This window comes from Equus przewalskii, chromosome 11 (genome assembly GCF_037783145.1).
Source record: "Equus przewalskii isolate Varuska chromosome 11, EquPr2, whole genome shotgun sequence".
NCBI lineage: Eukaryota > Metazoa > Chordata > Mammalia > Perissodactyla > Equidae > Equus > Equus przewalskii.
Window position 1 is genome coordinate 15397988 of NC_091841.1, and position 275988 is coordinate 15673975.

Consider the following 275988-nt stretch of genomic DNA (forward strand, 5'->3'; position numbering starts at 1 on the left):
TCCTTCCTTAAGTCTACATGAAGACAAAACACCATGACAAGAGAAAAAAAATCATCTACTTATAAATTTGTATATTTGATAACAAATGAATTCAATATGGGGTCTGTATATTTGATATTGTATATATTAAACATTTTAGTGTGTCACCATCTGACTTTAAAATTTTTCATTATAATATTTTGGTGTTTTTAATCAATCTACTCTTCATGGTGATCATAATTTTTAAATCTTGTTTTCAGATATACATTAAGTGATAGTTACAAATCCTATTATAATATTGGCACTTCCACCAGGTAAAGTTTACAGTACTTCTTCAAAGTAGTTGTTTCCTGTCCAATTGTGGAATTAGATTAACATGATAATGATGAAAATAACACAGCTAATGTGATGAGTAGTTGTTTTAGGACCCATAAACCTGTCTAGCCTAGTACCACAAGGCCTAGGGCAGCATAATATTGAAAAAGAGACGAGTTAGGTCTAAATCAGTGAGTGCTGTCCATGAAGGTAATTTTTCAAAAGAGAAGTTCCTGGAGCCATTTCAGGAAAATCTCTTCCCAGAATACAAATCTAAAGATAGAATAGTTTGAAACCCTGGACAGACAGCAACACAGATTTTAAAACTGAAAGGGTAAACCAGAAGGAAAGCAGAAGAAATTATGTTTGGATCATATCACAGTTGGTCGGAAACTAGTTGAGGTATGGTTTGATGTTTGATAGGTTCAGGGACTAATTTCACAAAAATGAGCTCCTGCCAAAGTGTTTTTTTAATAGGCAGCTTCATGCATTTCAGTAGGTAGAGGAACACGGTCTCAAGGTAACAACACTCTCACTGGTAGAGCTCACATTGCCGTAGTCCAATCCAAAGACTCTTTCATCCAAGAAGGACTTCTACGTGGTTTGTTTACCAAGAATGGAAAAGTTTGGGGAGGTGGGCTATGGTCAATTGCCAGCCTATAGACACATAATTTCTCATAACTCTTCCAATTTTGTTTCTTCTAACTGAATTAGAAGCAAATATAACAATATTTATGGTAATAAAAATATTAATGTGGACAGATTCACAGAAGTTGGAAACACTTTCTAAATTACCTGAGTAAACTACTTGCAGAAATAGGAAAAGCTGTTTAAGGTCATGGAATGAGATGATGACACAGTGAGAAATAAAACCTATGCTTCCCGATCCTGAAGCTGATGTTCTTACTCTCCATCACATTTCCATAATCAGAATATGCTAGCTAAAGATTGTTACATCATGGAGTCCATTGATTTCTTCAGTAAAACATACGATACTTATAAGATGGGAGGCTAGATCTTTCTGTCAAAAGGGGAAGCTATGACATGCATCTATGCATGTGTCATAGGCATATCTATGACGTGCATGCACACTGTATTTTGATAACAAACTTCGTTTTTGAAAAGAGCCAAAATTAATTCACAACAATGCCTTATAAGTTAGGTCAGTTGTTTAGCTGAGAAATACTTTCTTTGGGTCAACTATGGAGTAAAGGTTCCTGCTTTTTTATATTCCTTATAAATGATCTTCTAAAGCAGTTTCAAAGATTCCAGATTCAAGGAACTAAGTATAAAGTCAACTTTTAAATAGTAAATTATTTTTCAGATATATTTTACCACATGATTTTGAAAAATGCCTGCATTTAATTGCCACTAATGATCTTTAGTCTAATAAATTGTGTCTTCCTACAGCATATAATCAAAAAATATGTTTACCTGCCAAGCCACAATCAAATACTAGCCCCAAGGAATTCTGTCTAATGAAAAGGTTATAGTAAGTAGAGTAAAAATATTTGAGTTCAAGGGTGACTTACGTCTTCTATGATCTAGTTATTTAACCTTTCTGATTCTTTATTTTTTCTATAAAATAAGAACGTTGGATCTCAATTTTATAAAGTTGTGGTAACCATGTGAGGACACTTTAAAAAGCTCACATTGGTTTAAATACAATTAATTTTTATAATCTCTGACAACTTTTACTCAACAGAATAAGAAACCTAAAATAATGTTAAACATTAGGTATATCAAGTGTGTGTCAAGAGGGTATTGGCAAGTATCTTTTTCCTAATTATATTCCACTCTGTCATAGGTACCAGTAAGTAGTACGGCTTTCTGAATACCAACTGTTTATATACGCAGGCACTTTATACAACTCTGTAATTAGAAAAGAAAGTGTTTCAATTTGCTGCAAAGCAAGAGAGGTTCTGATAGAAATGCTGCTTTTTTTCTGATAACCTTTGAAATGGTTGAAAGAACATCAAATTTGGATTTAGAACAATGTGGAACTGAATACTGGCTGAGTCTCTGACATTAGGCTGGTTATTTAACCATCTTGAACTTCATTTTCTCTGATCTCTAAAATAGGAATAATCATAATTACACCTACCATGTAAACGTGCTGTCTCAGGTGAGAGGTATGGGATGGGCTTTAAAGTAATAAAACATAAAAATGCAAAACTCGTGTAGGAAATAAAATCACCTTAGGTCATTTATTATCTGAAATTGTCTTCCTGTTTAAAAACCTTCTAATGGTATATTCAACTCTGCATTCCTTACTGTGTAGCTAACAGGGTTTAACATGGGATAACAAGAGTATAGAAAACTTCTATGGCCTTATCCATGGGAAGATTAGCTACTGGTCACAGGTATATAAAAATACAGGGTATGAAGAACAAAACAACAGCTGTGTTGTGGGAGCCACAGGTAGATAGGGCCTTTCTCTTCCAGGGAGAGCTGTGAGTCCTCCAGGAGCACAGGATGACCACATAGGGTACCAATAGCATTACAAAAGTTATCATAGGAATTACTCCACCATTGGCAGCAACCAAGAAACCACCAAGGAATGTGTTAGTGCAGGCAAGTTGTATCAGGGGGAAAATGTCACACATGAAGTGATCCATAACATTGGAGCCACAGAATGCGAGCCAGAAAGTAACTAGAATCTGTACAACATAGTGGAAAAAAACCAGTGCCCAACACACCCCCACCAGGAGGCAGCACATGCAGTGGCTCATGATGGTCACATAGTGCAGAGGTCAACAGATGGCGACATAGTCATCATAGGCCATGAACACAAGAAGGACAATCTCTGAAGCTCCTAATAAATGTTCAATAAAGATGTGTGTCATGCAGCTACGGAAGGAGACAACTTTTGAATCTGAGAACAAATCAGCTAGCAATTTAGGGATTATGGAATAGGAATAGCATGCATCTATCAAAGACAAGAAGGCCAGGAAGAAATACATTGGGAAGTCCAAAGTCTGGCTGCAGATTATAGTACCCACAATGAGCAGGTTGCCCATGACAGGGACAATGTAGGTGATAAATAATTCCAAAAATAGGATTCTCTGATTCTAAGGATTCTGTGTAAGTCCCATTAGAATGAATTCAGTCACATTCATCCTATCTTCTTTCATTTCAATAGCAATAATGAATTCAGAATTGGAGAATTAACGTGTAAAGACAATATTTTCAATAGCAAGGTGATGAGAACTTCACATTTTAGGTTTTCAGGTAAACCCAAAGCATTTCAATAATTTAAGCTACTTTCTTTCATCATATGCCAGAGGGGAAGAAACATGCTACTTTTTTTATTTTATAAAAGTGTGAACTTTTGAAGCTAACTCAGCTTCTTACAAGGATGCTGAAACCCTTCTTCAACACTTTCTGACAAGTGGTCACTGGGCCTTTGCTAGAGGACATCCAGGCACAGGGAGCTCACCATACAATAAACTAGATTGCTTCTCTGCCAGTAAAAAATGTTAAAAACTCTTCCTTAAATATTAAGAAAAAAAACTGTACAACTATTGGTTCTGGATTTGCACATTGTTGATACACAGATTAAGTCTAATTCACCCCTACTTCCATTTCAAAGCCCTTTAAATAAGTCACAGAGAAGTAGGGCTGTGGCTATCTTGTTCATCTGTTTATCCCCAGCAGTTGGGTTAGTATCTGATTCATTTATTTATTCAACAAACATTAAGTGAATAAATAAGTTGGAAGACTCTACTTATTTCCTCTGTGTTTTCTTTTCTCCAGCTAACTCCAAAAGAAGTGTTTTCTCTCTTTCACAGAAAAAAATTGATAAACTGTTGGAATGTGAACTACACAAACACATTTTACCCCTTCAGTTCTACTCTCACTCTCTCTGCCTTGGGCAGCTGCCATCCCTAGCTGGCTTCCCTTACCTCTGGCAAACAGGTAGTACTAGCTGAATGCTAGGGGGCAGGTGAGAAGAAAAGAATGTCAGAGTATTTATTGTCCAGGTCCCTTCCTGTGTTCTGTCAAAGACTTTGTGCCTTTAACTGAGGCTGCACTCTTCTAGGTGGACCCTCTGGGTCCCTGTGATCATTCTCTCCCCTGCTCTCTAAGGCCTAGTTGTGGGAATGGCTTTCTCTGTCATTAGCCTTGGAGTGCTTTATCATCCCTTATTAGTTTCTCTTAACCCTATCCAGACCTCGATAATCATAATTACACTCTTTTTAATCTCTCATTTTAAGTACGCTGTTTCAGGACTCCTACGGGTGCAGAAAGTTTATTTTTTTCCTTCGTAAATAAATAAAAATAAATGAAAAGATAGTTTTCCCTTTAAATAAATTTATTTTATTTAAAAAGCATCTTTACGGGGCCGGCCCGGTAGCACAGCCGTTAAGTTCGCATGTTCCGCTTCTCGGTGGCCCAGGGTTCGCCCGTTCGGATCCCGGGTGCGGACACGGCACCGCTTGGCACGCCATGCTGTGGTAGGCGTCCCATTTATAAGGTAGAGGAAGATGGGCACAGATGTTAGCTCAGGGCCTGGCTTCCTCAGCAAAAAGAGGAGGACTGGCAGTAGTTAGCTCAGGGCTAATCTTCCTAAAAAAAATTAAATAAATAAATAAACAAATAAATGAATAAATAAATAAAAAGCATCTTTATTTCTTTTGATGTATAGCTGTTAAATAAATTTAACTTTTTTCGGGAAAAAATATTGTATAAGACTTTGAAATGTAACATAAAGTTATTGAGTGTCTTAAACGGAAATCTACAGCACTCTCTTTGGGGTTTTGTGATTCTATAGGGTTTGTGCCTTTCAACACCTTTAAGCAATCTTACAACTCTTTAAGTTTTAGAAAACTGATAATGCAAATAATTCTCATCTATAGAAATGCAAGTATTGTCTGATGAAAGTTCAGTTGATTTCTCTGAATTATAGATAAAGCCAGTTTTTGCATTTCTTTGAAAATTTATTACATATCCTTGATTGAGCATTGTAAGTGTGGAGCACTGAATTCTCCTTTAGACTGATTATAATATCTTACTAGTTCCCTAATTAATGGGCTAAAAAATCTTCGTCGTGTATTCATTTTATATTTGTATGAGAGCCATGAATTCACTTTTTTAAAAGTTCTTTTGCCTTTACATATTAGAATAGAGACCATTATATTTTAGAGAGAGAAACTAAAGACTCGTAAAAATCCAGATATTCTCACACTGTATTATTTCATCATGAGTTTTCTGTTTTATTTTGCTTAGGATTTCTTTCTATTTAATTAATTTATAAAACTTCTCCTTTAAAACTTGCTTTGAATTCACATGAAATTAAGATATGTTGTTTAAAAAACATTTTTATTAACCTCCCAATTCCACTCCCAGCCAGAATTAGCAAATATGAATATCCTTATCGATCAAAAGAAAACCAAGCTGTTGAAGAAATCATGTCAATTTATCCATGGTGTGTGTGAGTGTGTGTGTGTGTGTGTGTGTGTGTAGGAGAAGGATTATGTAATGAAATATAGTTTTGCTCTATTTAATCCTTCATTTATAAGTTCATTTCCAAATATTTACTAATTATCTGCTATGTGCCCAGCCCTCTAAGAAGTGGTGATATAGCTGTAAAAAAACTCACAAAGCTCTACTTTCATGGAACTTACATTCTACTAGGGAGAGACAGAAAATGGCACGTGAAAAAAGGAATTATATACCTATGAGAACAATAAAGCAGGGAAAAGGATACATGGAGTCTGGGAAGAAGGATTTTCTATAAGGTAGTCAGAGAAGGCTTCTTTGAGAAGGAAATGCATAAGCCAAACTTTAAGAAAGCAAGGAAGGAGCTACAAAGATATCTAAGGAAACAAAGTTCCAGATAGAGGGATCAGTAAGTGAAAAGTCCCTGAAGAGGGAGCATGGTTGGTATAATAGATCAAAGGAGGCCAGTGCAACTGGCCTGGAATGATTAAGGATTAGTGGATGGTAGATCTTGAGAGGCCCTTGTAGATAATTGGAAGAAGTATGACTTTATTCTAAGTGACAAGTAAAGCCATTGGAAGATTTTTCACAGAAGAATGGCAGATCCTGACATAATTGTCAAAGGGATTATTCTGGCTACCAAACAGAGAATAGGTTATAGAGGAGCAAGAGTAGAAACAGCAGACTAATTAGGAGGTTATTGCAACCAACCACCTGAAAAGGGATGGTGGCTTGGACCAGGATGGCAGATGTATAATGAAGGTGAATCCAATAGAATTTGCTGATGGACTTGATGTGGATGTAAAGAAAGAAAAGAGTAAAAATTATTCCAAAGTTTTAGATGACATCACTTGAAGACAATGCTGTCATTTACTGAAACAATTTCATGTCTAGACGTCACAACTGACACAGTCAAAATTTGTTTGAGTGTTTATCAAGTGCTAGAAACAGTTAACCTTCATAACAACATTGAGACACTGTTATCCTTATTTAATAAGTGAAATAACTAAGACTTAGAGAGGGTTAAGAAGCCATGCAATGTAAATCAGTAGGCTGTGATCCTCGATGTGCATTGAAATAGAAAGCAAATATAATTCTATAAAATGTATTTAGCTTATGAAACTCTTGACTGTTTACTGAAGATAATTGGGTTAAATGGTGTCTGGGAGTGAGATAGCTACTAGCTCAGTAATTGGTACAAAGTAGACTACAACATAAGTAGGTAGCAATATCAGTTATTTCAATTCTTATTGAATAGTTTTAGAAGAGTACAAATTGACTGTACAAATTGATGACATTTGACTATAACTATTAATGTTACCATATTCTTCCTATGAAGCTGTATCTATGTCATCCAAAGCAGTGACTTACCAGAAGAATGAGAACGTGTTTGTCTATCACTTATCTTTTAACCACCCAGCATGAATTTTCACTTCTTTACCAAAGTGACTGTAAGCTATTTATCACACACACACATATCTCCCCACACACACACCAGAATTAATTTTGGCATTAGACAGAGACAGTGTTTGTCACACATGATTACAGTCTTAACATGAATGTCAAATCTAATATTTTGACATACAGAAATAGATTTACTTACAAGTGTTGTCATTCACTGATACTCTCTCTTTCAAACTCATTTTTTCTACCTTTTTGCTCAGCACCGACCTTGTGCCACAAAAGAGATCTTTATTTGTCCACTGCTAGCCATCCCCTTCTCGTGCCTCTAGATTTGGTTTTCCTAAAGTTATCCTTCAACCTGTAATAGTCTACACTTAAGGAGTAAATGATATTTCTTCCCTTAGAATTCCAGAAGGTATCACTTTAGTACCTTCTAAAGAAAGATTGGTGTGCATAATCTGAGTAGGCTCTAGGAGAGGCTTAGCTGCCAAGAGGGCAGGAAATGTGAAGACACTTATCAGTGATGCATGTAGTAATATAGAAACTAGGATGGCTATATAGCTAGGACTCTAACTAGCCTCCTTTTTTCAGCCCCCAGGGTGAAAAATAAAGATATATTAACAGGCAGTATCACCACAGATCAGATAAGGCAAGAAAGAAATTTTTGTCTGTGTGAGCCAAACAGAGAGAATCTAGTTTAAAAACTTCAGAGTTGTCTCTCTCACAAACATAGTTGCTTTGGTCTCTGGCTTGCACTTGCAGTGATATCATCTAAATATTCTGGAGAACTAATGGAGAAGTTATCAAGAGATGATTGCAGTATTATCACAACCAGATATCCACGTGTTCCTTTTATGAAAACCACTCCCTTATTTCTCAGAATCCATTATTCATTCACTCATCCATTGATTCATTTCCTTACTGTCCAAACTTTCATTGATTCACATGCTCATTCAATAACCATTTATTAAGCCCCTAATATGTGTAAGGGGTTGCAATGGTTTCTACAAGAAGAGATGCAGAGACATCGACCTGCTCTCAAAGAGCTCCTGGTCTATGATAAGTACAGTGAACATTCTAACGAAAAAAAAGAAAACATTGAAAGTGTCAGAAATGATTTCACTCATATGTGGAATATAAACAAACTTGCAGACAAAGAGAACAATTTAGTGGTCACCGGGGGAAGGGGGCAGAGGGTGGGCACATGGGGTGAAGGGGCACACTTATATGGTGTCTGACAAATATTAATGTACAACTGGAATATCTCAATGTTGTAAACTATTATGACAATAAAAAAAAAGTGTCAGAGACATTCACTTGAGGGCTCTAGAGAGGCCATATAACCAAATGCAGATGCCTAGGATGCTGTAGTACTGTATCACGTCCTTGTGACTAGCTTGCTGAGTTAGGCACTTCAACATTTTGCACTGAAGATTAAGTGAACACTTAAAGTAGGGAATAGAATTCCAAATGCCTGATCTTGAAAGAACCACCTGAGTTTCCCATCACCTCAGAAAGCAAAGGACTGCTATTTCTTGTGCAAAAGGATTAAGAATTTGGAAGTGATAAGACTCCAAGGATTTCCTATATTTTATCAAGAAAGATCATCTAAATTTTTGGAGAGAGAGAAGTCCTTAGGTTTAATTGCTTTCAAATGTGATACCAGAAGCCGCACCTTCCACCAATAACCATGGTGTTTTCATTAACCTCGCTCATACAATAACATGTCGAACAAACAACAGCACCTCTCCCAGAAATGCTCAGCTCCATTAGGAACCAAATTACCTGAGTCCAGGAAGAAAAGGTCTGCTAACAGTCTATTGGCACCACAGCTATAAGTCACTTTAGTGCATTTAAATAAGGCTTCCATTTTTGCCTTCAGGCTTTTTTTTTTTTTTTTTTGAGGAAGATTGGGCCTGAGCTAACATCTGTTGCCAATTTTCCTCTTTTTTTTTCTGCCCAAAGCCCCCCAGTACCTAGTTGCATATCCTAGTTGTAGGTTCTTCTAGTTCCTCTCTATGGGGCACCACCTCAGCAAGGCTTGATGAGCAGTGCCAGGTCTGAACCCAGGACCTGAACGGGCAAACCCTGGGCCACCAGAGTGGAGTGCGTGAACCTAACTACTCAGCCACCTGGCTGGCCCCTGCTTTCAGGAATTAAAGGACATTTCTTGAAAATCTTTCACCTTGATAGAAATATACTGATTTACTATATTTTTAAATGTTATACATTTTTTGGAAAAATATAGGCACAATTATGTAAAAGCATGAGTGAGAAAATACAGAAAGTAAGGCAAAACAGTATTATTTTATAGGTTTATTGTAATGCTGAAATTAATATATTGCTCTTTTTTTACTTCTCTGTACTTTATATTTTTCTTTGATGATTATATCTTTTTCTAATTTTAGAAAAGATACATTTAAAAAAATTTTAATACCGTTGTGAATGTTACAGTAGCTTTTTCTCATCTCTATTTCCATTTCTGTGGTGTCAGAAATATTAAAATTCTGAGATAATTGAGGACTAAGGAAAGTAAGGCTACTGTCATCTTAAAAGGTGTGAATGGGGCCAGCCCGGTAGTGCAGTTGTTAAGTTCACACGTTCTACTTTGGTGGCCCCAGGGTTCTCAGTTCAGATCCCAGGTGCAGATCTGGGTGCCACTTGTCAAGCCATGCTGTGGCAGGCTTCCCACATATAAAGTAGAGGAAGATGGGCATGGATGTTAGCACAGGGCCAATCTTCCTCAGCAAAAAAGAGGAGGATTGGCAGATGTTAGCTCAGGGCTAATCTTCCTCAAAAGTATATACATATATATTTATAAAAAGATATGAATTACTTTGTAAATTATAGAGTTCTGCATGAGGCTTAGCCATTATTATTATAAGTAATGATTAAAAACTAATATTGACTGTTTCATATATGCTGGCATTGTGCAAATAAGTTTACATAAATTAAATCGTTTAATATTTTTTAAAAAGGGTTATATGTGGTTGCTGTTTCCTCCTATTTTCCTAGATATGAAAATTGAGATAAGGAAAGGTTAAGCCTTGGACCCCAGGACATACAGTTAGTGAGGAGCAGACCTGAAGATGTAACTCAAGTCTGTCTGGCCTCAAGTCTTGATCTTTTTTTTTGTTTTAAAGATTGGCACGTGAACTAACAACTGTTGCCAATCTTCCTTTTTTTTTCCTTCTTATTCTCCCCAAACCCCCCCCAGTACATAGTTGTATATTCTACTTGTGAGTGCCTCTGGTTGTGTCATGTGGGATGCCTCAAGGCCTGATGAGCAGTGCCATGTCCACACTCAGGATCCAAACTGACAAAGCCTTGGGCTGCCATTGAAGAGGAGAGCACGAACTTAACCACTTGGCAATGAGGCTGGCCCCTAGTCTTGATCTTGACCTTAGCCTCACATTACCTCCCATGTAAAAACTTACTGAAGTAGTTAGCATGATCCTTCTTTAAAATCCATCTTTCAACAAAGGCTTTAAAAAGACTGTTTTTCATCCTAACTCATGGAGGCATAAAAAATGGATTCAAAAAACACTTGGGAATTTGAAATATGTCCACTTCTTCCTCTGAGAATCTTGTATCTCCCCTCTCAAGAGAATTTAGATTATTATTACTTATTTATTTACTTTGTTGTCAGTTAATAACATATTACTATGCCTATTCATTTCTAAACTGCCATAAATTTACTGTTAAAAGGAAGTATCATATATTGAGCACATGTTATTTGCAATCCTCTTTCAATTTAATCTCAATAACCCTGTGAGATGAATACTTTTTTCCCAATTCATAGTTAGAAAAGCTAAGGCTTGGAATGGTTTATTTCGCTTGTCCAGGATGGTGTAACTAGCAAGTGGTAGAACTAAAAACCAGTTTCTGCTCTTTCATTCCACAGCGTTCTCTGCCTAATTTAAGAACCCTCCAAAATCAGAAGTTTCTGGAAAGTGTTGAACCATGTTTCACTTTAAGCAGAATAATCATCTTGGATTTCAAATTATATTCTAATGATAATATTCTGAGAATTCAAGTAAATGGAGGTGATAATTTGATCTATAAATAAATAAACAAGTTAAAAAATCTTAGGCATCAAGAATTGAATGGATTAATGGAGAGTATCTAATTCATTCCATTTACTTCATATTAAGAAACTGAAACCCAGGAAAGAAAAGAATCATTCCCAAAGTTGCACATTCAGATGGTGACAGATTAAGGCTAAGAATTTAGGTTTCCTAAATCCTAGCCTGTTTATCTTTTGCCTAGCCGGAATAACTGGAATTCTCACTTGTTACACAGTAATTCAAATAAAAGATATTGCTTTGTTTGCCTAATTGGTCTATATAATTACTTCAATGAACCTCATTGTTCTCCAAGTGAGACCTGCCTTGGTAAATGATGATGCTGAGAGATCATAACCAAATACAGCCTTTGACTCTCTACTCTAGGATTTTCTCATATAATGGTAAATCACAAAACATAAAGATTAATAATACAGAATTTTTTTAAGCTTCCATTTTCCGCACAGATTTAGCCCATCTCCATTTTAGTGCCAAACCAAACAAATAAATTAAATGGAAACATGATAAGACTCATTCTCTGCATCTGTCAAATCTTTTTGGTAGCCCAAGGATGTGGTGGCACATTTTGCTTACTATTTTGGAAAGGAAGATTAGTTCCAAATACTTCTACACAGTCCTTCATGTCGTGATAACTGTACTCCAGTGATCAAGGGCCCACCATGGAAACTTATGCCTCTTGTGGAATACATTTAGTCTAATATATAGGCAGAACTCGCCCACTGTGATCACTTGGGGCCAACATTATTTCACCGTCAATCAGCTTTCTGACTAGTGGACCATAGTGGCATTCTAATACTCAGACATAAACAATAGCTTAGAACCTATTTCCAGTAATCTCCAGAAGGATTTGAGTACTTCTCTTTACTCAGAGCAGTTACCCTGGTAAATGGTCTCAGATTCCTCAGAGAAAGGTTAAGATCAAGATTTACACCACATATTTGTGGTGATATCACAGAGTTCTTATTCTATGATACCTGACGACTCCCTCATTCAACAAGCTCTTGATTTGGAAATTATTCACATCTAGTGATTGGATGAAAAGCCACGCTTTTCCTGAATTGAAACCTCATGATTCAATTCAGCGCTCTGCTCACCAAGACCAGATTTAATTTTTATCATCATCATCATCATAATCATCAATCATAATCATAATGATCATCATCATCACATTAGTCGGCTTGGGTTGCCATGACAAAATACTGGGTAGCTAAAATAATAGACATTTATTCTCTCACAGTTATTGAAGCTAGAAGTTTAAGATCAAGGTGACAGCAAGGTTGGTGTCTGGTGAGGCCTCTCTTCCTAGCTTATAGATGGCCACCTTTTCACTCTGTCCTCACATGGCGTTTTCTCTGTGCACACAAGAGAGAGAACACTGGTGTCCCTTCCTCTTCTAAGGACAACAGTTCTAGTGAATTAGGGCCCCACCCTTATGATATCAAAGAGTACCAGCTATTCCAGTCCCCATTGTTCAAGGCTTTCAAGCCTAGTACCAGATATATATGAGTGAAGAATCTTTTCAGATGACTTCAGCCTCAGAAAAATGTTTACTACAACTCCACGAGATGATGAGTCAGAATTACCCAGGTGAACTGATCAAATTTCTGACCCACTAAAAACATCTGAAATAATAAAATGAATGTTGGTGTTTTAAGTCACTAAATTTTGGAGTGATTTTTTATACTGAAGTAGTCTCTGAAACACTGCAATAATTTAGACACTGTAGTATTGGATCATGGATAGATACACTAATTGATCAAAGTAGAAAGCTAAGAAATAGAATCATAGAAATACAGATTTTTATATATGAAAGTAGTGGTATGACAGGGTACTGGGAAACAGAATGATTATTCAATAAATGTGCTAAGAAAATTATTTATCCCTATAATAAGAAATGAAAACGTATTTCTACCTCACACCATACCTGAAAATTTATATCCTACATGAGTTGAAAATATAAAAGTGAAAAGAAAAACTTTAAAAATTTTAAAGGGAATTATCTTTATAAACTCAAGGCATAGAAAGACTTTGAGAAGTACATGCAGAGATCTTTCATCCCGAGTCCAGCTCCTCATTTCTGCATCATAGCTTAGGTGGTGAATCCGTGTTCACTCCAGTATCCAGATGTCAGCTCCTCCAATTCTGATAATTTTGAAGTATTTAATTCACTGTGTTGTATTTCTTTCTGATTAATGTATCTAGAGTACTTTTTATTTCCTTCACTGAAAAGTAAATAGAACTTCATGGCTGACATTTACTCAACATGCATTAAATAAGTGAGGCATTAATATTGCTAGGCACACCAATGAATCCAATTATAAAATGAGAAAATGGTGAAGGCGTATTTTATGCCTTAGAAACTATGTTGTGTGTTGACTTCTAACAAGGAGCTTGTAATGCCAGAGCCTTAAAAATATGATATTTGTAATACAGTATTTGATCACCAGAACTACTATAGAGCAGTTATAAACAGAGAAATCATCTTTGACTTCTCACTTAGGTCAAGAACATATAGTTACAAAAAATCAGAGAGGCTTTCATTATGTAAAACAAAATAATATGTTCCCAAAATGTTAAACATATATTGCATGCAAAAAACAAAAAAAATGTGTATCCAGAGTTTAATTAAATGTAGGCAGATTCCGGGGCTTTACTGTGATATAATTGACTTAAATATGTATTTTAGCTATTGGAAGAGATCAGTTGATCTGCATGAACGAAACTTAAGTTCTTCCCAGGTCTTTTCTGAGCCTGGTCCTTCCCCTGGGCAAACATCGGGACTTTGTAATTTCCCAAGTATATGCGGTTGCTTTTGAATGTCCTATTCTTTGATATCTGGCTCCTAAAAGGAAAAAAGAAAAACGGAGAGAAAAAGGTATCACTCCCCTTTAAACATCCTGGAACTCACTTCAACCAGAGAAAGAGGCACTTGTAACAATGGGATGAGGGGCAGCAACAAGGGCCACCACCTCTTTGCCTGAACTAATAATAATAATAACAATACTGATAATACTAATAATTTGGCTGATCAGAAATAGTAATCAGGGATCAGAGCACAGATTCTGATACTTGGAGGGTGGGGTCATTTTAGCCCACTCTGGCTCCCAAAAGCTGTGTGCAGGCTGCTCCAGGAACACAGGCACAGCCGCCTGCCACGGGGCAGGGGAGGGTGGGGATGAGGAGCTGCTACTCTGCCAAGAGCTGAAATTGACCGAAATTAACTGCAATCTACCATCCAAGCTTTTTCCTGGAAGCCGTAAGCCTTCAATAGACTCCAGAGTTCCAGAATATGTTATATCAGACAGATTCTGCCAGTGAAATTATCGTCCAGGTGGGGAGGCGGATTTCTGGTGCATCCTACTCCACCGTTTTCCCAGCATCCTCTGACCTGGGTTGCTTTTTGGAATGAAGAAAAGGTTCTGGAACTAGACAGTAGTAACGCACTAAACACCTTTTATAAACACATTAGGAACCACTGAATTTTTTGCTTTAAGATGTTGAATTCTTTTATGCATATCTCTGTCTCCTCTTATTTTTGGACAATCATATGTATATGTTGATATGCTTGGGGTTGTCCCACAGGTCTCTGAGATCTCAAAAAAGGTTTATTTTGATGATTTTTACCAGTATTTTCATTGTCTTTATGAAGGAATGAATTTTCATAGACCCTTAGTCTACCATTCTGGGAGTGACTCCCTTGACTTTTCAGATTTGGAAAACAGTGTATAACGTATTAGATATGTGCCTTTGTTTATAGAGTTACCTAAAAGGTTGAAAATTTTGAGTTAGTTCAGAGCAGCAGAAGACTCTGCAGAAGGTACTGGTTGTACTAAAAGTTGCCCTGACACATGGGCCTTATGACCATGCAGATGAATCATACTGGAAAATTTACATGCAATAAAGTGATATAATATGGGTATCTGGTAAGCCTCAAAAGGAGACACAGTACAGACATTTAGGATTTTTAATGACTCAGTATACTCTTCTTTTGTCAAAAATTCTCCTTTGACAAAGTAATTCAAGGCTTGCTAACAGGCTTTGATATAGACAAAATCCAACCATGGGATTCCAAGAGACAATGAGAACAAAATGTCCATTGTTAAGGAGATGTTATTTTAGCCAACAAATTGTAAAAACACATAAATAAAACTGCTTGCTACTTTAAAATAGAAATTATATGTACATAATTATATATAACATATATAATATATAATATATATATATATATTATAATATATATAATAATTATATATATATATATATATATATATATATATATATATATATATATCTGGGCCCAAACAGGTGTAGAAGGCACAAGTAATTTACTTGAGCATGGACCCAAATTCCAGTATTAGTTGGTCTGGCACATAAGTATCTTAAAAGCTGACTATCCTAACAACAAGTAAAAAGTTGAACAAAGTGAAAAATCAACTAGTCTTCTAAGATCATTATTCTATGAGTTTAGCATTGCTCTGATACCTTAGCCAGACAACAATATTATAAGAATAAAACTACAGACCAGTGACTCTCATGAACATAGATGCAAAAATCCTCAAGAAAACTAGTAAATCAAAACCAACAATGTATAAAAACACTTATACATCTTGACCAAGTGGGATTCATCCCAGGTATGCAAGGCTGGCCAACTTTGAAATAAACTGATGTACTCCGTCTCATCAACAGGCTAAGGAAGAAAAATCACATGATTAATACTACCTGACTTGAAAATTTACTATAAAGCTACAGAAAAAAAGACAGTGTAGTCGGGACAAAAAAAAAATATATACTAATAGATCCATGGAATGGAACAGAGAGCCCAGAAATAGACCAATATAAATATAGTCATCTGATCTTCGACAAAGGAACAAATGGTATGGAACAACCAGACACACACATGCATAAAATAAATCTAGACACAGACCTTATATTTTTCAGAAAAATTAACTCAAAATGGATCATGAATCTAAATGTAAAATCCAAAACTATAAAACCCTTAGAAGAAAACATAAGAGAAAATCTAGATGATCTTGAGAATGGTGATGACTTAGTTACAATACCAAGGGTGGGATACATGAAAGAAAATATTGATAAACTGGACTTTATTAAAATTAAAAACTTGTGCTTTATGAAAGTCAATGCAAGAGATTGAAAAGAAAAGCTACTACTGCAAGAAATATTTGCAAGATATAATAAAGGACTGTTATCCAAAATATACAAAGAACTCTTAAAACTCAATAAAGAGAAAACAAATAACCTTATCAAAAAATGAGAAAAAGCCTTAGCAGACAACCTACCAAAGAAGGTATATAGACGGTAAGTTGAAAAGATGCTCAAGATCATTCATCATTAGGGAATTTCAAATTAAATTAACAATGAGATACCACTACACAGCTATTAGAATGGCTAAAATACAAAACACTGGCAACATCAAATGCTGGCAAGAATATAGAGCAACAAGAACTCTTCATTCGTTGCTGGTAGGAATTCAAAATGCTAAAGCCACTTTGGAAGACATTTTGGCAGTCTCCTACAAAACGAAACATACTCTTACCAAATGATCCTGAAATCATGTTCTTTCGTATTTATTCAAAGAAGATGAAAACTTTCATTCACAAAGAAGTCTTACATGGATGTTTATAGTAGCTTTACTCATAATTTCCAAACCCCACCGTTATTGTCAAAACAACCAAGCTGTCCTTCAGTAGAAGAATGGATAAATAAACTGTGGTATATCCAGACAAGAGAATATTATTCAACACTAAAGAGAAATGACAAGACATGGAGGAAACTTACATGTATATTACTTAGTGAAAGAAGTCAATCCAAAAAGACTACATTCTGTATGATGCCAACTATATGACATTTTGGAAAAGGCAAAGCAGTAGAGACAGTAGAAGGATCAGTGTTTATTATGGGTTAATCAGGAGGGAGGAATGAACAGGTAGAGTACAGAAGGTTTTTAGGGAAGTTAAACTAGCCTGTATAATAGTACAATGGTGGATTCATGTCACTGTGCATTTTTTCAAACCTATATAAAGTACAATATCAAGGGTGAATCCTAAGGCAAACTATGTACTTTGGACAATAAATATGTTTCAGTGTAGATCCATCAAATCTAACAAATAAACCACTGTGCTGTAGGATGTCAATAATGGAGGAGGTCGTGCTTATTTTAGGACAGGGGATATATGGGAAATCTATATATTCTACTCAATTTTGCTGTGAAATTAAAACTGCTTTAAAAATAGTTTTTTTAAAAGATTAACACTTCATAATCTATTTTTAGCATTCCTAATTAACTGCTCCTTTTGCTTCATCATTTCTCTCTCATTCACACCTAGAGGATCATAAAAGTTCACCTAAGAGAGTTAGATTTTTTTTAAAGGGAAAAAAATCACTTATATGTGTGGGTTTACACAGTGCACTGACTTCAGGAAAAATATTATTATTGTATACAGTCCTACAAGGGTGGTCATGAAAGGGAGCAGTGAAAGGAAATAGTCCCAGTAGGCGTTTTTTCAGGAGGCATATCTGGTAACAAACTTTGCACAGAGATAATCTGAGGCATAGACCTACCCCATTAATGGTTTGGCTAGCTGGTCAAGAACTTAGAAAGAAAAAGATTAAAAGCAAGATGACAAAAGGGAATGGGAGATAATAAGGCAGTGCATGGACCTCTTAGAATTAGCATGATCAGTAAAAATATTTGTTCCACATAAATGCCCACCAGACATCAAGGAGAAGACTCTTGATGAGCAAGGTGACAGGATGACCCATCTGTGAATAACAGTCAAGTTCTTTCCAAGCTCTCACAGCTTGCTAAATGGGTCAATGTAAAAATTGGATCTAATGGCAGACTAATATCATGCATGGGCTTAATAATATATATTTGTCCTCACCAACCTCTGCAGCATAATGCTCAACATATCATCAATGAATAAAGGCCATTGCAGAGAACTCGATAAAGCACCAATCAGGTATCTGACGTCAGGTTTATTGTATCAGACCCAGTTTATCATGAAAGAGGCACTGATTTGTCTTCACAAGAATAGATACATTCTGGGGCCGGCCTGGTGGCGCAGCGGTTAAGTTCACAAGTTCCGCTTCGGCGGCCCAGGGTTCGCCAGTTTGGATGCCGGGTGCAGACATGGCACCACTTGGCAAGCCATGCTGTGGTAGGCGTCCCACATATAAAGTGAAGGAAGATGGGCACGGATGTTAGCTCAGGGCCAGTCTTCCTCAGCAAAAAGAGGAGGATTGGCAGGAGATGATAGCTCAGGGCTAATCTTCCTCAAAAAAAAAAAAAAAAGAATAGATACATTCTGTTTATAGCACCCCTGTACATGGATTCACAAAACTCTTTTTATTCATTGCCATTACATCCCATCCAACATTGCCTCTAACCAAAAGCCCATATCACAGCAAAGCAATGGGCTCATAGTCATGAATGTCACCCACAGAAATTTGTTCTAAGTATCAGCCAAATACTTTCTCATTGCTTTGAGGGACAGTAAACTTTCAAAGGTTCCTTGTTTTTCACTTTAGAAAAGAAATAACTCTTTCTTTTAAAGTCCCATTTGAATAAAAACTGCGAAAAATAAAGTTATAAGATGAAATTAGTTTCTTTTTTAAATTTTTCCTTGTGATAGGACAAACATCTGTGCCTTTTATTCCTCCTCTAGAATTTCTCTATTAGTTGTAACCTCAAAGGGCAACAAATGCTCTTATATAAATAAAGAAAAGCATCCCTAAAGAATCCATTGAATTCACTGCCATCCATTGTCAGAATTTACTTCCTGTTTGTTGCTTCAGAACTAGTAACAAATGTGTTCAGTGTGGGTGACACACTTTTATTCTACCTAAGGTTAACATTGTAAACCAGAGTTTTTCCATGGCATTTTTCATCTCTGAATTTCTCAGGGTGTATATTAAAGGATTCAACATGGGAGTGATAACTGTACAAACCACAGTTATGGATTTATCAATGGGAAAGTTGGAAACAGGTCTAACATACATGAAAATACAGGGAACAAAAAAGAGGACAACCACTGTGATGTGGGAACTGCAGGTAGACAGGGCTTTGCGCCTCCTTTCCTGACTGTGAGCTTTAAGGGAATTCAGAATGACTCCACAGGAGATTAGTAGAAAGATAAAGATGACCATACAAATTGCTCCACCATTGGCAACCACAGTGAGGCCTACCACGTAAGTGTCAGTGCAGGCAAGTTCCAATAATGGATACATGTCACACATGAAGTGATCAATGACATTGGGTCCACAAAATGGGAGGTTGTACACAAAGAGAAGTTGAATCATAGAGTGGACAAAACCTCCAACCCAGGCCACCACTACCAGCAGGATGCAAACCTGTTGATTCATGATGGTCAAGTAGTGCAGTGGCTTACAGATGGCCACATAGCGATCATAGGCCATTGCCACCAGAATGAAGACCTCAGTACCTCCAAATAAGTGTTCTAGAAATAACTGTCCCATGCAAGCAGGGAAGGAAATTGTCTTTTTATCACAAAGTAAGTCCATAATCAATTTGGGTGAAATAACAGTAGAATAAACCGCATCCATGAGTGATAGATAGACAAGGAAGTAGTACATTGGGGAAGCCAGAGAGGGGCTGGCAAAAACAGTCACCACAATGAGCAGGTTGCCCACCATTGTCACAATGTAGATGAGTAAAAACATGACAAACAATGCTTTTTGCCCCTCAGGATCCCGAGTGAGGCCCAGGAGGACAAATTCTGTTACATTGTTACTATGTCCCATTTACTCTTCTATAAGGCCTGTTTCAAGGATGAGAGCTCAGAACAGGACCTGAAATGAAATTGTGAACATGACTATGAATACATCTATTATGTTACAGACACATCTTCATCATTATGTCTTCCGCAGTGGTTTACATACAATAAACATTTAGTAAATATCTATTGAGGTCTTCTACCAAAGAGCCCATTACATCTTCCTTTGACAATTCTACTTCTCCTCAGATGATTTTGCTGGGATTACAAGTAAACGATTCTATCTCAAAGTCTTAGTGGATAGTCTCCTCTGTGGAGAACGTAATCAAAGGCCAATAGTCAAGTCCTACATTTAGTAAAGACTTATTTGAATTGTGTCAGTTTTTGGCACAGAAGTCTGCAATGATGAACAAGGAAAGGGTTCCTATTCTCCAGAAACTTACTCACTGGTGGTGGTGATAAACTCTAAATAAATTGGCATGGAGTCAGACCTTTCGGTTGGTAGTATTTGTAGTAAGTACCTTGTCAATATGATCCATGTAGCACCAAAGACAATGTCTCTTCTGGAATAACTCACTTAATACTATGATATTCCACTATTAGATGTTCTGTCCTTTATGTCTCAAAGGACTTCATGAATCTCTCATTAAATTTAAAGAAACTAGACTTTGAACTGTATCAAATAACTGCAAAATTATTTAATTATTATTCCCTGTAGCCACTACTTGGTCTGACTGACTCTCTGTCAGTTTAAGGAGCTGTAATTCTCTCCATTTAATCTTCGCCTTCCCACAAATCTTAATGCACACAACACTACCTAAATTTTCAGCAAATATTTTTGAACAGAACTGAAATGGCTCATGACTATCACCAACTATTACATTAACATCTAGCTTTTTTTTCAAAACTCTTGGGATGAGAAAGGTAGTGAGGTTGGAGAAAACAGGCACTGGAAAGAGAGGTAGAGGACAATGGGACATAATTTTACTTGCAATGCTTCTTATGTACTGAGAGAGCTCAAAAACAGAAATTCAGTGCTCAGATTTGAAACAGCAGCATACTCATGGGAAAAGTCCAAGTTCAGTGTAAAAAGCCACCGGGTTTGAGTCATTTTCAAAATGTAATTACAAGCCTGCTCAGTTGGCTCTTTGGAAAACAAAGGGTTTAAACTAGATGGTCTCAAAATCCTTTCCTGTCCAACTGCCTATGATACTATTAGCGCAGCTCCACCTTATTCTATCCTGCTGACAATTGTTTTCTTTCTTCATATTTTTACAACTAAATGAAACTTTTCAAGCTTATCACTATTGCTTGAAAAAAGCTAGCCAATGGTAATGGGATCTGATAATCACAGAGACCAAATAGTGACTACAAGTTTCTCATTCAGTGTGTACCTATTTAAAAGACAGAAGATCCTTGGAGAGAGAACACAGCACAGTGATGAGTAATGTGGACTCTGGAGCTGCACTGTGTTGGAATCTCAGCTTTGCCACCTACTATCTAGGTGACACTGGGCAACTTAATAAACCTCTCTGTGCTTCAGTTTCATCATTTTTGAAATGGGGATATCAATCGTGCCTACCTCTTGGGGTGGTTGTTTTATTACACATAAAGTCCCTAAAACCTGGTAAGTGCCTGGCACCTGATAAAGGCTCAATAAATGACAGCTATTATTAATGTTCTTCAGTGCTTCACTATGAACACTGCATCAGAACAAGCCATCTGGATCTTTGTCATATTGATAAGAATTATAGACATAGTCCAGGATAAAAAGAATATTATAGCTAGAATTCATGAATCCCAATTTGGGTATAAGATAAGAAGGTATATTTTAGGAATTATCTATTTTATTATATGTGAATAGTAATATTTACCTACGATGGAATGTATTTTAGCTGGAAGCAAGCATAATACTAGAAAAAAAGTAAAAAATGAAAGAAAAGAATGTTCAAATCAGGAAGAAGAAATTATATTTAGGAAATGAATATTCACCCAATAAGAATATTAATGTGATAATGAAGTGAGGTCATATTCTTTAAAAACACCTTCAAAAACATTTCCTTTAGTGAACAAGACTTGGAAGCCCAATTCCCTGAGGCTTCCAGGGGTTACCCAGGAGGCTCCTTGGGAAGCCATAGCAAATAAACACGGAGCACTTCCTAGTAAAAATAGAAAAGAAAATTCAAAAGGAAAAGAAGCATTGATTTCTCAGAGACCCTACATCTGATGGTTAGGATAGAATTAAACCAGAGAGAAGAACTGTATAACTACAGACACAAACCCGAATTTGCAGATTATTCACTGCTCAAAAAACTTTACACAATTACTAAACCTCAAATATAGACAAGTTAATTACATTCACACGGATTTGGCAGGTGGGGAGGATATATGCAGGAAAGTCTGAGCTTTCGTTAAAAATCCGCTGTGGGGAACATTCCACACACACATTCACGTCACTGCCCTCCTCTTTAGAAGCCCACTGTGGTGAACATTCCACACACTCACTCACATCACTGCTCTCACTTGATTCAGAAGTTCTGTCGTTGTGGAAGTGGCAGGTTGACAAAGGCTCACTTGTTGAAGAACATAAGAGTAGAAGGTCATCTATATCCAATTAACTTTTTTCACTCCTTACTTTCTGCGGAATCGAGTGCTCTTACTCTCATTAATCATCAATATTGGATTTCACCAGGATGAATCTTCTATTACCAGTTGAATTATTTACCTGTGAAAATTAGGTATATAAACTATTCTCCGTAGTTTAAGTCATCAAAGATTTGATACTATAAAAACCAAAAGATAGTATTACTAGGTTTTCAAGTTAAACCAGTAAGTTAGCACTTCTTTATTTTGTAAATATCATTTAACATAGTTTCTTAAGAATAAGGTTTTTTAAAAAGACATTAAAATACTATAGGTAGAAAAATACTACAGTCCTTTACAATTTTACAATTTTATGCCTTTAAGTGACAGCAAGCAAGACACTTCCCTGAGTATGTGTTTCTTTATGAATGTGTACAAACGTGGTTGCTGTGATAGTTCTAAAAGATTCACACATAAAAGCCCTCATCAAGCTCCCAGAGCAAAATAGTCTTTTGTTGCTTTATATTCTAACGCGTTTGGTATGACATATGATTTTAAATTCTCTAAACATCTAAAAGTAATTATAAATATTAACATATCACATAAAATATAATAGCCCGTGAACCAAGATTATTAACTCATGAGTGTACTTGTAATGCATTACACGTTTCTCTTTGTTATTTGGCGAAACGGACAACAAACATCTGTCAGGCTGTAATACTAAAAGCAAGTACATTTTGCATATTCTGGTTTATTTCTTTGTGTTCCTAGCTTACTTTACTCAGTTCAGACTTCGTCCAATGAAAATATATGATATTTAAGAATTAGCTATCTTTAAACATATGACTTTTCAATGAGTATCCCCTGTTGATTGCTTCAAGAACTCACCTCTTGGTTTTTTCCCTGATCTCTAAAATCAGTGCTTCCTTCACTGAGGGTAACATATACCCTCGTATACCTATGTGTGAACACAGAACACACAGTCACGTATGACTGATCAGTGGATCTAGAAATAACTTCAGGTGGCCGCACTTTCCATCCTTCCACTCAGGTTCCCCATTACCTCAATCTTTAGATAAACGTGGAAGTATTGGGTGTGGATGCCTAGAATATAAAGACAGTTTTAAATACAACATAAATATTTACTGTGCAAAGATAATTGAACATTCTCACCTGCTGGGAAAATTTCTTCAAAGAGAAACAAAGCTGCTCTGTTCTCAGACTATGTAAAAAGTGATCTAATTAGTGGAGATTAACTTGGCCAAGCCCCTTCCTTGCCAAAACAAACTGCCCCCAAATTTTTAAACACTGACATTGGTTATTTGAATGTTTCTCCTCAGTCAATTACAGTGAGGCAACGAAAAAGTACTTTACTTTGAGGATTTAGGATGACATTCATGTCTCTAACCATTAATATATCCAGGTGCCTAACAAGACAAATACTGGGATTTAACTTCCTAGAATAACCAATGAGAGCATTCCTCCTGGTAATAGCAGAACTCTTTAGACTTTCAATCATTCAAATAGCTCATCCCTAAGGCTGCTTCCTCCCTAATTAAAAGCATGTCTCTACATCTATCCAACTTCCTCCAAGAAAATTGAGAAATTTAATAAATTTCTACAAGCAATGAAGGATATCTATGAACAGGAAAATATAACATGAAAACATCTAGAGGACCAGACATGAGTTGAAGATAGACTCCATCCTGGAAATCTCTTGGGCCACTCCATAAGGAAAATAATTCTTCCATTTATTTGCATGGACTCAGCCTATGGTTTTTACATCATGCTGTTTTAAATGAAAGATGATGTAAGGTCACTATAGATTAGTTTATTAGAATATGTGGAACAAATTCAAGTAAAGTAACCTCTTCTGGACAGTGTTCTCCCCTAGAATAATCCATAGAGAAAAAAAGATTTGGCTCTTGCCAACAAAGAGTAGTAAACAGCCAAATATGTGAAAAGCCAATAATGTGAAAAGAAAAAAATGTTAAACAAAGTAAATAACAAATTAAGAGCTTCATGTTAGGAAATATTTAGGCAAGGCAAGTATTTCAGCCAAAATGAAAGGAAAATCAGTTTCAAGTTTCCTTGTGATTCACATCCTCAACAAAAGAGCTCCTTACTGCAGCTGTTATAACCTTTGCTCAAGGGGCCCTGAGGCTCAGAGGGAGAAAGCACTAAGACTGAGAAGTAATTGAAGTTGATATTTGAATTCTTTTTTTTTAATTTCTGAAAATAAATTTATTTTAGGAGAAGGTGGTGGCACTTCTGTTCTGAAATTATTACACATGGAAAAACTAATCTTCAAACGTAATTTTTTGCCTTTTCATGAATAATCCATCAAAGACCTGAATTCTTCCCTAAGACCTGTACTCATTTTTCCTCAGATTATTAAGGCTTGTATTTGCATATCAAATAAAGTTAGTTTACCCAAGAATGAGTTTTCCATAATTAAAACAAACTCAGATTCATGTAGTATATTTTAAAATATTTTTCCCATTTTTCTTTTTCCTTCCTAATTGTTTTTTATTGAGATTCATAATAGTTTACATCATTGTGAAATTTCAGTTGTACATTATTTTTGTCTTTCACCACACAAGTGCTCCCTTTCAGCCCTTGGGCCTACCGCCCCACCCCCCTTTCCCTGGTAACTACTGAACTGTTTTCTTTGTCCATGTATTTGCTTATATTCCACATATGACTGAAATCATCTGGTGTTTGTCTTTCTCAGTCTGGCTTATTTTGCTTAGCATAATATCCTCCAGGTCCGTCCACGTTGTTGCAAATGGGATGAATTTGTCTTTTTCTATGGCTGAGTACAGTTCCATTGTATATATATATCACATCTTTATCCAATCATCAGTCGATGGGCACTTACATTGTTTCTATGTCTTGGCTATTGTGAATAGTGACGCAATGAACATAGGGGTGTATATGTTACTTTGGATTGTTGATTTCACGTTGTTTGTGTAGATACCCAGTAGCAGGATAGCTGGGTCATATGGTATTTCTATTTTTAGTTTTTTGAAAAATCTCCATACTGTTTTCCATACTGGTTGCACAAGTTTGCATTCCCACTAGCAGCGTGGTGCTCCACATCCTCTCCAACATTTGCTGATTGTTTTTCTTGGTAATTATAACCATTCTGACTGGTGTAAGGTGATATCTCATTGTAGTTTTGACTTGCATTTCCCCACTAATTAGTCATGATGAACATCTTTTCATGTGCTTGTTGGCCATCTCTATATCTTCCTTGGAAAAATGTCTATTCATATCCTCTGCCCATTTTTTGATCCGGTTGTTTGCTTTTTGTTGTTGTTGAGTTGTGTGAGTTCTTTATCTACTTTGGAGATCAACCTCTTGTCTGATAAATGATTTGCAAATATTTTCTCCCAGTTGGTGGGTTGTCTTTTCATTTTCTTCATGGTTTCCTTTGCTTTGCAGAAGCTTTTTAGTCTCATATAGTCCCATTTGTTAACTTTTTCTTATGTTTCCCTTACCTGAGTAGACATGGTAGATATTTCAATTCTTGAAAAGACAAGTGATCACAGACCTGTAGTTCTCTATTGGAGTGGAGGTTGTTGAGAACTGTCTGAATCTATGTCAGGTGGAATCATAATGATATTCATTCCCTTAATTTTAGTTCAATATCAACTGGTAACTGTTTCTACAGGAAAGGAATTAGTTTTCAACAAGAGCCTGCCTGTACATCAAACCTTACTATGGGTTCCACTGAGGATGTTCATCTCCACACATATTTAGTTTAATATTGAATTTTCTAGGTCATAAGGGTCTTAGGTAAAGAGTCATTAAATACCTGTATGAACCATCTGAAGATCTTTATTATGTACTAAGCCACATCAAAAGTTGGAAGTTTTCAGCTTACCTAATAAATGGAAGAAAACCAGTAAGCCCAAATGTTACGTGTATTATTTGTAAGACTTAAAGAATAGATCTAAGCACTTTTCCTCTCTTACCAGTGAATGGCAAAGGATATAGTAGTTATTATTAATTTAAGAGAACTATCTGATATGATCAGGGTTCCTGTGAACTGAATTATGACTCAGAGCTGGAGAACTAATATATGCATAGGTATAGTTCTCTATGTCCCCCTTCCAGCTGAATGCAAAGAACTACTAAAGCTTTCTGTGTAACTGAATGAAGTGAAAGGATTTTCTAGAAAGATGATGTCTACTGCAGCCCAGAGGCTGAATTTATGTGCCCCAATAAGAATAATACACTTAAAATATTAACTGGTATAGACATTGCCTAAAAATACGTAATAATACCCAGTAAATTCTCTACAAGCCACATCCATTCCAAACTAGAAAATTAAATAGAGAGATAATATTTGTCATCTGGAAAAGTAAGAATGGGTTGTTCTGCATCAAATCTTCCAATAAGAACAATTGGAAGAGCTAGAAAAATATAAAATGTATGTGTTTAAAAGTATCAGAGATCTAACAAGGAATCGAGGATTTGTAGGTCCAAAATTTTGAAGAGAAGAGAAACTAGAGAGCTAAAACCCTGCATTTCACTGCTTCTTTTTCTGAAGATATGGCCCAATTCTAAAAGCCACAAATGAAAGGCTGAAAAGCTAAGCGGAACTTCCACAGATGCTTTACCCTGGGCAACAACAAATGAAATTGTGGGTCTATCAAGAAGAGGCTTTTGTAAACAAACAGGCTCTCATTTGAGACCACAAAGGGCTTTACTCTTGGAATCATGGTAAATATTTCTACTACTATAGAGTAGTTCTCAGAGAACCTCGAGCCAACCTTAATCATCTAATTTCTTGATTAGATTAGATTATCTGGGATTTATTTCTCCCCAAGCCTAGCTGGTAGCTAGAAACAAAACAAAATCCTCTTAAAGAAGAAAACATCATAAAATCCTTGAATTATCTCCACAGCTTTTGAAATATAAAATCTGGCACAAAAACAAAAACAACAAAGCATAGGAGAATACAAGGCCTAAGTGAAAAGCAATGGTAATAGAAACAGGTATAGATGATCCAGACTATGAAAAAACAAGCATTTTAAAATAAACCTAGTGTGTTCAAATAATTAAAGAACAAGATGGATAATAAATTGAATAAAAGAAATTTGAAAACTAAAATATATAGTAACTGAAATTAAGAACTCAATCATTGGTTTTAACAGCAAAGTAGACAAATATGAATAGAGAATTCATAAATGGGAAGTAAGATTAGAAGAGAATATGCAAACAAAAGCAGAGAGAGATAAAAGTTTGGACAATGCAGAAAATAGCACAAAATACATTTAAAAGGCACAGTGTGTAGCTCCAACATACTTTTAATTTAACTATAATTCCAGAAAGATAAAAGAAAGAGACTAGGCAAAATATTTGAAGAGATATGGCTGAAATTTTTCCAAAATTACTGAAAGACATTAAGCTGTATATTCATAGGGAGTTACAAATTTCATGAAGAATAAAATTTTAAGAGGATAAATTTTCAAAAAGGATAAATAGAAATGGTACAGCATAAACCCAAAAGACAGAGAAAACCTAAGGACATATTGCATTCAAGGAAGTAACAACAATGCTGACAACCAATTTCTTAAAAGGACTGAAAGCAAGAAGAGGAATGACATCTTCAGAGTGCCAAATGAAAACAGAGCTCAATGGCATGAACCTTACAAGATGAACATCTTAAATATGAGGATAAAACGTGAAAATAAAATAGTGGAATAAACTGCATAAAATCTAACTGAAAAAAAGTGCACTGTTTCTATACTAATATCAGAAAAAAGTAGACTTCAAGGCAGGACACATTTCCACATACAGAAGTTTTACAACTGCAAAACGTCAATAGAGAAGAAATATATAACAATTTTAAGCTGATATGCAACTAAAAGCATAGTTTCATAACTTTTTTTAAAAAAACCATAGATTGAACTAAAAGGAATAAGAGATAAATCAGCAATAATAGAGAGATTAACACGTCTCAGTAATTGCAAGAACATACACACCAAAAATTCATAAAGATATAAAAAATTTAGACAACATCATTAACAAATGTAATCTATTGACATAAGAAAGCAATGCATCCAACAACTGCAAAATACATACTCTTTCCAAGTGCACATGGAACATTTTTCAAAATTGGTTATATGCTGGGCCATAAAGCAATTCTCAAAAAATTTCAAAATTATATTCATAAGTTGTGTCTCTGACCATGAGGAAAATAAGCTAGAAAATAAAAGTCTAAAACTAGAAAACTCCTGTGTTTTTGAAAATTAAACAGTGCATTTCTAAGTAACTCATGGGTAAAGTAAATCACGAGAGAAATTAGAAAATATTTTGAGCTCAACAGTAACGAATTAAAACATATCAAAACTTGTGAGAGTCAACTAAAATCTTATTTGTGTGTATTAGAAAATGATAAATCTTGAAAAACCAATGCACTAAATGTATTTTCAAGAAGTTGTTAACATAACAGAAAAGTGAGGCCAAAATAAGCAGAGGGATGGAAAGAATAAAAATAAGAGTAAGTGTATGAATAAATCTGCATATTTTGCACCAACCACTAAATTAGGCAGTTGCTGCACTGCATTCTCACTTGAAGATGATCCTAAAGGGTTGTAGTGAAGGGAAATCCTCCCAGTAAGCAGTAGTTTGAGCAGTACATATGGTTTTGCACTTCACATAGAAGGAGAAATGGCCTGAGTTATGGACCTACGTTGACTTGTGGACCATCACTACGGATTTGAACAACTATTGAGGGAAAGGAAAACAAATGGAAGAATGGACAACAAAGCAGTTTGGAGGAGTGGTATGTGGATAGATCCCCTAGAATAGACACCGAATGCCACAAGGTTTGTTTCTTGTATAAGTACCATCAGAGATAATTCACTGCAGAGAAGGGTATCAAAAGTTCGGTTGACAAGAGGACCTGTCTTGTGCATATCACTCAGCATTTTCCCCAGCTACTTTTGTGGTCACTATCGCAGAGACGAATGCTCTACATAGGCTCAGTGAACAACATGATCTATCTTTCACCAATCCTGAGCTGGCTTTAGTACTGCTGAATGTCCAAAATTCCATCAGTAAAGTCCATCACTGACTTCTTAACAGGGCACAATAATCTAGGGGAACCAGCCAACAACCTGTGGCAGATTACTTCATTGAAACGCCTCAACCTAGAGGAGCCAGCATCTTGGCATCATATGTTCTAGGTAAATATTTGTCCCTTCTACTTGCAGTGCTTCAGTCTGCCTTATTATTCATGGATCAGAACCATTTATCCGTTGACATGGTATTCCACTCATTGTCGTCGCTAACCAAAAGACACATTTTACAGTAAATAAAGTAAAGCAAATTGCTCACCACCATAGAATTCACTGGTGTAACCATATTGTCCATCACCTAGAAGCAACTGGTTGAATAGCACGTTGGAATGGCCTACTGAAAGCTGAGTTATGGTACCACCTGGAAGACCCTACTCTGAAAGTTTATAACAGTCTCCTATGTGTTTAGCATACAGTATGTGCTCAGTAACTTTTAGTCATCTTATATTTTATCCCGTGCATATTCATGACAGAATATCCCCATGCTAATACTTTCCCTCGTATAACCTTATATTTTGCCCTCCTCTGTTTCAATATCCAAGAGATCCATTTCCACCTATTTTACTCCAGCTATTACCAGTACATATTACCCAGATTCTGCAATATTTTTAGTTAAATAAACTATTTCCTTCTAAAACACAACTGTATTTCCTCTTTTGGCTCTACTGACACCTGAATCTAATTATTGATCTGGAGACAGTGAGGGACTGCTCTGGGAAAGGGCATGAGACCTTTGATAAAGAGGCCTTCTGCAACTTATATGAACCTTGAAGAAGCTAACCTTGAAGAGAATGACTACTAACAGCACTCACAGCAGCAGGAGCAACAAAGTCTTCTTCCCCAAACGGAGAGCAGAGTAGTAGATCACCATATATACCACAGTCCACCTCTTATGCTGCTTGAGTCCATTTTATCATATACATTATGGGGACAGCTCCACTAGGATCCTCTTTCTGGGGGAAAATTAGAAGAGAACGGTTAGATGGATAAGCTATGTACATTACTACTGCAGCTGATGTTAGAGTTGCAACTTCCGCTCATCATCTTCTTCCTTCATTATCAATTCAGTTCTTATTTCACCTTTCACTAACACCATGACTGGTCTCAGTGACTTACCTAGAGATGTAGCCCAGAACTTCACCCCAAAAATGTCTTATCACCTCTTTATTATGTCTTTTTCAGGCCAAGGTTCCTGTATTTTCTCTTTTACTGTCACAATTGGATGACAGAAGCAAGAGGTAGCCAAGTGGATCGCCTGAGAGGCAAAAATAATTTTCCTTGCCACCACTGTGTTATAGTATCTCCATTTCCACCTGATAATCAGGGTCAGTTACCTCTACCAGAGTCATAGAAAGAACCTCTTTCTGACTTCCTACATATAGCAATCCTTCTAGCACTATTGGAGCCAGATTTAAGATAAATCCAAGACTGTGACAAATGGGACATGGTGAATTAAGAAAAGAATTCCTTTACAACATAATTGATCCATTTGATCAACTAATTATGAAGGTTTCCATAACTTCGAAGTTTGCAGTTAAGTTAGCCAATCAACAAGTATCTTTATATTTCAAAACAATTTGAGTTGAGTTTTTTGTCATTTACAAGCAAAACTATCCTAACTGAAATACCCTCATTTTAAATATGTATGTGAAATTGGGTTATTTTATAAGTCCTTTTATTCATTTATATATATATATATTTTTTTGAAACTATCACATGATTTTACTTGTTGCAACATTATAATCTGTATTGTCATCTAGAATACCTCATTACTCTTTCAAATTTAACTGCGATTTGCATATCTTTATGTTTCCACATGAACTTTTAGAATCAAAAGAATGTCAGGCATAGTTTTCTTTTATGTGGAAAGCAATGCCATATATGTTTACCATTTTGTCCCAAGGATATATATACTTACCATACTGCCATAGTTTTTAATGAAATTTAGATGTGACTATACTCAAAGTAGGTGAATTTATTACACTAACAACATAACAGTTTTTTTCAGAGGAAGAAGCTTGAGAGAATATAAAAGCTATGATACATATGGTTAGTGAAGTATGACCCATCAATCTAGCCAAAATACAGAGCCTGAAGCAATCAGACAAGTTTCTAGGAATAACACGGTCCTTGATCATTAGAGACATTCTACCAACCCTGCCAAACGCACCTCTATCCCTTTCAAATCCTAGTAACAAGGAAGAAATGACCCTGGCTCTAGATTTTAATGGGAAGTTACACATGCAATGTCCCTGGAACCCCATAATATCAGTGCTCAGATGTTATCAGAAGTGTCTACCATATAGATATTTGCAGCCAGGAGACTTTGACAGAGGCCTAATACTGCTACCCTTAATGAACACTGGGATTTGGGATTCAATAATTCCTTGATTCAGTGTCCAGAAGCAGCTTATTTGAAAGACAACCACTGAAAGTCTTTGGATGTTTGTAGACACAACTTAAATGCATCACCAGTGTCCTTTATGCCATGGGTGATGTCAGAAGGTCATTCCATAAAAATGGAGTAGAATAACAAAGTTCTTTAATGAAATGGAAATAGTATATACAGAAATTTGCTATGAGAGGTGGTTCAGGGGAAGTACATCATATTCACAAGCATAACTTTCAGAACAAAACAGAACCTCTGGCAGAGTTGGCCACTCACTTTTTTTGCTAAATGATATGAATTTAATTATTCGCTTCCTGCTAAAGAAACACAAGATACTTGATTCCCCAATGGAAGTTCCCCAAACTGAAGGGTAGGATTCACATGGAAATCTGCTAAAATTCCCCTTGAAATGTAAAAGGTAAAATGCAGGTCAACTAAGACAAAGTTAAGTCCACCCAGTGGCCAGATATATGAGCAGCCTATCTATCAGTGCAAGGAGCATTTGGTCCTCACCTTCAGAGCAATGTCCGGATATTTATAAATCCATGGGTTGTAGGTAATAGCTTCATCATTTTGTCAGACAAATAAGCCCTCGATGAACAGATAATCATGATATCCGTGACAAAGAATGCTGTTGCGGAAGGTCTTACAGTATTCAGAAGGAAGATTAAAGTGGGTAATGTTGATCCCCCCCAAGAATCCAGGTATTGACTCAAAAAAGAATAGAGTGCCTTTGACCTAACCTCCAGGAGTAGCCACTTGAATATATGAGATAAATGATGTGACCTGGTGACCTCAAATAAATTTATCTTGAAATAGACTTTTAATTCCACTTTGGACTTCATTTAGCCTATGATCCAAATCATAAATGAAAACACTATCAAGCTGTTGGAACAATACATAACGTGCCAATTTTCTCCCCCAAATTTCATCTTATTGAACCAAGGCAAACAAATTTCCCCATGTCTAGTGGGCATAAATGGACTAAGAAGTATATCACATGAACATATTATACCCCTCACAACTCAAACAATAATGGCTAAATCAAAATCTGAAATTGGGTTCAGAAGGGTAATAAATGGTTAAAAGGGAAAATCATGACAGAAAGCAAAGAAGCACACAAATGGGTGATAACTCTTAGGAAAGACACTATTATTCCTTTCCCATGAGATTATCTTGACTCTAGAAAATAAAACTCAGCTACTTCTCACGTGTGACATTAAGTCAGTTGATGTTAGGAAAACGTACTCAATCCCTTTTTACTTGAGTGAGAGAACTTGATTGAAGTTTATTTAGTGCTTTTCCTGAGAAGTATATTATTTGTAGGAAAGATATAATGCAATGCCTCTATTGACCCACCTGAACTGTTAAATGGTAGAAATTGTAAAGGGTAAAGAAAGAAAAGGGTAGTCCAGTTGGTAGAGGAATAGCTAAAAGTCCTATAGTATAGTCCTTAATCCTGAGATGTAGACATTAATTGTGAGGCATGCACCTTCTTGTGTTTCAATGGAAAGTCTGATGCCCTTAATAAGTGACTCTGAACCAGCAGAACTTGAACTCCAAACTCTTTCCCCATACCTCTGCACTGGGATGTTGCTCAGCTTCATTTCAGAAAAGTGAAATTTCTGCTCACTCTTTCAGACTTTCAGCTATTTTTTGGCTGAGCTTAATGTAGTCTCAACCAGCATATAAGCAGCTTAGTAATCAGCTAGGTATTTGAGACGTGGAAATAAGGATTTACAGAAAAGAATGGAGAAAGTGGAAATGACATATATGGATAAAACAGAGAATATATTTTTCTACTTTTTCTTAAATGATTTTTAAAAAGTAATCATTTAAAGGAAGATTAATAATATATTCAGGGGTTTATAACATTTGCTGTAGTAAGATGTATGACAACAATTTCAAAAAGCAGTGGGATGTAATTAGAATTATAGTTTGAAGAGATTTTTAATTTATGTTGAGAAATTGAATTCTGCCAACGATCATGTGAGCAAGCTAAGCGGATCCTTCCTCAGCTGAGCCGTCATATGAGACTGTGGCTCCAGCTAACACCTTGATTATAGCCTTGTGAGAGACCCTGAAGTGGAAGGACCAGATAAATCATGCCCAGTTTCCTGATGTACAGGAACTGTGAGATTAGAAGTGTGTCTTGTTTCAAGTCACTGTCTTGAGATATTTTTCATGCATAAATAGAAATTTAATACAGATATCTAGAAAATCTTCCAAGTATTTGGAAATAGCAATAAATATTTAAAGAACCTATGAATCAAGGAAGAAATCATAATAGAAATAAGTGGATTTTATAAATAAGCAATAAAAACATATTGGAATTTGTGAGATGCAACCAAAACAGTACTTAGAAGGAAACTTATAGCTTTAAATAGTGATATTAAAGATAAAGTCTTAAAAGCAGCTATCTAAGCTTTTATCTTAAGAAGCTAGGACAAGAGAAGTAAATTAAAGCCAAAGTAAAAGGACATAATAATGATAGGATGAAAAATCAATAAATTAGAAAACATAAAACAGAGAAAAACAAAACAGCCAAAATTTGGTACTCTTATAGAAAAACTGTTAAACTTCTAGCAAGAGTGATCAAGAGAAAAGAGAGAAAAATCCAAATTACCAATATCAGACATGAAAAAGGAGATAGACATCATACAGATCCATCAGACGTTAAAAGAATAGTTAAGGTTTTTGTTAAAAACATTATTCCAATAAATTTTATAACAGATAAAATGGGTAAAATATAGAAAAAACACATACTTCTGAAAATGACTCAAAAAGAAATTGGAAAGGTAAATACTCCTATATCTCATGAAGAAATGAACTGTCCTTTTTTTTGTAGATAACGATTGTGTCATAGAAAATCCTAAAGGATCTACAGAGATTACTAGAAATAAGTGAATTTAGCAAGTTTGTAGGATTCAAGGTCCAAATAAAATATTCAATTGTATTTCTATATATTAGCAGCAGTAACAATTGGAAAAAATGTTAAGTATCCTTTACAATAGCATCTGAAAACAACAACAAAAATATTTGATAATTTTTTGATGAATAATATCCCTACACTAAAAACTACTTTTTGAAAATACCCAAGTAAATAGATATATTGTGTTCTTATTTCGAAAATTCAACATTGTTAAGATGGTATTCACTACAAAAGGATCTATATATTCACCTCAATCTGAATGAAATTTCCAGCATGCCATTTCAGAGATGTAGGTAATTATATTTTCCAAGAATGAATACAATATCTTCCATCCAACATGCTGTTCTGCAATGTGACTTTGCCAGTCCCCCCAACAGATGTTGTCATCTATTTCTCCACTACCTCAAAACCTGGCAGGCCATATGACTGCTTTGATCAATAGAAGATTGTGAAAGTGATAGTGTGTTAGTTTTGGACATACCCCTTAATTGGCCTGACACCTTGAATTGAATAAAATAATGACTGTCCTGCTTGTGGTCCTGCATCTAAATGGATAGGGAGAAGCACTCCGTGGATCTCTTCCAGACATCACTTCCAAGATAATATGAATGTGAATTAAGATGTCCTGGATCCTACAGACCACCTAGTTGTTAGTAGAAAACAAGATATTAAAACATGCCATTTTCCTTAAAATAAACGTCTAGAATCATGATATTCCAAATATATTTTTATGGGAAGTTTTGAAACTTTACAAAATGATCCTAAAATTTATCAGGAAAAATAAAAATTTAGGAATTGTAAGAAACTTTTGAAAAAGATGAAAAATTAGGGGAGACCACCCCTACTAAATACAAGTACACATTAAAAATCTTTTACCACTGAAATAGTATGTTAGTGGTAGGGGAATACGTCAAAGAAGAAGAAGGAAAATGAGTATTAGGAGAAGGAGGAGAAATGGCTCCAAGGTTAAACCCTTTAAATGTATAAAATGACATATTATATAGAAAAATTTCAAATTATTATTGATGTTAACAATAATGTTGGCAGATTGTTTTACCTGTTTCAGGAAAATATGCTTAGATATTTCTTAATCATAAACAAAATTAAATTCCAGACGGGTTAAAAAAGTTTTTTGAAAAGTTATTACAAACAACAATTTAAAGGTTTTATTTTTTCTTTTTCTCCCCAAAGTCCCCTGGTAGATAGTTGTGTATTTTTAGTTGTGAGTTCTTCTAGTTGTGGCATGTGGGACGCCACCGCAGCACGGCACTGATAAGCGGTGAAACCCTGGGCCGCCAAAGTGGAGTGTGGGAACTTAACCACTCAGCCATGAGGCCAGACTTGGAAAATTCCATTTTCTTCAGTGATTTTATAAATATTAAAGTGCTAACAGTGATAGAAGAAGTCAAAAAATAAAAGAATATTAAAATATAAAATCTTTATATAAAATATCCATAATTATAGCATAAATAACATAAGGTTAATATTTTTAGCAAATATCAAAGAACAGCAAATTTTTTAGCAAATATATATATTTAATGTAGAAAGAGTTCATCAAAATTCATCAGTAAAATTTCTCATTCCCATAGAACAAGAATTCAAGGATACAAGTAAAGACAAAGTTTATGGAGTGTGTTCTATATCCAAGACATTATGCAAGAAAGAGAGACAACTAAGTAACTTTCCCTGACTTCAGGAAGCTTATAGACCAGTGAACATAGGCAATTAATAAAGATTTTAATCTCATCAATTGAAACAACAATACAAATTTGAAAATTAACTAAACGTCTGTCGTAGTTCATTTGGGTTGCTATTTCAGAATACCATAGACTGGGTGGCTTAAACAACAAACATTTATTTTTCACAGTTCTGGAGGCTCGGAAGTCCAAGATCAAGGTGCTGGCTGATCCCATGTCTAGTGAGGACCCACTTTCTAGTTCACAGACAGCCATCTTTTTGCCATGTCCATGATAATATTTTCTTTAAAGCCTCATTCAGAGAGAGAGAGAAGATTTTATGATTGAGGTCTCTGTCAAGTAAACCAATATATTCTGGCTTCTATATTACCTAATAATCTACATTCCATTAATAAGAGAAGAAAGAATAGCATATATTGTCAGCATCTTTTTTAATAATATCACCTGAAATATCTGGTGTAGAGTTCTGTATTGCATATTTGAAGCTCATGGATTATAGGTTATGCTAACTTTACATATGAAAGGTAGGGCCTGGGTCACCATAGAAGGCTGTGGAACGCTATAAGCAAAAAAAGGAGATGGGGATATTGAAAAATAGCAGAGGTGTGATCAGATATTATAAACTATCTGGGAAGATTAATGGATTATCTTTACGAAAATTTAAAATTTAACACCAAACAAAGTCGTTCCACTTGAGGATACACTATGATTTCCCGATCAGAACAATACACAAGATTTATTTTTCTGCATCTCTATCTTGTTCGTTCAAATGTTTTTATATACTTAGCCTCCTTATGATTAATATTAGAACTCCCAAGCATCATTCCTCTTCAACCTTACTGTACTAAGAACTATGAACAAAATTACATATTTAAAGTATCTCATAGATACAAACATAAGATATATTTTAAATATTAATATGAGCTGTCTGTGTGGAGAGGAGTGAGACAAGGTTTTTGTTATATATTTTATTTTATATTTATGAAATTTGTAATAAGCACTATTAATTCTGAAAAAGGTTACATTATTTAAAAGAGAAACAAGAGAAAATCTTCTATTGACTAATTAATTTACATCATGAACTGTAGCATAACTCATAACATAAAACATAAAGCTATAGTCTCAGCAGAGACATTTTACAAACTAAAACTGAAATACATTTTCCTAATAAATTATGAAAATCTTAAAAAATGTATCTTGATCATGGGCTATATTTAGGTAATACATGTTTATCATCATGCCCAAGTTATTAAATATGAGGAGAAATTTACTACAGTTAAATAATCACACATGACTTTCCTGGAAGGAGCAATTCTTCATTGAAAAGATGTAGTACATTTCTCTGCTGGCTCATTTTCTTTTTCTTGTCCAGATCTTTTTCATGGCATTTTTCATCTCTGCATTTCTCAGAGTGTAGATTAAGGGGTTCAACATAGGGGTGATGATAGCATAAAACACAGTCAAGCATTTATCAATGGGTGAGGTAGAAGGAGGTCTCACATACACAAAAATACAGGGAACAAAGAAGAGGACCACCACAGTGATGTGGGAGCCACAGGTGGATAAGGCTTTGCACCTCCCTTCCTGAGTAAGATTCTTCAGGGAGTGCAGAATGACCCCATAGGATATGAGTATGAGCATAAAAGTGACCACACAGATTGCCCCATCATTGGCAACCACAGTGAGACCAACAATGTAGGTGTCAGTGCAGGCAAGTTTTAATAAGGGGTACATGTCACAGATGAAGTGGTCGATGACCTTGGGGCCACAGAAGGGCAGGTTATAAACCAAGAGAAGTTTAACTATAGCATGCAAAAAAGCTCCAGCCCAGGCCAACAGAAGCAGCAGAACACGCATCCGTTGATTCATGATTGTCAAATAATGCAAGGGTTTGCAGATGGCCACATAGCGGTCATAGGCCATGACCACCAGGAGTAAAATCTCAGCACCACCAGATAAGTGCCATATAAAAAGCTGGCTCATGCAAGCTTGGAAGGAAATAGTTTTCTTCTCATAGAGTAAGTCTATAATCATATTTGGGATGACTGTAGTAGAATAAACAGTATCCATAAATGATAAGTAGCCAAGAAAGAAGTACATAGGGGCATCTAGGGTTGGGCTGACTACAAATAATATTTTCTGACCCTGGGGGCTCTGAGTGAGCCCCAAGAGGACAAACTCAGTCACATTGCTCCTTTGTTCCATAGGTTCTTCTCTACATCTTATTTCAGAGTTCAGAACAAACCTACCTGTAAATGGGATTATTACTAGTGGCTTCCTAAAATCTTAAGGTGATTTGTTTATTCACTCAACAAATAGGCATTATGACTTATCATGTTCCAGTACATTCAGAGATTATAAGATTACAAGGCTGCTTAAAAAATAGTCCCTAACCTCAGTAATCTTGCAGACTAATGGAGAGACAAGTAATTAGAGACTTACGTGGGGAAAAGATACATTATTATATAAATGGGTTGCCACAACTAGCTTTCCATCTGGAAGTTAATAAAATTGTACATATGGCTAATATCTTACAGAAAAATAAAATAAAAATAAATTAAAGGTTTAATTAAAAACTAAAGCAAGATTTAACTTACATTTATCATCCAGTTAATAAAGGAGCTGTCTTTCTACATTCTAAGCTTAGAAGAATCTTCTTAACTAATAATTGAAATCCCAAATAGACATATTTGAAGATTTCAAAAAATTTTAAGGATTTAAGAAAAGATACCATAATATCAATAGACAAAAGTAGTTTGCGGAAAAAATTTACATTTTAGAGGGCATATATAGAGTTAACATCAACACAGACAGAGTTCTAAGCAATTAACAAACAAAAGAAAAACAAACCAACTGCAAGGTGGGCAAATCATATAAACAAGACATTGAATGAAGAGTACATACAAATGGTCAACAAATATATGATAAATGCTGAAGCTCACCTGTGAACAGAAAAACAGGAATTGAAGTAACATGCTACATCATCCTCTAATTTTGACAGATTAACAAACGACATTTAGAGAACATATCAGTTGAAACTATCATGAGATTTAGAAATATCTGCCCATTATAACATCCCTAAATAGTCACACTTGAAATTATTTTTGAAAAATACTGATGTAAGAGGAGGTAAATTTATTTTAAAACTTTTTCATATGAAAATATGCAAAAGAGTATTACAATTGAATCAACCTCCATATATTTTAGCGATCACAAAGGATCCTTAATATTGCTGATTATCAGAACTACAAAGGAGAACTTTTAAGTCTGTGAATTCCCATACCACTAAAGCACTCTTGTAAATGTAAAGCCTAGTTCAAAATCTTATGCATAAATATACTTTCTGGGTTACCTGCATAATGAGACAGTCATTACACCTAGGTTCCATGTTGTGCTGCCTTCCCCCTTGTCCTTCACGCACTGCTGCCATTTCTGTGAACACAGAGAGCAAAATAACACATGCACCGTCACTGGACTTTGACCTGTTTCCATGTAACCAACTCTGTCCATGCCTGCAGGTAGTCTGATTCCTTTCAGTCTTTCAGAAAAATGTTACCTAACAAATTGCTGGGATTTTCAAAATGAGTATGAGTGTCTGTAACCTAAAGAAGTCTGAATCTTGATTGTGAACAAAGAGATCAAAACTTCATTGTCAGCAGAATTTGTCCTAATAATAGACAAATAGTAAATCAATATTTTCACGTTAAAAAATAACTTTGTGGGAGAGAAAATTTGGAATTGTTGAGATAAATGTTTTTTAGTTTGCATTTTACACCAATAAAAGTGAAATAGCCTTAACAACATTTTGATTCTCAATCAGGTATACTGGCCTGTCTTCAAACAGCATCACTGAATTTGGCTTGCCTGAAGGATGGAGAGTAATTTTATATACATACTTTACTATGTTCTGCATCCATCATTTCAATTCCTGAAAAAGCCAGTCCTGTGAATATTGAAACAGGCAAACATTTCTGAGGTAAGGGCAAAGGTCTGTACGCACTTTGTCTACGTTTGAACCACAGTGCGTATTATTGAGTCCTTCAGCTGGTGCATCTCCAGGGAAGATTCCTCTCTAATTAAATTCACTGGGACTTTAATCATGATTTTGAAGGTAGACTCTGCATCTCCAGAGATGCCATCAGCATAATCACCACGTAGAAGAGGACTTTCAGAACGATGTCTTCTGATGGGGGGCAAATCATAAAAAGAACAACTTGAGGTCAAACCACCAAAAGGGAAAAGTACAGTCTGGGCAGAAGTGGAATACCTAAAAACTCTCTTGTTTAATCATAACCTTCAAAACTGGCAAACTTATTTCAGCTTAAACTGTATCTTCGCAGATGACATCTGAACTGACTTCCAGATGGTGATGAACATGGATTTCAGAACAAGTCATTTAAAACTTATTTCAAATGAAGATAAAGTTTTTCACATAGTTTCAGACAGGCAAGTTGGTAGAATCTGTGTTAGTGTGGGAGTGAGGAAACAGAACACAGTTGTGGGACTATTCCATTTATCTCAAAGCACCCAAGAACTTTCACCAAAATAGACAATACCCTAGGCCATAAAAAAGTTGTGATGCATTCCAACAGAGTTAAATAATACAGAATATATATCTTAGAATAATGTAATTCAATTAGAAATTGATAAGAAAAATATAACATTTCCCAATTATTTATGAATTAAGCAACACAGTATAAATTAAATAAGATCATTTTTAAAAATAAATGTTCAGCAGAAAGTTAATGATATACCATATGCATATAGAGCAGATATGAAAGATATGGGTGAAATATATATGAAAGATTATATATATATTTACTAGATGCAGCTAAAGGAGTGCTTAGAGAGAAATTTATAGCCTTAAGTGCAAGTATTAGAAAACAATAAATGTAAGAAATGAACTGTTTCTATCTCAAGAAGCTGGAAAAGGAAAAATAAAATAAACCCAGAGAACACTGTAGAATGGAAATAGGAAATAGAAGACAGAAATCAATGAAATGGAAATTAATTGAAAAATAGATGAAATATATAAGCCTAGGAATTGATTCTTTGAAAAATTAATAAAATGGATAAGTGCGTAGCAAAATGGATTAAGGAAAGATAAGAGAAAAAACAAATTATCAGAATCAAGAATAAAGAGAGTGTCATCACTGAAGATTCTACAGATCTCAAAAAGATAACAAAAGGATATTATAAATGAATTTGTGACAATATACTTGTCAACTACGAGAAAATGGACCACTGCTTTGAAAAATACAACTTTCTAAACATATACAGTAAAATATTTAAAAGCTGGAACAATTTTATGCTTGTTACCTAAATTAATTCTTTAAAATTCTTCCCCTCCCCAAACAGAATTCCATTCCCATATAGTTTCACTAATGAACTCTATATAACAGTTAATCAAGAAATAGTACCAACCTTACTTAGACATTTTCAGGGACAAGAGAAATTAAAATACTTCTTAACTCATTTTATATGCTCAGCATAACCCTGATACCAGAATGAAACAAGGGCATCGCAAGAAAATAATCAGATCAATATCTCACATTAATATACACTCAAAATTCTGAATACAATATGTAGTTTGATTGTTTTGGATGTCTTCTTTCTGTATTTTTTTTTTTTTTAATGCTTGCTGTTATGGTTTATTAGGCAGGTCTGGAGTAGTGCTCCGTCTAGGGCTAATTATGTCCCACTACTGAAGCAAGATCTCCCTAAGTAGTCAAGTACTGAATTCAAAGCCCTGGCACTCTTCTCTCTAATCCATCTAAATAAATCTGCCCCCAGCCTCAAGTAGTTTCCTCAAATGCATGCACTGAGCTGTACACTGATGAATAACTGAGGGAGAGCCTCTGCAGTTCTCCAGTATACTCTCTCTGTCACTCTCTCTCTCCAGCTCTATTCTCTTTCGTATTCTACCCTCAGAATTCTAGCTGCCTTGGTCTGCCTCGGTGCCTTGATCTCTTCACACTCTCAGCTGCATCTTCTCAACTCAAGGAGTCTACCACGGTCTTCTCAGGTATCCCTCTCTGCACCATGACATGGAAACTTTTTAAAGGCAATAAACTGGGACAATTCTAGGGCTCAGCTTCTTCACTTCCCATTTCTCAGTTATTACTATCAATTGTTTCTGACATCTAGCATCCTGAAAACTATTATTTCATATATTTTTTCTGTTTTGTTTGCTTGTTTTAAGCAGGAGGGTAAATCTGGTTCCTATTTCCCCATCTTGGACTTAATTAACCTTCCAAGTACAATGATTATTGAATGGTTAAAAATGTATCTATATTTCGTGAAAATAGGTCAAACAAAAAATATGATCGTATATTCTACAGACAAAAAAACTGCAAAGAAATCTTAAACTGCAATGAGTAGCAGTTATATTTTAGTAGTAGCAGCATTGTTACTTTAAAATAGGTATTCTGTAGGATAAAATAAATAGGTAAAATTGAAATAGATTAATGAACTAAGATTTGTCATATTGGATATCAAATAAATTAATAAAAACTGTGAATTAAAAATATCAATAAGAAGAGTCATTTTATATTCTCTCCAATAATATTTATTTCTAGTCTTACTCACTGAAAATGCCTAGAACTAATAAAATGGAGGAGCAATATGAAAACCGATACTCAGGTTATAATCTCTAAAAATGATTCATCAGCATAAGGAAACAGGGCTCTTCAGAAAAATGGTTCATTCCAGTCACAGTGCAGAAATGTGAAAGATGAGGCTTGGATATCTAGTAGTATAAGAAAACAAAGAAGCTCTCAGACACTAACGTAGCCATACCAAAAAGACAGAGGACGCATTTGAAAGGCTTCTCACTAAACTAAGGTGAATCAACTGTCCAGTAAAAAGAGTAAGAAGTGCAATGAATTAAACTATAGCCAATAGATGAGATACTAAACTCATTGGTCACAACTGGAATTACTAGGGCACCAAATTATTACTGTGAAGTTTGTTAAATAAAGTGAAATAATTAAGAATGCATCTTGGGGCTGGCCACATGGCCGAGTGGTCAAGTTCACACTGTGGCCCAGGATTTCACCAATTCAGATCCTGGGCACTGGGTGCAGACCCAGCACTGCTCATCAAGCCATGCTGAGGCTGCATCCCACAAAGCAGAGCCAGAAGGACCTACAACTAGAACATATAACTATGTACTGGCTGGAGGCTTTGGGGAGAAGAAGGGAAAAAAAGAAGAAGATTGGCAACAGACGTCAGCTCAGGTGAAAATCTTTAAAAAAAAAAGATTCAGCTTGTCTTTCTTGCATGAACTTTCTTTCAGGGAAGGGTGTGAAAAGTGAGGGAAACTCCTTTTTTAAATAAGAAATCCAGTTAATAGAAGAAATATTAGAATTACAATATCACCATTTTAAAACCCCTAATGACATAATAGATATAAGCAATATAACCAGTGGATACTGAAACTATTGGGTTAAGGTTAATGGAAAACTTTAAAATGAAGAAAAAAGACTGATGCAACCAGAACCTGCACTTCAAACCTAGCATCAACATATACCTTCTACTATGATGTAATAGGAAGTACTCACCCCAGCAATGAAGAATTCTTTTTAAAAAAGTTGAGCTTGAATCCCTTCGAGCCTTTAGTTCTAGCTACCATTAGCTCATAGTAAGTACCAAAAAGTAAGGAATGACTTAAACAATACTTGAATTTGAACTCAAACAATTTTAAACTTTTGAATATTCTATAAGAAAAGTGACCCGGTCTCTCTAACAAATCAATAGCTTTAAAATGACCATTAAATGGACCATTTGGGGATTGAAAAACAGATAGCTTAAATCACTAAAATAGATTAAAATGAGAGAGTGGATATGAGAAAATAAAAGTCACCTGAGAGAATACCAAACAAATACAATGACTGGATCTTGGTCGCACAATGTTAAAACAACCAAGAGTAAAGACACCACTTTGAGACAATGAAATCAACAATTTTATTAAATAAAAATGGTCTAGGGGTCGGCCGGCAGCGCAGTGTTTAAGTTCGCACACTCTGCATCAGTGGTCTGGGGTTTGCCGGTTCCGATCCTGGGTGCGGACATGGCACCGCCTGGCAAGCCATGCTGTGGTAGGCGTCCAACACATCATGTAGAGGAAGACGGGCATGGATGTTAGCTCAGGACCAGTCTTCCTCAGCAAAAAGAGGAGGATTGGCAGCAGTTGCCTCAGGGCTAATCTTCCTCAAAAAAAAAAAAAAAGAAGGAGAAGAAGAAAAAATGGTCTAAACACAATAAGTAAAAGGCAAAGATTGTCAGATTGGATAGAAAACGAGACCCAATATGCTTACTGTCTACAAAAAATCAGTTGAAATGGAAAGAGATAGATATGCCAAAGTAAAGGAATACACAACCATATACTATGTAAACACTGATCAAAAGTGAGGTGGAGTAAATAAATATGCTGATATTTATTTAAATATTAAATACTTTTATTAAATATTAATTATTTTATTAAATTATTTAAATTAAATTATTTTATTAAATACAAATTATTAAATATTAAATACTTTTAAAGTAAAAGTAAATATGCTGATAAAGCTGACTTCAGAAAAATAAATATTACCAGGAATAAACAGAACTATAACATAATGAAAAAGGAGTTAATTCACCAAGAACACATACCAATATTAAATGCGTGTTCCTCTAACAAGAGAAATTCAAAATTCATGCAGCAGAAAATAATAGAAATAAAATCAAAGTAAACCCACAATTTTAATTGATGAATTCAACTCATTTCTCCCATTAGTCAATATAAATGTAGACAGATAATCAGTAAGGAGATAGATAACACTGAATAGCACTATTAACCAACCTGACCTTAATGACAAAAACAACAGAATATACATTTTCTCCAAGTGCATATACAATATTCGCCATTCACCAAAATAAACCATATTGGGACTAAGAAATGATGAATTCTTAAGAATTTTGATCATACATACCATATTCCTTAGCAAAAAAGAAAATAAATTCAAAATAATAATGAAAAAATCCATAAAATCTCCCAAATATTTGGAAATTAAGTGACCAGTAGAACATACATTCTTTTCAAGTGAACATGGAATATTCACCAAGATAAACTATGTTCTGGGCCATAAAAAATACAATAACAAATGCAAAACGATTCAAATCATACATAATATACTCTTAGATATTAACGAAATTAAACTAGAAATCAATAACAGTAAATATTTAGGAAAAATCATCAAATATTTGGAAATTAAACACAAACTTATAAATAACCCAGGACCAAAGAAGAAATCAAAACTGAAATTCAAAAATATTTTAGATTAATTATTTTTTTAAAAAAGCCTTTAAAAATTCATGGGTTACAGCTAAAACAGTCTTTATATGTAAAGGACCATTACACAGTCCTTAGATGTAAATTAGTATTAAATGTATAATTAGAAAAGAAGAAACATCTCACATCAATTATCTAAGTACCTACCTAAAAAATAAAAGAAAAAAGAACAAATTAAATCCAAGCAAGGAACAGGAAAGAAATAATAGAGCACAAATCAATGAAATTGAAAACAGAAAAAGGACAGAGAAAAACAAATGATACGAAGAAACAATTTGTTAAAAAAATCAATAAAATTGATAAACTTCTAGCCAGACTAATCTAGAAATAAAAAGAGAAAACACACAAGTTACAAATATCAGAATGAAAAAGAGAAAACACACAAGTTATAAACATCGGAATGAAAAAGAGAACATAATAGAAACCTACAGATATTAAAAGGATAATAAGGAAATACAACAGACAGCTCTATGCTCATAAATGTGACAACTTAAAGAGAAGATTCTTTGTAGCAGACAAGCTGCAAAAGCCCACTCAAAAAGAAAGAGATAACATGAATATCCCTTTTGCTATGAAATTACTTGAATTTATAGAAAAAAATCCTTTCAACAAAGTAAAATGCAAAGGTAGATAACTTCATTCAGGAATTCTACTAATACTTAAGGAAGAAATAATATCAATTCTATAGAAATTCTTCCAAAATACAGAGGAGTATGAAAAACTTCCCAAATCAGTTTACGAGGACAGAGTTACCTTGACACCAAAACTAGATAAACAGCTTAAAAGTGCAGATTCTTTCATGAATATAGGTGCAAAAATATTCTACAAAATTCTAGCAAATCAAAATTATACATGATGATCAAGTGAGATTTATCCTGGGAATGCAAGGCTGATTCAATATGTGAAAATCAATGTATGTAATTCAACATATCAACAGACTAAGAAATTAAAATCATATGATCATCTCAATAGATGCAAAAAATACTGAGACAAAATTCAACTTCTAGTTAAGATAAAAACACTTGGCAGATTAAGCATAGAAGATAACCCCCTAATATGATACCAGGCATCTCCGAAACCCTATAACTAACATCATAGTTAATGACAACCCAAATGCTTTCAGCCTAAGATCATGACCAAGGAAAAGATGGCCTCCCTCACCACTCATGTTCAACACCAGATGTAGGTCTCAACTGAAGCAATAAGGCAAGAAAAAGAAATAAAATGTATTTTATTGGAAAGAATGGAATAAAAATGTCCTTATTCACAGACAAAATAGTCACATACCTAGAAAATCTCAAAGAATACAAAAACAGCTGCTAGAACTAATAAGGGAGTTTAGTAATGTCATAGGATACATCGTCAAAAATTAATCATATATCTATACACTAACAAAGAACAACTTGAAATTTTAATTTTTAAATGTACCATTTAAATTAATAACAAAAATTGTGAATCCTTTATAAATATGTGCTATAGTGTGATGCAACTACAAAATACTGATTAAAAATGAAACGAAAATGAAATACATGGAGACATATACTGTAGTCATGAATTGGGAGACATTATTATTAAAAATTCATATCTCCTATATAAGCTATAGATTCAATGCAATTCTAAACAAAATCCCACTATAATTTTTTTTGTCAAAATTCACAAGCTGATTCAAAAATGTATATGGGAAGGCAAAATAACTAGAATAGCCAAAATAATTTTGAAAAGAACAAAGTTGAAGGACTCACACTACTGCTTTCTAAACTTAATATATAGTATTGTAAAAAAGTTACACATGTAGATCAATGAAATAGAATAGATAGTCTAGAAATAGACCCACACATTTGATGACTTATGACAAGTACTAGAGGTAATTCATTGTAGAAATTGTCATCTTTTCACTAAATGGTGCTGCAATAATTGGATATCTATTTGCAAAAAAGTGAACTTTGATCAATATCTCAAGCCATAAACAAAAGTTAACCCAAAATGGCTCATAGAGCTAAATGTTAAACCTAAAGATATAAAACTTCTAAAAAGGAACATCAGAGAAAATCTTTATGACCCTGAGTTAGGCAAAAATGTCTTACACATAACAAAAAAAGCATGATCAATACAAGAAAAAAAAGGGTAAATTGGATTCTATTAAGACTGAGAAATTCTGCTCTTCAGAGGGTATTTTAAAGAAAATGGAAAGACAAGCCACAGACTGGGAGAAAATATTTGCAAATCACATATCTGATAAAGGACTCGTTTTCAGAATATATAAAGTACACTCAACTTTCAGTAATAATAAACAACTCAGTATAAAATAGTCAAAAGAATTGAACAGAAATTTCACCAAGGAAGATATATAAATAGCAAAAAACAGCTCATGAAAATGATCAACCTCATTAGCCATTCAGGAAATGCAAATTAAAATTACAACAAGATATCACTACTGGCTTAATAGAATGGCTAAAATAAAAATCTTGACAATACCAAGTTCTGAAAAAGGTGGAGAAAACCTAAAAATATCATTTATTGCTAGTAGGAAAACCATATGCTATACTTCGGAAAACAGTTTGAAAGTGTTTTATAATATCAAACATACACTTGCCATAAAACCCAGCTCTTCCACTCCCAGGTATTTATCCAAGTGTAATGAGAACTTATGTTCCCACAAAGATCTATTCATGAATATTTATAATAGTTTTGTTTATAAATTGAAATATCTGGAAAAAAAATCAAAATATGTCTTAACCGAAAAATGATACTTCTATAAAAGAGAATACTACTCAGCAATAAAAATGAACTATTGATGAACACAATGATATGCATAAATCTCACATGCTTATACTAAGAGAAAGAAGCCAGATTTAATATACTACATACTGGACGTGATCTTATATATAGAAAACCCTAAAGACTCCATCAAAAACTGTTATAACTAATAAACAAACTAATGAATTCAACAAATAAACAAATTAGTATATTATTTATACTAATAGTGAACTATCCAAAAACAAAATTAAAAAATAATCTCATTTGCAATAGTACAAAAACAATAAATTATTTAGGAATAAATTTAACCAAGGAGGTGAAAGATTTGTACACTGAAAATTATATAACACTGATGAAAGAATCAAAGATTCAAATAAATTAAAGATATCCTGTGTTCACATATTGAAAGAATATATGTTGTTAAAATGTTCATACTATCCAAACCAATCTACAGATTCAATGCAATCCCTATCAAAATCCCAGTGTCATTTTTCACAGAAATGGTAGAAAAAAAAGTCATAAAATTTACGGACAATAAATCCAAAATAGCCAAAACAATCTTGAGAAAGAAGAACAAAGCTGGAGACACCATACCTTCTAATTTAAAAATATAATACAAAACTATAGTAACCAAAACAGTATGGTACCAGCATAAAAAGAGATACATAGTCCAATGGAACAGAATAGAAAGCTCGGAAATAAACTCATGCATATACAGTCAACTGATCATTGAAAAGGGGACAAAGAACGCACTAGGAGGAAAGGAAAATCTCTTCATTCTATTGGGAAAACTGGATATCCATATGCAAAAGAGTAAAATTGAACACTTGCTATGGTTTGAATGTTTGTGTCCCCCAACATTCATATGTTGAAATCCTAATGTCCAATGATGGAATTAGGAGGAGAAGCCTTTGGGAAATGATTAGATCATGAGGGCAGAGTCTTCATAATTGAAATTAATGCCCTTGAAACAGAGAAATGTTGGCAAGGATATAGAAATGTTGGAACTGTTGTACACTGTTGGTGGTAACATAAATTGGTGTGACCACTACGGAAAACAGTACCTAAAATAATTAGAACTACCACGTGATCCAGCAATCCCATTTCTGGCTATATATCCAAAGGAAATGATATCAGTATCTCAAAGAGATATCTGCACTCCCACATTCACTGAAACATTGTTCACAATATCCAAGATATGAAAACAACCTAAGTGTTCATTAGATTTATATGTGCCCCATTTCTTTGCCCAAGAAATGGGGCACCTATAAACAATGAAATATTATGAAGCCATAAAAATGAAAGAAATTCTGCCTTTGGGGACATGGATTAACCTAGAGGACCTTAAGGGAAATAAGTTAGATACAAAAAGAAAAATATGTATGATCTCACTTATATGTGGAATCTAAAAAAGTCATACTCATAGAAGCAGGGAATAAAATGTTGATTACTAGGGACTCGGTGTGGGGGAGTGGGAGATATTTCTCAAAGGGTACAAAGTTCCAGTTATAAGATAAATAATTCCTGGGAGTCTAATATACGGCTTGGGGACTATAGTTAATAACACCATATTGTATCCTTGAAATTTGCTAGGAGAGTAGATTTTAAGTGGTCTTATCAAAAGAAATGGTAATAAGATGAGATAATGGATGTGTTAATTAGCTTGATTGTGGTAATCATTTCACTGTGTGTATATATATATATATATATATATTTATATCTCAAATCATCACATTTGTATATCTTAAATATATACAATTTTAACTTGTCAATTATATCTCAATAAATCTGGGAGACAAAAAGACTACATATTGTATGATTCAATTTATATGACACTTTGGAAAAGACAAAACTATAAGGAGAGGAATGGATCAGTTTTTGCCAGGATTTGGAGAGGAGGGGAGAAGATGACTACTAAGGTACATGAGGAAGTATTCTTAGTGATGAAACATTCTGTATAGTGATTGTGATGGTGGTTACACAAACTGTCCGTATTTGTCAAAACTTGCAGAAGTTAGACTACAAGAGGATAAATGATGCAATGTGAAGATTATATCTTACTGAAAAATTTAAAAAAACAGATTTCCTACATTGAAATAGATATTCAGAAAATATAACAGAAGGTAAGGTCCTAATTATAACAGCACAATAAGAAACAATCTCAAAAATACTAAATTTGCAAAGAACCATAGTAGATCCATATGAACATAAAAGGAAACTTGCTAAGTGAAAAGATTCACTCAGTTTGTGGATAAGAATTCTCAATTCTTTAAAGATATAAACTCTTTCTAAATCAAATCTTATTGAAAATACTAACTAAACTTAGTTTTCACTAGACTAACATATTGAAATTCAATTTTAAAACATTAGTATGCAAGAATAGACACAGTTCTGATAAGGAATAGTAATGAAAGAATGCTAAGCTTCTCAGATGTCAAAGTGTACTATAAATCAAATTCAGTTGCATCCTGTGTTAAATAGCACAGGATTAAAGAGAGCAATGGAAGACAATAGAGCCCTGAATTCGAACCAAACATGTGCCCTATTTTAGAATACAAAGTTGGGAAATCAAAGCAGTGGGGAAAATTAATTATGCATCTAGGAAAATAGCCATCTAGAAAAACAATTAAAATTTAATCTTAATTAACTCCTTACATCAAAATAAAGTGAAGATAGATCAAAAATTTAAACATAAAATATGAAACTACAAAAATGAAAACAATTAAATATTGAAAAAATTGAAGAATATTTTGATAATACTGAAATAAAGTCTTTCTAAAAGACAGAAAGCCCAAAGAATATACTGAAAGATTTGATTATGTAAATATAAATCTATTTCTACATGGCCAAAAATATTCTTCACAGTATAAAAACATGGAAAATAAATCATGAGCTGGAAAAATAATAATTACACACACAATGGTAAAAAGGTTAATTTTCTTAGTATATAATTCAATCATAAAAATCAGTATGGAAAAGATCAGCAATCAAGTAAAACAGGTAAAATTCATTAATAGGCAATTCACAAAAAAGAAATACAAATCATTTCAAACGTGAATAGATGCTCAAATTCACCTGTATCTATTAACTATAAATTAAGGCATATAATTGAAACATAATTTCTTTAATCAGACTGTCAAATACCATAAATGTTTATCAAGCACTGATTGTTGAGAATGTGGTCAAACAGCATTTTACAGACTGAGGGCAGTAGCATAATTTAGTACAAGCTCATGGATGGCATTTTGGCAATAACTGTGAACATCAACAATTTAAATACACATACCAATTGACTCAGCAATTCCATTTCTATGAACTCGTACTTACACAATTTCATAAAGACTTCACTGCAGAATAATTTGTCATAGAAAAAGATTGGGCGAAACATGAAGAGGACTGGATAAATTAATTTTAGTGTATCTTGATAAAGGAGCATTAAGCAATATGAGGAAACTGAGAATGATTTCAATCTATATAGACTGATGTGGAAAGATCTTCAGGAGGCTGAGTAGTAAAATGCAAAATTTATACGCAGATATAAACACAAATACATATATGAAATGTGCTTATATTTGCAAAGATTATTAATTGCAGAATCTTACAGACTGTAGTGATTGCATCTGGAAGAACTGGGAGACTTTGGTGAAGGATGAGTAGGAGGTTTATTCTACACTATTACCACTTACTAAGGATTCTATTTTTAATATTTATTATCATCTATTATACGTGCAAACTTTTATTTAAAAAGGTAAAATATTACACTAAAGAGCTCATATGTAACACAAATGAAACTGAATAAAGAAAATACTCTATAAATCATTGAATATCCTAACTAGTACAATGAAAATAATGAAGATAAAAGACAAGAATATGACTAAAAATAGGGCTAAGAATGAAAAATAAAGTAATAAAAATATACAGAAATTAATTAAAAATTAGTGTAACACTATAAAAATTTCATTGATTAATTCATTACATATTACTTCTTGGCTCCCTACTGTCCATGCATTTCACCTTTCTAGGTAAAATAATAAATAAGATATTGTAGAACTTACACCCAGTAGAGAAATTGCTATTAATAGCACAAACACAGTTTATCCTTGACTTATAATTATCATAAATCCTTTGAAGAAAAAGAAAGTTTGCATCAGATTTATGAAGACTTTTACACTCAAAAGAGATGGGTTTAATGCCAAATTACTTTCTTCATGATGGATGATGAACTTACTTACTAGTTGACATAATTATTTTTTTCCAGAGCTTCTTCATAGCATTGGTCATTTCTGAATTTCTCAGAGTGTAGATTAATGGGTTCAGCATGGGGGTTATTACTGTATAAAACACACTCAATGATTTGTCAAAGGGGAAGGTCTCTGCAGGTCTTGCATACATGAAAATACAGGGAACAAAGAAGAAGACAACCACAGTGATGGGGGAACCACAGGTCTGGAGGGCTTTCCGCCTCCCTTCCTGACTAAGATTCTTTAGAGAGTACAAGATGACACCATAAGAGAAGAGTAAGAGCAGAAACACAACAGTGCAGATCAGTCCTCCATTAGCCACCACTAAGAGGCCAATGACATAGGTATCAGTACAGACGAGTTTCAATAAAGGATACATATCACACATAAAGTGATCAATGATATTGGGGCCACAGAATGGGAGCCCATAAATACTGCTAAGCTGAATTACTGAGTGTAGAAAGCCTCCAACCCAACACACTGCCAGCAGCACAATACACACACACTGCCTCATGATAACCAAATAATGCAAGGGCTTACAGATGGCCACATAGCGGTCATAGGCCATCACCAACAGAAGAAAGATCTCTGATCCACCTAAAAAGTGCTCTGTAAAGAGCTGGGCCATACAAGACTGGAAGGATATGGTATTTTCTCCAAAGAACAAGTCTGAAATCAATCTGGGGGAAATGGAAGAGGAATACAGGACATCCATAAATGAGAGACTTGCAAGGAAAATGTACATCGGGGAGTCCAGGTTCTTACTGACTGTCACAGTCACAATAATGAGCATGTTGCCCACCATGGTCAAAATGTAAAAGAGTAAAAACAAAACAAAAAGAACTTTCTGCTCCTTTGGATTCTCTGTGAGGCCCAAGAGGATAAAGTAAGTCACATTGTTCCAAGTTTCCATTTAGTCTTTACAGGTGCCAACTTCAGATATTAGAAGCAGTTTACCTATAAAACAAGAGGGAAAACTTTTAAATGCATTATAAGTTTAATCTTTTATTTATCCATTCAATTAAAAGAAAGTGTACAGAATATCTATTTGTGTCAGATGTGTCACATTTTGGTTACTAAGTTGAATAAAACATAGTCCCCTACCCTTGGTGATATGATGCATAATGAGAGATCAGTACAATCCAGGTCAATATAATAAGTGCCTTTATAAAAATATTCACACAATGCTAAGTGTCACAATGCAGGGATATATCAATCAAACTGGAATCAGAAAAGGCTTCCCAGAGGAAGCAATGCTTTAGCTGAGTTTTTTCAGGAAAAGTGAAAGAACAAAAGAAGATGATAAGGGAATCCTATGAAAAGGTGCAGAAATGCGTAATACCTGATTCTCAAGGTAATTTGCATATTCAAAGTGAGTATATCAAATTGTGAATGGAAAGTCATTGACCTGGAGTGTCTCAGACCTCTTGAGACCTCTTTCTTAAGGTCTGTAGATGGATAGATCACTTTTCTGTGACCAATAAATGCAGAAGCACTTCTATTTTGCATCTCTATTCCTTCTCTCTGCTAATTTTCAAACATACATGCTACATCTCAAGTTTTGGACATCTCCAATTGTCTGTCAATTTGGTATTTATAAAGCTAAATTTTTAATTTTCCATGATACATATAGGTGTTCCTCATCTCATTAAATGGTACTACCTTCATGTTATTGTTCAGACAATAAATCTCACAGCATCCTTCACTCTTTTAGTGCTCTCAAATTACTTATTCAGACCTTAACAAATCCTGTTGACTCTACTTTCCAGTGTATCACAAATTTGATCATTTCCCAACCCCCATTTCCTCCCTGGCCCACAGCAATAACCTCCTACCAAGACTCTCCAAATTAACTCTGACCCCAATAATTTATTCTCCTGAAGCAGCTCAAATATTCCCTTTTAAATCTCACTCTGATTATATCACTCCACTGCTCAAAACTCTTGCAGTGGATTCCAATCACATACGCACAATTTAATGTATCACATTTACTATTTACAGTAACAAGAACTATAATCCCCATTTCCCAGTTGAAGATATTGAGGCTCAGAACATCTAATTAATTTCCCAAAGGTCACACATTTTTAAGTGATAAAACTAGGCTTGGAATCTGTTTATTTCAAAGTGATTTAATTTCTTACAGAATGAAGAAATTAACACAATTGTGAAACCCAGTTGCCACTATTTACTGTTAGTCTTACCTTGTGGAGGCTTGTTCACAGTCTGAAGGAAGACTTTTTAACTCACTCACAGGAACCTGGAATTTTTCATTAATCCCGTATGACAACAGAGGACAAAAAGTTGCATTATTACTTGAGGATATATTTGGTTTCATTCAGCTGTCTGTTCATTTTCTCTGTGGAGTCAACTGTTTATTTAGAAGATAATTTTTATTTGCACTGTAGATTATTTAATAGGAATTTCATGGTACACATAGAAAAATACATTTATCACGTTAGGACAATTTACCAAAAAGGCAAGCAAATCCTATGTTTGCACAAGAAGATAGCAACTAACCATTTCCCAGGGAAATTTTTCCTGAGTAACTTCTATCCTGTGAACTTCAAAATAGGAAAACACCATTCAATTGCTTAGCCCTTCTCATTCTATCATGTTGGTCTGGCCAGACTGTCTGTCCTGAGATTTTGAGAGACATTCTTGTGCTTTCTTTTATGTCATGCTTTAAATATAACAATGCACCTCCTGAAAAATTTATACAAGTTCTTAAGAGGATATCTTCTGCTTCCCAACAGGGGCAAAGATCGTTGGTCATTTTATTCCTTCTAACCACATTTATCATTGAGTCCTGGAATTGGAATATATCCAAGACTAATTCTACCTTAATTAAATTCACTGGGATTTGCCACAACATTTAAAAGTACATCTATATGTAAACATACGACCAGGACAAATCACATAATTAGAATCAGAAAGATGCAACATGGAGAAAAAAAATAGCCTGAGAACAATTATGATACTATGGCCGGTCAAGAATAAATTATCAGCTGAGTCATTTTGCTCTAGTGAAGATTAATTTATCAAGTGTCCCCATTTGTCCTAGCAAGTGTTTCCTTCCTTTTGTTTAATACTCAATTTATTCTGTCTCGAAGCGTGACTAGAAACATTAAAAATTTTATCACCAATTTAGATAAAATAACTATCCAATTTTTTATTTAAAAAAAATTAGAGCGCGAATTTTATATCAGGAACTCTGCTATGAAAGAGGGCACAGCAACTAATAAAACATGGGAAAAAAATCATATAAAAGACCACGCCTGCATCAACCTTATACTCTTATAGAGAGACAGATGATAAATAAGAGGACTTTTTAATAAAGTAATTATAGTCTTAATCAGTGCTAATGGCAACAAACAAGGTACTGAGACAGAAACTAAGAAGGAGACTTCTATTACAGATAATGGCATCAGAGAAGTTCTTTCCTAAATGTTATGTTTAAACTGAGACCCAAAGGAGAGGAAGTTGCTTCCACTGGAAGCACTGTTACATGTAGTTTCAGTGTTGAAAAGAGTGTAGCCGGGGCGGCCCAGTGGCGCAGTGGTTAAGTTCGCGTGTTCCGCTTCTCCGCAGCCCGGGGTTCGCCAGTTCGGATCGCGGGTGCAGACATGGCACCGCTTGGCAAAAGCCATGATGTGGTTGGCGTCCCACGTATAAAGTAGAGGAAGATGGGCATGGATGTTAGCTCAGGGCCAGTCTTCCTCAGCAAAAGGAGGATTGGCAGTAGTTAGCTCAGCGCTAATCTTCCTCAAAAAAAAAAAAAAGGAGCCTAGCAAGTTCAAGACACTGAAAGGTCAGTATACATGGAGGTAATAGGGAAGGCAGAGGAGAAAACAAACTGGAATTGAAGACATGAAGAGGAACCATACTCTTCAGGGCAGTACAGAGCTTAGTAAGGAATCTGGATTTTATTTTTTCAAGTCTTTTAAAGTGGGAGTAAATAACTTAGATATTTTTTTAATTAGGGAAATTTTCCATCTGAAATATTTCAAAATTAAAATCGAAGAGCTTTTTTAAAATTGCTACTAAATCACATGCTTTACTATACAGGGAAGGTTAAGAAATATCAGTTATTTGTGTTTCTGCTTGAGCACTAAGCACAATGCTTACAGAGTAGGTGTTCAATAAAATTTAAGTGAATATATCAACAGCTCTCTATAGTATCAATAATGTTTCTACTCACTAACTTACTTGTGGTCCTTTATGACTCCCTTATTTCTTATGTGTATTGCAAACAGAAACAGGGACAACTATCTAACAGATAAAATAAAATACTTTACACAAGCCTCCATCAGCAACTGTACTGAAAACCAAAGGTGTGTGGCTGCCCAAAAACTTTGAATGCACCCAGACATTTTGTTAGTGTCCCAGAGGATGTAGTGTCCACAATCCCAACATAAAATCCAAAGGACTACATTTTCCAGATCTCCTTGACAATTGAGTGCAGACATGTGACTTTAGTTCTACCAACCAGGACCATCTGTGCAAGTCTTTAAAGTAGAAATTAGTTATCTGAGGCTGGCTTCTGGTATGAAGTCAACAGAGTCAGAGTGGTTCTAGGTCAGAGCAGTGATGGCACCTTTGCAGTTAGCCAGTGCCAGCATGGTTACGGTGTCAGCAGACACAGCATGTCCTTTAGCTTGACAGTCCTGTCAGGGGTGCTTATGCAAATTGTTTCTTGTCACTCAGACTAGAATCTGTGACTCTAGGTCTTCCAAAAGTTCTTTATGCTATAATTTCATGTAGTAAGTACCTTCTAATTAATCTCTCTAGATATGATTCTATCTCTTCAAGGGAGAACTCTGACATACACCAGACTAATCTGAAATTCTCCATTTCAATTTACCAGCAAGGTAGAAGATCATCAACTTCAGAAGCATTGCAGTTAAGAAGGCTTCTTTTTACAAATGCATTTATTCTCAAGAGTATTACATGGATATGATAGTAATTTATTGAGTAAATATTTATTAAGCATTTATTCTGTGTCAATCTCTGTTCTAGATACTTAGATATGTAGTAGTGAACAAAACAAATAATGCTTCTATTTTTATGGAGTTTATATATTAGTTGGAAGAGAGAAACAAAAAACAGATGAATCAGATTGTGAAAAATGCTGAGAAGAAAATTAACAGGGTTGTTTGATAGACAGTAACTGAAGGAGAAAGAGGATGGCTTTACATGGATGATTAAGAAAGACCTCTCTTAGAAGGTGGCAGTTGGAGTGAACACTGAGTAATGACAAAGAGCCACTCGTGCAGACCTCTGAAAGGCAAGCATTTTAGGAATAAAGAACTAGTGCTGAGACCCTAGGGCAAAAATGAAGCCATTGGGACTGAAACATAGGCAACATGGTAAACTGTAGTACCGGATAAATCTACAGAGATTTGTATTTGAGTGGTGAGCAACCGTGCCTAGCCCTGGATGCTATGAAAAGCCTATTATATTTTAGTGTAAATTTGGCCAGGTAATTTTCATTCTACCAATCAGCATACTTCAGCATCTTAAGGTAATATTTGCTTGAATACGTATGATATAGATAGATGAGATAGGTAGATAGATAGAGAGATAGATGCAGATAGATGATAGATAGATAGATATAGGTATATAAGGTTTCATTTAGCTTCATCCTGACTTTAATTAGAGCTGAATTAATTATAGGTTAGGGTTGTTTGGTGATCTCAGAAAAGAGTAATTAATCATACTCATCAAGGTCATATCTTTGCTTTTAAAAACACTTTTATAATGTTTTCTATGTGTCAGGCACTGTTATAAGCACTTAACAAATATTAACTCATCTATCTGGCCCAATGGCTCTATGAGATAATTACTATCATTACTGTTTTTACAGTTGTAGAATATGTGGAGTAGAATTTTAAAACTTTTCCCAGGTTGCATTCAAACCCAGGTAATCTGACTGTAGTGCTTTCTCTTAACCACTATCTCATACTATCTTCTCTAGACAAGTATCTCCCTTTATTTTGTCAGTTCATATTCTGGTTGCCTGCTCTGTTGGCCTCAGATTCATAACAAAATAATACCTTGACTCCTCAAAAAGGACTTGTCAGGAGAAAATTAGAAGCACAAACGACTCAGCCCCAAGAAAGTGGAGGCAATGTAGATTAGAAATGTAGATTAGAAAACCAGGAGACAGAGGTTCAGTAATGGCCAAGGAGGTTGGAAACCATTCCAGTACCCAAGAGCTTCTAAAATGGCAGTCAGCTTTCAGAATATTCTTCACAACAGGAAAAAATGCAGAGTATCATTTCTTCTAAAGCTCATAGAAAGCTTAGATTAACGAATATTTCTATTATACTCTCAGACTCCAGTAATAAAGAATGTTCATAATGACTAACATCTATTAAGCATTCAGTGGTACTAAGAGCTTTCCAAGAATTCTTTATTTGATCCTGATAATGTCTCTATCATTATTCTTTAATTGAATCCTCAAGATGTTGTGTTTTGCCGAAATTCAAACTCTAAGTGGAAAAATTAAGTTTTATCTTAGGACTGTCTAATTCAAACAATATGCTCTAATATTTCTAATCATATTATATCATGATTAGAACAATCATAGTCATATATCATTCTAATATACTAAATCTTATCACCCATGTCTCCAAAATTTGCTTACAAAAATGATACACAAAATCTCTTCCACACAGTAGAATCATGAAGAAAAAAAGGCTCTCACTCTGAATAAGTAGCTAAGATAACAATAACAATGACTTTTAGTCCAAATAATGTGGAAGAGTAAATGTTAGACCTTCCATTTGGGGGCAGAAAGAGAAAGAATGAATCAGCCCACATATGGCAGAAGTAGAAATTACAAAAAAAGAATATGGAGAGGGGCCAGTCCCATGGCTGAGTGATTAAAGTTCCATGCGCTCTGCTTCAGCCACTCGGGTTCACAGCTTTGGATCCCAGGTGAAGACCTACTCCACTCATCAGCCATGCTGTGGAGGCATGCCACGTACTAAGTAGAGGAAGATCGACACTGATGTTAACTCAAGGCTAATCTTCCTCAAGGAAAGAAAAGAGGAGGATTGGCAACAGACAGTATCTCAGGGCAAATCTTCCTCACAAAAAAAAAAGAATAAGGAGAATAGAGACCTAAAACATTCCTATATATTCAGATTTTCTTTTTTAAAGATTGGCACCTGAGCTAACATCTGTGGCCAATCTTTTTCTTTTCCTCTTATTTTCTTTCTACCCAGTGCCGCCCAATACATAGTTGTATATTCTAGTTGTAGGTCCTTCTAGTAGAAGCAGCTCAAGTGTCCACTGACAGATAAATGTATAGGCAAAATGAGGTATATGCATACAATGGAATGCTATTTAGCTTAGAAAAGGAAGGAAATTTTGACATATGCTAAAAAATAGATTAATATACAATATATCATCCTAAGTGAAATAAGACAGTCACAAAAGGACAAAGATTATATAATTTCATCTACATGAGGTACTAACGTTGTTAAATTCAGTGACAGGAAGTAGAATGTTGGTTGCCTGGGGCTCAGAGAGGGGGAATTATTGTTTAATGGGTGTGGTTTCAGTTTTAGGAAGATGAAAAAGTTTTGGAGATATATGGTGGGGATGTTTGCATAACAATGTGAATTAACTTAAGGCCAGTGAACTGAACACTTAAAAATGGTTAAAATTGGGAGGGCTGGCCTCATGGCACAGCAATTAAGTTTGCACATTCTGCTTTGGTGGCCCAGGGTTCGCCAGTTCGGATCCCGGGTGTAGACATGCAACACTTGGCAAGCCATGCTGTGGTAAGTGTCCCACATATAAAGGAGAGGAAGATGGGCACAGATGTCAGCTCAGGGCCAATCTTCCTCAGCAAAATAAGAGGATTGGCAGCAGATGTTAGCTCAGGGCTAATCTTCCTCAAAAAAAAAACATATATTAAAAAAATGGTTAAAATTGCAAATTTTGTTATATGTACTGGAACATAATTTAAAAAATAAATTTAAGAACTAAGGTGACTGCATTAATAGGCTCATTATGTGAAGATAAACTACAGCAAAATAGCTCAAAGTGTATGCAAAGATCATTGACTTCAGATGCACCTGAGTAATTTATTTAAAAGGTAGGTATGTCAATCCAACAACAAATTTACTAAATTTAACACTGTCATGATAATCTGAATTTTATAAAAACTCTAATTTTGATGCTACCTTAAAATTTTACAACCGTTTGGGAAATACATAAATCTAAATAGAATATTTTTATGATGATATATAATTTTCCTCTTGGGCTTTTCCTTGATGTGCTTATAGGATGACATCAACACACTTTTAACTAATAGTGTTCATTTGGCCCTGAACCATAGAAATTATCTTCTTTTCTCTTCTCCATTTAAAGGATAAGTTCATTTTATATTGTTATGATTATTTCTCAAAGTCACTTTTTCACTCCAGAACTTTCTCATAGCATTTTTCACCTCTAAATTTCTGAGTGTGTATGTTTAAGAAGTTTAACAAGGGAGTTGTCATAGTATAAAACACAGCCACTGCTTTATCAATGGAGAAGGTGGTGATTGGGTGCAAACATATAAATATGCAGGGCACAAAGACTAAGATGACAACAGTCATGTGATAGACAGGTGGAGAGAGCATTGCATCTCCCCTGCATGTTATACATCCTTAGAAAGTACAAGATGACCACATAGAAGACCATCAAGAGGAAAAATTTAACCGAGAGATGAACTCACTCTTGACAGCAACAAAGACATGAAGGGTATGAGTGCCCATGAAGACGAATTTCAACAGAAGGTTCAAGTTACACATGAAAGGTCCATGACATTGGAGCCAGAGACAGGCAGCCAGACTGTGAGGAGGATCTGAATGGTTGCAAGGACAAAGCTTCTGGCTCAAACCACTTGAAAGAGGAAGCCACATCCTTGTCACTCTTGATGATTTCATTGTACAGGGGTTTACAGATGGCCACATAGTGGTCACTGGCATCCATCATGGGCAGAACAATCTCAGCAGCACCAAAAGATGCTCAGCAAAGACTTGAGTCATGCACTTCCTGGAAGAGATGATTTTCTTTACAGCCTAAGTGTCAGCTGACATTTTAGGGTCATGAGTGAAGAAGAGCAGTTATCTCTAAGGGAAAAGTAACACAGGCAGGAAATGGAAGCACTACCCAAGGGTAGAGAAGATGACCTGATGAATGAAAGACATATTCTCTTCAATATTCTAAAGATATAAACTTTTCCTAAAGTAATCTTCTTAAATTGAATCTTCTCGAAAATAATAACTGAACTTTTTCTAACTAAACTATTTTAAACATTTCAATTTAATTGTAAACTTACTTTAATTTTCAACTTACATTATTTTCTTATTTAAATTTATTATTTTATTTTAAACTTAATTTTGCAACATACACATGCAAGACTAGACAAGCTTCTGAAAAAAAAATAGTAATGAGGGACTGCTAGTCGTATCATATACCAAAATGTATTATATATCAAAGCAACTACATTGTGTGTCAATTGGTACCTGAATAAAGAGACCAACAAAATAGAATAGAGTCCTCAGTTGGATCCAAATATATATAGGAGTTTAGAAAACAGTAGTCAGGACTTCAAATCAATGACAAAGAGATAATTATGCAACTATGAAAAACAACTAAAATTTAGAAAAACAACTAAAGTGCAATCCCTATTTAACTCCTATATCAAATAAACTTCAGATGGATTAGAAGTTTTAAAATAAGATAAGGACCACAAAAATGCTTAAAAATTAAATGCCAAATATAGCTGAAGAATATTTTGGTAAGAGTGAAGTGGAGAAAGTCTTTCAGCAAGAAACAAAAAACTAAAAGTAAATAAATATCACATGTAAAGAAAAATAATTTGCATGCCAAAAGCATTCTACATAGTATAATAAAGTCAAAACCATAACAGAAGCCAGAAAAATAATAACTGCATGAACAATAGTAAAAGGTGTCATTTCCCGTACACAGTTAACTCACAGAAATCAGTATGCAAAACATCTATTGAATAAAATACATATAAGATATTAATAGACAACTCACAGGAAAAGAAATACAAATCACAGTAAATGCAAAAAGATGCTCAAATTCAATTATATCAAAAGGATTTTAAATAAAGTATAAAAAATGAAATAAAATAACTTCAAGATGTATGCATAAATATTTATCAGGTGCTGTTTGTTGAGATTGTAGACAAAAGTATCCTCATAGATGGTGGGCAGGAGTGTGGCAGTTTGTATGTCCTCAAGGATGCTAGTTTGGCAGTAACTATGAATACCAACATTTCATATACATACAGTATCTGACCACTGATTCAAATACGTACGACAGTTTCACTTCTAGGAACTCATACTTGCACATATTCAAAAGCATATTTATTGTAAAATTATTTGTCATAGAAAAAGAGGAATAGCATGAAGAGGTATGCATATATGAATTTTAATATATGTTTATAAGGCAGTATAATACAGTTTGAGAAAAACTGTTAGAACTATATGGACTGGTATGGAAATCTTTTCAAGATGTTGCATAGCAAATGCAAGTATTAACATACACAGAAAAAACACAAATATATTTGAATGCATTTGCATTTGGAAAGATTATTACCTGAAGAATATTAAGAAAAAGATAAGTGACTGCCTCTGGGGAAGAGGACTGGAGACTAAACAGAGATAAATAAGAAATTTATCTTCACTTTATCCCGTTTTGTACAGTTTGCATTTTTACTACTTATTATATATTACACTTCAATTTTTCTTTAAAATCTAGACGTATTACATTAAAAATTTCATATATAACGCAACTAAAATTTCACAAAGAAGACAGGGTATATAGCATTAAGTATTTTAAATACTGTAATTATAAGAATGAACTTAAATGACGAGAATCTGAATAGAAATAATAGTCTCGGAAAAAAGCAAAAAAGAGAAATGTATAAATTGATTAAAAATTAAGGTAACTAAATAAAAATTTCCTCACTAATTCATTATATATTATTGACTCGTTGCTTTATAGGCATTACTGCTCTAGGTGAAGTGATAAACAGGACATTATAAGACCCTACATTCTAGCAGGGTGTAGGGGAAGAAGACAAATCCTCTACCCTCTGGGTCCTTCTGCCTGGGCTATAAATTAAATTGACATGACACAGAATAACAGGAGAAAATCAGGGTGGCCCAGCAGCGCAGCAGTTAAGTTCACACGTTCCGCTTCTTGGTGGCCCGGGGTTCACCGGTTTGGATCCGGGTGTGGACATGGCATCGCTTGGCAAAAGCCATGCTGTGGTAGGCATCCCACGTATAAAGTAGAGCAAGATGGGCATCGATGTTAGCTCAGGGCCAGTCTTCCTCAGCAAAAAAAGGATTGGCAGTAGTTAGCTCAGGGCTAATCTTCCTCCAAAAAAAAAAAAAAATAGGAGAAAATCAAACAAAGCTTTGTAATGTGTGTAGTTGGGAGACACTCAGGAAAACTGAGTATCTCCCTAGAATGACCAAAGTTGTCACCTTAAATAGCATCTTTAGATAAGGACAAAAGAGAATGTTGGTGGTAGTGGTTTGGGACTTCAAAGGGGAGGAAGGCAATTCACATGGAAATGGAAAAGCAAATATTTGGTAAACAGAACTTTGATAAGAATGTGTTTAGCAAGGACTCTTTCAGTCTATCAATACCCAGAGTTATCTATGGTGATGGCCTATCCTGGGGACAGGCCTTTTATCTTAAATTCTTTTAGGCAGGTAGGGGAGGGCAAACTTTCTTTCAGAGTCTTTTGTTCTTAAAAATAATCCAGCCAAAGAGACATATTTTGAGGTGACCAGTTCTGATCCCCAACAAGGGAGAGAAGCAGTAATTAATAGCACAATCACATAGTTCTTTGCTTAATTATAATTATCATAAATTCTTTGAAGAAAGTCAGTATCAGATTTAAGAAGACTTCTGCATTGCAAGGAAATGGACCCTAATGTGAAATGACTCTCTTCATGGTAGGTAATAAACTTGTTTACTACAAGATATGAAATTTCTTCTCCAGAGTTTCTTCATAGCATTCGTCATCTCCGAATTTCTCAGAGTGTAGATTAATGGGTTCAGCATGGGAGTTATGACTGTATAAAACAAGCTCAATGATTTGTCAATGGGGAAAGTCTCTGCAGGTCTTGCATTTATGAAAATACAAGGAACAAAGAAGAAAACAACCACAGTGATGTGGGAACCACAGGTCTAGAGAGCTTTCAGCCTCCCTTCCTGACTAAGGTTTTTTAGAGAGTGCAAGATGACACCATAAGAGATGAGTAAGAGCAAAAGTGCAGATCAGCCCTCCATTGGCCACCACTAAAAGGCCAATGACATAGGTGTCCGTACAGATGAGCTTCAATAAGGGGTACATGTCACAGAAAAAATGATCAATGATGTTCGGTCCACAGAATGGGAGCCCATAAATAGTGTAAAGCTGAATTACTAGTGCAGAAAACCTCCAACCCAACACACTACTAGCAGCCAAATACACACCCACCTCCTCATGATGACCAAATAATGCAAGGGCTTACAGATGGCCACATCTGGTCATAGGCCATCACCAACAGAAGAAACACCCCTGATCCAGCAGAAAAATGCTCTGTAAAGAGCTGCATCATACAATATTGGAAGGACATGGTGTTTGTCCCAAAGAACAAGTCTGAAATCAACCAGGGGGTAATGGAAGAGGAATAAATGACATCCAAAATTGACAGGTTACCAAGAAAAAAGTACATTGGGGTGTCCAGGCTCTTACTGAAAGTTACAGTCACAAGAATGAGCATGTTGCCCACCATGGTCAAAATATAGAAGAACAAGAAAATAATGGAGAGGACTTTCTGTTCCTTTGGATTCTGTGTGAGGCCCAAGAGGACAAAGTAAGTCACATTGTTGCTTGGTTCCATCTAATCTCTATTAGATGCTGACTTCAGATATTAGAAGCACTTTACCTACAAAGCAAGTGGGAAACCTTTTAAATGTACTATAAATTTAATATTTTATTTATTCATTCAATTAACAGTATCTATTTGTGGCAAATGAGTCATGGACACAGTGATTACCAAATTGAATAAGACATTGTTGCCTGTCCTCAATGATTTGATATGTATTGAATGACAAGTCAATTCTAGGCTACTGTCATAAGAACCATTATAAGAATATTCACACAATGCTAAGGGACACAGTGTAGGAATGTATCAACCAAATTGGAATAAGAGATGGCTTCGCAAAGGAAGCAATGTTCTAGCTCGGTTTTAAATGAAAAGTGAAAGAACAAGAGAAGATGGAAATGGAATTCCATGAAAGGTGCACCATTCATAAAGTCAAAAAAGTGTAATACTTGAGACCCATTTAGGGTAATTTACATAGTCAAAGTGAGTAGATCAAATATGAATGGAAGGTCACTGTGCTAGGTTGTCTCTTGTCTCATTGAAACCATTTTTTTAGGGTCTTTAGATGAATATTTCAGTTTTCTGTGACCAGTAAACCCTGAGGCACTTCAGTTTTGTGTCTCCAGCAGCTATCTCTCCATTAATTTTCAAATGTGTGTATACAAAATCTCCACTGCTAGACGTCACTAATTGGATGTCAGTTTAGTATTTATAAAACTAAATTTTTAATTTTCTACAATAAGCATACATGTTCCTTATCTCATTAAATGGTATCACTTTCCATGCAATTTTTCAGACAATTAATGTGACAGTGTCCTTCACTCCCTTATTGCTTCCGTTTTACTTGTTGATACATTTAACAAGTTCTATTGACTCTACTTTCTAATATATCACAAATTTGATCATTTCCCAACCCCCATTTTCTTCCTGGCCCACTGCAATAACCTCCTGCACAGTATCTCCATTTTCATTCTGTCCTCCAACAGTTTCTTCTCCAGAAGCAGCTCAAATGATCCTTTTAAAATCTTATTGTGATTATATCAACTAATGCTCAAAACTCTTACAAGGGGTTCTAATCACACACTCACAATTTAATATATCATACTTAATACTTACTGTAACAAGAATTGTAATCCCCATTTCATAGCTGAAAAAATTGAGGTACAGAACATGTAATTAATTTTCCCAAGATCACACATTTCTAAGTAATAAAACTAGAATTGAACTTTAAGTTTGATTTATTTCAAAGTGATTTAATTTCTTACATAATGAAGAAAGTCACACAATTGTGAAGCCTGGTTCCCACTGTTTACTGTTAGTCTTACCTTATGATGGCTTGTTGACAATCTGAAGGAAGACTTTTTAACTTATTCATAGGGACCTGGAATTCTTCTTTCATCCACTATGACAAGAGAGGACAAAAAGCTGCATTATGACTTGAGGATAGATTTTGTTTCATTCGACTGTCTGTCTATTTTCTCCACCGAGTCGTCTGATTATACAGAAGATTATTTTCATTTGCACTGTAGATTATTTGATAGGATTTGTATGATGCACACAGATAAACAAAATTTTATCACGTTAGGATAATTTAATCAAAAGATAAGCAAATCCTAATTTTACATAAGAACAGCTACTAGCCATTTCCCAGGGAAAGTTTCCTGGGGTAACTTCTTTCCTACTAACTTCAAAATAGAAAAACACCATTCAATTGTTTAGTGCTTCTCATTCTATCGTGTTGGTACAGCCAGACCATTTGACTTGAGTTTTTAGAGATATTCTTGTGATTTTTTTATGACATACTTTAAGCCTAACAAAGGAACACCTGAAAAGTTCAGAGCAGTTCTGAAGAGGATAGCATCTTCTTCTCAACTGGGGCAAAGATCATTGGACACTTTACCCTTTCTGATCACATTTATCATTGAGTCCTGGAATTGGCATATATCCAAGACTAATGCTTGCTTAATTAAATTCACTGGGATTTGCCATAAAATTTAAAAGAACATTTAGGTGTAAATATATACTAGCACAAATCACATAATTAGTGTCAGAAAGATGTAACATAGAGAAACCAAAAAGCTTCAGAACCATGATAAGACTATTGCAAGTCAAGAATAAAATATCAAGCCAGTCATTTTGTTCCAGTGAAGATTAATTTATCAAGTATTTCCTCTCTTGTCATAGCAAATTTCTCTTTCCTTTTATTTAATAGTCAATTTATTCTGTCTTGAAGTGTGATAACATATGTTAAAAAATGTCACCAATTTAGGTGTAATAACTAATTATTTATCCAATTATGGATTACTTTTAAAAATTAAGGCCACCTATTTTATGCCAGTGTCAACTTAAAAAGCAAATTCACCTGTGACAAATAGAAATGGCAAGCAAGAGGGTATATCAGAGTATATGAGAAAGCCATTTGGTGTAAACCTAATTCATCCTGACATTTTTTTTCCAAAAGAGCCTGACCATGGCCATTGAGCATGCATTGTATATCTGCTTTAAACATTTACTTTATGGCAAGAACAAATGCCCTTAAGATAAAGGTGCAACTTCCCCCCATATTGGCATTTCCTTAAGGATAAGCATCTCTTCCTAGGCTAGGAACTGGTTGCTGTGCTCACCTTTGACCACCCAGCTCACCTGTGACCAGCCAGCTTGAGAAAACAGACTTGCCACCCTGCTGTGTTCACCAAGAGAGCAGACCTATCTGCTGTGTCCATCAATTGCTGTGCCAACAGAGCAATCTTGTGACTATTGTATGAAGGACATTTTAATCATATGTGAAACATCCTCTCTGGGGGTGTATAACCACTCTGTATACCCCACTTCTTTGGTGGCCTTTCTTCCTTCGGGAAGAAAGGCCCCAGGCCATGGTCCTCACATTTTAGCTCAGAATAAACTCACTCAAGTTTTCATTTATAGATTGGTTATGGATTATTTTTGTCGACACCTGCTATTTCACCCTCAAGATGAGTTTATTTGGCAACAGCCAAAGGAATTGCAATTTGGCATGTGCGTGCTATGGTGGACTGTAGGCAAATCTAGACAACAAAGGAGATGAGTTACGAGGAAAAGGGGAGGAACTGTTCTAAAAGAAAGTACCTGGGGGAAAGCAACAGTTCAGGGAAGAAATGGCTTCTCCTTGGCTGAGGCGCGGCATTTCCCATTGGCTTGGCTGTTTCCAGGTGGGGAGAGAAATCTTCCTTCAGCATTAATGTAGTTTTACTTCTTGTTGAAGATGCAAGCACAGGTTTCTTCCTCTTAGAGTGTAGGATAGGGTGTGAGAGCTCCCCCTCCAGGCTTCTGGACTCAAATTAAATTAAGGTTTCTTTTGTCAACTTCCATACCAGGAACTGTGCTATGAGGGGGACCCCAGCAATAAATAAAACTGAAATAAAATCTTTAAAATGTCCTTCCTGCATGGGTCTTACATTCTTTTGAGTCACACAATATATAAGGGATAGTTTAATAAAGTTATTATTGTTTTATTCAGAGCTTCTAAGACAGCAAACAGGGTGCTGTGACAGAAAATAAGAGGGAGAAGTCTACTATGGCTAAGTTCATCAGAGAAGGACTTTCTTAAGAAGTAATGTTTACCCTGAGATCCAAAGGATAGGAAATTGTTACCATTAGAAGCACTGCTACATGTAATAATATTAAGTAAAAATTATCTCATTAAGTAAAATTATCTCACTTCACAGATGACATGATCTATATGTAGAAAACTAAAAATTTCACAGGAATTTTTATTGCAGTACCATGTTGAAAAGTAAGGGTGAGACTGGGCATACTTGTCTTGTTCCCGATTTTAGTGGGAAAGTTTTAAAACTTAATCCATATATGATGGTAGTTGTGGATTTGACCTATACAACATTTATTATGTTGAGGTATGTTACTTCTACATCCAATTTCTTGGGAGCTTTTTATCATAAAATGATGCTGAATTTCTATACTATATAGGAAAGACTCAAAGAGGAAATTAAGAAAACAATTCCATTTCAAAACATCACCAAAAAGAATAAAATACTTAAGAACAAACTTAACCAAGGAGAGAAAAGGCTTGTATACTGAAAACTGCAAAATGTTGCTGAAAGATATTATAGAAGACACAAATAAATGGAAAGACATTCATGGACTGGAAGATTTAATGTTAGTAAGATGTCAAACTACCTAAAGTCACCTACAGGTTCAATGTAATCCCTATTAAATCCCTAAGGGTGTTTTGCAGACATAGAAAAATCCATCCTAAAATTCACATGGAATGTCAAGGTACTCCAAATAGCCAAAATAATCTTGAAAAAGAAGAACAAAGTTGGATGTCTCATACTTCCTGATTCCAAAACTTACTAGAAAGATATGGTAATCAAACAGTGTGGTGTTGGCATAAAGACAGACATACAGACTAGTGCAATAAAGTACAGAGCCTCGAAAGAAACCTTTGCATATGTTTTCAAACGATTTTTGACAAGGGTACAAAGAGCATTCAATGGCAAAATGACAACCTTTCAACAAATGGTGTTGAGAGAACTGGATATCTAAAAGCCAAAGAATAAAATTGAACACTGAACCTTATACAAAAATTAACTCATAATAGTTCAAAGACCTAAAATACTAGCTAAAACTATAAAACCCTTAGAAGAAAATTTAGACTCAGCAACGATTTCTTGGGTATGAGACAAAAAGTACAGGCAAGAAGAGAAAAAATAGATAAATTGTGCCTTAAAATTAAGAACTTTTGTGCATCAAATGCTCTGTCACAGAGTGAAAAGGCAACACACAGAATGGGAGAAAGATTAGCAAACAATCTATCTGATAAGGTGTTAATGTGCAAAATATATAAAGAACCTCCACATCTCAACAACGAGAAAAGAAATAAAAGAAATAACTGACCAAAGTTGAGAAAAGGATTTTAATAGACCTTTCTCCAAATAAAACATATAAATGTCCAGTAAGCATACGGAAAGATATAAACATCACTAATAATTATGGAAATGCAAATCAAAACCATAATAAAATACAGCTTCCCACCCCTTAGGATAACTACTATGAAAAAAACAGAACATAGCACACATAAGAAAGAGAATGGAGAAATTGGGACAATAGTGCATGGCTGGTGGGAATGTACAATGATGTAGCTGCTAGAGAAATGCTGTGGTTTTACCTCAAAAAATTAAGCAAAGAATTATCATATGATTAGCAGCCCCGCTTTTGGATATATATCCAAAATAACGGAAAACAGAAACTCAAACGCCCTGCTATTTCTACACCCATTTTCATGGCAGTATTAATTATAATAGCCAGAAAGTAGAAACAAAGGAAGTGTCTACTGACAGATCAATATATAAATAAAATGAGACGTGCATACAATGGAATATTTTCAGCCTTGGAAAGGAAGGAAATCTTGACACATGTTAAAACAAAGATTAACCTGCAATACATTATTCTAAGGTAAATAAGGCATTCGCAAAAGGACAAAGACATATGATTTCAATTACATAAGTTACATAAAGCAGTCAAATTCATAGACAGAAAGTATGAATGTTGGTTTCCTGGGGCTCAGGGAGGGGGAATGAGGAATGTTTATTTTATTTATTTATTTATTTTTATTTTTTATTTTATTTATTTTTTTTTTGAGGAAGATTCGCCGTGAGCTAATATCTGCTGCCAATCCTCCTCTTTTTGCTGAGGAAGACTGGCCCTGAGCTAACATCCGTGCCCATCTTCCTCTACTTCATATGTGGGACGCCTACAACAGCGTGGCTTGCCAAGCAGTGCCATGTCCGCAGCTGGAATCCGACCAGCGAACCCCGTGCTGCCAAAGCAGAACGTGCAAACTTAACCACTGCTCCACTGTGCCAGCCCCAAGGAATTATTGTTTAATGGATGTGGACACTCAGTTTTAGAGGAAGAAAAATTTCTGGAGATTGATGGTGGTGATGTTTGTGATGTATGTGAATTAATTTAATGATCACATGAACTGGACACTTAAAATGGTTAAAATTGTAAATTTGTTATGTATATTTTACCACAATTTAAAAATAAATTTAAAAATTACAGTGATTTCATCAATAGGCTCTTGATGTGAACATAATAGTTCAAAGTACATGTCAAGATCATTGACTTCAGATATACCTGCGTAATTTTTTTAAAAGGTAGACATAATCCAACAACAAAATTACTAAATTAAAATCTCCATTGCTGTGTCCTGAGAATATGCATTTTATGAGAACCCTAAATGATCCTGAGAAAACACAGCCTTGGCTTATCAATGGAGAAGGTGGTGATTGGGTGAAAAAATAAAAACATGCAGTGCACAAAGACTAAGGTGACCTCAGGGATCTGAGAGACACAGGTCAACAGGGCTTTGCATCTGTCCTCAAAGCTATAGGTCCACACATGAATGGTCTATGACGTTGGAGCAAGAGACAGGCAGCCAGACTGAAGAGGATCTGAATGGTTGCAAGGACAAAGCCTCTGCTTCATGCCACTAGAGATAGAAAGCGACTTCCTGTCACTCAAAGTGCAGGGGTTCATAGTACACAGGAAATCACATGATATCATACTACAGGGATTTCCAGATGGTCACATAATAGTCAATCGCAACCACCATTGGTAGAATGATCTCAACACTACCAAAAGACGCTTAGCGAACACTTTGATCATCCACTTCCTGAAAAAGATGGTTTTCCTTAAAGCAAAAGTGTCAGCTATTGGGGCCAGTCCCGTGGCATAGCAGTTAAATTCACACATTCCTCTTTGACAGCCTGGGGTTCGCCAGTTCAGATCCGGGGTGTGGACCTGCACACCACTTGTCAAGCCATGCTGTGGCAGATGTCCCACATATAAAGTAGAGGAAGATGGGCACAGATGTTAGCTCAGGGCCAGTCTTCCTCAGCGAAAAGAGAAGGATTGGCAGCAGATGTTAACTCAGGGTTAATCTTCCTCAAAAACAAAAAAAGTGTCAGCTATCATTTTATGGGTCATGGATGAAGAACAGCAGCTACCTATAAGGGATAAGTAGCACAGGCAGGAAATGGGAGCACTACCCAAGGGTATAAAAGATGCCTTGTTAAATAAAAAGATCTATTCTCTTCATAACTAGCAGTTCTCAATACTCCCAAGACACAAACTCTTCCTAAATTAATCTTCTTAAATTGAATCATATAGAAAACAATAACTTAACTTTGTTTTGTCATCAAACTACCTTAAACTTATTTTAACAATTGTAAGCTTAATTTAATTTTAAACATATTTCTTATTTAAATTCAAAGACTATTTTATTTTAAACTTAATTTTGAAACATAATGAGGGACTGCTAGTTGCATCATAAATCAAAATGTGTTATATATTGAAGCAATTATGTGTCAATTGGTACCTAAATGAAGAGATCAATGAAATAGAGGCCGCAATCAGATCCTAACACATATGTGACTTTAGACAGTAGTCAGAACTTGAAATCAGTGACAAAAAGATAATTATGCAACTATAAAGAAACTAAAATTTAGAAAAAAAACCCTAAAATTCAATCCCTATTAAACTCCTCTATCAATATAAATTCTAGGCGGATGAAAAGTGACAGAAAATAAGAGGGAGAATTCTACTATGGATAAGGTAATCAGAGAACGTCTTTCTTAAAAGATGACGTTGAAGCTGAGATCCAAAGGAGAGGAAGTTGCTTCCATTGGAAGCGCTGTTGGGCCGGCCCGGTGGCGCAGCGGTTAAGTGCGCACGTTCCGCTTCTCGGTGGCTCGGGGTTCACCGGTTCGGATCTCAGGCGCGCACATGGCACCACTTGGTAAAAGCCATGCTGTGGTAGGCGTCCCCCATATAAATCAGAGGAAGATGGGCATGGATGTTAGCTCAGGGCCAGTCTTCCTCGGCAAAAAGAGGAGGAGCGGCAGTAGTTAGCTCAGGGCTAATCTTCCACAAAAAAAAAAAAAAAAAAAAAATTGGAAGCTCTGTTACATGTAGATTCTCGATGTGGAGAAGAGTTTAGCAAGTTCAAGGCACTGAAAGGTCGGTTACATGGAGGTAATAGGGAAAGGAGAGAAGAAAAGAAGCTGAAATTGAAGAGATGAATAGGAACTGTAGTGCTCAAGGCAGTACAGAGCTTAGTAAGGAATTTTGATTTTATTTAAAGTGACAGTAAATAGCTTGGACAATTTTTTCTTAATTGAGGAAAGCTTCCATCTAAAACATTTCAAAATTAAGATAGGACATAGCTTTTAAAAAAAATTGCTTTTCTTAAAATTGCTACCAAATCACGTTAAAAAATATCCCAGTTATTTGTGTTTCTTTTTGAGCACTAAGCACAATCCATGCAGACAGAGTAGGTGTTCAGTAAAATTTACATGAATATACCAATAGCTCTCTACAGTATCACCAATTTTTCTGCTCACAAACTTACTTATAGTCCTTTATGACTCCCTTCTTTCTTATGTGTAGGGAAAACAGAAACAAGGACAACTATCTAGCAGATAAAATAAAATGCTTTACAGAAGACTCCATCCCCAACTGTATGAAATGGTGAGTGACTGCCCAAAAACTTTGAATGCACTCAGACATTTTGTTAGTGTCCCAGAGGATGTAATATCCAAAATAAAATCCAGAGGCCTACATTTTCCAGATCTCCTTGACAATCGAGTACAGACATGTGACTTTGGTTCTGCCAACCAAAATCATCTGTGCAAGTCTTTAAATTGGAAATTAGTTATCTGAGGCTGGGTTCTGGTACAGCGTCAATAGAGTCAGAGTGGTCCCTAGGTCAGGGCACTGATGGCATCTTTGCAGTTAGCCAGTCATGGTGTCAGCAGAGGCAGCATGTCCTTTAGCATGCCAGCCCTGTCGGGTGTGCTTATGCAAATTGTTCCTTGCCACTCAGATTAGAATCTGTGACTCTAGACCATCCAAAGATTCTTTATGCTATAATTTCATATAGTAAATCCTTTCTAATTAATCTCTCTAGATATGATTCTGTCTCTTCAGATAAGATCCCTGACATATACCAAACTAATATAAAATTCTCCATTTCAATTTATTCACCAAGGTGGAATATCATCAATATCAGAAGCATTCCAGTTAACAAGGCTTTCTTTTACCAATTCATTTATTCTAAAGAGTGGTACATGGAGCTGATGGCAATTTATTGAGTAAATATTTATTAAGCATTTAATCTGTACCAGTCTCTGTCCTCAGTGCTTGGAGATGCAGTAATGAGAAAAACAAGTAATACCTCTACTTTTATGGAGTTTATGTACGAGTTGAAAGATAGAAACAATAAACAGATAAATCAGATGGTGAAAATCCTGTAGAGAAAATTAACAGAGTTGTTTGATAAACGGTAACTCAAGGAGAAAGAGGATGACTTTGCATGGATGGTTAAGAAAGTCCTCTCTTAGAAAATGGCAGTTGGACTGAAAACTGAGTGATAACAATGAGCCAGTCATGTGGACCTCTGGAAGGAAAGCATTTTAGAAATAAAGAAGAGATAGTACAAAGGCCCTGGGGCAAGAACGAAGCCATTGGGACTGAAACATAGGCACCATGGGAGACTGTGGTACTGGATAAGTTTATGGAGATGTGTGTTTGAGTGGCAGCAATTGTGCATAGTCTTATAGACTACGGAAAGCCCAGTTATATTTTCATGCAAATTTGGTTAAACAGATAGCCTTCTGTCTACAACTGTGCTTAACTCAGCATCTTGAAGTAATATTTGCTTAAATATCTATGATTTATGTGTATTATATATATATATAACATTTTATTTAGCTTCATCCTGATTTAATTTGAGCTGAATTTATTAAACAAGATTAAGGTTGTTTCATGATCTTTGAGACAGAAGAGACAAAAGTAGATAATGATAATCCTACAGGTCAGATAAAATTCCCTTTCCCAGATACAGAAATTCATCTCTAGTGGTTTTACTCATGACCGTCAGCTCATTGTCTTTCATCCCTGGACATGGTTAGATAAATGCTGTAAATTCTTCCTCTTGGGTCTTCTTTGAACACCCAGTCTAGCATGGCCCCCTGCCTCTGAGTCACACTCTGTTAAATCACTCCTTTATTATTTTAGAAATTTTACTCTCTTTATCTTTTTCATATATGTTTACTTATTTTTTTGCTTATCTCTCACCACTAGAAACTGTTTCTTTATTCAGGAATGATCATTATTATGATATTTGCCAAAGTGTTTAAGAGTGGAAGTTCTGAAACTAAACTACATGGGTTCAAATCCTACCTTAGGTATTTGCCAGCTCTTTGACCTTGGGTAAGTTATTTAAGTTTTCCAAACTTCAGTACATTATTCTGGAAAAAGGATTAATTGTAGCTTTTTCATAAGCCTCTTATGAAGATTATATAAAGCAATGCTTTCATAGCTTATGCCACATTGTAGTACATAAATAATAATCTTTAACACAATTGTATTTGTCACATGTTTTTTATTTGACATTAAAAAGTTCATTCAATTATGAGGTTTTCCTTAAGCTAATTTTAATTTGGGTGACACTGACATTTTTGAAGTAAGTTATTCAGAGTTAATCTCATCCACCTTACATTAATTTTATTAGGTTTACATTCAGATTTATGAAAGTTTCTCATGGGCTTAATATATTATCTACACATAATTGAATCATAAAAATAATCACACAGTTCAAAAAAGTTAGACAAACCAGACATTGCTGTAGAAGGGAGGGAGGCAACAAACACAGTTTTAATTAACACAGACATTAATAAAGCAGCTACTGAGTGCCAGACATTGTCCTGGATGCTTTGCGTACATTATCTCGTCTAATACTTAAAATAACTCTATGAAGTAAGTACTACCTTTTCATTATATTTAATAACTGAGATTAAAATAAGATTCCGAGATTGAGGCACACATGCAGTGATACATTAACTAGTGAGGTGGAATATGATCTTAACTCAGTTGACTCCAAACTACCAACTTCTTCTACATCCTCTGACTCCACTTCTTACAGAACTTCCAAGGCTGAATAATGGCCCTAAGAGCTCATACACAACTGCTTGAACTTCAAGGAAGTAATCATATTGGTGATAATTTGTATTAGGATACTCATACAAGAAGATACCTTTCCAGCTAAAAAGAAAAAGACAGGGCAAGTTCCACACCCATCCAGAAGTTGGCTCAGTACAAGTCAATATATTTTGCCTTAAAAACGCTTTTATAATGTTTCAATGTGTCAGACACTGTTATTAGCACATAACAAATATTTACTCATTTAAGTGGCCCAACAAATTTAGGAGATAGGTACTATCATGTCTGTTTTTACAGATGAAGAAAAAATGGCACAGAGAGTTTTAAAAATTTCCCAGGTCACATTCAAACAGAGGAAATTTGACTCCAGAGCCTTCTCTTAACCAGTGCACCCTACTATCTTCCCTAAACAAATATCTTCCTTCATTTCAACAGTTCATATTCTGGTTGCCTGCTCCATTGACCTCAGATTCATAATAAAATGACCTTTAGACCACTCACAAAGGACTTGTCATAAGAAAATCAGGCCCACAAATGGCTCAGCCCCAAGAACATGGAGGCACAGGGCAAATGTAGATTAGAAAACCAAGAGACAGAGGTTCAGTAATGGCCAAAGAGGTTGGAAACCATTCCAGTCCCCGAGAGCTTCTAAAACGACAGTCAGCTTTCAGAATATTCTTCACAACAGGAAAATGTAGTGTACTATTCCTTCTAAAGCTCACAAAAGATTACATTAATTAATATTTCTATTGTACTTTCAGATACTCCAGTAAGAATGAATGTTCACAATAACTAACATCTATTAAGCATTCAATGGCCCTAAGAGTTTTACAAGGATTATTTATTTGATCTTGATAATGTCTTTATCATTACTCTTGAATTGAATCCTCAAGACGTTGTGTTTTGTGAAATTCACACTATGGGTGGAAAAGTTAAGTTTTATCTCAGGACTGTCTCACTCAAATAGTATGCTGTAAAATTTCTAATCATATCATATCATATCATGATTAAAATAATCATAATAATATATCATTCTAATATACTAAATCCTGTCATGCATGTCTCTGAAATGTGCTTACAAAATGATTGAGAAAATCTTCTTCACACGCCCAAACCATGAAAAAAAGGCTCTCAGTGTGAATGACTAGTTAAGATAAAAATAGCAGTGAGTTTTTGCCCAAATAATGTAACAAGAATAAATGGTAGATCTTCTGTTCGAGGGCAAAAGGAGTAAGAATCAGCCCAGATGTGGCAGAAGATTAAAAAGTATAAAAAGAGAATATGGAAAATGCAGACCTAAAACATTCTTATATACGAAGATTTTTTTTTGTAATTGCAAAGACAATGAGTTTGCTTTGCATGATTTATCAAAATGTAAGCACTTTATTATCCCCCAAACTTTAGCTGTGAAGGATACTTCCCAGGAAATGCCTTAATAAGGTGCTGCCAGACGAAGATAGCAGATGAGGACATCACAGGCCTTAGATTCCCCACAGGAATATGGGGAGAAACACTAAACTGACTAAAATAACTTTAAAGGAGCTTGAGAAACTAGCCAAAGATATATAGAAACCAAACAAATTTCCAACCAATAAAAAGCCACATTCAAAATGGTAGGATATTATGGCATGATTATGGCAAAGATTATTACTTGAAGAATCTTACAAACTGAGTACAGTGACTGCATCTAAAGTAGAACTGGGAGTCTCTGATGAGGGATGGGTAAGAAATCGATTCTATACTATTACCATTCTATATGGATTCTATTATTTATATTTAATATATTAATTCACTATTAATGAACTAATTAATAATAAATAAAATTAATAAATAAAATAAATATTCAATTTAATTAATTAAAAATTAAATATTATTGAAAATTAAATTTAATCAATAAAATTGATTCATTGTCTACTACATTGTCAATTTTTATTTAAAAAAGGACAATATGACTAAAAATTTCATGTGTGATGCAAATGAAATTGAAAAACTGGGCTGGTCTATATAACATTAAATATTTTAACTAGAACAACAAATAAAAAGAAGACAAAGGACAAGAATCTGACTTAAAATAAAACTGAGAATGAGAAAAATAAAAATAAATACAGAAATTAATTACTAATTAGCATTACTCTAGATATTTCATTGACTAATTCATGACATATTATTTGTTGACTTCTCACTTTGCATGCATTTCAGATTTCTAGCTACAGGGATAAGCAAGGCATTATAGAGCTTACATTCTATCAAGGACACCCTTACTAATAGCACAAACATATAGTTCATTTTTAATTCTAATTAAAGCACATTCCTGTATACATATATTAATTATATACATATTATTTACATAATTATAGTTCATTCTTTAATTATAATTACCATAAACCCTGTGGAGAAAAAAAAAGTTTGCATCAGATTTAAGAAAATTCCTGCATACCAAGGAGACTGTTCTCAATGTTAAATAACTCCTCATGGTAAATGGTAAACTTATTTATTATCAGGTATAACTTCTTCTCCAGAGCTTCTTCATAGTACTTGTCATCTCTGAATTTCTCAGAGTGTAGATTAGTGGATTGAGCATGGGAGTTATGATTGTATAAAACACACTCAGTAACTTGTCAAAGGGGAAGGTCTCTGCAGGTCTTGCATACATGAAAATACAGGGAACAAAGAAGAAGACAACCACAGTGATGTGGGAACCACAGGTCTGGAGGGCTTTCCGCCTCCCTTCCTGACTAAGGTTCTTTAGAGAGTGCAAGATGACACCATAAGAGATGAGCAAGAGCAGAAACACAACAGTGCAGATCAGTCCTCCATTGGCCACCACTAAGAGGCCAATGACATATGTGTCAGTACAGATGAGCTTCAATAAGGGGTACATGTCACAGATAAAGTGATCAATGACATTAGGGCCACAGAATGGGAGCCCATAAATAGTACTAAGTTGAATTGCCGAGTGCAGAAGACCTCCACCCCAGGACACTACCAGTAGCACAACACACACCCATTGCCTCATGATAACCAAATAATGCAAGGGCTTACAGATGGCCACATAGCGGTCATAGGCCATCACCAACAGAAGAAAGATCTCTGACCCACCAAAAAAGTGCTCTGTAAAGAGTTGAGTCATACAAGATTGGAAAGATATAGTATTTGTCCCAAAGAACAAGTCTGAAATCAACCTTGGGGTAATGACAGAGGAAAAAGTGGCATCCATAAATGATAAGCTAGCAAGAAAAAAGTACATCGGTGAGTTCAGTGTCTTACTGGCAATTACAGTCACGACAATGAGCATGTTACCCACCATGGTCAAAATGTAGAAAAGCAAGAACATAACAAAAAGGACTTTCTGCTCCTTTGGATTCTGTGTGAGGCCCAAGAGGACAAAGTAAGTCACATTGTTCTTCGGTTCCATCTAGTCTTTACAGATGCTGACTTCATATGCTAGAAGCAGTTTATCTATAAAACAAGGGGAAAGCTTTTAAATGCATTATAAGTTTAATCTTATATTAATTCATTCAATTTTTAAAAACTCTATATTGAGTATGTATTTGTGTCAAACATGTCGTAGACATTGTGACCACCAAGTTGAATAAGACATAGTTCCCTACCCTCAGTGATAGGATGCATAATAAGAGATCAGTCAATTCCAGACCAATGTAATATGTGCTATTATAAAAATATTCGTGCAAAGCTAATAGTCACCGTGTAGGAAGATATCAATCAAACCACAATCAGGGAAAGTTTCTCAGAGGAAGCAATGCTTTAGCTGTTTAAAGGAAAAAGAAAAGAACAAGAGAATATGGGAAGGAAATTCCATGAAAAGATGCACCATTCATAAAATCACAAAAGGGTAGTACTAGAGAACCATTAAGGCAATTTACATATCCAAAGTGAATAGATCAAATTATGAAGGGAAAGTCACTGCCCTCAATTGTCTCAGTTTTCTCTGAAACCTCTTTCTTAGAGTCTTTGGATGGATAATCCAACCTTTCCTGGCCAATAAATGCTGAAGCACTTCAATATTGTGTCTCCAGCCCATACCTCCCCCTAATTTTCAAAGGTGTATTATCAACATCTCCAATTTTGGACATCTCCAATTGGATATCAATTTAGTTTTTATGAAACCAAATTTTTAATTTTCTACAAAAAACATCAATGCTCCTCATCTCATTAAATGCTACCACCTTCCATGTAATAATATAGGCAATAAATCTCAGTGTCCTTTCCTCCTTTACACTTTCATATTAATTTAGTGATACATTTAACAAGTCTTGTTTAGTCTACTTTCTAATATATGACAAATTTTATCATTTCCCAGCACTTATTTTCTTCCTGGCTCAATGAAATAGCCTCCTGCCCAGGCTTTCCACGTTGATTCTGCCCTCCAACAAATTCTCCCAAAGCAGCTGAAATGAACCTTGTAAAATCTTATTGTGATTGTATCACTCCACAGCTCAAAACTCATACAGTGGATTCCAAACACACTTTCACAATTTAATGTATCACCTGTAATATTTATAGTAACAAGAATTGTAATGCCTACTTCAAAGTTGAAGAAAGTGAGACTCAGAACTTCTAATTAATTTTCCCAAGGTCACAGATTTTTAAGTGAGAAAACTTGGTTTAGAATCTGTTCAATTTCTTTCAAAGTGATTTAATTTCTTAGAAAATGAAGACATTCACACAATCATGATTCCTGGTTCCCACTATCTGCTGTTAGTCTTACCTTGTGGTGGCTTGTTCACAATCTGAAGGAAGACTTTTTACGTCATTCACAGGGGCCCTAGAATTCTTCTTTCATCCACTCTGACGGTGGAGGACAAAAAGCTGCATTATAACTTGAAGATATACTTTCCTTCATATGGCTATCTGTCCATTTTCTTCATGGAGTCTTCTGATTATTTAGAAGATTCTTTTTATTTGCACTGTAGATTCTTTAATAGTAATTACATGGTGCACACAGAAAAACAAAAATTTTCATGTTAGGATAATTTATCAAAAAGGCAATAAATTCTATTTTGCATAAGAAGTTAAAAACTAGCCCCTTCCCCAGGGAAATTTTTCTGGAGTAACTTCTTTCCTACTAACTTCAAAAGAGAAAAATACCATTCAATTGTTTAGCCCTTCTTATTCTATGGTGTTGGTATGGCCAACTATTTGACTTGAGACTTTAACAGATATTTTTGTGCTTTTTTTAATGTCATGCATTAAGCCCAACAAAGGACCTCCTGAAGATTTTATATCAGTTCTTAAAAGGATAGCATCTTCTTTCTGACAGGGGCAAAGACCACTGGATATTCTATCCCTTTGAACACATTTATCATTGAGTCCTGGAATTGGAATACATCCAGACTAATTCTTGCTTAATTAAATTCACTGGGATTTTCCACAGAATTTAAAATAACATCTATATGGAAAGATACTAGTAGGCCAAATCACATAATGAAGATTAAAACGATGTAGTATAGAAAAAAATAGCTTTAGAACCATTATAAGACTATTGCAAATCAAGAATAAAATATCAGCCAAGTCATTTTGTTCCAGTGAATATTAAGTTATCAAGTATTTCCCCACTTGCCTTGACAAGTTCTTAATTCCTTTTATTTAATGTTCAATTTATTCTGCTTTCAAGTTTGGTAACCTATGTTAAAAAGTTTTGTCACCAATATAGATGTAATAAGTGATTATTCATCAATTATTAATTATTTTTTTCAAAATTAAGACCACCTATTTTATGCCAGTGTCAACTTAAAAAGCAAATTTGCCTTTTTTACCCTTAAAATGAGTTTCTTTGGGAATAGAGAAAAGAATTGCAATTCAGGATGTGCATGCTATGGCAGGTCACAGGCAAATCCAGAAAACAAAGGAGGGGAGTTGCTTTTATAGATAAAAAGGGGGAGTAGGGAAGGGCTGTTCTAAATGCAAGTCCATTGGGGCAAAGTAACAGTTAGGGAGGCAATGACTTTTCATTGGCTGAGCTATAGCACTTTTTATTGGCTGGGCTGTTGCCAGTGGGGAATGAAAACTTTCCTTCAATAGTAAAGTAGTTTTACTTCCTGTTGAAGATGCAAGCTTAATCTCTTCCTGTTTGATGTAATTGATGATGTATTATAGACCATGAAAGCTCCCTCTACAGGCCTTCCTGACTCCAATTTAGATAAGGTTTCTCTGGTTAACTTCCACACCAGGAACTGTGCTATGAGTGAGGACACAGCAATTAATAAAAAAGGGAAAAAAATCACGTAAAAGTTCCTTCCTTCTCAGACCTTATATTCTTGTAATAGAGTCAGTCAATAAATAAGGGTGCAGTTTAATAAAGTAAAGATAATTTTATTCAGTGCTTATAAGACAGCAAACATGGTACTGTGACAGAAGATAAGAGGGAGAATTCTACTACAGGTAAGATTATCAGAGGTCTTTTTTTAAAGGTGATGTTTAAGCCAAGACCCAAGTGATAGGAAGTTGCTACCATTGGAAGCACTGCTACATGTAGTAATACCAACTTAAATTAATTAATTAAGTAAAATATTTCACCTAAGAGATGACATGATCTATATGTAGAAAACTAACACTTTCACAGGAATTTTTATTGCAGGACTATGTTGAAAAGGAGTGATGAGAGTGGTAACTCTTGTCTTGTTCCTGATTTTAGTGGGAAAGCTTTCAAACTTTCACTGTTGACTATAATGTTAATTGTGGATTTGTCCTATATAGCCTTTATTATGTTGAGGTACATTTCTTCTATATCCAATTTGTTGAGAGCTTTTTATCATAAAAAAGTTTTGAATTTCCACACTATCCATGAAAACCCAAAAGGAAAATTAAGGAGACAATTTCATTTACAACAGCATCAAAAAGATAAAATACTTAAGAAAAAACTCAACCAAGGGAGCAAAAATATGGCACACTGAAAACTACAAAATGTTGCTGAAAGATATTACAGAAGAGAAAAAATAAATGGAAAGACATTCATGGACTGGAAGATTTAATATTATTAACAGGTCAATATTACCTAAAGTGATCAATAGACTCAATGCAATTCCTATTAAATCCCGAAAGTGTGTTTTTCAGAAATAGACAAATCCATCCAAAAATTCATTTGGAATCTCAAGGGACACCCAATAGCCAAAACAATCTTGAAAAAGAAGAACAGAATTAGAAATCTCATACTTCCTGATTCTAAAACTACTATGAAGATATGTTAATTAAAACAGTGTGGTATTGGCATAAAGACAGGCATACAGACTAATGGAATAAAATACAGATCCTGGAAAGAAACATTTGTGTGTGTTTTCAAATGACTTTTGATGTGGGAGCCAAGAGCATTCAATGGGGAAAGACAACCTGTTCAAAAAAATGTGCTGTGAAAACTGGATATTTAAAAACAAAGGAATGAAACTGAACCCTTAACTTACGTGAAATGCAATAATTAACTCAAAATGGATCAAGGACCTAAAATATTAGCTAAAACTAGAAAAATTTTAGAAGAAAACATAAAAGAAAAGGATCATAATGTTGGATTTGGCAATAATTTCTTTGACACAAAATGCACAAGCCAGGAAAGAAGAAATAAATGAATTGTACTTCTTCACAATTAGGAAATTTTATGCATCAAATGGCACTATAACAGAATGAAAAGGCAACACACAGATTTGGAAAAATGATTTGCAAACAATAAATGATAAGGTATTAAAATGTAGAATATATGAAGAACTTTTGTGTCTCAACAACAAAAACAACATTGAAAATGAACAAAGGATTTGGATAGACATTCCTCAAAAGAAGATATATAAATGACCAGGAAAAACATGAAAAGATGAACAATGTTAATTTTTATTAGAGTAATGCAGATCAAAATTGTGATCATATACCATTTCACACCCATTAGGATAGCTATTATTTAAAAAAAAAAAAAGAAAATGACACATGCAGCAGATAATCTAGAGAAATTGAAATAATTGTGCACTGCTGATCGGAATGTAAAATGATGTATCTTCTATGGAAAATGTCATGGTACTTCCTCAAAACTTAAACAAAGAATTATCAAGTGATTCAGCAGTTCTACTTTTCGGTGTATTTCCAAAATAATGGAAAGCAGGGACTCAAACACCCTGCTCTTTCTATACTCATTTTCATGGCAGTATTATTTACAATAGCCAGAAAGTAGAAGCAACCCAAGTGTCTACTGGTAGATAAATTTATAAACAAAATGAGGCATATGCCTATAATGGAATATTATTCAGCCTTGAAAAGGAAAGAAATCCTAATACATACTAAAACATAGATTAACATACAATGCCTTACCTTAAGTGAAGTAGGGCAGTCACAAAAGGACGAAGATTGTATTATTGCACTTACATCAGGTTCTTAGTCAAATTCATAGACAGAAAGCAGAATGTGGGTTGTCTGGAGCTCAGGAGAGGGGAAAGGTGATTACTGTTACACAGTTGTGGAGTTTCAGTTTGGGAAAATGAAAAAGTTCCAGAGAAAAATGGTGATGACATTGGCATAACAATGTGAATTAATTTAATATCACTGAACAGTACACTTAAAAATGGTTAAAATTGTAAATATTGTTAAATATATTGTAGCAATTTAAAAACTAAATTTGAAAACTAAAGTGACTTCATTAATAGCTCATAATGTGAACTTAAATTATGGCACAATAGCTCCAAGTGTATGCAAAGATCATTTGGTGCAAATACACCTGATTACTTTGTTTAAAAGCTAGATAAATCAGTCCAACAACAAAACTACTAAATTAAAATCTGTGTTGCTGTGTCCTGAGACTCTGCATTTTACAAGACTGTTAACTAATTTCGATAGTATATTAAAGTTTGACAACCAGTTGGGCAAAACATAAATCTAAATCGATAATTTTCTAATGATAAATAAATTTCTGCCTGGACTGTTCCTCAGAGTGCCTATAGGTCAACATGAACATACTTTTGACAAATAGTGTTCAGTTTGCCCTCAACCACAGAAATTATATTCTTTTTTCTTCTCTATTTAAAGGATAAAGTCATTTTATATTGTTATGATTATTTCTCAAAGTCATTTTTTTACTCTAGAAATTACTTATACCTTTTTACCTCTAAATTTCTGAGTGTGTAGATTTAAGTTTGACAAGGAAGTTATCATACTATAAAACACAGCCATTGCTTTATCAATGAAGAAGGCAGTGATTGGGTGCAAATATATTGATACTCAGGTCACAAAATCTAGGATGACCACAATGATGTGAGAAACACCCGTGGAGAGGACAATGCATCTCCCTTCCAAGCTACGTGTCCTCGGGGAGCTCAAGATGACCACACAGGAGATCATCAAGAGGAAAAAAATTAATAGGCAGATGAAATTAATGATGGACGCAACAAAGAGACCAAGGGTATGTGTGTCCATGCAGAGACTTCAACAAAAGATTTAAATCACACATGAATGGTCTATGACATTGGAGCCACAGATGAGCAGTCAGACTGTGAAGAGGATCTGAATGGTTGCAAGGGGATTCAGCATGGGGGTTTTGACTGTACTCATGCCACTCAAAAACAGAAGACACATCCCTGTAACTCATGATGATTTCCTAGTACAGGGGTTTGCAGATGGACACATAGTTGTCATTGGCAACCACCAGGAGAAGAATGATCTCAGCAGCACCAAAAGATGCTGAGCAAAGTCTTGAGTCATGCGCTTCCTGAAAGAGATGGTTTTCCTTACAGCAAACGTGTCAGTTAACATTTTAGAGCTCATGGATAAAGAACAGTAGGTATCTCTAAGGGATAAGTAACACAGGCAAGAGACGGAAGCACTACCCAAGAGTATAAAAGATAACTTGTTAAATGAAAAGATCTGTACTGTTCTTGGATAACAGTTGTCAATGCTCTAAAGATGTAACTCTTTCTAAATTAATCTTCTTAAATGGAATCTTATTGAAAATAATAACTGCATTTTGTTTTGTGACTGAACTATCTTAAACTTATTTTAACTTAATTGTAAACTTATTTTAATTTTAAACATATTTATTTTATTTAAATTTAACCATATTATTTTATTTTAAACAATTTTGAAACATACATAGGCAAGAATAGGCATAATTCTGGAAAGAATAGTAATGAGGGACTGCTAGTCCTATCACATATCAAAATGTTATATATGAATTCATTGTCTCGTTGTTTCATTGTTTCAATTAGTACATGAATAAGGAGATCAACAAAATGAGTAGAGTCCTGAATTGGATCCAAATACATATGGGGTTTTAAAATAGAATAGGCAAGATTTCAAATCAATGGCAAAGTTAATTGTGGAACTAGAAAAAAATGACTAAAATTTAGAAAACAAAATTCAATCCTTACTTAACTCCTATATTAAAATAAATTCCATATGAATCAAAAGGTTTTATATAAGATAGCACAAAAATTCTTTAAAAATTAAATTCTAAAAGTAGATGAGGAGTATTTTGGTAAGAGTGAAGTGGGGAAAATCCTTTTAAGCAAGATATGAAAACCAAAAATTAAATAAATACAAAATGTAAAGAAAAAATGTTTACATATAGAAGTTTTCGATATAGTATAAAAAAGTTAAAAACATAACATAACTAGAAAAATAGTAATTACATATATGATAGTAAGGGGATCATTACGAATAAAAATCAGTATAGATGAGCCAGCCCTCATAGCCAGGTTCACTTCCCATTTGTGGAACCATACCACCTGTCTGTCAGTTGCCACACTGTGGCAGTGGTTCACAAAGAGGAACTAGAAAGACTTAAAACTAGCATATACAACCATGTACTGAGGCTTTGGGGAGGAAGAAAAAAAACGGGGAAGATTGGCAAGAGATGTTAGTTTAGGGTTAATGTTTCCCTGAAAAAAAAATAGCAATACGGAAAAGATCAACAATGGAATGAAACAGATAAAAGACATTAATAGATCATTTAGAGAAAAGGAAACACAAATCATATGAAACATGTGAAAGATGCTCAAACTCAATTATATCAACAAGATTTTGATGAAAGTATAAAAAAATAAAATAACTTTAATCAGATTGTCATATGCCATAAATATTTATCAGGAACTGGCTGTTAAGAATGTGGACAGAAATATTGTCACAGATGGTGGGCAGGAATGCAGCTGTCAGTACAACCTCAAGGATGGCAGTTTGGCAATAACTATGAATAGCAACATTTTATATAAATGTGCTATCTAATTATTGATTCAAATATGTATATAACAGTTTCACTTCTAGGAACTCATACTTGCACATATTCAAAAACGTATATTTATTGCAAAATCATTTATCATAGAAAAAGATAAGGACCAACATGAAGAGGAATGAATACATTAATTTTAGTACATATTTATAAGGCAGGATGATACAGTATGAGGAAAACTAAGAGTTAGATCTATATGGACTGCTATGGAAATATCTTCAAGATGGTGCATAGTAAAAGCATACATTTACATACACAGGAAATATATAAATATGTTTAAATACATTTGCATTTGCGAAGATTATTACATGATGAAACTTAAGAAACGGTTTAAGTGACTGCCTCTGGGGAAGAGGACTGTAGACTATAGAGATAAATAAGAAGTTTTTTCTATACTTTATCCCATTTTGTATGGTTTTTACTTTTACCATTTGTTATCTATTACACTGCAATTTTTCTTTAAAAAGTAGGTGTTACAATAAAAATTTGATGTGTAGTGTCACTATATTTCTTAGAGAAGAAAATCTGTACAGCATAAAATATTTTAAATACTGTAAAAAACTAACTTAAATGACAAGAATCTAAATAAAAATACTACTAAGTCTCAGAAAAAAGTAAAAAAAGATTAATGCATAAACTGATTAAAATTACTATAACTACATAAAATGTTCCTCACTGACTCATTACATATTAGTGACTCCTTGCTATACAGGCATTACATCTTTCTAGGTGAAGTGATTTACAAGACAGTATAGACCTTACGTTCTAGCAGGGAGAAAAATTTTTATTATTAAAATCACTTAGTTCACGTTTTAATGATAATTATGATAAATTATTTGAAGAAAGAAAAGTCAGCATCAGGTTTAAGAAGACTTCTGCCATCCAAGGAAATGGACGCTAATGTCAAAAGACTCTCTTCATTGTGGATTGATGTGCTTATTTACTAAAAGATATGACATTTCTTCTCCTGAGCTTTTTCATAGCATTTGTCATCTCTGAATTTCTCAGAATACAAATTAACGGGTTCAGCATGGGAGTTTTGACTGTATAAAACACACTCAATGATTTTTCAATGGGGAAGGTCTTAGCAGGTCTCACATACATGAAAATACAAATAAGAAAGAAGAAGACAACCACAGTGATGTGGGAACCACAGGTCTGGAGGGCTTTCTGACTACCTTCCTGGGTAGGGTTCTTTAGAGAGTGAAAGATGACACCATAAGAGATGAGTAAGAGCAAAAGCACAACAGTGCAGATCAGTCCTCCATTGGCCACCACTAAGATGCCATGACATAGGTGTCAGTAGAGATCAGTTTCCATAAGGGTACATGTCACAGATAAAGTGATCAATGACATTGGAGCTACAGAATGGGAGCCCATAAGTAGTTACTGAGTGCAGAAAACCCCCATCACAGGACACTATGGGTAACACAACACACACCCATTGCCTCCTGATAACCAAGTAATGCAAAGGCTTACAGACGGACACATAATGGTCATAGGCCATCACGAACAGAAGATCCCTGATCCACCAGAAAAGTGCTTTGTAAAGAGCTAAGTCATAGAAGATTGGAAGGATATGGCATTTTCCCCAAAGAACAAGTTTGAAATAAGTTTGGGAGAAAGGGCTGAGGAATAAATGACATCCATAAACGATAAGCTAGTAAGCAAAAAGTACATTGGTTCCCAGTGTCTTACTGGGAATTACAGTCACAACAATGAGCATGTTGTCCACCATGGTCAATGTATAGAAGAGGAAGAACATAACAAAAAAGACTTTCTGCTCCTTTCGATTCTGTGTGAGGCCCAAGAACACAAAGTAAATCATACTGTTCCTTGCTTCCATCTAGTCTTTATAGATGCTGACTTCAGATATTAGAAGCAGTTTACCTATAAAACAAGGAAAAGTATCTTAAACATATTATAAGCTTAATCTTTATTTATTTATTCATTCAATCAAAAATGCCTATGGGGCATCTGTGTCAAAATAGAGAGTGGGATTATCAAGTGGATTAAGATATGATTCCCTACTCAGTGATTTAATATATAATCATAGGATCGGACAATAAAAGATCAATGTAATAAGCATCATATATTCTTGTGCTGTGGAATATTTAAATCAAACTAAGAACTGAGAATTTATCTCAAAGGAAGCAATACTTCAGCTGAGCATTAAAGGTGACATGAAAGAACAAGAGAGGATCAGAAAGGAATTCCATAAAAAGATGCACCATGGATGAAGTCACAAAACTGTGACTCACTTTAGAGAATTTACATATTCAGAGTCCATAGAACAAATTATGAATGGAAGGCTATAAACCAAAGGTCACTGCATTAGTTGGTAGGGCTGCCACTTTAGAACAATGATCACCTTTCCTCCAGTTTCCAATAGCATGTTCCTTATTTTCATTTGAGACCCCAACCAGAAGCACCTTCACATTTATATTTCTTGCAGCATTTGTTTATGATGATACACGTATCTTCTATGATGATAGAGGCCTTCTATCTGCCTACAGTGCTTCTCATTCCTTTCTGAGCTCTCATCAGAATCATCATTCGATATCCATATTTCTACCAACAATCTCTTCAAGGTAGTCTAGGCTTTTTCTAACAGTCAGCCCTAAACTCTTCCAGCATCTACGTCACCCAATCCCAAAGCCATGTCCACATTTTATGACATTTATTACAGCACTCACCCCACCTCTCAGTATCAAAAGCTGTATTAGTTTGCTAGAGTTGCCATAAGTATTTAGCACAAACTGGGTGGCTTAAAGAACAGAAATTTGTCATATCACAGTTCTGAAATTAAAAATCTAGATGCTCACCGTGTTGATTCTTTCTGAAGACTGTGAGGGAAGGAGCTGCTGCCTGTAGGTGACTGTATTTATGCTCACATTGTGTTCTCACTCTAAGCATGTCAGCATCTTTTAATAAGAACACAAGTCACTTTGGATTAGTGTTCCCCTAATGATCTTATTTTAATGTGATTACTTCTGTAAACAACCTACCCCCAAATAAGATCACATTCTGACATACTGAAGGTTATAACTTCAACATATGAATTTTGGGAGGATAAAATGGAACCATAATTGTGTCACCTGATGTAGCATATGACCCATAACAGTCACTATCCCAGATATTCTACCAACTCACTGAAGCCTCCTTCTTAGTGTCTTTACTTGCATCTTCCTCTTTTTCCTGAACTACAAATGCTAAAGCACTCTAAAGTTGTGTGCCTTCTGCCCCCTCTCTCCCCTAATTTCAACTACCTAATTGACATCTCTATTTGATGTCAATTCCGTGTTTTTTAAAACTAAATATTCAATTTTCCACAAATATTCAATCTTCCCTCTTAGGTATTCCCTATATAGTTAAATGGCACCACTTTACATGTTATTGTTCAGACCAAATATCTGACAGTGTCCTTCACTCTTTTATTCCTCTTACATTACTTAATGATACTTTTTGTTGACTCCCCATTTTAAGTATACTGCAAAATTGATCATTACCATTACACTCATTACCTCTCTGGTCTACTGCAGTAGCCTCCTGCAAGGTTTCTTTGCTTTAATTTTGGCCTCGAATAATCTGTTTTCCTGAAGCAGCCCAAATGATCTTATCACTACCCTGATCAAATCCCTACGGTGGATTCCTATCACATACTCAATAAAATCCAATCTCTCTACCTCGGTCTCCAAGACCCCAGATGACTTGGAAGGAGACTGCTTCCCCAAATTTGCATCTTACGATTCTCTATGTTCATTCTGCTCAAGACTTTACACTCTTCCTCAAATATCCAAAATGCATGTCCATCTCCTTAGTCCCATCTACTTTTCGTAGATGCTAATTTCAGATATCAGAAACAGTTTACCTCTAAAATAATGGGAAATATCATATAAAGGTGCACTGTAAATTTAATCTTTACATATTTATTCAACTGACAAATGTTTATAGAATACTTGCACCCTGTCCTGCCTTTCAGATAAGGTAGACTCCAAGCATCACAGTGTCCACTTACTCATTGAGAATCAAGGTCTAAGTCAGGGGTCATATCATCAGAAGACAGAAATGGTGGTGGTGACTGGGGAATCACCATTTCACCATCAGTCTCCTACTTTTCCAGTAAGTATACCTCTTGAAATTATAAGATGCTTCTGACCTCATTTTAAATTTAAATCTACTCATGACAAGTATAAAAATCCTGAGCAGTAACTTTCTAAATTTGTTCTACTTTTTTCCCAATGATACTGAGCTTCTCTTCAGGAAGTCTCCATTTGGCTAGTTGACTATTACATTTGATTATAAATTTCTCTCTCTTGCTAAAGAAACTTAATTTACATGCCCTGAAAACCAAAGAGTCTTATTGTGCTGGGTTTTTAAAATAAACCATATGATTGAAATTCATGCAAAAACAGTTATATTTTACTCAAAGTGTGTATATCATGCATGTTTCAGAATATATATGCATATGCATACATATATATCATTCTAATTATTTTATCATATTTAACCTTTACAGTAACATGTATTGTTATCCCAATTTTATAGGTGAAAAACTGTCAGAATATAGAGTTAATTTTTCCAAAGTTAAATATTTTTAAATGACCAAATTTGAATTGGAATCTACATTGACCAAGCTCAAAGTCCCTATTTAGCCAGGAAGCTTTTTAATTTTTCAATTCTTATAAACTCCAGTGATATAATTTCCTACACAATAAAGAAATTCACAAAACTGCAAAGCCAGGTTTCCACCATGAACTATTAAAGTCCCACATTTTGAAACTTGTTCACAATTCGAAGGAGGACTCAACTTCACTCACATGGAGCTGGAAATTGCTTTCCATTCACTCTTATTACAGAGGTCAAAGGCTGCATTATTCCTTGAAAATATATTTGATATCCTATGGGTTTGTCCATCCATTTTCCTCATGGAGTCTTCTAAATACTTCAGAAAATTCTAACTTGCATTCTAGTTCTATTTCAAAGGAATTCCATGGTGAAAATAGAAAAATAAAAATGTTCTATGTTAGGATAATTTAACTAATATGCAAATAAATTGCATGTCTACACAAAAAAGATAGCAACTAGCCATTTTTACCAAGAAAAAAATTTTAAGTAACTTCTTTTCTAGTGACATCAGTAAAGAATAACTACCACTCAGATGTTCAGTCCATCTCACTCTAGTCGGTTCATATGGCTAAAGAATTGGACTCGAGATTTGGAGAGGGCATTCGTGCGCCTTTTCATCTCATGCTGTAAGCCTAATAAAGCATCACCTGAGGCAACTGTAGCAGTTCTTCAGAGGGTAACATTTTCTGCCAAATAGGGGAAAATATCACTGAAGATTGTATACCTTCTAACTACGTTAACCATAGAGTCCTGCATTTGGAAGGTGTGAAGACTGACTGTTGCTTAAGTAAACCCACTGGGATTTTCTAGAAAATTTTAAAAGAGCAACTGTATTAAAAAAACAAAACAAAACAAAAACAAGGGCCAGACCATGGCCCAGTGGTTAAGTTTGTGGGCTCCACTTCAGCAGGCTGGGGTTTGCCAATTTGGATCCTGGGTATGGACGGAGTACCACTCATCAAGCCATGCTGAGGAGGTGTCCCACATACAGGAAATAGAAGAACCTACAACTAGGATATACGCTATGTACTGGGGGGCTTTGGGAGAAAAATTAAAATCAGAGGGAGATTGGCAATAGATGATTGGCAATAGATGTTAGCTCAAGGCCAATCTTCAAAAAAGAGCTTCCAAAAAAATTTTTTGAAAATAAACAGTGAAGGCACTGCATTAGTTCTCAAATATGAAAAAAAAGACCTGTTAGACCAATCACATAATTAGGGTAAGGAAGATGTAACAAGGAGAAAAAATAGCCTCAGAATCATTATGGAACTATTGCTAGTCAAGAATAAAATATTGGTTCAGTCATTTTGTTCCAATGAAGATAAATTTGTCCCTTGTTTCCCCACCTTGTTGTAGGAAGATTTTCTTTCCTTTTATCTAATACTCAATTTTTTCTGCCTATAAACGTGGGATTGTGTATATCAAAATTTACTCTCCAATTTAGGTGTAACAACTTTAGAGTAATTATAACCTGTGATCATTGTTAATAAGACACCAAACAGGGTACTTGGTAATAAAAAAGGAGAAGATACCATGTTGGATAATGCAATCAGAGAAGACTCTTTAAAAGGTGATACTTAAGCTGAATTCCAAATGATGAGAAGTCATTACTATGGGAAGCACTGTTGTATGCATTAAGATCCAACATTGAAAAGAACTTGGCAAGGTCAAGAAAATGAAATATCATTGTTTTTAAAGGGGAATAGGAAATGGACAGGATAGTACAAACTGAGGTTGAAGAAATGGACGGGAACCAAATCCTGCTGGGAAGTACAGATTTGGTAAGGAATTTGGTTTGCATTTACAGTCAGTTTCTCTCTGTGTCTTTACATGGTGCAATGGCAGAATCTCTTTTAAAATGAGTTAGAGGGACTTCCAGTTTCTGGCCCAGCATATCAGGAGCTTTGAAGTCACAGCTTCATCCTGAGAATTAGAAAGCTGAATGAAGTGAAAAATCAACAAATCTTACATCTGTCAGGGGTGTGAGGTCACAAGACAAACCACTGGCCCCCAAAATGGAGAGTGACATTCAGGTAGCTACAGAGAATCGCAAATTACCCAAAAGCAGAAACCACAGCAGCAATCAATGCTGGGGTAGGAAATCGGAGCTGTAATTGATGAACCGCTGGAGGCTCAAAACAGACAAGGCAGAAAGATACAAACTCCAAGTCAACTAAGTCATCAGGGGCCCTGACGTTTTGTAAGTTTTACCTCCAGATAATCTACCAGGTTCTCACAGTGAATATTGGGGAAAATACCATCCACCAGGAAGAGAAGGGAACCATTTAAAAATACACCAGAGCATTCTGTTGTTAACAAAGCCTGCCATCAGGAGAAACTATTTTACCAGAGCCTACCAAGCTGGAGTCTTTTCAGAAGGCTCTGGGGGAACGGAAATGCACAACTCCAGCCCCCACCAGCCATCCTATCCCACCTAAGATGGGGAGGACTGAGAAGCACAGGTGAAGTTCACACTCCAGAATTCTATGAGACATTTAAGGTATTGTCCACAATCTTTTCTAGAAAATAGCAACACAGTGAATACTCCTTAACTCATTCTATGTGGTCAGCATTACCCTAATACTAAAATCAGGCAACACATCACAAGAAAAGAAAACTATGGAGCAATATCTCTAAGGAACATAGGTGCAAAAAACCTCTACAAAGTATTAGCAATAGAATCCAACAATGTATAAAAAGAATTACACATCTCAACCAACCATAATGAAATATCATGTCACATCCACTAGGAATGCTATGTGAACAAAACAACAGATAACAAGTGTTGCCAAGGATGTAGAAAAATTGGAAGCCTTGAACACTGTTGATGAGAATGTAAATTGGTGCAGTCACTATGGAAAACAGTATGTAGGTCCCTAAAAAAATAGAAATGGCCATATGATCCAGTAATCCCACTTCTGGGTATATATCCAGAGGAATTGAAATCAAGATTTTGAAGATATATCTGCATTCCCATGTTCATTGTGGCATTATTCACAATAGCCAAGAAATGGAAGCAACCTAAAAGTCAATCAACAAATGAATGGATAAAGAAAATGACATATATACATCCTATGAAATACTATTTATTCAGCCTTTAAAAGAAGGAAATCCTGACATTTGCAACAACATTGATAATCCTTGAGAGAAGTATGCTAAGTGAAATAAGCCAGACACAAAAAAATACTACATGATACCACTTATATGATGAATCTGAAATAGTCAAACTCATAGAAGCAGAGAGTGGAATGTTGATTCCCAGCAGCTGGCCAGGAAGATGGGGAAATTAGGAGGTTTTATTCAAAGGGTGCAAAGTTTTGGTTATCCAAGACTGATCAGCCCTAGAAACCTACTTTATAGTACATTGTCTACAGTTAGCAATATTGTTTTGTACACCTTGAAATTTTCTAAGGAAGTGGGTCTTACGTTAAGCATTCATATCACAAAAAATAATAACAATAAAGATGGCAGGAGGAAACTTTTGGAGGTGTTGGATAGGTTTATGGCATAGATTGTGGTGATGTTTTCATGGATGTGTACTTATCTCCAAATTCATCAAGTTGTAGACATTAAATATGTACAGCCTTTTGTTTGTCAATCATACCCCAATAAAGTGGTTTAAAAACACCTAAAAACTCAGTTTAAAAAAATGGGCAAAACCTAAGCAGATGCCTCACAATGAAGTTATAAAGATAGCAAGTGAACACATTAAAACATGTTCAATGTCATATATAGTTATGAAAATGCAAATTAAAACAACAGGGAGATACTACTGCATGCTTATTAGAATGACCAAAATTCAAAACACTGACAACATTAACTGCTGGTGAGGATGTGAGCAATAAGGACCCTCATTCGCTTCTGGTGGGAATGGAAAATGGTATGGCCACTTTGAAAGACAGTTTGGAAATTTCTTACAAAACCAGATACACTCCTATCATACAACCCAGCAATCACACTTATTGGGATTTACCCAAATGAACTGAAAAGTTATGTCCAAGCAAAACATTCACATTGATGTTTATAGCAGTTTTATGTATAATTGCTAAAACAAACAATCAACGTCTTCTTTAATAAGAGAATGGATAAACACCAGACAATGAAATACTACTCAGCACTAAAAATAAATGAGCTGTCAAGCTATGAAAGATATGGAGGACACTTAAATGCATATTACTAAGTAAAAGAAGTGAAACTGAGAGGCCAGATGCTGCATAATTCCAAAAATATGACATTTTGGGAGACAGTGAAAACATCAGGAGTTGGGAGGATGAGAGGGATGAATAGGCAGAGTACACAGGATTTCTAGGGCGGTGACATTATTCTGTATGCTACTACAACAGTGGATTCATGTTATTATTCATGCATCCAAGCTCTTAGAAGATACAACATCAAGAGTGAACCCTAGTGTAAACTATGGACTTTGGGCAATAATGATGTGTCGATGTAAGTTCACCAACTGTAACAAATGTATCATCATGGTGTGTGATGTCAAGAGTAGGAAACGAGATATATGGGAACTCTGTAGACTTTCTGCTCAGTTTTGCTGTGAACTTAGAACTACTTTAAAAATTAAAGTTTTCAATGACAAGTGAACAGGAAAAGGAAGTACACAACTGCATATGCATAAGCTAGATGACCCAGAAGCCTGTCTTTGGAGCCCAGGGTCAGGCAGAAAGAAATATGAGGCAAGATGGAATGAGCTGGCTTGAAACTTTAAAGACAAACTCTGATCTGACCTATTTGACCATAGCTGTGCATTTCAAACAGGATTCCAAATATGTTGGAGAAAGGTGACCAGGGTTAGGCTTCTTACAATTGTCTAACATTGAAGAAGTTATTTTAAACACCGCTAAGCATCAAGGTTTGTTTGTTTGATTTTCAGTAAAAAGAAATGAATAATACCCACTCTAGAAGCTATAATGATTGAAAAACATAATGCATGGAAAATGCTTAACAAAATGCCTGAAACACAGTAGGGTACCGTCATTTTTTTTTAAGGTGAGACTCAGTAAAGTAAGACAACAATTTGTTTTTAACTAAGGAAAGCTTCTATCTAATGAACATCTCACAATTAAGGTAGAAGAGCTACTTGAGAAGTGCTACCAAATCATAGGCTAGACTACACTAGTTCCAGCAGGTTAAAGACTGTTCTAAGTCCTTTCTATTTCTACTTCAGGACTAACCACAATTACTACACAGCAGGTATTCAGTAAAAATAAGTGAGTATATGAATAACTCTCTATGGTGTCAATAAATTTCCTGCTCTCCAGCTTCCTCAGTCCTTTAGTTCTGCTAGTCTTCATACGTGTAAGGTAGAAACAGGGACACGCTTAATTTTTCTAGGAATAAACAATTATCTATGGGATAAATGAAATCCGTTTTATAAGATCATATCCCCAATGGTAGTGAACACCTGGAGTGTATGGCTGCCCCCTAAATCTCTTAAAAATGTCCTGCACCTGTTGTTAGTTTCCAAAGTATGAACCCACTTTGCCAACATAAAATCCAAAGAACTACATTTCCCTGTGCTCCTGCCGCTTGGGTGCAGATATGTGACTTGAGTTCTGCCAACCAGGAGCATCTGAGCAAACTTCAAATGGAAATAAGTTATCTGAGGCTAAGTAGTTCTGAGAGCCAGAAGGGTTCTGAGGTCAGGGAAGTGGTGTCACCTTTGCAATTTAGCCAGCAGCAGCATGATCTTGGTGTCAGCAGGACAATACTTCCTTTAGAATCCCTGTATTGTCCAGGTGTGCTTCTGAAATGTATTAATTGTAGCTGAACCTAGAATCTGTGACCCAAGTCCTGCCAAAGAGTCTTTAAGCTATTTTATTGCATATCCTAAGTCTCTTCTACTTAAACTAGATAGACATTATTCTCCGTCTTCAGACAAGTAACTTCACATATGCCAAACAGACGTAAAATTCCCCATTTCAATTTATCACCAAGAAAGGAATGTCATCAATCTCAGAAGCATTCTAGTTAACAAATGTCCTTTTTTACAAAAGCAAATATTTTTAAGAAGGTTAGAAAGAGACAATAGTCATTCATTCCATAATTATTGATTAAGTGTTTATTTGAGGCCAAGCTTTCTTCTAAACTGGACATGTGATATTGAACAAAACATACACCCTATACCACTTCTGAAAAAATATCTCCCTGTATTTTAAGTCTTTACATATTCTGCTTGCTATGTTGGTCTCACTTTCATAATAAAATTTTACCCTCACACAAGTCTTGTCAAGGAAATCAGACCCACAATTGGAACATCACTAAGTCCTTAGAGGTACGGGGTCAATGTAGATCAGAGAACAAGAGAGAGAAATTCAGAAATGCCAAGGAGATTGGAGACCATTCCAGGCACAGAAATTCCCACAAGGCCAGTCAGCTCTCATGTTCTCAGCAGGCACAGTGAAATCATGCATAATACTTTCTAAAGTTCAAAAAAAAAATTAGCTTAATATTCTAGGCCATGTAAGTAGTTCTACTACAATTTTAAAATTTCCAGTAATAAAAAGTGTTCATATTAAGTAACATTTCCAAGCATTTGATTGTCTAAGAGCTTATATAGATTGCATATTTGACCTTGAAAATATCTCCATCATTCCCCAATAACTGTAGCTTAAAGAGGTAATGTTTTGCCAAAGTTCACACTATAAAAGGCAAAGTTAAGATTTGAACTCAGGACTGTCTAACTCAAATGCTGTGCTCTCAAGCATTATAATGTATTAAATCTTTTCACTTGTTCCTCAAAAATGTACATAAAACATATGATACATAAAAATCTTCATAAAACAAAGCTCTCAATATGAATGACTAGTTTACAATACAATTACAATAACCATGAGTGTTAGTGCAAATAATATAGCAAAAATAGATGGTAGATCTTTCCTTTTGGAGGAAGAAAGATAAAAACAGAATCAGATAAAATGTGCCAGAAGATTACAAAGTACAGAAAGAGAAATTGGAGAATACCCAAAATTCCTTTTTTCCAAGAATGCTTTATTTTTCTCTTGCAATTGCCTAGGTAACAAGGTTGCATTGTAAGAACTAAGATGTTTCGAGAATTTCATTATCCTCCCAGCTTCTGCTGTGAAGAATTCTTCCCAGAAAATGCCTTAATAAAATAACTCTATTGATAGGCTCAGGATGTGAATGTAATCTATAGGACTCTTGGTCAAACTGCCTGCAAAGATCACCTACTTCAAAAACATCAAGATAATTGTTTAAAAAGCTAAATCTATCAATCAGCAGCTTCGCTAAATCAGAATCTCTAGAGCTTTGTCCTGGGAATCCATGTTTTCACAAGAAATCAAAGAGATTCTGACAGCAACGCAAAGTTTGACAAACAATTGGGTAACACAAAAATGTTAACGGGATATTTTATATTGATGATTTCCTGTCAAGGCCTGTCCTCAGAGTGCCTATCCACAAAAATCAACATAATTTTGACAAATTTGGTCCAGAATGATAGAAATTAGCTTTTTTTAACTCTTCATCATTTAAGGGATAAAGTTATTTTATGTTGTCATGTATATTTTTCTGTTAAAGTCACCTTGTGACTCTGAAGATTCTTCACAGAATTTTCCACTTCTGCACTCCTGAGGTGTAGATTAAAGGATTTAACATGGGAGTTATCATAGTACAAAACACAGCCACAACTTGATGGAAAGTGTGGTCACTGGAGGAAGATACACAAACCTGCAGGACACAAAGTGTAAAATAACCACAGTGGTGTGAGAGACACTGGTGGAGAGGGCTTTGCACCTACCATCCAAACTGTGACAATTCAAAGGGTATATGATGACCATATTGGAGACCAGTAGGAGGAGAAAGTTTAATGAGCAGATGAACCCTCTCTGGGCAGCAATGAAGAGACCAAAGGTATGAGTTTCCAAGAAGATGAATTTCAGCAGTGTTCCTGTCACTCATGATCAATGACATTGGGACCGCAAAAAGGCAGTCAGACTCTGAAAAGAATCCGAATTATTGAATGAATAGAACCTCCATCCTAGGCCACTCCCGTGAGATGGCCACAACTATACAATCTGCTCATGATGGTCTGTGTTACAGAATGTCCCTAAGCTGTCATAGGCCATCCCCATCAGCAGAATGACCTCAGCAGCATCAAAAGATGCTCAGCAAATACTTAAGTCATACACTTCCTGAAAGTGGCAGTTTTTCTGACAGCAAAAGTGTTAGCTAGCATTTTATGGGTCAGGGAAGAAGAAGAGTAGCCACCTATAAAGAATAAGTAACAGAAAGAAAAAATAAAGTACTACTAGGGAGCATAAAAAAGACGTAACTAAATGTAAACATTTACCCTCCTCATGGATAAGAACCCTCAAAATTCTAAAGATATACAATCTTGCTAAATTAATCTTCCTAAATCAAAACACATTGAAAATAGCAACTTTGTTGTGACCTTCCTAGCTTATCATAAGTTTAATTCCATAACATAAGTATGCAGGAATGGACATAATTCTGAAAAAGGAGATTAATGAGGGAGTCCTAGGCTTATTGCATATCACAACGTATTATAGAAGAAATGCAATTATTTCTTGTATTAAATGGCACATGCCAGCAGAGATCAATGGAAAATAATAGACTCCTGAATTGCATCCAAATATATATAGGACTTTAGAAACAATGAAATTGGGATTTCAACTCAGTGGTGAAAATATAATTATGCAACTACAAAATAATTCACTGACAAAACAATAGAACTTAATCCTATTTAACTGATGATATCAAAATAAACATCAAATAGATCAAAAATTTCATATAAAATATAAAACCACAAAAATGCTAAGAAAATATTAACTTCTAAAAAATGTGGGGAAATATTATGGTTAGATTGAAGTGTTGAAAAATTTTTAAGGAAGATACAAAAATCAAAAACCATTTATAAATCTGACTAGGTGAATATTAAAAAATTCTACCGAGTCAAGAAAAAAAAATTCTACATAGCATAAGAAGGTCAAAATCAAATCACGTACAAGAAAAATAAGTACATGAAAGAGATTATTTCCTTAATATATAATTCCTCATAAAAATCAGTATGGAAAAGACCAACAATTGAAGAAAATAGTTTAAAAATCATTTATAAAGGGCCAAGCCAGTTAACGGAATAGTGAAGATCACGTGCTCTGCTTCAGCGGCCTGGGTTCTCTGGTTTGGATCCCAGGCACGGACATGGCACTGCTCATCAGGCCATGCTGTGACAGGCATCCCACATATAAAGTAGAAGAAGATGGGCATGGATGTTAATCAGGGCCAGTCTTCCTCAGCCAAAACAGAAGGATTGGCTGTAGATGTTAGCTCAGAGCTAATCTTCCTCAAACAAAAAAAATTTATAGACAATTCAAAGATAAAGAAATACATTAACTTTAAACATGTGAAAATATGCTTAAATCAATTATATTGAAAGAACTTCAATTAAAGTATACAAACTAATTATAATTTCTTTTCTGAATGAGATTGTTGTATAGCATAAATGTTTCCCAGGTGCTAGTTGTTGAGAATGTGGACGAGCAGATAATTTCAAAAACTGTGGGCAGGAGTGTACTTGGTACAACTTCATGGATGTCACTTTGGCAACAACTATGAATATCAACTTTTTAAATACATATACTCTAGACTGAAAAATTCTACTCCTAGTGACTAACATTTCTAGGAACATATATTCAAAACATATATTTATTGCAGAATTATATGTGATAGAAAAGGATTAAAAACAATATGAAGAATACTGGATACATTAATTCTAGAATTATTATTAGAGAAAATTATATAGTATGAGAACAACTAAGAATGAGTTAGATCTAAATGAACTGGTATGGAAAGAGAGTCAAGATGATGAGTAGTAAAGTTGTAAATGTTTACACATAGACATACGAAAAAATATCAAGCATGTATGTAAACACGTTTGTATTTGCAAAGATTAATACTTGAAGAATCTTAAGACAGGCTTTCATGACTACTCTGGGGAGGAACACTGGGAAACACTAATGGGGATGGAATAGAAATTTGTTTTTCACATATTATTTCATGTGGTTTATATTTTTATGTTATTATTGAACTTTCAATTTATTTATTTTAAAAAGCAGAAGTGTTACATGCTAAATATTTCATATATAATGAAATTAAACAAAGAGAACATTCTACATATCATTAAATGTTTCAGTTAGGAAAAAAGAACAGGAAAGGGTAATAAATAATCCAGCTAAAAAGTAAAACTAATTTCAGAAAAAAATTAAATAAATGCATAAATTAATTAAATATTAGTTTAACTATAAAAATTTCATTCACTGTATATTTCTTATTGACTTCTTGCTATATATGCATTACAGGTTTCTAGGTGAAGTGATAAATAAGACATTATAGAGTGGCATTAAGCAAAGAAACTGTCATTAATAATCTAATCATACAGAATTATTTATTATAATTATGATAAATGCTGTTAAAGGAAAGGATAGGTGGATAAGTTTTAAGAAGACTCTTGGGTTCCAAGGAGATGAGCCCTAAAGTCAAAGGACTCTCTTCATGGTGAATGTCAAACTTATTTACTATGAGCTAGGAAATTTCTTCTCCAGAGCTCCTTCATAGCATTATTCATCTCAGAATTTCTCAGAGTGTAGATTAATGGATTCAGCATGGGGGTTATTACTGTATAAAACACACTCAATGACTTGTCAATGGGGAAGGTCTCTGCAGGTCTTGCATACATGAAAATACAGGGAACAAAGAAGAAGACAACCACAGTGATGTGGGAACCACAGGTCTGGAGGGCTTTCCGCCTCCCTTCCTGACTAAGATTCTTTAGAGAGCGCAAGATGACACCATAAGAGACGAGTAAGAGCAGAAACACAATAGTGCAAATCAGTCCTCCATTAGCCACCACTAAGAGGCCAACGACACGGGTGTCAGTACAGACAAGTTTCAGTAAGGGGTACATGTCACAGATAAAGTGATCAATGACATTGGGGCCACAAAATGGGAGCCCATAAATAGTGCTAAGTTGAATTACTGAGTGAAGAAAACCTCCAACCCAGGACACTACCAGTAATACAACACACACCCATTGCCTCATGATAACCAAATAATGCAAGGGCTTACAGATGGCCACATAGCGGTCATAGGCCATCACCAACAGAAGAAAGACCTCTGATCCACCAAAAAAGTGCTCTGTAAACAGCTGGGCCATACAAAATCTGAAGGATAGGGTATTTTCCCCAAAGAACAAGTCTGAAATCAATTTGGGGGAAATGACTGAAGAATAAATGGCATCCATAAATGATAGACTGGCAAGAAAGAAGTACATGGGTGAGCCCAGGGTCCTACTAAAAGTTACAGTCACAACAATGAGCATGTTGCCCACCATGGTCAAAATGTAGAAGAGCAAAAACATAACAGAAAGGACTTTCTGCTCCTTTGGATTCTGTGTGAGGCCCAAGAGGACAAAGTAAGTCACATTGTTCTTTGGTTCCATCTATTCTTTTTTAAGTGCTGATTTCAGATATTAGTTTACCTGTAAAACAAGAAAAAAATCTTTAAAAGTATTTTAAATTTAATCTTTTGTTTAATCTCCAATCAAAAAAATATCTGTGGAGGATGTGTTTGTGTCAAACAACCTGCCGTAAATATTGGTATTACCATATTGAATAGGATTGGTTCCCTACTCTCAGTGATTTCATGTATAACCAGGGGATCAGACAATTAAAGATCAAATTAGTAAATATCATTGTAAATATATTTGTGTTGTACTAAGGAACATCTAAATCAAGCTAGGATCTAGGAGTGCTTCCCAGAGGAAGCAGTACTTCAGCAGAGCTTTAAGGGAGAAGTGAGAGAACAAGAGAGAAGGGGAAGGGAATTCGTTAAGCGATGAACTATGTATAAAGTCACAAAAGTGTTAGAGTGAGAACTCAAGATAATTTACATATTCAAAGTCAGTAGTGCGAATTATGAATGGAAGGCTATAGACCAAAGGTCACTGTATTAGTTGCTAGAGCTACCACTCTATAACAATAATTGCCCTTCCTGCAGTTTCCAAAGAGATATTCATTTCCGCTTGAGACTTCAGCTTTAATATTCAATTTCTAGCAACATTCTGTTCATGATGATATATGTATTCTTTCAGAGGACAAATATTTTTTCTATAGCATTCCTATTTCCTTCCTGAGCCCTCACTAGAATCAACTTTCAATGCCCATATTTCTACCAACATTCTCACAAGGCATAGGCTTTTTCTACAACATCTACCCATTAATCAATCCCAAAGCCAGTTCCACATTTTTTGGAATATATTACAGCAGCACCTCCACTTCTCAGTACAAAATCTGTATTAGTTTGCTAGAGCTACCATAACAAAGAAGCATAAACTGGATGGCTTAAACAATAGAAACTTATCATCTCACAGTTCTGGATGCTAGGAATTCAAATTCAAGGTGTTGACAGTGTTGATTCCTTCTAAAAATTGGAAGGGAAGGACCTGTTCCTTGGCTTGTAGATGACCATATTTATGTTCATATGGTATTCTCCCTGTAAGCATCCAGATTTCCTCTTTTGATAAAATTACTAGTCATGTTGGATTCATGCCCACCCTAACGATCTTATTTGTACTTTATTACCTCTGTAAAGACCCTATGCCCAAGCAAGGTCACATTCTGAGGTACTGGCGGTTAGGATGTCAACATATGAATTTTGGGAGGATGCAATGGAATCATAATTGTGTCATCTGACATAGAATATGACCCATAATAATCACTGTCCCAGATTTTCTACCAAATCCCTGAAATCTTCTTAGTGTCTTTACTCAGATCTTCCTGCCTTTCTTGAATTATAAATGCTAAAGCTTTCCAAAATTGTATGACTTCTGCCTCTATCTCTCCCCTAATTTTCAAAGCTGTATATGAAACTAACTGATATCTCCAATTAGATGTCAATTTAGCATTTGTAAAGCTAAATTTTTAATATACTATAATAAATCTATTCCTTCCTAGGTGTTTCCTTTTTAATTAAATGGTACCACCTTCCATGTTATTGTTCAGAATTTAAATCTGATAGTATTCTGCACTCCCTTATTCACTCAATTTATTTATAAAAAAATTTAATAAGTCCTGCTGACTCTTTCTTTAAAATATATTGCAAAATTGATAATTACCACAATACCCATTGCCTTCCTGGTTCGCTGTAGTAGCCTCTTGCAAGTTCTCTCTGCTTTTGTTCTGGCCTTCAATGATCTATTCTCATGAAGCAGCCCAAATATTCTTCTTTATGTCTTATTTAAATCATATCACTTCCCTTTTCAAAACCCCTACAGTGCATTTCTCTCACATACTCAATAAAATCCAATCTCCTGGGATACTTGACCTACAATTCCTTGGATTACTTGGAACCAGGCTACCTCCCCAAAGTCACATCTTATAATTCTCCGTAATCATTCTGCTCAAGACTTCATAGTCTTCCCCAACTATCCAAAGTGCTTTTCTGCCTCTTTAGCTCCATCAATTCTTTTGTAGATGCTAATTTCAGAGATCAGAAGCAGTTTACCTCTAAAATAATGGGAAATATTCTGGAGAGGTGTATTGTAAGTTTAATCTTTACTTATTCATTCATTTGACAAGTGTTTACAGAATACTTACATTGTGTCATTCCTTTCAGATAAGGTAGACTCCCAGCATCACAGAACATCCACCGATTCATCGATGCTCAGGGTCTAAGTCAGGGATTATGTTATCAGAAGATAGAAATGGTGGTGGTGACTGAGGAAGCACCTTTTCACCATCAGTCTCTTACTTTTCCACGTAAGTATGCCTCTTGAAGTTATAAGATGGCTGCTGACTTCATTTAAAGAATTTTTTAATCTATTCATGAGAAATAGCATATAAATCTTGACCAGTAACTTTCTAATTTTTTCCACCAATTTTCCATGATATTGAACTTCCCTTGAGGGATTCTCTATTTAGCTAATTGACTACTACATCTGCTTATAAATGTCTCTCCCTACTCAAGAGATTGAGTTTTTTTGCCATGAAAGCCAAAAAGTCTTATTGTACTGGATTTTTACATAAATCCCATCATTAATATATGTGCATAGATAGTTTTGTGTTACTCTAATGTCTACAGAACTGATGTTTTATAAAATATATATATCATACCTTATTGCAAAGGATATTTCAAAAACGGTAAATTTTATTTTTCTAAATCTAGCTTTACTACCTTCAAAAAAGTAACAGTCATCACTCTGAGTCATAATTTGCATGTTTGTAAAATTAAATTATGATAGGTACTTAGTGAGTTTTTGTGAATATTTAATAAGCTAAAAAAAATGAAGGCATATGTAACACAGTTCTTGGATCAACATGGATAATCAATCTTCATTTTTTAAATAAAATATCAGAAGCTACAAAGTAAGCATATCAGCATCAATCATAAGTGTATATCACTCTGCAATGCAAAAATAAAAAGATGAGAAAACAAATATTTTTATTCCATTGTTTCCATTGATATAGACAAAAACATTTTAATGAAAGGAAATATTAATATGGCAAGAACACCTATTTAATTTGCTATGCAAAACTATGTATTAGATGCTATGTCCATTCATACATACATGTTATATCTATACATACATATATAAGTATATAAACTCACATATACATATACACATAAACATATACATATATAAAGTTACATTAAATGTATAATTTTTCATGTTTACAATAACAAGAATCATTATCCCCATTTTTTGGTGGAAAACATTGAGGCTTAGAATAGAATTAATTTTTCCAAAGTTACTTATTTTTAAGTGACAGAACTGGAGTTGGAATCTAAGTTTGATTTACTTCAAAGTCCCTGTATATACCAGCAGAAGGTTTTTAAACTTTTCAATTCTTATAAATTCAACCATTATAATTTCCTGTGTAATAAAGAAATTCACACAACTACACAGCCTGGCTTGCAATCTGAACTATTAAAGTCTTACCTTTCAGAAACTGGTTCACAATTTGAAGGAGAAATTTTACCTTTACTCATAAAGAGCTGGAAATCGACCTTCCATCTACTTTCCCCACAGAGGGCAAAAAAGTGCATTATTTCTTGAAGATATTTTATTTCACATGCCTTAGTCTATCCATTTTCTCCATGGATTCTTCTAAAGATTTCAGAAAATTACTACTTGCCATGTAGCTATATTTCAAAGAAAGCATGATACAAGTAAAATAAAATTTTCCCATTAGGATAATTTATCAAAAACGCAAGTAAATCGTATGTCTGCAGAAGAAGACAGCAACTAGCTATTTACCGGGAAAATTTTTTGAGTACTTTCTTTTCCAGTAGCATCAATAAAGAATAACTATCATTCAGAGGTTTAGTCCATCTCACTTTATCGTGTGGATATGGCCAAATAGTTGTACTTGACATTCGAGAGAACTTTCTTGTACTTTAAGCCTAATAAAGCATCTCCTGAAATTACTATATCAGTACTTAAGAGCAGAGCATCTTCTAACCAAGACAGGCAAAGATCAGGAAGGCTTTATACTCTCTAATGATATTAATTATGGAGTCTGCAATTGGAATGTGTCCAGGATCGATTGTTGCCTAATTTAATTCACTGAGATTTTCCACAAAATTTTAAGAGAACACCTATATTAAAAAAGAGAGAAAAACCCATTAGACCAATCACATAATGATGGTAAGTAGAATGTAACAAGGAGAAAAAAATAGCCTCAAAACTGTTATGGAAATATTGCCAGCCAAGGCTAAAATATCAGCCCTGCCATTTTAGCCTAAAGAAGATTAATTTGTCACTCATTTCCCCACCTTGCCATAGCAAGGTTTTCTTTCCTTTTATCTAATATTTAACTTTTTTCTGCCTATAAGGGTGGTGAGGTTGTATATGTTAAAATTTTTATCTCTGATCTAGTCGTAATAATTAATTATTTATCCAATTGATTTTTTTAAAATTTGATCATCTATTTTATGCCAGGTTCTGTGCTATGAGCTGTGTCTAAAGTAGTTAATAAAATAGGAAAAAAATCAGGATAAGAATTCTGCCTGCATTTATCATACTCTTGGAATAAAGTCAGACAATAAACAGGGAACCAACTTAATAAAGTAATTATAAACTGTGATCGCTGCTAATAAGACAACAAACAGGATACCATGACAGAAAATCAGAAGGAGATACTACTGTGCATAGGTAACTAGGGAAGACCCTTTTAAAAGGTGATTTTTAAGCTGAAATCCAAAGGATGACAAGTTGTTACCATGGGAAGCACTGTTACATGTGAAAAACTCCAACACTGAAAAGAGCTTGGCAAGTTCATGACACTGAAAAGTCACTGTGCCTGAAGGGGCACAGGAAACGGAAAGGACAGAACTGAAGTTTAAGAGATGCACAGGAACCACACTCTGCTGGGCAGTACAGCTCTTGGTAAGAAATTTGGATTTCATCTTAAATTCTTTCATGAGGAGAGTAAGGGGGCTTCTAGTTCCAGTTTGGCATGTAAGGAACTTAGAAATCATTACTCCCTCCTAACAACAAGTAGTAGAAATCATTATACCCTCCTAACAATAAGTAGGAAGCTGAATTAATTACCTTGATCTGTCAGAGAAATGGGGTTACAGAGAAAACCTCTGTTCCTAAATTGGAGAGACAGACCATTACAGAGAATCACAACTTCCCAGAGCAGAAACCTATGAACAGAAACCCCCATGGGAACCAGTGCCCGGGTAGGAAAACCTGAACTGTAATTGATGGATTGCCAGAGGCTTGGTGTGAACAAGGCCAAAAGAGAAAAACTCTGGGGGGACCCAGTCATATGAGGGCTTCCACATGTTTGTGAGTTTTAACTCTGGGATCTCAACCAACTCGACACAGAGAATATAGGAGAAAAATACCCTCATGCTTCTGGCAGCGAGAGTGAAAAGAAATCACTTTTAAATACTTCAGAGCCCTCTGTTCTTAACAAGGCCTGCATTCAGGAGAAACTATTTTACCACAGCCTAACCTGCTGGAATTTTATCAGAGCCTAACCTACCTGGAAGAAATGAAACACCCAACTCTGGTTTCCTCTAGTCATCTTGTCACACCTAAGCGGGGACTAGAGAGGACCTGAGAAGCACTGCTGAGCTACACAGTCCAAGGACACAGGCTCTCCAAAGACTGAGACTTTGTCAGAGAACTATGGAACACTCCCCTTGTGTAACACCTTCCTACTACATTATTAAAGGTGTATTTAGCACAGTTTTTTTCATCCAGTACATCATCTCCACATTTCAACAACAAATTACAGTGCATACTAAAGGCAGAAAGCATGGTTTGAAGAGACTGAAGAACCATCCAAGCTAGAGTCAGATATTGGAAGAAATGTTATTAGAGCAGGAAACTTTTTAAACTATGATTAATATGCTAAGAGGAAAAAGTAGACAAGTAAGAACAGGTGAATAACATAAGAAGAGATAGAAATTCTAAGAATCGAAAAGAAATGCTAGAGATCAAAAACACTGTGACATAAATCAAGAATGCCTATGATTGGCTCATTAGTAGACTGGACATGGCTGAGGAAAGAGTCTCTGAGCCTGAGGATATGACCATAGATATTTCCAAAACTGCAAATCAAAGAGAAAAAAGGTCTAAAGAAAAAATCAGAATAAAATATCCAAAACCTGTGGGACAACTATAAAAGATATAACATACATGTAATGTGAATACCAGAAAAAGAGAAAGAGTGAAAGGAACAGAAGCCATATTCAAAGCAATAATGACTGAGAATTTCCCCCAAACTAATGTCAGACACAAAACCATGGATCCTAGAAGCTCACAGAACAACTCCTAAGATAAATGACAAAACAAAAAAGCAAAAAGCTATACCAGAGTGTATCATATTCAAACTTCAAAAAATCAAAAATTTTAAAATCTTCAAAGAAGCCAGAGGAAAAAATATCTTACCTATAGAGGAGAGAAGTGTAAACTCCTGAGATTAAGCTCTTTGATTGTAATGTAAGTGCTTGTAATTAAGATTTGATTGCCAAGGCATTCATTTCAAAAGACATTCATCTTGAATAAACATATTGTCAGTTATATGACACAGCTACTAGCAAAACAACCAGATAAGAAATTAGGCCACCTCTACCTATGAAGTTCCCTCTTTCAGAAAGCCCTGGGTAATCTAGATAACTGCCCACTTGAACACCCCACTTCTTCCTTCCCGTGCCCTAATTCCCACAATTATGCTTTAAATTGGCAAATAAAGAGTGAACCCACAATAGCCTAGATACCCATCCTCAGACCCTAATAAAGGCAGAGCCCCAGGACTGCACTCTTTTTCTCTACCTCTGACCCTGCTCTATGGCCCCTGAGTGTGCAAAGATCCCTCCAGGACCAGTGAGTAATACATCTTGTTTCTCAAAGTTCCCTGATGGTTTTTGCTGATTTGTGTCCTACAGTCATCATAAAAACCACAAAGGCCAGTCTGGCCACAACATTGGTCTCAGGGGGGCAAATGTCCATGGGTACTTGCTACAAGTAATATGGGCCTGGTGAATCATCACTTTCAATCACTATCAATAGGCTGAGACCACCACAACAAGGAGCAAAGAAAAGAATTGCATCCAACTTCTCAGAAAGCATGCACTCAAGAAATTAATGGAGTGAAATAAAGAGTTGAGAGAGATATAAAAAGCAACCGAAGATTCTGTACCCTGTGAAATTATCCTTTAAAAGTGAAGGAGAAAAGCAGTCAGACTCATAGGATCAGAGAGTAGAATGGTGGTTGCCACAGAAATGGGGAGATGTTGGTCAAAGGGTACAAACACGAATAAGGTAAGTTCTGAGGATCTAATGTACAACATGGTGACTATAGTTAATTATACTGTATTGTATACAAGGAATTTGCAAAGAGAGTACATCGTAAGTGTCCTCACCACATGCACAAAAAATGGTAACTGTGAGGTGATGGTTAAGCTAATTAACTTGGTTGTGATAATAATTGGATAACACATATGTATAGTAAATCATCACACTATACATAGAAAGGAAAAAGACAGATTTTCTTAGAGAATGAAAAATTAACTGAATTTGTCACAAGTAGATCTTCCTGCAAGAAATGTTAAACAAGTTCTTCTGAGAGAAAGAAAATCATACAGGTCAGAAACTCAGATCTACGTAAACAAAGAACACTGGAGAATGAATGAGCGAAGTTAAATAAAAACTTTTACCTTCTTATTCTTAACTGATCTAACAGAAAGCAGTTTGTTCAAAATAATAATAGCAACAACGTATTCAACTATGTATGTTTATGTATAAGTGAAATGAATGTCAGTAATAATACAAGGGCCTGGAGATAGGAATTATGAGTATTTTGTTATAACAATATACATGCACTACCCATGACATGGAGTAGTGTTATTTGAAACTGGACTTAGTTTTAAATGTATATTGCAAACCCTAGGACAATCACTAACAAAAAATAAAAAAAAGTAACTGATATGTGAACAATGGAGAAAATAAAGAATCACATAAAATGCTCACTTAAAGCTACAAAAGACAGAACAAGAGTGGAATACAAAAATAAGAACAAAAAACAAGGGCAACAAATATGATAGATATTAACCCAACTATATAATTAATCACTTTGAATAACAATGGTCTGAATGAAACAGTTAAAATATAGATATTGTCAGAGTAGATCAAAAATATGATCCCTCTATATTTTGTCTACAAGAAATTCACATTATATATAAAGACACATACACACTGAAAGCAAATGGATGGATGAAGATACACCACAATAACACTAATCAAAACACAGTGGAAAGCTATATTAATTTCAGACAAAGTAGACTTCAAAGCAAGGAAAGTTATCATCAGGGATAAGAAGGACATTACATAAGGACAGATTGGTCAATTCTCAAAGAAGAAATGGAAATCCAAACTGTATATGAACCTAAAAACAGAGCATCACAATATATTAGGGGAAAAATTTATAAAACTGCAGGGAGAAATAATGAATTCACCATTATAGTTGAAGACTTCAAATTCCATTATCAGAAAGGGACAGATTCAGCAGACATAAAATCAATAAGGACATAGCTAAACTCAATAACATCATCAATCAATCACTGAACATGATTGCAACTATAGACTACTTCATCCAGCAACAGCAGAATACACATTTTTCTCAAGCTCACATAGAACATTCTCCAAGACAGACAACATTCTGGACCGTAAAACACACCTTAATAAATTTAAAAGAATAGAAATCATACAATGCCTACTCTCAGACTACAATGGAATTAAACTGGAAATCAATTATAGAAGGATATCTGGAAAACCTCATCAACTTGAGGAATAAACAACACAATTCTAAATAACACATGGATCAAAGTGGCTTTAAAAAAAATGAGAGTCAGTAAAGTAAGACAAGCATATTTTTTTTATTGAGGAAACTTCCTTCTAATAAACATCTCAAAATTAAGATAGAAGAGTTACTTGAGAAAAGCTGTCAAGTGCCAAGTGGTAGACTATGATAGTGCCAGAGGTCAAGGACTCTTCTGGTCGTTTGTGTTTCTTTTTCAGCACTAACCACAATTACAAGCATCACAGGTATTCAGGAAAAGTAAATGAATATATGAATAATTTTCCACAGTATCAAGAGTTTTCCTGTGCTCAGCTTTTTTGTGGTTCTTTGTTTCTGTTTTTCTTCCTACGTATAGGACAGAGACTGCAACACCCTTAAATTTTGTGGAAATAAGAAGCTATCTATGGATAAATGAAACCGATTTTATGAGATCCCATCCCCAATAATAGTGAATAGCAAGAGTGTGTAGCTGCCCATAAATCTCTTAAAGGCATCCTGCACATGTTAGTTTCCTAAGTATATACCCAGTTTACCATTATGAAATCCAAAGAACTACATTTCCCTATGCCCCTGACACTTGGGTGCAGACATATGACTTGGGTTCTGCCAACCAGGAGCACCTGTGCAGGTCTTTGAGTAGGTATTAGTTATCTGAGGTTAAGTGGTCCTGAGAATCAGAGTGGTTCTGAGGTCAGGAATGTGGTGGCACCTTTGTAGTTTAGTCAGAGGCAGCATGATCTTGGTCATAGCAGCAGCTCCTTAGCACGCAAGTCCATCAGGTGTGCTTCTGCAAGTTATTCCTGATTGATCAGCCTAGAATTGGTGATCCCCACTCTTCTTAAGCTGTTTAATTGCACATCGTGTATCCCTTCTACTTAAACTAGCTACAGGAATTCTGTGTCATCAGTTAAGAACCCTGGCTGATATACTAAGCTGACCTACAATTCTCCATTTCAATTTATCACCAAGAATGGAAAGTCATCGATTTCAGAAGCTTCCAGTTAACAAAAGTCCCTTTTTAAAATTCATTTACTACTGTTACCACAATAAAAAATAAATAAATAAAAACACACCTACTCTTAAGAGGGTTAAGTGGAGATGATGACCTTTTATTCCATGAATATTGATTAAGTATTACTCTGTGCCAAGTCTATCCTAGGTGCTGGACATGCAGTAGTGAACAAGACAGCCAATGTGTCTAATTTTCATGTAGTTTACATTCTAGTTGGAAGAGAGAGAGATTAAACAAATACATCAGATGATCAGATGGTGAAGATGCCATAGAGAAACTTTAATAGAGTGATGTGATAGAGGGTAACTCAGGGAGATGGAGAACGGCTTTATATGTGTGGTTAAAGACCTGCAAGGATTCTTCTCAAGATGGCGCTGTGAGCAGACGTTAAACTCGCCTCCTCCCACAAACACAACCAGGTTACAACAATTTTGGGAAGAATCACCCTGGACTGAAAACTGAAAACTGGATAAAAAGAAACCCCACAACAAGGGACAGTCCTGACAAAAACAGAAGAGGCAGTAACTCCAGCCGGAGAGGAAAAAACCCACCTTTGGGAGCAGCAGAGCTTCTCAGCTGGCCAGGCGGGAGCCAACCTAAGGTTCGCAGCCCTCCCTGGAGGAGTGAGGTCCGGAACGGGGGCAATACTGCTATAACCATCCTTCGGACTCAGCCCAACTGGGATGTGGGTCTTACTACCTGGTTTTGCTAGCTATTAACTGCAGCGAGGACACCCCAGAAAAGCTATCCGCCTAAAGCCGAAAAGATCCGGGTCTTAAAGGGCCCACGCACAAACTCATTCATTGCAGCAACCTAAAATCACCAGAGAGAAGGCTGACTGTCCTTTGGTGAAACAAGACTCACCTGGTGGGCTCTGGGGGCATCTTGGTGAGAGGAGGATCCTCTCCTGAGACTGAGACATTGGTTGGGGCCATTGTTCTGAGCTGGTCCAGGGGTGCTGATATGGACACTGGTAGGGGCCATTGAGGTGCGTCCCTTGGGCTGTTAGCCCAGGGGTCTGCCACACCCACTAGAGCACAGGTTTAATCCAGTTCAGCCAGGGCAGGCAACCAGCCCTAGGGACTGGCCCCACCTAACTGTAAGCTCTCAGGCTACTTTTCAGCCTGCATTGACTGAGTGCCTTGAGCCTCTACAGGCAGGCAAGGGTTTCTGCCTCTGTGGGGCAGGGCTTGTGTGAGGACCAGGTGAACTCTGGGGGTCATTGGGGCAGAGGTGGGGGCCTCTGCAGTGTGGCGGAGGGGCGCACTCCAGGGGGTTTAAAAGTGTGCATGGACCAGGACTGTGTTGACAGTGTATGTGGTCCAGAGCTGGGTGAGGCTTATCAGTGGCAGAAGACTTGTGCTTCACAAATAGCCATAAAAAGGATCAGCCCCACCTTTCAAAGCCTGAAACAACTGAGTGCCTCCATGCCAAAGGCTAGCGCCACTCAGCTGTACTCCTAAGAGAACTGACATCAGCCTTGTTGTCCTCAGGCCTATCACAACTGTATGCCCCTGAGCCTAGCTACCAGCTACACTGGGTACCAACCCAATTAAGAGGACACTTGCAATAAGAGTGTGCTAATAGACTTTGTAGCCAACAGTGCTGAGGCCCTTCCAAACCAGATTTACAAGCAGCTGGCCAGGGAAGGAAAGATCAGACTCCCTGGGGACTGGCAGTGGGAGCAACCCTGCCACAGCAGAAGAACACAAATAGCCCACAAAGGGGTCACTCCTGGTTCTTATGGTCTGGTCACGAGAGGGAAGCACACTGTTGGGCCTCATAAGGCATCTCATACATAAGGCCACTTCTCCAAGATCAGGAGACATAGCTGACTCACCTAGGACAAAGAAAATAGCACAGAGAAAGAGGCATAATGAGGAGGCAAAGGAATACTTTCCAAGCAAGGGAACACTACAAAACACCAGAAAAAGAACTAAGTGAAACAGAAACTAGCGACCTCCTTGACAAGGAATTCAAACAAAATATAATGAGGATGCTCACAGATATGCAGAGAAGAATGGATGAACACAGTGAGCACATCAGCAAAGAATTGGAAGATATAAAAAAGAAACAATCAGAAATGAAGAATACAATACTTGAAATGAGAAATTCACTAGAGGGACTCAATAGCAGAGTAGAGGAAGCAGAAGAACGGATCAGTGAGCTAGACGAAAGATTAGAGGAAATCACCCAAGCAGAACAGAAAAGAGAAAAAAGAATTAGACAGAATGAGAACAGTGTAAGGGAACTCTGGGACAATATCAATCATGCTAACATTCGGATTTTAGGGGTCCCAGAAGGAGAAGAGAGAGACAAAGGGGCAGAAAATTTATTTGTCAAAATAATAGAGGAAAATTTTCCTCACCTGAGGAAGGAAACAGACATCCAAGTTCAGGAAGCACAGAGAGCTCCAAACAAGAGAAGCCCAAAGAGGCCCACACCAAGACATATTATAATCAAAATGCCTAAAATTAAAGACAAAGAGAGAATCCTAAAAGCAGCAAGAGAAAGGCCACAAGTGACATATAAAGGGAAGCCCATCAGGCTGTCTGCAGACTTCTCAGCCAAGACCCTACAGGCAAGAAGAGAACGGCACGACATATTTGAAGTGCTAAAAGGAAAAAAACCTACAACCAAGAATACTCTATCCATCAAGGCTATCATTCAGAATAGAAGGAGAGATAAAGACTTCCCAGACAAGCAAAAATTAAAGGAGTGTATCACTAAGAAACCAATTCTACAAGAAATGCTGAAGGGGCTTATTTAAGTGGGAAAGTAATGACCACAAATAGAGATGAAAGAAAACAAATTATCAAAAAACCCCAAACAACAACAACAAAAAACAGGCAATAAAATCACTTGTAAGGTAAAAGTATAGTAAAGGCAGCAGATCAACTACCTGTGAAGGTAATATGAAGGTTAAAAGACAAATGTACTAAAATTACCTATTTCAATGATAAGAGGGTAATGGATATACACACGCTAAACAAAAGACTATATATGATGTGAAAAACTTATAATGTGGGAGGAGGGGAGTGAAAAAGTAGAGCTTTTAGAAAGAGGTCAAGCTAAAGAGTCTATCTACTCAATATAGACTGTTATATGCATAGTATATTATATAGGATCCTTCTGGTAACCACAAACCAGAAACCTATAACAAGCAGGAACAAAAGTAAGACAAAAGAAATCACACATATTACTAAAGATAGCCATCAAACCACAAGTGAAGAGAGCAAGAGAAAAAGAAAGGAACTGAGAAGAACTACTAAAACACCCCCAAAAAAGAAAAAGTGACAAAATGGCAATAAATACATATTTATCAATGGCTACTTTAAATGTTAATAGATTAAATGCTCCAATCAAATGCCACAGGGTGGCCCACTGGATTAAAAAAACAAGATCCGTGTACATGCTGCATATAAGAGACACACTTCAGACCTACAGACACTCACAAACTGAAAGTGAAAGGATGGAAAAAGATATTCCACATAAATGGCAAAGAAAAGAAAGCGGTGGTAGCAGTACTTATATCAGACAAAATAGACGTTAAATCAAAAACTGTAACAAGAGTCAAAGACGGGCACTACATAATGATAAAGGGAACAATCCAACAAGAAAATATAACACTTGTAAATATCTACGCACCCAACATAGGAGCAACGAAATATATAAAGCAATTATTAACAGACATAAGAGGAGAAATAGACAGTAACACAATAATAGTAGGGAACTTTCACACTCCACTTACACCAATGGATAGATCATCCAAACAGAAGATCAATAAGGAAACACTCGCCTTAAAGGACACATTAGACCAGATGGACTTAGTAGATATATACAGAACATTCCATACAAAAACCACAGAATACACATTCTTTTCAAATGCCCATGGAACATTCTCCAGGATTGATCACATATTAGGCCACAAAACAAGTCTCAATAAATTTAAGAAGATCGAGATAATACCATGCATCTTTTCTGACCACAAAGTTATGAAACTGGAAATCAACTACAGAAAGAAAACTGGAAAAGCCACAAAAATGTGGAGATTGAACAAAATGCTACTGAACAATGATTGGGTCAATGAAGAAATCAAAGAAGAAATAAAAAAATTCCTGGAGACAAATGAAAATGAAAACACGACATGCCAAAATCTGTGGGATACAGCAAAAGCAGTTCTACGAGAGAAGTTTATAGCAATTCAGGCCTACCTCAACAAAGAAGAAAAATCCCGAATAGACAATCTAAAAGTGCACCTAAAGGTACTGGAAAAAGAACAACAAACAAAGCCCAAAATCAGCAGAAGGAAGGAAATAATAAAAATCAGAGCAGAAATAAACAAAATAGAGACTAAAAAAAATTGAAAAAATTAATGAAACCAAGAGCTGGTTCTTCAAAAAGATAAACAAAATTGACAAACCTTTAGCTAGACTCACCAAGAAAAAAAGAGTGAAGGCTCAAATAAATAAAATCAGAAACGAAAGAGGAGAGATTACAATGGACACCTCAGAAATACAAAAGATAATAAGAGAATACTATGAAAAGCTATACGCCAACAAATTGGATAATCTAGAAGAAATGGATGAATTCTTAGAAACATACAACCTTCCAAAACTGAACCAAGAAGATGTGGAAAATTTGAATAGACTGATCACCAGTAAGGAGATGGAAACAGCAATTAAAAACCTCCCAAAAAATAAAAGTCCAGGACCAGATGGCTTCCCTGGTGAATTCTACCAAACATTCAAAGAAGACTTAATACATATCCTTGTCAAACTATTCCAAAAAATTGAAGAGGAGGGGAGGCTTCCTAACTCCTTCTACAAAGCAAACATTACCCTGATACCAAAACCAGACAAGGACAACACAAAAAAAGAAAATTACAGGCCAACATCACTGATGAACATCGATGCAAAAATCCTTGACAAAATGCTAGCAAATAGAATACAACAATACGTTAAAAAGATCATACATCACCATCAAGTGGGTTTCATTCTGGGGATGCAGGGATGGTTCAACATCCGCAAACTTATCAACGTGATACACCACATTAACAAAATGAAGAATAAAAATCACATGATCATCTCAATAGATGCAGAGAAAGCATTTGACAAGATACAGCATCCATTTATGATAAAAACTCTAAATAAATTGGGTATAGAAGGAAAATACCTCAACATAATAAAGGCCATATATGACAAACCCACAGCAAATATCATTCTCAATGGAGAAAAACTGAAAGCTATCCCTCTAAGAACAGGAACCAGACAAGGATGCCCACTGTCACCACTCTTATTTAACATAGTATTGGAAGTCCCAGCCAGAGCAATCAGGCAAGAAAAAGAAATAAAAGGGATCCACATTGGAAAAGAAGAAGTGAAACTGTCACTCTTTGCAGATGACATGATTTTATATCTAGAAAACCCTAAAGAGTCCACTAAAAAACTTTTAGAAATAATAAAGGAATACAGTCAAGTTGCAGGATACAAAATCAATGTACAAAAATTGGTTGCGTTTCTATACACTAACAACGAAGTAGCAGAAAGAGAAATTAAGAATACAATCCCATTTACAATTGCAACAAAAATAATAAAATACCTAGGAATAAACTTAATGAAAGAGTTGAAAGATCTGTACACCGAAAACTATAAAACATTGTTGAAAGAAATCGAAGAAGACACAAAGCAATGGAAAGATATTCCGTACTCTTGGATTGGAAGAATTAACATCGTTAAAATGTCCATACTTCCTAAAGCAATCTATAGATTCAACGCAATCCCTATCAAAGTTCCAACAACATTTTTTACAGAAATAGAACAAAGAATCCTAAAATTTATATGGAACAGCAAAAGACCCCCAATAGCCAAAAGATTCCTGAGATAAAAGAACAAAGCTGGAGGTATCACACTCCCCAATTTCAAATTATACTACAAAGCCATAGTAACCAAAACAGCATGGTACTGGCACAAAAACAGACACACAGATCAATGGAACAAAATTGAGAGTCCAGAAGTAAACCCACACCTTTATGGACAGCTAATATTCGACAAGAGAGCCAAGAGCATATGATGGAGAAAGGAGAGTCTCTTCAATAAATGGTGTTGGGAAAACTGGACAGCCACATGCAAAAGAATGAAAGTAGACCATTCCCTTACACCACGCACAAAAATCAACTCAAAATGGATTAAAGACTTGAATGTAAGACCCGAAACCATGAGACTTCTGGAAGAAAACATAGGCAGTACGCTCTATGAGACTGGTCTGAGCAGCATGTTTTCAAGTCCCATGTCTGACCAGGCAAGGGAAACAAAAGATAAAATGAACAAATGGGACTACATCCAACTAAAAATTTTCTGCACAGCAAAGGAAACCAACAACAAAACAAAAAGACAACCTAACAATTGGGAGAAGATATTTGCAAACCACATATCAGATAAGGGGTTAATATCCAAAATATGCAAAGAACTCATACAGCTCAACAACAAAAAACCCCAACAATCCAATTAGAAAATGGGCAAAAGATCTGAACAGAGATTTCTCCAAAGAAGAAATACAGATGGACAACAGGCATATGAAAAGATGCTCAACATCATTAGCTATCAGGGAAATGCAAATCAAAACTACAATGAGGTATCACCTCACTCCAGTCAGAATGGCTATAGTTAACAAGACAGGAAACAACAAGTGTTGGAGAGGGAGTGGAGAGAAGGGAACCCTTATTCACTGCTGGTGGCAGTGCAAACTGGTGCAACCACTATAGAAAGCAGTTTGGAGTATCCTCAGAAAATTAAGGATAGATCTACCATATGATCCAGCTATTCCACTGCTGGATATTTATCCAAAGAACTTGAAAACACAAAGGCATAAAGATACTTGCATCCCTGTGTTCATTGTGGCATTATACACAATAGCCAAGACTTGGAAGCAACCTAGGTGCCCATCAAGGGACGAATGGATAAAGAAGATGTGGTATATATATACGATGGACTACTACTCAGCCATAAGAAATGGCGAAATCCGGCCGTTTGTGACAACATGGACGGACCTTGAAAACATTATGCTAAGTGAAAGAAGACAGACACAAAAGGCAAAACATTGTATAATTCTATGTATATGAAATATCTAAAATGAGCAAATCCTCAGACACAGAAAGCAGATTAGTGGTTACCAGAGTCTAGGGAAAGGAAGAAATGGAAAGTCACTGCTTAATTTGTATAGAGAGATGAAAATGTTAAACAGTTATATAGCTGCAATGATGGCACAACATTGTGAATGTACTAAAAGACAATGAACTGTACACTTTTAAATTGTTAAATGGTAAGTTTTATCTCAATTAAAAAAGAAATCACAAGAAAACTAAAAAATATTTTGAATAAATTAAATTAAAAGCACAACATATCAGGGTTAATTTGGACCATAAAATGTATATATTAGAAAAGAAATAATATTTAAAATCAATTATCAAGGATTTTGACCTACAGATATAGAAAAATCAGACAAAATAAAGAAGAAAGAATGTAGAAGAAAGGAAATAATAAGGATAAGAACAAAAAAATCAATGATGTAGAAAACAAAAAAATAGTAGAAAAAAATCAGTGAGTAAAAAGCTGGCTCTTTAAAAAGCTTAAATAAAATTGATAAAGACTTAGCTAGAATAATGAGGAGGCATATAGAGGGAGGGAGTGATGGAGAAAAAGGATGAAAGAGATAGAAGACACAAATCACTCATATCAAGAATGAAAGATAATACAACATTACAGATTCTATGGACATTAACTTGATAGTAGGAAATATTATGATAAATTAAAGCTAATAAATTTGACAACTTAAAAACCAATTATTTGTAAAAGTATTACAAAATCTAACTGACGAAGAAATAGAAAACCTGAATAGACTCGTATCAGCCAAAGACATTGAATTTATAATTAAAGTCCTTCTCAAAAATAATCACAGGCCCAATGGCTTCACTTTTGAATCCCACAATAATATTTAAAAAATAAATAATATCTATGCAAACTCTTTCAGAACACAAAGGAGAAAACCCTATGCGTTTTATTATATGAAACCTGCATTGTCTAAATACCAAATGACATTAAAAGAGAGAAATTGACAAATATACCTATGAGTGTATACAAAAGACATTTAACAAAATATCAGTAAATCAAATCCATCAATGATTTTTAAAAATAATAATGCATCATAATCATGTGGAGTTTGCCAATGAATAAGAGGTTGATTTAACATTCAAATATCATTCAATGTAAGTCACTAAAGTAACAGAATGAAGGAGAATAATCACATGATTATTTGAAGAGATGCATAAAAATTGATAAATTTCAGCCCAGATTTATTTTTTTTAAATGTTAGCAAATGGAGACTAGAAAACAACTTACTCAACCTAATAAAGAGCATCTATATAAAATCCATAATTTCCATCATATTAATGATGAATACACTCCCTCTAAGAATAGGAACAAGAAAAGGATATCCACTCACCATTACTATTATATATTTTACTCTGGTTCTAATCATTGCAATAAGAAAAGAAAAAGAAAAGACACAGATTGGAAAGGAAGAAGCAAAATTGTAAAAATGTATTTTTGTGCAGATGGAATAATTATGTATGGAGAAATGTTAAATACACTTAAAAAACTAATTGGCCTTAGTGAATTCAGCAAGGATGCAGGTCACAACGTCAATATAAAAAATCTATTGTATTTCTACAATAGCAACAATTAGAAATTGAAGTTAGAAACAAAATACTATATCCAATGCCATTTTTTAAAGTGAAATATTAGGGTTACACTTTAAAAATATATTCAACATCTGTGCATGAAAACTAGAAAACACCACTGATAAAATTAAATGCATAAATAGGGAGAAATACGATGTCAGATGGAATAGAAAACCCAACATGCTTACCCTACCAATTCTAAATTTTCAATACAATTCCAATCAAAATCCCGACAAGATTGCTGGAGAAATTGGTAAATTTACTTTGAAATTTATACAGAAATGTAGAAATTTGAAAGAGCCTAGAATAGCAAATCACTCTGACAAAAAGAACACAGTTGGTGAACTTTACCTAATTTCAAGGCTTACTCTTAAGCTCCTGTAATCAATATTGAGTGGCATAAGGAAAAACATATAACTATGTTCAGAAACAATGGAACGTCCAGAAATAAACTCAATAATGCTCATTCTTTTACAACGTCAAGGTAATTCAATGGTTAAAGAATAGACTTTTAAACAAATTATGCTGTGTCAATTGGATATCTATAGGGAAAAAAATAAACAGTAACAACTACCTCACACCATACACAAAAACTAAGTTTAAACGAGTCAGAGACCTACATATTAAAGCTTAATCTAAAATAATAATAATAATGATAATAAAATCTATTAAAAATATTAAGGTAGACCAATATTTATTTGATATGATGTGATAAGTATGTAATGCAAGAATTAATGAAAAATTGGACTTTACTGTAATCTTAAATGTTCTACTCATCAGATTTCATCATTTTTAAGACTGAAAAGACGATCCATGGAGCAGGATAAAATTTAAATAAATATATTAAATATATAAATTTTTTAAAATCCTATTTTTTTTTTAAATTTTATTTTTTCCTTTTTCTCCCCAAAGCCCCCCGGTACATAGTTGTGTATTCTTCGTTGTGGGTTCCTCTAGTTGTGGCATGTGGGACGCTGCCTCAGCGTGGTCTGACGAGCAGTGCCATGTCCGCGCCCAGGATTCGAACCGTCGAAACACTGGGCCGCCTGCAGCGGAGCGCGCGAACTTAACCACTCGGCCACGGGGCCAGCCCCTTAAAACCCTATTTTTAAAAAGTATAAAGGACATGAACAGAAATACCACAAAAGAAGATATACAAATAGTCAATAAGAACATCAGAAACACAATGCCCAACATCATTAGCATTAGGGAAGAAAAATTAAAACCACAACAACTTACCACGACATACCTCTTGGAATGACTCAAGGAAAAACAACTAGTAGTAATTACAAGTGACAAAGATGTGGAACTGGAACTTTCTTACTGTCTTTTATATATCTTCCCACATTTTTAATGCTGTCTAATATTCCATACTGACCAGCCCATAAGTGCCAGAAATAATTGTAATCTGGAGCCTTCTAAGGTTTTTGGCTATTCCATAGCTCTACAAGAAAAGCGAAAACACCTTTCCATAAAAATTCATACAACAAAAGAAATTGGAATGCCCAGAGCCATCTTGAGCAAGAAGAATAGAATTGGAGACATCAAAATTCCTGATTTTTTTTTTTTAAAGATTTTATTTTTTCCTTTTTCTCCCCAAAACCCCCCGGTACATAGTTGTGTATTCTTCGTTGTGGGTCCTTCTAGTTGTGGTATGTGGGACGCTGCCTCAGCGTGGTCTGATGAGCAGTGCCATGTCCGCGCCCAGGATTCGAACCAACGAAACACTGGGCCGCCTGCAGCGGAGCGCGCGAACTTAACCACTCGGCCACGGGGCCAGCCCCCACAATTCCTGATTTTTAAGTATATTACAAAGCTACTATAATAAAAACAGTGAGCACTGACAAAAATACAGACTTATAGACCAATGGAATAGAATACAGACTCCAGAAATTAACTCATGCATGTAAAGTCAACTAAACTTCAACAAGGCTATCGAGAACATACAATGGGGAAAGGATAGTCTCTTCAAGAAATGGTTTGGGAACTCTGGATATCCACATTCATAAGAACAAAATTGGACCCTTATCTTGCACCATATACAAAAATCAACTCAAAATGGATTAAAGAATTAAGCATAAGACCTGAAACCATAAAACTTGAAGAAAGCATAGGGAAAAATCTTCTTGACGTTGGTCTGGGCAATGATTTTTTAGATATGACACCAAAAGCAAAGACAAACAAGTGGGATTGCATCAAACTAAAAAATTTCTGCTCAGCAAAGGAAACAATCAAGAGTGAAAAGGAAACCAATGAATGTGAGAAAATATGTGCAAACCATATATGTGATAAGGAGTTAATATCTAAAATATACAATGAACATATAAATTCAATAGCAAAACCACAAACAACCTGATTAAAAAATGGGCAAAGGAGGGCCAGGGCCTGCGGCTAGTTCCATGCACTCCACTCTGATGGCCCAGGTCCGGGCCCGTGGACCTGCTCCATTCATCAGCCATGCCGTGGCAGTATCCCATGTGTAAAGTGGAGGAAAACTGGCATAGATGTTAGCTCAGGGCTAATCTTCCTCAAGAAAAAAAAAGAGGAGGATGGGCAACAGATGTTAGCTCAGGGCAAATCTTCCTCAGCCAAAAGAAAAAGAAAAATGGGCAAAAGACCTGAATAGGCATTTCTCAAAAGAAGACATACTAATGGCCAACAGGAATATTAGAAAGTGTTTAGCATCACTAATCATTAGGGGAATGCAAATCAAAACCACAATAAGGTATCAACTCATATTTGTAAGAACAATAATTGTCAAAAAGACAAAAGGTAATGAGTGTTGAGGATGCAGAGAAAAGGGAACCCTTGTGCAAGCTTGGTGGAATGTAAATTGGCACAGCCGTTATGGAAAACAGTATGGAGGTTCCTCAAAAAATTAAAAATAACAGAACTATTTTTGATCCATCAATCTCACTTCTGGGCATATATCCAAAGGAATTGAAATCAGTATCTCAAAGAGATATCTGCACTCGTGTTTATTGCAGCATTATTCCTGATAGCCAAGGTATGGAAACAACCTATGTCTGTTGATGGGTGTGGTATATATGTACAATGGAATATCACACAATCATTAAAAAGAAGGAAATTTGTCATTTGTGACAAATGAACCTGGAGGAACATCATGCTAAGTGGAATAAGCCAGACAAAGAAAAATACTGCATGTCCCTACTTATTTGTGGAATCTAAAATATTCAGACTTACAGAAGCAGAGAGTAGAATGCTGATTGCCAAAGGCAGGGGGTGGAGAAACAGGGAGATGTTGATCAGGGGACCAAAGTTTCAGTTACGCAAGATGAATAATTTCTGGAAATCTATTGTACAGCAATGCAATCATAGTTAATAATATTGTATCGCATACTTAAAATTTGCTAAGAGGATAAATCTTAAGTGTTCTTGCCACACGCACAAAAAAAATAGTAATGATGTGTGTAATGAATATGTTAAATATTTTGATTTTGGCAATTACTTCACAATATATACTTATATCAAAATATCAAGTTCTACACCTTAAATATATACAATTTTATTTGTCCATGACATTTTAATAAATCTGGGGAAAGACAAAAAGAAAAATAACTTTTAGAGTCAAAAAATTTTAAGATGGCCACCATTAATTTTAGACTCTCACTGATCTAATTCTCAAACGATCAGCAGTGGTTTTCCAATAAAAGTTTAACATTGATAAGAAGATAGAAACTTCTGTGACCTGAGTCAACAGGGAAACTACATCGCAGCTCCACATGCTGGAATTAGGCCACCTTGCTATCATATCTTGTTATTCACTGGACATTCAGCTTTGTTAACAACCCAGGTTCCGATAGACAAAGGGGGCTCCTACATTCTTAGGTTCCAAGTGTAGGAATATAATTCCTCACTCAAGAATGAGTGTTTCTCAAATAGGTCTCTCCAGAATACCTGTTTCTAAGACAGAGCCTTTCCAGCAAAGGAGATAATTAATTCCTGGGAGAGAAAAATAGCAGATAAAAGACAAAGTCCCTTAATCCTCATGGAAACTTTCTTATTATAAATATCTCCACGGGGCAAGGTGAAAACGTTTTTTGTTGTTCACCTCTCCAGAGCAAGAATCTTTATGGGCAGAGTAAACATTTAGAATGTGTTTCCTCTACACTGTCGGCCTCTTCCTCTGCGGGACCAGGGCCGTATACAGAAGATCATTTCTCCATAGTGTTGCAAGTGAATCCGCTCTAAATTCAAAACCATAAAACAGGTTTTCTTTGAAAAACTTTTGAGGCTTTAGGCTAGATGGAAAGATCTAGATTCATAAGGACACTTTCTTTTTTAAGGGGGTTTATTGAGGTAAATTGATATAACAAAAATATTGCACAAGTTCAATGTATACAATTTCTTAACAGCTATTCATTTGATAGTTAATTATCTGAAGAGGCTCTTCCCAAGCACGACACATCTTTCATGCTGCAAGTTACTTATTACAAGTGGCAGTCAGTTTGAATATGGAATTGTTTCTGGACACCCACAAACATCATTAAGATCATCTAAGACTGCTAAGGTAAGTCTTTCAATAGTGCTGATGCTTATTAAAGATTACTTTCTATATATAGTACTCATTATTTTTCAATTCTTTAAAAGATAATTCTTAATTATCATTAACCTAATCTGACAGTTGAAAATGTTGAGGCTCATAGAAATTAAGCAAATTGTAGGACCCAGCTCTCTGACACAAGATACCATGCTCTTGCCATGAGACATCTCCTTTAATAGCAAGACTAATCATGAGAATAAAAGCAAAATTTGACTACACTATGCATACACAAAAGACATAAATGTGAATTTGAAATATCATAAATCATCAACTGTTTAGTCCAAGTGCAAACATGGAGAGTACTTACTGGGATCAATTGCTATGGATAATATGAGTCTCTGTGGATTCTTTGAGGGTAAAATTAGAAACAATTCTTCCTGAGCTCATTGCATAGGTAAATGTTTCTCTGTAGTATTGATCAAACTGTCAGTTCTTCCGATCTCTTAGGTGCATACAGTCATAAAATGAAAGTTCTATGTGTGTCCCAGATATTGTGGTGGATGTGTCATACATGTTCCCTCAAATAATTCTCATAACAACCTGTGAGGTGGCTATTATTATTCTCACTTTATAGAAGAGAGAACTAGGAATGTAAGGTGCCAAAGTAATATACCCCAGATAAAAGATATTACAAGTAGAAGAACTAGGATTCTGATCTGGTCTGTTTGATTCTTAAACCAATACACTTAACCATTGGGAAAATTTTTTCTGATATTGTGTGGGAGCCCATTTTTTGGAGGGGGATGGAAGAAGGAATATTTGGGGCTTATGGAGAGGCAAGGATAAAAGGACTATTCACAGAAAGCAGCATCACATTTTTCTTAACATTTAGGAGTTCCAATATGTCAGTGGGTGTATGTTGCATGTGTGTGCGCTGACGAAATTGTTCTATAAAATCTTGCCTCTCAAGTAGTATTAAAGTAATTATAATTATTATGGCCATATCAAAAAAGATTACTAGTTGAATATTTTTTATTACAGTGTAACGATATAGGGCGTACAGGTTAAGAATTTGGAGGGAAAAAATTAACAAGTATAATCTGACCCAATCTTGCTTCTGTGGTTTATTAGCTGCTTGATCTTGGGCAGGAAATCACAGGGATTCCTGTGTCTGCCTTCCACCCCCTTACTGAACCTCAGCCCATTTCATCTGAGACACACAAAGATCTTTACTAGAATAATATCTAAGATTCCCCTTCTTCAAATTCCTCTTCATCCTTCCACTCATATTATCAATAACCTTCAGTGGTTTCCCATTTCCTAGAGATTAAAGGAAAAGTTCTGTAGCTTTGCATTTATGGTCTTGACATCTATCTTTTACTTCCCTTTTAGGCTTGCCTGCCACTGTGTGTGCAGTCTACTACTTCAAGTTAAATTCTTAGTCATCTGGGATGATTAAGTGTCCACAGGTGGTCTCCTGCCTGTGTGTTTACAAAGTTCCTAATGTCTCTAACCTTAACAAAGACTTCCCCTTGGAGGCAATTTGAGTAATCTTCAAGAACTCAGAGTCTTTATTTCTGGTGCACACACAAATAAATACCAAAAAAAATACCTCAAAAGAATTCAAAACTCAACAGAATCCAAGAATTTATTAAATATTAGTATAGGAAGTTTCATAAATTCAAAGTTAACGTTAATAAAAATTGTTTTCTTTTCAGTTACTATAATTAACCACCGCATGAAACACATGGAAAACAGGAACAATGTGACAGAGTTTGTTCTACTGGGGCTCACAGAGAATCCAAAGATGCAGAAAATCATATTTGCTCTGACTTTTGTCATCTACATCATCACTGTGGTAGGAAATGTTCTCATCGTGGTCACCATCACCTCCAGCCCATCATTGGGGTCTCCCATGTACTTTTTCCTGGCTTATCTCTCCTTTATTGATGCCTGCTATCCTTCTGGCAGTACCCCCAAACAGATCATAGATTCACTCCATGAAAAGAAGACCATCCTATTTAATGAATGCATGACCCAAATATTCTGGGAACATTTTTTTGGAGGTTCTGAGAGCATCCTGCTCACTGTGATGGCCTATGACCGCTATGTAGCCATCTGCAAGCCCTTGCACTACACAATTATAATGAATTGGCAGGTGTGTGTCCTGCTAGTGGGAGTGGTGTGGGTGGGAGGCTTTCTTCATGCAACCATACAAATCCTCTTCATCTTCCGATTACCCTTCTGTGGCCCTAATGTCATAGATCACTTTATGTGTGATCTGAATCCTTTGCTCAATCTTGCCTGCACTGATACCCACACTCTAGGGCTCTTTGTTGCTGCCAACAGTGGGTTCATCTGCCTGTTAAACTTCCTCCTCTTGATGGTCTCCTATGTGGTCATCCTGCACTCCCTAAGGACCTACAGCTTGGAGGCAAGGCGCAAAGCCCTCTCCACCTGTGCCTCCCACATCACAGTAGTCATCTTATTCTTTATGCCTTGTATATTTGTGTACATGAGACCTGCAGCTACTTTATCAATTGATAAAGCAGTTGCTGTATCCTACAATATCATAACTCCCATGTTAAATCCCTTAATTTATACCTTGAGAAACGCCCAGATGAAAAATGCTATTGGGAAGTTGTGTCATAGGAAAGCTATTTCATGTGAGAAATAAATGTGCCTGGAGACCAACATTGATTCAACTGAGGCAAGAGCCAAAAGGACACTGGAGATGATTTCAGTAAGGTACACTTAGGGAATAAAGAATAAAATTAGCAGCTATGAATCTTAGATTCTGCACTGAGTGGAGAAGAAATGGTGCAGTAAAAGAGAAAAAAATATATAACCTGGGAGCACTCTTCCTATATTTAAAAATCTCTACCAAATTAGAGTATGGATTTTCTACCTTCAACCATATATGTGGATTCACAGGCTATCCTTATAACAAATTAAAGAAGTAAGAATATATTGTTATTGAACAGTAATTTCTGTAAAACTCCAGAGTTAAGTATTGCCATCACCACCAATTTACAGGTGAGGAAACGGAGAGAAAGGGGAAGGTATTAAAACAGACATATTGGAAAGCCAGTAACCAGAATTGACTGCTTTCCCAGATCATGTCCTTATCTTCTGTTAACTATCAGACAATATGACAGATCAGATAATTATACTGTTACCATTTATTAAGCCAGGGATTGTGCTGGACACAAAGTATATATTAATTTAATTTAATAAGTTTTCATTAATATCTGTGCCACTTTTTATATATCACAATTGATTGTATTATGTTGCCTGTAACATTTTGGCATGTAACTACTTTAGGGCTATAAAAGCTTTGACCATTTAACCTCTGAGGGTTAGGTAATGAAGACTATACCACGTTTCTAAATTTCCTTGTAGCATCAGAACCATTTTGTGTTACTCTTATCACCCATCTTATGCTGATAACCCATCAGAAAGAGCAGTGATTCAAATAAAAGATTATTTTGAGGTCCGACAGGAATTTTTACTTATTAAATATTCAGCCATCCTCTATCACGTACTTGCCTGCTATATAACAATACCTTCTACAAGGTAGAACAGTGTCCGGCGCACAATAAATATTGATTGAATAAGTGAAAGTATAAAGGAACGTGAATCAATTCAATAAATGAAGAGTAAGAAAGTAGCACTGAAACCCAGGGAATTCTTTCATACTTTTATCCTATTTGTCTACAAGGAGAATTCTGCCTAGAACCCTTGGGGGAGCTACAGTTTGTTCTTACTCTGGCTTAAACTGAGGATGAGAAAGAAATTGAAACTACAATTCTCAGCATATGAGCAAATAGTTTACCTTGATATTCTCCCTGCTCTGAGGAGAACTTATTTTCTTGTTAATATGAGCTGTTTATGGTATATTTTTCTGTTTATCAGTTTACTTTTTGGGTAACATTTCATTATTGAAAGCTGTTTTAAAAAATATCTTGCTCCATATATACACAAAGCAACTTCAGGATAAATATATTTCTTTCACTCCTCTATACTTCATTCATTATCATCAAATATTTTTGAGGCCAAGGGATGTATCAGGCACATCGATAGCTGCCAAGGCTTCAGGGGTGAATAAAAAAAGACTTCACAGAGTTTAGTATCCACTGAAAACTCCCAAGAAGGAGCAGAAAATTACAACAGTGTTATAAATGATAAAACAGTGGAAGTACAGGGTACTATGAAACCACACTAAAGTAACAGACAGCTAAGATATGCAGGCTCAGGAAAAGATTCCTAGATGAAAAGTCATCAAAAATCAGACCCAATGGATGAAAAGAAGTTGGTTGGCAGAGAATAGGCATGAGGCTGAAAGAGCATTCTAGCAAACAGAATATATAAAAGACTCCGGGAGGTGAAAAAGAGTATGCAGAAAACCTAATTAGTTCAATATGGCTGTGGTTATTAATTCATCCTTTCACTCAACAATTATGTATTGAACCCCCCACTGTGTGCTGGACATCATGCTGGACACTGAGCTTGTACAAGGGTAAAGGGCAAGATATGAAGTTGGAGAGACAAGAATGGGGAGGATCAAACTGGTACCAGGGAGAAAATATTGAAAGCTTTTTTAAGCTAGTGAATGATGTAGTTAGATTTGAGTTTTAGAATGATAACTAGTTACAGTATGGGAAATGGTTTGCAGGAGACAAGACTGACAGGAGGAGAGCAGTTTGGAGGTTACTGTAATGATTTCGGTGTGAAAGGATGGAGGCCTGTCCTCTGGTGGTTCCAGTGATGATGCAAGTTTGGTGGACACCACTGTGTCCAGCTCTAATCCTCATCACCAGGAGTGAACTCAGGCCCCCTGCTGCTGTGTGCTTGGGCTGCTAATACCTCATGGTGCCACCATCCCAGGACCTACAAGTGGCCAATGAATGACTGGAGTGGGAGTAAAAATGCCTGGCTCCATTGCCTCAAGGTGGAACCAGTTCACTGGTACAGTGTATACTCCAGAGCTCCTGTGGCTCCAGGCTGAAACTGGAATCCATTTGTGACCACATCTTTTCTTTCCCCTGCCATGGTCAGCTTCCTTGAACCCCTCCTGCTTATAAATCACTTTCATAAAAATCCCCATCTCAAAGTCTGAATCCAGGGAACCCAAACTAACAGAGCAATAGAGAAGGGTTTAGAAATATTTAGGAGTTATAAACAAAAGAACTTGATAGCAGATGTTAGAGATAGAAGAGTCATGGGTAACACCCAGTTTCTGGCTTAGATTACTGGATGGATGGAACAGAGAGAAGATAAATGTGTTTTCAATGTACTGAATGAGATTCAAGTAGCTACATACAATCAAATATATGTTTCTGATCCTCAGAAAGATGTAGGTCATAGAAATGTAGAAGCCTTGAGCACATAGATGGAAATTAAAGCCATAAAATTATTATGTAATTTTGTGTAATTTTGTCAACCATGGGTAGTCATCAGTAGTCTCTCAAAAGATCCATAGCCATTTTGATATTTTTAGGAAGAAAACCAAAAAAGAATGATGCCAAAATAGAACTCTAAACATAGCAATTTCTATATTATTAGGAATTCAGTAGGATACTAAATCTATAAAATAAAAACAGGCCATAAAGGAAATAAAAATCAGCCTGGCATCAGACATTTTGCCCACAAAACTAGAAACTGGGAGTTAATGGTAAAAAGTCTTTAATGTTCTAAAGGGCAAATAACTGTAACCTTTAATTCTATACCATGCAATATAGAATTCAAATATGAGAATAAAATAAATACATTTTCAGACATGCAGAGATGCAGAAATTTTATTGGTCAAGCATTATGAATAAGAAGTATACCTTAATAAAATACTAGCCATCTGAATTCAACACATCCAAAAGATTATACACCAAAACCAATTGGGATTAATCCCTGGCATACAAGATTGGTTAAAATATGTAAATCAATGTGATACACTAGTTTAACAGAATGAAAGATAAAAACCACATGATCATCTTAATAGATAGAGAAAAAAGCATTTGACGAAGTTCAACACCCTCTCATGATAAAAACTCCCAGCAAAATAAATTTAGAAGGAAATTCCAGGGCCAGCCCAATAGCCATGTGGTTAAAGTTCCACACGCTCCACTTCCATGGCCCGGGGTTCACGAGTTCAGATCCCAGGTTTAGATCCTGGGTGCGAACAAACTCTACTCATCAGCCACACTGTGGAGGCATCCCACATACAAAGTAAAGGAAGATTGGCATAGATGTTAGCTCAGGGCTAATCTTCCTCAAGCAAAAGAAGAGGAGGATTGGCAATGGATGTTAGCTCAGGGTGAATCTCCCTCACACAAAGAAAAAAAGAAGAAGAAGGCAATTTCCTCAACATAATAAAGACCGTTTATGAAATGCCCACAAAGCCCACAGCTAACATGATAATAAACTGGGAAAAACAGACAGCTTTTGCTCTAAGATCTGATACAAGGCAAGGAAACCCACTCTCATCACTTCTATTCAACATAGTACTAGAAGTACTAGCAAGAACAGACAAGAAAAAGACATAAAAGGCATCCAAATCGGAAAGAAAGAAGTAAAATTACCCGCTTGCAGAGAACATGACCGTAGATGTAGAGAACCCTAAAAACGCTACCAAAAAAGTTAGAACTAATAAGCAAATTCACTAAAGATACAGGATACAAAATCAACAAACAAAAATTAATTGCATTTCTTTACACCAACAATAAACTATACAAAAAATGAATCAAGAAAATAATCCCGTTTACATTAGCATCAAAAATAATAAAATACGGGGCCGGCCCAGAGGCACAGCAGTTAAGTTTGCAAGCTCCACTTCGGCGGCCCAGGGTTCACCAGTTTGGATCCCTGGTGTGGACCTACAAACTGCTTATCAAGCCATGCTGTGGCAGGCGTCCCACATATAAAGTAGAGGAAGATGGGCACGGATGTTAGCTCAGGGCTAATCTTCCTAAAAATAATAATAGTAATAAAAATACTTAGGAACAAATTTAACCAAGGAAGTGAAAGATCTCTACAATGGAAACTATAGGACATTGATGAAAGAAATTGAAATAAAAACAATTAAATGGAAAGATACCCTGTGTTCATGGATTGGAAGAATTAATATTGTTAAAATGTCCAAACTACCAAAAACCATCTATAGATTCAATGAAATCCCTATCAAAATTCCAGTGACATTGTTCACAGAAATAGAAGAAACAATCCTAAAATATGAGTAAAATAACCAAAGACCCGAATAACCAAACCAGTCCTGAGAAAGGAGAGCAAAGCTGAAGGCATCACACTGGCACTTCCTGATTTGAAGCTATGTTTCAAAGCTATAGTAATCAAAAGAGTATGGTACCGGCATAAAAACAGACACCTAGATCAATGAAACAGAATTGAGAGCCCAGAAATAAACCCTTGCATATTCAGTCAATTAATATTTGACAAGGATACCAAAACTACTTAATGGGGAAAGGATAATCTTTTCAATAAATGGTATCAGGAAAAGAGGATATTCACCTGCAAAAGAATGAAACTGGACCCTTATCGTACACTACCTACAAAAACTGATTCAAAATAGATTAAGTACTTAAATGTAAGACTTGAAACTATAAAACCACTAGAAGAAAATATTTAAAAAAGCTTATTGACAATGTTCTTAGGAATAACTTTTTGAATTTACTTGTCTTTTCATCTTGCTCTGATGATGTAGCTTCCAACAGTGTGTGTTTTCTTTTTTTGTGGGGGAGGGTGGATGGGGAGCAGGAGAGATATCCGGTGGTGCTGACACTGATAACTTCATGGACAGTTTCCCATTGAGTTTCAGTGGCACCTCTGTGGTCAGATTCCAGTGAATCTGCAGACACCCAAGAGATCAGGTTCCCAACACAGCTGATCTGAACCACAGTAGATTTTTCGTGCCAGCCTTGGTCCACCTGTACCCTAGAGGTTTCTTTCCTGCTTGCCAATCCAAGCCACAGTTCCTTGTATGTCAGCTCAGCCCAGCAACACCACAGTGGGCTGCTCCCAGCTTCCCAGGCCCTTTCTTGCCTGGCAGCCTCTGTCCTGCTACCAGGGACTAGTTCTGGCCCATGACAACTCAGTGAACTTCTCTACTGTTCAAAGGGCAATAAGTAGACCTTCTCCAAAAGATTGGAATCCCAGCCTTGGGGAGGACTTCCACCTTCTAAATGGGATCCCTCCTTGGATGTTCATTTCTCAGTCTCAGGACATTCTTTAGAGTACTCATTACAATTTTCTAGTTAATGCCCTAATATAATTAATAATTGTATTCAAACTTTCCCTGTTCAAATTACTATGTGGTCTGCCCCCTGATTGGACCTTGACTGATACAATACAGAAAATACCTAGTGCAATTCAGCCTTATAGGCATTTGATAAACAGTATCTCTTTTTACTATAGAAGCTAAGATTTAATGAACAAAATTTTACAAAACAAAGAATTTATATTATTTTGAGGCCACAATCCCAAGTAAAGGAATATCATTAAACATGTTATTTTCAATTATCAATCATAACCAACATCTCAATGTTACATAATAAGATTATTTTCATACCAATCCAATATTCTAGGCTCACATTTTTTAGCTTCTAAAGGTGTTTCAGATTTCCAGGTAATAGATAAATATTTATTGGTTAATAAATAGCAAGTTGTGATGATAAGAGTGTAGGATGGGAGACAGTAAATTCTGGATTCCAGTCCAAGCTTTAGCTCTGCACTGAAGTGGCTACCTGCAAGTATTATCCAACCTCTTGTTAGAGCTGATGTCTTCATCTATAGATCAAGAGGCTTGGACTAAATTACCTCTATTACTTCCATCTGCAATGCTCAATGATCCTGTTTAATCATTATCTGAAGTCATTTTTTTCCAGCAGAGCTTCTGCATGGCATTTTTAGCCTCTGCATTTCTGAGGGCTTAGATTAAAAGATTTAACATAGGGGCCACCATGCTATAAAAGACAGTCACAGCTTTATCAATGGGCAGAGTGATCACTGGGCGCAGATACACAAATATGCAGGGTACAAAACATAAGACTACTACTGTGATGAGAGAGATACAGGTAGAGAGGGCTTTGCGCCTCCCCCCAAGCTATATTTCTTTAGGGAGCACAAGATAACCACATAGGAGGCCACCAAGAGAAGGAAGTTAACAGGCAGATGAGCCTACTGTTGGCAGCAGCAAAGAGACCAAGGGTATGAGTGTCCATGCTTCAACTTCAACACAGGGTACAAGTTACACATGAAATGATCGAAGACATTGGAGCCGCAGAAAGGCAGCCAGAATATAAAGAGGATCTGAATGGCTGCATGGAGAAATCCTCCAGCCCAGGCCACTCCCAGCATGAGAATGCACAGCCTGTGGCTCATGATGGTTGTATAGTGCAGAGGTTTGTAGATGGCCACATAGCAGTCATAGCCATCACCATCAGCAGGATGATCTCAGTAGCACCAAAAATGTGTTCTGCATAGACTTGAGCCACACACCCATTAAAGGAGATAGTTTTCTTCTCATGAAAGGAGTGCACAATCAGCTTAGGAGCTAAAGAAGAAGAAGAAATTGCATCTATCAAGGAAAGGTGGGTCAGGAAGAAGTACATGGGGGAGTTCAGAGCGTGACTGGTGGTAAAGGTAACTGCAATGAGCAGGTTGCCTGAGAGCGTTAATATGTATAGAATTAAAAATATCGCAAACACTAGTTTCTGCATTTGGGGGTTCTGTGTAAGACCTATTAAAATGAATTCAGTCACATTCCTTTTACGCTCCATCTACGTGGTATGGGTGATAAAAACTCGAGGAAGAAATGCTTTACCTTAAAAAAGAAAAAGAGAGAAAGCAAAGAGGAACTATGAAAGAATGAAATAGTCCAAAACTCTGCCTTTTCACAGTACTCTGACATTATCACATATGATTCCTTCTCTTCCCAAAACTCCCTAAGAATAGATAACTCAAAACTTCTCTTAGTGGACTGTCTTATCTTTCATTATCCTGGCCTCAAAGATATTCTTATAAGACATAGGAAACCCAGATGAAATGAATTCCATTTCCCTGGGTCAGAGTAGTCTTTACAAAACTTAATTTGGACATCAATATAATGGAATAACGTAGTCCTTAGAAGTAATAATTTGGAACACTAACAAGACAGAAAAAATATATGAAATGGCCTGAATAAAAAACCTCACAAAATTGTCTGTATATCCCGATTATGATTATTTAAATATACTATAGGTAAAAAGCTAGTGAATGATAGTTAAAGAATTATTATTTGAAGAGTATAAGTTTATATGTATCTTTTAAGAATAAAATTCAAATTCAAAAATTTCTTATAAAATTTTATATGGGTTTTATTTCATCTCCATTAAAACATTTGTATAGAAAAGATGAGGAAAAATTAATATATTTAGGACATTTACTCCTGGATGTAAGATTATGGGTGATCTTTTATTTCCATATACTTTTTAGTATCTTCTAAATTTCTACAGATTGTATTACTAATTTCATGATCATAATATAAATATAATTTCCATATATTTTCTTGGAAGCCTGGAGATGGAACCATGAACTTTTAAATCGAGTGGAATATATATGAAGACAAACAGAGAATTATACAATGCCGCATCATGGGACCCCAGGAAATATTATCTGAATATAAATGAAGTAACTGGTTTAATATATTCATGAAATTGTTACTAGTTCACCAAATGGACATAGAGTGAGGGCCTGGTTAGGCACTGACTGTTTTGAGGGGATCTGGACAGAGAGTAAGGCTGCCCTGACTGCTCCCATGGATCACTTACAATCATGCTAAATATCGTCTTTAGCCTGTCAACCAAAGATTATTGATCTCTGATTTTAACTTATATCACTGATATTGTTAGTCAATAAACAAGTCTGGATAATCAACTGGATCAGTTTAATGTAAAATCTATTTCCATTTCCTTGATGAGGAATACAGATATCACTCAATTAAACCTTAAAACTGTATTATAAACTGAGTTTTGCCATTATTAACTTTCACTTTTTTCTGGACCTCAGATTCTTTTATTCTCTTTATCTTAACATATTCTTAAAGCATAAAGGCAATGAAAGGTGAGATGAGTTGTCCCTGTTACATGTAGGCAAGGCACATAATGAGGTACATGGAAAGAAAATATCTTCCAGATGATCCTACAAGTGCTTCATTGAGAAGCCAGCTTTAGAGTTCCAAGCCCCAAGACAGTGGTCTCCCCCAGAATTGAGAGGCAGGAACTCAAGCAGACAATATTCTTCTCAGTGGAGAAAGATTTTGTAACTTGTTTAAATTCCATATATTCAAACACTTTTAAATACAAAATTTACTATAATTCTTATTTTCCCCATTCTTAACAGTAAACAGAGATTTCTGTCTCTACTATGTAGTTCCTATATAATTAATTGTTATTGAGTGTTTGGCATGTACTAGGTGTGATACTAAATACTTTACATGCATTATTTCATTTAATCCTCACAAAAATCGCTATAAGATTGGTACACTATTAACTACGTTTTAAAGAAAAGGAAACTGTGTTTAGGAGAAGGTAAATGACTTGCCCAAAGTCGTAATGATAAAAAATAGAGGAGCCTATCTTTAAATCTGGGATGTCTGTCTCTAGCTCTTTAGCACATAGTACTTCTCCAGTATAGATCCAGTTTACTTCTGGGAGTCAGCAGTGCCAGATTTTGGATGAGTGGCCACAACCTGTGACCGTATGTAATCTATGGCAGTTCTTTTGCCAAGCTTTGAAATGTAGAGTCAGAAGTTAATGAGTTCGAGGGTCCATTGGACAAGACGCTATAATTGTTGTACACTAAAAATCCTCCACTGCCTTGCATTTTATCATCATGTATGCTCTTAAAGATGAAGACACTGAGGCCCAGACTCAAGGGAATACAGCTAATTGATTAGTAGTAGACCACAACAAGAATCCAACTCTTCCAATGTCCAACAGAGTGATTTTTCTTTTTCAGCACCACATCTTGTCTTCCTTAAGATGCCTTAGGATAAGTGAATACAAGGAAAAATCACCCTACAGTGACAAAGAGAATTAACTTTCACCTCTCATCTTTAGCAATAGCTGCCTTGATGCTCTTAAAAAATGGGCTGTCTGAGGTTAAGGATGCAGAGATTCAGTCATATTGCTGGGACCACATTCGTTGTAGCAGAAATAAGGAATTGCCTGGCTAGAACAAAATCCAAGAAAGTTTGGGGGCCAGCCCAGTGGTGCAGCGGTTAAGTTCACACTTCCGCTTCGGCGGCCCGGGTTCGCTGGTTTGGATTCCAGGTGTGGATCTATGAACCACTTGTTAAGCCACGCTGTGGCAGGCATCCCACATATAAAGTAGAGGAAGATGGGCACGAATGTTAGCTCAGGGCCAGCCTCCCTCAGCAAAAAGAGGAGGATTGGTGGCAGATGTCAGCTCAGGGCTAATTTTCCTCAAAAACAAATGCTTTTTAAATTTTTAAAAAATCCAAGAAGGTTTGAATAGTCAGAATAAACAGTGTCCCTGATCTTGGAGTTTAGTATATATTCCCAACCACAGCAAAGAGTACATTCTTTCTTTGCGTATCCTATATTTTAATGCATTCTTCTTTAGGATGTCAGTTTTAGATCTGTATATTTCCACCAAAAAAACAGAATCCAGATGCTGTCCCTCTCATCTCTCCATGCTGACCTACCTTTACCACAATGAAAGTCACACATCCTGTCTCAGCTCCACCTCAAATTTGCCTTCTTTATTCTCATTGCCTCTCATATCTCCTCTTATCAGTACAAGGTAAGGTATTTTCCCCCTAGTTCATCCCCGGAAGTTATCAAAGTCAGAGCACTGTTTCAAGGAAATGAGTGACCATTCAGAAGCCAATCTCTGACCATCCAAACTATCATACAATATGTCCTATCTCTGAAAGAAACCCTCAGTGACTCATCCAGCTACAATGGCTGCACTACTGCACTCTCTGCACACTCAGAGCCTAGAAATTGACTCAGGAATCCATAAAATGTAAATCTATGTCTGATAAATTATAGATCTATCCATACACAGTGAGAACAAATATTTCTGCAAAGCATCTAAAAAGTGATCTCCCATCAATATCAGAAAGTAATGCTTCAATGATTTTAATTATAAACCCCTTGGGGGAAGAGGGAAATGTAAGAAAGTGGATTAAAAATCAACAATTTGAGTTAACTTAGTGTGGTTTCCTCTGTAGCTAAGGAGAATGCCCAATGTATTCAGGAATAAGAAATAACCATTATATGTAGCTGTTCAAACATCATGTCATGTAATGTACATTTCTCAAGTCTCCACTGACTGGACAGTGTTACCGGAAGCAGAAAATCTCAAGATGGCACAAATTTATTCAAATGGATTTGGCATGCATTTCAAGGCTCAAATGCCTTGGAAATTTAAATCAAAAGAAAAGAAAATGTTGTGATGAATTTTAAACCCAAAGTTCTTAGGTATTAAGAAGAATCTTCTGATCTTCAGCACCTAGCTCTCTGTTTATACAGTAATAAACACAAATAGTTCTATCACTTAATAACCCCTCTTATTCTGCTCTTAAAGTAAGAAAACAGCTTCTTCTTGAATCATAGTATTTAGAGAATACACTGAGAATGTTAAAGGACCTGTCTTTATATCCAAGCTTTTTGCCCTCCCAGGAATTATCTCTGTTTTTTAAAGATTTCACTTTAGAAACAGATATTTGGGAAAATTCATCTATGAACAACAAACACGTCTTCACCTGAATGGTTCTTTTCCCATCACTTTAAACTTATATATTAACAGCCCACATTCCTGGTCTGGCAAATTATGGGACAATGCACTCCTCTTATAAGCCCTTGGGTACCATGAGCTTGGATATGAAGGACTCTAAATGCTGTGTAAGTAACAACATGGGTTTCATGTCTCTGAGTAAATTTCCTTAATGGCTGAGGTCACCAGAGTTTGAGATACTGAGTCAATCTTCAACTGTACTATAAACACATCAGGACATACTCAGTTAGTAAGAATATTGGGACTTGATATATTTTCAGGCAGAGTGATGTCTAGATATCTAGAGTTTGAGGCCAAATGGAGGCTAAAATCCCAGTGCCAAAATCTAAAAAGATAGATTTTTATGCCTTTCCTATTGCCTTTTTTGGAAGTCTAGGAATTTCACCAGCCATTCAATGAAAGAAGTCAGGAAAACAGATTCCTTCAAATTTTCTTCACACATAATACCTTCAGGACAGTGGAGATTGGAACAGTCAAATATATTCTACCATCTTCAAACACATACTGTAGAGGGTACTCTGCAGCCTAGAGGAGAGGGCGTTATTTAAACCACTTATCATAAGAGTTGAAGCAGCTGCTGGGTTTAAATATATGGCTTGGCAGTGGATGGTGAACTGGGAAAAATAGTAACAATAGCAGTTATCATTACTGAGCACTATGTCCTTTCTTCTATTAATGTGGCATGTTATATTGATTGATTCTCTTATATTGAACCATCTGTGCATTCCTGGGATAAATCTCACTTGCTTTTGCTGTATAATCCTTTCTATAAACTACCGAATTCAGTTTACTAGTATTTTGTTGGAGATTTTGGTGTCTATATTCATAAGAGATGTTGGCTATAGTTTTTTTCTTGTGATATCTTTGTCTAGTTTTGATATCAGAATAATACTGGTCTTCTAGAATGAGTTTGGAAGTGTTCCCTCCTCTTCTATTTTTGGGAAGAGTTTGTGAAGGATTGGTGTTAATTCTTCCTTAAATGTTTGATAAAATCCACCGGCAAAGCCATCTTGGCCTGGGGTTTCTTTTGTGGAAAGTTTTTTTATTATTATTATTATTACTATTTCAATCTCTTGTTATATTTCACTTGATTTAGTTTCAGTAGTTTATATCTTACTAATAATTTGTCCATTTCATCAAAGTTATATAAATTGTTGGCATACAACTGTTCATAGTATCCATTCATAATATTTTTTATTTATCTGTAATGTTGGTAGCAATATCCCCTCTTTTATTCCTGATTTTAGTAAATTGAGTCTTCTATCCCTTTTTTTAGTCAATCTAGCTAAAGGTTTGTCATTTTGGTGATCTTTTTAAAGAATCCACTTTTTGTTTCTATTCATCTTAAATAATGTTCTTAGATTCCTAGAACCAGTAAGTCTTCCAGTCTTTGCCAATGGGCTTTATGTGCATATTGGGGCATGCCACCATCACTCAGTCACATGGTTTATGACTTTACTTTAGTCTTTATTTCTTGCTTTTACAGTCTCAGGGTAAGTGAGAGGTGAGAGTGTAGTCTTTCTTGAACATGCGCACAGTCTGGGCATATGCACAGCTCTACTCATGCATATAGTTTTCAAATTCTCAGAAATATGTCATAGAGTCACAGCATTTCAAATCCCCCATGGTACCTTATTCCCCAGCTTTTCCTTTTTAAGCCTTTGTTTAGTCTATTGTTTGCTCTAACTATTATCCACCGTCTAAGGCTGCTGCCATGTTCAAGAATTGTCTCTCTGTTTTTGATATATTCACCCAGGAATAAGGCTCCAAGTAAAATCAAATAAAGACAGTCTCATGAATTAGGTCTTCCAAGAAACTTCTAGGCAGGCCAAATAATGATAAATCTCAGGGAAAAGGGATTTGTAGATGCTTCAATCCCATTCTGCCCCCTCCAGTGGCTTCCAGGCTGCTGGTTTTCACTGTGATTGCAGGCTGTTGGTTTTCAATGTTACAGAGGAGCTGGGGAGGGGACATGGAATTAGGGCAAGTTAAATGCCACAAGCCTTATTGTTATTACTGAGATTTAGTCATTTTTCTTGAATAAGCACTCCCTGAAATGTTACAAGACTTTAGGTAATTTTCAGAATTCTGAAAATGTTGATTCTGAGAATTTTTCAGTATTCTCATTCCTTTAATGGAGGAGAGAATTTTTGAAAGTCCTTACACCACTGACATCGGCCTACTGAGGACTATATGTGAGAATTTATGGGTTTCAGTTTTGGGGATCACAAACTATAACTATGAAAGTATATATTATTGGCCCCACTTTAGAGCTAAGGAAGCAGCCACCAACTTAGTGGCTGAGCCAGAATCCAAATTCAAGCCCAGTGTTTGCTGATATCAAATGCTATACTTTTTCTTTAACTTCTACTGTCCTTGCATCAGAATTATAACATCAATTGAAAGAACATATGAGAAGAAGAGCCAGGTTCATATTTCAAGGTGCTGATAGGTTGGAGGAGGGAATTATGAAGAACTAATATTTGAGGTTCTGTTTCATTGTTTGGGTTGAGAGTGAAAGTTGAGTTGCTGGCCAAGGTTATGGGTTTACCCACTATGCTCGCTAAATTCACTTATGATGTCTAATACTTGTTTATTTATACTTCTAGATTTTCTATATGAGGAGTCTGGTTCCTAGCCAAAAGCCTATATGTGATTTTTTGGGCCTGATCATAAGCAATTACAAAGGCTTTGGGGCAGGTTTCATGGGAGAAAGCTGCCCTCCCCATATCAGATTCAATGTGCAGCCAATGCATTACAGTGTCTAAGGGGAGTTGAAGTCAAGAACTCAGGTCTCTCTGTTTGGCCATGCCCTTATGCATATCTGCATTCCTAGCCCAGGCACCTCCATTTGGAGGTCTCCTTATCAGGGAATCTTGAAGACACTTTGCTGTGCTCTGACTCAGTACTCAGTACTTTTCCACTCCTGCTAGTCATTTCCCTCACCCTCCTCTCTGACCCTCATGTCCACAAAACTCCAGGAACCTTTTTTGCAAGGCTCCTTCAGTAGTGAGATAACCCCCACATCTGTGCTGATCCATCTGATTTTTGACTAGTGCACTTTTTCCATTAAGGATAACGGAACAGGGTGGAGTTGATGCTTACTCTAGTGTTAGCCTTTTGCTTATGCCATCACTGAAAATGATTAAAGCCTTGTCTGTTACTTTTGTTTGTGGCTTGTTGAATTAAGGAGAGCTCAGCTCTCTCTCTCCAGCTAAACTGAAGCTTTGAGTTGATACATATGTACACAGGGTCTCTAGGAGAGAGAACTGACCCTATGGCACTAAAAACAAAAAATAATATACAGCCTATAAAATCCAAATCAAACTATAGCTGTAGTCATCTACCCATAAATTGAGTCATCAACGTGGATACCTTATTTCTTTTCTACAAATTAGCCAGTTGGAGTTTTTAGGTAGAGCTTAAAAATCAGCAGGTGTACAAGTTCTCTACTATGGAGAAAATAAGTCTGCAAGATTTTTCCTGTCAGTCTTAATCAGTGACATATGAGAGAGATGATAAGAGTACTATCTCTTGATCTAAAGTGATCCCTTGAAAACAGTGTGATTTCTTTCTGCTCTGGGATCATGATCCACTTATGAGCGCCTCCATCTGTTTCCATTTATTATTACTTTTGACCCACAATTTCTCCCTACCATCAGATTTTCCAGCTCAACTGTACTATTTTCCACAGGGCTGACCTAACAGCAGCTTTGTTAACACTTATCTTTGGACACACACCCAGGAAGATATCCTAAGTTCTGATAGGACAAGAATCACAGAATTGTCCTTGCCATTTGTTAATGAGGTTGCATTTGCAGTTATCCTTAAATTGGCTACATGAGGTGAAGTTATAATCCATCCTAAAATATCTCAGGAATAGGTATTTTCATGTTTAATTGCATAGATATGCTGTCTTGGTCATCAATATCAGCTTCCATCAGTACACATGAATTTAAACACATACTTGTCCTGATTGGGTCAGGCAACACAAAAGAAAAATTTTGTAAAATGGTAAAGATACAAAATTGTGAAATTTTATCATCCTTCATTCTTTCATTTCATCCTACTGATCTAAAAATACTTCCAGTAGAGTCACCAACTGCAAAGATTTCACAACTTCAGACATCTGAAAGGACTCACAAGACTCCACAAGGCATATTCACATAAGGCTTTTATTTAAAGACAAATGACACTGTGAAAGAAGAGAAAGAGAGAGCAGGCAAGCATTGAAGGTCCAAGAGACATCCAAACACAAGGTTCCAAGGGTCCTTGTTCACACAGACAGGCAAGCTTTATCTCCACTTGAACAACCAAGACCAGTATGAGATAAGTTTTTGTTTCAGAAGTGAAGTTCCCAGTGGGGTATTTATGTCCCTCTGATCAAGCCAGTTATGCCAGATGAAAATCATCAGTAAAAAAAGAAAAACAGAATTGATCCTTGGGGTCATTAGGGGAGATTTGAACTTTAAATGATACACTAAAAATCCCACTGCTTTATCCTGGTCAAGGGTCAAAGTCAGGCATAATCAGATATAAAGACAGAGTTTTCCCATTCGGCTGTGAACTCTTTCCTACACAGTCCACCTCTGACTCTTGGTCAAGCCTTGAAATTTAAATCACTCATAATCATTCCTTCCCCTGCATATTTTGTACCATTTATAGAACACAAGAAAACAAATAGCTGTCAAAATGCTGACAACTTGTGTCATCAAATAAGGCATGTGTATTGTTTAAAGAAGCATTTCAGTTAACCAAATATTCCATCACAAACTTGGTCATAACTATGCACAAGTTTGATAACTTTTTAATCTCCTCCCACCAGTGAAATTTGAACTTCATGAAAAGTATCAATATTTTGATTTAATATAAAAATTGAGTGATTGCTAACTAACTTTAGCTCCTCCTCTAACCAATAAGCTTTCATTGGATGAACATCATGGGGGGATTTTAATTCAATTTCCTAATACATTTGATCAATATACAAATTATCATAGATTTTGTTGAAATAAAATTAATCCTAGCAGTTATGCTAGTACTAAGCCACATAACAGTTACATTATTATTCATTTATTGGCTCTCTTTTTAGCAGCAATTACTTCTCCTTACTGTTTGAATTAGTTTTCACCCAAACCATTCATTTGATATAACCCTGAGTTCCCTTTATCTGATCATTTTGCACTGTATTGCCAATCCATTGGCTACTGCCCAAGAATCAGTAAAATTCACACTATATCACTATTGTTATAATCCAGTTCTCCTGGTGCCACAAGGAACACCACTCTTAACTCTATCCACCTCTTTTTCACATATGTGGGAACTCAGGTATAAAGAGAGTGAGGAACTTGCCCAAGATCACATAGCTAGCAAATAGAACAGCTAGTAAAATTCTTACTCTTAAGCATGATTCAAATTTCTATTATTAAAGAGCAGTTTCTCTAACCCACATGTATCTTCAGGGTGTTAACAGTAGAATAGCAGTTTTGCACTGACTTAGACATTTATATGTTATCTTGCTCAATCCTCCTTGTAATTCATGAGACAAGTATTATTAGGTCTGTTTTATAGACTCTGACTGGCTCATGCACGCATACTCCCATGACTAGAACATTCCGTGCCTTGGGTCCCAAACTGTAAGATCACTTCCTAAACACAGTCATAGAAGGGCTGAAATCAAGCTCAGCTCGCTCTCCCCTGCCCCCTTGATCACAGATGCCATGGCCACAGGAGAGAAAGGATAAACTGGTTTGGCTGCCATTTTGGTTGAAGCTGCTAATTCTAATCCTCTGGGAGTTGAGAGAGCAGAGCCTCCTTAACCCCTTGCACTTTAGTAATACCCGTTTAAATATTTCCCTGAAATCATACATGAAAATGTTGGTAAGGACAGACCTAGGAAGACCACATAAGCATAACCAGTCACAGATCACAGAAGATATTTGGTTTTGAGTTTTCAACCCATTTGAATCCAGACTCCCAAGGACAAAAGGAGTTATCTCTGGGCTGAGTGTGGTCATACTAAGACAAAGGCTTAAAAGAACTAGCTTCAGGGACTTGCTACTCCAACGCAACTTTCATTCATTGCTGATTTTATGGTGCTTGCAATCCTTACTTTTTCTACTTTAACATACCTTGTTTTCTCAGGGCCTTAAATCAGATCAGATCTCAAATCGAGTGGCTTTTATAATATACTTCATATGGTCACCAGGAAAGACTGGCAAATGTGTAGTAAGATGGGTTGGAGAGATATGTCCTCCAATAGTTAGGGCTTTTTTTTCCCATCAATTTATTTTGAAGCCTAATGCTTTGGAAGATGTCTGACTAAAGAAATTCGTTATCTGAGCTGGGATGCTTATGCTTCACACTCATAGGTTGGTGTGGCTGTAAAACAAAAACAAATCCAGCCCGTGAACTCAGCATTATTGAAGAAGTCTCTCTCAGCAATCATTTTCAAGTATTTAAGTGAGGAAAAGAAATATTAAACTTAAGATAAAAATAGATGAACCTGCAAACCAGTGTTAATAACGGGTCAGTGATTGCTACAAGCGTGCTCTACAAATAAGATGCCTTGTTATGGAATGAACCTGCTACTTCTTTCCCAAATACATTAAGATAGGTAGGTACAATCTGTGACTTCTTTATTCATACTCTTTTTTTTCTCAAAGTGATACTAGAGTCTTCAATTTACAAGTGAGTTAGATTTAAACATGTGCTTCCACTGTCACAGATTTTTATGAATGATGACTGGCTTATTTAGCCTACCGAGAAAAGCTGTCACTGAGGATATTATGAACCCAGACCTGAGATAAGAAAATAAAATTTCTTTTATTAAATTATTTTACTGATTATAAAGGTAATCTATTTTTTTTGTAGAAAACTTAGATAAGAAAACTTTAAAAAGAAAAATACAAAACTTGACCTAAACCTGTAATTCAAATAAGCACTATTAAGTCTTTAGTGTACTCTTTTCAGATACTTTTTTAATGTATATACGTTATTTTGAACAATTTAGATCATGGTACATAAACTGCTTTATATCTTGTGTTTTCCATTCAATATTGTACTGGAAGAATCTTTCCACACCATCAATTATTATTGCAAATAACTTCAATGTCTACCTGATATTTCATAACTATAATTCACTTAATTGTTCCTCTTTATGTAGACCTTTGGATTTTTTTCACTTTTTCATTATCATAAAAAAATGTGAAATACAACCTGTGTGCATAAGTTTTGTCCATCTTTTTTTTAATTTAAAATAGATTCCCAAGCATAAGGAGTATTGGACCAAGGGACATGACCAGTTATAAAGCCCTTATTATATAGATTTAAACTTCTTTCCAAAATATTTTATATCAACACACACTCAGCAGTACTGGGCAATATAACTTGTCATAAATCTTTGCCAATTTGCCAGTTAAAAGTATTTTACTGTTTTAAAATTGTATTTGATCACTTTGACTTTGATGACTTATGCAATAGAGGATTTTTGAGATTTCTAATGTTTTTTTCTGAACAGTATCCTTTTATTAGTTTTGCCTTTATTTTTACAATGGTGTGAGCATAACTTTTTTTGTGAAAACTATTTATATAATAATGGCTATCTATTATAATGTTGCAAGTATTTTGTCCAGTGTGTTCCGTATTTTTATGTAGTTGAATCCATTAGTTTTTTTCTGTATTTTATACCATTGCATTTTGCTGAAATGCTCCTTTCCATCTATAGATTATATATATGTTGCTTTCTTTCTTTCTTTTTTGGAACAGATATGTTTTATTTGAAGGCTTTAATACACACTATTCTTTTTTCCCTTTTCTCTTTCTCTTGTTTTGTTATTTTTAGCGATGGTATGAATAAAGACTTACTTTACTTTGGAAAACAACTATCCAGTTACTTAAAAATCTTTTAGGAATTACACATAGCATTCTTTTAAATATTCTTTAAAAATAACGTTCTTTTGAAATTTGACCATATTTGTTTCTTATTGAGCTTATCTGTGCTCATCAGTTTTATTTGTACTTTTAAAATACTAAATAGCCCTTAAATTTATTCATCAAGGCTAATATTTTTCTATTACCTGATATATTGATTTCTGCATTCAATCTTTTTCTGAATGGAAAATCACTCAATTTAGGGGGCTGAGAATAGCTGGAAACCCTGCCCTCTAAAGGCTCTAAGTCAATCATGAATGAAAACGTCACAATTTTCCATGGTATGTAGGCATACAACCTTGAAGGCTGGCATTTCTATATTAAGGACAATCAAACAACATAGAACAGTAATGTTCTCAGAGGGAAAATCTTTCCTCTGAACACAATAAGGTTTAAACCCACACAAAGATCAAAAGCCAGGATCATAAAGACCACAATCAGACCTCTCGACTGCTTCAGATTTACTCCACCCAAGTCTAATTACAAAGCATGGCCAAAGACATACTTTGAATTCAGGCCCAGCTGTATCTTAAAAACTGTTCTAATAATATTTATTAGTACCAATAAGTAATAAGGAATAAGTAAACATTGTCAGCTGCCATTTTTGCAAAGATTCCAAAAGGATTACTGACTAATCCTTTGAGAATTTGAAAAATCAGTGTATCAGCAGATCCCTACACTCAAAGTATACTGAAACATTTCTCTAGATTAGTGAGGAAACAATTAAGGAAAAGGAACTATGACTAATTACCTTCAGAGCACCATCTTGACAATAGCCCATGTGTTTGATTTGGTGGGCTAGACACAGGAGTTGTTACATTCATATCTTCCTCAAATTTGAAGCAGACATAACTTACCCAAGTATGCTTACTAAAAGCAGTTTTTTAGTGAGAGTCTGTGACTCATGGGCTAAAAATAAGCTGGAAGACAATAATAAGAAAAGGTATGTTATACTATCTGCACATGGAACTGTATAGATTTACATAATTAAGGAAGTGCACCATATACTCAGCATCTATCACAGTGCCGGATATACTCTAGGTCCTAATATGTATTTATTATATGAATGAATTAATAAAATATTGAATCTTCTCCGTGAAAAAGGCATAGAGTGGCTATATAATTGTTTTAAAAGATCCAATTTATATGCTGTCTACAATAGACTCGGTTAAGGCCTAAAGACACACATAGTCTCAAAGTGAAGTGGTGGAAAAAGATATTCTACATAAACAGTAACCAAAAGCGAGCAGGAATGGTTATACTTACATCAGACAAAATACACTTTAAGACAAGAACCATCACAATAGACAAATACGGACTTTATATAATGATAAAAGAGTCAGTTCACCAGGAAGACATAATAATTAGAAACATATGTGCATCCAACATTGGAACACCTAAATATATTAAGCAAATATTAACAGGTCTGAAGTCAGAAACAGACAACAATGCAATAATAGTAGAAGACTTACACACTCCATTTTCAAGGATGGATAGAAACAGCCAGACAGAAAATGAATAAGAGCACAATGGACTTGAACAACACTATAGACCAAATAGATCTAACAGACATGTACAAAACTTTCCATCCAACAGTAGCAGACTATACATTCTTCTCAAGTGCACATAGAAGATTATGTAAGATAGAGCACATGTTAGGCCACAAAACTTGTCTTAAAAAATTTAAGAAGATTGAAATCATATAAAGTATCTTTCTGAACACAATGGAATGAAATTAGAAATCAAAGCAGAAGAAAAAAAGGTAAATTCAGAAATACATGGAAATTAAACAACACACTCAGTTACAACCAAGGGATCAAAGAAGAAATCAAAAGGAGAATTAGAAAACATCTCAAAAACAAACAAAAATTTAAAACACAACATACCAAAACCTATGGGATGTGGCAAAAGCAATACTAAGAAGGAAATTTATAGCAACATATATCTACATTAAAAAATAAGAAATATCTCAAAAAACCCCCTAACATTGTACTTCAAGAAATGAGAAAAAGAACATAGTAAGTCCAAAGTTAACAAAGGAAGGAATAATAAATATTAGAGCAGAAATAAATGAAATAGACTAGAAGAACAACACAAAAAATCAATGAAACTACGAGGTTTTGTTGAAAGGATAAAAAAATTGACAAATGTTAGCTAGAATAATTGAGGGAAAAACAAGAAAGTAAACTCAAATAAATAAAATCAGAAATGAAAGAGGAGACATTACAACTGATGCCACAAAAAAAGACCCAAAAAAGATTGTGAGACTACTATCAACAATTTTATGCCAACAAACTGGATAACTTAGAAGACATAGACAATTTCCCAGAAATATAAAATCTACCAAATCTGAATCATGAGGAAATACATAATCTGAACAGATTGATAAGGAGCAAAGAAATTAAATCAATAATCAAAAACTTCCCAAGAACGAAGAGCCCAAGACCAGATGGCTTCACTGGTGAATTCTACCAAACATTTAAAGAAGAGTGGATGCCAATACCTTCTCAAACTCTTACAAAAAATTAAAGAGAAAATAACACTTCCAAACTCATTTTGTAAGGCCAATATTACTCTGTTAACAAAACTAAATAAAGACGCCACAAGAAAAGACCACTAGAGGTCAACATCTTTGATGAACATAAATGCAAAAATCCTCAACATAGTACCAGCAAACTGAATTTAACAGCACATCAAAAAGATCATACACCAAAACCAAGTGGGATTTATTCCTGGGATGCAAGGATGGTTCGACCATACAAAAAGCAGCAAGTGTGATACACCACGTTAAGAGAATGAAGGATAAAAATTATATGATCATACCAATAGGTGCATAAAAATCATTTGACAAAATTCAATACCCTTTCATGATAAAAACTCTAAACAAACTAGCAATCAGAAGGAAATAACCTCCACATAATAAAAGCCATATATGACAAGCCCACAGATAACATCATACTCAACAAGTGAACAACTTTATTATTCAGCAACTCAACAAGTGAACAACTGAAAGCTTTTCTCTAAGACTAGGAACAAGAAAGGATTCCCACTTTCTCCACTTCTAGTCAACATAGTACTGGAAGCCCTGACCAGAGAAATTAGGCAATAAAAAGAAATAAAAGGCATCCAAATCGAAAGGAAGAAGTAAATGTTTCTCTGTTTTCAGATGACATGGTTTTATATGCAGAAATCACTAAAGACTACAAAAAAAAACCCTGTTAGAATTAATAAACAATTCAGTAAAATAGCAGGATATAAAATCAACATAAAAAAATTATTTGTATTCTATATACTAATAACAAACTATCCAAAAAGGAAATTAAGAGAACAATCTCATTTACAATACCATCGAAAAAAATAAAATATTTGGAAATAAACTTAACTAAAAGGATGAAAGACTTGTAAACTGAAAACCACAAAGCATTGGTGAAAGAAAATAAAAAGGACACAAATACATGGAAAGATATCCTGTGTTCATAGATTGTAAGACTCAATATTTTCAACATGTCCATACTCCTCAATACAATCTACAGAATCAATACAATCCATATCAAAATCCCAATGACATTTTGCACAAAAAAAATAGAAAAAACAGATTCTAAAATTCATATGAAACCACAAAAGACCCCAAAGACCCAAAGCAATCCTAAGAAAAAAGACTGCTGGAGGCACCCCACTTCCTAATTTCAAACTATATTACAAAGCTATAGTAATTAAAACAGCATGGCACTGGCACAGAGACAGACATATACACCAATGGAACAGAATAGAGAGCCGAGCAATAAACTGATGTATATACATATGGTCAATATATCTTTAAAAAGGGTACCAAGAATATACAATAGGGAAAGGTTGCTCTCTTCAACAAATGTTGCTGGGAAAACTGGATATCCACATGCAAACGAATGAAATTAGACCCTTATATTACATCATACGCAAAAATCAACTCAACTAAATTAAAGACTTAAATCAAGACCTGAAACTGTACAGCTCTTAGAAGAAAACATAGGAGAAAAGCTCCATGACATTGGACTGGGCAGTGATTTCTTGGGTATGACACCAAAAGCAAAGTCGACAAAAGCAAAAATAGACACATGGGACTATATCAAACTAAAACACTTCTGTACAACAAAGGAAGCAACTGAGAGAGTGAAAAGTCAACCTATAGAATGGAAGAAAATAATTGCAAACCATATATTTGATGAGGGTCAATTTCCAAAATAAAAATAACTTGCACAACTCAACAGCAAAAATAGCCCAATTTTAAAAATGGACAAAGGACTTAAATGGAAATGTCTCCAAAAAAGATATACAAATGGCCAAAAAGTATATGAAAAGATGCTCAAAATCATTAATCATAAGGAAATGCAAATCAAAACTACAATAAGATATCACGTCACACCTGTTAAAATGATTATTACCAAAAAGACAAGAAATAACAAGTGTTGGCAAGGATGTGGAGAAAAGGCAACACTGTGCACTGTTGGTGGGAATGTAAATTGGCTCAGCCTTTATGAAAAACAATATGGAGGTTGCTCAAAAAATTAAAAATAGAACTACTATATGATTCAGTAATCCCATTTCTGGGATTTATCCAAAAGGACTGAAATCGGGATCTCAAGGAATTATTTGCGCACCTATGTTCATTTCAGCATTATTCACAGTAGCCAAGATGTGGAAACGACCTAAATGTCCATTATGAATGGCTTAAAAATGTGGTATGTACATATATGGAATATTCAGCCTTAAAAAAAGAGGAAAGTCCAGCCATTTGTGACAACATGGATGAATCTTCAAGTCTTTATTCTAAGTGTAATAAGTCAGTGATAGAAGGACAAATACCACATTATTCCAGTTACATGAGCTATATAAAATAGTCAAACTCATAGAAGCAAAGAGTAAAATAGCAGTTTCCAGGGGCTTTGGGAAGAGGTCATGAGGAATAATTGTTTTTAATGGATATGGAGTTTCAGTTTGGGAAGATGAAAAAAGTTCTGGGAGATGATTGGTGATGTTTGCACAACAATGTGAATGTACTCAATGCCACTGAACTGTACACTTAAAAGATGATTAAAATGGTAAGTTTTATGTTATTTATATTGTATCACAATAAAAAGAAAAAGTACCAAGGAAGAGGGACAGACTATGAGTGAGGTTGGCAGTAAACAGACAGAAAAATTGTTAACTGTCGAGGATAGAGTTGAAAGCATGGATTTCCTTTCTGGTTCTGGACTACAGAAGCATGTCAATTTGGTTTAAAGATTATGGTTGATAACAAAGAAAGATGATTCTTTGCAGGGTTCCAGCCAGCTCTTCATCGCCTCAGAAGCTGAGAGAGAAAAGATGGTAGTGAAGCCTCCTTTCTATAGCGTTTATATTCTCTAACTCTGGATGTCTTTATACATGAGTGCTTCGCTGAGTGTGATTTTCTCAATGGCTACTGTGTGAAAGCATAGTAAAGCACTTACTTTACTCTAAGTCCTCATGATTCTCTCTCTGTGGAGTAGAGAGAAAAACTATACTCCCCTGACTACATCACAAGAATCTGTCATCTAGGATCTCACCCCAAAGGAAATTGCTATGTCTATGAATTTTAAGTTACTAAATCTTTGATAGCTGGGAACCTTGCCATCTAAGTCTTCTCGGTCAGTCACTAATAAAAATGTGACAATCTCCCAGGGCAATCTGGCACATAACCTTGAAGACTAGCATTTCTATTCTCAGGACGACCTTATCATTCAGAACAGTCATGTTTTCGAGAGAAATCCATTCTCTCAACTCTGGCCTATGTCTAAAACCACTCTATATTCCTATGCCAGGCTCTCCAATGCCAAAATGAGCAACAAAGCCCTGTCATGAATCTTTCCAACTTACCTTACCCAAGTCTCATCCTAAACTATAGCTGGAGACATAAGTTTAACCAAAGCTCAACTGGATTTCTAAAACTGGTCTCTAATAATGTTTGTGGGTGCCAGGTGGGAGTAAATGAAAGACCTTGGCTGATGCTTCAGCAACGACTCCAACAGGGCCAATTACTAATCCTCTGAGTACTTGTGAGGTCAATGCATTACCAAATCCTTCACTTCCAGAAAGTCTATTTAAACATTTCTCTAGAGTAAATGAAGAAAAATTACAAAGAAGGATCTTTAAGTCCGTGTACCGACAAGCTGAAGATTTGTTTGGGAGACACTGTTCCCAAGCCTAGTCGGTTAGAAGGAGGGCTTAAATCAGGAATAAAAGTAATTCTCTCCACATTGTTCATGGGCTTTTTGGAAACAAAAATTTGGCAGAATTTATTTAAGAAAACAATGTCCAATCAAGTGGATTCAATTCATTTATATATTTCGTAGTTGCATACACTAACTTTTCCTGACTTGAAGAACATTGTTTTTAATTTGGATTGGATAGAGTCCTAAGAGATCTGAAAAAAAAAATATATTTTGAAGATGTATTTACACCTTCACAGGAAACCAGGAAAGTGAGTAGAAATTAAATCCTAGAGCTATCACCATTTCTTGACTGATAATGGGAACCAAAATAACGTAAAATGTTCAAGATTGGGAAAGTTGTCTAGAGAGATAAAAAATTCAGTGTCTCACTTGGCAGCTCTTGGAGTCTATTTGTGGCTGTGGTGCATATGCCCTGAGGGGAAGAAAGCAATGACTGGGCTTAATCTGAAAACTGAGGAATCCACAATCAACTAGATCCAGGTCAGTGAGAATTAAATCTTTCTCCTGATTTTATTTAGATTAACTTAATTTAGCCAATTTATTTTCACTGAAATAGGTTTTGTAGTTATATTCTATGAATTGAAGGTTAATCTTTTTCCCTAAAAATGAATTTGCACACAATGACACAAAAATATCAATGAAAAACACTATCTGTAATGTTACCAAACAAAACGCTGTTGAGAACTATTAAAGTCACTTTTCCAACATTGTGGTTAACATTTATGTCTCACCAAGAAGATTGATTCTGTGGATTTCTGCTTGTAATGATTTGAAATTCTTTCCCCCTTTCATGACCTCCATGTTGCCACGTTGAAGTTAGAATTTGTGAATTAAATCTATTAAAAATGACTAAACTTAGTCACCATCTATTGCAGCCATGGATAGAGAAGAAGCAACTCAGAGACTGAGCTTTCCTGAAAACTAAAGCTATCTTTCCTCTCCTTTATTGAAGCTGAAAGATCACGATGCTGAATTCTGTGTTCAGAAATTTTTGAAGAAAAATATGTGCTTATGTTTCTTCGCAGGGATTGGAGAAAAAAGAAAAATAAGGGGAGAGGAACAAAATATCTTAGATCTTTTGTAACAACAACGTGTACTCACTCTTGAAAGTCTATGTACAGATCCTTCCAAAAATAGATATACATATATTCTTGTATATATTCAATATTTCCACTAGTTAGCAATGAAAACTTCAAGTTCATCTTAATTGATTAAACTTATGCCAAAAGGGAAAACTGTATTACCTTAGGTGACCCTAACATTTCAGTCTTGTCAGTAGGAAACTCAGGGAGAATTCATGACATTTAATTCCAGCTTGTAAAAGGTCAGTAGAGTAATATATCTAATCCAGAGCACCTTTGTACATGTGATGAAATAAGAACTGCACAGAGAATTCATTTAAGAAACATTGGGAACATTTCAGGGAAATTCATACCGCTTACATGTCCACATTCAAAGATGTGGAAAGAGAGAGTATGAAAGAGTCATGTCAAGCCACACACAACATCTGGGGCTGTTGAGTGAATGCTGCTCAAAGAGCTGTTCTAAAGATAGTTCCTTGGCATTTTGAGGGGAAAAAAACTCCATCGGCAGCTCTGTCTCTGTCTGTCTGTGCAGATGCATTCACTTGACAGAAAGGAATAACAGTTCACAGAACACAGCTGGTATAAATATAGTAAGGCTTGGTACTTTCATATCTGATACACAGATGACTTTTAAAAGAATATTGTGTTTAGGGCCAGCCCAGTGGTGCAGCGGTTAAGTTTGCACTTTCCGCTTCTCAGCGACCCGGGGTTCGCCGGTTCAGATCCCGGGTGCAGACGTGGCACCGCTTGGCAAGCCATGCTGTGGTAGGCATCCCACATATAAAAGTAGAGGAAGATGGGCATGGATGTTATCTCAGGACCAGTCTTCCTCAGCAAAAAGAGGAGGATTGGCAGCAGTTAGCTTAGGGCTAATCTTCCTTGGGAAAAAAAAAAGAATATTGTGATCATATACTTACAGGTATTCATGCCAATAGACAAGAATAATTTGAAAATAAATGTTATTGGTGAAATTTGTCCCCAAAAGTGATATATAGCCATCTGTGAGACTTTTAGATCAAGAAACTTTGGAAGTCAACCATAAGTCAACATTTGTAATAACACCTTGCTTGTATTCTGGTGTTAGTAAGGTATAGTCACTATCCAATTAATAGGAATAAGGAAAATTTAACCTCCTTCCTTTCTGCTTTACAACTATCTGCAAAATGGCAGTGAGTGGAAGGTCCAGTCACAGAGACCAGGACTCAGGAGATGATGGAATATTTTAAACGGAATTAAAAATATCATCACTTAGAAATACTATGATCTTTCCAGATGGATCATTTGCTTACAACCCAAGCTGAATCAATGGAAAACATGAACAATGTAACAGAATTCATCCTGCTGGGTCTGACCCAGAATCCAGAACTGCAGAAAGTCTTATTTGCTGTGTTTTTAATCCTCTACTTGATCACATTGTCAGGCAACCTGCTCATCTCAGTCACCATCTTCATCAGCCCAGCCCTGGGCTCACCCATGTACTTTTTTCTGTCCTGTTTGTCCATTATAGATGGTTTATACTCTTCTTCCATAGCACCCAAAATGATCTTTGACTTGATCTCTGAGAAGAGCACCATATCCTTGAATGGCTGCATGACTCAGCTCTTTGCTGAACATTTCTTTGCTGGAACTGAGATCATCGTGTTAATTGTCATGGCCTATGACCGCTATGTAGCCATCTGTAAGCCCGTGCACTATATGACCATCATGAAGAGACCTGTGTGTGGTTTCCTGGTGGGAATGGCTGTAGTTTTAGGGTTTCTTCATGGAGGGATCCAGATTTTGTTCATGATCCAGTTACCATTCTGTGGCCCCAATGTCATTGACCATTTTATGTGTGATATAATACCTCTTCTGGAGCTGGCCTGCACAGACACTCACACTTTGGGGCTTCTGATTGCTGCCAACAGTGGGTCTCTCTGTTTGATCATTTTTTCTATGCTGGTTATTTCCTATGTCCTCATCCTATGCTCCCTGAGGACACATAGCTCTGAAGGGCGTCACAAAGCCCTATCTACTTGTGCCTCTCATGTCACTGTTGTCATCTTATTCTTTGTACCTTGTTCATTTCTGTACCTAAGACCCGTGACCTCCTTCCCTGCTGACAAAGCTGTGACTGTGTTTTGCACCATAGGAACTCCTATGTTGAACCCTTTGATCTACACCCTCAGAAATACAGAAATGAAAAATGTCATGAAGAAACTCTGGGGGCAAATAATGAAAACTGGAGCTAAATAAATCTTGTGGTTGGAGTATCTAGGCAAAAAAAATCTAGTGATCTTTTATAGAGATTTATCCTCCTCCTTAGTTGGTTAAACTTGGGACAGTCAATTATCCTGCCTGGATCAGTTTCCTTCAGGAGCCCACATGTTGTGGACAGGGCTGACATATCCATTATGGCACAGTGGGCACAGTGCGCAGGGCCTATGATAGTTTTAGGAGCCCTTGAAATATGTCAATTTCTTTTAAAATAAGAATAAAAAATGAATGTAACCCAACTTGGAGAACAGTGGTCTTTACACCAATGCAGCCATAAAATATAATTTTTATTACCTTTATAGAGGAAAGAATCCATGAGGACAAAAGTATGAAAGGCCCACAAAAGGCATAGCATTGCCCTGATTTTGGGTATGAAACAGATCAACAGCAATATTCTTGAACACTCTTTGTACCCAGCACTACAGTTAGAATGGAGTTTTATTTTAAAAGAGGAAAAACAATTAAATATGGAAAAAGTGTAGAACAGTAGGAAAAGAGGCTTCAAAAAGCACTTTTAATCAAAATATACTTCTTATCTTCCTAAGTTTAAGAGGTTTTTATATGTCCTCCCATAACAAGAATAAAAAATTTTTTACTTATTGCAATCTGAAGAAGAGTGCATTTGCATGCTAAGGTGCTTTCAAAAAATTACATCTCCACCACTCTCTGTAGCATACAATTGTCTACAAAAAGAATTAGAATTAGAATTGGCTGGTGCAAAGGAAACATAATTGAGAGTTAAGGCAGAAAGTATTTGTACATTAAAGGCTTGTCTTAGACACAAAGGAAAAGAAGACTTTGGAAACAAAACAACTGTTTTAGAAAATCGCTAGTGATGTAAGAACAAGTTTATGCCATTAAGTTGGACTTGATCACAAATCTGGATTATAGAAAAGAAACCATATCATGAACATAATGAAATTCTAAGAGCTTCGGAAATAGAAGGTTTGAAGTCAGGCATTAAGAGCTTTGGATCAAATAGTCTTGATTTTGCATCTTGTCTTCAGCTTTAATTAGCCTTGTAAATGTAAGCAAGTTGCTCCACCTCTGCACCTGTTTTTGTGTTTCTTTTTCAAAGATCAGCACCTGAGCTAACAACTGTTGCCAATCTTCTTTTTTTTCTTCTTCTTTCTCCCCAAAGAGGCCCCAGTACATAGTTGTGTATTCTAGTTGTGAGTGCCTCTGGTTGTGCTATACGGACGCTGCCTCAGCGTGGCCTGATGAGCAGTGCCATGTCTGCGCCCAGGATTCAAACCAGTGAAACCCTAGACCACTGAAGCAGAGCGTGTGAACTTAACCACTCAGCCATGGGGCCAGCCCCTCTCTACCTGTTTCTTAATCCGTAAAAGGGAAATAAAATTACATACATCCTTATGTTGTAAGAATTAAGCAATTTAAATTGAAAAAATTAGTTAGCTGAAAGATAGTGAAAATTTCTGAGATGCTGTATAGCTGTCAGAGATGTTGTCAGGGCATAAGGTATTCTGGGGACTGCAGTTCCTAACAGAGGAGACCAAGAACACTGCTGCTGTCTTTCATTAACCATGATCACAGAAGGCCCAAACATGTGACTCAGCCTCACTTCACTTCAAAATATGTCATAAATGGCATCCACTGACAAGCAGGAACAGCATAATGGTGAGTAATTACCTCAGCAAGGAAACTTAACGGGGTCAATGAGCAGGTCTCTGGACACTAAGAGCTAGCCCATCACCAGCTATGTATTCTGGGATTAAAATGCCTTTAAATATCTCTGTAGATACAAATGGGAGAGCTGGTTGGAGCAACTGAGAGATGCCTAAGTAGAACTAATTTCAAAAGCTCTCACTAATGGTGGATTCTGTCTTGTCCAGTCCTCCAGAATAAGGAGGAAAAGGGAAAACCCGGTGCTGAGACTAAAAGACCTTCCTCTGTATAGAGTTTGTGATTCTTGAGGAAGAGCTCAGAAATCTCTTTTCAGGAGAAGATTTCTCACCCAGGGATTTTAATATCATGTGATGCTGACATTTCTCATGCTCTCAGAACTTATATAGGTTAGATCTCACTATATACAAAGACCTTTAAAAATAGATGTTTTGCCATAAATTATGTGTGACCATCTTGTAAATATATGCAAGCAATGGTAGGTTTAAAAAATCAAATTTATCTTTTAAAGATCTAGTTCTTGTTCCCAAGAAAAATGGAATGAAAAAGGACAGTGTAAAAATAAGGAGAGGAGAAGGTAGAGTAAGATAGCTAATGTTAATTGAGCACTTTTCGTGGCTAAAGTGTTGACCTAAGCACTCACTTTACATCTTTTGGACGCAATTGATTTACGACCCTAATTTCTTTCTGTCCTTGATTTATTTGAATCCCCAAACTACGGAACTTACTTCTGTCTAAAGCATTTCATTATTTGAACATAATGGTGACTCTACCCATAAGCTAAGGTGTAAGCATTAATAAAACAATGTTAGTAAAATTAATTATGACAGCTTTTTTTATTGAGTATTTACTATGTGCAAAGTCCTTTATACTCTTTCTGTTATTTAATTCTCAGTACAGCTCAATTAAGTGCAGTAATGTGGATGTTCTCATTTCATAAATTAGGAAACCAAGGGATAGAGTGGTCCATTGCATTGCTCAAGATCAGTTAGCTAACACTTAGCTGAGTCAAAATTCAAATCTGAGCTTGTCTGACCTAAACTCTTTGTGCTTTATGAAACCCATTTTGTATCCCCTTAAGGTAAACAGAACAAGTTAAATTTCTTACATTTCTTTCTAATCTTTGAAATTCTCTCCTTGAAACCCTTTGGCCTTCATTGTTTGAAAGAATTTGAAGGTAGACTTGCTTTCATAGATAGGCCAGGCTGAAAATGTCTGAGTCTGCAAAGAATCAGCTGGTGACCAGTTGGTAACTTATAACTCTGTAAGTGTTTTGAGTTCCACATAACAGGAAATTTCTTTGAAATTATTGTCTTCTCCATCTGCACTGGTTTGTACATAAAGAAGTACTTTGTGGCTTATATAGTATTACTTTCCTCTGATAAATTTAAAAAAAAACCAAATATGTTTCCTACGAATGTGTGTTCATCCTATGATTGTCCATTAAAACAAAACAAAACAAAACAAGAAAACTCAACTTGAGGGAGGGGAGTTCAAGAGAGGCGAAAAACTATTTTTTCAAGTAGCTTGCCAGTAGCCGTATAACAATGAGTTGCAGAATAAAAATCTCAAATATGTCTTCCTTTTTGATTTCACATGTGTATTTTCAACAGTGCTTAAAATTCAGAGGCTTACATTATTTCCAGCTTCTGTTCTTCTGTTTTCCTTTTCCCACTGGCAGGCAAGGGAGCTACCATTTATTAGGCTCCCATCAACCTGTCAGACACTATGCTCTTCTTACACATTTGTGTCTCATAACACACATATATGTATGTATAAGGGCATACATTAATGAATAAATGCCCACTTTTGGACAAATAAACTGAGGATCAGAAAAGTTTACTGTGTAAGATGCCTTGTAAGCTCAACAAAAAAAGTAATTTAGCCCCTGAGAGTAACTTTTAAGATGGTTGAGGTTTAACCAAGTTTATAGAAGAAGCTGAAGGAGGAGGTGGAGGAGGAGAAAAAGATGATGACATCTAAAAGCATATCTACCAAAATGTTGATAGTGACTATCTCTAGGTAGTGTGCTTATAGGTGGGTTTACACACACACACACACACACACACACATCTTTATTTTCTTATGTATTTCCCATCTTTTTCTAAATTTTAAAATAGATACATGTTTTGAGGGAAAAATATTTTACATAGTGTCCAAAAGGGAAACACTATTACCTTTGTAAACAAAATTAGTAATAATTTTTAAATTATATGGAAAACTTCTGGTGACATTTACTCATGTCTTTTTTCTAGCAGGTTGAATTTTTTTAAAAATTAAGCAGCATTCATAAGTTAGTTGAACCATTATTAATCACGATTTGGAAAAGAAACAAGGGGGCACTAAGATCAGTCCTTTATGACATTTGATGTTTTAACTGCACCAGAAATAAAGGTGCATTTCAAGTTTCAACTAAAGTAAGAACGCTTTTCTAAAAAGCCTCTTGAGATAAAATTGTGGCAAGCTGGCAAAAAGATAGGCTATTTTTTAGCGAGCCTCATTATGATCTTTTTCTTAGTTGATTGGAAAATCATCTCTATTATACTTTTATTGTCTAACAGGAGAAATGAATATATATAGAATTCAAGGTCTCAGTTATACCTAGCTATAGACTGTCAAACTACGACAAAGTGAAAGAAGACAATATTTATTTTGCCTGAGAACTCTATAACTGTTGTTTTTGTCATACATAGAAGTTTGGACCTAAAATAATAATTATTTCTTGATGATCTCCTGAACTTAGGAGTTTTGGGAGAGTAATTTTGAATAGTCGTAGTAAAGAAATTGCTTTTCACATTAATTTTTAGTTGTTTTTTTCTTAGTGTAAAAAGTCGATATGTTGCAACATGGTGAATTACAGATTAACTGTCAATCAAAGGATAAGTTTATTATATATTATGGGAGCCTAGACTCTTAAAGGGTGAAGCCTCAAAAGGGATATGGTCAGAATTTGTAAAACCAGGAAAAGAATGGAATGAACATGCGTGTATGTTTCAGATTCCAAAGCACTAGCATTCCTGGAATTTGAAACAGAAAGAGTTAGAAAATATACAAGTAAATACCACTTTGTATCATTGGCCAAAAAATAAACCACCCTACGCTAAATGAAGCATATATTTCAAACTTAGGAGAGATAGAAAAGCAAAAGAAAACAGCCTCTGTGTGGAAGGTTAGGAAAGACTTGAAGTATGTATACAATAATATCAAGTAAAACATATTGGGTGTATATGTGCAACACGCTGGGTTAAGACCTTTACGTAGATTATCTAATTTCATTCTCACAATAACACTGTAAACACCTATTATGCTTGTCTTTGTCTTTATCTTAAAGAAAGGCAGCACGGGCTTATAGAGGTTTGGTCATTTACTCAAGGTCATGCCATGAGTAAGCATGGGAAATAAGATAAGCTCAGGCTGATCTGTCTCCAGAGCCAGGTCTTACCCTCTCTGCCACAGTGTAGCAGCCATACTGCTGATGTCATAAAGGGTGATGAGAAGCAATGAAAGCCAGGCCTAGATGCACAGACTGCTAAACATAGCTAAGCATGAAGTTATTTGTCTTAAGTTGCATTTTGTGTTACATTTCTACTACTCAATTATCAAACAGACTCAATATATCAACATGAATTGCTATTTAAACATCTGGATGATGGATCAAAAATAACTGTTTCTGAATTTTGGTTTAGGTACTTCAAAGCTAGATCACTTTGATTATAAATTAACCACACCAGGAGACACAATTTCCTCATTTCTAAAAGAGGGAGAATAATCATTCATGCCATATATAGTTCACATAGTTGTTTTATAATCAAATTATGCAATTCAAGTAAAAAGACTAAGTAAACTATAAAAGTCTTTGAAGGTGAAGGAATGGATAAGATGGAATAAGATAATATATGATAAAAAATAAACATGTTTGTTCCACTTACAGAAATAAAGTCATTTTTATTTCCTACTTTACTGCTTATAGTCCATCTGCAATTTCTTACTGTGTGAAGAGCTTTCTCATGGCGTTTTTTACCTCTTCATTTCTCAGAGTATAAATGAGTGGATTCAACATAGGTGTCTGAGTACCATAAAATACTGCCATGTTGGCTATAATTAACAAGACAGGAAACAATAAGTGTTGGAGAGGCTGTGGAGAGAAGGGAACCCTCATAAACTGCTGGTAGGAGTGTGAACTGGTGCAGCTGCTGTGGGAAACAGTATGGAGAGTCCTCAAAAAATTAAGAATAAATCTACCATATGATCCAGCTATTCCATGGCTGGGTATTCTTCCAAAGAGCATGAAAACATGAATGCATACAGCTACATGCACCTCCTTCTTCACTGCAGCATTATTCACAATAGCCAAGACTTTGAAGCAACCTAGGTGCCCATCAAGGGATGAATGGATATAGAAGATGTGGTATATACACACAATGGAATACTACTCAGCCATATGAAATGATGAAATCCAGCCATTTGTGAAAACATGGATGGACCTCGAGGGTATTATGCTAAGTGAAATAAGTCAGAGGGAGAAAGCCAAATACCATATGAAATCACTCATAAGTAGAAGATAAAAACAATGATAAACAAACACACAGAAACAGAGATTGGATTGGTGGTTACCAGAGGGGAAAAGTGGAGGGAGGAGGGCAAATGGGGTGATTAAGCACATATGTGTGGTGATGGATGGTAATTAGCCTTTGGATGGTGAACCTGATGTAATCTACACAGAAATAAAAATATAACAATGTATACCTGAAATTTATATAAAGTTATAAATCAATGCTACTGCAATAAAAAAAGAAAAAGAAATTTTTTAAAAAATATTTAAAAATACAGAGACATCAGCAACAGATCACAGTGAGCTGTTCCCTTCGTCTCTCCCTTTTTTGAACTACAACTTAATGGACACTCACTGACCAATGGAGGAAGCCCACACAGTACAACAGGATGCCTGAGAGACACACACAGCTATACATCTGAGGGTGGATGGACTGGCCCCCAAGGAAGTGGCAAAAATATGTGAGCACACCCTGCTCTCCGTGGTAGCCCTGTGCGTGCACACAAACACTTTCCAACATGGTGCAAGCACCTGGAATGTGGGAACACACAGCAGGGTGACCATAAGAGGAGGAGGCAGTAACCCTTAAACCATGGTCGCTCTCCCAGTGGAGAGAGGGAGCCCACCACACCCCTGTGCCATAAAGGGGCAACAAGGGTCCCATCAAGGAAGCCACGCCAACCAAGCTCAGCAGCCCTGTGGACTGTGGATCATATACAGGGACCTTAGCAGATTTCCACCCTGGGGCAAACACTTCTCAGACACGCACAGTACTCACAGTGCAGCTGTGCTCCCAAAGAGGGTACAGGTTGGGGAGGCAGCAGGAATAGGTGTGGCAGTTTTTTTCCTAAAGATTTTATTTTTCGTTTTTCACCTCAAAGCCCCCTGATACATAGTTGTATATTTTTAGTTGTGGGTCCTTCTAGTTGTGGCATGTGGGATGCTGCCTCAGCATGACTTGATGAGTGGTACCATGTCCGTGCCCAGGATCTGGACCAGTGAAACCCTGGGCCGCTGAAGCGGAGCACGTGAACTTAACCACTCAGCCCCAGGCTGGTCTCAGGCACAGCAGTTTTGAACTCACAAGCGCTGACTTTCCTGGCAGGGAGGGGGAGCCCACCATGCCCCAGGGCCATCAAGGAGCAGCCATAGCTCAGGTCTCAGCGAGGAAGCCCCACCAACCAAGCACAGAGACCCCACAGACTGCAGATCGTAAACAGGGAACTCAGTAGATTTCTGTGCTGGGGCAAACACTTCCCAGGCTCGCACACATGCTCACGGTGCAGCTGTGCTCCCAAAGACAGAACATGTCCTGGACACCTGCAGGAATTGATGCAGTAGCTTTGAGCCCACTGGTTATCACTTTCTGGTGGGTAGGGGGAGCTCAGAGCACCCCTGTGGCACCAGAGAGAGGCCCTAGCCTAGGGAGGAAGCCCCGCCCACCAAGGACAGTCCACACAAGTCCCTGAACACATCCCAGGCTGGGGCAAGCACCCATAATACCCCCACAGCTTCCAGCAGACCAGGTGGGGCCAGAAACACTGTTCCTGCTCCTCCCCCCACCGGTGGGGAATACCACAAATGCTCAACAAAAGATTAGTTCATCAAACAAAGAGAAACTGCAGCAACAATTCAGACCAGAAGGAAAATGGCAATTCTCCAGAAACCAACACTGAAGACACAGAAATATACAAGCTAAATGACAAAGAATTCAAAATATCCATCATAAGGAAACTCACTGACTTACAAGGAAACACAGAGAGACATCCAACAGTATGGAGATTCCTGAACAAACTAAAACTACAAATACTGTATGACCCAGCTATCCCACTACTGGGTGTCTACCCAAACAATTTGAAATCAACAATCCAAAGTAACATATATACCCCTATGTTCATTGCAGCACTATTCACAATAGCCAAGACATGGAAACAATCCAAGTGTCCATTGAGCAATGATTGGGTAAAGAAGATGTGGTATATATATATAGTGAAATACTACTCAGCCAGAAAAAATACAAATTCATTCCATATGCAACAACATGGATGGACCTGGAGGGAATTATGCTAAGCGAAATAAGCCAGGCTGAGAAACACAAACACCATGTGATTTCACTTATATGTGGAATATAAACAAACACAGGGACAAAGAAAATAGTTCAGTGGTTACCAGGGGAAGGGGTTTGGAGGTGGGCACAGGGAGTGAAGGGGAGCACTTATGTGGCGACAGACAAGAAATAATGTACAACTGAAATTTCACAATGATGTAAACTATTATGAATCTCAATTTAAAAAATAAAAATAAAAGTAAAATAAATAAAATTAAATTAAAAATAAATAAATAAAATAAGCAGAGCTGGTGATACACTTGAGTGAGGTATCTACGACTATCTGGAACCAGTAAAACTATCCAACTAATCCACAGATTTGTAGGCAATAATAAATGCTTATTAAATTAAAAAAATACTGCCATATTTTTGTCTATGGATAAAGTAGACATTAGGTGTATGTAATCAAATATACAGGGCACAAAGAACAAGGCAACAACAGTGAAGCAGGCCCCACAGGTGGAGAGGGATTTGCAGCTCCCTTCTGCACTGTGGGGCCTCAAGGAGCACAGGATGACAATGTAGGAGGCAGCCAGCATGAGGAAGTTCAACAGGCAGATGACACCACTGTTGGCAACAAACAGCAAACTGATGACATGTGTGTTGGTGCAGGAGAATTCCAGCAAGGGATACAAGTCACAGACAGTGATTGATCACATTGACCCACAGAATGGCAATTGAAGGACCAAGAGGAGCTGAACCAAAGAACGCAGGAAGCTCCCCAGCCAAGCCACCCCCACCAGCAGGGCAAAGAGATGCCTGGTCATGATGATAGTGTAGTGCAGGGGCTTGCACATGGCCGTATAGCAGTCATAGGCCATCGCTGTGAGCAGAATGATCTCAACACCTGCCAAAACATGAGCTCCAAAGAAGTGAGCCATGCAGCCCCCATAAGAGATGGCTCTCCCCTCATACAAGGAGTCAGCAATGATTTGGGGGGTCAAAGAGGAAGAATAACAGGTGTTAACAAAGGACAAGTTGTCCAGGAAAAAAATACCTGGCAGAATCCAGGATGGGACTGGAGGTGACGGTCACCACAATGAGCATGTTTCTACAAACTGTGACCCCAGAGATGATCAGAAAGACCACAAAGAGAATTCTCAGTACCTCTGGGTTCTCTGAGAGTCTCAGCATGAAAAATTCTGTGACATTGTGTGGTATTTCCATAGAGGCCGAAAACACTGATAAGGCAGGTACAGTATTGCCTGTAAAGTCAAGAGAGAAACATAATTATAACAGAACTAATTCCGGGGGTAAAATGTTGCAAGATTTCCTTTAGTTACACCCACTTCCCTCTGTCCCTCTTAACCCTTTCTGTTCCAAAATTCTTGTATCAATTCATTCTGTTAACCACAAAATGTGAGCATACGTCTATCTGTTAACTTCAGCATCACTGGGCACTAGATACGTAAGTTATTACACAAAAATAACTTAATTATCTAAATTTTAATTTCTGTTGTTGCTACTGAAATTGAACATTAGGCAGATATCGATTTTCTAACCCAATTGGAGCACATCTCTGAAAAATTTCAGCATGGTGCCACATAGATACAATGATACTTGAGAAAACCATGAATGTTGAGGATTTCCTGAAATTTCTGCATGTGTAGTGCGTACCCTTTGAATTAAATATTTCTCTGTGGACTTTGCAATGAGGTTTGCTGTGCTTTCTGTCAGTTTTTCCAATAATAACACAAATTTATGTAAAACAAACTGAAACAGAATTCAGAGAAACTGACTTGGTTGCAGCTGGAGACTTGCCCAATTTCTCCATTGCTCTCCTTGCTCATTTACTCCCGCTCCATGTCCGTGCTGTGGACAGCATCAGATCTAGGAAGCCAGCTTAAATTACTATTCCCTTTTGCTTTCCCTGGGCTTGGGAAATACTTCTAGTTAAAGGGTACTAGTCCCTCTGTAGTCTACAGGGAGAAGTTAAAGTTAAAAAAGAAAAAGTAAAAAAGTTTGGTGAGCATCAGTGAAAGATTCTATTAAATGATTATTCACCTATTCTCTACATAAAGGAAACTATGGAGGCATCGAGAACGGATGCCTTGTCTTAATCAGCAATAAATTATAATCTCATCTGGCAGACTATTCCTATTCACCCTTTATCTCCTAATGCCATTAAGGAAATGCCTGTGCCTTAGTTAGTGATTAATTTAAAAACTGTCACTAACCCAACCCAACAACAACCTATTTTTCTCCAGGAAACATAGACCTTCTTAAACTAGCTAAATCTTCCAACTTGCCGAAGAAATGATGGTCAGTATGATAAGAATTAAAGGAGAATCATTAAGCATCAGCAGAAGAAGGGACGCTCAGATACAAGAAACACTGGAGAGAAGATTCCTGTGTTGATCAGGAAGCTGCCCCCTTTTTTTCACTCCAAGTTTTACCACAAGAAGGCAAATACAGCTTCTGCAAATGAGAAGTCTGATGGGGACCCTTTCAGAGTAGAACATTTTGTCCAAGAGCACAGACAGCAGTAACAAGAGCAAACACCCATGTAGCACTTAGTCTTTGCCAAGCACTGTCCTGGCTGCTTCACATACATCAGTTCATTCAATCCTCACATCATCCCCATGAGGTAGATTACTGTTTTTACCTTCATTTTACAGAAGAAGAAAGTGAGACACACATTTAGCAATTTACAGAGGCATATTCAGCTAATAAATGGCAGAATTAGGGTTTGCATCCAGGAGGCCTTGCTAGAAGGTCTGTGGGCTTTGCTGTACTATACTGTCACTTAAACTCATCTGACTTTGAATCCCTCCTCTGCCATTTATTGGCTGTGTAATCATGGAGAACTTCTCAAAACTCCAATGTTCTTATCTATAAAATAAAAATAAGAGTACTGCTCTACCCTCAGGTTGTAGAGAAGAGCAAATGAAAACAGTACACATGAAGTGTTCATATAGACCCTGGATGTGATAAACATGCAATAAATGGCATCTCTGATATCACCATCATCAACACCATGGACAACAAATTGTTCGTGTGGCTTAAGGAGTCAAGGACCTAAGTGTATGCATTCAAGTCTAAGCAGGTATCAATATGGGTGTAATTTTATTACAAATGTGAAAGATTCCCTCATAGTGATTCTGATACAGAATACAAGAGAGTATAGAAAATACAGTCAATATGAACAGCATACAATTTAGCCAAAAATGAATGTATATATCCCAAAATAAAAATATTAAGCTGATTCATCTCTTGATTTAGATTTGTGGGAGTGCAATATAAATTATTTGTTAAAACCTAGCAAATAAAAGAAGTCTCCTGTTTGAGTTATCCATGAGAATTTATTTTGTGGAAAGTAATGAGAATTTTAGTAAAATTATTCCACTGAATTTTTATTTGAGTTGCATTTTTCTTTTATTTAATTTTAAAAATAGATTATAGAAAACTTACATTGACAGGATCTGAGGACACTAATAGGTCACCCGGTGTTTTGTTTTGTTTTACTTTGTTTTACATCCTAACATCATGGAGTGGTAGACCTGGAAGTTATTAACAGGTCATCTAGGACAGCCCCAAGCATAACATCCCACATTTCACTGTTTCACATGATTAAACTCCTGGATAAGATTCAAATTGTTTTTTACATTGAGGCAAAGCACAGATTGGGCAACTGCCATTGATTACAAAAACTCATCTGAAATGAAAGTTTCTTAAAATAGAAGTAGATGAGAACTCAAAAGAGTGTCTTTCATTTACAAGCAACTGGAATTTGTTCCATTATCCATTTTCCTTTATTTGCTGAAGAACCCTATGACACTTAAAATCATCTTTTCCAATCGTTTCAATTTTAAAGATGGTGGATTTATCACTCAGAGAGATTAGGTAGAGCTGGTCCAAAGTCACGGGGGTGATTCATGGCAGTGGTGGGGCTGGAACCCAGGTCGCTTGTCACTCCAGCTTGTACCCTTTCCAATTTATCCACCACTTTCCATTATCTACTCTGTCTTTGACAAGAAAAGCACGGCTGCTGATATTAGGGAAGAAGCCCTCACAGAAAGAGTAGCTGGCTTGCGAGCTCTGCTTTCGGCTAAGAATACCCATCAGCACAGTCTCAGAGAAAATCTTTCTCCTTCCACTGGAAAGGGTTATTTATAAGGTGGGAGTGATATCGTGGGGATTATCAGTGCCATGTGCTTTCTGTCTCTCCGAGGGAGGCTAATTCTCTCCCACAGGATCACTTGCTGAGGCAGTATTGAAACTAGCTTTTGCCTCATTCACAAGTTAGAACAATATTGATGCCATCATTTAATTAGTCCTGTTGAATACGGCTTTGGTCTCAAGGAAGTGACTTCTGTTCTCTTTCGTAAAAGTGCCCAATGTCCTTCTAGTGTCTAGACAGAGTCCATAAATTTTCCAGAGGAAAAGGGAGTTAAGATATTTCAGGAACTGATGTTGGAGGGTCAGCATCATTAGGGAAATCACTGACTGAACAACAAAAATCAACAGCTTGTATTGAGCATCTTCTCTGTTCTAGGCATGGGTCCTGGACCTTTTCACATACACCATCTCTTTCATCTTCCCTCATAATGCAGAGAAAAAAGCACCACTGTCTTTTATCCATGCCTCTACTGTGTGGTGTGCTAAAAGATAAAGGAATCTAGAATCAGAATGACCTGAATTGAAATGCACTTCCACCATTTCAATCATTTAGTAAGTATTTTTTCAGTCCCCACCTAATAAATGATAGCACTTTGCTCGATACCAGGAATATCCTAGTGAATAAGACAGACATGGTCCCAGGCAGCATGGAACTTATAAAAGGGGCAGTAGCCAGCCCTGAAACAAAGCAAGGGCATAAAGAAATAGAATAGCTGCAAAATCAAATACATGGAACTGCTAGTTTCATATATTTTGTATATTTTTTAATGCTGATAAATATTGACAGGTATGTACATGTTTAATACTTATTGGTATATGCGACAAATTTTCCTCCATAAAATTTGTAACCATTGACATTTCCAACACTCTTGCCTGTTCAGCATGAGTGTACAGCAATTCTCCAGTACTGTGTGAATCCTATTCTAAGCGTTCTCCAAACCTGTTCCCTGACAACCTCTAGAAAAAGTCACAAAATAGGGAAGATTTAGTCCACTATAAATTCACATCACCAACTTCAAAAGGCCCAGCAACATGGCCCAGTGATCCTAATGTATTTCTTTAATCAGCACATTTTCCCATTCTCCTCAAAAACGTTTTAAACCTTCTTCAATTTCTTAAAAATTCCCTTTCCCAACCTCTAATTTCCGTTCTGCACTTTTTTTTTTTAAAGATTTTATTTTTTCCTTTTTCTCCCCAAAGCCCCCCGGTACATAGTTGTGTATTCTTCTAGTTGTGGCATGTGGGACGCTGCCTCAGCGTGGTCCGACGAGCAGTGCCATGTCCGCGCCCAGGATTCGAACCAACGAAACACTGGGCCGCCTGCTGCGGAGTGCGCGAGCTCAACCGCTCGGCCACGGGGCCAGCCCCCCGTTCTGCACTTTTAATTCAAGAACTCCCGGGTCTCGAAAACACTTTCTTAAAACTACATTGCAGTCTGTGACCCTCCCTCCTTCCTTTTATCCCTCTCTGCTTCACAGAAGTCAGACTTGCATCACCCCTGTGGCTCATCCCACCTTTCCTCACCAGAGTTTCACCCAGTAATCTCTTATACATCACTCTGCCTTAGCTGCTGCTTCTCTGAGAACCAGGACTGACATAGAATATACAACAAACTCTTACAAATCAGTAAAATAAACACAGACAACCACGTGCGATTTGAACAGCACTTCAGCAAAGAACGTACCAATGGCCAGTAAACACATAAAAGGGGCTCACTTCTTTAATCATCTGAGAACGATGATGTAGAACCACAGAAAAATACTACTGCAATGTTCCCTTTACATGGCTAAAATTAAAAGGACTGTCAATACCTCGTGTTGGCTGTGAATATAGAGGAATAGGATCTCTCATATGCTGTTGGTGGAAATGTATAATTGTTTTCCAAATACATATTAGAATACTACTGGAGATTGTCAGCTAATGTCAACCATTCATATAACCTATGACTGAGAAACTCCACTCCTAGGTATAAATCCAAGATAAATGTGTGCACCTGCGCACTGGAAGACACGTCACTGAGAATGTTAGTAGAGCTGTTTGTAATAGCACAAAACTGGTAAAAAGGTAAATGTCCATCATCAATAGAATGGATAAAAAAATTATGGGATAGTCATACAATAGACTAACAGGTCAACAAAAGTTAGTGAACTATAGGTACATATGGCAACATGAAAGAATCTCATAAGCAAAACTTGGAGCCAAAGAATCCAGACACAAAAGATTACATACTGTATGATTACATCTATTAAAATTTTAAAAATAGAACAACCTAAGCATGTGTACTTTGGTGGTAAATGTGTAAAAGTATAAAGAAAAGCAAAGAAGTCCTATCATAAATCTCAGATTAGCATTTATCATAAAAGTTAGATTTCTCCTTTGAGGGAAGAAAGAGATGTGATTTGGAAGACATATACAATGGGTCCTGGAAGGGCTAGAAATCTTCTCCTTCTTGACATGGTCTGTAGTTATATAAGTGTTCCCCTTTACAATTGAAAGATTTTTTTCTTTGTCTTGGTTTTTAATAGTTTTATTACGATGTGTCTGTGGCAGATTTCAAGTTCATCCAGTTTGAGATTTGCAGAGCTTCTTGAACCTGTAAGTTTATATCTTTCACCAATATTTGAAAGTTTTCAACCATTATTTTTTCATATTCTTCCTTCTCTTTTTCTGAGACTCTGATAACATGAAGGTTAGACATTTGGTATTGTCCCACAAGTCTCTGAGACTCTATCTTTTTTTAATATTTATTTTTCTCTTTGAGATTTGATCCATCTTCAAGTTCACTGACTCTTTTATATTTCTATTATGCCATTGAGCCCAACCAGTGAATTTTTCATTTTGTTTTTGTATCTTTCGTTTCTCAATTTGCAATTGTATTCTTCTTTATAATTTCTATTTATTTGCTGATACTTTCTGTCTTTCATTTGCTTCCGTTATGCTTGCCCTTACTTATGGAATCATTGTTATAATGTTTGCTTTAAAGTCTTTGTCTGAAAATTCCAACATCTGTGTCATTGCAGGATTGGCATCTGCTGATTGTTTCTTCCTTTGCAGGTTGAGATTTCTTGCTTCTTTGTATACTGAGTAACTTTAGAGTGTATCCTGGATATTTTGAATATTATGTTATGATACTCTGGATATTTTTTTAAATTAATGAAATTGTTACATTTTTAGTTTTAGCAGGCAATTAACCTGGTTAGTTGCAGGTGGCAATTTCCAACCCACCTTCTGTGGCCCGTGATTCTGACGTCAGTTCAGTTATCAAAATCTTTGTAGTGGAATTCAGACCTGCCCTTACATGTGCACCACCCACTAGTGAGTCTAGGATTTGGTTGGTGGTTTACTCTGTAATGCCCTTCTCAAAGACTTTGGCATGCTGTTTAAGTTCAGATCCACACAGTTGCAGCTCAGAGGCGAGCCCTGGAATTCACACACAACTTCATGGGATGACTCTCTTGAGTGCCCTCCTCTTTTTGATCTCCCTGATGCTTTCTCCCTTTGGAAACTTGGCTTTAGTTTTCTCACTGGGCTGCACACTTTCCACAACTGAGTCTGTGTCAATGGTGAAGAATCAAGAGGATGCAGAGAGAATAAAAGCAATAGGCATTTGTCTCATGCTCTTGAGATCACAGCTCCTATGCTCAAGTAGAAAGATTCTCTTCCCTAAGAGTGTTAAGCACCTGCTCAGCCACTGTTGTTGCCCTGTCACTGCTTCTCTGTCACAGGATTGACTGGGGTCTGGGACAAAAGATAACAGAAAAAAAGAAGAGAAGAGAACAGGAGAAAAAGAGAACAGAAAAAAAGAAAAGAAAAAAAAGGAAGAGAGCCATCCTTTACTCTCTAGCCACCTTGGCTGACCAGCAAAAGAGAGATTCTCTTGGAGCTCTTTCTATATTTACCCAGTGCACACTTCTAGGTCTAGACTGCTTTTGAGTTCCAGCCAAGTGATACAGAGAGGGAAAAGTCAGAAACTGCAAATCTGATCTCCTCCCCCAATGTTCCTGCTATAATCTACTTTGCAAAGTCCTTAGATAGCTTTTCCTTGCATTCTCTCTAGGGTTTATAGCTGTATGTCTGCAGGACAGAAAGGTTGAACTGTGCTTACTCCATCTTTTCTGGAACTGGAACTCTTCAAGATAAGGTATACTTTGAAGTTGAGCTAAGAAGATTTGCTCATAGATTAGCTATTAGATGAGAGTGGGATAGAAGACTCAAGGATGACTCCAAAATTTGGAAGGCTGAGCCAAAAGAAAAGTGAATGAAGGAGTAGGGTGGAGAATCTCTGCTGGATAAGGAATAAGCATATAGCTACATCTCTTCAACTCACTAATCCTACAGAACATAATGCGAGTTGAGGCGTTACCTCCTGTCTCTCATTCAAGAGAACACTGTTAAAACCCACAAACCTTAAATCTCTCATGCTTACATACTCCAAAGATAACTGCCTACTTGGTTTTCTCTACTCTCTCCCACCATTTTCATAAAATTAAGTTTATGGTAACCCTTCTGGGGTTACCTGATGTAAAAGGAGGACACAGTAAAATAGGAACTTTAGGTACTCAGACCAAATCTCCTGTCAGGATATCTCTCATCCAGAAGAACTTCCAGAGACTAAGTTACTCCATGAGGACAGGATTTTAGTGTGATTCTACACAGCGCGGTGCCTCCAGAATCTAGGACAGTGTCTGGGTTGTTGTTTTTCATCAAGAAATCAGCTTGAGTTTATTTATGAGTTCTAGTGTATTCTGTTTTTAATGTGGCTTTTGGAAAAATCATGTGTGCTTATTGTAATTGAAAAACAAACCCTTAAAAGGTAAATAAAAGTTCAAAGTAAAATGGAATCCAACCACAAAGTTAAGTACTGTTCTCATTTTGATAAATCTGCTTGCAAACACATCCCTATTCATACCTACACACACAGAAATAAGATACAAAAATTTATAGCACTGAGCCACATGCGGTTTTATAACCTGATTTTTAAGTTCCATATTATGTGTAAGCACTTTCTATGACAACAAATATAGATAAATGTCATCTTTTTTTATTGAGGTCATAATAGTTTATGGCATTGAAAAATTTCAGTTGTACTTTATTATTTGTAAGTCACCATATAAAAGTGCCCCTTCACCCCTTGTGCCGACCCCCCAATGTCTTTCCCATCTAGTGACCACAAAATTGTTCTCTTTGTCCACATGTTAGTTTATCCTCCACATTTGAGTGAAATCATACAGCGTTTGTCTTTCTCTGTCTGACTTATTTCACTTAATATGATACCCTAAAGTTCATCCATGTTGTTGCAAATGGGATGAATTTGGCTTTTTTCTGGGTGAGTAGTATTCCATTGTATATATATACCATATCTTCTTTATCCATTCATCAGTTGATGGGCACTTAGGTTGCTTCTACGTCTTGGCTATTGTCAATAATGCTGTAATGAACATAGTGAACCATAAGTCTCTTTTAATTGTTGATTTCAAGTTCTTTGGGTAAATATCCTGTAGTGGAATAGCTGAGTCATATGGTATTTCTATTTTTAATTTTTTGAGAAATCTCCATATTGTTTTCCATAGTGGCTGCACCAGTTTGCATTCCCACCAGCAGGGTGTAAGGGTTCCCTTTTCTCCACATCCACTGCAAATTTGTTGTTTCTTGTCTTGTTGATTATAGCCATTCTAACAGGTGTAAGGTGATATGTCATTGTAGTTTTGGTTTACTTTTCCCTTATGATTAGTGATGTTGAATATCTTTTCATGTGCCTGTTCATCATCCATATGTCTTCTTTGCAAAAATATCTGTTCATATCCTCTGCCCATTTTTTGATTGGATTGGCTGTTTTTTTGTTGTTGAGTTGTATGAGTTCTTTACATATTTTGAAGATTAACTCCTTGTTGGATATATGATTTGCAAATATTTTCTCCCAGTTGGGCGATTGTCTTTTTATTTCGTCTATGATTTCCTTTGCCTTGCAGAAGCTCTTGAGTCTGATAAAGTCCCATTTGTTTATTATTTCTTTTGTTTCCCTTACCTGACTAGATAAGGTATTCAAAAAGATCCTTCTAAGATCGATGTCAAAGAGCGTAGTGCCTATATGTTTTTCTAGGATGTTCATGGTTTTATGTATTACCTTCAAGACTTTAACTCATTTTGAGCTAATTTTTGTGTATGGTGAAAGATAATGGTCTACTTTCATTCTTTTGCATGTGGACATCCAGTTTTTCTAACACCATTTATTGAAGAGAATTTCCCTTCTCCATTGTATATTCTAAGCGCCTTTCTCAAAGTTTAGCTGTCAGTAAATGTTTGGTTTTATTTCAGGGCTTTCAATTCTCTTCCATTGATCCATGTGTCTGTTTTCGTACCAGTACCATGCTGTTTTGATTACTATAGCTTTGTAGCATATTTTGAAGTCAGGGATTGTGATGCCTCCAGCTTTGTTCTTTTTTCTCATCACTACTTTAGCTATTCAGGGTCTTTTGTTGTCCCATATGAATTTTAGGATTCTTTGTTCTATTCTGGGAAGAAGTTCATTAGGATTCTTATTGAGATTGCATTGAATATACAGTCGGTTTTAGGTGGTATTGAGATTTTAACTATGTTTATTCTTCCAATCCGTGTGCATGGAATATCTTTTGTTTTCTTTATTTCTTCATCAATTTCTTTCTATAATGTCTTATAGATTTCATTGTATAGATCTTTCACATCCTTGGTTAAATTTATTCCTAGATATTTTATTCTTTTTGTTGTGATTCTAAGTGGGATTATATTCTTGTGTTTTCTTTCTGCTAGTTTGTTATTAGAGTATAGAAATGCAACTGATTTTTGTAAGTTGATTTTGTACCCTACAATTCTACTGTAGTTGTTGATTATTTCTAATAGTTTTCTGAAGGATTCTTTAGGGTTTTCTATATGTAAAATCATGTCATTTGCAAACTGTGGGTTTTACTTCATTCCTTGTTGATTTGGATACCTTTTATTTTGTTTTCTTGCCTAATTTTTCTGGCCAAAACCTACAGTACTATGTTGACTAAGAGTGGTGAGAGTAGGCAACCTTGTCTTGTTCTTGTTCTCAGATGGATGACTTCCAGGTTTCCCCCATTGAGTATGATCTTGGCTATGGGTTTGTCATATATGGTCTTTATTATGTTGAGATACTTTCCTTCTATACACATTTTATTGAGAGTTTTTATGATAAATGGATATTGAATCTTGTCAAATGCTCTCTCTGCTCTATTGGGATGATCACATGAATTTTATTCCTCATTTTGTTAATGTGGTGTATCACAGTGATTTATTTTCAGACATTGAACCATCCCTGTGTCCCTGGTATAAATCCCACTTAATCGTGGTGTATGATCCTTTTGATGTACTTCATTTGCCAATATTTTGTTGAAGATTTTTGCATCTACATTCATCAGTGATATTGGCCTGTAGTTTTCCTTCTTTGTGTCGTCTTTGTCTGACTTTGAGATCAGGCTGATTTGGGCCTTATAAAATGTATTAGGAAGTGTTCTGTCTTCTTCAATTATTCGGAATAGATTGAGAAGGATAGTTACTAAATCTTCTTTGAATGTTTGGTAGAATTCCCCAGAGAAGCCATCTGGTCCTGGACTTTTAAGTTTTGGGAGGTTTTCATTACTATTCCAATCTCTTTACTTGTGATTGGTCAATTCAGATTCTCTATTTCTTCTTGGTTCATTTTTAGGAGGTTGTATGAGTCTAAGAATTTATCCATTTCTTCTAGATAGTCCAATTTGTTGGTATATAGTTTTCCACATTCTCTTCTAAACCTTTGTATTTCTGTGGTATGTAATGTAATTCCTCCTCTTTGATTTCTAATTTTACTTATTTGAGCCTTCTCTCTTTTTTTCCTAGTGAGCCTGGCTAAGGCTTTGTCAGTTTTGCTTATCTTCTAAAAGAACCATCTCTTAGTTTCATTACTCCTTTCCACTGATATTTTGTTTGTTTGTTTTGATTTCATTTACTTCTGCTCTAATTTTTATTATTTCCCTCTTTCTGCTGACTTTGAGCTTTGTTTGTTCTTCTTTTTCTTGTGCTGTTAGGTGTAGTTTAAGATTGTTTATTTGAGATTTTTCTTGCTTGTAGAGGTCGGCCTGTATTGCTATCAATTTCCTTCTTAGGATCACTTTTGCTGCATCCCATATGAGTTGGTATGGAGTCTTTTCATTTTCATTTGTCTTCAGATATTCTTTGATATCTCCTTTAATTTCTTCAATGATCCATTGGTTGTTCAGTAGCATGATTTTAGTCTCCACATGTTTGTCACTTTTCCAGCTTTTTTCTTGTAGTTGATGTCTGGATTCATAGCCTTATGGACAGTTAAGATGCTCAATATGATCTCAGTTTTCTTAAATTTATTGAGACGCCTTGTTTCCCAACATCTATCTTTGAGAACGTTCCATGTGCACTTGAGAAAAATGCGTATTCTGCTCATTTTGGATGGAGTATTCTAATGTATATCTGTTAAATCCATCTGGTCTAGTTCTTTTTTTTAGTTCCACTATTTTCTTTCTGACTCTCTGTCTGGTTGATCTATCCATTCATGAAAATGAGGTGTTAAGGTCCCCTCCTGTTATTGTGTTGCTGTTAATGACTCCTTTTAGGTGAATTAATAGTTGTTTTACGTACTTTGGTTCTCCTGTGTTAGGTGCCAATATGTTTATAAGTGTTATGCCCTCTTGGTGGAGTGTCCCTTTTATCATTATATACTGCCTATTTGTCTCTCATTGTCTATGTTATCTTGCAGCCTACTTTGTCTAATATAAGTATGGCAACACCTGCTTTCTTTTATTTGCTGTTAGCTTGGAGTATCGTCTTCCATCCCTTTCCTCTAAGCTTGTGTTTGTCTTTAGAGCCAAGATGTGTTTCCTGGAGGCAGCGTATTGTCGGGACCTGTTTTATACTCCATCCATCCACCCTCTGTCTTTTGATTGGGGAATTCAATCCATTTACATTTAGATTATTGATATATGAGGTCTTAATGCTGCCATTTTATTGCTTGTTTTCCAGTTGTTCTGTATTTCCCTTGTTTCTCATCTCATGTTTTTCAGACTTCTAATTTAGTTTGGTGGCTCTCTATATTGGTTTTCTCACTTTTCTCTTTATCGTTTGTGTCCCTGTTCTTTTTTCTTTTGAGATTGGCACCTGAGCTAACAACTATTGCCAATCTTCTTCTTCTTCTTCTTCTTCTTCTTCTCTCTCCTCATCCTCATCCTCCTCCTTCTTTCTTTCTCTTCTTCTCCCCAAAGCCCTCCAGTACATAGTTGTATATTCTAGCTGTAAGTGTCTCTGGTCGTGCTATGTGGGATGCCACCTCAACACGGCCTGATGAGCAGTGCCATGTCTGTGTCCATGATCTAAACTGCTGAAACCCTGGGTTGCCAAAGCAGAGCGGTTGAACTTAACCACTCAGCCACGGGGTCAGCCCCTCTGTTCTGATTTCTTGTTTAGTGGTTACCTTGAAGTTTGTATAAAAGATTTCATAGATGATAGTCTATTCTCTGATAGCCTTTTATTCCCTTAGTCTAAGCAGGTTTCATCTCTTTCCTCTTCTCCATCTAAGTTCTTGTTGTCACAACTTATTCCATTTTGTCTTGTGAATTTGTGGTTAAAATGAAGTGGTTATATTTAGTTTTGAGGTTTTCCTTCCCTTTAACTTTAAAGTTATAATTAAGTTTTTGCTCATCTGTTCTGATAGAGAGTTGCAGTTTTCTGATTTTTTAATTTTTTTAATTTTTTTTAAATATTGGCACCTGGGCTAACAACTGTTGCCCATCTTCCTTTTTATTTTTTATTTTTTTTAAGGATTGGCACCTGGGCTAACAACTGTTGCCAGTCTTTTTTTCTTCTGCTTTATCTCCCCAAACCCCGCCTCTGCACAGTTGTATTTCTTAGTAGCATGCAGTTTTCTGATTTCGTGTGCCTATTTATCTCCTTGCTCAAGGTTTTGTAAACCCTTCTTTTCCTCATCAAATTTTGTAGAGGGGGTCTTTTGATGATGGACTTCATCAGTTTTTTTTATTTGGGAAAGTTTTTATTTCTCCGTCATATTCTGAAGGATAATTTTGCTGGATATGGTATTCTTGGCTGAAAGTTTTTGTCTTTCAGAATTTTGAATATCTCATTCCACTCTCTTCTAGCCCATAAGATTTCTGCTGAGAAATCCACTGAAAGCCTGATAGGGGCTCCTTTGTAGGTTATTTTTTTCTCCTTGATGCCCTTGATATTTTTTCTTTGTCATTGACTTTTGGCAGCTTTAGTAATATATGCCTTGGAGAAGGTCTTTTTACAGTGATGTAAGTAGGTGTTCTATCAGCTTCATTTATATGTAATTCCACCTCCTTCCCAAGGTTTTGAAGTTCTCAGCTATTATTTCTTTAAACAATCCCTCTGCTCCTTTCTCCCTCTCTTTTCCCTCTGGAATACCTATAATCCTTAATTGCATTTCCTAAGTTTTTGGATATTTCTCAGATAATTTCTTCATTTCTTTTTAGTCTTAGTTCTCTCTCCTCCTACATCTGAAGTGTTTCTGTATTCCTATCCTCTAGATTGCTAACTCTATCCAACATAATATCAGCTCTGTTATTTAATGACTCCAGATTTTTCTTTATCTCATTCATTGTGTTTTTCATCTCTAGCAGTTCTGATTTTATTTATAGTTTCAATCTCTTTTGTGAAGAATTCCCTCTGTTCATTAATTTTGTTCCTGATTTCATTGAACTCTCTTTCAAAATTCTCTTATAACTAGTTGAGTTTTTTTTTATGATAGCTGTTTTGAATTCTCTGTCATTTAGGTTGTAGATTTATGTGCCTTCAGGATTGATTTCTGGGTGTTTGTCTTTTTCCTTCTGGTCTGGAATACTGATATATTTCTTCATACTTTTTGATGGATTGGATTCATGCCATCACTTAGTGATATTATCTGTTGGCAGATTCCATCTGCCACCACTGGAGGGAGAAGGAGTTGTGTAATCTGAGCCCAACATGATCCCTGTCAGCTGTGCCTGTCTGAGCCTGGGCCACTTCTTGGGATCACAGAAGCCCTTTGGGTTCTGCCACCAAATGAGAAAGCAATCACATGGGTTCAGGACTTCTATCACTTGCTCCCACATTTTTGCTGAGACATGCTCCCCCCTTCAGGGTCAAAGCAGTACTATGAGTGTTCTAGGCAGCTGGGAGCTCATTCACCCAGATTCAAAGCTCAGCCACCCTCTGCTCCTAGATCTGCACCCAGGTCACACCAGCCATTGTGCTTGGTGGGTGGGGCCTCCCCACTTGGTCTGAGCCAGAGCCACTCCCTGGGACCACAGGGGACTTTGGGCTCTCCCACTGGACCAGAGAATGATGACGTGGGGGCTAAGGGCTGCTGCTGCCTGTTCCCATGGTCCCGCCAAGCCGCACTTACCCCTTTGGTGCTGCAGCAGTACTACCAGTGTTCAAGGCAGCCAGGAGCTCATTCACTCAGGCTTGCAGCCCCACCACCATCTGTTCCCAGGTCACATCAGTCTTACTGTTTGGTGGGCAGGGCCTCCCCATTGGGTCCAAGCCTGAGCCACTCCACTCCCTGCGGACAGTGTAGCCCTGTAGACACTCCCACTAAATGGGGAAGCGATCACATGGGGAATCAGGGCTCCCATCATCTGTTTCCGTAGTTGTGCTGAGATGTGCTCCCACCCTTGGCGAACAAGTGGTGCAATGAATGCTTCAGCTAGGAGGGCACTTGCAGACTTCTACTGGGCTGCCTGCGGGCCAGTGTGCTCACCTATCTCCACCTCCTCCCCAGGAGTAGTCCATCCACCTTCAGATGTATAGCTGCATGGGTCTCTCAGGCATCCTGATGTGCCATGTGGATATCTTCTACTGATCAATGAATGTCCATTTACTTGTACTTTGAAGGAGGTGAGACAAAGGGAACAACTCACTCTGCCATGTTGCTGACATCAATCCTCTAATGTCTATTTTTGTCTCTTATCTCTTTTGTCTTGAAGTCTGTGTTATCTGACATACGTATGGCTACACCCACTTTTTTTGGTTGCTGTTTGCTTGGAGCATTATCTTCCATCCCTTCACTCTGAGCCTGTTTGTCTTTAGAGCTAAGACCTGTCCCCTGAAGGCAGCATATGGTTGGGTCTTGTTTTTTAATTCATCCAACCACTCTGTGTCTTTTGATTGATGAATCCAAACCATTTACATAAAGAGTAATTATTGATATATGAGGGCTTAATGCTGCCATTTTATCTTTTGTTTTCTGGTTTCTCTATATTTCCATTGTTTCTTTTTCCTTATATTTCTGTCTGCCATTTCTGTTTGGTGATTTTCTGTGATGTTTTTCTCACTTTTATCTCTATTTATGATTTGTGACTCTGCTCTGCTTTTCTCTTTTGTGGATAACATGAGGTTTGTATAAAAGATCTCATAGATGAGAGAGTCATTTTACTGATGGCCTCTTATCTCCATTAGCCTATGCAGGTTCCACCCTTTTCCTCTTCCCCTTCTATGTTTTTGTTGTCATTAAATATTCTTTTTTGTATTGTGAGTTTGTTACCAAATTGAAGTGGTTTTAGTTATTTTTGATGCTGTCTTTGCCTTTGTCCTTTATATTATTAATTAAGTGTTTACTAACCTATTCTTATACAGAGAAGCAATTTTCTGATTCTGTCTGTCTATTTATCACCTTGCTCAAAGCTTTGTAAATCTTTGCCTTTCTGTTTCAGGTAGAAGGGCTCCTTTCAACATTTCTTTTAAGGCAGATCTAGTCGTAATGAACTTCCTCACCTTGTGTTTGTCGGGGAAAGATTTAATTTCTCCTTCATATCTGAAGGGTAATTTTGCTGAGTAAAGTACTCTTGGCCAATAGTTTTTGTCTTTCAGTATTTTGAATGTATCATTCCACTGTCTCCTAGACTGTAAGGTTTCTGCTGAGAAATCCACTGAAAGTCTGATGGGGGTTCCTTTGTAAGTTTTCTTCTCCTCTCTGGCTGCTCTTAATATTCTTTCTTAGTCATTGACTTTTGACAGTTTTAATATAATATATCCTGGAAAAGATTTTTTTTTTTTAGGAAGACTAGCCCTGAGCTAACATTTGCTGCCAATCTTCCTCTTTTTGCTGAGGAAGACTGGCCCTGAGCTCATATCCGTGCCCATCTTCCTCTACTTTATATGTGGGATGCCTACCACAGCATAGCTTGCCAAGCAGTGCCATGTCCGCACTGGGATCCGAACTGGCAAACCCCAGGCCACCAAAGCGGAATGTGCGCACTTAACCACTGCACCACTAGGCCGGCCCCTGGAAAAGATTTTTTTTGCATTGAGATAATTAATTCTATTAGTTTCCTGTACTTGTAGACGCAGTCCTTCCCCCTGTTTTGAAAGTTCACAGCTATTATTCCTTTGAATAATCTCTCTGCTCCTTTCTCTTTCTCTTCTTGTTCTGAGATACTCACTATCCTTATGCCATTTTTTCCTAATTGAGTTGGCTATTTCTCTTTTTTTTCAATTTTAGTTCTCTCTCCTTCACCACCTGAATCATTTCTAGATTTCTATCTTTGAGCTCACTAATTCTCTCTTCTATAGAGTCTGTTCTATTTTTAATGCCTTCTACTTTATGTTTCATCTCCTTAATTGTGTTCTTCACCTCCAAAATTTCTGGGTTTTTAAATTATTGTTTCCATCTCTTTGGTGAAGTACTCCTGTTCATTAATTTTATTCCCAAATTCATTGAACTGTCTTCTGAGTTTTCTTGTAACTCTTTGAGTTTCTTCAAAACAACTATTTTGAATTCTTTGTCAGACTGTAATCTTGTGTGATTTCAAGTTTGGTTTCTGGAGTGCTATAATTTTCTTTCTGTTCTGCTATGTTACTGTAGTTCTTAGTGGAACTTGATGAGTTGATCCTCTGCTAGCACATTTGTGGTAGTAACCACATTTCTTATTTCTGTAAGCTTTTGGTTACTTTGTTTCTGAGCTGCTTCTGTCTGTATTGGAGAGTCTGCACTTTTCACCCTCCATTGCCTCTGCCAAAGGCAACATCCTTGTGCTTCTTGTACCTCTGTGGTTACTGGTGCCTTGCTGCTTATGATGTCACTGCAGTTGCAGGTGTCTCCACCAGGCTCATCAGGCTGAGAGCACTTCTGCTGTTTCTGGGGTCACTTGGGTCTCACGTTCTCCCACTGGCTCTCCATGGGTTCTCCACAGACTTGGATACTGTTTCCCCCTGCACTGCTGCTCCCAGGTTGTCTGGGATGTTGGCTGCACCTCTGCCAGTGATGCTGGGTTCACAAGTGTCATTGTCACTGACAGGGACCCGAGGACCAAGAGACTTGTATGCAGTCCCTGCTACTGGTGAAGCCAGTGTCAGGGGTGCTGTCACTGGGGGCTGGGGGCTAGGTCATCAGTCCTGCTGTGATTCCTGAAGTTTTTTGTCACAGTTTCCACCTGCCCTCTCTGGGGAGCAGGGACTAAGCAGGAAGAGATTGTCATTGCTGCTTACTCATATAGTCTTTGGTCTCTGGCTCAAGCTGCTTTATTTTGAAAATTCAGGTCAGGGCAGCATGCCCCAGCCAGGAAAATCTAAGTTTTGTATATATTCTCCACTGTTGGAAAGACCACGTAACTGACAATGGAGGGCAAGTGTGCTGGGTCACAAGCTTTGCTCTGTGTCCTGAATTCTCAGGGCATGTGCACTACTCACCAGTGCTTGGAGCCTGGAGCTAAACCATACCTTCCATTTCTGACCCAACATACTCTGTCTTCAGGATTCACTGGGGGACAAGGGCTAAGCCATGCCATGTCTGCTCCTGCAGCATCTGTTTGCAGGTATGCATGCCAGATCCTCTGAGGGTGGGGAGCAGGGGATAAGCTGCACCTTGTCTGCCTCTGCAGCCTTTATCCACAGGTGCATGCACTGGTGTGAGGATCTGTACCTTGGATCCCCTCTTCTAGGTGAGGGGAAGGAACTACTCCCTTCGTTCCCCTGCCTCCCAGAGGCCCAGTCCACTCACTTCAGTGTACAGATGCATGAACCTCTTAGGTGTCCTGTTGTGCTGTATAGGGAGTCCTTTGTTGGTCAATGGATGTCTGATTGGTTTGTAACTTAGAGGAGAGAGACAAAGGAAATAACTCACTCCACCATGATACTGACATCACTCCTTGACGAAAAACATTTAAAAACATGAAAATCATAGATACGCATCACTCATGAACATAGACACAAAAAAGCCCTTAATAAAACATTTGAATCATATGCAGCAATGTGTACAAAGGATAATATAGCATGACAAAGTGGGACTTGCCCCAGGAATGCAAGATTGTCTTAACTCAAAAATCAGAGAGGTAGTTCAAGATGACCATGTAGGAAGATCCTGAACTCACCTCCTCCCGTGGACACACTGAGCCTACAGCTATGTATGGAACATTTTCCTCTAAAAAGTGCCTGAAAACTAGAAGAGCAACTCCTTCTCATCAGGCAAGTCAGGAAAAGCCCAAATCGAAGAGGGCAAGAAAGGCTGAGAGGCAATCTCACCATAAACCCCACCCCTGGCACAGCAACCCACAATTGGCAGGGAATTCACAAACCCAGTGCTTCTCCCTGAGGAATAAAGGGTTTGTATCACATATCAGGCACCCCAACTTTTAAGACCTGCACCTGACAGACAAGCCACCAAAACATCTGACCTTTGAAGACCAACAGAGCTCAGGTTCATGAGACCCAAAGGGCTGTAGCAAACTGAGAAATGGTTCTTAAAATGCTCATGTGCAGAAGCACCTACCCCAGCACCCAGTGCAGAGCAGCCATTTGAAAAGCACCAGACTTTATGTGAAAGAGATTCATGTGTTAAACCACCAGCTGGAGGGGCAGGGACCTACTGGGATACTCTCTGAGGATGAAAGTTGGTGAGTGCCATTTTCACACTCTCCCTCTGCCTTGCAAAAGCCAGAGAGTGCCATCTTTTTTTCGCTCTAGACCTTTTTTCAGTTTTTTCTTTGCTATCTCCCTCTGCTGCACTCCAGAGCATCAGTATCTCCTGGGGGAAGGGAGCTTTTACGTGCTTCTGGTGCACAGGGTTTTGTGGCTGCCACTCAGGGGATACCCCTTGAACACTTGGCCCTGGAGTGTAGAAGGGCTTGCATTCCTGGGTTCCATAGGACTGTAACAATCAGAGAGACAGATCTTGGCAGTCTACCAACCCCAGGGCACTGCACAGATAGCACTCTGAAACACAGCCCCAGTCTTTCTGAGAAAGAGGCCTATTCGCTTGTCCAGGAGCTTTGGCCTGAGGGGCAGGGTCCTGGTCTGGCACACTTCTAGGGGTATACAGAGGTGTTCTCAGGGAACATAGGCCAGAGGACACCATATTGCACTCTCCCTCTGCCTGACTACAGTTTTCCAGTATTTCCCAGAAATGAGCTTATATGTCCATTTGGAGCCAGATTTTTCTGTCTGTTGCCCAGGAACACCAGATATTCTGGCTGTGTGCCCTGCAGAGCTTACACTTGCAGTCCCCTAGGACTGTATATGTTTGCTTACTTTAAAAACTGCTGCCTGAGGGTCTGGCTTCCAATCAGCCTGAAACTAAGTGTTGACTGAGGTACTCCTTTTTGTGACACTAACATGTCTTGGCACATCCTCAACTAATGGGAGACATTAAAAATAGAGTGCATGGACAATCTCAAAGGTTTGAGAGACAACCAAGAGCTAAGGCAAGGTTGAATGGTTAGTTTCTTCTCCTAAATGAGGCCACTCCTTCAAGACTCAGAGAGGTGCCTGTTTCAGCTAATGCAAAAAAAACAACACAGAGAGTCAAGCAAAATGATGAAAGAGAGGAATATGTTCCAAATAAAAAACAAGATAAAACCTCACAAAAATCAATGTAGTTCACTATTTTAACAAAATAGAGGAAATCAATATAATCATTTCAAGGGATGCAGAAAAATAATTTAAAAAAATTCAACACTCATTCCTGATTTTAAAACATAGTAATAACTCTGCAATCTAGGAATAGAAGATAACTTTCTTAACTTTACTTATTGATGAAAATACTGAATGTCTTTCCCATAATATTGAGAACAAGGCAGGGATATCTATTCTCACCACTTATAGGCAACATTGTACTGGAGTTCATAGCTAGTGCAATAAGGCAACAAAAAGAAATAAAAGTAAATATTGGAAATGAAGAAATGAGATTGCTTCTATTTGTAGATGACATGATTATTTATGTAGAAAATTCTAAGGAATCTATGAAACAGCTACTAGAAAAAATTAGTGTATGTAACACCATAGGATAAAGGTCAATTCTCTGTTTCCATAATTACTTCAAATTTTGGGTTGTCAGAATTCCTCTCAGAGGATTTGTTTTGTTTGTTTGTTTTTTCTTCCCAAGGAAGACTAGCCCTGAGCTAACATCTGCCACCAATCCTCTTTTTGCTAAGGAAGATTGGTCCCAACCTAACATCTGTGCCCATCTTCCTCTATTTTATATGTGAGATGCCACCACAGCATGGTTTGATAAGTGGTGCATGGGTCCATGCCCAGGATATGAACCTGCAAACCCCGGGCAGCAGAAGCGGAACGTGGGAACTTTACTGCTGCACCATCAGGTGGGCCCCTCAGAGAATTTGTAAGGACCGCTTTAGTTCTCAGATTAACAAAAAAATAAATAAATAAAAAATAAAAACTTGAGCTTTTCTTTCCAAAGCTGTTGAAGGTACACAACGCAAGATGTATATACAGCGTAATCATCAATTTTTATTATGTAATGTATATAAATGTTGATTCACTATGTTGCACATCTGAAACTAACATAGTATTGTATGTCAACCATACTCAAATGAATAAATAACTAAAAAAATTTAAAATGATTAGATTTAGGAAGGAAGAAAGAAAACAAAATCAACATTTATCAAAACTCCAAATAGAAATGGAAAACAGGGGCCGGCCCCTTGGCCGAGTGGTTACGTTCACATGCTCCACTTTGGCAGCCCAGGGTTTTGCCAGTTTGGATCCTGGGTGCGGACATGGCACCACTTATCAAGCCACGCTGAGGCGGTGTCCCACATGCAACAACTGGAAGGACCCACAACTAAAAATACACAACTATTTACCAGGGGGTTTTGGGGAGAAAAAGGAAAAATAAAATCTTTAAAAAAAATGGAAAACATTTGAGAGATAATTTCAAAAAAGAGTTCATCAGACCCATAAGCCATTGACAGTGGCAGTGATAAAGTTACCTACAGGTAATTCTGACATTTTAATTGGTGGGGCCAAGGGAAGGGACTGAAAGATAAGTATGTTTGTTATCAGACAGCAAGTAACTGCACATTTCCAGAATTTGTGGCTAAGAAAACCTTTAAAAAAGGATTAATATAGAAGCTTAAGGTATGTTGACCTCAATAAACAACTTCCGTAAAAATTTTTCAAATCTTTACAATGAATCTGGTCCCTACCATATGGTGTCTTGTTATACCTTTCCTATCACAGAACTTTATGTCCTGCAGAGTTCTGGAAAGTAAGATGGGTGTCTCTAGCCTTTTCCAGGATTCCTTTTCTCCCACTTTTTCTCCAAAGATATCCTATCACATATGGAATCAGATGAAGGGCCTCTCTGAGTAATCACAATTACTGAATAATCATAAACTGTTAAATTTGGAAGTAAACTCATAGATTCCTTATCTTACAGAAGAGAATCTGGATCCAGAATCACACAACACATTGGTGCAGAGCCTGGATTAGACCAGGCTCCACAGTTTCCCATATAAGACTCGCTTCAGTGCTCATCGCATCCATTGACTCCTCCCCCTGGTGCTCACTCAAAGCTGGATTTTGTAATGGACAGAGGGCATGGAGAAAGAAGAAAATCGTGTGTAAACAAAAGGCAAAGCAAAGCTGAAGGGTTAAGACATAAAAGAAAGTGAGAAAATGAAAAATACTGCAATCCAGCTTCAGTTATCCACCTTCCTGAAGTGTAATTTCTGCCCAGACAGCCTGTGCAGAAATTAGGGGCCCTGCAGAGGAGTGGATGTTTCAGGAGTCAGCAAACTGGGCTGCTAGGGAGAGAAGCCTTTGCAAGACAGGCATTGGTGACTTAAGATCTTAGTGCTAGCTCTACCAGTTTGTCACCAAGACCTAAATTTTCCTCTAGCTATTTTAAATATATCTGCCAGGTCTCTCCAACAAAACAGAATGCAACCTTTGGAAGGTTTTTGCAGTCTATCTTATATCCACCATCACAGCTTTCAAAGGACAGAGAACTCAGTAGATGTGAATAAGTGTTTTGAGTTTGATCCCTGAATCCTCCATCTGTTATTACATCTATTTCAAAACCAAGGTGTCACTGCAATCATCCTATACACAGTACAGAGGAAAAAGTATATATAGGGATATCTAGTGTACAAAAATAAGCTTCTCTTTTTGAAAGCAATTCCAAAGCACACCCCAATAGAGATTAAGTAATAAAGCCACCTTGAATACTGTTTGTTTCCTTGATTCTTAACTTTATCTTCTGAATCTTTTGTAGTCAGAAAATGAATTCATTTACACAAGTAACCCTAGGAAAATGGGGAATGGAGATTTGTTTCACCAACAAACCCTAAAGATAAAGTAACCAAAAAAATATGGGGGCCGGCCTGATGGTGCAGCAGGTAAATGCACACATTCCGCTTCATCTGCCTGGGGTTTGCCGGTTTGGATCCCGGGTGCGGACATGGCACTGCTTGGCAAACTATCCTGTGGTAGGTGTCCCATATATAAAGTAGAGCAAGATGGGCACGGATATTAGCTCAGGGCCAGTCTTCCTCAGCAAAAACAGGAGGATTGGCAGCAGATGCCAGCTCAGGGGTAATCTTTCTCAAAAAGAAAAAAAAGAAATATAAAGAGTGTATTAGTGTTCACTGATCTAAAACTTGGAAATTTATCTTCAAGTTTGGTCCTCAACAAAATTTAGGTTTGTTTCTGAATTGCCTAATCTCCATTTGGGCTTGAATGGGGCTAATGCCTTCATTTCTACTAGACAAGTTCAGTCATGAAAATGTCTAAGCCAGGCCCCTTGAATTTTTCGAAAGAATGATCCTGATAAATGCATGACTTGGTAGTTAATTGAAAATTAACTTTGCAACTGTCTCCACACTGACCATGTTACAACTAACTCTGATGAGATTGACTATAACATCTGCTCTAAGCTGAGCTACAGAGTTACTTTCTCATCTCTCATTTAAGTAGGCAGGAGAGACTTTAACAGGATGATGTCTGAAGTCAGCCCCATCAGCTGGAAGAGTGAACAATTTGAAGAAAGGCTCCCCATGTATGGAAGTGTATGGAAGCCAGAGCAAAACCAATGAAAGTGCCCGTGTGTCAAAGACTCTGCCTGAGATCTGCCCATCCATGGTAAAGGCTCAGTGAATGAACTGACTAACTCAGAATCTGTTCCACACATAAAGGCGCCACTTAATGCTGATCTTCCCTTGCGGACTCACCAGGTGCCATCAATGCTGACACCCCCATGTGCCACCATCTCCAACATTTAATGACTTTCTCATGAAGAAATTTACAAGGAAATAGAACAGGAACAGTCTACCCTAAAACCTACTATAATGAGAATTGAAGAAAATATATGCTGGACTGTGAAGCTGGAAACATTTAAGGTGTATGGGATGGAAAATTGAGATCAGAGAACTGAATTCCGTGAACTTTTATAGCATCCCCTCTCTGGTGTTTTTTCTGAGAAGACCAAAAGTTAACTTCCCAATTGCTTCCTTCAGAGGTTAAGGAAATGATCTCTAATTAATCCAAGTATGAAGTCAAATCTTCTACTTGCCCCCTCATGATTTGCCCCCTCTTGTCCTGGCCCCAAGAGGTTTCCCTCTGCATTTTCAAGTAAGTGACAGAGGAGAATCCAATATCACATCCTCCTTCTGCCCTATGACAGACATCCTCAAGAGACCCTTAGCGGCCTTTTCTGATGTCTTCCCTCATTGCACTAAGGAAGTCAGTTAGTTCCAGGGAAACTTCAATCAAGTGGACCTGGGCCACTTCATGCATGTCATTCTGACATGTCACCTGATCAGAGAAGGCTAGACATGGAAGAGCCTTCAAGATCATCTTGTTCAACTCATTCACTTTAAAGGTGGGAAAACAGCCAAAGAGGAAAAAGTATGTATGCAAAGTGACTCCATGTGCTGATAGCAAGGCTAAACCAGCTTTTTCCTGACTCCTGGTGCTGGGATCTTCCAACTGTTCATTCTTGAAATTTTAAGCATTTTATCCAAATTGTCAGTATGTGGTTTTCATGGGCAAGATCTTCAGAAAGACTAGAGTTCTCTAACTGTTAGGCATGGTCTGCTAACGAACAGCACATTACATTTGTGTTGGGCATTATTATGTCTTTCAACTTTTCTTTCTAACATCTCACATATAGGCAAAGTACCCCTCAACTGTAGAAACTAGTATTCCCATTTTACAGATTAGATAACTGGCACTCAGAAAGATTAAGAGAATGGCTCAACTCTATACAACCAATAAATTGCCCAATTGCACTGAATCTCTAAGTGTAACGTTTCTTGCCCACAGAGAATATGTCACCAGCAGCTGGTGTCCCATTAGGAAGAGAAGAGGCCAGCAGGAAACTGAACTAAGATATGCTCCCCCGTCCGCTTCTGCTCGGTGCAGTCATGCTGCTTCTTCAAAGTTCTGCATCTTTGGCCAAATAAATTATAAAACTCTATTTCTAAAGCCCCAGAAACTCTCACTACTTAAGGAAAACTACATTAAATCCTTCTGTATATACTTCAATAACTCTCTAATTTATTGGTTTCATACTAAATGGCATTGGTACTGTCATGGGCTCAGCCTTACTCAACTTTTCACTGAAAAGCCTCCACAGAAGGAAAAAAGTTTGCAAATTCACTGTATCATTAACAGCTGGCTAACATCCAGAACCAGGGAAGAACTTTCAGGAGTAACAAAGGCTGGAGTTCTTGCCGTATTTCAGATGGGCTATATTAGGAGGAAAAGGCCATACTTATACCATTGTTTAATAATTTATTTGGCCAAAGATAAAGAACTTCAAAGAAGCAGCATGACTGCAGAGCATAGAAGCAGATTGGGGCCCATCCTGATGGAAAGGAATGAAGACATAAAAACAACAGCACATGCGTGCGTCTCTGCTGGCCTGAAGGAACGTGAGCGAGCTCTTCCTTCTGCTTCACATCATACCTCCTGATCTTACTGTCACACACGCAAGCACACACAAACACACACGCAAACACACACCGTTTACTTAGAAAGGTGATAAAAATAACCTACAGTGGGCTTATTTTAATTTTTCCAGTTTTATTGAAGTATGGTTAACAGGTAAAAGTTGTATTTTTTAAGTTATACAATGTGCTATCCTGATATACGAGTACATTGTGAGTACAATCAAGCTAACCAAACAGAAACTGGAGCTGAGGACTACAATGAATTAAAAGAAAAATGCATTTTCAGACTTTTAGATAAAATACTATCTCAAATAAACAAAAGCTGAAAGAATTCATTGTCAACAGAACTGCTCCACAAGAAAAAAAAATGCAATAGAGAACATCAGCATCAGAGTTAATCAGGCAGAAGAAAGAATCTGTGATGTAGAAGATAGGACCTTTAAAATTCTCCAGTCAGAGGAAGACATTAAAAAAAATGAAAAATAATGAAGAAAGCCTATGTGAGCAATGTGATGTTATTAAAAGAAACATTCTGTGAATAATTGGCATCCCAGAAGAAGAGAGAGAGAAGGAGGCAGAAAGCTTATTTAAAGAAATAATGGCTACAAACTTCCCACATCTTGGGAGATTGGACATCCAAGTTCATGAAGATAATAGGTCATCCCAAAATTTCAATACAAAACGATTTTCTCCAAGTCTACTGTAATGCAACTGTCTGAAAGCAAAGACAGAATTTTAAAAGCAAAATGAAAGGCACTTATGGAATAGGAGAAGATATTTGTAAATCATATATCTGATCAAGGATTAATATCCAAAATATATAAATATCATACAAATCAATAACAAAAAATCTGAGTAAAGAATCAGCAGAGGAGCTGAATAGACATTTTTCCAAAGAGGACATACAGATGACCAATTGCTTTACGAGATGATGCTCAGCGTCACTAATCATCAGGGAAATGCAAATCAAAACCACAATGAGATATCACCTCACACCTGTTAGAATGGTTACTGTCAAAAAGACAAGGGATGACCAGTATTGGCAAGGATGTAGAGAAAAGGGAACCTTTGTGCATTGTTGGTAGTAATGTAAACTTGTGCAACCACTATGGAAAACAGTATGGAGTTTCCTAAAAATTAAAAATAGATCCAGTAATTCCACTTCTGGTGTGTCTCCAAGGAAATGAAATCAGTATCTCCCCATGTTCATTGCAGCATTATTCACAATAGCCAAGATGGAAACAACCTATGTATCCATTTAAAGATGAAGGGATAAAGAAAATGTGATATATACACAGAAAATTAATCAGCCATGAAAAAGAAGGAAACTGTGCCTTTTGTGACTTTATGGATGGACCTTGGAAGGCATAATGCTGAGTAAAATAAATAAGACAGAGAAAGACAAACACTGTATGATCTCTCTCATATTTGGAAGCTAAAAAGGATGAACTCATGGAAACAGAGTAGATTGGTGGTTGCCAGGGGCCAGAGGTGGGGAAAATGGAGAAATGCTGGTCAAAGAGTACAAACTTCCAGTTATAAAATGAATAAGTTCTGGGGAAATCATGTACAGCACGGTGATTATAGTTAATTATATCGTGTTATATACTTGAAGTTGCTCAGTGTAGATTTTTTTTTTAAAGATTTTATTTTTTCCTTTTTCTCCCCAAAGCCCCCCGGTACATAGTGTGTATTCTTCATTGTGGGTCCTTCTAGTTGTGGCATGTGGGACGCTGCCTCAGCATGGCTTGATGAGCAGTGCCATGTCCGCACCCAGGATTCGAACCAATGAAACACTGGGCCACCTGCAGCGGAGCGCGCGAACTTAACCACTGGCCATGGGGCCAGCCCTGCTCAGTGTAGATTTTAAATGTTGTCATCACACAAAAAAGTGGGAATTATGTGAGGTGATGGAGATATTAACTATCCCTATTATGGTAATCATTTTTCAATGCATATGTGCATCACATCATCAGACTGTACAACCTTAAACTTACACAATGTTATATGTCAATTATTTGTCAAACAGCCAGAAAATAAAAGAATGCAATTTTTAAAGATTTATTAAAAACTTTAAAACTCTGTTGAAGAACACAAAAGAAGATTTCAGCAAATGAAAAGACAAACCATGGTCTTAGATGGAAAGATTATTATGATATTGATCCTTTCTAAATACACTTATAAATGTAATGTGGCATCAATCAAAATAATAATAAGTTCTTTGGGGGATACAGAACAAGAAGAGAAGTAAAACTAAATCTGAAGTTTATATGGAGAAACAATGCCCAGAAGAATTTGAAAGAGAAGAAACTAGCCTTCTAGATATTAAAACATTCATAAAGCTTCCGTAATAAGAACCGCGGTGGTCTGGCTGTTCTAGAAGACATAAAGGAACATGATGATGACTAACTACATAATCCAAAGACCGCTGTGTATCAGAGAGATGCAACAAACAAGGCCAGAAAGCCAAGGACAAACCAGAGGGAAAGTCCACAATTCCTATCAGAAAGGACAAATTTATATGTATATAATTAGGTCTTGGAACATAATAAAAAGAACCATAATGTAAATATGGGAAAATGATAGGAAAAGTTTACAGAAAATGCAAATGGACTTTAAATATATGAAAAGATGTTCAACTTCACTTAAAATAAGGGAAATTTAAATTAAAATTATTTATCTCCCATTTTTTCAACTATCATATAAGCAAAATCCCAAATTTAATAAAATGTTTTACAGGAAAGAGAGAATTGTAGGTGAGAATACAAATAGATACAACTGCTAAGAAGGGTAATTTGATAATATCTATCAAATTAAACATGCATACATATAATCCAGCAGTTTCATTTCTGGAGATAAATCCTAGTTTAGATGCATATATTTAAATCAAGGTTATTCACTGTAACACTATTTGGAAACAATCCAAATATCTTTCAGTAGAAGACTACTTAAGGAAATGATGGTACGTCCATTCAATGAATGCCACAAAACTGTAAGAAAAACAGGAGGAAGTTTTCCTTGTACTAATATACAAAAATCTCCAAGATATATTAGGCAAATAAAGCAAGTTTCAGATCTGTTTACTTACTATGTTATTGTTCGTACAAAAGGTAGAGATAAATGAAAGCATGTATATTATACTCGTGTTTCATTAAACTCCAAAAAATACAGGAAACAGAAAACCGCTTATCCAGCGGGGACATGGGAAAGGGGAAACTTCCATACGGGGAAAGAAATGGAATGAAATTTTGTACTTGTGTGCCTTTTTATTTTGTTGATTTTTTAAAACCTTATGAATATATCACCATTGCACAAAATTAAATTAAAAATTTAAGTATTTTTAAAAGAAAATATAAATTTAACTAATCACGCAAAATAATCTAAACACAGATACGTGGCAGAATCAAAGAAAAAACTGATAGATTTTACTGTGCAGAAATATAAAGGTTTGAACATTGAAAACTTTGCATATAAGACTCAAAGCTAATTGAACATTAAAACCCTCCTCACTCACAAAAAATGCAAATTAAACATGTCTATGTAACTTGTAAAATATTTTAACTTTATATTTCAAAATAATTTCTGACTTACAAAAACGTTGTAATAATAATACAAAGAATTCTTGTATACCTTTAATCCAAATTTCCGAAATATTAATATTTTACCACATTTTCTTTATTATTCATTCTCTCAGTTGACAAATGGATAGAGAGGTAGATAGAATTTTTAATTAAAAGGTTTGAAATTTGATGACATCATCATCATTTACATTTAAATACCTTAGTAAATAATTCCTTAATCCAAGGACGTTCTCTGACATAAACACACTAGAATTATCAACATCAGGAAATTAACTTTGCCACAATGCTATTATCTCATCTCAGTGTTTTCACCCACTAATGACCTTCATCTAGTATGGGATCTAATCAAGGATCACAGGTTGCATTTAGTTATCATCTATCTGTAATCTGGAAAAGTTCTTCAATTTCTTTGTCTTGCTACTTTTGAAGAATGCAAGCTAGTAATTTTGCAGCATGTTCTTCAATTGAGGTTTGCCTGATATCTTGTCATTATTAGACTCAGGTTATGTATTGTGGGTAAGAATATCAGAGTATTGCGTGCCTCTCCAGTCTCAATATTGACGATGTTGACTTTGAGTAACTGTTTAAGGAAGTGTCTTCCATGTTTCTCCATTGTAGACTTATATTTTTCCTCTCACAATTAATAAGCATCTTGTGGGAAGATATTTTGAGACTATGCCAAATCTCATTTCTCATCAAGAAAATTTTAATGACTGTTCAATTCTGTCAAGAGCATTTTCAAAAGGAAGGTGAATTATTACAACTTTTATAAGAATAAATTTAACACTATTCATAAAGTCATTATAGCTTTTAAAATAGTAAATTTACTGTAGCAAGTGAGTCTGAAAGAAAATCAGAAGTATAAGGTTTCTTCTATTCAAGAATCTCACCACAGACTTACTTATAGTAGTAAAAAAATAGAAATGACCTAAACATCTAACAGAAAATGGTTAATTAAGGCATAGTACACCCATAAGAGGAAAAATTTTACAAGTGATTAGAACAAAGTTTTTGAAGATGGGAACCAGTTAAAATAACTTTAGAACTAACAAGTAATGTGAACTTTTCTCCATCCCATTCTGCCCCATCAGTTTGGACTCAGCATCATTCTAAACCCAGGGATCAATACCAAGACTTGGCCTCTATTTCTCATCTAGATTCATTGTCCTGATCCACAGCCTCTTCACGGCCTTCTTCATTTCTGCATTTCTCAGGGAGTAGATGACAGGGTTGAGGAGTGGAGTGATCACTGTGTAGAACACGGCCACCATCTTGTCCACAGACAGAGTCGTAGAAGGTCTCAGATAGATGAAGATGCAGGGCCCAAAGAACAAGGAAACCACGGTGATATGGGACCCGCAAGTGGAGAGGGCCTTGCGCCGCCCCTCAGAGCTTCGAGACCTCAAATGGACCAAGATGACCACATAGGAGATTAAGAGGACCACAAAGCTGACCACAGACAAAGTCCCCCCATTGGCAACCATCAGAAGACCAAGGAGGAAGGTGTCAGAGCAGGCAAGTTTGAGCAGAGGAAGCAGGTCACAGAAATAGTGGTCGATCACATTGGGGCCACAGAAGGGCAAGTGGAAGATGAGAAGGATTTGGGCAAAGGAATGCACAAAGCCCCCCACCCATGCTGCTCCAACCAGGATAGCACACACCTGCCGGTTCATGATGGTAGTGTAGTTCAGAGGCTTACAGATGGCCACGTAGCGGTCATAGGCCATCACAGTGAGCAGGAACATCTCAGTGCCACCAAAGAAGTGGATGAAGAAAATCTGTGTCATGCAGCCCCACAGAGATATGGCTTTCCTTTCAGCCAGCAAATCTGAGATGAGTTTGGGGGCTGAAGTAGAGGAGTAGCAGATCTCCACGAAGGACAGGCAGCTGAGGAAGAAGTACAAGGGGGAACCAAGACTTCTGCTGGTCATGACAGTGAGCACAATGAGGAGATTCCCCAGCACAATTGCTGTGTACAAGAGCAGAAATAGCACAAAGCAAACAGTCTGCACCTCCTGATTAGGAGAAAGTCCCAGAAAAATGAATTCAGTCACATTGTACGTGTTAGCCATATGGTCACCACCAGGAGGCAGTAATTGAGTGGAGTGATCTGAAAATACAAAATAAAAGACTCCTTCATTCATTGGGTGAATTACATAATAATCCCTTGCATATCTGAAAAGCTTGCGAGTTGCAAATTGACAAATGAATAGGAGTTAGTTACATGTACAAAAAGGGAAGAGCATTCCAAAAAGGCAGCAGAGTATACAAAGCTATAAAAATTCATCCATCTGTAGCTGGAGTAAACCAGAGAATCACAAAGATAAACCTGGAGATAGAGTCTAGTACCAATTCTTGAAGGACTGTTATGGACTCTAGGGTTTATCTGACAGACAATGGGGAATCATCAGGAATGTTAGTCAACTACAAGGAAAGTCATTTTTTGTAAACATAGGACTAGTAGAAACAGACCAGAGGAGAGGAGATCTATTGGGAAATAAATGCCTCATTGGATGATGTGGGGTACAAGGATAGTGTTGCTCTCTCCATGTTACATGTCTCTCTGCTGCCTTTCAATGATTTTGCCTTTTGCCTGCAGTTTTCCTTCATGCCACTTCCTTTTGCTCTCTTTCCATCCTTGGTTTGTGGAATGGTACTTTCACATCTCCACTTCCCTTCACAATCTTCAGAAATGTCCCTTGACACTCAGCACCCCCTCTTATTTCTACTTTCTCCTCCTAATTTTCTCCTTCTACGCCTGGTCACTGGATGATCTTGTCTCTTTCTAGGATCCAGCTCAATTCATGTGCAATTCTTCTCCTTACTGGTACCTTCATTTGCTCTAATCATATGTCCCCAGTAGCTACTGAAATATAAACCACCCCTCCACTCAGAGTGCCCACTCTTGCTCTGACACAAGCCTCTCTGCATCCCAGCCTTCCAACACTTCAGGCATTACCAAGAATGTGCACTGAGGGGCTGGTCTGGTGGCACAACGGTTAAGTGCACACGTTCTGCTTTGGTGGCCCAGGGTTCACCAGTTCCGATCCCGGGTGCGGACATAGCACCACTTGGCAAGCCATGCTGTGGTAGGCGTCCCACAAATAAAGTAGAGGAAGATGGGCATGGATGTTAGCTCAGGGTCACTCTTCCTCAGCAAAAAGAGGAAAATTTGCAGCAGATGTTAGCTCAGGGCTGATCTTCCTCCCAAAAAAAAGAATGTGCACTGACTGATTTGCAGACAGTCTTGTCCATGCTGGACTTTCTCCAAGGTGACTGAGGTCTGTGTGTATCAACACAGCCCCTTGTACAGTAAGACTCCAGGGCACGTGAGACTAAGAGGCACATGACATCCACTCATGTCACAAACCTTCGTTCCTGCAGGGATTGGGGTCAGGCTCAGAAGATTAAGGGCTACCATGAGCCAGAAGGAAATCACTGATAAAATGTACAATTGCAGAGACAAATGGAGGGCAGAGACAATCCTAAACTCTCAAATCAGCTGGGGAAGTTTACCAAGAAGCCATTCATGGAAGAAAGCACTGTTACCAGTCTGGACTCCTGGGTTTATATCCAGGTTTCTTTAAGTAGCATCTATGTGATATTTAGACAGCTCTTTAGCCTTTCAGAGTCTCAAGGTCCAAACTGTAGCATGAAGATAATACTGACATCACACGTAGATGCCATGAATCCCACTCCCAGCCCATCCCAGGAGAACATAAGCTCCCATCCTCTGTGAAACATTGGAGTCGTCCCAGAGACAGGAAATCCATCTCCACAGTTCACAGGCCCTTCCAGTCCATGGCCCTCTTCTTTCAGGATATTTTGGAATCACAGTACTTTTCACACTGAATTGTAGTTGTTTTATGTGACCATCTGCCCTACCAAAACGTGAGCTTCCTGAGGGCAGAGATTACATCTTGCTACCACTACATCTCCAGTGCTTACTGAAGAGCCTCCAAAAAATAGCATTCAATGGTTATAGATAGAAAAAATGAAGAGTGGATATACATCTTCTCTAGAATTCTTAGCATGGTATTTGGTACACTGTAGATGTTCAGTAAATATTGAAAGTATAAAGATCCCCAAGGACTGAGACCACACCCTCTCCATCCCTGAATCCATCCCTAGCACTGTGCTTGTCCCAGGCAAAGACCAGATCAATGAGAAAGCACTTTGCAAGATCCCATGTGCTTCATGGCAACATTCCCTTTGATTTCAAAGTGGAATTGTAGTCATCATGCAAAGTAAGCACATGCTCACAAAAATAAAACTCACCCCAATGTTTCTGTGGCTTTGCTGTTATCACAGTTCCTTTTTCTGTTCTGACCACAGAAACGCAAATAACGCCAGGAGAATAGCCCTCAGTTCATGCAGGTTTCGCAGTTAGCATGAAGGCCCAGCTACCAATCAAAGTTCATAGGTCTCAGGAATCACCAGACGGAGGAGCTGCACCCCCTGCAGCCTCAGGCCAGGGAATGCTGAGGCTAAGCCACTGAGTCTCTCCCACCTGATTTAAAACAAGAGCAAATTGGGCTTGCTTCCCAAATATTCCACCGAGAAATACAATTCCGGCAACGCAGCCTTGCGTTCACTCTACTGGAGAGATACCGGGGGGAAGGTGTGATGATCAAACAAGAGAAGATTGGTCCCCAGACAGCCATACTTTTCCCTTCTTAATCAATATGTATATTAATTAGTATATATATTTATATATATATAAAATTTTCTGTAATAAAAGATTTTTTTAATTCCATAAGATGACTCATATCCCAAGGCCCTCTGTATCATCCAGTGGAAAATTAAAGCAGGGTGCACTCACAGGAAAACTGAGACATTAAGAAAAATAGTTCTTTATTTTTTTCCACTAATTCGAGAGACCACCTTAACCTCATTCCAAAATCTCATATCTATTACGTTCTATTTCAGGGGTTTATGTTCAGTCTCACTGATACGTCTATTCTATTGCTAACAACACTTTTTTGTAATTATTGTAGCTACATGCTATATTTTAATATTGGTAACACTTTCTTCCATTTTTTTGTTCAAACTTACTGGTCCATGTTTTGCATACTTATTTTTCAATATGAACAAACTCTCTAGTTAGAAGTATATTGTTAGTAATTTTACTTGGGAACTCTTTAATATATAGGCTGACTTGTGGAGAGTCGAGATCTTTAGGATGTTGAGTATGGTTCAGACATCACGCAGGATTAGTGATATTAGAGGAAGCAACCACTGTAACTCACACACAACCTGAAACAGTTTGGGTTTCTCACTCAGCAAAATAGAAAACCTCATAATTCACAGAGCACTGGGTAGAGTATTCAGAAATGCATTGCCTCAGTAGTGAGGAAAAGTTAACCAAAACCTAAATACTGCTCAAAAACAAATACTGCTCTAACAACATTTAGTTACCCATCTAGCAAAACTCAAGAATAATTATAGTAATGCAAAATACCCAGCAAATAAGGTAAAATTCACAATACCTAACTTCCAATCAAAAATTATCAAGTGTGCAAAGAAGCAGGAATACAAATCCACAATATAGGGAGAAAAAGCAATTCAAATCAACACAAAAAAATGGCAGTGATTATAGAATTAGTAAGTGGGTACATAGAAATTGTTATAACTATTTTAAATATTTTCGAGAAAGTAGAGACAGGATTGAATGGTAAATAGAGGTATAGAAATATAAAAAAAGACTCAAGTTGAAATTCTAGTGATGAAAAATACAGTAACTGAAAGGAGAAACGTACTGGATGGCAGATTAACAGAAAAGTGGACACTGCAGAAGATTTGACACTGCAGCTGAAAAGGTTAGTAACTTGAAGACTTAGCAATAGGAACTATCTAGAATGAAGAATGAAGGAAAAGATGGACTGAAAACAAATACACAGAGCATCAATGGGCTCTGGAAAAACTTCAACAGCTTAACATATGAGTAACCGAAATCCTTAAAGAATAGAATAGGAGAAGGGATAAAAAAGATATTTAAAGAACTAATGGCCATTTTTCCCCAAATTTAATGAAAACTGTAAATCCACATCCAAGAACCCAACAAACCCCAAGTACAAAATACATAGAAGAAATTTCACTATAATATACATCATAACAAACTGGTCAAAAGCAGGGATAAAGAGAAAATGTTAAAGGCAGCCAAAAAGAAAATGTACTTTATCTACAGAGAAATAAAGATAAAAATTATAGCCAACTTCTCATCAGAAACAATAAGACAGTGGAGCAAAATCTTTGAAGTACTCAAACAAAGATCGTCCACCTAGAATTTGACTTAGCAAAAACAAAGATGAAGTAGAGACTTCCAGATATACAAAAGAGAAGGAATTCATCAACGATAGTCTTCACTACAAGAAGGGTTAAGGAAGTCCTTCAGTCAGAAGACAAATAATAATACATGGAAATCTGGGTCCACTGAAAGAAATGAAGGCCACAAGAAGTGGTAAATGTATGTGCAAAGACAAATAATATGATTTCTATGTCAGAAAAAGTCAACATTAACTCATTTTTCCTTATTGTAAAACATGTGTTTTGTCACAAGAGAATTTCCATTTTAATGCTTTCCCATCCATGTACCAAATATTAAAAACCCAAATTTAAATGTCCACTTAGTATAGCCACAATCTCCCTCCTAAATCCCCTGAAAGGTATGCGTGTCTCGATAAAACAGCTCCAAACCGGGATAAAGGAAGAGTGTGTTGCAATTTTTAAAGCCTCGTGGATTATGAGCAATATCAGAAATGTATCAAAAAATGTCCTCATCTTAAGGAAATAACCATTAGATTTTAAGAACTAGATCTATAATGTGCTAATTCTGCGTTGTCAGGTATCTATCACCTTGAGTAACTTTCCTGACCTCTGAGATTGGGAATGGTCATCCGAAGAGCAGAGGCAAAGTGAGCCAGCCCTGTGGTCCTGGGATTCTAACATAGTCTAGGTGGAAAACGAAACAGTGTAAGAAAAGTGACTTTAACAATCTATTCCATGAAAACTGATCTGAGGGGCTGGCCCTGTGGCCCAGTGGTTACTTTCGCGCACTCTGCTTAGGCAGCCCTGGGGTTTCACAGGTTTGGATCCTGGGTGCGGCCATGGCACCACTCATCAGGCCATGCTGAGGCAGCATTACATACGCCACAACTAGAAGGACCCACAACTAAAATATGCAACTATGTACTAGGAGGATTTGAGGAGAAAAAGCAGGAAAAAAAAAAAAGGAAGATTGGCAACAGTCATTAGCTCGGGTGCCAATCAAAAAAAAAAAACTGATCTGAACCTCATTTACAGTTATAGGGGAAATAAAGTGGAAGAATCTCGCTAATTATAGGAAGAGTTAGCAACAAACATTTGGGATAAAATCAGGAAAATATTTCACACTTCCCTTGCTGCCAGATTTAAGATGTTTTGAAATCTGTTTGGAGAAGGTACCAAATACACCATTTACAGAACTTTTATCTCAAGCACAACACCCTTCAGATCTTTCAGGAACAGATAAAGAGACAAAGACTCTGAATCTGAAGGGAAAAGGAAAAGCTTATTACTGAAAAGAGTTAACAATACATTTTTCTAAAAGTGGGAAATTTGTCACACCTGTGGACAAATAAGCTAAGCCAATGCTATGATAAATGCTCAGATAAATACTAATTTCCAGGAGAATTTCCTAAACAGGTAGAGGAACAAGCCACACAATGTCATCTTTGCTCAGATTAGGGCGACCTCGTGCGTGGTAATTCTGCGGCTCTACCACCTTTTCATTAATTTGGCCCTTACGCGATTTCACCACGAGGTGGCGCTGAGGTCAAATAATAATCACAGCTCCTTCCATTTCACCTAGTCCTAGAGGATTGTGTAGATTTGCGTCTTCAGAAAATGTTAATGGACTGTGTGAATCTTTAACCAAGTCGTATTGTATCCTGTGCGTGGTATTTTGGGGCCACAGTAACCGGTTTCTCTAAATTCATGACCTGGATCTCAAGTGAGCCCGTCAATGCTGCTAGACTATCACGCTGCAAGTGAGCAGTCCATTTAGCTAGACCTTCACGTGCGGCTGCACAGTCAGTTTACTCTTTCGCTGTCCTAAAGCGACTAAAAGACTATTAGGACTATTAATGTTAAAGGACTGCATGGCCTAAAGGGCTATTTCCACTTCTCCCTCTGTCTTTAAAACCCGATACCTTCTTCTCTTTCCTCAGTCTCAACCAAAGGCTTTACTTTCCGCTTCACAGAGAAACCTTGCAGCAATCACAAAAAAATTTGCTGTCATAAAAAATGAATCTTAATGCAATCTACAGGGTCCTAAGTGATCTGCACACGTCACCCCCTCTCTGACCTCATCTCCTCCTACTCTCCGGGTTCCCACCTCACTGGTCAGCTTACTGTCCGTGGAACCCACCAGACACACTTCTTCAAGCAGATAACCACTTGGATGACCCCTTCATCCTCTTCAAATGCTTCTTCAAATGTGATGCCCTCCGCAGAGACCACCTGACCACCTATTTAAAATTGCAGACTGTCCTCAGCCCTGGTGATCCTCTTTATCATCCTCTAGTTTTAGTTTTCCATGGTACATATTAACTGATAATGAAACATGCTATCTATGGATGTGTTAGTTTATTGTCTATTTTCTCTGTCCCTCACAAGAATCTAAGCTCATGAAGTCATGAATCTTTATTCATTCTCTTCACTGTTTTATTGCAAAGACCTAAAATATTTCTGGTGCATAATAGTTAATAAATATTTGTGGAAAGAATAAATAAATTTCTACAACGTGTAGAGCTAAAGTATGAAAAAACTTGGTAGGCTCAGATCTTTGGTCATATATAATGAAAATAAATTGAACTGAAATTAAGCAAATCTAGACTAGACTTCAACAAGTCACCAAAATTTGCAGAACTTTTCAAAATCTTTTCAAAGTATCTCATTGTGTATAAATTATTATCAACCATATGAATATTTTCACATATTTTTAAATACTGGTTACTTAGTAAATTTGAAAAATTGACCATTAGCTAAAATGATCACTTTGTTACTACATTTTTAGCAAAATGGCTTAGCATTCAGCGCTAAGCACTAAAGATGGAAACTATTCTAATCATCAAGAAATTCCAACTGTTTTTTTTACCACTTTAATAAAGACTTTAAAGATCTCCCTGCATGAAAAATTGATTCTTTCCTGTGAACAGATATAGTCCATATTTTGAACTCGTGTTTAGCACTTGCATTGGCTCCCTTTACATCTGTTCCATCTACCTTCACTTTGGAAGGTGCTGGAATGCTAAAAGCCACATTTCCCACATTCCCTATGTCTTGGTCTCTGGATGTACACCAGGTTCCTCCCATTAGTTGTGCTCCTGAGGGGCTTGGAAGGCGATACCGCAGAGGCCATCTTCTTTAAGCTCTTGACCACAGATGAGCAAATAAAACTAAGAGAAGATTAGTAATTTCCTCATGCCCAATGTTCCACAACTGGTAAGTAGCAGACAAGGTATTCTAATTTGTATCTTTAAACTTCAATTCAGTGTTCTGTGTACTAGACTATAGCTTTATTTGTTGTGTAAATTCTTGTAGATAACTTTTGTTAATCCAACATCAATTATACGTTCAGTCATTAAAAAAATAATTGGACTAGTTGGAAAATTATGATAAAGTTGTTGCAGCACTTCATCAATGGCAATTTTAGCAATAATGTTCCTCCATGAAAATACAAAATGTATACTTGACAGAGAAACATGGAGTTTTTGAATATGATATTTTATGTCAAATCCTCACAATACCTTTCTTTTCCCAAAAGCTCTGTGTGCCTCTCAACCTGCTTTGAGTCTGTTGAAGATCTGTTAATGCGAGAGTGCGACAGTCTCACTGCTGGGTGACTGCAGCTCTAAGGACTGCTTTGCTTGTTAGATTTGTGAGCAACTACACTTGCTTCCAGAAAATCTAGTTCCTGAAGAATATCACAAGCAATTCTTGAACTATTAAAAATAATAAAAGTTGCAATTGTTGCTGAAAATTGGAAGTAGCAGAAATTAGAATGAGAATAAAAGATTCCTGGTTTTTGTTTTCTTTTTTCATCATCTGATAGTCATGTCCTGCCTGGGAAGCTGAATACAACCAAGGGCAAGTCAAGGGTCAACAATGGAAAAGTATTGAAAACATGTCATTTTATCCAGAGCATAAGCAAGTATCTAAATACTATCAAAGCCAATGAATCAGAGTCTGATTGAAAGACACCAAGAGCTCAATGTGGGAGGTGCTAAAGTAATTATGAATGAGATAAAAAAATAAATATTGGCAACAGCAAATCAGAAAACAATGACTCTAGGAGATAGTGTAAGTCAGTTTGACTGTCTCAGGGCAGAGAATCTGGATAGGTTGGGAATTCTTTAAGGAACCAAACCTTGCTTTCCACTTAGTTGCAGAACTGCTCAAGGATACCAATTGCTATCAAATAACTCCTCGAGGTTTAAAAAGAAATTATTCCAAAGGGAGAAAAAACAAAGCAATGAATGTCAAGAAGCATATGACTCTGCTGGATGACAACACATGGCCATTCGGTAACTGAGGTGCAGATCACAGTACAAGAACAAATGACTAAATGGTTAATACTGTGATCTAGATTTCTGCTTGTGGAGCAGCATGTTGGTCTGGTCCCCGCAATGTTCATGCCCCCGGAAACACCCTATTATTAAAGTAGGTGGGTGGAAATTCACTGGATTAAGGATTAGCAACTCCATCAGTGGAGAATCAGCCTCAAGGGATGCAACTAGAATGATGCAAGTCTGTGCTGTCACAGCTGCTCAAACAGGCACTCTGACCTCTTATAGCCCAGGTCTTTCACCCAAAGGAGAATGTTATATTCATCATGTATGTTCTAAGAAACTGAACGAAAACTATTTCTACTTTGATCTAAGAATACAGTCAAGTGGGATTCAGAAAGGGACCTGAAGGATTCAGTAAACACTGTATTTGGGTGCCTTTTACCAATCATCCTTAATTGGAGAGAATGCAAATCCCTTGGTAAACCAGAAAGGTTGTTTTTTCATTAGGATCATAAATACCTAAGGCTTTGTTTTAAATGCCTCTTTGAAAGCAGTAAAAGTCATTTTGACAAATTTGACCAAGACATAATAATTGGATTACATTTTCTTATTTATGTCCCAGACATCTTGCCTCCACAGTTAGACAAACAAGCTGGAATAATTTCACCCGGTTCTTGGACTCTCTGAGGTTACTTCATAGGAATGAATCTTGAATTTGGTAAGAAGTTAGAACTGAAATGACCTTAGAACCTGTAATTGTACAACTTTCCATTTTGACCAACTTAAAACTAAGCTCTAAGAATCATCTTTATTGTTTCGGTAAGTATTTAATATGTAGGCTTTAGTTATTGTGTAGAATTACAGCACAGAAATTACTCTTAAAATAGGGTAAATATTAGTTTATTACATTGAATGAGTGCATACATATCTATTAGTCTTAAATATGTCGAAAATCCATTCTTAATATGTTTGCTTAATCTGTAAGCAATACTTGCTCTCTGGTTAAGGAACCTGGAGTTATGAACTTGAGTTCTAACCTGAGTTGATCAGGTTGTTTTGCTTCATCTGTTTTGTACCCTTTTGAGCAAATTTTTGAAAGTTAAATGAATGGGCCTCTATCTTAGAACGAGAATTGGTAAATAAAATAAAATGTGTAGGTTTCCAAAAAGTGCTAATAAGCAGGAAGAAAGGGAGTAGATAACATATCTGGAAACAGTTACATGAGATTCTCTGATGCCTTTTTTTTCCAGTTTTACCTCTCTCTCTCTCTCTCTGAGTGTGTGCCTGTGTCTCCCATTCTCTTTCCATTTCTTTCCTTCTCTTTCTCTCTCCTCTTTCCTAGGCCTCAAAGATCTTGCTCTCTTTCCTTTCCTACTATGGCCTCTGATCTCTGCTTAAGGAAAATTTTAAAAAAGAATTGGAAGTATTATTTTTTCTTCAAATTTGTAATATTTAGTCAATAATATGTTAGATTGGTGGTTTAAATGTTTGCTGAAAATTTTTCTGAATTATTTTATAATATGCAATGCATGCCTATAAGAAAATAAAGATAAAAGAAAAATAATACAATTGAAAAGTAAGAAATGAATATAAAGAAGAAAGACAAAAAGTCATGGAAAGAACAATCCTCTCTAATACATTATTGTTGGAAATAAGCATTTTGAGAGAAGAATTTACCAACACCTGTTCAAATGTAAAACACTCGTACTCTTTGATTCTACAACTCTATTTTAAAAATTTATCTCACAGAAACATATATCCATATAAACGTGAATATTTTCACTGCAGCATTGTTGAAATAACAGATAATTGAAATAAGATAAATCTTCATATACTGACATGCAAGGTTATCAATATAAGTTATTCATAAAAGTATAAAGTGCAGTATATATGTGTACCCATTTTGTATAATTATTAAATTGCATGTATAAATATATAAATTCAATATTTTTCTAAATACAAATGTACCCTTGAAACAATAAATCATCCTTAGTGAATCACACAGCTAAAAAGTGTTCTAGAAGTCAAACTAGAACTGGCGTCTGTGACTCCAGGCCCTTACTCTCCATTTTACATTGCAAAATGTCTCTTATCCTCACGTCTGGGCCTTTGCCCACGTTGTTTCCTCTGCTGGGAATAGCCTTGCTCTTCCTTTCTCTTAACCACAGTCTAACTTTAAGACTTAAATACTTTTTTCTTTCATTTCTTTAGTTCTCAATAATTTCTATTATTATTATTTTAAATTTACTAGTCCCGCTCTTATTTAAGGAAATAGACCACATCTGACAAATTTTTCAAATATTTGTTGCGGACTTAAATGAGGGAAGTAGACTGGCAAAGAAAAAGAAAGCATTAATTATAGTTGCCCCTATCTTCACTTGAACAGCTTACAAAAAAGTAAACTCCTTACTTCTAAAAAGTAACTCCTCACTGCCCTGCTGTGAAAGGAACTATCACGAAGTCACCATCAGTGATTCAACACTGAGCTGGAAGTTCAAGGTGCTGTTTGGTTCTTGGTTTTGACTGAAGCTTCTCTAGGAAGGCAAATGGTAAAGACTATAGCCGGTAAAAGGCATCATTGTGCCTGCTTGACAGAGAAATAGCAACCAGACTCTGACAACGGATCTGCTCTCAACCCTGGAGGATGAGCTGGCCCAGCATTACCTGTGCCCTACAGTGCATTGTAGTTTCCTGCCAACTGATAAAATGTCTCAGATTATATTTACATCCAATGCATCCTTACTAATTCATTAGGAGCTTTGAAAAATGTGAAAGAAGTCGCAATCCTTAAACATTTCTGTATGGAAATAAGAGAAACAGGAAATAATAATACGCAGAAAATACATTTTATGAGTAAGTAGAACGAATTTTCAGGCCGGTAAGACGGAGGGGAACATTGGGTGAAAGAAGAAGGGCAGCATGAAGGAGACCTGGTGATGGATGGATTGATGGAAGGAATGGACAAAGACAGTAGGCAAGCCTATAGACAAAATGACATGATCAGGAGAAAAAATGTGTGTATACTGCCTTTCACAGCTTCCTCATGTGTATTACCTCCTTTGGCCATTACAGCAGCTCTGTGAGCCGGGAAGTTAAAGTACTGGGGGGCTGTGAAGCATAGTAATGAGTAGCCTATGCTTTGGAGGTAGTCATGTACCTGCAAAGAAACTGTAAGGAAGTAGCACAACTTTCCTAAGCCTCAGCTGCTGCTTCAGATAATCCACACAACCATAATACTAATGGATTACAGCTGTTTATCCTGATTAAATGAGAAAAAGCCCTGTGTGCATTCTACTCAAATAGTCAGCAACACACATACGGGATCTGTGGTTTCTCTTTTACTAATTGTGCTGCTACAGAAGTTGAGGCTTGAGGAGGCTGAGATTACAAAGGTAGTAAGTGGTCTGCCTGTGATTTAGAAATAGTTTTGCTGTGTCTGAATCCAGTGACCTTCCCTGTGAGCGGAAAGGTGGATGTGTAAAGGAATGGTGTGAGTCTGGCAGAAGTGGGTGGGATGACAGTGGAATAAATAAAGTGAGGATAACAGAGAAATGAAGTTGAGTAAGTAAGGAGGTACTGGTAACAGGAGTTGAATGTTATGTAGAAAAACTCAATTTTGTACTATATCGATAGGAAGTCACTCTCAGTTCCAAGCCATAAGGACAGACAGGGCATTAGGTATTACTTAGAACAGTGACTTTCATTGTTTCTAAAATGAGATGAATCTTCTCTTTAAGGAAATCTTACTAGAGGCATAAATGATTAATGCAATTAAGAGCTGAGTGTTGTATGTGAGGAGGACATAGTCTCTTCTGTTATTACTCATCTAGTGAACGACCCTTCTACTGCAGATGAGGAAACTGAGGCTCAGAGATGCTGGTAACATGCCCAAATAACAGACTAAGTTAGTGACTCAACCTATAATAAAACCCACTTCTCATTTCCTCACCCCTACACCAGGGCTCCTTATAATTCACAAGGGCTCTTGCAAGAAAGATCTCAGTTCTCGGGCTAGGAGGAAGAGGATGAGATTAAGTAATGTAAATAAAATGGCGCTTCCATAGTCTCCTGTGGATGGTCTGCATTTTGTGTAAGGGGTGGGGGTGGAGGAGGGTTGTTGAATAGCAAGAGTGACCTCTCAGCATTCACAGAGTTTAATAGTCCAAATATCAATTGAAAGCTATGCTCTTTGCAAAATTTCTGAGATGTGGCAGCTAGCCTCTGCTTGAAAGCCTGAAGTAATATGAGGCAGGTTTTCACTGTGGATTTTCTTCTAGATTGCAAGAATAACTCTACTGAAACATCACATAATCTGTTCTTCCTTCTGCAGTGGTAGAACATCGTAGTTAAGGATTTGAGCTGTGTCATCAAAATGCCAACTCTACAGCACACTAGTTGTATAATGTTATGCAAGAGATTTAACTTGCCAAGACCTCAGTTTCTCCTTTTTACAACAGGAGTGGTGATGCTACCTACTTCATATGGTATCATGATGTCTAAATCAGGTAATATACGTCATACTTGGCACAGTGCCCTGCAACATAGTTGTGAACCTAAAAGCTAACTGGTCAATAATTGTTATTATTATCTTCCAGGATGTTTTGCTCCATTTAGGGAACAGAGAAAACTGAAAGAAACGTCTTGAGCTGATTCAGGTGTGCGTCAGTTATCATGGGGAGGTGTATCTTTGTGGAGCATCAAGGTTTGTAATCTTCATCATTGAACAAAATGTTAGTCAGTGATTATAGAATCACTAGCTTTAGATGTATTTTGATCATTTAATACTTAGCAGTAAAGTGCAAAATTACAAATGAATTGCCATATTGTTTGGAAAAGAGCACAGGAAGTAAAATTCACTTCAGATTGTTTTGATGTTAAAACAGAATAATTGTAACATTACTTAGTTCATCGATTGGTAACTGATAAGTTCACAGCATAATTACTAGAAAAGCAATATTGATGCTTGGGAGCACTGATTCTGGAGTCAGAAATCATGGTCCACATTCTGGCTTCACCACTCACTAGGTGTGCAACCTGGCTTAAGCTTCCTAAACTCTATGAGTCAGTTCCTTCATCTGTAAAATAGAGTCAATCACAGGGTTATTCCAGTGCCTGGATAGGTAGGTGCTCAAAAAGGTTGGCTATTAATATAATCATCATAAAGGGAAGAGGGGAGGAAATCTATTTCACGTGGAAGAACCATTAAAAAGAGAAGAGAAAAGGCTTTGAGGAAGCCTTGCATCAATGAAGTATTTATCTTTTTTTTTTAATTAAGGTTATGAAACTTAACATCCTTGTGAAATTACAGTTGTACATCATTATTAGTCATGTTGTAGGTACACCACTTCACCCCTAGTGGCTTCCCCCCACCCCCCTTTCCCCTCGCAACCACCGATCAGATCTCTTTGTCCATATGTTAACTACCACCTATGAGTGGAGTCATACAGAGTTCGTCTTTCTTTGTCTGGCTTATTCCACTCAACATAATACCCTCAAGGTCTATCCATGTTGTTGTGAATGGGACGACTTTGTCCTTTTTATGGCTGAGTAGTATTCCATTGTATATATATACCACATCTTCTTTATCCAATCATCAGTTGCTGGGCACTTAGGTTGGTTCCATGAATTGGCTATTGTGAATAATGCTGCGATGAACATAGGGGTGCATGGAACTTTTGGAATTGCTGATTTCAGGTTCTTAGGATAGATACCCAGTAGTGGGATGGCTGGGTCATAAGGTATTTCTATTCTTAACTTTTTGAGGAATCTCCATACTGTTTTCCATAGTGGCTCCACCAGTTTGCATTCCCACCAACAGTGTATGAGGGTTCCCTTTTCTCCACAGCCTCTCCAACATTTGTCACTCTTGGTTTTGGATATTTTTGTCATTCTAACAGGTGTAAGGTGATATCTTAGTGTAGTTTTGATTTGCATTTCCCTGATGATTAGTGATGATGAGCATCTTTTCATGTGTCTATTGGCCATCCGTATATCTTCTTTGGAGAAATGTCTGTTCATGTCCCCTGCCCATTTTGTAATTGGGTTGTTTTGTTTTTTATTGTTGAGTTGTGTGAGTTCTTTGTATATTATGGAGCTTAACCCTTTGTCGGATAAATAACTTGTGAATATTTTTTCCCAATTAGTGGGCTGTTTTTTTGTTTCAATCCTGTTTTCCCTTGCCTTGAAGAAGCTCTTTAGTCTGATGAAGTCCCATTTGTTTATTCTTTCTATTGTTTCCCTCATGTGAGGGGTTATGGTGTCTGAAAAGATTCTTTTGAAGCTGATGTCAAAGAGTGTACTGCCGATATTCTCTTCTAGAAGACATTGTTCATGCCTAATCTTTAGGTCTTTGATCCATTTTGAGTTTATTTTAGTAAATGGTGAAAAAGAATGGTTGATTTTCATTCTTTTACAAGTGGCTGTCCAGTTTTCCCAGCACCATTTGTTGAAGAGACTTTCTTTCCTCCATTGTAGGCCCTCAGCTCCTTTGTCAAAGATTAGCTGTCCATAGATGTGTGGTTTTATTCCTGGGCTTTCGATTCTGTTCCATTGATCTGTGCATCTGTTTTTGTACCAGTACCATGCTGTTTTGATTACTGTAGCTTTGTAGTATGTTTTGAAGTCAGGGATTGTGATGCCTCCAACTTTGTTCTTCTTTCTCAGGATTGCTTTAGCAATTCGGGGTCTTTTGTTGCCCCATATGAATTTCAGGATTCTTTGTTCAATTTCTGTAAAGAATGACATTGGAATTCTGATTGGGATAGCATTGAATCTGTAGATTGCTTTAGGTAGAATGGACATTTTAACTATGTTTATTCTTCCAATCCATGTGCATGGACTGTCTTTCCATCTCTTTATGTCATCGTCGATTTCTTTCAAGAAGGTGTTGTAGTTTTCGTTGTATAGATCTTTCACTTCCTTTGTTAAATTTATCCCAAGGTATTTTATTCTTTTTCTTGCGATCGTGAATGGGATTGAGTTCTTGAGATCTTTTTCTGTTAGTTCATTGTTAGCATATAGAAATGCTACTGATTTATGTATGTTGATTTTATACCCTGCAACTTTGCTGTAGTTGTTGATTGTTTCTAATAGTTTTCCTATGGATTCTTTGTGGTTTTCTATATATAAGATCATGTCGTCTGCAAACAGCGAGAGTTTTACTTCTTCGTTGCCTATTTGGATTCCTTTTATTTCTTTTTCCTGCCGAATTGCTCTGGCCAAAACCTCCAGTACTATGTTGAATAAGAGTGGTGAAAGTGGGCACCCTTGTCTTGTTTCTGTTCTGAGAGGAATGGGTTTCAGTTTTTGTCCGTTGAGTATGATATTGGCTGTGGGTTTGCCATATATTGCCTTTATTATTTTGAGGTACTTTCTTTCTATACCTATTTGATTCAGAGTTATTTTTTTAAATCATAAATAGATGTTGGATCTTGTCAAATGCTTTCTCTGTGTCCATTGAGATTATCATGCTATTTTTATTCTTTATTCTGTTAATGCATGCATCACATTGATTTGCAGATGTTGAACCATCTCTGCATCCCTGGAATAAATACCACTTGATCATAATGTATGATCCTTTTAATATATTATTGTACTTGATTTGCTAATACTTTGTTCAGGATTTTTGCATTTATTAGCAAGATACTCAGACTCACTAAGAAAAAAATGAGAGAACACTCAAATAAATGAGATGAGAAATGAAAAAGGAGAAATTCCAATGGACACCACAGAAATACAAAGGATTATGAGAGAATATGATGAAAAGCTATATGGCAACAGATTAGATAACATAGAAGAAATGTATAAATTCTTAGAATCATACAAGCTTCCAAAACTGAATCAAGAAGAAATAGGGAATCTGAATAGACTAATCACAAGTAAAGAGATTGAAACAGTAATCAAAAACGTCCCTCAAAACAAAAGTCCTGGACCAGATGCCTTCTCTGGAGAATTCTGCAAAACATGAAAAGAAGATTTAATACCTCTCCTTCTCAAACTATTCCAAAATATTGAAGAGGATGGGATGCTTCCTAACCCACTCTAGGAAGCCAATATTACCCTGATTCTAAAACCAGAGGAGGAAAACACAAAAAAGGAAAATTTCAGTGTCTTTAACATGCTAAGCTCTTCAATGTTGAGACACTAGCTGTAATGGTGCTTCCCATGGTAGGAACTTCCTATCCTTTGGATCTCAGCTTAAACATCACCTTTTAATAAAGGCCTTCTCAGATAACCTTATCCATAGTGGAATTCTCCCTCTTATTTTCTGTCACAGTACCCTGTTTGCTGTCTTATAAGTGCTGATTAAGATTATGATTACATTATTAAATAGCCCCCTTATCGTCTGACTCTATTATAAGAATATAAGGTCAATGCAGACATGACTTTTCAAGTGATTTTTTTTTATATTATTAATTGAAGTGTCCTTACTCCTAGTTCTTGGCATAAAATGGATCCTCTAAATTAAGAAAACAACCAAAAATTGGATAAATAATTTGTTATTTCATCTAAATTGGTGATAAAATGTTTAACATATCTAACCACACTTCAAGGTAGAATACATTGAGTATTAAATAAAAGGAAAGAAAACCTTGCTGGCAAATACTTACTGAATCAATCTTCGCTGGAACAAAATGACTGGGATGATATGTTATTCTTGACTAGCAATAATACCATAATGGTTCTAAAGGTATTTTTTTCCCATATGTCTGATCCTAATTATGTGATTTGGCCTAGTAGTATGTTTACATATAGATGTACTTTTAAATTCTGTGAAAATCACAGTGAATTTAATAAAGCTAGAATTAGTCTTGGACATATTCCAATTCCAGGACTCAGTGATAAATGTGTTTAGAAGGGATACAATGTCCAATGATCTTTACCTCTGTTGGGAAGAGGATGCTATCCTCTTAAGAATTGATATAAAATTTTCAGAAGGTCTGAAGTTAGGCTTAAAGCATAACATAAAAAGTCCCCCACGTGAATGTGTCTCAATATCTCAAGTCAAATAATCTGGCTATACCAACACAATAGAATGAGAACTAAACTATTGAACGGTATTTACCTATTTTGAATTTAGTAGGAAAGAAGTTATGCTAGTGGAAGAGCTGGGTTTTACGATACATGTATTTGATAAAAAACTTTCAAACTTTTTTCCAAAGTATAGCATATTGTTTTCCTAATAGCAACACAAGATATTCTTAGGTTTTGTCCACTTTTGTCCGTTCTTTATTTTAGCCATTCTGATAGGTCGGTAGTCATATCTTATTGTGATTTTAATTTGCATGTCTTGAATGGCTAGTGATATTGAGCATTTTTCATGTGCTTTTTTGCCATTTATATATCTTCCTTAGTGAAATTTCTGTTCAGTTCTTTTGACCATTTGATAGTGAGTTGTTTATTGTTGAAAGTCAAGAGTACTTTATATATTCTGAAAACAAGTCCTTTATCAGATATGTGATTTGCAAATATTTTCTCCCAGTCTGTTTCTTGTCTTTTCATTTTCTTTAAAATATCCTCTGAAGAGCAGAATTTCTCAGTTTTAATGGAGTCAAATCCACTAATTTTTCCTTTTATTGATAAGGCTTTTATTGTCATAGCTAGGAAAGTTTTGCCTGACCCAAGGTTACAAAGATTTTCTCTTATGTTCCCTTTTAGAAGTTTTATATTTTTAGGTTAACATTTAGCTCTATAAGCCATTTTGGGTTAACTTTTGCTTATGGCTTGAGGTACTGATCAAAGTTCATTTTTTGCAAGTAGATATCCAATTACTGCAGCACCGTTTATCGAAAAGACTATCATTTCTGCAATGAATTACCTCTGGCACTTGCCATAAATCATCAAATGTGTATGTCTGTTCCTAGACTATCCATTCTACTTCATTAATCTACATGTGTAACCTTTCTCCTGTACTATATTTAGTATTGAGTCTAGAAAGCAGTAAACGTGAGTCCTTCAATTTTGTTCTTTTCAAAATCAGTTTGGCTGTTCTAGTTTGTTTGCCTTTCCATACACATTTTTGAGTCAGTTTGTCAATTTCTACAGAAAAGGTTGTAGTGGAATTTTGTTTAGAATTGCGTTGAATCTATAGATCAACTTGAGGAGGTTTGAGATTTTAACAATAATGAGTCTTCCAACTCATGACTACGATATAATCTCTCTGCATATTTAATTTTCCTTTGATTTTTTAATCAGTATTATGTAGTTTCAACACACTACAGCACACATTTATAAGTTTTATGCCTAAGGATTTCATAATTTTTGTTGTTAGTTTAAATGGAACATTTAAACATTTCAATTTCAAATTCTTCCTTGTTAGTGTACAGATATGTGATTAATTTTTGACCATATATCCTCTGACCTTATTAAATTCACTTATTAGTTCTAGTAGCTGTTTCTGTAGATTCTTTGAAGTTTTGTAGGTACATAACTATTTTGTCTGTGAATAGGGACATTTTGATGCTATCCTTTCCAATATGATACATTTAATTTTTGTTTTTTGCCTTATTGCTTCAGTTAGGACCTACATCATATTGTGTTGAACATGAGTTTTGAGAGAGGCCATCTTTTCCTTTTCATGATTCTTGGGAGGAAATCGTTTGGGTTTTTGTGATAGTGTCATGTTAGCTACAGGGTTTTGCAGATGCCTGGTATCATATGGGGGAGTAGTCTTCTATTCTTTATTTTTGTTTGGTGAGGAAGATTGACCATGAGCTAACTTCTGTGCCAATCTTCCTCTATTTTGCATGTGGGATGATGTGACAGCGTGGCTTGGTGAGTGGTGTGTGTAGGTCCATGCCTGGCATCTAAACCCATGATCACTAGGCTGCCGAAGTGAAGCATGCAAACTTAACCACTAGGATACTGAGATGGCTCCTTTTTATCTTCTATTCTTAATCTGCCAAGTTGAATTTTTCTCAGTGTTTTTTGCATCCAATGAGATGATAATATGATTTTACTTTTTTAGTCTTTTAACATAGTAAATTACATACGTTAATTTTCAAATATTGAATCAGTCTTGCATTCCAAGGATAAATCCCACTTAGTCATCATAGATAATTTGATTTGCCAGAATTTTGTTGAGTATGTTTGCACCTGTATTTATGTAAGAATCTGCAATTTTGGGGCTGGCCCCATGGCTGAGTGGTTAACTTCGTGCACTCCGCTTCGGCAGCTCAGGGTTGCACAGGTTCATATCCTAGGCATGGACTTAGCACCACTCATCAAGCCATGTTGAGGTGGTATTCCACATAGCAGAACTAGAAGGACCTACAACTAGAATACACAGCTATGTACTTGGGGCTTTGGGAAGAAGAAGGAAAAAGGAAGATTGGCAACCCATGTTAGCTCAGGGCCAATCTTAAAAAAAAAAAAAGAGTGTTTTATTTTGTTTTAAGGTCTTTGCCTACTTTTGGTATCAAGGTAACTCTGGCCTTGTAAACTGATTTGGGAAGTGTTTCATACTTTTCCATAGTCTGGAAGAATTTCTATAGGACTGATATATTTTCTTCCTTAAGTGCTTAGTAGAATTCATGAATGAAGTGATCTACGTCTGGATTTTACTGGGTTGGAAGGATTTTTCTTAAGAATTCTAGTTCGTTCATAGCAAAAAGGATATTTATGTTATCCATTTCCTTTTGAGTGAGCTTTGGCAGCTTGTGTGCTGCAAAGAATTTTCCCTTCAAAAGTTGTCACATTTCTGAGCATAGAGGTGTCTATTGTATTTTCTTATTATCTTTTTAATGTCTATAGGTTTCTATTATGTCCTCTTTTTCATTCCTGATATTTGTAATTTGTGTGTTTTCTCTTTTTCTTTCTAGATCAGTCTGGCTAGAAGTTTATCAGTTTTATTGAGTTTTTGTTTTTAAGGAATCAGTTCTTCGTCTCATTTTTTTTCTCTATCCTTTTTCTGTTCTCAATTCCATTGATTTGTACTCTTCATTATTTCTTTCTTTTTCCTGTCTTGGATTTAATTTGTTATTTTTTGTTCAATATTTTAGGTGGGTACATTAAGTAATTGATTCGAGATGTTTCTTCTTTCCGAATGTATGTATTTATAATGCTAATTTACGTCAAAGACTGTGTAATGGTAATTTGTGTCTAAGGACTGTTTTACTGCACCCAACAAATTTGGAAATGCTATTTTCATATATTTAATTAATTTAAAATATTTTTGAATTTCACTTTTGGTTTCTTCTTTGGCCTTGGGTTATTTATAAGTTTGTGTTTAATTTCCAAATATTTCATGATTTTTCCTGATACTTTTGTGTTACTGATATCTAGTTTGATTCCATTAATATCCAAGAATATAGTATGAATGATTTGAATCATTTTGCATTTGTTTATGTATTTTTTATGGCCCAGGACATAGTTTATCTTGGGGAATGTTCCATAGTACCTTGACAAGAATGTCTATTCTGTTTTTTATTTAATATCTAAATATTTGGGAGATTTTATAGAATTTTTGGCTATTGATTTTGCAGTTAATTTCTTTTTTACTAAGGATTATGGTAGGTATGATCAAAACTCTTAAGAATTCACCATTTCTTAATCCAAATATGGTGAATGGTGAATATGCACTTTGGAGTAAATGTGTATTCTGCTGTTTTTGTTATTAAGATCAAGTTGGTTAATAGTGCTATTCAGTGCCATCCATCTCCTTACTGATTATCTGTCTACATTTATACTGATTAATGGAAGAAATGAGTTGAATTCATCAATTAAAATTGTAGATTTCATTATTTTGCCTTTATTTCTATTATTTTCTTCTGCATGAGTTTTGAATTTCGGTTGATATGTGAATACACCTTTAAGATTATGAGTTCTTGGTGAATTAACTCCTATATTATTATGTTATAGTCCTCTTTATTATTGGTAATATTTACTTTTCTGACATCAGCTTTATCAATATATTTCTCCAGCTTACTTTTGGTAGATATTTGCATGGTACATTGTCAGCCATTCCTTCACTTTGTCATATCTGTGTCTTTCTATTTCAATTTTTTTTTTTTTTTTGGTAAACAGCAAGCATATTGTGGGGTCTCCCTTTCTTTCCAATCTGAAAATCTTTATCTTTTACTTATTGTGTTTTGACCACTTATATTTAATAGAATCATTGATTTCACTTTGTCAAAGTGGTCTCTTTACAGTTGTTTTTTTTTGTTGTTTATCACCATGAAAACAACATCCAGCCATTGTGTTTGTTTGTTATTCTCTCAGGTCACTTTTATTTTGTAATATTCATCTCTCTCACTTTAAACTATTTTAGTGATTTAAACTATCTATTTTATAATCCCCAAATGGTCCATTTAGTGGGCATTTAAAGCTATTAATTTGCTAGAGATACCAGGTAACTTGATATAGAATATTCAAAAGTTTAAAATTGTTTGAGTTCAAATTTTATTTTATTTTTCACTTTTTTAAGTTTTTTTCTCTCTTTTTTTTGGAGGAAGATTAGCTGTGAGCTAACATCTGCTGCCAATCCTCCTCTTTTTTGCCAAGGAAGACTGGCCCTGAGCTAATATCCATGCCCAACTTCCTCTAGTTTATATGTGGGACACCTGCCACAGCATGGCTTGACAAGCAGTGCATGGGTCCGCACCTGGGATCCAAACCAGCAAACCCCACCCTGTCGAGGTGGAATGGGCAAACTCAACTGCTGCACCACCAGGCCAGCCATGAGTTCAAATTTTAGTTTTGTTTAAGTCATTCCTTACTTTTTGGTACTTCCTATGAGCGAGCAGTAGCTAGACCTAAAGACTTCAATGGATTCAAGTTCAACGTTTTTTACCAGGAATTCTTCATATGTGGTATAAGTTCTTATCACATCATAGCAGGCAATACATGTTGATGCTGAGTTTGAACTGTAAAGTCAGGTTTGTGTCACTCTTTTTTCTTCATTATAAAATTCTCCATTAACCTTAATCTAATAGTTTCGTTATCGACTAGTTATACTGCCTATATCTGTTATGTCATTAGGAGTTTTAAAATGGTGATGTTGTAATTCTAATATTTCTTCTTTTATTACCTAAATTTCTCATTAAAAGGGGAGTTTCCTTCAAATTTTATACTCTTCCCTGAAAGAAAGCTCATATCGGAAAGGAGAAATGCATTCTTTATTATTTCATTTTATTTAACAAATTTCAGAGTAGTGATTTGGTGTTCTAGTAGCTTCCAGTGGTGAACAACGGGTTTAGTACTTCACGTATTGGATATATTTTATTTTCGAGGAAGATTAGCCCTGAGGTAACACCTGCCAATCCTCCTCTTTTTGCTGAGGAACCTGAGCTAACATCCATGACCGTCTTCCTCCTCTTTATATGTGGGACGCCAACCGCAGCATGGCTTGCCAAGCGGTGCCATGTCCGCTCCTGGGATCCGAACCGGTGAACCCCGGGTCACGGAAGCACCACTGGGCCGGCCCCTTGGCTATATTTTAACTCATTGTACTCATTATTCTTTTTACTTCACAGTTGATTCACCTTAGTCTAGTAAGAACCCTTTCAGATGTGTCCTCTGTCTTTTTGGTATGGCTACGTTAGTGTTTGAGAGCTTCTTTGTCTACTTACACTACAATATGTCCAAGTCTCATCTTTTAAGTTTTCTGCATTGTGCCTAGAAATAACCATTTTTCTAAAGAGCCCTGATTCTGTCAGCAGTGAATCATTTTTTAGAGATTATAACCTGAGTATCAGTTTTCATATTGCTACTAGATTTTATTAGTTATAGGCATTTTCAGTGGGTAGGGCTAGAAATAATACTACTAAAATACTACTAAAATATGACTACAACTCAATGCAGCTAAAGATTTCTTTGCAGTTCTTTTTGTGTCTAGAATATATTCTAGTGGGGCCGGCCCAGTGGTGCAGCAGTTATGTTCGCACATTCTGCTTCTTGGCAGCCCGGGGTTCACCGATTGGGATCCCAGGTGCGGACATGGCACCGCTTGGCACTCCATGCTGTGGTAGGCGTCCCACATATAAAGTGGAGGAAGATGGGCATGGGTGTTAGTTCAGAGCCAGTCTTCCTTGGCAAAAAGAGGATGATTGGCAGCAGTTAGCTCGGGGCTAATCTTCCTCAAAAAAAAATTAAAAATTAGAACATATTCTAGTTGATTTGCAATTGGAATATTGTGTTTTAAATTCACTTAAGATATCCATTTTCTCTGTTGTTATGCTACCAACTTTATGTAAGTTATACTCATTTGGTGGATTTTTTTTTTTTAATTTCGGGAATTTCTTCTTTTTCTCTCCTTGTTTTTCCAGGCACATAATTATATCATCTGCCCTGCTTCTGCATTTCTTCATTTCCAAATTTTAATACTTCCAATTTATTTCTTTTGTTGAGTTACATTGGCTGTTACACCCAGTATAATATCAAATAGTGTTGGTAATAGCCAAAATTTCCTGTAATTGTATTTTAGTGAGTTTTAAAAAAATTAAGAATGGTGCTATTTTTCAAAATGCCTTTTCAGCAGTTATTGAGATGATTCTCTATTTTCTCCTTAACTATTAATGTGATTAATTATCCTACAGGATTGTTTTGTATTGGATCATCCTTGCATTTGTGGAATAAACTTTGCTGGGTCAGTGCGATATTTTCTTTTTATGTTGCTGGATTCTGTCAGATCTTTTTGAAACATTTCTGCATGGATTTTTATAAGTTACAATATATACAGGTATTCCCCATCTCTCTGTCCCACTTAAAGTTTTATTTCACACTTAATTTTAGCACTTTTGACTAGCTAAAAGACTATGTATTTACTTATAAAATTTTGCATATTATCTGTTCTCCCATTAGAATGTAAATTCACTGTTGGATTCTTAGCACTTATAATACTGCTGGGCACAGTAAATAATTGAATGAATGCTTTATAGAGAGAATTAAGAGTTTTATTTTTTTTTAAATAATCTACTTTCTTAAACAGTTTAAATAGCATTGGGATGATATTTTCTTTTTCTTTCTTTTTTTTTTTTTTTGAGGACGATTAGCTGTGAGCTAACTGCTGCCAATCCTCCTCTTTTTGCTGAGGAAGACTGGCCCTGAGCTAACATCCAGGCCCATCTTCCTCTGCTTTATACGTGGGACGCCTACCACAGCATGGCTTGCCAAGCAGTGCCATGCCCGCACCTGGGATCTGAACCGGCGAACCCCAGGCTGCCTAAGCGGAACGTGCGCACTTAACTGCTGTGCCACGGGCCGGCCTTGAGATGATATTTTCTTTGAAGCTTAGTGAGTAGCAATCACCCCTAGCATTTTTTATCTTTATATTGGCATTTATTATTTATTACTATCTTTCTCTTTTAACAGCTGTTTGCCCCCAAAATAGTCAAATGCCCTCCTGGACAGAATAAAATAAAAGGACATGCAGCTCGTTCGCATTGTACATGTTGTAAGCGCTGAAGTCTTCTGACAGAAATACTGGGCAGAGAAGAGACTGGACATCCTATTTCCTCACCTCACGGAGTGGAAACATACACATTTTGCTGGGATATCTGAGAATTCATATCGTATAATTTTGCTTTTTGGCTAGGATTCATACCTTTTCTTTACTACTAGTTCTGAAGAAAATCAGAGGCATCCTTGAACACTATTATCTTAACTGTATCTCATGTACTTCTGTTATGACATAAGCACAAAGACTCATAAAAAAAGGAAAATTCTGCTTTTAAAATTACCCAGAAATAAAGAAGTTAGTTTTTAGTGTTTCACTATTAAGCATGTTACTGATTTGGGGTTTAATATTTATATTTTTATTTTATAGTAAGGAAATTCATCTATACTTATAATATAACAATATGTTTTTCAGAAAGTGAGGAGGGATTAATTAACCATGCTTACAAACCTATAAATATGGTCATATTTTTCCTTGACCTCTTTTCATCACATACAGATAAATTTTTAAATATTTAATTATAATTGTACCTGGAAGGTTAATTAAGGCCAAGATGGGGCAATAGGGACCAGATTTACCTTCCTGCCTAAAACAAGACAAAACCCAGAAAAAATATATGAAATAATGGTTTTCAAGACACTAGATGTCAGAAACAACTGACAGTAATAACTGAGAGATGGGAAACAAACAACCTGAGCCTTAGGATCGTCCCAGCTTACTGACTTTAAAAAGCTTCCATGCTGTGGTGCAGAGAGGGATACCTGGGAAGATCCTGGTAGACTCCTCGAGGTGAGCAGATGTAGCTGAGAGTCTGAGGAGACCAAGGCACCAAGGCACCAAGACACCAAGGCACCAGTGAAGCTAGAATTCTGAGGGTAAAATACTGAAGAGAGTAGAGCTGGGGTGGGGTGGGGGGAGAGAGAGAATACTGGAGAACTGCAGAGGATCCCTCTCAATTATTGATCAGGGAACTGACCAGTGTGTGAGTTTGAGGAAACTACTTGAAGCTGGGGGAAGATTTATCCAGATGGATTAGAGAGAAGAGTGCCCAGTGCTCACACTCGGCCAGGAATAGCACCTATTCTCACCATTTGGAAAACCTCATGGTTCACCCGGCAGGGCTTTGGGTTGAGTACTTGGGAAGATTTTGCTTCAGTTATGGGGCATAATTAGCCCTAGACTGAGTACGGCTCCAGACCTGCCTGATAAACCACAACAGCAAGAACAAAAAAATAGCAAAAGAAAACATCCCTAAGAATCAATCTAAATATTGTGTTCAGAATTTTGTGTCTACGTTAAAGTGAGATATTGATCTGATTATTTTCTTGTGATGCTCTTGTTTCACTCTGGTATAAGGGTTATGCTGGGTGCACAAAATGAGTTAGGAAGTACTTTAATTTCCTCGCACTCCTGAAAGTGTTTATATAAGATTGGTTCTATTTCATGATTAATTGTTATAAAGAATTCATTGATAAAGCTATACAGGAATGGAATTTTGTTGGGGAAGGGAAGGATTTTAAAGAATTAATTTACTTAAGAGGTATTAGATTATTCTAATTTTTAATTTTTTTCTGTATTTTTTTAGAAATTTCTGTTGTTCATAGCAGCGGTCCATTTTCTCTTAGTTGGCAAGTTTATTGTCATAAATTCATTTACAAATCCTTTTATTATCATTTTAAGAACTGTAAAATCTGCAATGATGACACTCTTCATCATTCTTGATTCTGATTATTTTTTTCTGTTATTTTTTCTTAATCCATTTAGTGAGGAACTTATGAATTTTATTAATCTTTCAAAGAATCAATTCCTAGGTTTATATATTTTCTCTAATTTTCAATTAATTTCTATTTCAATGAGTTCTATCTTTTATTTACTATTTCCAATCTACAATGTTCTCTGGGTTTATTTTGCTTTTCCTTTTTCTGTCTCTTGAGATGGAAGCTTAGTTCATTTCTTATAATATTTCTTGTTTTCTAGTACTTGCATTTAAAGCTGTGGATTTCTCTCTAAGCACTCCTTTAGCTGCACCCAGTAAATTTATGCATACATGTATATATATAAAATCTTTCATATATCTTTTATATAGATTATATATGTCATTATCTTCCTGTTGAAAATTTATTTTAAAAAATGTTCTTGGGTAATTTAGACTTGTATTGCTTAATTTGTAAATAACTGGGAAATGTTATTATATTTTTATCAATTTTTAGTTGAATTACATTGTCCTAAGATATATATTCCATATGACTTAAGTCCTTTGAAATGCACTGCAACTTTTTTATGGCCTAGTGTACTGTCTATTTTGGTGAGCATTCCATGGGCACTTCGAGATAAATGCAATAGTCCCACAACTGTTTTCTCTTTCCCCACTCCAATACTAACGCAATTTCTATCAATTTGCCTGACTGAAACTGTGAGACAAACTTCATCTGCATTTGAAATAAGTTTTAAATGGCATTCACATCTTCTGGAGGTCAGTTCAGATGTCATCTGCAAAGACATAACTCAAAATTAGACAGGTTTGTCTATTTTGAAGGTCATGATTTAAACAAGAAAGTTTTTACATATTTCACTTCTACCCAGACTGGACTTTTCCCTTGAGGTGATTTGACCTCAAGTTGTTCTTTTATGATTTTACCCCCAGAGGAGGTGGTTCTGTAAGTTTTCTTCTGCATGGTGATTATCCTGGCGGCATCTCTGGAGATGCAGAGTCGACCTTCAAAATTATGATTAAAGTCCCAATGAATTTAATTAGAGAAAAAGCACAGTTGGAGATGCATCATTGAATGACTCAATAATATGTGCCGTATTTCAAACATATACAAAGTGTTTGCAGACCTTTGCCCTTACCTCAGAGAGGTTTGTCTGTACCAGTATTCACATGACTGCTTTTTTTAGGAATTGAATGATGAATTCAAAACATAGTGAATTATGTATATATGAAGTTATTCTCCATTCCTTCAGGCAAATCAAATTCAACAACGCTGTATGAAGACAGATCAGTTAAACCAATTGAGGATCAAAATGTCGTAAAGGTTATTTCACTTTTATTGGTATAAAACACAAACTGCAAAATATATTTTTTTTGTGGAAGCTTAGCCCTGAGCTAACATCTGCCACCAATCCTCCTCTTTTTGCTGAGGAAGATTGGCCCTGAGCCAACATCTGTGTCCATCTTCCTCTATTTTATATGTGGGATGCCTGCCACAGCATGGCTTGATAAGCGATGGGTAGGTCCGTGCCTGGGATCCCAACTGGTGAACCACGGGCCGCTGAAATGGAACACGCGGACTTAACCCCTGTGTCACAGTGCCCGCCCCAAACTGCTAAATATTTATCTAAATAATTCAGAGTTTTCTCTCCCACAAAGTTTACACATTTAACCTCAAAAGGTTGATTTAAAATTTGTTTGTTATTAGGACAAATCCTGCCAAAAATGAAGATTTGGGGTTTCTTTATTCACAATCAAGATTCAGACTTCTTTAGACTACAGGACATTTTGAAAATCCAAATAATTTAAAAGGTAACATTTTTATGAAAGACTGAAATGAACCAGACTTCCTGCACTCATGGTAAGAATTAGTCACAGGGAGACGGTTCAAGATCCAGTGACAGTGGACATGTTATCTTGCTCTCTGTGTTCACAGAGATGGCAGCACTGCATGAAGGACAAGGGAGAAGGTGCCACAAGCTGGAACTTGGATGGAATGACTGTCTCATTATGCAGGTAACCCAGGAAGTGTATTTATATATAAGATTCTGAACTAGGCTTTATATTTTGCAAGAATGCATTGATAGTGTGGGAATTCACTGTCTTTTGAAAGTTCTCCTATGTCATTCTGTTCATCAGCCATGTTAGGATCCTTTGTGATTACGAAAATATGAGGGGATTGACTCATTTCTGTAACACTTTTTGCATATTTTCCTATGATAAAGATCCAGAATAAATTTATCTTCTCTAACATCAGTATTTTTAGGAACTATTTTCAAGTATAACTATTTGGGGATATTTTAATGGGCAGATATGTCGAAATCTCCTGATAGGTTCAGTTAATATGTTCTCTAAGCACTGTTTGTTAATCTGTTAAAAATTAGAGAATGACACAGCGTCTCTAGAACTTGGATGAGTGACTTTCAAAAGCTTAAGGTAACACTTTAGTAAGCAAGCTGTTGCTTCAATTTCTGTTTTTCTGTTCTCAGGTGAGTTTCAGCATCCTATCATTTATTTACTGCCATTTGGATGTAGTCTTCCTTCAATTGCTTCTTTGTATGATTTGCCCACTTTGCTGTTGGTTTGTTTGCCTTTCATTTGTTAATTGCTTAGAGCTCTTTGTCTATATTGATATTAGCTCTGTGTATGTCCTCTAAAATGTAAACCTTTTCCCTAAACTACTTCTGTCTATTGATGTTACAGTATCTTTTCCTAAATCCTTAAAAGTTTTGAAATTGTCAACTATGTCTATTTCGGATTTCACTTATTAGGTAAGAATGTTATCCTACCCTTGGAATGTAGAAAGCCATCTCTTTTATTAACTGGAAAGTGAAGATAAATTAAGTCTTACTTTATTTTTTCATTAAAGTTTTAATCTATTTTTATTTTATTTTTGTATGTTATTAGCTATATGTACAATTTTATTAACTTCCAGATGGAAAGCTAGTTGTGGCAACCCATTTATATAATAATGTGTCCTTCCCCACGTATGTCTCTAATGACTTGTCTCTCTATTACTCGGTAATATTACTGAGGGTAGGGACCATATTTTAAGCATCCTTGTATTCTTTTAATCTCTGAATGTATTGGTACGTGATAAATCATAATGCCTATTTGTTGAATGAAGAAACAAATTATGTCAAGATTTCAGGAAGTCACTAGTAATAACTATATTTGCAGGTAATCTTGTCCTGAACTCTGAAATAAGACGTAGAGAAGAACCTATGGAACAAAGGAAAAATGTGACTGAATTTGTACTCTTGGGGCTCACTCAGAGCCTCCAGGGTCAGAAGATACTATTTGTTGTGTTCTTGCTCATCTACATTGTGACAATGGTGGGCAACCTACTCATTGTCATGACTGTGGTAGTCAGCCCAACCCTGGATGCCCCCATGTACTTCTTTCTTGGCTACTTGTCATTTATGGATGCTGTTTATTCTACTACAGTCACCCCAAATATGATTATAGACTTACTCTATGAGAAGAAAACCATTTCCTTCCAAGCTTGCATGAGCCAGCTTTTTATAGGGCACTTATTTGGTGGTGCTGAGATTTTACTCCTGGTGGTCATGGCCTATGACCGCTATGTGGCCATCTGCAAACCCTTGCATTATTTGACAATCATGAATCAACGTGTGCGTGTTCTGCTGCTTCTGTTGGCCTGGCTTGGAGGTTTTCTGCATGCTGTAGTTCAACTTCTCTTTGTCTACAACCTTCCCTTCTGTGGCCCCAATGTCATCGACCACTTCATCTGTGACATGTACCCCTTATTAAAACTTGCCTGCACTGACACCTACGTTATTGGTCTCACCGTGGTTGCCAATGATGGGGCAATCTGTGTGGTCATCTTTATGCTCTTACTCATCTCCTATGGGGTCATTCTGCACTCCCTGAAGAATCTTACTCAGGAAGGGAAGCGCAAAGCATTATCCACTTGTGGCTCCCACATCACTGTGGTGGTCCTCTTCTTTGTCCCTTGTATTTTTATGTATGTGAGACCTCCTTCTACCTTACCCATTGATAAATCCCTGACTGTGTTTTACACCGTTATCACCCCTATGTTGAACCCTTTAATCTATACTCTGAGAAATGGAGAGATGAAAAATGCCATGAAAAAGCTCTGGACCAGAAAAAGAAAATGAGGCAGCAGAGAAATGTACCACCTGTTTTCAATGAAGAATTGCTCCTTCCAGGAAAGCCATGTGTGATTATTTAATTATAGTAAATTTTTCCTCAGGTTTAATAACTTGGACATTATGAAAAATATTTATGTGAAAACTTTGAATGATTTAAATATATTTTTAAGATTTTCATAATTTCTTAGGAAAATATATGTTCAGTTTTTGTGCATAAAAAGTCTCTTGAAAAGTATAGAATTATGTTCTATATGATGAGTTATGCTACACTTAATGCTGTAAATTAATTTTAGTTAGAAGATTTTCTCATGTTTCTCTCTTAAATAACATAATATTTTTCAGAATTAATAGTCTTCATTACAGATTTCAGAAAAGTAAAATAAGAAATAAAAACTTGCTTCACTCCTCCCCACATAGACAGCCCATATTAATATTTGAAGTGTATATCTTATGTTTGTATCTATGAGATACTTTAAATATATAATTCTGTTCATATTGCTTAGCACGTTAAGGTTGAAGAGGAATGATGCTTCAGAGTTCTAATATTAATCACAAGGAGGCTAAGTAAATAAGACGATTCTAATGAGCAAGGCAGATATGCAGAAAAATAACTACATTGTATGTATTGTTCTGATTAGGAAATCATAGTATCTCCTCAAGTGGAACAATTTTGTTTTGGTGTTACTTTTTCAAAAAGATCCATTAATCTTCCCAGATTGTTTAGAATATCTGATAAGACTTCTGCTATTTTTCAATATTCGCATCCCCTTTCTTAGCTTATAGTGTTTCATAGCCTTCTATACTGACCCAGACCCTGCCTTTCATATGTAAAATCGCATAATCCATAATCCTTGAGCTTCAAATATGCAATACAGAAGTCCACAACAGATATTTTGGGTGATGTTGTTAAGAAAGATGCTGACACTATATTCTATTCTTCCCTCTCTTATTAATGGATTGAAGATTATTAGGTAATAAAGAGGCCCGAATACGTTGTTTTATTTAACAGAGACCTCAATCATAAAATCCTTTCTTTCTCTGAATCAGGCTTGAAACAAAATATTATCTCTCCCTAAAATGTCAGGAAGCATGTGTAAAAGAAACTCATAATTCTGCCTCCCTTATTTGGTCTGGATTCCTAAGGGGCTAAGGCTATGGGGCAACAAGTCCTTTTCATTGGCAAATCACACAGTATGAGAATCCTTGTATGCTGATTTTTATCCCTGTTATTGGAGATTTCTTACATCATCTCAAAGTCTTCCCAAAATAATACTATTCACCAAATGATATCAAGTATATGACTCATCTGAATTTATATAATTAACTCCTTCTCTTTTGGACATTGCTATAGACTGAAAGTTTGTGTCCTCCCCAAGTTCACAAGTTAAATCCTTTATAATGTGGTGGTATTTGAAAGTAGGCTTTTGAGGAAGTACTTAGATCATGAAGGTGGAGTCCTCTTGAATGAGATTAGTGTTCTTATAAAAGAGACCCCAGAGAGCTCCCTTGTCCCTTCTGCCCTGTTGAGGACACAGCAAAGAATTGGCTGTCTGTGAACTAGAAAGCAGGTCCTCACAAGACATGGAATCAGCTGGCGCCTTATCTTGGACTTCTGAGCCTCCAAAACTGTGACAAATAATTTTTTTTTGTTTAAGCCACCCAGTCTATGGTATTCTATAATAACAGTCCAAATGGAGTTAAACATTTAGTTAATTTTCAAATTTGTATAATTATTTCAATTGATGAGGTAGAAATGTTTATTAATTGCCTGTGTTCATTGGTCTATTCTCTCCCTGAAGTTAGGGAAGGTTACTTAGTTGTCTTTGTGCTCTCTGTTCCCTGCATGGTGTCTGGGACATAGAATCCACCCCATAAACTTGGTTGTTACTTGTATCCTTGAATTCTTGTTCTATTGGAGTGAGAATTTTCACTGATGAATTTCACTGAAGTCTTTCTACATTAAATATATATATTTGTGATAAATATTTGCTCTTCTTTGATATTTGGTACAAATGTTAACCTTATGTTATTTATGCTATAATTATGGCTGTTGTTATATAAAGATGTTATATTTTTATATTCCTTTACTTTTCAACTTCTATCAAATAACTCTTGGGAAATTCCATTTTCTTCAGTGATATTATAAATTTTAACCTCTTGTTTTCTTTGATAACTTTTCAAAAAACTTACTTTTTAATCATTCTAGATTTTAATTTTGTTTGCGATTAGGAAATATCTAAGCCCATTTTCCCCAAACAGGTGAAACAATCTGCCAACATTATTATTTTCTTTTTTTTAGTAGTAATTTGATTGTATTTGATTCAGGTGTCTCTCTTTTTTTAATTAATTTTTTTGATTGAGTTCTTAATAGTTCACATCAATGTGAAATTCCAATTGTACATTACTTCTTCAGTGTCACCACATAAGTGCTCCCCTTCGCCCCCTGTGCCCATCCTCCTAACCCCCTTCCCCTGGTAACCACTGAACTGTTTCCTTTGTCCATGTGTTTATTCATATTCCACATGTGAGTGAAATCAGCTAGTGTTTGCCTTTCTCAGTCTGGCTTATTTCACTTAGCATCGTTCTCTCCAGGTCCATCCATGTTGTTGCAAATGGGATGATTTTGTCTTTTTATATGGCTGAGTATTATTCCATTTATATATATATATATATATATATATATATATATATATATATATACCACATCTTCTTTATCCAATCATTAGTCTATGGGAACTTGGACTGTTTCCATGTCTTGGCTATTATAAGTAGTGCTGCAATGAACATAGGGGTGCATATGTTACTTTGGATTGTTGATTTCAAGTTGTTTGGGTAGATACCCAGTAGTGGGATAGCTGGGTCGTATGGTAGTTCTATTTTCAGTTTTTTGAGGAACCTCCATAGTGGCTGCACCAGTTTGTATTCCCACCAGCAATGAATGAGGGTCCCTTTGTCTCCACACTCTCTCCAACATTTGTTATTTTTAGTCTTAGTGATTATAGGCATTTTAACAGGCATAAGGTGGTATCTTAGTGTAGTTTTGATTTGCATTTCCCTAATGACTACTGATGTTGAACATCTTTTCAAGTGTTTATTGGCCATCTGTATATCTTTGGAAAAGTGTCTGTTCATATCCTCTGCCCATTTTTTTTTATGTTTTTAATTTTATTTATTTTTTTAAATTAATATTATGATAGTTTACAAGCTAGTGAAATTAAAGTTGTACATTATTGTTAGTCATGTTGTGGGTACACCACTTCACCCTTTGTGCCCTCCCCCGACCTCCCCTTTTCCCGTGGTAACCACCGATCAGTTCTCCTTGTCCATATGTTAACTTCCACCTATGAGTGAAGTCATATAGAGTTTGTCTTTCTCTGTCTGGCTTATTTCACTTAACATAATACCCTCAAGGTCCATCCATATTGATGCAAATGGGACGATTTTGTCCTTTTTATGGCTGAGTAGTATTCCATTGTGTATATATACCATATCTTCTTTATTCAATCATCAGTTGCTGGGCATGTAGGTTGGTTCCACGTCTTGGCTATTGTAAATAATGCTGCGATGAACATAGGGGTGCATGGGACTCTTGGAATTGCTGATTTCAGGTTCTTAGGATAGATACCCAGTAGTGGGATGGCTGGGTCATAAGGTATTTCTATTTTTAACTTTTTGGGAAATCTCCATGCTGTTTTCCATAGTGGCTGCACCAGTTTGAATTCCCACCGACAGTATATGAGGGTTCCTTTTTCTCCACAACCTCTCCAACATTTGTCACTCTTCGTTTTGGATATTTTTGTCATTCTAACAGGTGTAAGGTGATATCTTAGTGTAGTTTTGATTTGCATTTCCCTGATGATTAGTGATGATGAGCATCTTTTCATGTGTCTATTGGCCATCCGTATATCTTCTTTGGAGAAATGTCTGTTCATGTCTTCTGGCCATTTTTTGATCGGGTTGTTTGATTTTTTTGTTGTTGAGCTGTGTGAGTTCTTTATATATTATGGAGATTAACCCTGTGCCAGATAAGTAGCTTGTAAATATTTTTTCCCAATCAGTGGGCTGTTTTTTTGTTTCAATCCTGTTTTCCCTTGCCTTGAAGAAGCTCTTTAGTCTGATGAAGTCCCATTTGTTTATTCTTTCTATTGTTTCCCTCATCTGAGGAGTTATGGTGTCCAAAAAGATTCTTTTGAAACTGATGTCAAAGAGTGTACTGCCTATATTCTCTTCTAGAAGACTTACTGTTTCATGCCTAATCTTTAGGTCTTTGATCCATTTTGAGTTTATTTTAGTAAATGGTGAAAAAGAATGGTCAATTTTCAACCTTTTATATGTGGCTGTCCAGTTTTCCCAGCACCATTTGTTAAAGAGACTTTCTTTTCTCCATTGTAGGCCGTCAGCTCCTTTGTCGAAGATTAGCTGTCAATAGATGTGTGGTTTTATTTCTGGGTTTTCAATTCTGTTCCATTGATCTGTGCACCTGTTTTTGTACCAGTACCATGCTGTTTTGATTACTGTAGCTTTGTAGTATGTTTTGAAATCAGGGATTGTGATGACTCTGGTTTTGTTTTTCTTACTCAGGATTGCTTTAGCAATTCGTGGTCTTTTGTTGCCCCATATGAATTTTAGGATTCTTTGTTCAATTTCTGTAAAGAATGTCGTTGGGATTCTGATTGGGATAGTGTTCAATCTGTAGACTGCTTTAGGTAGTATGGACATTTTAACCATGTTTATTCTTCCAATCCATGTGCATGGAATGTCTTTCCATCTCTTTATGTCGTCATCAATTTCTTTCAAGAAAGTCTTGTAGTTTTCGTTGTATAAATCTTTCACTTCCTTTGTTAAATTTATCCTAAGGTATTTTATTCTTTTTGTTGCAGTTGTGAATGGGATTGAGTTCTTGACTTCTTTTTCTGTTAGTTCATAGTTAGCGTATAGAAATGCTACTGATTTATGTATGTTGATTTTATACCCTGCAACTTTGCTGTAGCTGTTGATTGTTTCTAATAGTTTTCCTATGGATTCTTTGTGGTTTTCTATATATAAGATCATGTCGTCTGCAAACAGCGAGAGTTTTACTTCTTCGTTGCCTATTTGGACTCCTTTTATTTCTTTTTCCTGCCGAATTGCTCTGGCCAAAACCTCCAGTACTATGTTGAATAAGAGTGGTGAAAGTGGGCACCCGTGTCTTGTTCCCGTTCTCAGAGGGATGACTTTCAGTTTTTGTCCATTGAGTATGATGTTGGCTGTGGATTTGTCATATATGGCCTTTATTATGTTGAGGTACTTTCCATCTATACCCCTTTTATTGAGGGTTTTTATCATAAATGGATGTTGGATCTTGTTGAATGCTTTCTCTGCATCTATTGAGATGATCATGTGGTTTTTGTTTCTCATTTTGTTAATGTAGTGTATCACGTTGATTGACTTGCGGATGTTGAACCATCCCTGTGTCCCTGGTATAAATCCACTTGATCGTGGTGTATAATCTTTTTGATGTATTTCTGTATTCGGTTTGCCAGAATTTTGTTGAGGATTTTTTCATCTATGTTCATCAGTGATATCGGCCTGTAGTTTTCCTTCTTTGTGTTGTCCTTGTCAGGTTTGGGGATCAGAGTGATGTTGGCTTCACAGAATGTGTTAGGGAGTGCTCCATCTTCCTCAATTTTCTGGAATAGTTTGAGAAGGATAGGTATTAAATCTTCTTTGAATGTTTGGTAGAATTATCCTGAGAAGCCATCTGGTCCTGGACTCTTATTTTTGGGGAGGTTTTTGATTGCTGTTTCTATTTCTTTACTTGTGATTGGTCTATTCAGATTCTCTATTTCTTCCTGATTCAGTTTGGGGAGGTTGTAAGAGTCTAGGACTTTGTCCATTTCTTCTAGGTTGTTCAATTTGTTGGCATATAGTTTTTCATAGTATTTTCTTATGATCCCTTGTATTTCTTTGGTATCCGTTGTGATTTCTCCTCTCTCGTTCCTAATTTTATTTATTTGAGATTTCTCTATTTTTTTCTTAGTGATTCTGGCTAAGGGGCTGTTGATTTTGTTCATTTTTTCGAAGAAGCAACTCTTTGTTTCATTGATCCTTTGTACTGTCTTTTTTGTTTCAAAGTCGTTTATTTATGCTCTAATTTTTATTATTTCCCTCCTTCTACTGACTTTGGGCTTTGTTTGTTCTTTTTCTAATTCTGTTAGGTGTCGTTTGAGGTTGCTTCTGTGAGATTTTTCTTGTTTAGTGTGGTGAGCCTGAATTGCAATGGATTTCCCTCTTAGCACTGCTTTTGCTGCGTCCCAAATGAATTGGTATGGCGTGTTTTCATTTTCATTTGTTTCCAGGTAATATTTGATTTCTTCTTTAATTTCTTCAATAATCCATTGTTTGTTCAGAAGCGTGATGTTTAGTCTCCACATTTTTGCACCTTTCCCTGCTTTATTCTTATAGTTGATTTCTAGTTTCATAGCATTATGATCAGAAAAGATGCTTGATATTATTTCAACTCTCTTGTATTTATTGATACTTGCTTTGTTTCCCAAGATATGGTCTATCCTTGAGAATGTTCCATGCGTACTTGAGAAGAATGCGTAACCTGCTGTTTTTGGATGAAGTGTTCTATCTATATCTATTAAGTCCATCTGGTCTAATTTTTCATTTAATTCTATAATTTCCTCGTTGATTTTCTGTCTGGATGACCTTTCCATTGGTGTTAATGGGGTGTTGAGGTCCCCTACTATTATTGTATTGTTTTGACGTCTCCTTTTAGTTCTGTTAAGAGTTGCTTTACAAATTTTGGTGCTCCTGTGTTGGGTGCGTATATATATGTATAAGTGTTATGTCATCTTGGTGGAGTGTCCCTTTTATCATTATTTACTGTCCCTCTTTGTCTTTCTTTATCTGTTTTGCTTTGAAATCTACTTTGTCTGATATTAGTATAGTGACACCTGCTTTCTTTTGTTCATTATTAGCTTGGAGTATTGTCTTCCATCCCTTCACTCTGAGTCTGTGTTTGTCTTTGGGGCTGAGGTGTGTTTCCTGGAGGCAGCATATTGTTGGGTCTTGTTCTTTGATCCATTCTGCCACTCTGCGTCTTTTGATTGGAGAGTTCAATCCATTTACATTTAGAGTGATTATTGAAATGTGGGGGCCTACCGCTGCCATTTTATCTCTTGTTTTCCGGTTCTCTTGCATTTCCTTTGTTTCTCATCTCATGATTTTTGGATTACTAATTCAGGTACGTAAATGTCTGTATTGGTTTTCTTCTTATATGTAACTTGTGTCTTTATTCTTGTTATTTGTTTAGTAGTTACAAGATGGTTAGTATAAAACATCTCATAGATGGGATAGTCCATTTTCTGATAGCCTCTTATTTCCTTTAATTAAAACCTTCCATCCGTTTTCTCTTCCCCTTCTAGGTTGTTATTGTCAGATTTTTTTTTCCTCTTCTTTCTTGTGTTGTTAGTTTGTGGTTAAAATGACAGGGTTATATTTATTCTTGGAGTTTCCCTTCCTTTTATTTTTAATGTTTTATTTAACTTTTGCTAACCTGTTCTGATGGAGAGCTGCTACTTTCTGTTATTGGCCTTCTACTTATCTCTTTTGCTGTTGGTTTTGTAACACCTTTCCTTTTTATGATTTTTCAGGTATGAGGGTTTTCCTGAGCATTTCTTGAAGAGAAGGTTTTGTGGCAATGAGCTCCCTTAATTTTTGTTTATCTGGCAAAGTTTTTATTTCTTCATCGTATTTGAAGGATATTTTTGCTGGGTAGAGTATTCTTGGCTGTAGGCTTTTGTACTTCAGAGTTTTGAATATATCATTCCACTCTCTTCTAGACTGTAAAGTTTGTGCTGAGAAATCTGCTGATAGCCTTATGGGGGTTCCTTTGTAGGTTATTTTCTTCTGCCTGGCTGCCCTTAGTATTTTCTCTTTGTCGTTGACTTTTGCTAGCTTCACTACTATGTGCCTTGGGGTTGGTCTTCTTGCATTGATAAAGTTTGGAGATCTATTGGCTTCTGTCACATGAAGTTCCATCTCTCTCCCCAGGTTTGGGAAGTTCTCAGCCATTATTTCTTTGAACAGGCTTTCTACCCACTTCTCCTTCTCGTCTCCCTCTGGTATACCTATGATCCTTATGTTGGATCTCCTAATTGAGTCAGATAATTCTCGGAGAGTTTCTTCATTTCTTTTTAGTCTTAGTTCTCTCTCCTCCTCTGCCTGCAGCATTTCTATATTCTTATCCTCCAAACTGCTAATTCTGTCCTCCATATTATCGGCCCTACTGTTCAGAGTGTCCAGATTTTTCTTAATCTCCTCTATTGTGTTCCTCATTTCCAGTATGTCTGTTTGGTTCTTCTTTATAGTATCAAACTCTTTTGTGACATAGCTCCTGAACTCGTTGAGTTGTCTATCTGAATTTTCTTTTAACTCATTGAGTTTTTTAATAATGGCTGTTTTGAAGTCATTGTCCTTTAGGTTATATATTTCATTGTCTTTGGGATTGTTTTCTGGGTATTCGTCATTTTCCTTCTGTTCTGGAGATTTAATATATTTTTTCATATTGCTTGATGGTGTAGATTTGTGCCTCTGCATAGAGATAGAGTTTAGTTACTGCTTCCACTTGTTTCTACTGGTGTGGTGAGGGAGCAGCTGTTTAAACTGCACTGACCACAAACCCTATCAGCTGTTGCTCACTGGGCCTGGGCCCCTCCTCGTAGTCACAGTGGTCCTGTGGGGTCCCTCTTCAGCTGTGGGGGCAGTCACAAGGGGGCTTCAGGCAGCTGGTGCCTACTGTTGCAGACCACCTAGACGTGCTCCCTCCTTAGGGTCTGCAGCAGTGTTATGGGCTTTCCCAGCAGCCAGGGGCAGGATCACCTATATTTGCAGCTCTGTCACTGTCGGTGCCCACAAAATCTCACTTGTCCACTATAGGTCACAGCAGAGCTATGGGTATCTTCTGCAGTCTGTGGTTAGCTCACCTAGCTATGCTACTTTTGTCCCAGGGTCTTCCAGCCTTGTGGATGCCAGGTGGGGCCTCTCTACTAGTGCTGTGCAGAGGCTTTTGCTGAGGCTGCTGTGAGACTGTAGAGTTTCCCCCTGGGCCGTGGAGCCAGGCCGCTATAACTCCACCCAGCCCCAGTCCTCTCCCCCAGGATCTTGGGGAGCCCCTTGCCCTGTCTGGGTGACAGTCAGAGACCGTGAGTCCAGTGGTGGCTGGTTGGCTGCTGCCTTGCCTGGGATTCTCCCCTTTGGGACCTTCCCGGCGTTCTGAATGCTGGGCAGAGCCTCTCCACTAATGGCAAGTAGAGGCTTTCCCTACTGCCAGAACGGGACCCTGGAGCTTCCCCCTGGGCTGTGGAGCTGGCCGCTGGAACTCCACCCAGCCCCAGTCCTCTCCCAAGAGATCTCCAGTAGCCCCGTGCCCCGTCTAGGTGACAGCCACAGTCCATGAGAACCGTGGTGGCAGCTGGCAGGCTGCTGCCCCATTCAGGATACTCTTCAGGAGCCTCTTGGCGTTCTGGATGCTGGGCGGGGCCTCTCCACTAATGGCGAGTAGAGGCTTTGCCTGCTGCCAGAACGGGACCCTGGAGTTTCCCCCTGGGCCATGGAGCCAGCCACTGGAACTCCACCCAGCCCCAGTCCTCTCCCAGAAGATCTCCGGTAACCCCATGCCCTTTCCAGGCGACAGCTGCAGACTATGAGACCAGTGGCAGCAGCTGGCGGGCTGCTGCCCCATTCAGGATTCTCTTCGGGAGCCTCCCGGCATTGTGGATGCTGGGCGGGACCTCTCTGCTAATGGCGAGTAGAGGCTTTCCCTGCTGCCTCCGGTGCGGGACCCTGGAGTTTCCCCCTGGGCTTAGGTGTAATCGCGGGGGGCTTATGTAGGGCTCTAGTCATCTGTTTCCACCGTCGCTCCTCTGGTGTTTGCATCCTCCTGCCCTTAGTGTGTGGCAATGTTCTAGGGGCATCCGCTGGAAGAAAGCCACTTGCAGGTACTGGGCTGTTCAGGGGTCTGGGTCGGAGAGTTTTCACCTATCTCCACCTCCTCCCGGGGGGAAGTCCATCCACCTTCCGATGTATAGCAGCATGGGTCTCTCAGGCATCCTGAGATGCTATATGGATATCCTTTGTTAAGTGATGAATGTCCAATTAGTTGTAGATTCGAAGGGGGAGAGACAAAGAAGACTACTCACGCCGCCATCTTGGTGACGTCCCCTCTCCTCTGCCCATTTTTTGATTGAGCTGTTTGATTTTTAATCCATTTGTGTGAAGTCCTTATATATTATGGAGATTAACCCCTTGTCAGATATATGATTTGCAAATATTTTCTCCCAGTTGGTGGGTTGTCTTTTGGTTTGATCCTACTTTCTTTTGCCTTGCGGAAGCTCTTTAGTCTGATGAACACCCACTTTTTTATTTCTTCTTTTGTTTCCCTTGTCTGAGAAGACATAGAATTTGAAAAGATCCTTTTAAGTTTGATGTCAAATAATGTACTACCTATATTATTTTCCAGGAGTTTTATGGTTTCAGGACTTATCTTCAATTCCTTGATCCATTTTGAGTTTATTTTTGTGTATGGCATGAGATAATGGTCTACTTTCATTCTTTTGCATGTGGCTGTCCAGTTTTCCGAACATATCTATTGAAGAGACTATCTTTTCTCCATTATATGTTCTTGGCACCTTTGTCGAAGATTAGCTGTCCGTAGATGTGAGGTTTTATTTTGGGGCTTTCAGTTCTGTTCCATTGATCTGTGTGCCTGTTTTTGTACCAGTACCATGCTGTTTTGATCACTATGGCTTCATAGTACATTTTGAAGTCAGGGATTGTGATGCCTCCAGCTTTGTTCTTTTTCCTCAGTATTGCTTTTGCAATTCAGGGTCTTTAGTGGACCCATATGAATTTTAGGATTCTTTGTTCTATTTCCATGAAGAATGTCATTGGAATTCTGATTGGGATTTCATTGAATCTGTAGATTGCTTTGGGTAGTAGGGACATTTTAACTATGTTTATTCTTCCACTCCACCTGCATGGAATATTTTCCCATGTCTTATGTCTTATCTATTTCTTTCAGTAATGTCTTATAGTTTTCATTGTACAAACCCTTTACCTCCTTGGTTAAATTCATTCCAGGTTACTTTATTCTTTTAGTTGGGACTGTAAATGGAATTGTATCCTTGAATCCTCTTTCTATAAGTTTTCTATTGGAGTATAGAAATGCAGCTGATTTTTGTAAGTTGATTTTCTACCCCATAACTTTACTGTAGTTGTTAATTATTTCTAATAGTTTTCTGATGGATTCTTTAGAGTTTTCTCTATATAAGATCATGTCATCTGCAAACAGTGAGAGTTTCACTTCTTCACTCCTTATTTGGATTCCTTTTATTTCTTTCTCTTGCCTAATTGCTCCGGCCCAAAACTCCAGTAGTATGTTGAATAAGAGTGGTGATAGTGGGCACCCTTTTCTCATTCCTGTTCTCAGAGGGGTGGTGTTCAGTTTTTCCCCATTGAGTATGATGTTGGCTGTGGGTTTGCCATATATGGCCTTTATTATGTTGATGTAATTTCCTCTATCCCCATTTTGTTAAGAGTTTTTTTTTTTATCATAAATGGCTGTTAGATCTTGTCAAATGCTTTCTCTGCGTCTATTGAGATGATCATGTGGTTTTTATTCCTCAATTTGTTGATGTGGTGTATCATGTTGATGGATTTGAGGATGATGAACCATCCCTGTGTCCCCAGTATAAATCCCACTTGATCAGGATGTATAATCCTTTTGATGTACTGCTGTATTTGGGTTACCAATATTTTGTTGAGGATTTTTGCATCTATGTTCATCAGCGATATTGGTCTACAATTTTCCTTTTTCGCATTGTCCTTGTCAGGCTTTGGTATCAGAGTGATTTTGGCCTTGTAAAATGTTTTAGGAAGTATTCCATCTTCCCTAAGTTTTTGGAATAGCTTGAGAAGGATAGGTATTAAATCCTCTCTGAAAGTTTGGTAGAATTCCCCAGGGAAGCCATCTGGCCCTGGGCTTTTATTCTTTGGGATGCTTTTGATTACTGTTTGAATCTCTTTCCATGTGGTTTGTCTATTCAGATTATCTGTTTTTTCTTGATTCAGCTTTGGAGGGTTGTAAGAGTCTAAGAATTTATCCATTTCCTCTAGATTGTCCATTTTGTTGGCATATAATTTTTTGTAGTATTCTCTTACAATCTCTTGTATTTCTGTTCTATTTGTTGCTATTTCTCCTTTTTCATTTCTAATTTTGTTTGTCTGAGCATTCTCTCTTTTTTTTCTTTGTAAGTCAAGCTAGAGGTTTGTCAGTTTTACTTATCTTCTCAAAGAACCAGCTTTTTGTTTCATTGATCCTTTCTACTGCCTTTTTTGTTTCAATAGCATTTATTTCTGCTCCGATTTTTATTATTTCTCTCCTTCTGCTGACTTTGGGCTTTGTTTGTTCTTCTTTTTCTAATTCAGGTAAGTGTAACTTGAGGTTGCTTATTTGGGATTTTTCTTGTTTGTTGAGGTGAGCCTGTATTGAGATGAATTTCCCTCTTAATATGGATTTTGCCATATCCCATGTGAGTTGGTATGGTATGTTTTCATTTTCATTTGTCTCCAAATGTTTTTGATTTCTCCTTTAATTTCTTCAATGATCCATTGCTCATTCAATAGTATGTTGTTTACATCTTGTCCCTTTCTCAGATTTTTTTTCTAATTAATTTCTAGCATTATAGCATTGTCATCAGAGAAGAAGTTTGCTATTATTTCAATTTTCTTAAATTTATTGAGGCTTGCTTTGTTTCCCAACATATGGTCTATCCTTAAGAATGTTCTGCACGCACTTGAGAAGAATGTGTATTCTGCTGTTTTGGGATGGAGTGTTCTATACATGTCTATTAAGTCCAACTGGTTTAGCTTTTCATTTAATTCCACTGTTTCCTTGTTGATGTTCTATCTGGATGATCTATCCTTTGATGTGAATGGAGTGTGGAGGTCCTCTACTATTATTGCGTTATTATTAATATCTTCTTTTAGGTGTGTTAATAGTTGCTTTATGAACTTTGGTGCCCCTGTGTTGGGTGCATAGATATTTAAAAGTGTTAATTCTTCTTGATGGAGTGTCCCTTTGATCATTATATACTGCCCCTCTTTGTCTCTCTTTATCTGTCTTATCTTGAAGTCTACTTTTTCTGATATAAATATTGCAGCACACGCTTTCTTTCGTTTGACATTAGCTTGGAGTATTTTCTTCCATCCCTTCACTCTGAGCCTGTGTTTACCCTTGGAGCTGAGATATGTTTCCTGGAGGCAGCATATTGTTGGGTCTTGTTCTTTAATCCCTAATGCCATTCTGTGTCTTTTTATTGAAGAATTCAATCCACTTACATTTTGGATGATTCTCAATATATGAGAGCTTAATGCTGCCCTTTTACCACTTGTTTTCAGGTTCTCCTGCATTTCCTTTGTTTCTCATCCTGTGTGTTTTGGTCTACCCATTGAATTATGTAGTTTTTAATGATGTGTTTCTTTGTTTTCTCCTGATTTATTATTTATGTCTCTTTCCTGCTTTTTACTTTGTGGTTTCCATGAGGTTTGTATTCAGAATCTCGTGTATAAGATAGTCCATTTTCTGATGGCCTCTTATTTCGTAAGTCTAAACTGATCCAGTCCCTTTTCTCCTCCCCTCCTAAGTTGTTTTTTCACATCTTATTCTATCTTGTTTTGTGAGTTTGTGGTTAAAATGACAAGATTATCTTTGTTTTTGGTGTTTTCCTTCCCTTTATTTTTAATGCTATACTTAAGTGTTTGCTATCCTATTCTAATTCTGTCTACCTATTTATCTCCTTACTCTGTGCTTTGTAACCCCTTTCTTCCTGGGTTTTTTTTTTTTTCAGGTATGAAGGTCTTCTTGAGGATTTCTTGTAGGAGGGGTCTTGTGGCTATGAACTCCCTCAGTTTTTGTTTGTCTGGGAAAGTTTTTATTTCTCCATCAAATCTGAATGATATTTTTGCTTGATAGAGTATTCTTGGCTAAAAGTTTTTGTCTTTCAGTGATTTGAATCTCATTCGTTTCTCTCCTAGACTGTAAGGTTTCTTCAGAGAAATCCACTAAAAGCCTGATAGGGGTTCCTTTGTAGGTTATTTTCTTCTCCCTTGCTATCCTTAGTATTCTACCTTGGTCATTCACTTTTGCCAGTTTTACTACTATATGCCTTGCAGTAGGTCTTTTTACACTGACATATCTAGATCTGGAAGCGTCTTCCACATGGATTTCTATCTCTTTCTCTAGGTTTGGGAAGTTCTCTGCTATTATTTCTTTGAACACACTTTCTGCTCCATTCTCATTCTCTTCTCCTTCTTGAATACCTATAATTCTTATGTTGCATTTCCTAATTGAGTTGGATATTTCTCAGAGACTTTCTTCATTTATTTTTAGTCCTAGTTATCTCTCCTCTATCTGGAGCATTTCAACATGTCTATGTTTGATTATGCTGATGTGTTCCTCTATGGTGTTCACTTGCGCATTCAGGGAACCTATATTTTGTTTTATTTCTTTCATTGTGTCGTTCATCTTTAACATTTCTGATTGATTCTTCTTTATAGTTTCAATCTGTTTTGTGAAGTAGTTCCTGAACTCATTGAATTGTTTCTCTACATTCTCTTTTACCTCATTGAGTTTTTTGATGATAGCTATTTTTAATTCCTTGTCATTTAGATTACATATTTCTGTGTCTTCAGGACTGAATTCTGGGTACTTGTCTTTTTCTCTCTGGCATGGAGATTTGATATAATGTTTGATATTGCTAAAGGGAGTGGCTCTGATTTTATACATCCTAGTATCATTGGGTTGCAGTTACCTCCTATCGCTGCTGGCTGGGGGTCAAGAGCAATGTATTCCCAGCCCTCTGCCTTCAACTGAGATCCCTGGGGGTCTGGCAGGGGTGCCTTCAGGGTTTTCTCACTCTGCTCTCCTTATCTGCTCTCCTGACATGTATGGATTGATAAGGTCACCCCCCGCGAAAGCTCTTACTCTGGTACAGGTCTTCCTTTTAAGTTTTATGGGCCTTCTGGGATCCTTGATGTTCCCATGAATAAATGACCTGTCCCCTGTTCCTTCCCTCTCAGAAGCCTCTTGATGTCCTGGATGTCAGTCTTTAGGGGAGGGAACAAAGTTTTCTCATACTGTGTTCCACCTGCTCCAAGGGGGTGCTTCAGGCTCTCTGCCCTCCATCATATGGCTGTGTGCATCTCTCTGATGTTATTTGTGTTGTGTTTGGAGGCTGCTGTTGGAGTATCAATGTTTTTTCCTTGTATGTTGGAAGGGAGAGATTACCAGGCAAGTTCACTCTGCCATGATGCTGACATCACCAACATTATTATTAATTTCAGTAGTAATTTGAAACTTTTCTATGTAATATGCCAATTTTATACATTTAGAAAATTTAATTTGGGGGCCATTTCTCTCCTTTTTCCTCCTCCTCATCCTCATTTTTCTTCTTCTTCTTTTGCCTATTTCCCTCCCACTAACATACTATTTCAATGGTCAAGGATTTTGAATGTATAATTTTACTTACCTGGGGTAGTCTCCCCTAATAACTCATCTTTTTCAAAGTTTCTTTCAATTCCTAAATATTTATTTTTCCTGATAAATTTTAGGGTCATTTTGTAAAGTTTGAAAACTTCTCATAAAGTATATTTAGAATTTCATGACTTTACATATTTATTTTAAGGAAAATGGTGTTTTAATATCTTGTTTTCAAGTGATAACTGGATAGTCTATAGGACCCCTCTCCCTATCCCTTTAGATGCAGGATCACAAGCAGGATAATCAGACTTTTCATGTGATACTCAGGGATCCCAGCAGTACAAAGTTGAAGGTGTCAGGCCAGTTAAGGGCTATGTCCCAAAATATCATTACTGTCACTTTCACAATCTTGTATTGCTCAAAGAAGTTACATTGCTTGTTCAGATTTGATTTGGTGGAGAAGTAGATGACAACATTTGATGGGGACTGGCAAAGTCACATTGCAGAACAGCATGTGGGATGGGAGATATTATTGTATTCATTTTTGGAAAATACAATTGTCTACATCTCTGAAAGGGCATGCCTGGAGTTTCATTCAGATTGAGTTGAATCTATAGATCATTTTCGAGTGAACAACATCCTAACAATATTGAACTTTCTAATTCCTGAATACCATATGTCTATTTATTTAGGTATTTTCAAAATTTATTTTTGAAAAGTAATTTTTAATATAGGGATGTTGTTCATATTTTCATAAATATTTATGTTTTCAGATGCCATTGTAAAAGATGTTTAATATTTTTCCCAATTGTTATTAATGCTAATATATAGAAATGCAATTGAATATTTAATTTGGACCTTGAATCCTACAAACTTGCTAAATTCACTTATTTATACTAATCTCTGTAGATTCCTTAGGATTTTCTATGACACAAGCATGTCACCCTCTAAAAAAGGACAGTTCATTTCTTTGAGAGATATAGGAGTATTTAGCTTTTCAATTTCTTTTTGAGTAATTTTAAGAAGTATGTGTTTTTCCTATATTTTACCTATTTTATCTAGGTTATCAAATTTGTTGGAATAAGGTTTTTAATAACAACATTAATTATTCTTTTAAAGTCTGAGGGATCTGTATGATGGTTATCTCCTATTTTGTTTCTGATATTGGTAATTTGGATTTTTCTGTCTTTTGATCACTCTTGCTAGAAGTTTATCAATTTTTCTAAAAAAGTAGCAATTTTTGTCTGTTTTGATTTTCTCCATTTTATGTTTTCTACTTTGTTAATTTTTGATCTTATCTTTATTATGTCTTTTCTTTTACTTTGGCTTTAATTTACTTCTCTTACTCTAGCCTCTTAAGATAAAAGCTTGGATAGCTTCTTTTAAGCATTTATCTTTAATATAACCATTTAAAACTATAAACTTCCTTCTAAGTACTGTTCTGTTTTCGTCTCACACATCCCTATATGTTTTTATTACTTAATTCTAAATATCTACTTATTTCTATTATGACCTATTCTTTGATTTATAAGTTCTTTAAATATGTATTACTATTTCCAAATATTTGGAAGATTTTATAGATATCTGTATTTGCTTTCTATTTCTGTATGACAAATGCCCTAACACTTAGTGGCTTGATGCAAAACACAATTCTAATCTCACAGTTTCTGTACATCAGAAAACTGGGCATGACTTAACTGATTCCTCCACTTTGGGGTCTCTCATAAGGCTATAATCAAGGTGTTGGCTGGAGTTACAGTCTCATATGAAAGCTCAACTGAGGAAGGATCCACTTCTTAGCTTGCTCACATGATCATTAGCAGAATTCAATTTCTCAACATAAATTAACAATCTCTTCAAATTGTAGTTCCAATTTCATCCCGCTGCCCTTTGAAATTATTGTCATATATTTTACTGCTAAAAATGTTATAAACCCCTGAACTTATTATCAATCTTCCTTCAAGTGATTCATTTTTTAAAGTATTTAAGAAAAAAAAGAAAAATAATCTGTTTTATCCATATACATTATTTCCATCTTTTCTATATCTCCTGATTTTTATATGATATTGTTTTCTTCAGCCTGAATAAATTCTTTTTGCATTTCTTGCAATGTAAGTCTGCTGGCTAGGGCTTTTTCCATCCCTCAAATACTGAGGTTTTTCCTGAGTTGCATATACACAGGTTGAGACTACATTCAGCCCAGCAAAAAAATAGCTGAAAGGCTGAAAGAATGAACAGAAATTTCAGCAGCTTCCCAGTGCAAAGGTATTGGAAAAGAGTTTGCAGCCCAAGTTCTGCCAGTTTAGAGTGACTAATTAAATGCATCAGTCTTTCCATTGAAACCCAAGAAGGTCCATGCCTCAGGATTAGCATCTACATCTCAGGATTAAGGACTATACTATAAGACTTTTAGGCATTCCTCTACCAACTGGACTACTCTTCCTTCTTTACCCTTTATAATTTCCACCACTTAATAGTTCAGGTGTGTCAGTAGAGGCATTTCATTATATCTTTCCTACAAATAATATAAGTACAATTCTCAGGTAAAGCTCTAAATAAACTTCAATCAAGTTCTCCCACTCAAGCAAAAAGGGATTGAGTGCCTTATCCTAGCACCTACTAACTTAATGTCACAAATGAGAGAAATAGTTGGGTTTTATTCTCTAAAGTCAAGACAATCTTATGGGAAAAGAATAATAATGTCCTTCTTAAGATTTATCACCCATTTGTGTGCTTCTTTCCTTTTTGTCATGATTTTCCCATTTAACCACTTATTACCCATCTGAACACAATTTCAGGTTTTGATTAAGTTATTATTATATGAGTTGTAAGGGGTATAATATGTTTTTGTGATACACTTCTTAGCCACTGGACATGGGGAAAATTGTGACTTGGTTCAGTAATATGTAATTTGGGGGAACAAATTGGTACACCATGTATTGTTCCAAGCTTGATAGCATTTTCATTCGTGTTTTGGATCACAGGCTAACTGAAGTCCAAAGTGGAATTAAAAGATAATCCATTTGAGGCTACTGGGAGCTATGGCTAATGGTCTTTTGTAACATCCCTACAAACTATGTGGTGATCCTTAGCCCTAACAAATCCTCCTCAAGTGATTTTAAACAGCTTTTCCGTTATTATCATAGCACATTAGTCTCTATCACATTGGTGACATTGGTTGACTTCGTGGTATATGTTGTTATTCTGCCCATTAGTATGTGTCATTTATCCCATATATTAAAGTGGCTACCTCCAGAATGGAAGTAAAATGCATTCTATTCGTCTTTTTGAGTCAATACTTGGATTCTTTGAAGGATTGACATGACCCACTTTAACCTTCCTTCTGCGTACTCTAAGACCTTCCATAACATCATTCTCTGTCATGGACATGGTCATCCACTCATCAAGGGCTTATTTGTATGACAAAATATTGAAGCTAATTGCTACAACCCATGGATTTGTAAATATCAAGACATTGTTCTGAAGGTGAGAACCAGTCTCCCTGCACTGATATATGCTGCTCACATATATAGTCACTGAGTAGGCTTACTTTTGTCTTATTTGACCAAGGTTTTACCTTTCAGAGAGAATTTTCGAAGATTTCCATGTGAATCCTACCCTTTTGTTTGGGAACTTTCATTGGGAAATTAAGTATCTTGTGTTTCTTTTGCAGGAAGTGAATAATTACATTCTTATAACTTACAAATGAGTGAATGACAAACTCTACCAGAGGTTCTGTTTTGTTCTGAAAGTTATGTTTATGAATATGATATACTTTCCCTGAGCCACCTCCCAGAGCATTTTTTTATATATACTAATTCCATTTCATTAAAAAGCTTTGTTGTTCTACTCCATCTTTTTGAGAATGACCCTCTGACATCACCCATGACATAAAGGGCACTGGTGATACATTTAAGATGTGTCTACAAACATCCAATGACTTCTAGTTGTTGTCTTTCAAACAAGCTGCATTTGGCCACTGTATCAAAGAATTATTGACTCACAAATCCCAATGTTCCTTAAGGGTGACAGTATTAGACTTCTGCCAAAGTCTCCATGTTGCAAGCATTTATATAGTAGATGCTTCTGAAAACATCTGAGCAATAGTATTATGGGATTCACTGACATTGCGTGAGTATCTTCCCATTTTGAATCTCCTAGAGCCAACGTCATTTCTTTCTCGTTACTAGGATATGAAAGGGATAGTGTTGAATTTGGTAGGGTTTGTAGATTGTCTCTAATGATCATGGACTATGTTATTTCCAGAAACTTGCCTGATTGGCTCAGCCTCTGTACTTTGGCTGGATTGATCAGTCATATTTCACTAACCATACGCATCATAGCTCTTATATCCTTCCAAGCTTCTTCCTTTGAAAAGCAAACTATGATGTCATCAACGTAATGAATACACTTACTTTGAGTGTGGTCATATCTAAACTACATTAAAAAATATGGCAGTATGTTAAGTACATATTTATTTGGGGAAAAATGGTAAACATATATTACATTCCTTTCCATATAAAAGCTAACTATGTCTGACATTCCTTTGATTCTAAAAGTTCATCTGTAAGCATAAAGATACACAAATTGCAATTAAATTTTGAAAGGATAATGAGCCATTCTAGATGATAATACAGATTACATTGTTGCAACAATTAAAATTATGTGGTACTGGTTCAAAAATAGATATATATATATGTAAATGAATAAAAGGGATTATAAATTAACCCAATTTCACATACATATTTAAAATGAGACTGTTTCAGTTAAGAGACTTTTGCTTGTAAATGACAGAAGAGTCAAATTGTTTTGAAATATAAAGATATTTGTTGATTGGCTAACATAACTGCAAACTTCAAACTTATGGAAGCTTCATAGTTAGTTGATAAAATGAATCAGTTATGTTATAAAAAGGTTCTTTTCTTTATTCACTATGTCCCATTTATCACAGTGTTGGATTTATCTTAACCTGCTCTCTTAGCACTAGAAGGATTGCTACCTGTAACAATTCAGAGAAAGGACTCTTTCTATGACTCTGGTAGACTTAATTGAACGTGATTATCAGGTGAAAATGGAAATGCTATAAAACGGTATTGGCAAGGAAGAATATTTTTGTCTCTCAGGTGATCCACTTGGCTACTTACTGCTACTCTATTCCAACTGTGACAGTAAATGAGAAAATACAGGAACTCTGGCCTGAGAAAAGCATAGGGAAGAGGTGATCAGACATTTTAGGGGTGAAGTTCTGGGCTACACATCTAGGTAAGTCACTGAGACCAGTCAAGATGTTAGTGGAAGAGGAACTGAGAATAGAATTGTGAGTGAAGGAAGAAGAAGATAAGTAGAAGTTAAAATTCTAAGATCAGCTGCAGTGGCAAAGGACATGGTTTATTCTTCTAAGCATTCTCTTCTAACTTTCCCCCAGAAAGAGGGTCCTAGATGAACTGTTCCCGTGATATAGATGAAGAAATGGATTCAAGCGGCATAAAGGGTCGACTGAGGTGAATGTGCTGATGTCCTACCCTGCTCTCCTCTTAGTAAAGAATAATATAATATATTGTTCCTGTTACTGGGAGTGCTGTTAGTAGACAATCTATTCAAGTTTAACTTCTTCAAAGTTCACATAAGCTTCAGGGATCCACCTTATCAAAGGTCTCATGCCCTTTCCCAGAGCAGTACCTCATTGCTTCCAGATAAATAACTAGGTTCAGGTGTCAGTAGAGCCCAAGTAGGAAATACAGTCTTGTTTTAGAAGGAAAGTTGTTTGATTAAAAAAATGCAGTATCTGGATAGTATATGTTGGCAATAACTGGAGTAACATGTGGAAATGGATCTCTTGGATATTGAAATAGAGGAGGGCAAAATATAAGGCTACATGGAGGAAAGTTTATTAGCATGGGGATATTCTCTCATGAATATACACAGCATATAGTATAATATGACTAGAGCGGACTAAGAACATACTGTATGCTACACATATAGGAGAGTATTCCAAACTTTCAGAGCAGGATATCCCAGGTGGCACCGTGACCCAGCCTTCAGTAGGCCATTCCAATGTTCTATTCAGCCAATTGCTTCTAGGTGATGAGTAACATGGTTATGCCAGTGAATTCTATGGTGGTGAGCAATTTGCTTTACTTTATTTTCTCTAAAATCTGTCTCCTGATTAGAGAAGACAATGAGTGGAGTACCATGGCAATGGATAATGGGTTCAGATCCATGAATAATGAAGCAGGCTGAATCACTGCTTGTAGCAGGGACAAATATATATCTAGAATCTGTGATGACTAGATGCTGTCTCCTCCAGGTTGAAGAGTTTCAATGAAGTAAGCTGCCACAGTCGTTGGTTGGTTTCCCTAGAGAATTGTGCCCTATGAGGGAGTCAGTGATGGACTTTACTAACAGAATTTTGGACATTTAGCAGTGATAGTAGCCAGACCAGGAATGCTGAAAGCCACATCATGTTGAGCCTGTGTAGAACACTCATTTCTGCCACAGGGACCACAAAAGTGCCTGGGGAAAAACGCTGACTGACATTCATAAGACAGGTCATTTTGTCAACCAGACTTTCGAGAGCCTTCTCTGCAGTGCCTTCTCTGTGACAGGCACTTATATGAGAAACAAACATTGCTGTATTTGGTGTCCATTCTGAGTGATCCATCCACATACTGCTCTTCCAGACTGCTTCGTCATCCATTCTTCCATTTTTCCTTTCCTTCAATAGTTTATGAAATCTATGGTCACTATCCTTGAGTCGGTGTAGATCCATGAGTCAACCATTTCTCTTTCCATGTGAAGTGGAAAACCATATGTACTGCTCCAAATACTGCTTACTAGGAGGGTTTCCTTCACTACAATCCTTCAAGATCTCCCTCAAGTGAGACTGCGGTGCAGCAGTTGTCCACTTTTGCCTATTGTTACCATGCTATGCAGATTTATTCATACACTTGCTGTTATTGTTATTCTCTCCATCCCACTGCTTATTTTAGTTTTACTTTTCTGTCATTTTAATATCTTCTTGAATATATGTTTAGTGCATTGGTTTTTCAAGATTTATCAATTTTTAGTGCATGCAAATAAAATTTTAGCTGACTCTCACAGCTTTGCTGTGCTGTGCTTTCATCATTCTTAAGCTCTAAATATTTTCTAATTTCTGATGTGATTTATTGTACCCAGGGGTGATTTAGAAATGCAGTGCTTAATTTTCAAACATATAGGAATTTTCTGGTTACTTTTAGGTTTTTATTTTCTAGCTTATTTTCTTCATGGTCAGAGACATATTTTATGATTGTAATTCAATGAAATTTGTTAAGAATTGCTTTATGACCCAGTATATAATCAATTTTGAAAAATATTCCCTCTGCACTTGAAAAGAAGATGGATTTTGCAGTTGTTGGATGTATTGTTTTCTTACGTCATAGGTCACATTTGCTAATAATGTTTTTTAAATTTTTTATATCTCTATGAACTTTTTGTTGTGTGCATGTTCTTGCAGTTACTGAGAGTTGTGCTGATATCTACTTCTATTATTGCTGATTTATCTATTATTTCTTTCAAGCCAATATAGTTTTTCAAAATATATATTAGGAAGCTATGTTTTTAGTCACATACCCATTTATAATTGCTACATATTTCTGCTATATTGACTTTTTGCTCTTGTAGAACTTTTATATGTGGAAATGCTTCTTGCCTTGAAGCCTGTTTTCTTTCTGATGGCAGTATAGAAAAAGTGCCCCTTTTCTGGCTAAAATTTATTCCACTATATTATTTTCATCTTTTATCCTCTTATGTATGATGTTTATCTTGTAAGGCTCATGCCAATGAGTTTGTTTTCTTTTGGCACTATGAAGACATAATTCCTCTATCTTCTTGCTTTCTATCCTTTTAAGAGATTGGTTGTCAGTATTATTGTTACTTCCTTGAATGCAATAAGTCCTTAAGGCTTTCTCTTTGTCTTTGGTTTTATTATGCCCTAAGTTTTCTATTTATCCTTTTTTTGAAATTTATCATTTTTAAAAATTAATTAAAGTTTTTGCTGAGGAAGATTCAGCCTGAGCTAACATCTCCTGCTCATCTTCCTCTTTTTGTATGTGAGCCACCACCAGAGGATAACCAGTGACAGACAAGTGGTATAGGCCTGTGCCCAGCCTCTGAAGCAGTGCATGCCGAACTTAACCACTAGGCCACCAGGGCTGGCCCCTCAAAATCATCATTTAAAAATTTTATTCTTCATGAGATTCGTAACTCTGTATGAATGTACATCTTAATGCCTTTCAATAGTTTTGGGAAAAATTCAGTCCTATCCTCAAATATTTTGCCTACCTTGTCTCTTTTTCTTCTCTTTCTTAAATTATAACTAAGTTAAAAGTATGTTGAAGCTAGGCGCTGTACCTTTTAGTGTCTTTTATGCTATTTCCTGCATTGTCCACCTTTTTACCTCTCTCTTATTTGCATATTCTGCATATTCTCTTCCAATCGTTCTCCCCATTTATTAATTCCCTATTCATATGTGTTTAATCTGCTGTTAAACCCAATAATTGAGTTCTTAATTTCAGTTATATATTTTAGTTTTCAAATTTCTTTGATTCAATTTGTTATGCATCTTGCGCTTTAATTATTTGAACATACTAAATTTGTTTTGAAATGCTTGTTTTTTCCTAGTCTGGATCATCTATATCTGTTTCTATTGCTATTGCTTTTCAATTAAGCCTTGTATTCTCCTATGTTTTGTTATCTTCTTTTTTGTGCCAGATTTTATATTCAAAAAGTTGTAGAGATAATTCAAGGATTTTATGGTGTTTTCATCCTTAAAAGAGATTTCATTTTGTTTCTACTTGGGAGCTAGGTTTGGGCGAAAGCAAGAACACAGATAATCTCATCAAGAAATTAGATGATTCAAGCTGGGCTTGAGTTTCTCTGAGAACTACTCTATTTTCTCTTCACCCTGACTTCAACAGTAAAGCCCGTTATGGTCTTAAATGAGAACCTGGTTATTTTACAAAAGCATCTTTTCCTTTTTTTCTTTTTGTGAGAAATATTAGCCCTGAATTAATATCTGTTGCCAATTCTCCTTTATTTCCCTTGAGGAAGATTAGCCCTGAGCTAACATCTGTGCCAATCTTCCTCTACTTTGTATGTGGGATACCTTTAGCTCATGGCTGATGGGTGAAGTAGGTCTGCACCTGGGATCCAAACCTGTGAACCCAGGCCACTGAAATGGAACATGTGGCACTTTAACCACTCGGCCACGGAGCCGGCCCCAAGCTTCTTTTCCTTGATAGACGTTGAATCCCATTTGTTGTCCCCCAGGGTAAAGTGTCTGAAGGAAGTTCCACTTAGCTTTTCAGCTTTTCATTTGTGGTTTTGAGAATTAGCTCACATCCTTATAGAGAAAAGAAGCCAGGAAATGCAGGGTCAAGCTCTCTGGTTTCTCTTCTCTTAAAAATATTGACCCTACAGATCCTTGATTCCTTATTAGATCTCAATGCTTTTAAACACATGCATTTTATATTTCTCTAGCTCTTCCAGCTTCTCTTATTGGGAGATTTGGTGCAAAATAAGCCGTTCTTGCTTTTCCATTGACAAATAGAGTTTCTCCATTGAGTTCTCTAGTTTGGGAATGGATGTGGTTTATAGAGAATTACCGTGAATTATTAACTATTTTAAGGCAATGTCTATGTCATTCAGTATTTTCAGTGTTGGAGCACATAAATTCAGCTTCGGGGCTGCTGTAGACATCATCTATCTAGCAAATTCTTTCACTTTATTTAGCTATGCAGAAAGCATTAATAGTTTTTTTGCATTCAGCTTGGAGGGACATAGACAAATATATCTCTGCATATATTAGTTCTCCAGCTCTGAGTTGCAATTTAGTTCACCGTAAGCTTGATCATATCAGATGGTTCTCCTAAATTAAGGATAACTTCTATGTGTTTTGCCATTCACCGGTAAGAGAGGAACAGTGCTTACATGTACTCTTTAAATCTTAGAATTAATACATGTAACATTTGTAGTTGTTGGATTTCCTCCATTTGTTAGGTAAGCTGAAAACCTCCAACTTTTGGTGTGGCTTAGCACATAATAACGATCTTCAGTTGGTTCATATATGTATTTAATGACTCTTTACCTAAGACCCTTATGACCTGGAAAATGCAATATTAAACTAAATACAGTGGAGATGAACATGCTCAGTGGAGCCCATAGTAAGTCATGTTAAGACAAACAACAATGGAAGCTGTCAGAGATTTGAGGTACAGGCAGGCTCTTGCTGGAAAATAATATCTTTCTTGACAAAGTGTTACCCCATTGATATTGGACTAAAATTAAGGTACTGAACTGATGGACTGAAAATCATTATGATTCCACCTGACATGGATTCAGGCCTTGATCAACAATATCCACTCCAAACCAGAACTACAGATCTGTGATTACTTGTCTTTTGAAGAACTGAAACATCAACTTGAATTACTTTCCAGTCTCAAGGCTTTCTGCCTCTGAGCCTCAGGGCCTCTTGAGCAAAGGCTCTAACAGCTAGAGTAAGGACCTCCTTTGTTGGGGATATGAATGGATAAAGAAGACTGAAACTGGTTTTCCTTTCATTTTGGCTGAAATATTATTTGCCTTACCTAAATATTTCCTAATATGAAGATCAGAATTTATTACTTTGTTTAACAGTTTTTTCTTTTCAAACTGCTGGCTTTTCACATATTTGGCTGTTCGCTACTCTTTCTTGGCAAGAGCCAAATCTTTTTTTTCTCTAGGTATTGTTCTAGGGGAGAAAATTGTCCAGAAGAGGTTGCTTTATTTGCTTTTGTTCCAAATATTCTAACAAACTAATCTATAATGACCTTACATTAGCTCTCATTTAAAACAGTAATGATGTAAATACCACAGGCTGTGTCCACACAAATAAATGGAAGAATGATTTTCCTGATAGAATGGCCCAAGTGATTTCCAGGTTGGAGTCTATTTTCCACTCGTATCTAGTCCTGTAGGTGTTTTCTTGTTATATTTTCCTTTTCATAGATATCCCTCATTGCTTATAGAAGTTTAGGGAAGTTCCCAGTTTCCTGGGATGAAGTTGGAGAGAGGTAGAGACATGTTTTTAATTAGGGAGGAAGACGCCTTAGGGATAAGCTGTTTGAATGATTGAAAGGCTAAAGGGCTTTACTATTATCAGGGGGAGTGCTCAGTCATTGGCTATTCTAGGAAGTCAAATCTCAACATTTGCCTTGGTAGGTACAGAGATACATTAATGGTCAGAGACATGAATGTCATCCTAAATCAACAAAGTAAAGTACCTTTTGGTAATTAACTGAGAAGAGATACATAGAAACAACCAATTTCAGTGTTTTTAAATTTGGGGGATTTTTGTTTTGTCAAATAATGGGCTTGCCCAAGTTAATTTCCACTAATTAGGTCAGTTTCTACATAGTCATGAGAATATATCAGCTTTGTTTTTCTTTGAAGAAATTTTCCCAGCAGGTGAGAATGTTTAATTATCTTTGCACAGTAAATATTTATGTTGTATTTGTGTCTTTCTATTCTAGGCATCCACACTGAATACTCCTACATTTATCTAAAAGCTTCAGATGATGGGGAGCCTGCATGGAAATATGGAAAATGTGGCCACTTGAAACTATTTCTAGATCCACTGATCAGCCATACGTTATTATGTATTCTATGGTAACACATAGATGCATGAGGTATATACAGTTACCTCATGTGAAGGAGGGAAGCACTGATTTTGAAGACTGAGGAAAAAAACGCAAGAGGTGAGTTCTTGTAACAAACAACAAGGGATATTAATTGAAAATTCATATATTTAATTTATATATATATTTAAATATAGTCAAGCCTTAAACATCATATATTTTCATTGGAGGAGGTCTGAATTTAGTAAAGTAAGCTAGCAAAACATAGAAATTAACCAGAATATACAAAATGTATTTGTTTTTGGTATTACAACCTGACTGATGTTCATTGTCCATTTTGCCAAATCACAAACAGAAACAGGTAATTGATTACACATACACTAATGGATCTATAATTTAGGTTCACGGGCTGTTATATTTTATGTGATATGTTTATATTTATAATTACTTTTAGATAGTTTTATTAGAGAATTTAAAATGATATATCGTGTGTTAGAATATAAAGGAATGAATGGCTATTTTGTTCTGGGGGCTTGATAAGAATTGTTATGTGTGAAGCTTTTAAAATTATCACAGCAACCATGTTTATACATATTCATAAATAAACCCATGTTCGGGGAAGGACCTTGCTTACTGTTACTTAACAAGGCATAAAACTGTAGTTATAAAGTACTATAGTAGTTTTCTACCTTAGGATTTTAATTTGTATATTTTCAAAAACATATTCTTAAGAAACTATGATAAATTATCTTCTTAAAATAGAGAAGTGTTAAGTTACTGGTTTAACTTGAAAGCCTAGTAATACTATCTTTTAGTTTTTATGGTATCAAATTTTGATGTCATACACTGTGGAGAATAGTTTATATAACTAATTTTCACATGTAAATAATTTACCTGGCTGATAGAAGATTCATCCTGGTGAAATTCTATATTGATGATTAATAAGAGTAAGAGCACTAGATTCTGCAGAAAGTAAGGAGTGAAAAAAATTAATTGGATATAGATGACCTACCCTTATGTTCTTCAACAGGTGAGCCTTTATCAATCCACAGCTTCAGCAATGACAGAACTTCTGAATTGAGTGGGAGCAGTGATGTGAGTGACCCTGTGGAATGCTCCTCACAGTGGGCTTCTAAAGAAAGCTCAGACTTTCCTGCACAAGTCCTCCCCCCACCAAATCCATATGAAGGGAATCAATTCGTCTATATTTGAGGTTTAGTAATTGTGTGATTTTTTTGAGCAGTGAATAATCTGAAAGTTTGGGTTTGTATTTGTAGTTATACAATTCTTCTCTCTTGTTATTTGTCATGTCTTCTCATTTTGTCATAACCATCAGACATAGAGTGAGAGAGCAATGCTTTTTTTACCTCTAGAATTTCCTTCTACTACGATGTGCTGTTTATTTGGTATGGCTTCGTACAAAGCCTCCTGAGGAACCCCTGGGAGCCTCAAGGAGTTGGGGCTTTCAGCACTTGCTCACTAAAGGAAGTATTTGTGAAGATGTTTTTAAAGACTATGACCTCACTTAATTATCACATTAATATTATTATCACATATGGATATCAGTTTCTTAAATATAATTTGTACTTCCTGATTTGATCCTTCTTTTCTTTTCTTTTCTACTTTTTTTCTGGTATTCTGCTTGCTTCTGGTTAAAATACATCTAGTCAAAACACTTACATGAATAGGTAAATCTTACTACTCATACATAACAAAATAGATAATTCCTAAGACATACCATCTTATCTTATGCCCCAATTGGGATTCATAAACTATAGATATAATATTTTTTTATCCTGCAGTATGTCTATAATTCTTATCAAATTGACAAAGATCCAGATGTCTTGTTCTGATACAATGTTCATAGTGAAGAACTCAAGAACATTAATAATAGCTGTCATCCGTTGAGCCTTTATCAGATGCCAGGCACTTACCCTGTTCTAGACACTTTACTTGTAATGAAACAACAATCCAAAAGAGTAGACATAATTGGTATCTCCATTCTAAATATGATGAAACTGAGGCACAGAGAGGTTTATTAAGTTGCCCAAGGTCAACTAGATGGTAGGTGTCAAAGCTGGGATTCCAACACAAAACGTGCAGCTCCAGAGTCCACATTACTCCCCACAGTGCTGTGCTCTCTCTCTTTGAGAGAGAATCTTAAATAGGTACACACTGAATGAGAAACTTATAGTCAATATTTGGTCTCCATAATTATCAAATCCCATTACCGCTGGCTAGCTTTTTTAAAGTAATAGTGATAAGTATGGAAAATTTTATTTAATTATAAAAATAGGAATAAAGAAAATAAAATTGTCTGCAGAATAGTATAAGGTGGATCTGCACTAATAGTATCATAGATAGTTGGACTGAAAAGGATTCTGACAATGTCTAGTTCAAACCCTTTGTTTTCCAATGAGCAAACTAAGAAGACTTGTAATTACATTTTGCAAATGACCCAAACTCATGCCTTTTTACGCTGAACTTGGACTTTTCCCTTGAGTATGCTGCTTTTTCAAATCTGAGCACTGAAGTTCTGTCTTGAGCTCTCTCAGTACCTAAGAAGCGTTGTAAATAAAACTGTGTCCCATTGTCTTCTACTTCTCTTGCCAGTGTCTTCGACCTCTCTTTCCTCTACCTCTATTTTCTCCTCCCTCACTACCTTTCTCATCCCAAGAGTTTTGAATAAAAAGATACTACCTGTTAACATAATAGTTGGTGATAGTCATGAGCTATTTCATTTCAGTTCAAAAATATTTGGTGAAAATTTAGGTAGTGTTCCGTGTGTTAAGATTTGTGTGACATGCAATGATTAAATGGAGAGAATTACAACTGCTTAAGAAGCTGACAGAGGGTCAGACCACGTAGTTGCCATAGGGAGCAAAAACTTTAAATGATTTTGTGGTTATTTGACACAGTTCAAAGTCTAGTTTCTTTAAATTTAATGAGAGATTAATGAAGACTGTACCTCCTTTGAAACATGAAGGATTGAATATCTAATAGCAGAATATCATACTATTGGGTGGGTTAGTCCAGAAGAGGAATTATTTTTGGTGTTACGTAGATCATATTGTTACGGTGCTCACCACAAACACTACCAACTCAAAGGTCTGACTTCACGCCAATTTATTTAGAGTTTATCATCACCAGCAGAGAGTAAGTTTCTAGAGAGTAGGAACCCTTTCCTTGTTCATCATTGCTGACTTTTATGCCAAGAACTGACACAGTTTAAAGAAAGCTTTATTAAATGTAAGATTCAATTGTTGGGCCTTTGATTGTGCTTCTTCACAGAAGATCCACGAAGACTTTTAGATAGAACCTCTTTCTGGTAGTCCCAACAAAATCGTCTGAGGAGAAGTAGAATTGTCAAAGGAAGAAGTAATGGGTTCTTTGGTAGAAGAACTCAATAGATATTTACTAAATGTTTATTGCGCGTAAACCACTATAGAAGACATAATGGTGAAGGTGTGCCTGTAACATGATGGATGTGTTCATAGTCATGTTCACAATTTCATTTCAGGTTCTGTTCTTCTGAGCTCTAATCCCTGAGACAAGCCTTATAGAAGAGTAAATGGGACATAGTAACAATGTAACAGAATTTGTCCTCCTGGGCCTCACTCGGGATCCTGAGGGGCAAAAAGCATTATTTGTCCTGTTTTTACTCATCTACATTGTGACAATGGTGGGCAACCTGCTCATTGTGGTGACTGTCTTTGCCAGCCCTTCTCTGGACTCCCCAATGTACTACTTCCTTGCCTATCTATCACTCATGGATGCAATTTATTCCACTGTCATTTCACCCAAATTGATTATAGATTTACTTTTTGACAAAAAGACAATTTCCTTCCCAGGTTGCATGGGACAGCTCTTTCTAGAACACTTATTTGGAGGTGCTGAGGTCTTCATTCTGGTGGCAATGGCCTATGATCGCTATGTGGCCATCTGTAAGCCGCTGCACTACTTGACTGTCATGAATCAACACGTTTGCATCCTGCTGGTGGTGGTGGCCTGGGTGGGAGGTTTTTTGCACTCTGTGGTTCAACTTCTCTTTGTGTGCAGTCTCCCCTTTTGTGGCCCCAATGTCATTGACCACTTCATCTGTGACATGTACCCATTATTGGAACTTGCCTGCACTGACACCTACTTTGTAGGTTTCACTGTGGTTGCCAATGGTGGAGCAATCTGTATGGTCATCTTCATCCTTCTGCTAATCTCCTATGGAGTCGTCCTGAATTCCCTTAAAGCTCACAGTCAGGAAGGGAGGCGCAAAGTCCTGTCTACCTGCAGTTCCCACATCACGGTGGTTGTCCTCTTTTTTGTTCCCTGTATTTTCATGTATGTTAGACCTGTTTCCAACTTTCCCATTGATAAATCCATAACAGTGGTTTATACAATTATCACTCCCATGTTGAATCCTTTAATATACACCTTGAGAAATTCGGAGATGAAAAATGTCATGGAAAAACTCTGGTGTAAAAAATTAACCTCAGATGGAATAAGAATGTGTCACCCACTCTGAACACATTTGTTACTAGCTCTAAAATAACAAACAGGCAGTAAATTCTCACAATGAATGACTTAGTGAATTCAATGGATTCTCTAGGGATGCTTGTCTTTATTACACAAAAGCATCGCTAAAGTAGAATCGATTGTCCTTTGAGGTTAGAATGAATCTAATAGAGAAATTCTGGAGGATGAATAAAAGGCACAGATATTTGTCCTATTACAAAGAAAAATAAACTAAGTTCCACCTTGCAACTTTGTTTTTCTCAGTTTATATTGAAATAGGACTTTAGAAGAAAGAGTATTTTCTTTTCAAACGTGAAAAACAAGCTACCTTTGAAAATTTACTTTCACTCAAATTAATGAGTCAGCAGTTTGGCTAATACTCAGAACAAACTTCTGGGGCTGAAGTTCATGACTACGAGCCCATTGCTTTGCTGTGATGTGGGCTTCTTGGTTAGAGGCAATGTTGGGTGGGATTTAATGGCAATGAATAAAAAGAGTTTTGTGAATCCATGTACAGGAGTGCTATAAACAGAATGTGTCTATTCCTGTGAAAACAAATCACTGCTTTGCCTCTTTCATGATTAGCTGGTCTCATATAATAAATGTGATAGCAAATATCTGACTGGTGCTGTATCGTGTCTTCTCTGCAATGGGCTTTATTGATGCCAGTTTGACATTATGCTTCAGAGGCTGCCAGAAAAAGGTTGGTGAGGACAAATCCATATTTTTAAGCCCATGCATAATATTAGACTGCTATTAGATTCAGTTTTTACATCAATTCATTTAGCAAGCAGTGAGAGTGTTACTGGCTCTTAGTTAATATCAGCCCTGATATTTGTTCCCCTACAGTGAACCCACCATATACGAGTCAAAACTAAAACACACATTTGCAGTTCCCTGGTTCTTTAGTTACACTCATGTGTAAATGCTTGTTTCTTTAACCTCTGACTGCCTGAGCTTTACAACCAAATACAAGTTACAAATTGTTAAAGTCCAGATGGCCTCATGCTGGTCTCCCAGTAAAGTTGTGGCCAATCCCAGGACCTTGAAGTTCTTTTACAGAGAAACTAATGTCCAGAGAATATCAAGAAACTGAAGCTTCCCGGGCCCAACTCCTCAGCTTCCTGACGTCAGAGTCTACCTTCCACCATGGAGATAAACAGCCAAGGACACTCTTCTGAGAAATCCTTCCTTTGTCTCTTCCGCTGGAAGCAGCCCCAGACATAGGCCGATGGGAAAATGCTGACCGAGAATGCCAAAGCCCCCCTCCCATAGCTAAAACCCCAAATAAAACCCCCTACCTGTTTCTTAACAGGGAGAGAGCAATTTTTGAGGCACTAGCTCTTGCTTTTATCCCTCTGCCTGGCAAAGTAAAGCCTTTCCTTTTTCACTTGAGACTCTTGTTCTCGTTATTTGGATTGGTGTCGGGATCAGAGACCAAACTTTCGGTAACAAGAGCTTGGAAAGAACTTGACTGATATTCATAGATGGGTCATCTTGTCAACTTGCCCATCAAGAGTTTCTCCTGGATTGTCTGGTGGGCATTTATGTGGAACAAATGTCTTTACACATCACACTCATTCTAAAAGGTCTGTTCACTGCCTTATTATGTTCCGTACATTTTTGTCACCAAACTTTCAATCTTTTTCTTTCTAAGTTCCTGACCAGCTGGCCAAGCCAAGAATTGGGTAGATCAATGCCTCAGGTCATCTCTTCCTTGCAAATTCTACAACCAGATATGCCTCCTTAAAAAATGCTTACTGGGGTTATTTCCTTTCACTGCTCCCTTTTGTGACCATTCTTGTAGGACCATATGCTATAATAATATTTTTCCTGAAGTCAGGGCACTGTGTAAATCCATATACATAAGTGATTTTTTTTTGCCTTTAAAAAAAATCTGATTCTCTTAGGTGACCTTTTTTGATACCCTAGGTGTGAATGAGAGAGAAGTGATGAAGCAAAAGGAGCAGTTAATAAGGAAATTTAAAAATAGACGACCAAGTTTTAATCTTTAAAAAACACTTTATTTTTATTTTTATGAAAGATTTTATTTTTTTCCTTTTTCTCCCCAAAGCCCTCCGGTAAATAGTTGTATATTCTTAGTTGTAGGTTCTTCTAGTTGTGGCATGTCGGACGCCGCCTCAGCGTGGCTTAGATGAGTGGTGCCGTGTCCACACCCAGGATTCGAACCGACGAAACACTGGGCCACCTGCTGCAGAGCACGTGAACTTAACCACTCGGCCACGGGGCTAGCCCCAAAGCACTTTATTCTTAAAGCAGTTTTTAGTTCACAGCAAAATTGAGTGGAATATGCAGAGACCCTATATATCCCCCGTCCCAAAATAGGCAAAATCTCCTCTATTATTGACATCCTACAACACAGTGGTATATTTGTTACATTTGATGGATCTACATTATAACATCATTTCACCTCTAGTCCATAGGTTACATTAGGATTCACTCTTGACATTTAACTTCTTGTAAGTTTGAAAAAATGTACAATGACATGAATCCACCACTGTACTATTGTATAGAGTAGATTCACTGTCCTAAAAATCCTCTGTGCTCTGCCTGTTCTTCCTTCCCTCCCCATTAACCTGTAACAAACACTGATCTTTTTACTGTCTCCATAGTTTTCTCTTTTCCAAAATGTGATACAGTTAGTATAATACAGCATGTAGTCTTTTCGGATTGGCTTACTTCACTAAGTAATATGCATGTAAGTTTCCTCCATGTCTTCATGTTTTTATAGCTCATTTCTCTTTATTGTTGAATAACATTCTCTTGTCTGGATATACCAGTTTATTTATCCATTCTTCTACTGAAGGACATCTTGGTTGTTTGGGAAACTATGACAGGGTTTGGCAATTATGAATGAGGCTGCTATAAACATCCATGTAAGACTTCTTTGTGGATGAAAGTTTTCAACTTCTTTGGATAAATACTAAAGAACATGATTGCAGGAATGTATGGTAAGAGTATGTTTTAGTTTTGTAAGAAACTGTCAAATGTCTTCTAAAGTGGTTTCACCATTTTGCATTCCTACCAACAATGAATGAAGAGTTCTTGTTCTACGTTCTTGCCAGCATTTGGTGCTGCCTGTGTTTTGTATTTTGGCCATTCTAATAGGTGTGTAGTAGTATCTCATTGTTAATTTAATTTGCAATAGCCTAATGACACAGGATGTTGAACACTTTTCCATATACTTACTTCCGCAGAAGTATACTGAATATCTTCTTTGGTGAGGTGTCTGTTAAGGCTTTTCCTCACTTTTTGATATGATTGTTCGCTTTCTTATCATTGAATTTTAAGAGTTCTTTGTATATTTTGGCAAAAGACCTTTATTAGATATAACTTGCAAATATTTCTCCCAGTCTGTAGCTTGTCTGCTCATTCTCTTGCATTGACTTTTACAAAGCACAAGTTTTACATTTTCATAAGGTCCAGTTTATTATTATTTTCATTCGTGGATCCCACTTTCCATGTTGTAACTAAAAAGTCATTGCCAGACTAAAGATCATCTCTATTTTCTCCTATCTTATATTCTAATGGTTTTATATTTTTGCATTTTATGATCCATTTTGAGTTCATTTTTCTGAAGAGTATAAGGTCTCTGTCTAGATTTATTTTTTTGAATGTGTGTCCAGTTGTTCTAGCACCATTTGTTGAAAAACTATCTTTGCTCCATTATACTGTCTGTTCCTTTGTCAAAGATCAGTCGACCATATTTATAAGGGTCTGTTTCTGGGCTCTCTCTTCCGCTCTGTGGATCTATTTATGTATTTTTTCATCACGACCAGACTGTATTCTTTATTGTAGCTTTATAGCAAATTTTGAAGTCGAGGGTATCAGTCCTCCAGCTTTGTTCTCCTTCAATATTGATTTGACTATTCTGAGTCTTTCACTTCTCCATATAAACTTTAGAATCATTTGGTTGATATCCAGAAAAGGAATTGCTGGAATTTTGATGGGGATTGCATTGAATCTATGGTCAAGTTAGGAAGAACAGGTACCTTGACAATACTGAGATTTCTCATTCATGAAAGTGGAATATTTTTCCATTTATCTATTTCCTGTTTGATATCCTTCATTAGAATTTTGTCATTTTCCTCATATAAGTCTTATAATATGTATTTTGCTAGATTTATACTTAAGTATTTCATTTTTGGGGGAGGTGTTAGTGTAAATAGTGATGTGCTTTTCATTTCAAATTCCATTTTTTCATTGCTAGTATATATTAATCTTGTATCCTTGAACCTGGCTATAATCTCTTATTAGTTCCAGGAGTTTCTTAAAATCAATTTGGTTAGATTTTCTACATAGATGGTCATACCATCTGTGAGCAGACAGTTTTATGTCTTCCTTCCTACCTCCATATCTTTTATTTCCTTTTCTTGTCTTATTGTATTAGCTATGATTTTCAGTACAATTTGAAAAGCAATGGTGGGAGGGGACATCCTTGTCTTGTTCCTGATGAGAGTATAAGCTGTGAGTTTCTCACGTTAAATATGATATTAGCTGTAAGGTATTTTGCAGATATTCTTTATCAAGTTGAAGAAGTTCCTTTCTATTCCTATTTCCCAACAATTTTTATCATGAATGGGTGTTGAATTTTGTCAGATGATTTTTCTGAATCTATTTATATGATCATGTGATTTTTCTTCTTGAGCCTGTTGATGTGATGGATTATATTCATTGATTTCAAATGGTGAACCAGCCTTGCACACCTGGGATAAGCCCCACTTGGTCATGAAGTATAATTGTTTTTATACATTGTTGGATTTGATTTGCGGATATTTTGTTGAGGATTTTTGTGTCTATGTTCATGAGAGATACTGGTCTGTAGTTTTATTTTCTTTTAATATGTTGGTCTGATTTTGGTATCAGGGTAATGATAATCTCACAGAATGATCATCTTAGACGTTGTTGATTTTTCACTTTATTCACCTTTTTACTGGTTGTTACTATGGAGGGCGACTTTTAAGTTCCCAACGTGCCCTACTGGCTATGGAAATTTGAGTTCATGCTAAAGCAAATTACTTGTGCCTTCTCACTTGTTTGAGTCGAGAAATATATATATCATTTCTTTTTAATATAGAAAGTAGTTATACATACACATTTAGTAATTTGTTGCATAAAAGAGATCTTTTTAGACAATGACCACTTTTGTTCTATTGTCTCTTGGAATTCCGTGGTTGAATTTTGTCTGTATCAAAGCCTGTTAGTAAGCCTTGAATTGCTTTGTCAACAGGAGAATTTTTGCCAAAGGAAGAGTGTAATGAGTCATTAAAAATCCTAAGTGTCTACACTGTGAGTCTCCTATGGATGTTTACCAGATTATATATTATATCACTTTATCACCCTGAAAATTTCCAGTGTGATTCATCTTCAATGTCACAAGGTTCATTTTTCAGGGTAAATTTTACTACAACCAGGATCTTTTGTAGAGTCTTTTCTTGCTCAAAACTCATCAAAATTTGTAGCTTTTAGGTAAAGCCATGAGCTGATGTATATATCCAATGTGTTATATGTTGCTTTCAAAATCTGAAAAGGGAAGGGAAGCACTTCCAGAATGGTGGAGTTATGGTTTATGAAAATTTATTCCTTCATGAAAAAAATGAAAGTACTAGTAAAAATCATCAAAATAAAGTTTTTGGAGAATTGGAATTAAAAAAAGACTTTAAATAATCTAGGGATTGTTTATTTTTTTTAAAAAAAAAAGCTGAATGCTGGAAACAACGCTGAGTTCTGTGGGGGATTTTCACTTCTCCCTATTACATACCCCTCTCCCCAGGACCTTAGAACTTTTGCAATCATGATACCCATGAAAACCAGGAGTCTGATATTCATTGGAGGGGGGCTCAACAGGTTGAGTCCTCCAGACTTCGCTTCAAGAGATTTGTTTTATCTTTCAGCACCTTATAGTCTCCATCTGCAGGGCTTGTTTTTATCTAATCTGACTGAGAGCTCATGCTGTCTCAGGAAATTTTCTCTAAGGCATTTATCTAGAAAATTGAATGCAAAACATCTAACATCCCAGTTTCCCAAGGTGAAAATAATAAATGGGACAAACAAGAAGCTGACCCAAAAACTTAACAGAAAAATCTGTGGAATGAGATATCGATAGAGGAGTTTGAAAAGCCCCTATATATCCCTGGGACTCTAGAAGGCCATGTGCATGCCCATGCCTGTATGAGTTCTCTTAGGAATTACCTAAGAAAGCTCTAACCTTTCAATGTCAACTAACCTTGAGGCTCTGCACAAAGGAAGTGAAGGGTAGAGTATAGTTGTAAACTTCTTGCTGGACCATTGAAGACATGCCCCAATATACACACATAATCCCTCGTTAGGCCTGGGAGACTACTTGTTAAGACATCTAAGGAAATTGCCAACCAATAATTAGCTGACCACTAAACAAACTGAGCAAAGACTTCAGGGGAAACTCATGACAAAGAATTCAGATGTTAAAATTAGTCCAGGAAAGTCAATGAAGGAACAAGTTGCAACAATAACAAACAGGAACTACAAGAAATTCTGAGCGGTAGTGGTGGGGTAAATATAATTTCCAGAGCTGCCGCATTATATTATTTAAATTTCTAGTTTTCATCAAAAAAGTAAGACAAGCAAAGAAACAGGAATGTATGACTCATACAAAGAAAAAAAACCTGCAATAGATACATACTGTCCCAGGCAGCCTCGATGGTGGACTTACTACACAAAGACTTTAAATTAGTTATTGAAAAATATTCAAAGAATTAAAAAAGCCATTTCTAAAGAGCTAAAGGAAAGAACTATAGAACAATGCTTCAACAACTAAATGATTTATAACAATCAATGAATGAAAATTTTTAAAAAGAACCAAAAGAAATTCTAGAGTTGAAAGTACAATAATTGAAAGGAAAAATCCATTAAAGTGGCTCAATATAAGAATAAACAATTGATGAGGTTAAAAGGCAGGTCACTGAGATTATCCAGTCTGAGAGACGGAAGAAAAAGGATGCAGAAAAATGAACTGAGTCTCAGAGACCTGTGGAGAAACCACAAGAATACCAACATACACATATGAGAGTCCAAAAATAAGAGGAGATGGAGGTACAAGTAAAAAGAATATTTGAAAAAATGATTAAGTCTCAAAAAAATTTGATGAAAATCATTTTTCTACACATCTATGAAGCTCGATGAAGGCCACCTAGGATAAACTTAAAGAGCTATACCAAGCACATCATAACCAAACTGTGGAGGCCAAGAAAAAGAGAGAATCTTGAAAACTGCAAGAAGAGGCAACTCATTACCTACCTACAAGGTGTCTCTTTATCAAATCAGCATTTACAGACAATATCTCATCAAAAACCATGGAAGCCTGAAGACAGTGGATAACATATGAGAGTGCTGAAGGAGAGAAAAAGACACTGTCAGTCCAGAATTATACATCATGCAGAAACCATCATTCAGAAGTATGAGAAAATATATTCTCAGATAATGAAATTGACAGAAATCATTACTAGTGGATTTTCCCTGAACAGACAGTAAAAGCAGTCCTTCAGGCTCGAGAAGATAGCTCACTAGATCAGTCTTTGAATTACAGGAGATGAAGAGCACTGGTAAAAATATCTAAATAGGCAAACATAAAAGACGGATGCAAATATGTATATATATATTTGCTTCCATTCTTTTATTATGTGATTTAAAAGACAATAGCATAAGCAGTCAAAGTCTATGTGAATGCCCTTATGGTATAGAGAGATGTACTGTTGTATGATGAAATACGTACAAAGGAGAGGAAGAGAATGGAGCTATATAAAAGCAAAACATTTTATTTAATCGCATATCATAACATTTTAAAGTGTATGATTCAGTGATTTTAGTGTGTCGACAAAGTTCTGCAACTATCTCAGCTACTGTCTAATTCCAGAAGCTCTTTCTTCATTCCTAAAAGCAACCCAGGGCAGAGGATTCTGGGAAGATGGTGGAGTGGGGCACACCAGAAATCTGCCTCCCCAACTGGACAATAATTACACTGGCAGTTTGCTGATATGAGCATATTCTGAGAACTCTGGAGTCTATTGAAGGCTTACAACTTCCAGGGCAGAGCCTTGGATCAGAGTGGGAGATTGCAGTTAATTTCGGTCAATTTCAGCTCTTGGCAGAGTGAGCAGCTCCTCATCCTCTCCCTCCTCAGCCCCGTGGCAGGCGGCCTGTGCCTGTGTTCCTGGAGCAGCCTGCACACAGCTTTTGGGAGACAGAGTGGGCACAAATGACCTACCCTCCAGATCAGGATCTGTGCTCTGATCACTGCTGTTTCTGATCACAAGGGTGCAGACAAAGAGATGGTGGCCATTGTTGTTGCATCTCCTCTCATTGCTAAAGCTCTTACTTCTATGGTTGAAGTGAGTTCCATGGTGTTTACAAAGGGGATGATGCCTTTTTCTCTCCTTCATTTTTCTCTTTTTCCTTTTTGAGCAGGATATCAAAGAATAGGACATTCAAAAGTAACTGCATATACTAGGGAAATTAGAAAGTCACCATGCATACCTAGGGGAAGGATGAGGCTCAGAAAAGACCTGGGAAGACCTTAAGTGTACACCTCAGGCTGATCCTTGGCATGGAGACAGCCTACAACAATAAAAAACAAAACAAAACAAAACAGTAACAATGGCAACTAAACCAAAAGAAAACGAGTAATCAGCAAATCTGGGCAACGGAGGAGAATCTGTTTTCCAGAGTTACCACATTGTTAGATTCAGATGTCTAGTTTTCAACATAAAATCACAAAGCATATGAATAAATGGGAAAGTGTGGCCCATTCAAATGAAAAAAAATCAGCAGAAATTGTCCTTAAAAAGACCTAATGACTGACAAAAACTTTAACACCGCTAATCTTAAAGAAACTAAAGGAGTAACAGAAGATAGGGCAAAAGTCAAGAAAACCACGTATCAATAAAATGGAAATACCAATAAAGAGATAGACAACCTCTATATCAATAAACCTCAATAAAGAGATCACATGTTTTTAGAGCACGGGTAGAGAGATTCAGATTTAAGGACCTGCCATTGTTATATAAAAGATATGTGAGTATCAAGTGTCAAATATTTCTGGACTTAGCTTTTATGTTTTTTTCTTATATTACTTTATAACAGTCTCTTTCTAATTATACATCCTAATTACTTGTTTCTATATTTGTTTTTTAAGAAATATTGGGGATTTTTTGTGCAAAACTTCTGAGTTGGAAGATTTTATGTGGATGTTATCTTGTCTGAGTGAATTGAAACTTTTTGTAAATTGATTAGCAACAATCTTGTGCCATTTTCATTAAACGTATCTGACATATACAAAGAATTAAGCTTTTTACTTCATTCCAGTGCCCTATTGGATTTGAGAATTTTAAATATAAACTGATTAATTGAAAATAAAGTGTTCTTGTTCATGCAATCTTTTGTCTTTGCTATTATTAAGTGACTTGTTCTTTCCTGTTAGATTGCTATTTTTTCACTTAATTCCCCTAGAGTGATTGGCCAGGAGAAGCCTCTGAAAATATAGAATGCACTGGAAGGATTATGTAGATGGTCTCAGTTGTCTAGAGCATGATTCCTCAGTGAATTTAATTTTGAACAGTCAGCCTTGGAGACAAACTGTTTGAACAACTCAGTGAAGTGATTTATTTTTCATTGATGATTAACCCAGTCACATCTTCCTTTGCCTAGGGGAAGATTTCTCTTCGGGTATTAATGCTACTATCAAGCTGTAAAATAAAAGCTATTACCTTACTAGACATGAACTACATTAAAACTGTCATATGAACGCTCAAAAATATCTAAAACCAAGCTCATTTCTTTGATTATCCAGCTTCCTGCAATATTGACCAAAAATGCTATTAAAGATTTGTTCCACTAATTTGATCAGTTAAACTTAATAATTAGGTTTTAAACTTGGTTCTTGATACATATTCTCAACGACAGCTTTCAAATTTGGTGATTCATCAGTCACATCAACGTATATTCTTGATGCCAACTCTGGATAATTTCATAATCCAAACTGTAAAGTGTTTATGAAAGTTGAAGAAGATGGTCATACTTTATGTGGTCATAAAGAGATATATCCATGTGTGAGAAAGCATTTACAGCTGGAGTAACTGCGTGCACCCTGATCTTTCTCTGCAGTCACACCTGGATTGATGTGGTGGCAGTCCTGACTTATCTTCATCAAACTAAATCGTCATCTTCCAGGACCAGAGATAGAATTTCAGAAACTTGGATTTAGAACAAGTGACAGAAGAGGAAATAAAAAACACAGGTAACATATTCACACAAACTCTTCACTGCTACGAGCATAGGGCAAAGTAGACTTAGTTGGAATGAACTATGTATCGTTCTTGAGAAGCAGGTTTTGTCTTTGACCCAAAATGTTTTAAGCCAGAAGCTCCTGGCATAAAGCAGCACATGTATTGTCTGTATTTTATGGAATATTATTGGAATAATCACAATGGAAATAATTTTCTCCAGTATTTTGTGTTCCAGTTGTTTAAATGTATACTGAAATACAGAGAATGCAGAGCAGAGCATAGCATATAACATACAACATACAATATAACATGGCACAGATATGTTCTTCAAAATAGCTTTTTCAGATTGCTTTATATAATCTAGAGAATCTAACACTTATTTGTTTTGAATCTCAGTATTTTGAAGATAATAGTAATGACTACTATAGTAGTTTAATAAATCATTACCTTGTGTCTGGTATCTTTAAGTGTTCTGGTTATGTATAGATGTTTTATTTCTGTTGGTAATTTTTTTATTGTGGTAAAATATACGTAACACATTATTGTGCATCGATCACCACTATCCATCTCCAGAATTTTTCATTGACCCAAACTGACAATGCACCCATTAAACAGTAACTCCCATTTGCTTCTCCCCCGAGCCCCTGGTAACTACTCTTGTATTTCTGTCTCTCTGAATATGACTATTCTAGGTGACTCATAAAAGAGATCACCCTTTTGTAATCTCTTTCCCTTTTGTATCTGGCTTATTACACTTACAACAATGTCTTCAAGGTTCATCCATGTGTAGCATGTATCATAATTTACTTCCTTTATAAGGCTGAATAATTTATTTTATTATATTTTCTTATTATATTCTTCTGAGGCTCAAATTCCAAACCAGAAGTTAGAATCTGAATTCCCGAAAAGTGCACTGTGCAGACATCCTGCCCACCTGTGCAAAATTACAAAACAAAACTGACAAAGACTATCTATGAGATAGGCAGTCTACTCTCTCTGATTGTTGTTTTTCTGTTTGTCCTTAAAGTCTATTCAACCACATTCAGGTTTTAGAGGTAGCATTTTTCCTTTACTATGAAGAAATTGACTTGGAAAATGATATTTCTTTCTTTTAAAAAAATCAAATGAACTGATTAAGTGTTTATTAAGACCTCAAAACTTTTACTGCACCATTTTTTATGGTCATTGTTCAATCATTTTTAAAAAAGGTGTTGCTTACAGGGGAAACAGGTTTTACTATACAGACAGTTAAATAGAAACCTCTTTAGGCATTGTGATCATATGTTTCAAAAAGATCTGGACTAAAACTCAAAATATCAGAATCTATAATTTCCAATATCTTGTTGATTAAAAGTATTTCCCAGTATTTTAAACCTAGCAAACCATATAAGTGGTTTTTATTTATGCCTTATGTTGTTGAATTTGGCATAGTGTGCATCCACTTAATTTATCTTAATTGTCATTGTGGGATACTTACAAGGGATTTACATTTTTTCAGGATTCTTTAATGATTTGTTGTTTCTCACTGAATACGTTAAGAAATTTGAACAATCTCATGAATGTTTCAATCAGATATATTTATTTTTTATAAAATATAATATTGGTAAAGTATAGAAATTTGCATCATGGCAAGTCAAATTAACAATTTTCAATAGTTTAGAGTAATAAGTTCATAAGATCATTTTTAATAGTCAAATATTTATTAATCACTTAAAATATATTAGACACACTCATAGATTCTGGAGATACAATCATTAATAAGGTATGTTTTCTATCCTGGCAGACCCAACAGATGATAGTGGAAAACACAGCTATAGACAAATAAGTGTTGTAAAGACTCAACAGGTCAGGGGATTAAACCCTCCTAGTGGAAGCTATCTTTTGAATGCTTAGACTACTCCTATAAATTATGACTATTTACTTTCCACTGTAAATGCAGTTTAGCTTCATAATTGTGAGTGAAGATATTTAATTATGTATATATGCAATGACCTGCCAGAAACCCTGAAGGTGGAACTCCTTGTTTAGGCAGCTGATCTCATCTACTGATATATCTTAAAGCTTAGAATTTTATTTACTCATTTTTCTTTGATTTGGAAGTACAGGATTCGGAAAGGCAAGTCCTGGTACTGATGCTGAGTTATCCCTTGGGCCACCTCCTGATTGATAGCCTAGGAAATCTGAAATTTCCTCTTCACCCAACTCATTCAAACCCCCCAAACCAAACTGTTTACCAATTTCAAAGCAAGTTTCATTCAACCTACTGTCCTTGCTGGTTGCTATCTATCTTTTGTCTATTCTCTCTTATTTTCTCTCATCTACACTTATATTCTCTTTCTGATGCTTGGGTACAAATTTGCCTAGAAGCACAAAGGATAGAATAGTCTCTTGCTCTTCACAAATGATCATCTGCAAATGTGGGCTCTGAAAACAGAGCACAATTAAAATAATTCTGCCTTACAAATAAAACTGACTCTGGATCATTCCCGAAAGGCCTGACAAATACTGTATTTTCCTCAAGTGAGAATGAATACCTTGTATTCAACACGGACTCAGATAACCAGAACCAATTATATGAACAAAATAACTAGTCTCATACGTTATTAATAATCAAACAACCTTTGACACATGCTAATTCACCCTGATTGACATAAAGAGGATCTACCAACAAAAGTGTTATTGTGTCATTTAGGATAAAAGTTTCAATGACAAAAATTCAGAAACATACATCTGGAAAGATCATAGCATTTCCAATAAGAATATAAGTTGGGATGTGACTTTTCCCAAGATGACTGAGCAAAATCAAGTAATACTTCTGGATTTTCATATAGAATTCTTTCTACTACACCATGATTCTGCCTAAAATCTTTATTTTGGCCTTCTGAATTGAGCTATGGTTAGCAATAATTATTTTAAGCAATGTTGGAAAGTAAGGAAAATGTCTAGCACCCAACCCATTCATTTTGATTAGTATTATCCATTTTTTCCTTCAATAACCTAGGTAGTAATAAATGTTAATTCAGTTTGTGTATGTATCCCTGTGTGTGCATGCGCATGTGTATGTATTTTCAAACAAAGCATTGCTTTCATTGGACTTTCTGGCCTGCAGAAATGACACATTTATCTCTGCTCAATTGCTTTCTTATGAGAGTTGATATTCAGTTTAATGAAATAAAATTCAATAAGCATATAACGAGCACTCATGATATGACTTGTTTTTATTTTTTATTGTGGTGAGTGACTTATTCCTTGAGTCGTGATGCTTATAGTAGAGTAATTCAGAAAGGCAGTTATCAAAACTTCAGATGTACATCGGAAAGCTATATAATGTTATTATCCAATTTTAGTGCAATAAAAAATAAAAATTAAAGAAAACTTCAGCTATAATTTTATGCTCCATGCACTAGGTATTACTTTACATAAATATATAAATAAAGTTATTAGAGATGAGATTGTTTTCATGGAGGATCTCAGGATTCCAAAAAGCATTCAGGAAAAATGAAATGATAAATAATGTCAAAAATGCCGTCTTTATGAGAGAGATTCTGGAGGAAGTAGCTTTCTTGCTGTTTAGTAGATCATCCACAGACATGCCCACTTGCAAATAACTTCCAGTTAGAATACTGAAGTCTCATCATTGTTATTGAAACAAGAAATTTGTGAAAAGGAATGGAGTAATTGTGGAAGGAGAATCCAAACTCTCATTTTCTAAATAGTTACTCTGTGTGAGGCCTTGTGGAGCAAACATTTTTGAGTAAGGCATCACATTTTTGATATAAAGCTTGTGATCTTCTCAAATTCATTATTGGCCCTTTTTCTTACAGCCTTTGACAGCTGAGTTCAACACCTTCAGAAGAACACATGGAAAATAGGCACAATGGGACTGAGTTTGTCCTCCTGGGACTCACACAGACCCCTGAGGGGCAAAAAGTTCTATTTGTTGCATTCTTACTTATCTACATTGTGACCCTAGTGGCCAATCTCCTCATCATTGTGACCATTATGGCCAGCCAGTCACTGGGTGCCCCCATGTACTTTTTTCTGGCTTATTTATCATTTATTGATGCTGTCTATTCTACTGTCATTGCTCCCAAAATGATTGTAGACTTGCTTTATGAGAGAAAGAACTATTCCCTTCCGGGCTTGTATGACTGAGTCTTTATAGAACACTTATTTGCTGGTGCTGAAGTCATTCTTCTGGTGGTGATGGCCTATGACCGATATGTAGCTATCTGTGTACTCTTCATTATTTGATCATCATGAATCAGCGTGTTTGCATTGTCATGCTGCTGGTGGCCTGGACTGGAGGCTTTCTGCACTCATTGGTTCAAT

General features: G+C 36.3%; 11 protein-coding genes and 3 pseudogenes across 13 annotated transcripts; 4 read left to right on the forward strand and 10 right to left on the reverse strand.

The window, feature by feature from the left end:
• Positions 1-2526: 2526 nt before the first annotated feature.
• On the reverse strand, positions 2527-3440 carry LOC139074630 (olfactory receptor 4C46-like; annotated as a pseudogene).
• Positions 3441-19058: 15618 nt separating this feature from the next.
• On the reverse strand, positions 19059-20006 carry LOC103567508 (olfactory receptor 4A16-like). Its single transcript, XM_008544187.2, has one exon. The coding sequence runs from the start codon at positions 20004-20006 to the stop codon at positions 19059-19061; it is 948 nt and encodes a 315-aa protein (XP_008542409.2).
• Positions 20007-36524: 16518 nt separating this feature from the next.
• On the reverse strand, positions 36525-39604 carry LOC139074347 (olfactory receptor 4A15-like). The gene has a single exon (XM_070563900.1). It carries the CDS (start codon positions 38876-38878, stop codon positions 38024-38026), a length of 855 nt encoding a protein of 284 aa, XP_070420001.1. The 5' UTR covers positions 38879-39604; the 3' UTR covers positions 36525-38023.
• Positions 39605-52915: 13311 nt separating this feature from the next.
• Positions 52916-53933, reverse strand: LOC103567506 (olfactory receptor 4A47-like). The gene has a single exon (XM_070566028.1). The coding sequence runs from the start codon at positions 53913-53915 to the stop codon at positions 52986-52988; it is 930 nt and encodes a 309-aa protein (XP_070422129.1). The 5' UTR covers positions 53916-53933; the 3' UTR covers positions 52916-52985.
• An 11063-nt stretch (positions 53934-64996) lies between these two features.
• Positions 64997-65934, reverse strand: LOC103567505 (olfactory receptor 4A47-like; annotated as a pseudogene).
• On the forward strand, positions 65561-130350 carry LOC103543263 (olfactory receptor 4C46-like). 3 transcript variants are annotated; one of them, XM_070563902.1, is made up of 6 exons: positions 65571-65907; positions 74368-74448; positions 76082-76191; positions 106427-106569; positions 127253-127407; positions 129099-130350. In XM_070563902.1, the coding sequence occupies exon 6, from the start codon at positions 129119-129121 to the stop codon at positions 130055-130057; it is 939 nt and encodes a 312-aa protein (XP_070420003.1). In that variant the 5' UTR covers positions 65571-65907; positions 74368-74448; positions 76082-76191; positions 106427-106569; positions 127253-127407; positions 129099-129118; the 3' UTR covers positions 130058-130350. The 3 variants fall into 3 exon arrangements, with proteins under 3 accessions (XP_070420004.1, XP_070420003.1, XP_070420002.1); XM_070563901.1 differs by lacking the exon at positions 76082-76191; XM_070563903.1 differs by lacking the exons at positions 74368-74448; positions 76082-76191 and having other exon boundaries at positions 65561-65907.
• Positions 79283-168197, reverse strand: LOC103567504 (olfactory receptor 4A47-like). Its single transcript, XM_070563904.1, has 3 exons — positions 168100-168197; positions 81650-81857; positions 79283-80379 (listed from the first exon to the last, which is right to left on the reverse strand). The coding sequence occupies exon 3, from the start codon at positions 80333-80335 to the stop codon at positions 79418-79420; it is 918 nt and encodes a 305-aa protein (XP_070420005.1). The 5' UTR covers positions 80336-80379; positions 81650-81857; positions 168100-168197; the 3' UTR covers positions 79283-79417.
• On the reverse strand, positions 103323-104273 carry LOC103567502 (olfactory receptor 4A47-like). The gene has a single exon (XM_008544186.2). It carries the CDS (start codon positions 104250-104252, stop codon positions 103323-103325), a length of 930 nt encoding a protein of 309 aa, XP_008542408.2. The 5' UTR covers positions 104253-104273.
• LOC103543262 (olfactory receptor 4C12-like) lies at positions 136137-137165 on the reverse strand (annotated as a pseudogene).
• Positions 157706-158736, forward strand: LOC103541887 (olfactory receptor 4C45-like). Its single transcript, XM_070566029.1, has one exon. It carries the CDS (start codon positions 157706-157708, stop codon positions 158666-158668), a length of 963 nt encoding a protein of 320 aa, XP_070422130.1. The 3' UTR covers positions 158669-158736.
• Positions 164272-168159, reverse strand: LOC103545453 (olfactory receptor 4C3). The gene is given in 3 exon segments (XM_070563905.1): positions 164272-164423; positions 167358-167984; positions 167986-168159. Coding segments are annotated over 3 exon segments (906 nt in total). The 3' UTR covers positions 164272-164318.
• Positions 168198-198039: 29842 nt separating the features above from the next.
• On the reverse strand, positions 198040-198969 carry LOC103541886 (olfactory receptor 4X2-like). Its single transcript, XM_070566030.1, has one exon. The coding sequence runs from the start codon at positions 198967-198969 to the stop codon at positions 198040-198042; it is 930 nt and encodes a 309-aa protein (XP_070422131.1).
• Positions 198970-228770: 29801 nt separating this feature from the next.
• On the forward strand, positions 228771-229693 carry LOC103545081 (olfactory receptor 4A15-like). The gene has a single exon (XM_008511528.2). The coding sequence runs from the start codon at positions 228776-228778 to the stop codon at positions 229691-229693; it is 918 nt and encodes a 305-aa protein (XP_008509750.2). The 5' UTR covers positions 228771-228775.
• A 30607-nt stretch (positions 229694-260300) lies between these two features.
• LOC103544539 (olfactory receptor 4A5-like) lies at positions 260301-267389 on the forward strand. Its single transcript, XM_070563906.1, has one exon. The coding sequence runs from the start codon at positions 260439-260441 to the stop codon at positions 261384-261386; it is 948 nt and encodes a 315-aa protein (XP_070420007.1). The 5' UTR covers positions 260301-260438; the 3' UTR covers positions 261387-267389.
• Positions 267390-275988: the final 8599 nt, after the last annotated feature.

Bases quoted from the DNA above. Each gene is read 5' to 3' on its own strand.
- LOC103567508 (XM_008544187.2), bottom strand. From the start codon at position 20,006: ATGGGACATAGTAACAATGTAACAGAATTTGTCCTCCTGGGCCTCACT.
- LOC139074347 (XM_070563900.1), bottom strand. From the start codon at position 38,878: ATGGAACAAAGGAGCAATGTGACTGAGTTTGTCCTCTTGGGGCTCACT.
- LOC103567506 (XM_070566028.1), bottom strand. From the start codon at position 53,915: ATGGAAACTTGGAACAATGTGACTTACTTTATCCTCTTGGGCCTCACA.
- LOC103567504 (XM_070563904.1), bottom strand. From the start codon at position 80,335: ATGGAACCGAAGAACAATGTGACTTACTTTGTCCTCTTGGGCCTCACA.
- LOC103567502 (XM_008544186.2), bottom strand. From the start codon at position 104,252: ATGGAACCAAAGAACAATGTGACTTACTTTGTCCTCTTGGGCCTCACA.
- LOC103543263 (XM_070563903.1), top strand. From the start codon at position 129,119: ATGAAACACATGGAAAACAGGAACAATGTGACAGAGTTTGTTCTACTG.
- LOC103541887 (XM_070566029.1), top strand. From the start codon at position 157,706: ATGGATCATTTGCTTACAACCCAAGCTGAATCAATGGAAAACATGAAC.
- LOC103541886 (XM_070566030.1), bottom strand. From the start codon at position 198,969: ATGGCTAACACGTACAATGTGACTGAATTCATTTTTCTGGGACTTTCT.
- LOC103545081 (XM_008511528.2), top strand. From the start codon at position 228,776: ATGGAACAAAGGAAAAATGTGACTGAATTTGTACTCTTGGGGCTCACT.
- LOC103544539 (XM_070563906.1), top strand. From the start codon at position 260,439: ATGGGACATAGTAACAATGTAACAGAATTTGTCCTCCTGGGCCTCACT.